At 36.9% G+C, this 258,885-nt stretch overlaps 1 protein-coding gene, 1 non-coding gene and 1 pseudogene across 3 annotated transcripts; 1 reads left to right on the top strand and 2 right to left on the bottom strand.

Annotated features, from left to right (window-relative positions):
- Positions 1-4,579: 4,579 nt before the first annotated feature.
- Positions 4,580-116,299, top strand: PTN (pleiotrophin). Of its 2 annotated transcripts, none has more exons than XM_050782427.1 (5): positions 4,580-5,001; positions 86,377-86,492; positions 87,710-87,883; positions 90,013-90,174; positions 115,569-116,299. In XM_050782427.1, the coding sequence occupies exons 2-5, from the start codon at positions 86,378-86,380 to the stop codon at positions 115,622-115,624; spliced, it is 507 nt and encodes a 168-aa protein (XP_050638384.1). In that variant the 5' UTR covers positions 4,580-5,001; position 86,377; the 3' UTR covers positions 115,625-116,299. The 2 variants fall into 2 exon arrangements, with proteins under 2 accessions (XP_050638384.1, XP_050638385.1); XM_050782428.1 differs by having other exon boundaries at positions 115,572-116,299.
- On the bottom strand, positions 60,397-60,474 carry LOC126951817 (small nucleolar RNA SNORD81). Its single transcript, XR_007724665.1, has one exon. It is a non-coding gene; the product is annotated as a small nucleolar RNA SNORD81 (small nucleolar RNA).
- Positions 116,300-167,771: 51,472 nt separating the features above from the next.
- Positions 167,772-168,315, bottom strand: LOC126949693 (60S ribosomal protein L18-like; annotated as a pseudogene).
- Between the last annotated feature and the right edge of the window lie 90,570 nt (positions 168,316-258,885).

Below are 258,885 nucleotides of genomic sequence, written 5' to 3' on the forward strand. Positions count from 1 at the left end.
AGAACCTTGATTTTAGCAGTTCTTGGCAAAAAAGACAAGATTGAGGGTCTTAAGTCAAGCTGCTTAGATTCATAAGACACTGATAAAGTCCAAATTTATAACTTTTTAGGGAGAAATTGTAGCAAGCTTTGTTTGCTTCCCAAATTCTGTTTGCCTCTTCCTTGTGCTGACATAGCCTGTGTGGCTATGTGACTAGAGAAGCTGACCTACTCTGCACTAGAATTTGGGTCTATTTTAAACTTTTTAAGCCAAATATGATTGGAGCTCCTTAAAATCATATTGAAGAGCATTGGGCTGCAAATTTGAAAATGCCGAGTCAAAAGATAGAAAGACTTCAGTTCTTGAAGACTTTGAAGCATTGACTATCCACTTGTGTTGTTTGTGAGATAAATTCCTAGAATTTCTAAGCCATTGTTGTTTGCTTTATGTTTTTTAATGAAAAATCATAATTATTATAAAAATGTATCTAATATAGAAGTAAATTTTGTAATCTTGCCACATCAATAAAAAACAAAGTAAAAGATTTGTTTTTATTACCTTTCAAATATTTCAGAGAGAGGGAGGGAGATGTATTAATGGGGCTTCTAGAATGCTGTGAAAGTTTGATGAATTGTCCTTTTACATTCTAGGGATACTGAAGAACCTGGAGTGGCAATCAAGAATTCTAAACATCTTGTCAAGTAGGCAATCAAAGAGACAAGCTGGCAAATTTTTCATCAGGTTCCTTCACCTTTTTTAACTTCATGTTGATCACACTGCTCCTTGCATTTGCCACTGCAAAATCAGCAGCCTCATTTTCAAAATACCCTTGGGACATGTTATAATTTCTGTGATTTCAAATCTCCTTGCATTAGTTATATTTTGGCCTGGTAACACTCATGCAAGGGGCATGTTCATTATACCTGGAGAGGCTGAGAACTGACATTAGCAAGCCGAAGATACTGCTGACAGGAGCTTGTGTAGGCAGAGAAAGTACTAAAGAGCAAGTTTGGAGTTGATTATTTTGCACAAGAAACAGGAACAAGGGGAAGACTTTTGAGGAGTGGGTTAGTGCAGTAGCCTCCTACTGGGCTGTCTGCTTCCAGCCTCATCCTCCTGTGCTCTATTCAACACAGCAGAGAGGACGTTTTAAACCAGAGTCAGGTTTAGTCACTCTTCATGGCTTCCCACCTCATTCAGAGCAAAAATGAAATTCCTTACAGTGGACAAAGGTCTTAGGTGATCTGGCCCATTACTTTCCTTAATGCCTGCCTCCTCTCACTGAGTTCCTGCCACGGTGGCCTCCTTTTCTTCCCCAAAAAACTTGGGGCAAGGTCAGACATCAGAGTCTTTGCCTTTGTTGATGCCTTTGCCTACAAGCTCTTCCCCCAAATATTTACTTGGCCAGCATCCTCAATTCTTCTAAGTCTTCTGTCAAATATCATCCCAATGAGATTTTCTCCCCCAAATTGACACTTTATCTTCCATCATTGCCTTATTTTTTCATGTTACTTATCACATCTATTAAAAAATTTTAATTGACTCATTAAGAATAGAAACATAGGGCTGGATGCGGTGGTGCACGCCTATAATCCCAGCATTTTGTGAGGCCAAGGTGGGTGGATCACCTGAGGTCAGGAGTTTGAGACCAGCCTGACCAACATGGAGAAACCCCATCTCTACTAAAAATACAAAATTAGCCAAGCGTGGTGGCACATGCCTGTAATCCCAGCTACTCGGGAGCCTGTAGCAAGAGAATTGCTTGAACCTGGGTGAGCCAAGATCACGCCATTGCGCTCCAGCCTGGGCAACAAGAGTGAAACTCCATCTCAAAAAAAAAAAAAAAAAAAAAAGAAAGAACAACAACATAGGCTATCTGAGAGTAGGGATTGTCAACAGTTTTTCTTCATGGTTCTATTAAGCTAAAGACTTAAGTGCTTAAAGGATATTAGCCTAATGAATGAAATAACTTGGACTCTGGAATCAATAGACCCTAGACTATGCCCTAGAATGAAATTTGGATTTGAAATTGAGTATTTCACTGTGTATTAAAAAAACATATTCTACTTCAACTTTCATGAAAATGCTGGATTGAATTAAATTATGACTAGTCCCAATCTCATAAATTTCTATTTATTAAAAAAACACAAACTCTCTTTAATCTGTCTTTGCATTTTTAAAATACTGTGGCGAATAACATTAGGTTTTCTTAACTTCAACCCTGTTAGCATTTTGGGGCAAATAATTCTTTGTTGTGGAGGTGTCAGAGGCGGTTGAACCAGAGCAACTCCATCTTGAATAGGAGCTGGTTAAAATAAGGCTGATACCTACTGGGCTTCATTGCCAGGAGGTTAGGCATTCTAAGTCACAGGATGAGATAGGAGGTTGGCACAAGATACAGGTCATAAGGAACTTGCTGATAAAACAGCTTGTTGTAAAGAAGGCAGCCAAAGCCCACCAAAACAAAGATGGCCAGGAGAGTGATCTCTGGTTGTCCTCACTGCTCATTATATGCTAATTATAACACATTAGCATGCCAAAAGTCACTCCCACCAGCACCAGGACAGTTTACAAATGCCATGGCAATGTCAGGAAGTTACCATATATGGTCTAAAAAGGGGAGGAACCCTCAGTTCTGGGAGCTGCCTACCTCTTTCCAGGAAAATTCATGAATAAACTACCCCTTGTTTAGCATACAATCAGGAAATGACCATAAAGGTGGATAGCCAGCAGCCACTGGGGCAGCTTTGCCTATGGAGTAGGCATTGTATGATGTTTAACTATGCATTGTATGATGTTTAACAGCATCCCCAGCTTCTACCCACTAGATGCCAGAGCAACCTCTTCCCCCAATTTGCGACAACCAAGACTATCTCCAGACATTATTCACTTTTCCTGGAGGGCAAAATTGCTCCCAATTGATAATCACTGATGTATGCAATTTTAGTATACACCTATCTGAATAAAGGGTGATATTTTTGATATAACATATGTAGTTGAGTAGAAATCATAGGACTCTCCTGCTTACTTTATCAACCCTATAGAGAGCACCTCAATCAAGCCAGCATTGTTCACCTAACTGGTAGCTAGCTGTATGTTACATTTGTGTGTATATATATATTGTATATACATTTGTATGTACATATGTTACATATGTTAAAATAAAGCTGAAGAACAGAAAGAAAATGGATAGCTCTTTGTTCAATGCCTTAGAAACTTTGCCCCTGTGGAGTGTTAATAGAATGCTGAGACATCTTTTTCTGTAAAGGGACTGGGCAAAATACTTATAAAAATGACAATGTGCATTCTGCCACACTTTATACAGGTGAAATCCGATTAAAACAAACAATGCTTTCTTCACACGGAAGTGGAATCACAAAAGGAAAATAGGTAACCTGAAGCCTGTGTATAGAAGAAAGGAACACAGCTTCCTTATTTAGTTATTTCATTTGAGAATTGTATGTGGTATGTGTATGAAGGGTTTGGGAAGGGGGATAAACTGTATGTGTGTAAGTGCATCTCTGATGCTGTTCCTTTTGAAAAGCTTGACTGACTGCTTGATTGAGTTTGTAGAGCCACCTCTTTGGTTCCAGCTAACTTCTCCAAGGGACATTTCTACAGGTAGCAGTCAATATAAGAGCCCCAAGTCCCTAAAAACTACTTGCCACAAGACAATGCTTCTAGTTTGGGGGTTTAAGGATAGTTCTAAGTAAATACGTTGCTTAATAAATATTTGTCAAATTGAAATGAACGGATGTAACCTCAGAACTATGAAAAATGCGAGTCTCTTTTACAAGCAATTTGGGATGGACGCCATCAAATGATAAGCTGAGCAGTAAAAGTAGGTAAAAGGAACTAACCAAGGAGCAGGAAAAGCTGATAAGTGGCAGAAAATCTCAAAATTTACATTTTTAAAATGTTTGGGTGAATTTGTGTAATACGTCTTAATCCTTTTACACAATACTTTTATCTCATCTATATCATAAATATTTACCTATGCATTGCCTTAGCATCTTTCCTCAATTGAATGAAATGAAAATTCCAGAGAGATGCAAAGTCCAGCCTCCAAGTTTTACAAACCTCAGAGTTTGAGCTACATTGACGAATCCTCTAAATTCTTGGGTGTCAAAGGCATGTTACTGAATAGGTTGCTAAACGTGCCAAGGAAACCAAAAAAGGAAAGAGCTCTCCCTAAAGGTAAGTAGCACTTAATTGGGAACTTTCAGACGTCTGTCACTCTGTGACAATTGAGAAAAAGTACTTTGTACATTTTGTGCTTTGCAGGTGAGATGTGACTGACAGCTGGGTAACTGCCTCTGTGTATAGGGAGGGCTTTCGTGGGTGGAAGAAGAGGCTGGTTCGAAGAGAGTGCTTTTTCATCCTGAACATCATTAAAGGATTGTGGGGGGCCAAAACTGTAACCTAAAATGCCATCAATTGTCCATTTAAAATATCCTATTTGGCAAAGTGGCTTTGCACTCATCTGAAGAATAGATCATGGGTGGAGTTTGGAAAAGAAATGTTGTGTTTGGTCTCTGCTAGAAACAAAACAAGGTACCATCTCATGGCCTCTTGGTTCAAATCCGTTTTCTTTCTTGCTCCGCGGGGAGAGACTGCCCCTGGAGTATTCTGCTTTTAATAAGCTTCCCAATCAGCTCTCGAGTGCAAAACGCTCTCCCTCCCTCGCCCAGCCTGCGTCCTCCTGGCCCGCTCCTCTCATCCCTCCCATTCTCCATTTCCCTTCCGTTCCCTCCCTGTCAGGGCGTAATTGAGTCAAAGGCAGGATCAGGTTCCCCGCCTTCCAGTCCAAAAATCCCGCCAAGAGAGCCCCAGAGCAGAGGAAAATCCAAAGTGGAGAGAGGGGAAGAAAGAGACCAGTGAATCATCCGTCCAGAAGGCGGGGAGAGCAGCAGCAGACCAAGCAGGAGCTGCAGCGAGCCGGGTACCTGGACTCAGCCGTAGCAACCTCGCCCCTTGCAACAAAGGCAGACTGAGCGCCAGAGGGGACATTTGCAACTCAAAGTAAGTGAGAGGAATGTGCGATTTCTCGGAGGGCTCTTCGATCGAGTTTGCCTTCACCTTGTGCCACTTTTCTGGGTACCAACACATGATGGTGGTAGGAGTGAGAGAGGCTGCCCGGTGTCTTTGCTGATAGGACTGCTTTCAAAACTGACTTGCTCCAGAGGCCAAGGGAGGCGTATTTTGGGGGTTTCAGGTCAGGTTAGTTAGGGTGTGCTTAGGTAAGTGAAAGGAAAGAAGTTTTTGTGATGTTAAGCGTGCATTTGGACCGCGTTCCAGCGGTGGGCTGGAGAGTGCATCTTTGCTTTTCGTAAAACCTGGAGCTTTAGTAGGTGTGTCTCTGGCTGAGTAGTTGGAGAGAAAGTACGGCAGCCTGAACAAGCAGCTCTCATTTTCCCAACCTCTCTCTGATTCTCTGATTGCCACAGGGCCCGCCAGCCCATGACTCTTAGCTGGCATTTCTAGGTAAGCGCTGCGGGTTTGTTCCTCCCAGTGCTCGCTGACATGGAACCTCTCTCACAGCACTAGTGGCACCCATCTTCCCACCTGACAGCCCAGGAATGGTTCCAGAAATGGTTAGAACCGAAGTTTAGAAGACACATCTGGAGTCCCGTCTCTCGTTTGAATGCAAATTTAAAGAACTGCCCTGTACATAGACCCATTAAACTTTTAATTTGACCCACATAAATTTAGGATATATTTGTTACTAATTTACTAGATTTTTAGAGTTTCTGAGTTGTTGTTTCTAATAAGTTAAGAAAATATTTTTTGAGAGGAATATATTCAACTCCTTTCTTACTTAATAGATGTAAAGTGAAGCCTTCTCTCTCCTCTCCATACACACACACACCCCTTTCTCCATGACATAACACAACACACACACACAGGAACACATACATGCAATTTATATACACTCCAGTGTTAACTCACCCTTGTGTCTATTAAGAGCTGCTTTGTAAGTTTGGGGACACATTCAGAAAATAGGAGGGATAGGGGTCCTAAGAGGAGAGAACATTAAAGCTCCAGTCCTTGAACATTTCTCATGTTAAGAGTCACCAGGCATTTTGCTTTAGCAGCCTGAGAAAGGGGTGATGTGTGCATGTGCGTGTGTGTGTGTGTGTGTGTGTGTGTGCTGGAGAGAGGGGTACGGGAGGAGATTCAGGAATTACCAAAAAGAACTTTTGAACTAATAACATAATGAAGCAATTTTATGATCGTAGGCAAATGTGGAATTGATGAAACAGCAGGGCCCATGTTAGCCCCTTAATTATCTGGGAATGCGTTGATATGTAGGAATATTAAAAGGTAATGACAATGAAACAAAACAGAAGTCTCCCAGTGCAGAAAATAAAGCTGTGTTTTCCATCTTCGTTATGTTTCCTTTTAAGTAAATTATGCACTTTAAAGGCCAAGTCATTTAAAAAATATAGCCCAGTTAAATTCAGAGGAAATTTGAATTTCTTTGCTTCCTTTGGGACATGAGTTATTTCAGACTGGCAATATTTGTACTCTTTCATTTAAATTAGAAGGTGAGATTTTAAAAAATTGTATTATTTAAAAAAAGAACAACTCTAATACCATTCTTTTGTGCTTTAAGAAACTTGGGCCTTAAGTTCTCTAATTGTACTTTAAATACATAGAAGGTGATCTTTTCTCTGCCACTGCTCACTGGTTCCCTTTAGGACATCTTTTTCTGCATTTAGTGAAAAGTCACTATAAGGAACTCCCACCTGAAGCCACATATAACAGCATTAGGTGCTGTGTTCCAGCTGTTTGCTTCTGGATGCAAATGCATTATGTTCTCAAAGCTAGAGCTTGAGATAAATAAAAGCCCTATTAAATATATGACTTTTTAATTATCTGACTTTAAATGAGATATTGTAGAGAATTAGAGTAATAAGGTATACCTAACTGTACTTATAGTCTAATGTATTATATATAATTCTCTGTTTTTTAGACCTCTTTCCATGAGATCATGAGATTTGGAATAATAAACTTATTAATTTATTGATATTTTCCATGTGCCTTATTTTGGCTTCACTTATAGCAACACATAACAAGATCTGCATTTTCATTGTTTTTAAAATTTCAGTCAAATCAATGGCCTGGTTTAAAATTTCATAAAACCTAGTTGTTGAAAACAACAGAGAGAAATAAGATCCCCAGATAGTTGAATCATTTTTTTAAAATAAAATCAATCTTAGATATCAAATATTTTAACTTCAAATATTTTATTTTTCCTTTGAAGATATTCTTGCTTTCTCACTTATATGACATTCTCACATGAATTCTGATCATCTTCCCATTGTGATGTGGTGTTTTTAATTACTATTCAAAACTTTCCCACAAAACTGAGTTTACCTGGCTCGTTGAAAATGGTGTGATAAATTAACAATAGATTGAAGGCCTGAAGTCTAAATTTGGAATAAAAATTCCAGTTCTCTAAACGATTATGCCTTTTAATATGGCAGCATAATGATATGGGGAGTTGTTCCTGACTTCTCTCCGGAAGGAGGTGTCCAGACTGAAACCACCCAATGTGATGAGTGCAAACGTCCTCCACACCTGAGTGCAACTCGGCCCAGTTTGAGATGTGCTTTTCTCTGGAGCATGAGGCTGAGTGGGAGCCCTCCAATGGCCTTTGTTCCATGGCTTTGCTAGTGATGTTGAGTTGGGCTTCTTCACAAGGGTGAGGAATGTTTTTTCCTCTGGCTTCTTTTCTAAATGAATAATCGAAGAGATTTTGTCTCCTTCTGGCACAAGGTCATATCACTGCTGTGGGAGGGGAGGTAAAATGATACTCAGATATGAACCTTTTTTTTATGAGCTAGGCTTGCTTTTTTCCATCCAGAGTCAATTGGCTTAAGTGGAATTTGGGCCATGGCCTCATGGAAAGTTGTCTTTCCGTCTGATGTTTATGGGCAATTCAAGTTTCCACCCACTGGGCAATTTTTCCATCCACTTCAAGCCAGTCTAGTGTGCGGCATAGTTTTCATGGTGTCATTAAAATATTTCTAGATTGTAAAATATAACAAGCCTCTTTTTTTTTTCTCTTTTGGCATTTAATAAATAAGAGATTAAAACAGTAGCTTAAAAGGGTAGCTATGCTGAAACATTATCAGAGGGTATTATAAACATGGTAATATTGTGGACTTAATTATGTAGATCACATTCACCACAAATCCCTATTTCTTCAGGGTGGACAAGGAATACAATGACTCCTTCATGTTTGAGATATTTTTAGAAATAAAATTTAATTCCTTTTTCTAGGCTTTATTTAACCATTTTTTTTCATAGTGGTTTAGATAAAGGGATATCTCAAATAGAAAAAACATCATATCCAGTTTTCTAAAAATAGAATTCTTAGATTTTTTTTAACTTCACACATGGTGTAACAAAAAATCAATTTCTATATATTAATCTTGAAAGAAGTAAGTCATAGTAACTGATAATTGGGCTCTTAATTCTAAGAATTGCTTTTAGCAAAAGCCAAAACATCATTTTAAAACACAAATAGCATTCTGGGTCTCTAACCCTTTGCTCCCTTTTCTTCCTGCTTTTATGTTGACCTATTTCTCCTCCTTTCTCTCATTTCTCTATTAATTCTGTTGCCACTATTTCCCACCCAACAGGTCCCAGAACGTCTTGCCCAATTCCCTCTTGCTATGATGGCATACATTTCTCTATGTACAGATGTACCAGGAATGTTTGTCCATATGTTGGCATTCTTGGAAACTGGGACCTTCCTAGCTGGTGTTTTCAACTTGGACCTTCCTAGCTGGTGTTTTCAATGCCCTCTCTACTGATTCAGTGGTATTTTCCCCTTTTCTTTTTTGACTCAAGACCCTGGCTAAGGGTCAGCCAACATTTTCATCGCTGCAATGTGTTGACCTCATTCTCTTCTCAGCTTCCCAGTATCAGTGTAGCGGTGCAGCTAGAGTTACTCATCTCCATCACATCCTCTTGGGGTCCTACTCCAACAATACAATTTTTCTTGCTCCTATGGCCAGCCAGTTTAACAATATTTTTTGTATGTATGTTGGATGCCTAATAGTACATTGTGCTGGACAATGTAGCATGTTTAAGAAATAGAACATGGTGTCTGTCTCTATGGTTCGACAATATCTAATACTTTGTGTTTGGTAAGTGGTGTGAACTTGTGAAATTCTTTATTAGAAATGTATTTAAAGGAGATCTCAATTAAAATCCATTATGCCCTCACCCATCTCTGGAAAAGATGCTTTAAAAGTCACAGGTTGCTAACCCCAACCTTTTATGATTATCTCATAACCTCCTTGATATGTTATTATCTTAATATTTTCCTAATTTCTTTGGGCACTCCTTTTTTCACCTTTTGTTTTGCTTTTTTTTTCCCTCGTCTTCCAAATGTGTACATTTATTTCCAAATATTTCAGTTCCCCGCCTTCCTCTCTCCTCTCCAAATGCTTCAGTATTGTCACAACTGTTCTTTGAGTTTTAACTCTTTCACAAGGAAAATTCTCAAATCTGAAGAGAATTGGAGGAAGATTCTCTGTAATGAGCTCTAGACTCACATTTTTAATATTTTTTCAATGAATACTGAAGGAAATCATTCGGGCACAATTCTATTTGGAGGAGGAGATTGAAGTAAAGGACTTCTTGTTATTTTATTTTTATCCCTACCAGACTTTTATGGATAGTGACTGCCGTACTCTATGGTAGGTGGTGTGATGAGGGACACAGGACAAATAAATATGTCTTCAAGCAGCTAATGATCTACTCAATATATACGTAAGAATATTAAAACACTAATTACTACAACACAAGTTAGAATAAGATATGTACAACTGTTGCCCTAAGCAGTTCCAATGTCAAAGGGATCACATTTTTATGAGAAAAAGGAAAGGGGAGCTCACAAAAGGCTAAATGGTACCCAACATCTATTTCAAAAGCATTATGTCTGTTAATTCCTTTAATGCTGTTTATTCTGGAAGATAAATTGAACTCCTAATTCCTTCGTGTTTTCATTTCACATTTGCCACATAACGTAGCAGAAACAAATTATTGGAAGTGCCATCTTAAGAATTCAGACTGAGTTTTATTTAGAATCAATACAATTTTTAAGACATGGCACTCACTGTAGATGTCATTTTCAGGAAAATTTATACCAGACGAGAAGAGTGTCCTTTAATGAAAACATATACATGAAGGAAAAGAAGGCAAATACTTGTACTTCAGCTGTGGAATTTGGATGAAATCTTGAGTCAGAAATTGAAGGCACCAAAGGTTTTCCAAGGCAAATGCCCCTCTAGGTGGAGCTGTATTTCTCCCCTTCTCTTTTCTTCAAAGTCTCCCCGTCACCGTCACCCCTTATAGTGACTTCAGCTCCTCGTTTCTCACCATTTGACACCAGCCCCACCCCATCCAACCTATGTACCCTATTAAGGCAGAGGCTGTCTCTCATTCTCTCAAGAACCCTAGCATATTTAGCATAGAACCATTGAAGATGGCAAATGAACGAGAAAATAAATAGGCAGCTCTAAATGCCTTTCATTCTCTTTGCCCATGTTGTTCCACCCACCTTGACCGTCTGTGTTCTATGCCTAATCCCCTCGCCTTACCAAACAACCTGGTGCCTATTTCCTGTTTAAGCCCAAGCATTCCCATGCTCAACTTTGAACCTCCAGAAACTTCTCCCACTCTCTTTCCTTCACTCTCTTCATTCCAAATGTCATATAGGCTTGCCAGTTCTCTAGAGTGTCTTCCTAATCATATTTCACCTTGATAATTTTAAACTTTTCATAGTTTCTGATTCAAGACTACCTCCAGAATGCAGAAAACTTTACTTACCACTTCTTTAACAAACCATGTTATTCAAAGTGACAAAGCTAGTCATTTGAAGCATTATTTTCATTATAACTTCTATGTAGCTATAAGGTCTTTTTCTCAGAATGTTTCACATTTATTTTTTCATCATATTTTTGTAACTCTACTCAGGTAGACTGAGTGGGATTTTTAAAAAATTGATACAGAAATGCAGGCTTAGAGAAGTTAAGGGGGCCACATTAAATGACATACAGATATGAAAACAAAAGTCTTAAAATTCCTGGTTTGAGTTTATTCCTCGGTAATATAATGCCATCTTTCTTAGGCTAATAAATTGATTTTATCTCCCATTTGTCTCTCATGTCAAACCCCAAGTCCAATGTATGTACAGTTAGAGGTCAAATAACTACAGAAGCAGTTGCCTGTCTTCAATGTTTATCAGATTAACTAGGGTCATGTGTAGGTGCCAGCTGCCTGGAGCCCATCTTCAGTGGTTCTGATTTAAGAGGTGGATTTGAGAAAATTGCGGACACCACCTGATTTGCTATTGACTTCACTGAAGTTCCCTTAAGCGTAAACTGGACATATGACAGGGCATGTGGATACAGATGATACATTAGAAAAAGTAGCCTTGGCCAGGCGCAGTGGCTCACGCCTGTAATCCCAGCACTTTGGGAGGCCGAGGCGGGTGGATCACGGGGTCGGGAGATCAAGACCATCCTGGCTAACACGGTGAAACCCCGTCTCTACTAAAAAATACGAAAAAAATTAGATGGGCGTGGTGGCCTGTAGTCCCAGCTACTCGGGAGGCTGAGGCAGGAGAATGGCGTGAACCCAGGAGGCGGAGCTTGCAGTGAGTCAAGATCGCGCCACTGCCCTCCAGCCTGGGCAACAGAGCGAGACTCCGTCTGAAAAAAAAAAAAAAAAAAAAAAAATGGTAGCCTTGGTGGCTCAATATTTGAGCTACAAGGTCCAAAATATTGAGGTATAAACTAGTACACTTCTTAGTAGCTCTGTGACCATGAGCAAATATTGTGGTCTTCCTTATTTCAATGTTTTTATCTCTAACGTGGGAGCACATACTTACCTTCTAGGACTGACATCTGAATAGTAATGGAGAAAATCAATGTGAAGTACTGAACATACAGTCTGATTGCTGGGAGTGTTTGAGCAGGAAGGTGAAAATGATGATCATGGTGAAGCAGCACCAGATGCAAGTTCTCACTTCTTCCCCCTCCTGAATTGCTTTTCTTTCTCATGCCCACTTGGCATCTGCAACAAACATACAAGCAAAATCCTAGGCGGAATTCCATGCTTCTTGAAAGATCTCGCACCTCCACATGCTCATACCATTTTCTTCCTTCTTTCTAAATGCAGATTGAAAATCCTTTCTTCTGGAAGGAAACATATGGAGCATGGAGCATGTGATCATGCTCAAGGCCTGGGGGTTGGGCAGGCAAAATCTCCAATACAGACTCTTTGACCTTATGCTTTCCCATAAGGTCTAGGAGAGCATTTTGCATATAGGAGACTCCCAATCCAAGAGACAGGCACCTTATTGCTGACCTTAGTGATGCTCATAACCACATTCTCTCTGACCCCTGCTGATAGAGGCTTCAGTCCAGGGAAGGAGTTAAGGTTTGGAGTCAGGAACCAGCATCTCACCACAGTCCACCTGCTGTTTGGTATGGGCTGTTGAATGTGTTACTGAATCTCCTGGAATCTTAGGTTTTTTAGCTGTAAGTGAGAAATGATGATGATGTCACTTGTTTTGCCAACCTCATAGGTTGGTGGTAAAGGTGAATGATCACGATGTAACGTCTGTAAGCTCCAAATTGTTATACTGAACATGAACTGAACTTAATAAAGTCAGTGGGGCAAGTTCTGCCTTTCTGGTTCCCCAATCCTGCTGTTGTCATTGTCATTTTCTCAGGACACCCAGAGATTGCCTCAGATGCCTGAAGGTAAGTTCGACTGACAACGTGAGGAGGAGGTAAGATGTGTGACAGGAATGAAGAAAAAGAAATGAGTCATACTAAAGAAAAAAAAAAAGCAAGAAGACATCTTAAATGAGGCTAAACTGAAACAGGCATGCTTTCTTTTACTTCAGATCATGTTATAGTTCCTTCTGGAGTGTCTTAAAAGCTACATGTCACTTTTTTTGAATTGGTTATTCTCACTAAATATAAGCTTTAGTAATTGGCTAGCAGCAGTTCATTTACATGATTGCTGGATAATTGTGCTTCTCAAACTTTCATGTGCTTACCAGTCACTCAGGGTTCTTGCCAAAATTCAGTAGGTCTCCAATGAAATCTCAGAGTCTGCTTTTCTACCAAGTTCCCAGGTGACTGCAGTGCTGCTGGCTTGGCGACCTCTCTTTGAGTAGCAAGCCACAACAGTTTAATTCAACAAACTTGAGGGAATAGGAGACAAATCAGAACTCTCCAGTCATGATGTCCATAGCTTAATAAAAATGATCAGGATCATTGTCAGTAATGCTTCTTGCTATATGCAAAATCTTCTCAAACTTACATCTTTGACCAAATAATATTTACAATGTATGATTATTTATGAAAGAAAATTGCGGACACCACCTGATTTGCTATTGACTTCACTGAAGTTCCCTTAAGCGTAAAAAGACCCTGGCCAGATGTTGCACTTGGGCCTCCTTCCCAGTGCTTCTGCTGGGGTCTTTCTCCAAGAGGGTGTCAGTGATCCAAATGTTGCCTTCTTCATTTGCTTTAAAAGCTAATGAAAAGTGTTTAGAAAACTTCATTCTTAATATGAAAAAGATATATGTGATATGTTGACTTAGTGTTAGAGTCTTCCCTTCTTTCACATTTTAACTCCTATAACTGCATTAGACTCTTTCCTTCCATACCATAATGGAACTAGACCAGGAATCATCCATCTTTGTGACTTCCTTGAAGACAATGGGCTGCCCAGAGAAAGAACCAGGGCTTTTTGCTTCAGAGTCCAGATTTAATTAATAAGGAGCATATTGGGGTAACAGTCTTAGGTAACGGAGAAAATCTTCACTCAGGCTAAAACAAATAGAAGCTATCTTAGTCTGTTTTCTGTTGCTATAAAGGAATACCTGAGGCTGGGTTACATATAAAGAAAAAAGGTTTAGTTGGCTTATGATTCTGCTGGCTGAAAGTTTCCAGATTGGGCATCTAGTGAAGGCCTCAGATGGCATCCACTCAGGTAGAAGGTGAATGGGAGCAGACATCACACAGAAAGAGTGGAAGCAAGAAAGACAGGAAGGTACCAGACTCTTTTTTTAACAATCAGCTCCCAGGGGAACTAAGAGTGGGAACTCACTCACCCAGGGAGGGCATTAATCTACTCATGAGGGAATCCACTCCCATGACCCAAACTCCTCCCATCTGGCATCACCTCCAACATTGGGAAGTCAAATTTCCTCATAAGGTTTGGTGGGGACACACATCCAAACTGTAGCAGAAACCACACAAAACTTGAGAACAGTGTTTTCATAACGGCTTTCCTATTTGATGTGAATATGGCTTTTTTCAAGACATAGCCATGGCATCATTGTACCCAGCAGCAGAATCATCTCTAAGGTTTTAACATATGGTGACCCTCATTTGTGAGCTTACGAACATCAGATCGTTGACTTAAAAAGCATATCTTGCATCTTGAAAGAACCTGATTTCAAGGGTCAAGTCAACTCCTCAAAAAATATTTATTACAAAAACAAATTGCCCTCTCTGTGCAATGTAGTTCTTTAGATACGTTTCAAGGGATTCAAATGAGCAAGCCTGAAGCTGCTAGAGGAGAGAAACGGGTAGTTTATTAGGCTACTTTTAACACGTGTCTATGCTTATATCTTGAAACAATAAAATAAAGCCTTTCTTCCCCTTATCTTTTCTTATTTACAATATACATTTCATTATTGAATAATGTCTCTGGGAATATGCAGAATCTCAAATATAGTTCAATGCAGGTCAAATGTGTGAAAAGTTTGATTAATTTTAACCATGTGAAAAATAATGAAAGTTTTTTTTTCCATTATGAGGTTGCTTATTAGGAAATCACAAATGTACCTGAAGAAACACATTATTTTTCCCATTCTACAAAAATACATGTTCGTGGTACAAGATATTCAAATTTTATAAAAAAGCAAACTTACTTATAATTCTTAAAATAGTCTCCACTGTTAGCACCCTGATACACCTTTACAGTTTTTCTGATGTAACTTTTAAAAATAGATGCATAATTGGGTGTCCTGCTTTTTAACAGTGTTATTGATGCATGCGATATATCTTAACAGCTATGCACATGTTAACATGTGCACTTGATTCTACCAAATGAACCAATTAAGATGGAAATTCAATTTATTTAGCTTGATATGGGTAAATTAGAATCATAAAAAATGCTAAGTAAATTAATGTTATGAACGCTCATAAAAGAGCCAGCACTGGAAAAATGCAAACAAACAAACATCTCATAAAGCAAACAAACAAATGCAAATCTTTGTCCCTGCAAAGCATGTGCTGTTTAGATGGGAACAAATAATCCTGGGGAACTTAGTGTGTACCAATTAAAGATCAAGCTGAGTACACATTGTCTTTCTTTCTTACCCTAAAGGACCCTTCCGTATATCCAAGGGTAAAAGTCTCCCCAGGGAAGACACAGCTGCCTGGTCCCACCCAGGTTGGATCCAACCTCTTAGCTCCTCTCAAGAGCCTGAGAAACTTGTGAGTTGCTGTGGGGCCCAAGGGAGTGGGCCTGATGCACTGCAGGTGGGTAAACTGCAAGATCAGCAAACCTCTTTGATGCGTTGTCGCTCCAGGGCTTGGCATCCTTCAGGGAGTTATTTGGTCTGTTATTATTTGGAATGACTAGTGAACAATTGGCTTGAGTTTAAAGTGAGTCAGATCAAATTTGGGTTTGACCACCACATTCCTGATCGCAGAGGAGGAGTGAAAGTCAAATGCGTTTAGTATCTGTGCCAGTATTGGGATTCCCACCAACTTTGGCCTGAAGTGATTTTTTAGCCTTTTTAAATTGCTGCTTTTGTCTGATGGTTAGGGAATTACAGTTGGCCTTCTGATATGTGATATCTGGGGATTTGAAGATGTGCTTCAAGGCTGTCATAAGTGAATTTGGTTTGGAGAAGCAGATTAGAAGCAATTCAGCAGGAGTAAGTGGGTAGATGTGGATTTCTACCAATTTCTCTCTAAACAGACAGATCCACTTTTCCTAAAAGCAGGCTGACTCTGTGGGTTTCTAATGTCTTATCCAGTGACATTCCTTCACAAGATGTTAAATGGAAGCCCTTTATATCAAAGGCAGCAAGACCAATAAGACAAAAGAAACAGCATTGGACTTGAACTGAGGCTTTAGAGAAAACATCCAAGAATTCCATTGATAGAAGCCCTGTACCTGAAGAGAGGAACTGCAGACCTCACAGAAAATTCTATCAGATAGCATTGAGGCTTCTGCCACTAAAAAGGAAGTATTAAGCATGCCATAGGGCCCTTATGGCCCATCTGGCTGTCATGGTGTATCCTATGGAGATTCCTGTAGGGTGAATTTGCCTTCTTTGTTTTCCACATCTGCTCGGCTCCAGGTGCATCTTGCCATAAAAGTCCCATGAAATCACTCCAGCTCTGTGGAGCAAACCTGGTCCTCTTCTTGTTCTTCTCAGAGGGAGTGTTTCAAGACAAAGTGGTATCTGCTGTTCTAATGAAGAGTTCCTTCCCAAAACAGGGCCTGAAGAATCTTGGGTGCAGAGTCTGGAGTTAGAGAGTCTGGTCCCTGAAGCCAACTCTTCCATAAACCTTTCTACCCTCTAACACATTGTTTTCATTCATGCATTCATGTCCTCCCCACCTTTAGTGGCAGATCATGAAAGCAGGAGACTGAAATGTGCTTTTTGTGGGCTAGAGCACATCAGGGTTCCTTCAGCCAGGGCTTCGCTGCACACACGCCTTCTAGATTTGGGGGCTGGTTTTCTGCCTTGATTGCTATTTGCTGTAATGTGTGATGTTCAACATTCTGTTTCAGTTCAGAAAAAGTTTAGGTTTGGTATTTCTCTTCTTCTCCTTCTCCTTCTCCTTCTCCTTCTCCTTCTTCTTCTCCTTCTCCTTCTCCTTCTCCTTCTCCTTCTCCTTTTTCTCCTCCTCCTCCTCCTTCTCCTTCTTCTCCTCCTTCTTGTTCATTTTTTTTTTTGAGACAGGGTCTTGCTGTGTTGCCCAGGCTGGAGTGCAGTGGTGTGATCTCAGCTCACTGCAACCTCCACCTCCTGGGTTCAAGCAATTCTCTTGCCTCAGTCTCCCACAGAGCTGGGATTACAGGTGCATGTTACCACACCTGACTAATTTTTGTATTTTTAGTAGAGATGGAGTTTCACCATGTTGGCCAGGCTGGTCTCAAACTCCTGAGCTCGGGTGATCCACCTTCCTCAGCCTCCCAAAGTGCTGGGATTATAGGTATGAGCCACCGCACCCGACCGACTAGCATTGTTTTCATTTGGAGGTTTCCATAAGAAGCTACTTCAATTGCTAATCTTGCATCCCTGTCTTTTATATTTAAAGGAAGTCACTATATTAATTTTGAGTTTCACTGGCTATGTTTCTTGTTGCTGAACCCCATTGTTTGTTCCTACGATTGTGTCTAGGTCCTTCACTTTACCACTTCCTGAATATGCATTGAGTATGGATATTCCTGAAAATGATTGAGTACCCACTATATGCCAGTTGCATATAGTACTCAATCCATGCTTATTGTTGCATAGAATTGTAGTAACCTTTTACTAGTTTCTATTCCTCTCTGTCCTATGTCTGGACCTCCAGAAACTCTGGCAAGAATTAATATTAACTGGCTGGCCTAGTGCAAAATTGTGACATGAGTAATCATTTTCTTTGGCATCTCCAGCTTTTTTCTTCTGCTCTGTCCTTTGTACTTAGAGGATGGTTCCATCATCAGTGCTCAGGTACCTGGAGCCAAGCTTCTGCTGTTGTCTGAAGGCATACCTTGTCCTCTACCTTCACCCTGGACAGTGGCGTCCCTAACTTCCCTTGCTGTGTTCTGAGGACCCATGGCAATAAGTCAAAATCAAGACCTGCCAGCACCTCTAAGACGTTGTTCATAGGAACTACTAAGAGCAAGGAGACTTGCTCCCTTATCACCAGCTAGTTCTAGAAGCTGAAGACCTTGCTTTCTGTTCTTATTATTTCTCATCATTTTAAATTTCTGAGCACAATTCACCAGCATTAATAGTACTGTCATAATAGCTACTACTTATTGAGTGCTTTCTATACAGTGGGTAGTTCAATACTAGAACTTTACATTCAGTGCTGGGTTAAATGCTCCCAACAGCCCTATGGGGTAAAGGCTATTTTTCTTCCTAAATGAGGGAACCGTGTCTCAGAAATAACTTGTTCAAGATCAAAAGCTAGTAAAAAATAAAACTGAGGGTGTAGTGCAAATATTTCTAACCACAAAATTCTTAAATGTCATACTCTTCTACCTCCATTCCCCTATTCAATGTCAAGGGTCCAGGGAGTACTTGAAGATATTTTGGTTCACGATTCCTTTCTTCTCTCTAGCCAGTATCCAGGAATATTTCTTCACACTATGTCATTTATTTCTACCTCCTTGTAATCAAGAGATTACCGTGTTTTGGATAAAGAATGCTGCCATTAGATTGCCCTCCTTGATTGCATATGATTGTTTCATTCCCATTGTTTTCTCAAATACCAGTTTGCCTGGCATGGTGTTTCAACATGCCTGCGTTGAGGAAAGGGACCACTGGGAGTACAAGCAGGAGGGTGTCTAGGAGCTGCTCAGTCTGTTTCTCCAGCCTGCTATCACCTGACTAAATTGTTTGTTGGATTGCTGTGTTCTATCCCGGGGGGAGGCCACAATGCCGGGTTTGTTTGTGTTGAGAGTCTCTGGCTTTGATTAGCAGCTAGCTCCAGTGCAGCTGAACATACAATAGGGACCAAAGGATGGGAAAAAAAAATCCTGCTACAGTTTCCCATTGGAAAGCATTCACTGTCAAGCTTGGACATCCAACAGTGGGACACAGATGAACAGAGGCTGGGAAAGGTTAGGTGATGGATTCTCCATGCCCTGCAGCCTGTTGTGTGTGATAGGTCATTCCTTTACATGAGCCTTGAGCCTCTATTTCTCTAAAATGTCTTTTATGATTCAGGTTTGAGACCAGTATTGATGTAGTTTGACAAAGGGCAAAACCTAGAAAGCTGCAAAGCATGAAGGAATCCCAGGATTACAACAGCTAGGGCAAAAGCCGTGAAAATGATGCATCTATCTTAAAGGGCTAGTCACACAGTAAAATTTATAAAAAGGTCTTTAATCTGGCAGCATGGAAGAAGTTAAAATAACTATGACTATAATTCTACAGCTGAAACAGGGAAGTAAGACTTTTTATTTTGTAATATAGTTAGTGATTTCCTTTACCAAACTGATAACATAATTTATATTTTTTCTCACTGAATTAAATATTAAATCTACTGCAGGTACCCATACCCACCATCCAGTAGCTGAATAACAAGGTGTCTACCTGAAGTCAAGAGTCTCTCATATATCCTTAGAGGGCTACTTCAGTTGTCCAGGATTTTTAATCAATAGAATATCTGTCTGAGACACTGGGCATGTTCCAACAAGACGCTGTCCATGATCCTGGCCTGTAGGCATCTTAGTTGCATCCTCATAAACGGGACAAAGCAGACTTAGAGCTAGAAAATCGAATATGAAATGAAATGATAAAAGAGTGGTTCGGTGGGTTTTTTTTCCGAGAAGGAAGACATTCCAGTCTGGAGCAGAAAAGGGTGGCTGCATGTAAAGGATAGGATTTTCTTTTCTTTTTCTTTTAGAGATGGGATCTCGCTACATTGCCCAGGCTGGTCTTAAACTCCTGGCTTCAAGCGAGCCTCCTGCTGTCGCATCCCAAAGTTCTGGGAAAGGGTAGGATTTTCAAAGGCAGAGTTGCATTGTGTATGGCAGAAAGTCATGAGGAAAGCATCTCCGGTAATGCATGAAGAAAGAGGGAAGCCAAAGAGATGATCCAAGGCAAGACCTCAGAGGTAGAAAACAGAAGGGCCTGATTTGTGTAGAGAGTGAGTGGCCAAGAGTGGAAACGAGGGTTAGAAAAAAAAAAAAAGGAATGATAGCAAGACCCTTCAAGTGGAAGCTAACCTGCCTGAATTATGTCAAGTTAGATGGTAAGGAATCACTGAAGGTTCTCCACAACAGAGAAGAAAAGAATTGGTAAAAGTAAGGCATAAAAAGATTATTTTAAAAGAAGTAACAGATCAGAGGTGGAGAGAATCAGTTACATTTTAAAAAGTAGTGCTTTGTATACCACCCCCACCCCACCCCTTGATCCTTTCACATTCTGGAAATCCTGTGCATACTTCAATGTTTTGCTTAAATACTGTCACCTCCGTGAAATTTTTACCTTTATTCCCCTAGTTAAAATGATTACTTACCCCTTTCTCTGTTTCACAACTTTCTATGGTTTTCCTTTTATAGTCATTCATTCATTCATTCATTCATTCATTCATTCACTTAAAAATATGCAATGAACACAATGAGCTGGGCTCTATGTTAAGTATCAGGAATACAGAAATGAATACTTCACAGTCCTTGTTTTTGAATCGGACATCTAACTGGGGGGAGCAGGCAGGCACAGGAACAGCTAATCAGTGCAATTTCAGTGCAATGAACTAGATATGCACATATGAAAGCCCATTGGAGAGACATTTTAGTCAGCTGAGGGTGGATTCATGGGAGGCTTCCAGGAGGTAGTGTCTCCTGACTTGTGTTTAAATATTGAAAAATATAAGGAAGAAAGTGTGAGTTCTGGTAGAGGTAACGGTGTGAATGCTTACTCATTCTTATCTTGTAACAGTTACCTTAAATGACTATCTCTCCCCACTTCACTATAGATCTCTTAGCCAATACTTTATACAATAACAAATGAATGAATAAATAAGTGAATTGCTGATGCCTTGGTGTAAGTAGGTAGTTAAGACGGATTCTTTCTGGACACACCATGAGGTAAAATAAAGGCTATCTGTAGTCTAGACATTACAATGGGAGGTGAGTACATGAAGGGTGAGTAAAAAATGAGATGTTGAAATTGATCAATTTGGGAGAATTCTAGTGCCATTGATAGAAAGGGGAAATCTAGACGAAGAGCTGATTTGGGGCAAGAGCATGTTGCAAGCCTAAAGGAATTGTGGAGAGACAGGATTATCCTAAGAACCGAGCATGAACTAGGTGCAGGTTTCTGAGGTCTCTCTGAACTGTGGACACCCACGATGCCTGGGAGGCCTTTTAATGAGAAGTAGCCTCAGGCTTGTAGCACTTGGTAATTGGTGACTGGGTTCCTATCTAAGCTGTAAATTTCTAGTCTCATTACTGCACCTTCCTCCTCCTGAGCATTCACAGCATACTTTCACTAGAAAATGTGGTAAGACCATATTAACCATTTAATTTTCTGAGAAAAGTTTTTTATTACTTTGCTTCTTACTTTAAATGTTCCTTGGATGCATCAGCTTTCAAGAAAACTCTATAATCACGTCTAGACATTTCACATGCACTGGAATGGTTTGAGTCCATGTCTTCCAAAAGAGGCCAACTGGCTGAGGAGAGGTTTCTGTAATTTCAGTAACTGCATTTTAGATTTGCACTGATTCACCCATGCAGAGATGCCAGCTCTTTTCTTGAAACTGCTCATTTTCCTGTACTCAAATGAATGACCTTCTGCCAATCATGCATGGAGTCATTATTTCTGCAGCCAGTGGAAAAGGTAGTTACTCATGGAACTCAACCCCAGGGTGACAGTGAAAGCCAGATTGTTATGGCTTGGTAAATATTGATTAAAATATGTGGAGAAAAACAAAATGCTGAACTTTTATCAGAGGTAGAAACAGTCTCTTATGCTCCTTGTTGAAAGGGCCACTGTGCTGGGTGTTTTGTGATGGTGATGTTGCTTCTTGCTGTCCATAGTCAGCACCTCCTCCTCCTCCACATGCCCCGCTGGGATGTGAAGACACTCCCTTCCTTTTCTGTATTTTCTTTATCTCACTCCAGGGATCCTTCTTCCTAGGGAGGGCAGAATCAGTGGTAAATGGATCATTTTCAGTTTTCTTCCTTTAAAATTATTTTTTCAGCTTTACTAAAAGAAAAGAACGCTCAGGAAGTAAATATTGTCTGGCTTCCAATCCCCAATTTAATTATCAGTCAGAAGAGGCAGGAAATGTCCTGGGGACAGATATCAGACAAGATCTTTTCTAAGAAAGCCATTTAACACAGGGCATATTATACTTAATGTTGTTCCAGATTCAGATTTAGTCAGCAATTCCTGGTTCAGATAATCTGGGGCCTGGGAGGGTAAAATCTTGCAATTTCACTGAAGCTTTGCCTTATGTGTTTCCTTTGACCAATCAGGAAGCTTCTACAGGATGAGCCTATTACAGTACAATTAAAACTCTTTTATCTGCAGATGACCCAATAGATATTTCATACTCTGTTTCATACTCTGAAACAATTCATACTCTGTTTTGGCCTTCCATTAACAGCTAACATCCATGTAATATTTTATTATTGACAAATTGTCTTCCTAGATCTCATCTCATTTTATCCCCCAAACAATTCTATGAGATCCATTTTAGTATTATTACCCTCTCCATAGATGAGAAGAAGGAGGTTTCCAGAATGGAGAATTCTCCAAGATTTCTTCAAAAAGGGAGCGTGACAGTTGCCTCACTGACCTTACAGGATCTTTGGAGGGAATTATCATAACCTGTGAAAGTATTTTGCAAAAAAATTTTTTTAAAAGTTGGCATTTTGTTATTTTCTGTGTATACATTATTTGGCTTAAAACATCAGCGTACACAATCATAGAACATTGTCTCTTAAAGAACAGTTTACCTGTTCTTTAGAATCTTATGGGGCTGTGGTCTCAAAGTGTCCCATACTTTATCTATGAATCAGAATTTTTAGGTGAGGGCTTAGGAAGGTTAATTTTTATTTCTATTTTTTATTGTTTTTTTTAGAGACAGGGTCTCACTGTGTTGCCCAGGATGGAATGCAGTTGCTATTCACAGGCATAATCATTGCACACTACAGCTTGAGCCCAGGAGTTCACTCCTGGACTCAGGCGATCCTTCTTTCTCCACCTCCCAAGTAGCTGAGACTATAGGCGGGCACCACATTGCCCAGCTTAACAATGTTAATTTTTAGCAAGGCCACAGGACTACTTTCAGACACACTAAAGTTTGAGAACCATTTTGTGTGTGTGTAATACATTTGGCATATATCTATTGAAAATATGACCTACTATGGCACTAGAAGTCTTCCAGAATTTGTTGGACTATAATAGATTCTATGTTCTAGACCAGCCTCTACAACTGGCTAATTTTGTATTAAGTCACCTGAATTTTTCAGGCTTGTATTTCTTCATTTGTAAAACAAATGACCTACACTAAAATATCTCTAAGATTCCACTAATTTCTTTGATTCAGTGTCTGTGCTCTTCCTAGATTATGATCTGTGGATTCTCTTCTCTCCCCATGGAATACTCTTCTGATTGTGTTTAAGTTGGTGGCTCTGCAGCATCAGCTTTACCTAAAAACTCATTAGACATGCAAATTCTCAACTAGTAACCCTAACTCTGAGGGTAGGTCCAGCAATCTGGCTCTTTAATAAGCCCTCATGATGATTCTAATACATGATCAAATTTGAAACCATTGAGATAATCCTGATTAGTAAATTCAAGCATATAACTACACCGTTATAACATTTTGTTTTCTTAAACTTAGGCTATGGCTATGACTATCTACTGCTGTCTGTCTCACAGAGAAAGACATTAAGAAAGCAAAATCCCTCTTTATTTTTAATATATGACTTCCAAGGGTAAAAACTCAACTTTCCATGTTTTGAAAGTAGCTTCTCTCATACATTAAGGCATTCAGACATCATTGGAAAGTTTGGCAAAGAAATGAAGTTTTAAATTACTGACAGTCTTCACTTTACCATAGTAAAATTAATTCACACCAGTCCCCCAACAACATAATTTATTAGTATATTAACTAAAAGTATATAAAATACTTAAATTGCATAAATACAAATTTCACTGTTAGCTGCTCAATCTACAAATCACCACATACATAGCAAATTTGCTTTATAATTAGTGACCCATCACATCCCTTCTTTCATAGTCTGTCTGAAATTGGTCACCATGAATCTGTTATTCACTTTAGGCACAGGCAGCAAACCATGTACTTTTGTTGCCTCCTTGTCTCACAATGATAAATTCACAAGATGGTTTTCAAAAATTGGTAATCCAAAGAAGAAATTGGCCAACAAAGATGAAAGTGCAGGCAAGAAAATAGGAATAATTTAACACTGGAAGTGAAACTCAAATCAAACATAAGTGGAGTTACAGAAGTAACTGAAGGTGGGAACATTGATGCTGCTGCCACTGGAGAGACTCTCCACGTGCGGCCAAAGGCACTTAGGAAAGGCAAATTAATAGCTATAAATACAGAAATTGGATATGACTAAGAGGATGAAACTGTCCTGAGGGAATTGATGCTGACTACAATGGATTCTTGGATTTATTTTATGACACTGAAAGAGTGAAGAATAAAATGTTGGAAGCTAATCCAAATGTAGAAAGGTGTATGATGATTTGCCAAGGCACAGAAAAATGCTTATTCTGCATTGTAATGTGTACTATGAGAAAAGAAAAGCAAGCTGTTCTAATGACTCTTGATAAATATTTTACAAAACCAAACATTTTACATCTCAATATTTCTAATGTTTTATGTGGCAGTATACTAAATAAATATCAATTTTACTATATTTTAATTTTTCTATACATTTATGAATACAGAGTTTTTAATGATAGGTCCTAGAAAAAACATAATTTTCCTATTGATAGTTAAGGTTGATCTTAAAACAAGGTGAGTTTTATGGTCGTAAACTACTATGCATAGCAGGAACTGCCTGAATATCTTAAATTTCAAATATAAACACTATGAAGCAAGTGTATTACTCCAGAACTCATACGTGACTCCTAAAAAATAACTGTATGAGCCTATATGTTTTATATTTTTAAAATGGGCTATAGATGTCACCAATTGAAAACCTCCATCCATTGCTTCCCTCAATTAAATATTTATTGAATGCCCACATGTTATTCTTCTAAGCCCTGATAGCACAGGAGTAAACACCTATTAGGTATCTGCTTTCATTCTCAATTAAGGAAAAGCAAATAAGTAGAAAAAATTTCAGCAAGTAGTAAGGAAGAAAATAAAAGAGGATAATGAGATAGAAAATGACTGTATGTACGAGGGAAGGAGGGGTGGTTTAGGAAGGAGAGTGCCAGGGAAGGCCTCTAAGCTTCAACCAAACAGGTTTCTGTTCATGGGCTGAGATAAAATAACTGTTTCAGTGATTAAGTCCAAAGTTCTTACTTTATAACTTATTGTACAATGTATTTTTGAAAATTAAATAGTTAAATATTTAATCAATATTAAACACTTTTTTATTGTTAATTATCCTAGTCACATACAGTCTATTTTAAGTAAAACAAATTTTAAAAGCTAATAATTAATTTATAAATAGAACATTAATTCTATGCTATGATAACTTCCATAATTTAAGCGTTAAAAAATATTTAATTTTTGCTGATTACATATGTTTAAATCTGGAGTCACATATTTGAATTCCAAGGACTGGCCATAGCATTACTGAGAAATGATTACTAAATAGTGTTGTGACAAGAAGAAGAAATTATTTCTGGTAGTGATTAAACAGAAGAAAAGCCACCCAGTCTTTAATTACTATCAAGCAAAAATCACATTGTTATACAGAAATTATAAACCTACATATAAAATATCTTTGAGCATCTACCATCCAAGAATTTGGCATCAATGATAAACACTATTAGTGCCAGAAGAAATATTGCCACTAATTTTGCAATTAACACATGAGCATGAATAAAGACATTGGATTTCCTTTTTTAGGTGATGAAATATGAACTGTGAGAGGGAGAAATCAATATAAAAGATGTGGTTAAAAACGATATTAAAGCCAAAGAAAGATGCAAACCATATTTGGTTTAAAGGATTTTATTCTTTCAAAACAAACATCTCTTTGATTCTTAGCCAAGCTGTGAGCAGGTATAAAGTCTTCCTGTAAGCCAGTTTGACAACTGGTATTAACCTCAGAGTTTAGAGGAGAGAGAGTGTGGTGAACATGCGAGGTCTTTGCTTGTTTAGCTGTGCATGTGTTATATAATTCAGGACCTCCTGGAGCATGAAAACAAGCTTGGCAATAGCAAGGGAGCCCTGATAGCTGTTGGGTTGTTTCCTTAACTGTCCATTAGCCTGGATGTTCTGTATGGGACACCTGTGGACACAAAGTACATTGTTGAATATTCATTATAGAGCCACAACACAGTTGACCTCAAAGCTTACTTTGAGTCTGTGAAAAATAAAGCCAGAAGTTATAACACAGAGGGTTCTTCCAATCTCAGCTTGCTCCGCAAGATGAATAACCACCATATCAAGATGTGTGAAGAGGAATGACAGAGTATCCTGTGGGGCAGGTTGACAGTGAGCTGCAGGACTAGAGAAGGCAGAGTAGGTTTCCGTAAGGCAACTGCTGTTAGGAATAAAATTCAATTGACAAGCCAGTGTCAGAAAATCACAAGAAAGCGTATAATGCAAAATTTTTTTAAAAATCCCCAAACCTATAATGTTATAAAAGTTCATTTTTCTGTATTCAGTATTTGGAGTCCTTTAAAAAAATCTAAATTTTGCTTTAGTTCTCTTTCTTCTAGCTAAACACTTTCCCAGGGAATTTTTCCCATTTTTATTTCTGTCAACAATAGCTTTAAGTTTGCCATGGAGCAAAAGTGCTCTAAATCTCTATAATAAATACAAGTCACTACATACTTGATTGTGCAAGGAACAGTGTTAAAGAGAAAAGCACAATGCTAAATTTTCCTAGAATTGTGAAATGATCCAGTTACAGTTGCACTACAGTAGATTAGCTAGTTAGAAAATGGAGTCTTCATTTTAAAGTTGACACTAAAATGTTCTGCTTTAGAGAAAGATTTTACAGTCCTATGTGTGGGTCTTATTCTTTCTATCAGGAAGGTAAGAAGTAAGTATGAGCATTAGGAAGAGAGAGTGCCTGTGAGTGTGTGGGTGAATTTTGGTGAAAGATGAGTAGAAACAGAAACAATTAGAATACTGTTTTATTCTTCCATGGCATAAAGGTATAAAATAATAATCACACAATTGAGGATGCTCAATGATTGTCATTTAAATATGAATGCATATATTTATGGCTTCCAAATTAGCAGAGACATATCGTGCAAGGGAATTTTGGAGCTAGAAGGAGAGAGAGATTTGTTTTCTGCCTTTTTGAATATCCTGGGAACACAGACATACAGACATGCGGCCTTTTAATTAGCAGAATAGTTGTGGAGGGGATTACCTAGAAGTATTGAGTATGGACTGAAAAACTGACCTAGACCACGTGAGACTCCCTTTGGCCCTTGGATGTTACACTATAAGCTAGTTGAATGCTATCCTAAATGTACAAGACCGTAATGTCAAGGAGTCCCAGCAAAGCTGTATGAAGCTGGAGTACAGGTACCCGCCCAGCCCATTCTGGCAAAAATACACAGGTCTTGCCCCTAGCTTTGGGGTCTCCAAGTCGTGGCAGTTTGTCCTGCTTCTCATCTGTACAGGTTTCAATACCTTTGTGGACACACAGAGACATTCTGAGATCCTGATAAAATGGAAAACAAAACCCCACAAGGGAGACCTCCTGAGTTTTCCATTTCAATGACTATAGAGGAAGCTGAATGGCCAAAAACCGATCTGTCCGCTGAACGAGGAGGACTGTGGTCTTGGTGAAATGACAAAGAGATGTTTGCTTTCAGTCCCTTGGAGTGCCTTGATTCAATGTCAAGTTTTAAGGAACGTCTCCCCAAAGAACTCTCAGGTTGTGGGTATTAAAGTAATGCCCTTTTTGGAGACTTAAGCTTTCTGAGAACAAATGGAAGAAAGCAAAAGATAGCCCTTTGTTATATCTCACATTTACCAAACCAGAGACTGATACATGCTTTATCTGTGTGACTCAATTAGTTCTCACAAGAATTCTGTAAAGTGTGGAAACTAATTAATCCCATTTTACAGGTGAGGAATTCGAGGCTGAGAGATGTTAAATAAACTGCAGAAGATCTTTGGGTTTCAAACACAAACACTTTCAAAGCAATTATTTCCTATTACTCCAAAACTCAAGTAGTCAGCAATGATGTGGTATCTGTTGAACTGGAAAGCTTAGGTCTTTTTAGGTGGACAAAAACTAGAGAGTGGTGGATAAAGTAGAGAGAAAGATAGATGGATCAGAAAAAAGTCTCCCTACAGTAATTTTAAAAGGAAGAAGCATGACAGTAGTCACTAAAATGCCAGAAAGCTGACAAAAAATCTTGGTGTTAGTGATGGTGGTGAGGAGGGAGAGTTTATTCTACTTATAGAGGGCAATGCTTACTGCTTTCACATACCTTATCTCACTTGAGGCACTACTATTCCATTTAGAAATAAGGAAACTGAGGTCTCAGGCAGGTTAAGTAGATTTCTCAATGATTTCAGCCAGTAATTAGCAAAGGCTAAATTTGAACTTAGGCTGTCTGACTCCAAAATCAATGTTGTGTTTACAGCTTCATGGTGAATGAAGGCAGACACCCAGAAAGACGGGGGAAGAGGATCATATCATTCAGATAAGGCCTGTAGTCATTTGTTCATTCATGTATTCATTCACAGCATACACATTGACTTGTCTCACCTTTCAAAGTCATGGAAATGGAAAGTTAAATGAAACGTAGAGCCTACCATTTGTTTTCTTAAAATTATATATGATGAGTGCAAGCATATAAAAAAGTTAATATTTAATATGGAGCCACAGATGATAAAATGCTGTATGAAATAATCTGTAGGATTCTACCTGACTTTTCTGCTCTTTGAAGTCTCTAGAATTGCTGGAGTTACAATTAGGGCCAGCATGAGAGAGATGAAGTCCTGAAGTACTTGGTTCATTCACAGCCTTTTCTTCAATGTGCTCTTGGCCACTAGATTACTCTGTTATTGTATTTATTTTTAAGATGAGTCTCACACTGTTGCCCAGACTGGAGTGCAGTGGCATGATCTCAGCTCACTGCAACCTCTGCCACCCAGGTTCAAGCAGTCCTCCTGCCTCAGCCTCCCAAGTAGCTGGGATTACAGGCACGTGCCACCATGCCCGGCTGATTTTTAAATTTTCAGTAGAGACAAGGTTTCACTATATTGGTCAGGCTGGTCTCAAACTCCTGGCTTCAAGTGATCCACCAACCTTGGCCTCCTAAAGTGCTGAGATTGTAGGCCTGAACCACTGTGCCTGGCCATGATTCCTGTTATGAAGAAAGGGTCAAGTCTATCTTGTCTAGAAAATTTTCTTTCATCCCTCCAGCCTACATGGCCACCCGCTCCTTGAACTCCCAGGGCACTTACTCATCCTGAACCTCCCTCACCTGTCCTTGGTCACTCATGCCTCGGTTGACGCATCTTCCTACAAAGACTATAAACTATAATATTTGAGAGAGGGACGATGCCTTCCCCCACCCCCTGAAAAAGGAAACCAGAGTGCTCTACCATGCAATATTGTTTACATATTGAATGTCCTACATGTAATTATCATTTAAGTACAGGATTCTTTCCAGAAGGCCCTATACAATTCAGAGAAAGAAAGAAAATAAGCACATGATGACCTGTCAAAGCATTTGTTGATGTAGGACTAGAACATTTTACAGTTTCTGAGATGAGAAGGAACTCAGTAAAGTTCCAAAGTCTATAGGATTTCCCGAAGATGGCACTCCCATGTGTGTGGTCAGGAGATATGAGATATCAGGGTTGCCACATGGGGGATCTCTGGGATTCCTCCCACACTCTTTACCCACATACTCACACCAACTGCTCGTTTAGAAAATTTAAAGAAGTCATTATGATTCTGGAGATGCTTGGGCATTTATAAAATTCTTGATATTAAAATTTAATTTTCACTAACTACATAAGAAAAATACCTAAAAATCATATTCCGATTTCTGCACTGAGGGCACCCAAAGATGGAATGAAGAAAGCCCCCCATGGCTGGAGGCAACTCCCAGGAACAGAGGAAGCACAGCCTGAATCTGAATGGCCAGCCTCTGCTCTCCCTGACTCACCCAGGCCGATTTTCATCAAGCCTGACATACGGAGTGATAGATTCCCAAACACAGCCTCAGAAACGCTCTAGGTGTCTGATGTAATTTCTGATTAAGATTGCATGCATTTGTGGAAATGAGAGAGAAAGGGGGAGAGAAAGAGAGAGACCACCAACCTGAGAGGAACCCCACCTCCAATGGAGAGGCTGGGCTTGGGGACAGACAAAGCAGTTAATTGTGAGCAGTTCCACTAAGGGGCCTGGGAAACTCTAACACTGAGGGGTGGCTGTGACCCATTTGGCACGGGCGCTGCTGCCTTGCATATTTCCACATCCTAGACAGTCAAACACCTGGGTTACCTCATGAGTGCAGCCCTGTTCTTAGAGATTTATGATGTTCACCCAACCTGGCAGCTGGCTAATTTGCTGGAAAGGTAATGCTCTGGCAGCCCAATCTGCAACCCAATGCTCCCCAGGAGGGCTTTCCTCTCCTGCTTATGCTCTTGCTGAATTGCCTGGCCATTTTCTGCAGAAAGCAAAGTAATCTCCACTCTCTTTTGGGACTGCTCGATCCTCTGGTATCTGACATGGGTCATTTTCAAAATCTGCCCCCTCCTGTTGGAAAAGCATGGAGGCCCCTGTTATTAATGAAAGGTGACCTTGGCCTGCCTTTATAAAGTTCTCTTCCATTACATCACTTGACAGATGCAATCATGAAAAATGCTTCACTCTGAATTTCTCAGGAACACTTGTTAGGCCTCCAAAGAGGCTTTCTTTTAAGACTTATGTTCCCTAAATATGGACGATGCCCTCAAGATCAAAATTCTAGGGGTAGAAAATGAGGTGTAGGATTTGCACCTTGCTCCAAGTTTGCACAGAAATGAATGGAGAGACTGAGAATGGAGCTGAGGCAGTTTGAGTTTAGGGTCTTCAGAATTTTGATTTCTAACAAGTTCCCAGTTGATGGTGATAGTGACCGTCTGGGAAAAGTATTTCAGACCTGCAAAGAGAATCTTGGAATGAGCTGCCTTGAGAGCAACAAGAGCTTTAAGAGCTGATTCTATTCAGAGGTTTACTGACTATATTCAGTGGAGGCTGAGGATTCTGAAGAGGTGCCTCAGGGTAGATGCAGCAGGCAAGAGGAGATCCCCCAGTGAGCACAAGAAATGATCAGAGCAGATATTTTTATCAGTTGTGTATTTTGGAGTTTTAGACATGGTTGTATTTGATAGGAGGTTTTTGCTACTTAAAATAAAAGTGAAGCTACCAATCTAGTAGAGTGCATTTTATTTTCAATATGCAAATACAGAGGCAGAGGCAGAGACTTAGGATCACAGAACTGCATACCTAGGCCATCCCAGCATGTAATGCCACCTCCCACCAGCTATACCATGGGATATTTTTACTACATTCTCGTGTCCCAGCTCCAAAGTCGGCCTTTTTTTTTTTTTTTTTGAGACGGAGTCTGGCTCTGTCGCCCAGGCTGGAGTGCAGTGGCGCGATCTGGGCTCACTGCAAACTCCGCCTCCCAGGTTCGCGCCATTCTCCTGCCTCAGCCTCCTGAGTAGCTGGGACTACAGGCGCCTGCCACCACGCCCGGCTAATTTTTTTGTGTTTTTAGTGGAGACGGGGTTTCACCGTGTTAGGCAAGATGGTCTCGCTCTCCTGACCTCGTGATCCGCCTGCCTCAGCCTCCCAAAGTGCTGGGATTACAGGCGTGAGCCACCGCGCCCGGCCTCTATACTCTACCCTGGAGTGCTGGGGATGTGACCCTGCCAGAGAATATTTCTGTTTCTCAGTTGGCTCCACAGCAGGCTGTCAGTAAGGAGTGTGAGAGGGAAACCCAGAGTCACTAGGTGGTTTAAGATCCTGGGTGTTCGAATCCGGCTAGATCTCCCCTTTGCACATTTCAGGAACTCACTTTCCAATGTCCCAACTTGCCCATGAGAGTTGGTGAAACTGTGACTTCAACTTAATTTGTAATTCTGCAACACACACACTTAAATGCTATGCTTGCTGTTCAATAACATCAGCCCAGAGATTACAAGAGATGAGATTCATTGAAGGCTACCAAGTAAGTCCTCATCTGTGGCTTGTGATAAGAATTTACACTTGAGCTTGCACTTTTTTTTTTTTTTCCTGTAAGTGTTCTGGGACATTCAGGAGACTCCATCCCACACCACAGTCCTCATAGTAATCATTACTTTTGTAATGGTCAAGGACAGCAGCCATCTGGGCTCTTAAGGCACTTTCTTCAGTAGGTAATTTATCACAATCAACCACAGGTGTTCATTTGATTAGTGGTGACACTATTGCATGGCATAATTATTAGCATCCTATTTTGCATTGGCAAGGAGCCCATCACCGTTTAAGCCCTAGAACACAGCCAAACCAATCCCTCTATTCCACCTATGAGAGTCTGATTCCTGACCTTGTGCCGGCTACCAATTTCTATGTGTCAGGATCAGCCAAGAAATACACCACATCAATTACTTTAATAGAATAAACATGAATAATAGTTAACAATGTCTAAAGTTATTGATTATGTAACTGAAATAAAACATGGAGGAGTCATCTAGTATCACAAAGCAGCATGGGCTGGGTGTGGTGGCTCACACCTGTAATCCCAGCACTTTGGGAGGCCAGGGCAGGCGGATCATGAGGTCAGGAGTTTCAGACCAGCCTGGCCAACATGTTGAAACCCCATCTCTACTAAAAATTAAAAAATTAGCTGGGTGTGGTGGTGGGTGCCTGTAATCCCAGCTGCTTGGGAAGCTGAGGCAGGAAAATCATTTGAACCTGGGAGGCGGAGGTTGCAGTGAGTCGAGATCACACCATAGCTTGCATTCCAGCATGGGCAACAGGGTGAGTCTCTGTCTAAAAAACAAAAAAAAAGCATCATGCAAAAAGCTGGATTTGGACCTGAGAGATAATACCATAAAAATAGGCATAATGTATACCGCACATCTGTATATACAGTTTCCCTTGACTTGTAAGCCCATCCAATCTCGCGAGAGTTTGTGTTATTGCAGCACTTTTCACTTGCTTCTGCCATGTAAACTTTGCATTGTGCTACACATATTTTTATATATGTCTACCATCCATCAATTGCTGGTACCTCATTGGTGATCTTATTTGTCTTTGCTGTATGCCCTAGTTCGTGGAACAAAGTAAGTTAATACACACAGAAAAGAGTAATGATCCATGATACTGCTAAGGCCACTTTAATGAATGGAGTGCTCAATGTATGCCCCATTCTGGAGAGCCTGTCTTCCTGTCTTGGGGTTGTGTCTTTTACGGTACTATAGAGCCTTCTGGAAAATTTAGTAATGCTTCATTGTTTAACGCTGAGCCACAATGACTCTAAAAATAGATATTTTCTTCTGCCTTTCTAAATGAGATTTTCTAGTCCCGCTCATCACTCAGCAGCTGAACAATAGAATTATAGATGAAAATGTCATAAATAATACATAACTTAAAATACGATAAAATAGGTGAGACTATCTTCTGCTTTCCAAATGTGATTTCTCAGACCCTTCTCAGAAACCAGCACATGATGAAAAAGGCTGAGTAATAAACCTACGTCTGGCCCAGTCCGGTTGGTCTGTGCATGGTGAACATCCAATTCTGAGGAGATATTAAATTCCAAGAGGCATAGGTTCTTTTGAATTTCTAAGTGGATTAAATGAAGCTTATCAGTACAACAGATAGGATATCTGTAGTACATTAGCTTTTATAACCTTGGAGGAGGTAAGAGAGGACCTTGCCTCATGATTTTCAGATTAGTTACTCGTGTGAGTTGAAATTTTAAAATCTAAGTATGAATTTATTTATTTAATCCTTTGATAGTTATGAAAGTGTTGGCTGGGAGCAGAATTTGATAATAAGGGAAAGAGTGAGTACAGGTCAATTTTTTAAAGTTGCAAACAATAAAATTTCCTCCAGCTATTATAGTTTAAACAGTGAGAGATGGATTAAGGGGGAGAGCTAGCTCCCACAATTACTGGGATAGCTGAATGAATAAATTCAAAGCTGGACTTCTGGGAATAGCTCTTAAAAACACACAGCAGAGACACAGGCCTCACCTGCAAACCAGATGCCATACACCGTGCCTGTGTCTCCTCATGACTCAATTCCCTTATGAACGCATCTGAACGGCAATTCCCTAAGTCATCTCCAAAGTAGTTGTGAGTTAGGCTGGGATATGTAGTTGTTATTTCTTTTTAAAAGTTTGTTTCATTTTGTTTTCTGATTTTTACTTTTCCCTTTCTGCTTGCTGGAAGAGAGTTGGAGTGGATATTGAGCAAGCCAAGACATGATATATACTTGGAGATGGGGAAATCAGAAGGCCCTCAGTGAAATGTCTCTTTGGAGACATATGTGGGGAGGGCTGCCAGGAGGGCTCAGTTTCAACAAGATGGGTGAGAGTCAAGGACCCGAAGGGAGTTAGAGGAATCTACTAAAAACCCTGTAGGAAGTACCTACAAGTATTTTGTAACAATACCACATTATAAATAACACCTGGCAGAGTATATAAGTTATTAAATATCACAGTATAAAATTATTTTACAGTTTTCATGATTATCACAATAATACTGTGTGACGGGTAAAGAGTAGTAAATTAGTTTGAATTAGTTTTAATATCACCTAATTCATTCACTACCCAATTTATATGTTTTATACATTTGTTGTATAGGTAGTTATTTTAAACTGGAGTGTAACTTTATTGAAAATTTAAGAGTTTTCCATTTTTTTCTTTTTAAAAGTGGCATTTTCTAGCCTTTTTCTTACTTTTTTGTCTGTTTTTGGACCAGGTGTTGAAAATCTCTCCAGTGGTTAATAGCTTCACATTTTTCAATAAATATGAGAGAGGGGTGGAGGAGTGGTAAAAAAAATTAAATGGCAACAGTTTTCCAAAAGATGAATATTTAAGCTGAATCTGAAAGCTGAGAAGACTGTGGAGACTGCAAGTAAGCATCAGGTAAGGGAAGTGAACGGGCAGGATAAGCCACCCAGGCAAAATGTCAGCAGGCATAGTGTGTCTTTGAGCATCTTCTATTTCTCATTTTAGTAGGCTCCTGCTGCTTAGTTCCTTGTCTCGTTTACCTGTTCTCTGTCACTGGTAGAAAAGCAAGTAAAGCACCCTTAAGCAAAGCTGTTCTAAGAAATGTGCATTGGGGAAACTCCCAAAAGAGAAATGGACGGATTCGTTTGAATGCCTCATTGCTACACAGCCTAATTTATATTCATTTTCACTGGAGAATGATTAAAACTGTATAATTAAAAACTTGCCTTTGCTATTGGCACTCAAAATTGACAATAATTAATTTCCTGTCTTTTAAATGGGGAGACATCACAGTTCTCTCATTGGCAATGTCAGGTAGGTTTTATGGATTAGGGATTAGGGATTTTATGGATTATGCATTAGGGATTAGGAGTTGCCACCTGTGTCTTAAAACCAAGTCCATCAACTTTGTATGACGTGGTCCATTGATGATATACAGGCATTCCTCATTCTGTCGGGCTTTGCTTCATTGTGCTTCTCAGAGATTGCATATTTTACAAATGGAAGATTTGTGGTAATCCTGCATTGAGCAAGTCTATCAGCATCATTTTCCAATCGCATGTGCTCACTTTGTGTCTCTGTGTCATATTTTGGTAATTTATACCATATTTCAAAATTTTTATTATTATTATGTCCTTATGGTGACCTGTGATCGGTGATCTTGATGTTACTGTTATAATTGTTTTGGGGTATCATGAACTACACCCGTATAAGATGGCGAACTTAAAACAGATAAATGTTGTGTGTGTTCTGACTATTCCATTGATAGCTCATTTCCCCATCTCTCTTCCTCTTATTGAGCCTCGTTATTTGCTGAGACAAAATAATGTTGAAATTCAGCCAACTAGTAACCCAACGATGGGACAATGGCCTCTAAGTGTTCAAATAAAAGGAAGAATTGAACGTCTCTCATTTTAAATTAAAAGCCAGAAATGACTACTCTTAGTGAGGAAAGGCATATCAAAAGCCAAGATAGGTCAAAAGCAAGGCCATTCGTGCCAAACAGCCAAATTGTGAATGCAAAGGAATGGTGCTTGAAGAAAATTAAAAATACTACTCCAGTAAATACACGAATGAAAGCAAAATACCCTCATTGTTGATATGGAGAAAGTTTGAGTGGTCTGGATACAAGATCAAACCAATCACAACATTTTTTTCCAGTCCAAAGCCTAATTCAGAGAAAGGACTTAACTCTCTTCAATCCTTTTTTTTTTTTTTTTTTTTGAAATGGAGTCTCCCTCTGTCACCCAGGCTGGTGTGCGGTGGCACGATCTCAGCTTACTGCAACCTCCGCCTCCCAGGGTCAAGCAATTCTCCTGCCGCAGACTCCCGAGTAGCTGGGGTTACAGGTGTGTACCACCATGCCCAGCTAATTTTTGTATTTTTAGTAGAGAGAAGGTTTTGCCATGTTGACCAGTTTGGTTTCAAACTTCTGGCCTCAAGTGATCCACCACCTCGGCCTCCCAAGGTGCTGGGATTACAGGCTTGAGACACCGTGCCTGGACTCTTCAGTTCTATGAAGGCAGAGAGAAGAGAGAAAGCTGCAGAAGAAAAGTTTTAAGCCAGCAGAGATTGGTTCGTGACGTTTAAGGAAAGTAACCATCTCCTTAATATAAAAGTGCAAGTGAAGCAGCAAATGCTGATGCAGAAGCTGCAGCAAGTTATCCAGAAGATCCAGCTAAGATCATTGATAAAGGTGACTATACTAAATAACACATTTTCAATGTAAATGAAACAGACTTCTATTAGATGGCCTGCAGTAGTGGCTCATGCCTATAATCCCAGCACTTTGGGAGGCTGAGACAGGTGGATCACGAGGTCAGGAGATTGAGACCATCCTGACCAACATGGTGAAACCCTATCTCTACTAAAAATACAAAAAAAAAAAAAAAAAAAAAAGAGAAAAAAGAAAAAAGAAAAAATTAGTCAGGCCTGGTGGCCTGTAATCCCAGCTATTCAGAAGGCTGAGGCAGGAGAATCACTTGAACCAAGAAGTTGGAGGTTGCCGTGAGCCAAGATCGCGCCACTGCACTCCAGACTGGTGACAGAGTGAGACGGTCTAAAAAAGAAGGAGGAGGATGAGGAGGAGGAGGAGGACAAGGAGGAGGACAAGGAGAAGGAGAAGGAGAAGGAGAAGGAGAAGAAGTCATCTAGTACTTTCATAGCTGGAGAGAAGTCAATGCCTGGCTTTAAAGCTTCGAAGGAAAGACTGACTCTCGTTAGGGGCTAATGCAGCTGGTAACTTGAAGTTGAAGCCACTGCTCACTGATCATTCTGAAAATACTAGGGCCCTTAAGAATTATGCTGAACCTACTCTGCCTGTGCTCTATCAAAGGAACAACAAAGCCTGGATGATGGCGCATCTGCTTATAGTGTAGTTTACTGAATATTTTAAACTCACTGTTGAGACCCACTACTGAGAAAAACTATCCCTATCAAAATATTATTGCTCATTGACAATGCACCTGGTCACCCAAGAGCTCTGATGGAGATGTATCAGGATTGTATTAATGTTTCCATGCCTGCTAATACAACATTCATTCTGCAGCCTATGGATTAAAGGGTCATTTCAACTTTCAAGTTATATACATTTTGCAATACATTTTGCAAGAAATGAAATACATTTTACAAGGCTATAGCTGCCATAGATGGTGATTCCTCTGATGGATCTGAGCAAAGTAAATTTAAAACCTTCTGGAAAGGATTCATCATTCTAGATGCCATTAAAAACATTCCTGATTCAAGGGAGGAGGTCAAAATAACATTAGCAAAAGTTTGGAAGAAGTGGATTCCAACCCTCATGAATAAATTTAAGGGGCTCACGACTTCGATGTAGGAAGTAATTGCAGATGTGGAAACAAGAGAACCACAATTAGAAGTGGAGCCTGAAAATATTGCTGAATTGCTGCAATCTCATGATCAAACTTGAACAGATGAGGAGTCGCGTCTTATGGGTGAGCAAAGAATGTGGTTTCTTGAGATGGAATCTACTCTTGGTGGAGATGTGAACATTGTTGAAATGACAACAAAGTATTTAGAATATTAATAAACCTAAGTGATAAAGCAGTGGGAAATTTTGAGGGGAGTCACTTCAATTTTGAAGGAAGTTCTCCTGTGGGTAAAATGTTATCAAACACCATCACATGCGACAGAGAAATCACTCATGAAAGAGTGAATTGATGTGACAAACTTCATTGTTGTCTTATTTTAAGGAATTGCCACAGCCACCCCTGACTTCAGCAACCAACTGCCCTGGCCACTCAGGAGCCATCAACATCTAGGCAAGACCCTCTACTAGCAAAATGGTCATGTCCCATTGAAGGCTGAGATGATCATTAGCATATATTAGCAATACAACATTTTAAAGTTAAGATAAACACTTTTTAAAGACATACTGCTACTGAACAGTTAATAGGCTGCAGTATAGTATAAACATAAATTTTGTATGCACTGGGGAACCAAAAACATTGTATGACTTGCTTTATTGTGACATTCACTTTAATTGCAGTGGTTTGGAACCCAACATGCAGTATCTCCAAGGTATGGCTGTAAATCAGTTTCCTCAGCCATTCCAGTTCTCCGGGTCACAGAAAATTGTATGTAACCCTCACTCTTTACTCTGCTACAGGATCTATTTCAGTATGTACTTTGGATCCTGTCTTTCGTATTTTTTTCTTTCAGCCCCTGCATCAAATGGTCATTTGAACTGGTAGAATACGTGAACCTCTTAGGTTTAGAGGTAACTTAATTTTCATCTGGGCCTGTCAGGGGTCAAAATGTCAGTCTCAGACAATTTAGGGAAACCAAGTAAGTTTAGGGTTATCTGATTGATTCAAATCTTCCTATCCCTGCTTAATATTTATGAACCCTAGAAATAGTGTTTATGCCCCACGGAACTTACCGAGAGCCAATGAGCTGAGGGGAGATGAAGACATGAAGACTGGATCAGGAGCATCTTGTCCTTGGTCATCATCTGCCTGCCATAAAGGTTTAATCCTTACCACCTCTTAGGATACAGACTGTAGTTATTACCAGAACACCCTACCATGATATTAATATCTGTCACAAAAATTCACCTTACCAAGCTCTGAACCACAATACCCAGTAGCAGCCTGGCAGAATCTACCACGAAAAAGAAAGAAAGTAGATGGATATTCCCTCAAGTGGTTTCAAAAGGTTTTAGTCATCAAATTGAGAAACTAGTCACCACTGTAGTTTGTATATATGTACGTATGCACATTTGTATTTCTGTGACATAGTGATGTTAAATAGCAAGATTCATTCTGTACTGATTTTTCTTTTCCTATTGGTAAGTCCAGTCTTCCTATAACCTTCCTTCCTTATAGGATGGCTAGACAAAATCATAATTTAGTTCTCAAGAGAGGGCAGAGCACAGGAAAAGAGAATAAAATTCATGACTTTTGAGTAACAATTCATGACTTTTCAGGGCATAAAATTCATAAAGAAAATAAACAATGAATTAGCTCAGTGAGAAGTAGTTCTTCCTCTGGGCTAGATAAAGATGCAGGCTGTAAGAAAAGCAGTCAGAAAGAGTAAGATTGCAAAGACATAGGTGTGTCCCTCAGTAGGGATCCTGTACCCTTCCCTTTTAATAAAAGAGGACAGAAAATGCTTTAGAGATTTCATAAACAGATGAAGCTGTTTCTCCCTTCCAAAGAACACAGAAAATCTTGTAATATCCTTTCCCTCTAACTCATGGCAGGAACAAGGGCAGAAGTAGAAGCAGCTGTGGATGGGATTGGAAGTGGAGTGCAAGGGTGCATTCTGCCTCTGGCTGTGCCCTTCATCAGTGACTTTGGGCAAATTACTTAGTCTACCTTTCCATTGGGCAGGGTTGTTGGCATTGGTTTGTGCTTGTTAAAGCACACTATCAACTTGAATCTCAGAATCATAAGTCATATTACATACAGAAAACAACAAAATGGATTACTCACATTAAATATATATATATGTGTATACATATCTGTGGATGTAATATATATTTATTAAATATATATATATAGTCGTAGACATATTTAGTTTGAGTTCTTAATTATGGACTGAATTTTAATGAGCTGTTTGTGGTCAGAAATAAAAATTTAAAAAAATGGATTGTTGGAATAGAAATCAATGTGACTAAATCAGCTCTTCATCCAACTAGAGACATTCTTAAATCAAGTGTAGGTGGCCTTTTCATTAAAAATTTGTGTAATGATTTCTTCTATTATAGCAAATGTATATTGAATTACTCCCAGGTACCAGGTTTGGAAACTTAGTGAATGGCAACTTTACTAGTACAATATGAATAGGTACCTTTCCTGAGTTGCCCTAAAAAGAAACTTAGATTGTCAGGAACCGAACAGCTGTCAGATTCTGTGCTTCAGTGGGCCCAGCATAATGAAGTGTCAATGAGGAGGGACAAGAATAAGAATAAATTTTCATGGAGGCTGAAACTATCCATAGGGAAGATAAAATGTCACATGAACCAAAGCCCAAACTTTAAATTTGATATTCAAAGTAGCTGCCACATATGCCATTGATAGCTGATTGAATTTCAGTTTTTCTACTGAGCATTGACTGCTTGTGGCATGTATGGAAAATTGGCACATCTCAAAGGGTTGCATGTGGACCTCAAACCCATTATTTTCATATGAGGAATCTGAGGCACTGGAAGGTGAAGTGACCACCCAAGATTGTGTACCAGGGAATAGTAAAGCCTGCCCTAAAGGTTGATATCCCTGTTTCTAGTGCAGTGATTTTCCCGCCACATTTAGTCCTGGCTACCTAATAATGGTCTGCTCTCATGACATACTAACATGAATGTGATCTTTCCAAAACAGTAAGTCAGATTTTATTTTGAAGATGTATTTAGCTCAAGGGTTGTCATATTTAGTGATGTAAACTAAAGATAAATAAATTCTAGCAAGGAGGTAAACAAATTGTGAATACATTTCCAAATCTGCTGGAAGATGAAAACTCAGCTATTTTTGTTATCCTTGGTTCAGATTTTTCTGTTTCTACAAAAAAAAATTGGTGAGTTGAGCTGTATTGGCTTTGGCATTTTTTCAAAGGATTTCTTTCATTTTGCAGAAGACCTCATTTATTCCTAGCTCTCCCTGCTCCCAGGGGGTTGGAAACTCAGCCAGGGCATTTGATTTATATAATTAGCCTTTCGTGAGTATGGATGGCCTCTCACTCCAGCATGAAGTGAGGTGAATTTGAGGAAAAACACTCTTCCTTTATCCTTCTTTCTACCCTCCCTCCCAACTCTCATTCTCATTTGTAACCCGATTTACCAGGGAAAGCAATGATTCTGCAATCCAATGTGATCTCACCCTGTCAGAGCTTTCAGCTAGAGAGACTTAGAGCCCATCAATTTCATAATAATGGGTGAATAATGACAGTCCCCTTGGTATTGCTCTCACCCAAATCCCCATTTAAAGAGGGCGACTGGAAGGACAAAGGCTAGTGTTTCAGGAAGGGCAGATTCAGGATAGATCAGCCATGGAAATCAGCATTGGCTCACATGTCCAGGACCTAATGAGAATCTGGCAGTGGCCCAAAATGAGTTAAATCCACTTTGCCTCTGCATTCTAGTCCCTTTTTGGGTTCTTTTCATGAGAATCTGTAGAATTATACGGGGAGGAGGTGAGGAAGCAGTGCAGGGAGTGGGCACTCACAAGAGAGTATTTGCTACAGATTCATCTCCAGTTTCCTTCTTATTACAGTGACAATGGATAGAATCTCTGATTCTTCTATTAGGAATTCTTTCACACTTATTTCTATGTCCTATTTTGGAATTTTTGGAGATGCTGAAGTTCCCTGCTCCAGGTGGTGGTAACTCTGTATACTTGAAGTCCATAAGGCTGCCATTTGATTTGAGCTCATTTGAATTTGCCAATTTGACTGTCAGCCTCTTTATCTTTTTCCAATCATAATACATCATCTTCTTCATGCATATTCTTATATTCTTGAAATCTGACATTCTTAGAAAATATAGTCAGAGAGTGTCAGTACAGATGAAATAAGAGGAACAATGCAAAAAGCTATTTAGGACTAATGTCACATATCCTGATGAAATACTTAAAAAATCTATTTGAAAGTAGCTGGAATATGTCACTGAAGAAGTAGGAGAACTTTATTTGCTGCAAGAACAATCTTTATCCAGCTCTAATGGTGTAGGTGATGTCCTTTTGGTAAAAGGAGAATAGTCTGAAATGTGATAGAAACAGCGTCTTGCCCCACCGTATTTGATCTGAAGCATGTGGTAGTTACTCTGATTCGTATGGAATGAAAATGCTTTGGTGTACTAATCTCAGAGCCAGCATTCATATGATAAAAACAAAACAGGATTTCAGATATGATTAATAGGTTAAAGAACATTTTCATCTTGTGGAGGGGGAAGATGGTGAATGCTACAGAATTATTGAGCTCTACTTAGTTTTGAGGTTGATCTGAATTTAGTGCTGATTTTTATATTTTAAGCTCTAACATTCTCAAACCGAGAGGATATACTCTGTGTATGTCAGCTTCTGTGTTGTTATCAAGTTGGCTGAAAGTGAGGACATTGGCCTGTCTGATTTGCGTCACTTTCTTATGTTGTGGTTTGGTTCTGAGCACATCGAATTGCTCAACCATGCTTGTTAAAATACAGACTAATTGCATGAGTAGTCTAAATAATATAGCCACTATAACTTTCTCTCTGATATGTAAAATAATTTCCTTTAGATCAGTGTTGAACTTTATGGGAGTCTTCAGTTCCCAACTCTTAGCAAATGTCTTTTTTCTGTCAGCTCCCAAACAGTGCCACCAGGATGCTTTAAGAAGACAAACTCCGAGGTTCTGTGGCTTTTCCTTTTGCTTCTCCTCTAGATGCATGCCTTTGTTTTAAGAAGATGTAAAACAGGTAGTAGGCATTCATTTTTGCAACTATTAACCCCTCAGTTTGGAGAGATGTGCTATGCTGCTTTTCATCTTCAGAGTTTTTATTTTTGAGAACTCGCAGCTTGCATTCCACATGAACTTCCTTACTTCTCTCCATGTCTTTCCTTGGCATTCCTTCTCTTTTGCCCTCCCTGTTTTTTAGTTTTCTTTTTAGGCAATAAAGCTTTCTTCTTCATCTCCTGCTTATTGATGAATGAGTTTCATTCATCTTTTTCTCTCTCTTTTTTTGATGGGGAAGGGGAGCGGGATGGTCTATGAATAGCGTAGACTTTGCCTGCTCCCATTTTTCCACTTGGCTATTCAGTTCCATGGAGACAGAAAGTGGAAGAGAGCAGCAGGGTGGGAGGCACCAGGGTCAGAGGTCAAGAGTGGCCACCTTTTGAATTAAAGTTTCTGATTTCCACTGTGGATAACATATTGTAACCCAAAGTAACTGTGCAAGTACTTGGCTGTCAGGAGGCTCAAAGCAAAGGGAAGGAGGAGAAAAAAGAAGGGAAAGATCAGAGGAAGGGAGAATAATGCAAATCTTGGGGTCAGTTAACAATATTTGCAGTGTTTTTTAAGATAGTGTTTGGTAACTCCGTATGGGAGTCATTATTCTTTGAACCATGCTGCGTATCTTCCCAAGTGTTGGACTTGGAAGTACATTGTGCAGTCTAGGTACAGAAGATTACAGCTTTCCCACCTTATACACAACTTTATTTAAAACAATTTAATTATGTGGCAAACTATTGTGCAACATAAAATCTTTTTTTGTGTTGGGGGGAATGCAACATACGCAATTTATTGTTGCTTCTTACAGACTTTGCAAGACCAGTACTGAAGAGGCTGTTAGTATCCTTTTGGGCATTATATATGAACTTAAGCTTAGCTGATTCAATTTCTTAGTGGTTGTCTCATAGTTAAACTGCAAGAAATTCTATAGAAATAGTCAACAAATGAAATTTGTTTGCTTTTTCAAACTCATTTGTGCTGTTTAACACACTAAATATAATTTTGATGAGAATTGGATTAACATCAGAATCAAATTATGATTTTCCTACTGACTTTTTAAGGGGTTACTTTCCATTTTATTTATCTTTATGCCAATAACACAGACATCTACATTGTTTAATAACTGTGTGTAGAAATGGTAAATGATGAGCAGATAAAATTTATGTTTTTTTTTAATATCTTAAGTACTTTTATATGCTAGGATAGTACTTGGTTTATTTCAAATAATCTCAATGCAAATTGAGAGTCATACTAAGAGAAGTCTCATGTGATCAGCCTTCTAGTTTTGTCTGGGGGAAAGGAGTCCATTATAATAATAATTATAATCTGACTGAATCCCAAAATATAATGATTCAACCTGAGTCTACAATAAAATAAAAGGATATTACATAGAAGAATTCTTTTCAAATTGTATGGCTCATCAGAATTACCTAGGAAATAAATTTTTTCTTGCTGGGTCTCATAACTGGTGATTCAGATGTGAAGCTTATTTGTAAACTGCTGTTACAGGGAATAAATCTTGCAAGTAAAGTCTTCAAGTCTGAAACACATAGTGGAATTCAGAGCCATATACAATAAAATTCCATTATGACAACAACGAAAAGTACAGTGAGAATGTTATAAAACAAAACATTTTCATGTCTCATGCAGCTGGCCTATGGAAACAGTGCCTTATTGATATGATTACAATAAATACTATACAATGAATAAACATGAACATCAAGTGCTTTCTTTTTGAGACCATACAAGTAATAGTTATTGTTTGATGAAGGAACTAAATTGCATACAGCTTACATTGAGAACAGGGAAAGCAGAGCTGAACTGATAGACTTTTGAGTTATTTTGAGCTATTTATGCCACGGTGTCCTACCATTAAATGGCACATCCTATATGTTCCAGTTACCCCCCTACACAAGAAAATGAGACAATTCAAATGTAAATGCCTTAGAATTATAAAAGCAGCAGATAAATATAAGATGGAGTTCACTATTACATTGTTCTTAACAAAATTTCACTACAATAACAGCACTAACAATATTGGACAACTTCTGACATTCCTTATCAAAATATTAACCTGGAAAACATACCAGGAGAGTAGAGAGGAGAGGAGGGCACTGATAGTTTCATAAGACTCCTTGTGATATTTGATATAAGTTGGCAATAAACCCAATTCTTTTGCATCCATTTCCGAATTCTTTTCTTCATTGCTTTGTCTAATTTATCCTTCTGATTTTTTTTTCATTGAATTTTGGCTGATTGCTAAAATCTGATTGTTGCTTATTTTTATTTTAAAAGCAACCACATTCTTCCTTTTACCAATAGTTAAATATTATGTTACCATACTGACAAGGTTCATGCAATTTGGCCACTAGAACTTAGAGGACATGGTACGTTGCCTCTGGTTTTTTTCTTACTAGCTGTGTCGAAATCTTGATGGCATTTAGCTGCTCTGAGGATTAGGTTTCATGTGTGGAAGATGGGGATAATACAAGCTGTCCTGTGTGCTTCACAAAATGGTTGGGATCAAATATGATAATAAGCACAACTTCTTTTTAAGCCATAAATTAGTATATAAATAAAGTGACTTATTAGGGTTTACTTTCTTTCTTTACTTAACTGATTTCTTTTAAATCTCCAGATAATTTTTACTTTATACAGAAATAACTGTTAACGCTATTGATTTCTTGAAAAGAATGCTTTTAAGATTTAATGTTGAAAAAACAATAACAAAAATAGTCAGTTACTAGAAGTCTTAAGGAACATATACTAACATTTTAATTACTATCCTGAATTTTTGACACACAAGAGTAAAGAGATTCACTGTTACCTCTACCTAGCTAGATCTTAGTCTTCAAATGCCAAGATACATTTTAAAATTTTTACATTAATTAAAAAGCGAACAAAACAGGATAAAACATGCTTTCACTACTGAGTTCAAAGAACAAGCAAACTGTTAGCATGTTTGATTTTTTTGTTTGTTTGTTTTAATCTAAGTTCCCAGAGTCCTGCTCATTCTGTGTCTATAAAGGAGCTCATTGGTACTTTCCATGGGAATCCAACATTTAAGCTTCTGTTCTGCATGGTGTTCTGCACTGGTTAGGCTTGCTATACATTTTTTTGACTTAATATATACAATTTCTCAGCTTGTCTTGGCATCCAAGGCAAAGTGATGGACTCTTTGAGTTGTTACTACACTATCTGAATTGACCAATATCATTCATTATTCCTATCTCTTAAAACATCTAGTCCAATCTTTACATGAACTGGTTCACCTGTCATAGTTGTTCACGATGACAGCTCTCACTGCTGTCTCCTTCCTGATGGATTTGTGAGCATTTACGGTAAAGATGCTATGAGCAGCCTACCCTGTCTGCCATCTCCGGTGGTCTTTACACTGCCCTTGGGTTGCTCATGGCCACTTAGGGCCATCTCTTTCCTGCATTCTCCCCATACCAATCTTTCCCTATAGTCCTGCTTTAGTTTCTCATGCAGCTCTATTCCCCACATTGCCTATTTTATTTTGCACTCTGACACATATTGCAAATTGTTTAGGAGACTCTAGTCATGTAAGGATGTTGTTAGCAGAAGCTACGTTTTACTAAATACTGTACTATACCCTTTATACATTTTATCCCTGGAACCTAGGCCTGACTTCTTTGTAATTACCCAAACTATCCTTTAAGAGGCTGTTTGGACAGCATTAAGAATGGGGAATGAATGAGAATTCAGCTTAAGGTATAGGTGGAAGGATGAAAACATAAAGGAGCTGATCCCCAATAAGATGGCAAGAGTAAGTTAAATGAACTTTGTGCGATGTTCAGAATGAGATTTTGAAAACGGAAACTTCAGCTGATTGCAAGGTAATACTCAGAAATTGGAGTTAATGATTCTTTCGGGCTGAAGCAGGGTGGAGGCAGGGGAAAATCAAAGCTCTGTGAAGAGAATTTGAGACACAGAGAAGATATGCCTTTGTGTTGTTACTAGGGAAGTGTGTTCTGCAAACCCCCATATTGTTTGGGAGGCCCACTGTGCCGAGTAGGTCTGCCAGTTCCAAGCACCTCTTTGTCTCTGCTATCAAACTCGCTAATATCTGCTCATATCTTCCAGGTTTGGCAGGCTTTACTGTCTCTGAAAAACTCCCTAACTCACCCCTGCCTCCCAAGGAAGAGTTAGGTTCTTGCTCCTGTCTCTTTCCACAATGCCCCAATATCCTCTCTGTTACTGTCAGCTTGTTTGTCAGTTTCTTCTACCAGGCTGTGATCTTTGAGGGCAGGTACTGCCCTGTGTTTTGCCCTGTCTCTGGTCCCTAGCACCTGGGCTGACACCTACAAAACACTTCATAAATATCCATAAGAATGAATGCATGAAGAACTAAGAGAAAATCAAGTTCATTTGAAATACCTGATGAATTTCTTTGCTTCTCATATTATGCTGCTAGAATCAGCCACCTGTGCCTTAGGCCCTAAGGCCACTCTGATGGTCACAAAATTCTGAGTCAAATGGGGTAAAAGATACAAAAATGTTCAAATTGTGAATTTTAATGTAATACCAATGTTCTATCCATCTACCTGTTCATCTACTTGTCATCTATCTACCCATTAAGAAAGAGAGATTAGTGTTGCAAAGAGAGAAGTGACATTGCTCTCATGGAGGGCAGCCACTTCATCTTGGGCTTTTCTTCCTCATGTGCTTAGCCCAAAGACTTAGGATGAAAGGCCATGGGTTCTCCATGAAAGAATTTTAAATCTAGACCCAATGAAGGAGACTTTTGAGTATTTGGCATGTATGATGATTTGGGTCTTCCCTGGCCTTTTAAGTGAGTGATGCCGCTTACTTGGAGGCTACCATGATTCTAGGGTCAGGACAGGGTCTCTGGCAAAAGAGTCAGATCTGAATTTTTCAGAGTTGATTCTTAAGCACAGTAACAAAAACTGGGCGTGTACAATCAGAAGAGACAAAGATGTTTGTCTCTTTCACAAGGGTAGGCACAGGGGCGAGGAGTCAGGGAACAGTCTCTCTTGAAGGTTAAAGCTTGTACATTTGATGGAAGTGTGTCTTTCATACCAGAGCATGGTTTTTTGTGATATCAGCACTTTCTGTCTCCTCTTTGGAAATAACTGCCCCTCATATTTGGTGGGGTCGTCAGGAAGGCTTCTTTTTATTCTGCGCTGTGCCATTAAATGTTCTCAGAGGAGCGTACCATGGGGACCCTATGGTGAGGAGTGCAGCACTGCCTACTTCAAGCCCTAGCTCTGTTCCTTATGAACCTGGTCTAATGACTGGATCTTTCTAAAACTCAGTTTCCCCATTTGTAAAATGGGGACTAACAGTCATCCCCTAATGGAGCTATGGTAAACTTAGCTGAGATACAAGCATATAAAAACATTTAGTGTTATGCCTAGAGCCAAAGAGAATAACCACCACCATCAATAACAACAAAATGCAGTTAATGTTAGCTATGATAGTTGAGAGCTTTGTTGTAGTTAGACGACATTCATTTTAGGCACCAGATGCCTAAAGGACGTGGCCTCGGGAGCTAGCAAAGGTTGGAGGTAGGGCTAGTCATATTAGCGATGAACAGTATTCTGGCTGTGAATACGATGTGCCTGCGGAGACATAGCATGGGTCCATAGAGGAAGTATGTAGGAATGCTCAGTGCAATTTTTCATTAAACCCCACGGGTAATGAATGTTTTCTTTGCTATCGGTACTTAATAAAACACTCTTTAGAGTGTTCAATTGCTTCAATTACTCCAAAGCTCATCAAGTCTTACCTGGAACTGATTCTCACAATGAGTCTAACCCCAGCTTGGTGCTATTAACCAGGCCAAAAGCCATGTAATTTCTCCGAATCCCTGACTGTATTATAGATCTTGCTCCATTTCTTTGCTTGCAAGCTGAATTTTGGATAAGAAACCAAAACAGAGTTACTTTTTTTGAAATTCCTGGCAGGAAACCCTAACCCCTGCAGAGAGGTGGTGCCAAGAGCAAAGGGAGTTGACAGAGTTGGATGCTTCCTGCTATTTTGGGCAGGAAGGCAGGAAATAGTCCTGCTTTACAATAATTATAGGCAACAGAGCTAGGAATAAAGTAGAGCCTCTATGGAAACAATCTGTCCTCAATACGGTGTGCTGAGCCACCAAGACTGTGCACAGAATTTTGACCAGATCTCGCTGTGTCTCAGTGACCAGCCACCCAGTGCCCATGCATTTTTTAACATGAATTATAAGAGGTCTATAACACTTCAGTTATTTTTATGTTAAAACCTGTGGAAGGATTAGAAAATTTGAAAAAAATCATAAATTTCCACATTAGAGAAGCTACTATATTAAATAGCTTGGAGTCATTTTTCTGTTTTTTATATCTATCTATCTATCTATCTATCTATCTATCTATCTATCTATATATATATTTTTTGAGATGGAGTCTCACTCTGTTGCCCAGGCTGGAGTGCAGTGGCACGATCTCTGTTCACTGCAACCTCCGCCTCCCAGGTTCACACCATTCTCCTGCCTCAGCCTCCCGAGTAGCTGGAACTACAGGCGCCCGCCACAAAGCCCAGCTAATTTTTCGTATTTTTAGTAGAGACAGGGTTTCACCATGTTAGCCAGGATGGTCTCGATCTCCTGACCTCGTGATCTGCCCGCCTTAGCCTCCCAAAGTGCTGGGATTACAGGCGTGAGCCACCGCGCCTGGCCCCTGTTTAATATTTAATCAGAAACTCAGTAAACTTTTGGACAGTTTCAGGTCAATATTTGGCTAAGTTAAAAGAAAAAGAAAATCTAAAGCATATTTACTGAACTAATGAATACAGAGTTGAGGATTAGTTCAATCAAAATTTAATCAAAATTTGGATTAACACAAACCTCAGGACTGTCAAAAATTCAAGATTAGAAACAATGATATTTTTATACTTAAGAATCCTTACAGGCTCTTAAAGTTGCGTGTGGATCTATGTTTTATCAATTCTTGCTCCTTAATCCTTGACCCAGGTACTTTATGTTGGAACTCAGTAGGAAAGCTTCTGGTCCCTGTTCTTGCAGAGTGAGCTATTTCTGACACGTGAACAATTAGAGATAGACGTGGAGCAAGCTCGTGACAGGGTTTGTGGGTGCAGACAGTAAACAACGCCTGTAAACATTCCCCATTCCTGCCCACCATGGGAAAGCTTCTAGCCCCTTAGATATCCTCTTGATCTAAATATCAGCTCTTCTGGATATCTTCTATTTGCACCTCCAGCTCTACTCTCCTACCACCTTTTTTCTGCTCTATCAGGAGGCTGACCTTCATGGAAAAAATCAATAGATTCATTTGCCATCTGGCTTCTGCTTTGCCTTGGCCAATGGAGGAACTGTTGGGAATTCAAAGTGTTGGATAAGAATGCGCCTGGGCTATTTATTTCTCTCCCTCACTGCCTGCTTTTTTGTTGTTGTTGTGTGTATTTAGAGGTTGTTCCTCAGGCTGCTTTCTCCTTCTCTCTGTAGATTCTGACAATGACCCCTTCTAGTTTCCACCTCAGATCTAAAGGTGGTAAATCTTTTTTTTGTTGCTCAACTAAGTATGTTCCAACAGTCTCTCCTTGGTGTTCCTTAACTCAGCTCATGCAATTTTAAATAATGCATTCATGAAATTAGCCTCAATGCATCCACTTGAGTATGCCATCTGCCTCTTGCTGGGACTCTTCTTCCAGTGCTGCTATGTAAAACTTCTATTCTATTTAGACAGGTTTACTCACAGTGTCTTAGATATCCATGGTGGCTTCCCCACCTCCACATATGTAATGGCCTATGCCCCTTTATCCCACAGACTATACCCAAACCAAATTTAACTATGCTTATGTGAGCAAAATGATGGTACAGATTTTTTGGAAAAAAATGATCATGTACAATTTTATAACATGTCTTATTTTTAAAAGTATTTTCGTCAACATTATTTTGTCTGTCCATATCTTATGCAAGTTTCTTTGGGCAAAGTCTGTTTCTTTCCATTTTATGAATTTCTCTGTGGCATCAAGCTCTTTGCCATGCACACTGGAAAATGTATTTGCTGATTTAAATTAGCTCTGATTTGGAATACTTTTTGAATCTTTTGTGCATTCAAGTAAGCATAAAATAGCTCAACTTTCCACACTATAACAAACTTCCCAGACAACTACAAGCATAACCTACATCTACATAGGACTTCTTAGGCCATCCAATCTGCTTCAATTTGGGGGGTTTGGTGGAGAGCCAGGAATGTTAGGATCAGCTCCGATCCTCAGAAAAATAATGGAGCCTCTGTGTTTCACTAGTGTGCAATTATGGCCTAAGTGGTGTGGTGCCTGGTATTGCTAAGCCAGAAATTGTACAGAGTCCCCTCTGTTTCAATAAGCTTCAACTTATGCAGTGTGAAATCAGAGTTCTACTCTCCCCCCCCTGCCACCACAGAAATCCCCAAACAATTGGCCGCAATATAAATAGGGTGAGGGTTTTATTTTTAATCAGTAGTTTTTTAATAGAACCTAGAAGAGAATACTCATTGGAAAGGCAGATAATATCAAAGTGATCTCCTGGCATCTGGCAATTGGTAGAGATGTGAGCTCCAAAACCAAGTTGTCTCTACTCTTTCTCCTGTCTTCACTCTAGTTCCCCATTCCCTTAACTCTCTTCTTCCTTTGTCAACCTTTCTATTTATACATTAGTATTTTAACATGTCTACTTGAATTTTTCTTGGTTTTGGAATTTCCCCAGGAGTATGGTATTTTAATCTTTTACCTCTCACAGTTTTTCTTGATTGCTTACTGAAATATTTATTATCATGATTATTACAAATGATGATAATGGCAATATGGTTTACAGCTTATCAGATAATTTCACAGACATTTATCTCACTTGCTATAATTCTATCTGAAATGGAGAGGACAGATTCTTTTAATACTTATACTTAAAGAGAGGGAGATTCAGCAAGATCTGATGATTTGCTTTGGAATTTTCATTAAGTAAGTGAGAAAGAACTCTGAGATCAGAGGAATGAGATTTCCAATTAAACTCTACTGCCTCTCCGTGGCATCATGCTACCTGGGCTTTTGAATCTTGTTCACTAATCACTCAAGGTACTAGTGACCCTTCAAGTGACCTTTCTTTTCTGCTTCTTTTCAAGCAGAAGAGGTGGGAGCAGGGGCTGAGGCAGCTGACAGTTCTCTAGCTAGGTTCAAGTTTCTTCATCAGTTTGCTCCACAGCTTTCTGCAGGGCAGAGCTCCATTTAACACTGGTGAAGTGGAAAAAATTAGTATATGAAGTACTGGCCAATACAAATATAATGTGAGCCACAGGCATAATGTTAATTTTTTATAACCACGTAAAAAAGGAAAAATAAACAGATGAAGTTAATTCTAATAATATATTTTATTTAATCCAATATATACAAATATTATTTTACTGTCTAAATCAATATAAACTTGTGAATGATATAGTTTATATTCATTTTTTTATACTGCTTTTGAAATTCAGTGTGTATTTTACACTTACACCATGTCTCCATTCGGACTAGCCACGTTTTAAATATTCACCAGTCACATGAGACTAATGCCTATTTGATTTAAAAATGAGGCTCTAGAACAGAAGAGAAATTGCATCTTGGCCAGGCAGCAATTGGTAAGGCGCTCCTAGCTCACATCCCAGTCCTCGATATTTCAGTAGAGCTATGATGGTGTCTGCTTTGAGAATATCAGGCAGATAATCAAAATATTCATATGAAAGTCCAAGCAATAAAAAAGAACATTTTGAATAATATCTACTATACTTTAAGCTCCACAAAAGTCAGGACTGAGCCTGTGTTACTCATTGTTCTATGTGTAATGACTGATTGAATGAATAAGTATATTTGAGATATTTTCACATTCTTGTTTTGTTCACAGAGTCTCTAAAATCTGATGTATATTTCACACTTATAGTACATTTCCAGTCTGACTACTTACATTTCGTGGGATTAATAGCCACAAGTGGCTAGTGACTACTGTGTTAGACAGGAGAGATCTAGATTGTTGGGATACAAGACTGACTCTGTCATCAACATCAATCACCAGATGGGTGACCCAGGGCAAGTTATTTTATTTCTCTTTTATTGTTTGCCAAATTCTCTGAAGGCATGAGTTCCAACTTAAAGTTCTGTGAGTCACTTTATATAAAAAAAAGTAAAACAAAACAAAACAGCAGTGATATCTGATGCCCATACCTAATCCCAGACCCACTTAAAACAGCCATCTTTATTACTATTTCAAATAATTTGGCTAATGGAAATGGTATACATCTTTATTTGCCTTCCACATATTCCTCCAAATGTACAAATACACATGCCACAAGAATACATAGCTAGAAGCACTGAGAGGAGCTCAAGACACGACATAACTGGGCTTTTCAGTAACTGCAACTTGGCCTGTTTTCTGGTAGCTGAGGTGGATGGCAGAGAAACTTGCTAACAAGCCAGACTCTCTTGGTAGGGCATGAGATGGCCTGGTAGGGAGTGGGTGATTCTAATTTGGCTTCTGACTAGATACTTGACTGCCAAGCAAAGCAGACAGAGTCTAAATTTAAAAAGGAAACTTAAATGTCAGGACCAAGGCTATTGTCCATCGTGATACAAATTGTGCTCTGCACAAGGCTGCCCAAGCCAGAGAGAGAGTTGAGAGATCTTCTCTGTATGATACCCAGTGTACTCCTCCGCGGGCTTGTGTTCACCTGGAGGAAGAGGTGCCTTCTGAAATTTTGTTCAAGGGCACTTCATGGGCCATCACCAGCCCTACTAAGGACCTAAGCAGACTGTATTCAACATCCGAGCTATGGCTAGAAGGAAGAACTCCCCGTCCAGCTAAGCCACAAAAAATACAACAATAATAAAAAGAAATCAGTTTGCAACTAAGGTCTAAAATATGGACGCTTTTATATATCTAAATTTTTGCCTGAATGAGTATTATTCCTTTCTAGGAAGTAAAATAAAAGGGGGAAACGATGGTGAAACTCTGCAAATACATGTATAAGAACAAACTGAAGATATAATTGTAATTCTCCATTAACATTTTTTGCTTGCGTGATATATCAAAACTTTTTTTTCCTTCAATTTTAAATCATTCTGTTTAAAAAGGGAGGTCATAGCACAGAGAGTCTTTAGGGCAGTGGAACGTCTCTGTATGATGCTATAATGGTGGATACATTCTACATTTGTCCAAATCCATAGAATGTATGACACCAAGAATGAACCCTCATGTAAATGCAGACTTTGAGTGATGATGTGTCAAGGAAAGTTCATTAATTATAACATATGTACCACTCTGGTGGGAGATGCTGATCATGGGGGAGGTTACGCATGTGCGGGGGCAGGGAGTATACAGGAAATCTCTATTTCCCACTCTGTTTTGCAGTGAACCTAAAACTGTGCTAGAAATAAAGTCTATTTTTAAAAAACGTAAAGTCAGGACATGAGTTTGCCATCTTTATGATGCTGAGTATGGTAGAATCATCCACAGCTTCACATTCGAAGATAAAATATTTCTGTCATCCTCAGCACCCTGCACAAGTAACTCCACTCTAATTACTAGCATTTCAAGTATGCTAGCCCAGAAACTTTATCAATCATATGAGGAATAACTTCTAAAGGTATTTAGGAGTGTTCGCTTTTTAAATTCATCCTCAGTATAGTTATACTGCCTGGGAGGTGGAAAGATGGCTGCCCCCTCTGCACACACACTAGCTTCAATCACCTGTGTCTCATCCCATCAGTCAGGAAGTAGGAGCGAGTCAGGAAGTAGGAGCTAGTTCCACTCCATCTGTTTATGGATTCTACCTTTTCTCTTTCGTCTCTCACCTTTACCATTTAGCAGTTTTAGGTCTAAGCCAATTCAGCTGTTCAGCTCCATCACAAGACCCAGTTTATGTTAACCCATTTAGAAGACCAGGAGTGGTTCGAGGAGAGGAAAGCCTTATGGCTTGTTACATTTTGAGAAGAATGCAAAATGGTAAGTGTCATGAGATGGCAACTATGTAAAAAAGAATGAATATGCATGTGGGTAAAGGATAGAAGGTAATTAGAAATTAAAACAATTTTGGTAGGGTGTTAAGAATAAAGATTCAGTTATTTTCTTTTTCAAGTTTTTAAAATATTGTGTTATTCCACATTTTGATTACTTTTTTTCCTTTTGGAAAATGACCCCACCAACATGCCAAAACTCACCCACCCACTTGACTCTAAATGGAATACAGTCAGCCCTCCCTGACTGTGGGTTCCACATGTGTGGATTCAGCCAACCCTGAATTGAAAATATTCAGGAGAGAAAAATAGATGGTTGCATCTGTACTGAACATGTACAGACTTTTGTTCTTGTCATTATTCCCTAAACAATACAGTATAGCAGCCATTTACATAGGATTCACATTGTTTTAGGCATTTGTATTAGTCTGTTCTCATGCTGCTAATAAAGACTTACCTGATACTGGGTAATTTATAAAGGAAAGAGGTTTAATGGACTCACAGTTCCACATGGCTGGGGAGGCCTCAAAATTATGGCAGAAGATGAAAGAAGAGCAAAGGGACACCTTACATGATGGCAGGCAAGAGGGCATATGCAGGGGAACTCTCCTTTTCAAACTATCAGATCTTGTGAGACTTATTCACTACCATGAGAACAGCACAGGAAAAACCCGCCCCCATGATTCACTTACCTCCCACCAGGTCCCTCCCATGACATGGAAATTACTGCAATTCAAGGTGAGATTTGTGTGGGGACACAGAGCCAAATCACATCAGTATTATAAATAATCTAGAAATGATTAAAGTATGCAGACGATGTGTGTAGGTTATATGCAAATACTATACTGGTTTATATCAGGGACTTGAACATTCACAGATTTTGGTTTCCACAGGGGTCCTGGAACCAATCCCCCACCAATAACAAGGCATGGCCATGTTTTACATGAGTAGCAATGAACATAAAGTAATAAAGTAGCAAAATTCATGTGCACTTTTGTTGGTTCAGAGCAGGCAAAGACTGATGGTTTCTCACACTTTATCAGAATCCTAGTTTTATTCTGCAGACACAAGGGAACACAGAGACTAAATGCCATTGGGTTACTAGAGGGGGATGCCAAAGAATCTAATTCCAATAAGGGTGAGTGGTTGAAACCCTGGCCAAGTTACACCTACTTCTCAAGTATGTCGAAAGAACCCGCAGTCATTCTAATTGCACTGCCTCTGGCTAGAAATTTATGTTTCAACAATTCAGATGGGACACTCAATTCAGAGTATGGCATTTTCATAGTATATGAAGGAGAAGTAAAGTAAGACAATTTCCCTCAACTTACTTCAGTAGGAGCTTTGAAAAAATGGAGTCAGCACTTATGTCAGAGGACATAAATGTTCCCTCAGGCTCACTCGGGTACTCTGAGTGTCTGACTAGATCTGGGATGCCGTTGGGGATGTCAACTGGCACTTGATACTCAAGTCAAAACTGGTGGTCAAGGACAATGAGAGACCTGTAGGCAGTGGTCACTAAAGCTGTAGATGCCCAGCCTGTGAGTTACAGGTGCCCAGCTGCCTTCATGTGAGCAAATAGTGATTTGATGAAGATGTGAGCCTTGCTCTACATTTAATTTTCAACTTTCATAAAGACTGTTGGATATTTAATAATAATCATGTTGCTTTGATACAACTAGACTGAGGCACAGTTTCAATCAAATTATTTTGTGAAATGAAAATGACTGTAGTGCCATTTTTCTGAAAATAAACATATACTATAAAATATAGTATTTATAAAATGTAGAAATTTTTGAAAAGTAATTTTTAAATGCCCCACATTCCACAGATAATTTCTTTCAAAAAATGCTCGTATTGCATATGTGTGTGTGTGAATGTGTGTGTATACATATGTACTTTTTTTAAACAAAATGGGTTTGTAGTATACAGACAGAATCAACAACTTCTCATGGGAATAAATATATATCACAATTTTTGTGCATAACTATAAGTCACATTTTATAGATGTATTTAATGAATCCCATTTTGGTTATTGACAATTTTTCGTCATTCAACTTCAACCATTTTGAAACCATAGTTCAAACTTTTATAAAACCAGTTTGAATATTGCTTAAAAAATACCTTTAAAATGTTCCACATTGTGTGATGAAGGGAAATGTTTGATGTAGGGGAAAAACACTTATTTCAAGTAAAAATATGTTATTTTTTATTTTTCTTTTAATTGGAAGAGAATAGGAAAGGGGAACATAATGCTATGTTTTGCTGAAACATTTTAAGTCAGCCCTGAAAATGAAATGTGGTTTTGAGGGAAGTCAAAAGTCCTTGAATGTCATCTTCTGGCCACCCCAGCTCACCTCCAAATTCTTCAAGTTGGTTTTGAGTCAGTCGATTGTCCTATGTATTTATTTCTTGCACTATAAGAAGAGATAATAATTTGTCTACTCTACTTGGTTATAATAAGGTCCAGGTGATATAATAAATGTGGTAATACATTGTACACTCTAAAGCATTACTTACATATTATTAATATAACCATTATTTATTTATAATTCCATATGATCAGATAACTGGAGGAATCTGATGAACCTACTACTATTGATATTTTCTTGCCAATGTGTTTGTAGGAAATGGATTAAATTTTTTTACAGATAAAGCAAGCTCATTTTCAAGTTAACCAGAAGTACCCATTAAAATCTCAATCACAGGTTAACCCTTGTTTCCTATTTAGAACACCATTTGTTTTTATTGCCATATGATATGGTTTGGCTGTGTCCCCACCCAAATCTCATCTTGAATTCCCACATGTTGTGGGAGGGACGTGGTGGGAAGTAATTGAATCACGGGGGCAGGTCTTTCCCATGGTGTTCTCATGATAGTGAATAAGCCTCACGAGATCTGGCAGTTTTAAAAGGGGGAGTTTCTCTGCAGAAGCTCTCTCTTTTTGGCGGCTGCCATCCATATAAGATGTGACTTGCTCCTCCTTGCCTTCCACCATGATGGTGAGGCTTCCCCAGCCATGCGGAACTATAAGTCCAATTAAACTTCTTTGTTTTGTAAATTGCTTGGTCTACAGTATGTCTTTATCAACAGCATGAAAATGGACGAATACACCATATAACAAATTACTATAAATGTAATGACTTAAAACAATTCCTATTGATTAACTCACAGTTACGTAAATCAGAAGTTCAGGTATGATGTGATTGAGTTCTCTGCTCAGGGTCTTGAAACTGAAATCAAGATGATGGTTGAACTGTGCTTCTTTCTGGAAATTTTGGGGAAGAGCAAACTTACAAGCTGATTCAGATCATCAACCATATTTAGTCTGTTGCAGTTGCAGGAATGAGGTCCCTCTTTCCTTGCTGTCAGCTGTGGGCCACTTAGCTCATAGAGACCATCCTGGCCATATGATCCCTCCATCTCAAAGCCAGCAGAATTTCCTTGGGCCAGCTCCCTCTCACACTTGAAATTTCTGACTTTCTCTGTCTCTGATGACAAGACCCAGACTTATGGCCTTATGTAATTAGGTCAGGGCCACCTAGATAATATCCCTATTTTAAGGTTCACTGATTTGGAACCTTAGTGTCATCTGTGAAATCCCTTTACAGCAACACTTGGATTCATGGCTGCTTGATCAATAAGAGAAGTCGTGTGTTCTTAGGAGTATCTTTGAATTCTGCCTAACACATACCTGAAAGCCAAAGCTGTCTTCCAATGATTCACAGGACTGCTCTTTCCCTTTGATAAAAAAAGAAACCCTCCAGTGTAAAAGTCATTTGAAAGATAAAGTGCTAGGGTGCTTCGAGATCACATTTCAATACCAAGGCTCTAATTTCATGACAATAGCTATGTTCCTTTCTTTCATTGATCCTAAGAGAATATGTTTAGAAGTCAAACACACCAAGTTCGAATCTTGCTTTTACCACTTCTCCTGAGTTGAGTGACATGCTGAACCTGTTTGATTCTCTTTGCCATCTGTAAATGGTAATAATTCTACCTACTTTGCAAGGTGATTGTGACTATTAAAGAAGAATATGTGTGTATATAAACACATCTTACTATAGCACCGGCATGTAAGTGCAAAATAAATAGTAATCTTAACATTGTTTCAGTGGGGAGGTTTATATTATTATCCAGTGTGGAGGCTTTCATTATTGTCTGATTTGAAGTATTTTCTTCTCTTGGCATTTTAAAATTAAGTCCACCATTCCAGCAGAAGGTATGATTCTGCCCTTTTTGTACTTTTACTGAAAGTCTTTTCCCATAATAATATCATTATTAATGAATACGTTATGTATAACTTCAGTTTTCTTGAGGAATAATAGGTCTAAAGTTTTCAAACTTCAAATAAAAGGTTTCTTCCCCCTAAATAAATGTTTATTTCCATCTCTACACTTGATCTTAGCCAAAAGGCTGAGAAGCAATTTTTTTCTTTCCATCTTTATGCAAATATTTATTCTTTGATTTTAAGGTCCCAATGCTAAATTTAAAAAACACATTTAGCTTTAGATAAAATTCAGTAAATACATCTGATGATAAAAATCTGTGCTGTTTTCATTGGAGGCCCTTGGAATGTGGTCAAATATCCTTTAAAGCATAAACAATAATTACAAATTGCATTTAGCATATTAGAAAACTGAGTGGGCAAGGTGTGTTTCATGTCTGCTGATAACCAAGGGACAAAATTAAGATGAAGACCAGGCAGAGCTCCTGAGTTACTCCCATTATTTTAGCAAATGTTGGGCCAAGAAAATGAGGCAGTATAACCAATTCATAACTTTGTTGCATCACAAAATTTTTGAAGGCCAATATATCCAAACAATTAACTCATCTGGGCAAATTATTTGGGGCAACAGCTTGTTTATTAAGCAATTCATTTATTAAGACTCACTTTAAGACCTTCACCTCACTGAACTATTATAATATGAACTTCGCTGAATCCTAATCAATTCCCTGCTTTGAAAGATTCAATTTATACCACTTGAGACCTGACCCCAAAGCCCTGGAAATATCCTCTTTTACTTATTCCTTCTGAGACACTAAGATGTAGTCAAGGTTATCCTCTTTGCTGCTGCTGTAGGTTTAATAAAATTAGCTTTGCTTAGTCAATAGATGTTTTTGGTTGGTTTTCTAGGGGAACTCAACTGTTGAAAGTAATTATCATATATATCTTTTATAGTCTGGAAAAAACATTATTAAAGAAGATAAGTCATCTAATAGCAGCCCCCCCCCCCCCCCCACACACACACCCTGGCTTCAGAATGAACTGTACTATAGACATTTTGGAGCACATACAATGGAAGCCCTTTTTTTTCTTTATTCTTTCTTGACACAATATCAGATCTTTTTATTGTCATCAAGTAATCAGTGAGAGAGTTCAAACTGAGGAGAGATCATCATGTATTTTTAAGACTTAATTATATGGAATATTTTGTCATATTGAATATAGGCATTATCACATGTTCATGAAAACCTTCAAGTTTTAGTTTAAGTTCTTTATGAATGAGGGTCATATAGTATATTTTATATGTCCACAGAATCTTGTATATAACAGAACTAAACAACCATTCTGGTTGTTGGATTAGGAGTTTAAGGACCAATTTAAGGTCACTCCCCTTTTAAAAATTATCCGAAAAAAATGCATATTTTGTCTTATTTATTTCACATCCTGGGTGACCCTAAGCAGAAAAGAACTCCATGTCATACCAACAATAGCCAACAAGCTTTAAATATACATAGTGATCAGGTTTGGGCCACTTAAATTACTTTTTACAAGTCCTCTGGAAATAGAAGTTATTTGAAAGAAACACTATAAGTGGAGGTGACAGAGAATTGTTCATAAATTGTGCATGTGAAATGCCAAAGGAAGCAGCAGAAACATTTTTACTAACCAAACAGCAAATATCACATCATTTGGGGGAGCAAGCCTCGTTCATTCAATGTGCTGCTTTGTAAACATAGCACAAAGATTTCAATCTGTAAAATGGGATAGGTGATGATAACTTTCATGAAACACAAATGAGAGTTTTTACATAATAAATAGAATAATTAGGACTCAAATCAAGTTAACTTCTTTTCTGGCTTCGGTATTAACTATCTGTGAGGTTGGGAGTAAGTTATGCAATCTATTAAATCTTCAATTTTATAGTCTATTAACTGCAAATTAACAATGCCTGCCATATTTATCTCACAGTGATTTTGCAGAATTGAGCAAGATAGAATCATACCATTTAGGGGCTGAACAGTAGTTAAGGCTTATTTAGTCCAACTAAGTATGGAAACACGCTTTGAAGAAGAAAGTTTAGTACCATATATATGGTAACTTCTGATTTTTAACTCATTCTGAAACTATTCTTCCAAATATTTGTGTATATTTCCCAATCGAGGTGCTTATCTCTACATTTGCATCACTCAGCCTGGTACCTGGTATTTATTATGCATTCACACTATAAATTTTTTCAGTCTAAATGAATAATTAAGTAAAAAAGAAATTATTTATCTTCGATGGATAGACTGGCTCACTTTTCTCCTGTTTTACTCTTATATGTGTTAATTTGGTTTACATATTCATAAGTTGGATATGATGTTCTTATTCTACCCCTCTCGGGTATTATGATAATTGAGGTGAAAATAGGAATTGATCATAAGAAGAATCTCTTGCTGGAAGCTGGTAACATAAGTTGCTGTCGAGATTTTCTAAAAGTGTAATGAAACAGTAGGCCAGAGGGAGCAAGGAACCATGAAGAGTGGGCTTTGTTTAGAGAGCTAAGGGTTCATGCCTTTATGTACTAATTTTTTCAACTCACAAACCTTGCAGGTATAGTCTTATAAAAGGTATTGCAATACTTTCCCATATTGCTGATTACATAATGCCTTACAAATATACCTCAATGACTTTATCTATCTTAATATCAATATTGTGAAGTCTGTGGGTGCTTCTATTAGGGTAAACTGAGTTATTGAGAGTTATTTGACTCTACCCTAAATGACTCTAAACTAGGTGCATATGAGTTTTAAAAATAATTTCCCCATGTTTTCCTTTACTGTTTTTGGATACCAATATACTTGGCTGTAGCATTTATTTTCCTTCCTTCTATTTCCTACAGACTTGAAAACTAGATGACTAAGATTGTAGAACATACATAAAATTCAAAAGATAATGATTGGTATTCTAAGAGTATCAGCCACATGCTATTGTTTCATTGGGTTTGGCTGATCAGTCTTTTAAAATTCATTCACTTATTCACTATTTGCCACGTGCCTAGCCACTTTACTGGAGACAGGGATAGGAAGATTATATATGATATGTATTTCTAGATACATGAAGTTGCTGGATTTACACTCTAATTAAAAAAAGATGTTACTTTATGGTCTAAAGGAAATACTGTGATCTAGGTTAGCAACTACTTTATTTTTATTTTTGAGATGGAGTCTCACTCTGTTGCCCAGGCTGGAGTGCACTGGTGCCATCTCAGTTCACTGCAACCTCCACCTCCTGGGTTCAAGTGATTCTCCTGCCTCAGCCTCTTGAGTAGCTGGGACTACAGGCACACACCACCATGTCTGTCTAAATTTTGTATTTTTAGTAGAGACGGGGTTTCACCATGTTGGTCAGGCTGGTCTCGAGCTCCTGACCTCAAGTGATCCACCCACCTTGGCCTCTCAAAGTGCTGGGATTACAGGCGTGGTCTACTGCGCCTGACCTAGGTTAGCAACTACTTTAAATTCAGTTAAAATTTGCAACTGCAAGGGGTAATAGTCTCTAATCTATTTGAGTGTTAGTTCCTGCTTCATAGGCACGTCAGGTACATTATATTATAATCAGAGTTAATTCTGTGTCCTATTATCTATGTATGAGTTGCTAGGAATTCAACCTCATTTCTCACTGAGAAAAATTAAATGAAATTTAGTGTATAGAATCCAGCTCATTATAAGGAAGAACTTTCTAACAATTTGAGCTTCTCAAAAATGGAACGTACTGATTTGCTCATTAGCTTTGCTTTTTTATGTATACTTACCATCTCTCTCTCTCTCTCTCTCCATATATATATATAAAACTTGTAGTCAAGTAATACCTTCAGTGTATCTTATGAACCAATGTGAAACAAGTTACCTTCTAATATTTATTTCAGTTGTTGATTTAAATGTATTCAAATGCAGGATTTTAAGTTATTCTTAGATGTTAATTTATTTCAAGTCAGTATTTACTTCATTGAGAATATAGTTAATATTGATTCTCTCACCAATGTAATTCCACATTTATTCCAATTTTATGTGCCTGCTTGAACTAGAATCCTTTTGATGGTTTTTATTCTAATTATTAAGTCTTTACAGAACAGGTGAAGGAGGGAATCTTCTATCAGTTTCTTGTAGACACCTCTCCAAGTTGACTTCTCCAGAATGTAGTCATCTAACAGTGCATGTACCTCATAATATTATTGTCTAACTAAAACACCACTATCTCAATGGTATATTTTCAGAGAATTTGTCAAATAATTTCCTGAAACCAAGATACTCTATGGCAATAAAATCAGTATTATTAACCACTTTCTCACAGAACTAAATGAGGTTTATTTGTCAGGACCAAACCATTTTGATCTTTTAGTTACTCTTTGATAAATTTCCATGGTAGTTTTGCCTTTAGGCTAATTATTTCTGAGAAAGAGATAGGTCAGTGAGTGGGAGCATTTGATGCTTCCAAGGAAAGAAAGTTAAAAGAAAAGAAAAGACCTCTCTTTTGACATGGTGATTGTGCAGAACTTCAGAAGACCAGGAAGGGTCTTTCTGAAGGGTCGGGAAGCAATCGATTCTTACATACCATTATAAAATCTCATGCTCATTTTCACATTCATTTATCAACACTGCGTGCATTGAATCATTAGGTAGAAGGAGATGGAGTAGGACTATGTGTATGAGGAAGGAGGACGGTGAAAATGAGGTCCAAATGACCATGTTAGAAGGAAAGAAAAGTGGACTTTTAGAGGACACATTGAGTGATCAGAATCATCGTCCCTGATTTTAGCATTTCTAATTTCTAATAAGTCACATTTCTTTCTTTCTTTTGGCATACTTTTTAGTAGCAAACCTTTCACCATTGCGAAAAGTATGACGAATGCGAAGAATGTAGTAGAGTGGATGAGGATGGGTATCCTTATCAAACTATAAGGCCACTTGAAGTTTTAAACTAACCTCATGTAATGTTCTAGTTTTGGAAGATGTCACTGGGTCTCTAATGAAATAAGTTTGCCAGGCTTCTAACAAGATTTTTCTCTTTCCCAAAGCAACACTCTGAATAATCAATGAAGCCTTTCCTTGATTTCTTTTCTCGTTCTTTTCTTTTTTTTTCACTTCTTCTTTATTTTTTTAGTCAATGAGCTCAGCCCTAAATGAAAGCTGGAGTTGTATGAACTGAATCGGCTGGAAATAGTAGCTGAAAGGCGTGCAAATCAAAGCTGGCAAGTTCAGCTCTTCCGTTCTTGAAGGAGTAGCTAACTTCAATCCAAATGGCTTCCTGGGCAATTGTTTGATTATTCTACGGTTTTGTTCCTGGTATGGAACCAGGCATTAATAACCTATTTTTTTGCCAGTTAAACCAAGAAAATACACATCTCATCTTTACCTTGCAGTGCCTTAGTACCCATGTGGACACTTCCTAGCAGTGTGGGAACTGTGTGGGAAGGGATTTTACATCATTTGTGGAGTGGAGATAGGAGTGGAGGGGGTAGCCTTCAGGCTCTTTGATATTTCCTGCTCCATTCTAGCCTAGCACATGGCCTAAATTACAGACAGTGAAGAAACTAGGAGCTCTGGAAATCAAATAGCCTCATCCTCATTCACTTTGGTACCTATGCTAAGGGCCAGGAATTCTATTTTTGTGGGAGATACATATGTCTCCATATACACACATACACACCCACATTTTCTGGAGTGGAAATTATTTGCAATTTTGCTTTTGGAAATTATTTGCCTCCAACTAATTTACTTTTAGTTCATCACTAAGTATACTGAAAAAATCCTTGCAAAGAGAGAAAATCTAATCTAAAGATGACTTTTAAATATAGCAAACTTTCTGATTGTTAAATATCATACTGTATTAAATTAATGTGATGCTTTGTGATGTAGCCCTTTTTAATCACATTATCAATTCAATTATTGGTATTTTCTTGTTTTAGTTACATCATTTTTTTTTTCTTTGTGTCTCAAATATTTTTGATGGCCTCCAAAAAGCCTAAGGTGCTGGCTGCTCTATTATGGCTGATGGATAAAGTGGACATGATGAGGGAGCAAGTTCCTGACTCTCTGTTCTGCCTCTGTGCTACTGCTTGTACACCTACCTCCTCATTTTCTAGTTCAGAATAATAAATTATCAGTCACCTATGTAAAGTTTGTATATGATTATGCTAAAATATTAAAAATTCTCTGGATATATTTTATATACACATTAGCTAAGACACAGGACCTTAATGTCATGGTATGCCTTTCATTCTGTTGAGGTTTTACATAGCTTACACTTTTGTAAGAATACATAGCTTCTCTACAAACAAAAGTGATAGCTCTCTTCTACCACACAGTTAATGTTATGATAGGCGGAACATTAAATACAGACTTTCTGAATGTTGTAATCACTGATATTTTCTCTTCACATGAGCTTCTGAAAGTTTGAAGCCAAATGCAGGGTGAGTCATTATAAATAGATTTGAGTACATAACAGGTAGTTTGTATTTTGACCTTACTGTTTAATTTTATGATTGAGAGCACAGGTGTAGTTTGGTGTTAAGCAGGCCTGAGTTCAAACCCTGTTTCTAACATTTTGTAATCTTAGGCAAGTTGCTTAAATTCTGTAACTCACATTTTCCTCACCTGAAAAATTGAAATAATGTTGATTACTTTCTAAAGTTATTGTGAAAATAAAAGTTAGATATAAAACTCTTAGCACAGGCAAAGTCTTTAATACATATTGATTATTAAATGTTCCTATTCTTATTTCCCTTGGTCTTTATTTTTTTTTAATTTTAAATTGTTCTACAGTGCATATATATCTTTAAAAGGTGTCTTAAGCACCTATTTGAAGAATTTGGGCTACAAATAAATTAAATAAGTCAACAAGCAAATAATTACCAAATATTGAATTTTTTTTATCCTTAAAGAAATTGTGGTTTAGAAGAGTTTCTCCAACTTTCATGTGCAGAAATAAGAGTTCACCTGGGGGGTCTTAATCTCATCAAAATGGAAATTCTCGTTCAAAAGTGCTGGAGTAACACTTGAGAGTCTGCATTTCTAACAAGCACCTGGGTGAGGCCCACACTACTGACCCTGCCCTGAAAGTAGCCTTGCACAGGGATTCTGAAGAGAGGTGTGGATATCATCCTCAGAGCTTTATAAAAGACACAGTAGCTGATTTTGTTCCTTAACTCCTTGAATCTTAAATGAAAGCAGTGAGATGGTCTCTTATATCTTACTCTTTTATGAGTAAAAGCTTTATTGCTTTAACCAAAATCTGAAAGAATCACATGGGATTCTATTTCTCAGTTTTTTTTTTTCTTTTTTTCTGTCCTTTTGAATGATACCAGCCCCCTTAGTTGGCACTTGGTCCCTTGACTCTTGGACAGTCTTTTCCCTTATATTCTATGAGCTCCTGTAGACTTTCATTAGATCATGTGGCATGTTTATTAGGCTGTTCTAACATAACTTGGCTGAATCACACAGGCTATCCAGTAGCCAAGAAATAGTCTCTAGACCAATGTTGTCTTAAATGAATGACTGTTTCTGAGACAGCTATGTGATCTTTTAGCTTCACAATTTCATTAAAACTCCTCTCATTAAGGTTATTAGTGACTTTTTATTGCTAATCCCTATGGAGAACCTCTCTGAAGAATTTGGCCTTGGTCTTCTTTCTTATTTTTTTGAAAATTTCCTTTTTTTTTTTTTGAGAGACAGTCTTGCTCTGTTGCCCAGGCTGGAGAGCAGTGGCATGATCTCGGCTCACTGCAGCCTCTGCCTCCTGGGTTTAACTGATTCTTGGGCCTCAGCCTTCCAAGTAGCTGGGATTACAGGCACGTGCCACCACACCCAGCTATTTTTTTTTTTTTTTGTATTTTTTGTAGAGACAGGGTTTTGCCATGTTGGCCAGCCTGGTCTTGAGCTCCTGGCCTCAAGTGATCCACCTGCCGCGGCCTCCCAAATTGCTGGGATTTCAGGTGTGAGCCACCACACACAGCCCCAGTTTGCATGGTTTCTGTTTGCTCTCTTTGCTTGTGTCTTCCGGCTGCTACCCCTAATTCCCCTAATTCACTTATATAAGAACTAGAATTCTCGCCTTTTGCTTCCTTCTTCAGTCCTTGCTCTATGTCTTCTTATTCTATGGTGTCCTTGGGCAATATCAAATCCTCCTACTTACTCAAATATATTTTGACAACGCTTTAATTTCTATCTCCAGACTAGAGGTCTCTTCCAGATCCATATCTACCAATTACTTCAACCCAGATGTCCTACTGGCACCTTAAATTAAATATATCCAAACAGATCTTTACTACCTTTCCTTAACTTTACTTACTTATTTAAGCCATAATTATTCGTATTAAAAGTAGAGAGAGTAAAAGAATACAAGCAATTAGATTTTCTAAGAATTAAATCACATTTAACATAAGTCAGATGCTTAGACTATTTTCCTTAGTATAGCTCACAGCATGCATTACTTAGGGAACTGTTTATGAACCCATATTCTATATGTTGACAACTTATCTCTGGTTGAGGATCAGAAATCTGGGAGATATCCTAGATTTCTCCTTTCATCAAATATTCAATTAATTTGATAATCCGATAAGTTTATCTCCTAAAAAAATTAACTTATTTTCTTCTCAGCAACTTTTTTCAAAGTCACAGTTTAAGTTTGTAATGTTTAACCTGTACTATGTCAAGTGGCCCTCTGTCAGACTGCCTGGCTTTAGCCTCATCAACCACCACTCACTCTGCTTATTGCCTGCTGAGTGTTGTTTCAGAAATTCACATCTCATAGTGGCCTTTCTTTGTTCAAAATTCTTCATGGATCCATATTTCTTAAAATATAGCGTCACTAAATTTTTTACATAACCCTTGTATATGACAAGAAAGAAACATAAGCTTAGTCTTTTCTACCTCTATAGTCTATTTCTTATTTCCAATTTTTCTCACGAATGCTCTAGCAATATTTAACTAATTGTTGACTTCTGAAATAGATCACACTTACTCAAATCCACATCTTTTTCTGAAGGTTCTTCCTCTTCTAACTTAATCTGCTAAGTTAGACTAAACTCAAAATTATGCTCCTCTGGAAGCTTTTCTTAAATTCTATGAACATACTTGGGTAATTATTAAATTCCAATTTAAAAGAAAATTTTAATACAGCAGTTTTCTAATTTCAGTGCATCTTAATTTCATCAGGAAACAGTATTGAGTTTGATCAAATATTTTTACTGTAACTGATTAGATGACCATGCGATTTTTCTCCATTATTTCAGTATTGTTTTAAAGTGGTAAAATACATGGACATTCAATTGTTAAATCAACCTTGCATCCTAGAGTAAACATCACTAGTTATGATTTATTAGCTTTAGTTTTTATTTGTTGGACTTGCTTTAATAACATTTTTAAAAGATTTTATTGTTTATGTTTATTAGGATATTGGTATACAATTTCTTGTAATGTGTTTTCAGGTTTTGGTATCAGGTCAGGTTCATTCATACTGAGTTTTTTCTACTCATGTGAATTTCTCAGTTTGTTTTTAAACTTCAGATTATGATTCTGGATTGGCCTGTTTCTTTATTATTATTATTATTGTTTTGAGATGGAGTCTCACTTTGTCACTTTGCTGGAGTGCAATTATGTGATCTCAACTCACTGCAACCTCTGCCTCCTGGGTTCAAGCAATCAAGCAATTCTCCTGCCTCAGCTTCCCGAGTAGCTGGGATTACAGGTGTGTGCTACCATGCCTGGCTGATTTTTTGTAATTTTAGTAGAGATGGGGTGTCACCATGTTGGCTAGGTTGGTTTCAAGCTCTGACCTCAAGTGATCCACCTGCTTTGGCTTCCCAAAGTGCTGAGATTACAGGTGCAAGCCACCCTGCCCAGCCAAGTTAATCCTTGTATTTTGAAAGTTTGTTGTTTGCAAATCCATTTGATAGTGTTATGTTTTCTGGATCAATATAAACCTTTCTAATTATAAAATAACCCTCTTTATTTCGTTAACTCTATTTTGAAGTCTAAATTGACTAATACTGCTATAGCTACACCATCTTTCTTATGATAACTATTTATGTGAAATAACTTCTTCCATCCTTTCAGATTCAACCTTTTAGAAAATATATATATTTAAAATAGATCTCTTCTAGAAAGCATACAATTGAGTCTTGCTTGTTTATCTAATTTGAAAATCTGGCTTTCTGATTAGTAGTCATTTTTTAAAAAATGAATTTATGCTTAACATTTTAGTTTAGATCATGCAACATGTTGTTGCATCTATCTATCTATCTAGATTTATATTTTTTGGCTGGGAATGGTGGCTTATGCCTGTAATCCAAGCACTTTGGGAGGCTTAGCCAGGAGGATCACTTGAACCCAGGAGTTTGAGACCAGCTTCAGCAGCATAGTGGTACCTTGTCTATATGAAAAATAGAAAAATTAGCCAAGTATGGTGACATGTGCCTGTAGTCCCAGCTACTTGAGAGGCTGAGGTGGGAGGATTGTTTGAACCTGAGAGGTTAAGGCTGCAGTGAGCCATGATCATGCCACTGTACTCCATCCTGGGTGGCAGACTGAGACCTTGTCTCAAAAAAATTGTTTTTCTTGCTTGAGATAACATTATTTGACTATTCTACAATTTATTCATCAGTTTACCTGTTGATAACATTTTGGTTATTACCATTTTTGGCTATTACAAATAAAGCAAGTTGCTATAAACATTTGTGTATGCCTTAGAGTAGACCTAAATTTTCATTTTTCTTGGGAAAAGCAGCTGGGTTGTATGATAGGTGTATTTTAATATTCTTAAAGGAAAGTCTAAAATGTTTTCAGTACTGGTTGCAATGATTTTATAGTCCTACCAGCAAAGTATGAGAGTTAAAGTTCCACATTTTTGCCGACACTTGGTTTGGTCAGTCTGTAAGTTTTGGTTAGTTGAGTGGGCTACATAGTGGTATCATATTGAAGTTTTCCTAATAGTGCTGGGCATCTTTTCACGTCCTCATTTGCCATCTGAGTATCTTCTTTGATAAAGTGTCCATTTTTTTGCCCATAATTTTTATTAAGTGTTCTTATGACTACTGAGTTGCAAATATTCTTTATATGTTATAGATAAAATTCATCTGACAGATACATATTTTGTAAACATATAGTTATATAATTTATATATGTATGTGTACTCACCTTGAATCCTGTAACATTACTAAACTCAGTTATCAATTCTGGTAGTATTTTTTTAGTGATTCCATTGAATTGTAAATAAAATACTATTTCATTAAGGCTCTGATATTTCTAGGTATCAAATTGAGAAAACTGGTACAGCTTTTCAGACACAATCAAACTTTACTGAGTAAATATTTTCTGTGATTTTTTTTTTCTGTTAAAAGCAATAATTGTGAAGCAAGTTCACTGTGCACTGGTATACATCTGAGAAGAGGACTCTAAACACTTCACCAATACCATGCACCAGTATCAGTCAACTTGCATGAGTCTGGTGAAACAAAACACTCACACAAGTGAAGCAAAGCAACTATATTACTCACAGATAGGCAGCAAGGGACAATAGATGCCTGGAATCAATGGCAAGCCAGGCCCCCAACCTCATGAAAACTGCCCAAGGTAGTTGAAGTCTTATGTATATGTGCCCCATATCACACTGCGGCCGAGGGTCCCTCAAAACCCATTTCACCCTGGTTTTATATCCAGGGGTAACTGGAATTTCCGAGCTAAAGCATTGCAGCATATCCTTTTCTAAGAGGGATGGGAACAGAGCCTGGACTGTTCTAATAGTTTCTCTTTATCTCAGGATGCTGCATTCTCAGCACATTCTGCAGTTGCTCTTGAACTACATTAGAGAAAAGAGGAAGATCTGGGTCTCTAGGGTCATCCAGGGACTTGTCTTGCAATAATCGATTCCTTTTCTGGCACAAATTTAATAGTCTGTAACAGATCAATTAACAAATTTAGATTCATCTTCAAAATTCTCACTTCCCAGATGGGCACTTTCATTAGGTGTTTGACCTTTGAAGGAGAGGTTTTTCTCTGAGTTGGGGCTTGATGCTGACCTGAGACATTTCTGCCTCACACATATAACCAAGAGCAGCCATGCAATAGCTATTTGTTACTTCCTCCCAAATACACAATAATGTGGGACACTCTTAATTTGCTTAGCTGTATGGCAGTGAATTTGAAAATCTGCATGCTGTTTTGTTAATTATGTTTTTAATTGAGTCACTTCATCTGAACAAATAAAGCCACCAGTTATTAGAAATGCCATCTGAAGTCAGTAGCTAATAAAACTATACTGAGTTGTTTCAGAAGTGTACGAAAACGTGGTGGAATCATGACAGAAATACCTTTTAATTTGAAACTGAGATCTATACATTTTTAAATGTGGTTTCTTACTGAGTTAGGCTGAATGATTATGGATTTGTATTTTTAGTCAACGTGGGGCATTTATTTGCAACTTGCCAATACTAGAGAGTCTTGCCTTCAGAACCCAATTCAGTTTGCCAATACAGACAATTTTTTTTTTAAAGATTTACTGCCAAAAGTTGAGAAGTGTCCTTTTAATTTCCCACAAGAGATTTTGGCAAGAATATTATCATAAACACTTTGCTTTTAGTTACAGCATTTTTATATCTTGCACAAAGACGTGGTATATAATCTTATTGTCTCAACCCTCTTAATGAGCCTGTAATCTTGTAGGGTTTCTAATATCATATGTAATTCCCATCTGTATCTCCCTCATAACTTGGGATATTATCTTGCATATAGTAGGTGGTCTACGAAATAGTTGCTGATACTAATGATAATTCCAGGGCTTCAGCTCATCTGTACTATACTTTCTTCTCTTATTACTAAACTGACCTATATACTTTGCATTGTTCTCTTGATTTCTCACCTGAAACTTTGGCTTGTTCTATTTCTTCCACTGGGAATGCTTTCCATTCTAGATTTACGTATCAAAGTCTAAACCGTCTTAAAAGGCTGCATTATCACCTTCTGTGAGAAGCTGCCTCTGACATTTTTTGGGGGAACTATACATTTCTTCACCTCCCCTCTCTTCCTCAAAGAACCACAAAGGCTACCACTGATGGAGAACCGAATGTATGTCCCACAGGATGCTAGGCATTTTATATGTTATCTCACTGTACTCTTCAAACAAATTATAAGCGTGCATATTAAAACTCTGCATTTCCATAGATGAGGATACTGACAGCAAAAGAAATCAACTACTTTGCCTACATATAAGTCATGAAACCAGTGTGAAAAATTCTGACTTCAAAACCTTTTCTCTTTCCACCATATTAAAATAGGCCTCTAATGCCTTATGATGTTCTGTCATAAATTCTTCATGATTATAATCATACTTGTTAGGCTATGTGTTTGATCTTTGATGACAAGATGAAATCATTTCAGACTTTAGAAAGTATAGAATAGTTAACTATAAAATTTCTATTTTTAAATATAATTTCACAAATATTTTTGAGTACCTAATGTGAGCAAGGCATCTTTCATACTAATAATAGATTTCATATTTACATCACCATCTGCGAGGCATTTTTCCTATTCTATCTTTTAAGAAAATACTGTTCTGATGAGAACACATGGACACAGGGAGGGGAACATCACACACCAGGGCCTTTCGGGGGGTGGGGGCCTAGGGGAGGGACAACATTAGGAGAAATACCTAATCTAGATGACGGGTTGATGGGTGCAGCAAAGCACCATGGCACATGTATACCTATGTAACAAAACTGCATGTTCTGCACATGTACCCCAGAACTTAAAGTACATAAAAAAAACATTGTTCTGTGTCACTATTGTATCTCTTAACTAGATAGACCTCGACATTGGGTAGACCAGTGGCTTTTAAATGTGTTTTCCTTAGCCGGGCGCGGTGGCTCACGCCTGTAATCCCAGTACTTTGGGAGGCCAAGGTGGGAGGATCACGAGGTCAGGAGACTGAGACCATCCTGGTCAACATGGTGAAATCTCATCTCTACTAAAAATACAAAAAAAATTAGCCAGGCGTGGTTGCGGGCGCCTGTAGTCCCAGCTACCCGGGAGGCTGTCAGGAGAATGTCGTGAACCCAGAGGCGGACCTTGCAGTGAGCTGAGATGGTGCTACTGCACTCCAGCCTAGGCGACAAAGCAAGACTTCGCTTCAGAGAAATAAATTAAATAAATAAATAAATAAATAAATAAATAAATAAATAAATGTATTTTCATTTTTTTGACAAATGGAATTTTACAAGGAAGTCAGTGAGTAATGAAGGAGGTGCTGCTCTAGGCACAGCTAGGGTAAGGAGGGGGCACTATTGGGTGTGGCGGGGAGGTCAGGGCACCTTCTCAGGCTCCTCTTAATGCCTTACTGCGGCCTTTGTTGCTTTCTTGTGGAAGCACCAGTGCTCTGTCTCCTAATGAAAATAAGAGGCTATTTGTGTGTGTGTGTGCATTTCTGAATTTTTGAGGGCTTAGTGCTTATTCTGGACTCCTAATTATAGTACTTTTGTAATAAACAAATAAGCAAAAGTGAACTGAAGTACCTAAAACACCCACAAAACTGATAAAAAATAAATACAAATCAGGACAATAACCACAGAACTATGCAAAGGCTATCTTGAGGAACTCTTGAATATGGCGGCTGACCCCTTGGTAACTTAGGATTTTAGTCATGTTCGTACAACTCACAGCCTTTTCCTTTCTCCGTGGTCTTTCCTTGTCTCTTCTCCAGACTACTTAATGACTCTGTCTCTATTCCTTTCCCATCACAGCTCCCAGGATTAACTCATTTCCAGCGTCTTCTTTTGAGGTGCATCCACTGTTTTTTGCTACTGTGTGCTCTAGACTCTACACATTTGTCACTGAAAATTTTATAAATGCCACCTCCACACGTTTGCTTTCATGATCCTTCTACTTGAGTTTTCATGAAATCCAATGGTTTCCTAAGTATTTGGTAGTTCCTCCTGCATTCATTCTCCTTCCTGCCGCCTTGTCCCTTCGACTTCCGCCATGTTGGTAACTTTCCTGCGGCGTCCCCAGCCATGCTGAGCTGTGAGTGAGTTCGACCTTTTTCCTTTATAAATTACCCAGTCTCAGGCAGTTCTTTATAGTAGTGTGAAAACAGACTAATACAACATCCAACATTAATTCATGCTAAGGGAAAAGTAAAGCCCGTGAGGGAACAGAGATGTGTAGGTGGGTGTTATTTTAGATACCATAGTCAGTTATTATATTGACTACCAAGGCCATTTTTCTTCATTATTTTATTCATTTATTTAACAAATATATAAATGAAATCTATGTGTCAACACTGTTCTAAACCTTACAAATGAATAACAGAGAGATACTGTTCTGTCCCTTAAAGGATGTATTGATTACTGAAGGAAGATGAATATAAGTGTTTGTGTATACACACACACACTATTATATATACACATACACAAACACAATCACAATCACACGTGCATGCACAGAAAATTACATTATTATCCAAAGGCTTTTGATAGAACTTCATCAGTAGACAGTATTCTAAATATCAGTTATTCTAATAGGACCTCAAACGTCCATGAGTTGTGTTGCTGGTGGTTTTTACTTATTGGCTAGTGTATGTGAACTAATCAATCAGCTAGTAAGGAACTATAGTGAACTTTCAGTATCTACCTTTCAGGACAGCTTTGTTATTCTCTACTTCCTTTATGTATTACAATTATAATGTGGGACTTTATTTTTAGTGTAGTTTTTTTAAGAGAGAAATAACTCCTTAAAAGAAAGTCAATTGCTAGCATTGGTAATCAAAGAAGAGAAATTGAAGAGGTTTAAAGACATGTTAGTTACTAAATATAATGGTCTCGATGGCTCATGTCATTTCCTTTTCAGTTTTATATGCCACATTTTATGGAATCAATAATATGCCACGTGCACATGCAGGGTTGTGAGTGAGGAGGGTCCGTGGAATGGATGTGGCACAATGTATTCCAGAGATAGAGATACTATTATTTTGGCAAAGGCTTTGTTGAGGGTGAAAGCCTTGAGCTAAACCTTGAACAGTGATAAGGATTTGCCAGGAAAGGGGATTGGGAAAGAACTTCTAATCACATAGGATAGCATGAGCAAAAGATCAGATGATTAAAACATTTCCGGCTTTAAATAATTATAAGTACTTATTTCTGGCTAAAGATACATAGATTGGGTGCAGGAGAGGGAAAGACAGACTGAAAGGTGCCTCCAGGAAGGAAAGCTTTTAGTGGTTTAGAAGGAAGTAAGAAAGACAACAGGAAGATGAATTAGGAAGATAGTACAATAATCTGGTAAAAGGAAGAATTGGATTGCTATCTTTACCCAAGGAACATTCAGTGTTTTGCATGCTGGTATACGGAAATTATACCCACTGTGTCCGTTTATTGACTTTGTAAAATTAAAGAAGAAGGGGCAAGGGGGCTGCAATTGAAGTTAGAAAAGCTTACTGAGAAAAGATATTATGGGTCTGCGGTGTGCCAGGAACTGTGCTGCTTAATTTTCGTATGTAATCTCTAATCCCAGAACTTTGTGGGGAAGATATTATACCCAGGTCTATTGCTAAGAAAAATAAGTTTCAGAGAAATTAAATGTATTGCTTCACATTCCCTAGCTGGAGAGGGGATTCTCACTCAGCTCAGACTTGGTCTAAAACTCTTATTTGCTCCCCTATACCACATTGCAGCAGATAGACATGAAAAGGAGTAGGAGGAAGCTAAGCAATTCTATGATTCTCAAAGTCAGTCTCCAGCTCTTTTCAATTATAATAAATCAAAGCGGTAAAGGAATAATACAAACAGCCGAGTCCTCTTTGAACCCATTTGGTTCCCCAGAATAGTTGAACAAACATACCTTTACTATCACAGTTATATTATAAAGAGAAAACCCAGTACGTTTCCTTTGAATACTTGTTATGGTTGCTTTATTTGTTTGTTTCTTACGCCTGTGTGCTTCTGAGTAATTAGTGATGAATTTGAAGTAGAAGACAGTTTTCATGAAACCTGCTCATCCTTGTAAAGATTAATGGGGAGCAGAGGTGATAAGGCTCCATGCTTTTAGTCAAAATGGATTTTCTACTATATTACCAAGTCAGAACACATGGGAAAAGAACACTTTGTGATACCATGTTTAAATTTTAAAAGGGTCATTATTTTTCTTGGTAAACATTTCTTAAAACTATGATTTGTTTTTAATTCTGAAATTATATGACATTGGATATTAATACAGTTTATGAATTGGTACAATTTCACGTTTGATCAGATTGCCTACTAGTGAGCCAATAAGAGTGATAAATTGTTTGATGTTGGTCAAAGCTAGGAAGATTATGTGGATGCAGAGCCTGCAGTAGACTGGGGAGAACAACGTTGATTAGGAGAAATGGATGGCTAATTACTGACTTCTAGAAGAATGTTAAAAGCCCGGGGGCCTTCTAGTCTCAGAAGAGAATAATGAGGAAGGAAAAGTGATAATTTGGAGTCCATGATGCAAAATATTTTCAGTAGAGTTACCATACCTCACTTGCTCTTTCTGTAGGTATGAAGCCATCCATAACCCCCTACCTAAATAGTCCTCCTTGGGTCACTTTTTATGATATCATTTTAATTTTCTTTTAACAAATTTACCATAATCAGAAATTACCTTGTTTATGAATCTCTTTACTCCTCTATTTGTTTACATGTTATTTTCTCACTTGCCCACTAAATATAAGCATTGTGTGGTCAGGAATCTTGTCTGTGTTGTTCAACTCCTTATTTTTATTGCCTAGAATAATGTATGCCACAAAGGATGCAACTCTTACAAATACAAAGTTTTTGAATAATTTAGTAAATGTATACACTATTTGTAATGATCCAAATATCACTTAATATTACCATGAGTCAATATTTGTAAAGTACTTAAAACAGATCCTTGAATATGGTAAGTACTATAAATAAATTTGTTAACTAAATGAATACTGTAACTTCTTAAACTAAAATTATTTCTGGTGAGTAAGAAAAGACAAGCATTTGACTGTACGACTAAAATAATCAGGACATTTATTAATAGCTAATACCTTATAAAAGAACTTCTACCTATAAGTGATTTTGTTCACTTTATAGGGAACTTCAGGGAAATTAAATCCTTGGCCTTAACTGAATCCCTGTCTTGAAATTAATTGACAATCAAAAAAAGGAAATGCAAAATAATTGCCCTTCCTTTATACTTCATGACATTCTGTACTTCTTATGAGAGGACAGTGAATTATAATTGGCTATTTACTTGTCACTGATGCTTTATTAGAGTGCAAGCTTCATGAGAACAAGCCAAAACATCTGTCTTATCACTTGTCACTGTTGTGTCTTGAGAATACCACCCAGTAGTTGGCATAGGGTAGGTGCCCTCAAAATATTTAATGAAATAATGTGTTAATTTGGAGTGGAAAGAGGTGTCAAGATAGTTTTGGAAACTTCCTGAATCTTCACATAAAAATAGATGGAGCAGGCTGGGCACAGTGGCTCACGCCTGTAATCCTAGCACTTTGGGAGGCAGAGGCAGGCGGATCACGAGGTCAGGAGATTGAGACCTACCCTGGCCAACATGGTGAAACCCTGTCTCTACTAAGAATACAAAAATTAGCTGGGCATGGTGGTGCATGCTTGTAATCCCAGCTACTTGGGAGGCTGAGGCAGGAGAACCCGGGAGGCAGAGGTTGCAGTGAGCAGAGGTCGTGCCACTGCACTCCAGCCTGGTGACAGAGCGAGACTCTGTCTAAAAAAAAAAAAAAAAAGATGTAGCAGCTTGACAAATAGCAAGATCAAAACCCATGGTCAAGATTTAAAGCAAAAATGAGTATAATTTTTCTCTGACAAACATGAAAACAAAATTGGATAGGAGCACACCACTGGTAACCACAAGACTTGCACGCTATTTGGTGTTTGAACAAAACAAGACAGGGAGAAGCAACAAAACATCAGACAGATCTGACGGGGGGAGAACCCAAAACAGCCCACACAAGTGCACTGCAGATCATGGTGAGCCAATGTGAGAATAAAAGCTGACCCACAAGGACTCCCTTCTGGGACAGGAACCCACTGTAAGGATAAACTGCTGTGAACAAAATCAAAATTGATCAAGAGAGCAACAACAGAAACAAAAGAGAAAGAGAAAGATGATAAAAGCAAGAAGAGAACAGAACCTGAAAATCTCAGAAAGATAGATACCATATTTTCACCATTATATGAAAGAACAGAACAGATTTAGTGAAATTAGAAAAGCTATGTGAACATAAATATGAACAAGAGAAATGTACTGAGGTCAAATCTCACATAAAGTAACTTAAAAGGAGAGAATGAACAGAAAAAGGGGAAGACCATTATTTATATGGGCAATCCAAAAATTTCTGAATATGCTCAAGAAACAGAACAACAAAATTCTTTGTAACCTACTGTTTCAAAATGAGATAGAAAACACTAAGAAAACGATATAAAATGTAAAAGAGCATCACAAATCATAATTAGAAAAACTCAGCAATGAGGTGACAAAACTAGGAAAGAATAAGAATTATAAGAAATCTATTTTAGAAATGAAGACTAAACTAGAAGGAACACAATATTGAATACACACAAGTAATAGCTTAAGATAAATTGAATATAAAAAAGCAATTGCTTTTAAATAAAAAATATAAAAAGGATTTGAGATAAAATGACAAATATTGAAAATAGGCAAAGCAAAGATTCCATCACTGTCTGAAAATATTTAACCAAAATGAAAAACACCTAGTTATTTTTCAGGAAAATTTTTGTACTTGAAAGAAAAAAATCCTTTGGGCATCTCAGCTAAAATAATACTATATTTATAAGGGAAAGTAAAATAGATTCTGAATAGTCATGGAAACTCTTCCCCGAGGCATGTTATAGAAGCTAGAACTCTTTTTCCCCAAAACCAGCCATGGAACCTAAAGATATTACTCTAACTTCCCTACACCTTTCTGTGTAAAAACTGGCCATAAATAAATTATCTGACCTACTTTGTTTGAGTATAAATCATAAGATCTCTATTCCAGAGAGGGCCCTGCCCGACATGCAGAGAAAGCAAAGGTACACAGAGAGAGAACAAGAAGACTCTAAACAGGGAGGCCTTGCTGGGTTTCCTCATTCAGCCTGTTGTTAGCGCTAGATTACACCTTTTGCCTAATCATACTTCTACAAAGCTGTCCATATTTTGTTGAACCTAGGCATAAAAATAGATAGTTTTTCTCCTGAATCTTTCGGTCTTTGTTCTGAATGCTCCCATGTCACATAAAAATATGATCAAGTAAATTGATACGCCATTTCTCCTATTTATTTACCTTTTCTCAGTGATTTTTAGGTAACTTTTGCAAGGCAAAGGGGAAATTTTCCCTTGGCTCCTGTAAGTATGTAATGACTAAAATGTCTGATTACATAGATGTCAAGCAACCATAAAAACGAGAGCCAAAAGGAGATCACCTATGTAAAATCATTTTAACTGCTTTTAAAATTCATAATTGGTAGGTTCAGCATTGATATTATTATCATAACACTAATGTTTATGTAATGTAAGATAAATAATTAATTTTATGTTTAGTTCTATCATTTCCTTTGTCCTTTTCTCACTCTGCTCACAGAAAATGGCCTGGAAATAAAGATGAACTCATCAAAGCTGAGCATCCCTAGTGCCCAGATTTTGGTCTTAAAATATCATTTATTATAATCAAAATGAACAAAGATTCTTGAAGGATAAACCTGGAAAATCTTGATATACCAGAAAGCATGGAACTTATAAAAGATTATAAGGCTAGTGTTAAAATAATTCATAAGACAACTTAATTTAGTGAAGCTTACACAGGCCAAAGATGGGACAATTAGAGCTTCAATAAAGATAAAAAGAATGTGATGGCTTAAAATCTATCAAATATGAATAAATGCATGAATTTATAGTAACATTAAAAAAGAAAAAGTGATTGGCCATATTTTAATAATAGTAGAGAGCAAATTCATAATCTTGAAAACTAGATAAATAAAAGGAAAGAATCAAGCATTTATCCTATATATCTTTATGAACTTTAAACAGCTTAACAAAATATTAGATGAAGGAAAACATTTCTTTACGGAATTATGTCAAGTATTGTATGAAAATGAAAGACTAGAATGAGAAATACCACCATTTTGCAACCCCCATCCGTACTCACTAAGTACCAATGGCTGTTAACATCACAAAAGAGCAAAACCCAAATATTTTGTAGCTCATGGGGAAAGAACGCAATATTATTTACATTCTTACCAAAGGGATAGCACCTGAGTCTGATTAAACCTCTGCCTCCAGCTGCCAATTTGCAGCTGAACAGAGGAATATTGAATTGCACCATGAATTTGCAATCATCAAAATCTTGACTATGGGATACTAATGATTAAATGGCCTGGGTTTTGTAAAAGTAAAAAGCAAGACAAAGAAAGTGATGGAGGATAATCCTGTATAGTAAAAGCAAATTGAAAGATGTATTAGTTTAAAAATAAAATAAAATTAGACAAATCTAGGGAAGCACCCTTGAATAAAACCTTCAAATAATACAAATAAATAATTACTATATGAGTTACTTTTGGAGGAATGGGACTGTCATTGGGATGGGGAACATGTAAAGCCTTCTCACATGACTGGAAAAATCTTATAATAATTTGCTAAGCTCTTTAGTGGGTTTATGTAGTTTTTCTATAACTTGTGTTTTGTTTTACAATAAAGAGGTCAGAAAATTACTATTTCATGAGAGTTTACACAACTGAATCACACAATATCTAGAATGATCTAGCAATGCAAAACAAATAATGCAGAAGCATCATAAATCATTTACTGTCATAAATCATTTACTGTCATTTACTGTCTCAAAACTGATTGTTTCCAGCACTTTGGTAAATTACATATCCCCAGGTATTGACAAAGGACAGAGACAATCTTTTATTATGGCTATTCATTCCTCTGTTTAATGCCATGTTTTGGTGATATTTTTCACTAGCAAAAAGTATAATGAGTAGTAGCTATTTTAAAATCTTATGTACTTTAAATAAAAAGTGGGAGGTGTAATAGTTTTATCACATGAAGGGTATAATATATAGTTGCAAAGTGAGATGCTTTTTCTCATTTCATATAAGTTAAGTTGCATTTACATATTTCCTAATTATCAACATTGCAACATTGGACCTCTTGACTTCAGCGAACGCAAAAGGAATACTGGGGATGAAGGTCCTTGAGTTCTTATTAAGCTTCCAAGGAGCAAAGGCAGATTTAATTTGTGCCCCGATAAGGCTGAACACAACTTTAGTTGGTCTCAATTAAATAATGTCTCTCTCTGTCCCTTTTTGTTTGTTTTGTTTTGCTTTTGGATAATACTAGATAAAACAAAGTGTAATGCTTATTTTTTTTTTTTAATAAAAAAGCACTTCTTTGTAGTAAGTAATAAGAGTGAAGGGGTACACTAATTTTATTCAGCAACTAATACTATATTTGTTAATATTCTGGTTATCTCTATGTCTATATCTTGTAATCTTCACGACAAGTCTCTCAAGTAATTGTTACAACCACCCCCATTTTGCAGATGTCAAAACAGTTCAATCCGTTGTGATTTGATTATTTGTTCAAGGACACTCTCAAAAAGTATGTGGTATAGCTGAAGTTTGGGCCAAAACTTTTCCCTCCAGATCCTGTATTAATCCCCCAAATGGATTGCTAAAGTACAGTTTCCAGCATCATTTCCCTGTATTTACTTTAGATATTATCATTTGAAAATTCTAGATCTCATTAAAATACTAAGGAAAAGGGGAGCTCTCTTTTCCTAATCAGCTATTTATCCAGAAAAGAGATCGAGATTTAATAAATAAACACATTCCCTTAAAGTTGGTTTCTTTAATGTCCTCTAATCATTGAGTTTCAGATTTCATTGAGATAACTTAACAATAATTTCCAGGCACCAGCACCCAAATATGGTAGTCTTCAACTTAATTGTTAATATGCAATTAAGTCTATTAGAGCAAGTACAAGAATGATGGCAATAGAAAAAAGGGGGTGAGAAATAAGTAAATTTTTCAAAAGAATGGAGTCAATTTAGTAAGGCTTTATTCTTGCACTATTTTATTTTCCCCAGATTAAAAAAATATGACACGATCCTGATCACTTCCTTAGAATCAATGTTTTTGCCTCTGCTCTCATTTGGCACTCAGTCTGTTGGAGAACAGGTAGGGTTAAACTTCATACAGGAAGAGCTTTTGCCCTCATTTGGTGCTAAGGACAAATAAATAATCAACTGTGCAAATATCACAAGCAAGGGGAACTGTATCTACCCATATACTAATTACTCAAGTATTTACTACAACAGCAAGGCACCAGCAGGCTAGTTGGGTATTGTTTTGGGCATACTTGAATTTTTGGATAAATTTAATCATTGCATTTTTAAACCTCCTTACTCTCTTCTTTTTAAATAACCTTTATTGATTTATCTACCCAGAAAAATCTGAGCTCTCAAAATATAGGCTTAAGTAGAATGATGGGCAAAATAGAAGGAAGAGGAGAAGAGGTTAAGAACAATGTTCTCCAATTCAAAGCTGTTGGTGAACACGTATTGTACGCAGGTGACCCACTGTACACAGGGACTTGTGTGCATTTTTTCCATAGATTTAAGTGCTGAAATCTACCATTTACTCAATTCTTAATATTCTTAATTATTCTAAATTAACATCAGAGGCAGATAGAGTGTATTTCCGTTCTACCATCTCTCCAACTCCCATCCAGTACTTATCTTTCCTTCTTTCCAGTCAGCTCATATTTCAGTTATAATGACTTGTTTAGTAGACTATTCTATACTAAAAAATTTATTTGATTTGGAAATTCTGACCTGTGTGTTTTTTTCCCTTGAAATCAGTGAATAGAGCTGGATTAAGAGAAATCTTTTTGAAAATAATGATGAAAACAAGAGTTTAACAATATAAAACTAGAAATGATGAGGTTAAAACTTGCCAGTGATAGCACCTTGCCATGAATAACTCTGTGTGTGCATGTGTGTGTATATGTGTGTTATTGTATTATTTATGGAAGGTAGAGTCTTTGTATTTCTGCCAAGTTATCATATTTCTCCAGTGGGCTCTGAGGTGCTTCTGGCCGCTCTTCCTGCTTGTAGGTATCATAGGACTATGGAGGAGCATCCCATGGCTCGGGCAGCAAGTTCTCCCAAGAGTTCTGCATGCTCCATGGGAATTTCCAAATTCTCACAGTAATCTAATTCATAATAACCTAAATACTTCTGATATTTGTAAGTAATTGTTGAAAATGCAGGTAAATTTTAACTTGGAAAGAAATATATTGTAATTCAAAAGTTCTGAACCAAAAAGTTGATTTGATCTTTTAAAAAATTGAAATGAAAAGTTTCTGCCAAAGTGGCAGAAAGTAGGCTCTCAGGCAGCCTCTGGGGAAAGCTCAAAGACTTCCACTTTGGTTTACTTTACACCTAATAATTTTAAATACATTTGAATACATTATGAAAAGATATAGCTGTACTGATGTGCCAGTGCCCAACTCAAAGAACTCTGAAAAGACTTGCAAACTGGTGAGTCTAGATTGGCTTCTTTTATCATTCACACCCAATTAAAAGCAGCGGAAAAGCCTCAGAATCAGTAGAAATTTTCTGCATGACCATTCATGAGGAATTAGGTTGGTGCAAAAGTAACTGTGGTTTTTACCATTGCTTTAAGGGTGAAAACCATGATTACTTTTGCACCAATCTAATATAATAAGAATTTAGCCTCAGGAGGAAGACCAAAGCACCTTATCTTATATTGTAGAAAGTGCTGGAGATGGTGAGTAGCTAATCTAGGCTTGTGATTCAGGGAAAAAACTAAAGGTTCAAAATATTAATTTTAATTGATAAGTGAAGTATGCTTCATCAATACGCTGGAATTCAAAGTCATCAGTTTTAAAAAACAACACTAATTTACATTCCCACCAACAGTGTAAAAGTGCTCTTATTTCTCCACAGTCTTGCCAGCATCTATTATTTCTTGACTTTTTAATAATTGCCATTCTGATTGGCATGAGATGGAATCTCATTGTGGTTTTGATTTGCATTTCTCTAATGATCAGTGATGTTGAGCTCTTTTTCATGCTTGTTGGCTGCATAAATTTCTTCTTTTGACAAGTATCTGTTCATATCCATTGCCCACTTTTTGATGTTTTTTAAAAATAAATTTGTTTAAGTTCCTTGTAAATTCTGGAAATTACAGAATTTAAGTTCAACCATTGTGGAAGACAGTATGGTGATTCCTCAAGGATCTAGAACCAGAAATACCATTTGATCCAGCCATCCCATTACTGAGTATATACCCAAAGGAATATAAATTATTTTACTATAAAGACACATGCACACGTATGTTTATTGCAGCACTATTTACAATAGCAAAGTCATTGAACCAACCTAAATGCCCATCAATGATAGACTGGATAAAGAAAATTTGGTACATATGTACCATGGAATACTAGGCGACGATAACAAGGAATGAGATCGTGTCCTTTGCAGAGACGTGGGTGAAGCTGGAAGCCATCGAACACAGCAAACTAATACAGGAACAGGAAACCAAACACTGCATGTTCTCACTCATAACTGGGAGTTGAATATTGAGAAGACATGGACACAGGGAGGGGAACAACACATTCCAGGACCTGTTTAGGGGTGGGGGGTGAGGGGAGGGAACTTAGAAGACCGGTCAGTAGGTGCAGCCAACCACCATGGCACATGTATACCTATGTAACAAACCTGCATGTTCTGCACATGTATCCCAGAACTTAAAGTAAAATTATTAATAAATAAATAAATAAATAAATAAAAATAACACTAATAAGAGACAGCATATCCAATGCCACAGAAAAGTAGGAAAATTCACTGGCAAGGATATCATCTCATAGATATTTTTGAATGAGAAAAATAAATTAGAGAACAGAATAACCTCAATCCCTTATATACATGAAATGTTTTATTGTTCACACTAAAGAGAATGTTAAAACACGTAAACTAATCTATTACTACTTCTGGAAAAAAATTTATCAGCCTGTGACCATAGGTCATTACTACCATTTTTACATAAAGTGTAAAACACCACTAACACAGCAGATGGAGCTCAATAACTGCCAGGCAAGTTGCTGCAGCCATGGTTTGGTATAGCCATTGGGAAGTGGGTTGTCCTGGAGGTTGGACTAGACCTTCTCAAGGGCGTTTTGGCCAAGTAACCATATTGACACTAGGCTGTCACAGGTGGCTTCAAGTTCTAGGAGAGTCTTTCCAATGATATCTTGGGATTTTTGATTCACATCAAATGTGAGCATTTCCTATTATGAGTGAGTGTGAAGACTTTACCATATCTTAACATTTGAGGATTGTTAGCACGTGTGAGTTTATAAGTGTGTTTGATATGTGTCACAGGTGTGCTAGCTCTACTTCTGGGATTCACTCTTTGGTAGATCAATAAGTAATGGAATAGTGATAAAATGATAGTGATGATTATGACAATGATTTTAAAAAGGTCAGAGATATTGGTTGTTTTGTATGCATCTAAATAGAATCAGTAAACATATACTTGTATAGGTAATTCATTCATCATGTCTACTCAGGTTGGTCTTGTGTACTGTGATGCCATTGCTGTGGTTGTTTCTAAGATTGTCAGAAATTTTGAAGATGGCTATAGTTGTCGATATTACCAAGTGATGCTATCAGCAAGGCTGTAGAACTGTGTTCAAATGCATGCCTTCAAAGTTCTTTTGCTTCCATAATTTCTGAGTCATACTTAGCAAATGGTTGTGAAGTCTTATGTGAAGAACTGTTGCATTTTGTCAGTGAATACGTGATTGATTGCAGAAGAGCACTTATTTCAATGGCTGTTGGTGAGAATAGATGAAATTCTACCCAAGATAATTGATATGAATCTTCCTGAAATCTAACATTCCAGAAATGGAAAGTGGAGCCTTTCATCAAGGGGTTCAATGAGTCTTCCTCTCTGACTTAGGTTAATGCCACCTTCTTCTCTTTCTCTGTTTATTCCTAGAATGCAGGCTCAACAGTACCAGCAGCAGCGTCGAAAATTTGCAGCTGCCTTCTTGGCATTCATTTTCATACTGGCAGCTGTGGATACTGCTGAAGCAGGGAAGAAAGAGAAACCAGGTAAGCAGTAGGGTTCTGAAGGCAAGATGCTTCATTGATTAATGTCCATCTAGCCTAATTACCTGCTTTTCCTTCATCTCTTCTACTCTGCTTCTCTCCCTTCCTATTCCTGTATTCCTTCAATCTTCCCTTTTTAAAAATAATTATTTAGAGGAACCTAAGAAATATCCTGTCTCCCATTGCAAGTCCTGGATTGCATGACGATGATGGTCATTAATATAATGATCAAATTAGCAGCTACTATGTATAGAACATTGACCAGCAATCAGGTGCTTTATTATGTTACCTCTCTACCTCAAAAAAAAAAAATGCACTGCAACTTGTTTTTCTCCTTAATTTCAGATTTACAGAGGAGGAAACTGAGGCACAGAGAAGCTAAAGCACCTTCTCTACGCCACTCTCAAAGTCATAAGTAGGCTGTGGAACTGACAGTCTGTTTAAATCTGTGATCCACCATATATGTATGATGTCATTCCTTCTACAAGACAGAGAAAGGAACAATAACTTGCACTGAAATGGCTCATTTGACAACTGTTATTTCTTTCTTTTTTTTTTTTTTTTTTGAGATGGAGTCTTGCTCTGCCACCAGGCTGGAGTGCAGTGGTGCAATCTCAACTCACTGTATCCTCCATCTCCCGCAATTCTCTTGCCTCAGCTTCCAAAGTAGCTGGGGCTACAGGCATGCACCACCACGCCCAGCTTATTTTTGTATTTTTAGTAGAGTTGGGGTTTCACTATGTTAGCCAGGATGGTCTCGATCTCTTGACCTCGTGATCTGCCTGCCTCAACCTCCCAAAGTGCTGGGATTACAGGCATGAGCCACTGGGCCCGGCTGACAACTGTCATTTCTAATAGAATATTTTCTCAATTTTTAGGCTTAACTATTTTTGATCATCTCTTCTTTTATAGAAATATTTGCTTCTAAAAGGAGATGCCACTAAGTCACTTAGCAAAGTCTCTGGCACATAGTAAGAGGGAGTTAAATTAATACTAGTTTTAGCTCTTTTCTCAGTTTTCTTTCTCTCTTCTCTTGATCATTCTTTGGTTCAATACTTTGGTTAATATTCGTCATATTTCTATTATTCACTGGACAATAAGGATAGAGATTAAAAAAAACACACAGATCCTACAATTAAGGTTCTCAGGAATGAACTTGGTTATATCTGGAAGTTAAGGAGTTTTCTGTATGTTGATTAGGTTTTCTTCCTTTCATTCAGAAAAAAAAGTGAAAAAGTCTGACTGTGGAGAATGGCAGTGGAGTGTGTGTGTGCCCACCAGTGGAGACTGTGGACTGGGCACGCGGGAAGGCACTCGGACTGGAGCCGAGTGCAAGCAAACCATGAAGACCCAGAGATGTAAGATTCCCTGCAACTGGAAGAAGCAATTTGGAGGTAAGCTTCATGCTACTGAGTTAATCTCCTACCCTAAGATAATTCTCAAATTTTTCCACCAAATGTCTTTTTAAGGATGAGTACTTTTTATTTTAAATAACTTTATCTTATCAGACACAAAGTGACCAGATATCTTTCCCAACCCCAGTGTTTCTCAACTTTGACACTGGTCCCATTTCAGGCCAGGCAATTCTTTGTTGTGGAGATTGTCTTGTGCATTTTAGGGTATTTAGCAGCATCCCCGGCTTCTACTCACTAGTTTCCAGTAGGATTCCTCACCCACTCCAGATGTGAAAACTAAAAATGTCTCCAAATATCTATGGCCAAATGTCTCCTTGTGGTCAAAATCATCCCTGATTGGGAACCACTGCCTTTCCAAAGGGACATAAAATATATCCTTGATTCCTCCTAATAATGTTCGTTGATATATCTTCTCTCTCCTTTCTTCTATTTCTAAGTTCCTTTGATTTTTCCTTTCCCCTTTTCTTGTTTATTCCCCTTCTTCTCCATGTCCTTCCCTGTCACTTTCAGGCCTTCTCTCTCATTTGATCCCTCCCCACCCTCCACACAGGTTCACAGATTCACTTATTGAGTCCAGCAGGGCTGCTCACAGTCACTTTTCATAGATCTTTCTCCCACTGGCTAGAGTCAGTCTTATGCTGGCCTGATCTATCTATCTGAGACAGGATCTGTCAACACTTTCAACTTTATATCCAATATTGAACCCTCAAATAACCTCTTTCTTCCACGATCCAGACTTTTTGTCTTTCTTAACCATGGGGGGACATGATTCCTGAAATGTCCTACCTGTGTTCTGTGGAAATGCACTGTGGCCCATAGACAAGTGAGGAAGAACAATGGATGTATACACGTACATCTTTTTCTCCCTCTGTAATCTTTGGGGTATTTTCTATTTGAATGGAGATAGATAAGTTCTATAAAAGTGTGATGGAGAACAGGTACATTTGGTCTTAAACTGTATCTGGGCACCTCAAAAACCTATTTTCAAAAAGTTTAAAAGGTCTATCTTAAAGACTTATATTGAAAATATTAAATAACTCTCAAATTCAACAGTAAACAACAAAACAACAGCAACAAAAACAAAACAACAAAACAAAGCAAACAAAACTTAACAGTTCAGTAAGAAAGTGGGGAAAAAACATTAACAGACCTTTTACCAAAGAGGATATATAGGCAACAAATGAATTCCTGAAAATGTATTCAACATCTTTTCCTTATTAGGGAACTAGAAATTGAAACCATAATGAGAGATCACTCTACATCTATAAAAGTGGCTAGAATAAAAAATAGTGACAAGACGAAATGCTAGTGAGGGTGCAGGGAAACCAGATCCCTTATATGTTGCCAGTGGAAATTGTAACGTGGTACAGCCGCAGTGGAAAAAGAGTATTGCAGTTTTTTACAAAATGAAGTATGCATTTACCATGTAACACAGCAGTTTCTTGGTCATTTATCCCAGAGAAATGAAAACTTATGTTTCCACAAAAACCTATACATGAATTTATGCAGGAGTTTTATTTGTAATAATCCAAAGCTGGAAACAACTCGGATGTCCTTCAACTGATAAATGGTTAAACAAACCAGGGTACATTGGCACTGTAGAGTACTACTCAGCAATAGGAAGAAACAGACTATTGATGCACCCGACTTGGGTGGATCTTCAGGTAATTATGCTAAGTAAAAAAGAAAGCCGATCTCAGAAGTTTACATAGTGTAGAATTCCATTTATGCAACATTTTTCAGTTAGAAAAATGATAGAGCTAGAGAACAGATTAGGAGTTGCCAGGGATTAAGGAAGTGGGGAAGGAGGAAGGTGGCCAGGCCATGACTATAAAGAATGACCCAGTGTTGTGTTGGGACTGTATATTAGTGGTGTATATTAATGTATATTAATGGTGTATATTGATGGTGATTGCATGCATGTACACATGTGATAGAATTGAACAGAACTCAATACACACGCATACATTCTGTATTATTTCTTATAGCTGCACATGGATCTATAATTATTTCAATAAAAAAAGTTACAAACAAAAGAGTGCCTTTATTATCCTGGAAGTACAATAGGATCTTTCAAGGATTTCTGTTTGGTTCTACCCTGCCTTTAGCGGAGTGCAAATACCAGTTCCAGGCCTGGGGAGAATGTGACCTGAACACGGCCCTGAAGACCAGAACTGGAAGTCTGAAGCGAGCCCTGCACAATGCCGAATGCCAGAAGACGGTCACCATCTCCAAGCCCTGTGGCAAACTGACCAAGCCCAAACCTCAAGGTAAGTCCTTGCCATTATACCACAATTTTAATGGATTGATGGACTCAGGCAAGATCTGGAAAATCCACATTTTCCAGAAGGAACTATTAGGTGAATTACCTGAAGAAAGTGACTGAAAAAGTCCCCTACACTGAGAACCACAAAAATACTTTAAAGCAGGCAGTCTGTGAGTGCAAATTGAAGTCCTCTGCATAAATGAGGGGATTGGTACAGTCTCCTAACCCAAATAAATAACATAGCAAAAGAAGCCAGCTAAGACAGTTGTATGATGACCATATATTCCAAACTCTTAATTGGAACTGTATCCTGACAAGAAAAACAAACTCAGAATGTTTATAAAGGGGACAATTTTAACTCAAACTTCTCCCAGATTGTCTGAAATACAGTTTTCACAAAATCAGGAAAATTATTTTACATTTTCCCTTTATTCACTGCATAACTTAATGGGTTCTGCACTTCTTTTCAGAGCCTTTATATTTTTCTGAGTTCAATTTGATTACCAGCTACATTCATCACAGAATTTTTTTTTTTTTTTTTTTTTTTTTTTTTAATTTATTTATTATTATTATACTTTAAGTTGTAGGGTACATGTGCATAACGTGCAGGTTTGTTACATATGTATACTTGTGCCATGTTGCTGTGCTGCACCCATCAACTCGTCATTTACATCAGGTATAACTCCCAATGCAATCCCTCCCCCCTCCCCCCTCCCCCCTCCCCATGATAGGCCCTGGTGTGTGATGTTCCCCTTCCTGAGTCCGAGTGATCTCATTGTTCAGTTCCCACCTATGAGTGAGAACATGCGGTGTTTGGTTTTCTGTTCTTGTGATAGTTTGCTAAGAATGATGGATTCCAGCTGCATCCAAGTCCCTACAAAGGACTCAAACTCATCCTTTTTTATGGCTGCATAGTATTCCATGGTGTATATGTGCCACATTTTCTTAATCCAATCTGTCACTGATGGACATTTGGGTTGATTCCAAGTCTTTGCTATTGTGAATAGTGCTGCAATAAACATACGTGTGCATGTGTCTTTATAGCAGCATAATTTATAATCCTTTGGGTATATACCCAGTAATGGGATGGCTGGGTCATATGGTACATCTAGTTCTAGATCCTTGAGGAATCGCCATACTGTTTTCCATAATGGTTGAACTAGTTTACAATCCCACCAACAGTGTAAAAGTGTTCCTATTTCTCCACATCCTCTCCAGCACCTGTTGTTTCCTGACTTTTTAATGATTGCCATTCTAACTGGTGTGAGATGGTATCTCATTGTGGTTTTGATTTGCATTTCTCTGATGGCCAGTGATGATGAGCATTTTTTCATGTGTCTGTTGGCTGTATGAATGTCTTCTTTTGAGAAATGTCTGTTCATATCCTTTGCCCACTTTTTGATGGGGTTGTTTGTTTTTTTCTTGTAAATTTCTTTGAGTTCCTTGTAGGTTCTGGATATTAGCCCTTTGTCAGATGAGTAGATTGCAAAAATTTTCTCCCATTCTGTAGGTTGCCTGTTCACTCTGATGGTAGTTTCTTTTGCTGTGCAGAAGCTCTTTAGTTTAATGAGATCCCATTTGTCAATTTTGGCTTTTGCTGCCGTTGCTTTTGGTGTTTTAGACATGAAGTCTTTGCCCATGCCTATGTCCTGAATGGTACTACCTAGGTTTTCCTCTAGGATTTTTATGGTATTAGGTCTAACATTTAAGTCTCTAATCCATCTTGAATTAATTTTCGTATAAGGAGTAAGGAAAGGATCCAGTTTCAGCTTTCTACTTATGGCTAGCCAATTTTCCCAGCACCATTTATTAAATAGGGAATCCTTTCCCCATTTCTTGTTTCTCTCAGGTTTGTCAAAGATCAAATGGCTGTAGATGTGTGGTATAATTTCTGAGGACTCTGTTCTGTTCCATTGGTCTATATCTCTGTTTTGGTACCAGTACCATGCTGTTTTGGTTACTGTAGCCTTGTAGTATAGTTTGAAGTCAGGTAGCGTGATGCCTCCAGCTTTGTTCTTTTGACTTAGGATTGTCTTGGAGATGCGGGCTCTTTTTTGGTTCCATATGAACTTTAAAGCAGTTTTTTCCAATTCTGTGAAGAAACTCATTGGTAGCTTGATGGGGATGGCATTGAATCTATAAATTACCTTGGGCAGTATGGCCATTTTCACGATATTGATTCTTCCTATCCATGAGCATGGTATGTTCTTCCATTTGTTTGTGTCCTCTTTTATTTCACTGAGCAGTGGTTTGTAGTTCTCCTTGAAGAGGTCCTTTACATCCCTTGTAAGTTGGATTCCTAGGTATTTTATTCTCTTTGAAGCAATTGTGAATGGAAGTTCATTCCTGATTTGGCTCTCTGTTTGTCTGTTACTGGTGTATAAGAATGCTTGTGATTTTTGCACATTAATTTTGTATCCTGAGACTTTGCTGAAGTTGCTTATCAGCTTAAGGAGATTTTGGGCTGAGACAATGGGGTTTTCTAAATATACAATCATGTCATCTGCAAACAGGGACAATTTGACTTCTTCTTTTCCTAACTGAATACCCTTGATTTCTTTCTCTTGCCTGATTGCCCTAGCCAGAACTTCCAACACTATGTTGAATAGGAGTGGTGAGAGAGGGCATCCCTGTCTTGTGCCAGTTTTCAAAGGGAATTTTTCCAGTTTTTGCCCATTCAGTATGATATTGGCTGTGGGTTTGTCATAAATAGCTCTTATTATTTTGAGGTACGTTCCATCAATACCGAATTTATTGAGCGTTTTTAGCATGAAGGGCTGTTGAATTTTGTCAAAAGCCTTTTCTGCATCAATTGAGATAATCATGTGGTTCTTGTACGCAAATAAACTGGAAAATCTAGAAGAAATGGATAATTTCCTGGACACTTACACTCTTCCAAGACTAAACCAGGAAGAAGTTGAATCCCTGAATAGACCAATAGCAGGCTCTGAAATTGAGGCAACAATTAATAGCCTACCAACCAAAAAAAAAGTCCAGGACCAGATGGATTCACAGCTGAATTCTACCAGAGGTACAAGGAGGAGTTGGTACCATTCCTTCTGAAACTATTCCAATCAATAGAAAAAGAGGGAATCCTCCCTAACTCATTTTATGAGGCCAACATCATCCTGATACCAAAGCCTGGCAGAGACACAACAAAAAAAGAGAATTTTAGACCAATATCCCTGATGAACATCGATGCAAAAAATCCTCAATAAAATACTGGCAAACCGGATTCAGCAACACATCAAAAAGCTTATCCACCATGATCAAGTGGGCTTCATCCCTGGGATGCAAGGCTGGTTCAACATTCGCAAATCAATAAACATAATCCAGCACATAAACAGAACTCATCACAGAATTTTTTAATGACAGGGATCTGTATCTCCCAGAAAGTCAGGCTCTGCTCACTTGCTGGAGAAGGTAAAACCAATCATTATGGCCATGAATTCATACATACAAGGATCCCAGCTGAGGGAAATAAACTCTTTTATCATGGATGTTATGGTCTGAATTGTGTTTCCCCAAATTCATATGCTGAAGTTTTAACCCCCAGTACCTCACAATGCCACTGTATTGAGACAGGGTCTTTAAAGAGGTAATTGAGATAAAATGCAGTCACATGGGTAGGCCTTAATCCAGTGTGGCTGGTGTCTTTATAAGAAGGGAGATTAGGACACAGAAATACGTAGAGGGAAGACTGTGTGAAGACAGAGGGAGAAGAATGCCATCTACAAGCCACAGGGAGAACCTTCAGAAGAAATCAGCCCTACAGATGCATTGAAGAAATCAGCCCTACAGATGCATTAGGCTTGTAGCTTCCAGAACTGCAAGACAATAAATAAATTTCTGTTTTTTAAGCCACCAACTCTGTGGTACTTTGTTATGGCAGCTATAGCCAACTAACAAAATGGGCCTCAATGAACTCAATTCAAATACCTTCTTGGCCTTTACTCATATATTTCAACTCTAAGATGGTCCTGAAAATTCATACTGCCAGAGAAATTGTAAGGAGAGATTCAGAAAAATGACCATGTAAGAAATGCTCATAATAAATAAAAATAGAAAAAAAATCTGCAGAAGCTGAGGGAGATTGGCTGGTTTCCTGCTGGTGACCAGAAAGGACTTTATTTTTCACAGGCCTGGCTTTTGGCCTCTGATGGAGTTGTCCATAGAAATGGTTATCTCCAACTTCAGGATGGCCAGGTACAGGCTGGACCTGCAAATGGTGAATCTAGGATTAAGGCTGCCCTTTCCAGATCTTGGAAATCTCTACCTGTTGTCCTATGGTTTTAGGAAGGCATGAAGCAGGGCTGGAGTGACTGGAGTGAGTACTTATGCCGACTTCCCAAATGTCATTTGTCCAGAGACAACCACATAAATCTAAGCCAAATCAGGGCCATAACTACTAAGTGAAACATTTCCAAAAATGGCAGAACTCAGAGTTACTGTCATCAAAATAATTTATTTTTAATCCAGCTGTAGAACCAAAATATGCAGCATAAATACAGAATTGAAAGGAAAAGAAATTAAAGAAGCTTCCACATTCTGGCACAGTGATGCTCAACCTGGGCTGCACATCAGAATATTGTGTGGGAACGTGCAAAATTCCCAGTGCCCAAGTATAGCACAGACTAACCCAATCAGCATCAGTAGTTTAAAAATTGTAAATACATCTCAGAAGGTTTCAAGATGCAGCCAAAATTGAGAACTGCTGCCCTAGTATGGAATCCGTTGACAAGAGACCACACACACATGCATGCACATGTCACACACACACACACAGACACACACACACACAGACACACACACATGTGCACTGTCCTGTTATTTCCTATGGGAAAGAGAAAATTCAACTTAATAATAGGGGAGAAAAACTGGGGACATGATTAGGTGGAAGATAGTGGGGCTAGATGAACACATAAAATGGTGAAAAGTTTGGAATGAATGGAACACAGCAGGGAACATGATTAAGAGAGACCCCTAAAGGATATATAGGAAATAAGTGAAGTCTTCCTTTTACCTGAACTGTTGTATATTTCACCTTTATACAGTATCTCATCTAATAATGAACGTTAAGTTTGTTTCAGGCTTTCAGCTTGAAAAAATGACACTAAAAATATTTCAAGTGGGTAGACATTCTGTAATATTCATATATAAATAAATTATGGTTTATAATTAATTGATATAATTAATTGAAAATGTGATTACTCTGAGTTTTATATTTCGAACTACCAGTTATGCAATTTATAAGTCATTAAAATTCATCCTTCCCTTTGTGTATAACATATCTTTGTTAAAACTAACCAGTCTTTTCCATCCCCACAGTGGAGAGTTTTATAAATGCTGTTTTGGTACTGAGACACTCTGCAAAAAGAATATATATATATATTTTTTTTTGATACAGTCTCACTCTGTCACTCATGCTAGAGGGCAGTGACGCAATCTTGGCCCACTGTGACCTCCGCCTCCTGGGTTCAAGTGATTCTTCTGCCTCAGCCTCCTGAGTAGCTGGGATTACAGGCATGTGCCACCATGCCTGGCTAATTTTTTTGTCTTTATAGTAGAGACAGCATTTCACCATGTTGGTCAGGCTGGTCTTGAACTCCAGACCTCAAATGATCCACCCGCCTTGGCCTCACAAAGTACTGGGATTACAGGCGTGAGCCACCGTGCCTGGCAAAAAGAATATTCTTATTGTAGGAGTTGAACCAGGAAGATGTGTCAGATATAAAATCTTTGTAGGGGACACACACACACACACACACACACACACATACACATACACACACATTCCATGGCATATTTTTCCTAGTTTAAACCCAAATGTAATGAGTGGCATATGTGAGTTGTATTTATTTTTGTACTATTTTTCTCAAATAAACTTGGATAGATATTACAGCTTTTCCTTTGCACATCTCTAACTTTAAGATAGCTCACATTCTACTAGTCAATGGGAAAGCAAATAGTAATGAATGGAATCTGTACTATCATTATCGCTATTCAGTTTCTACTGCTATACATTGCTCTAGGTGTTTTCTATACAGTAAAGTCCATATGGGACTTAGAAAGTCCCATATATCCTTGCAGGTGGGTATTATTATGAAGGAAACTGAAGAACACTGGTTAATTTATTTGACCAGGGGTATATCTCTAATAAATGACAGTGCCAAGATTCGTCTAACTCTAAATTCATATGATCTTTTGTATTCTGCTGATTTTTCACCTAAATCACAAAGGGGTATGAACTAACCTCCATGGGTTTTAATTTCCTTTGAAATAGGAGAAGGTGAACTTTGCCAGTAGCTGTATATATTTATGGGGTACATGAGATGTTTTGGTACAGGCCTGCAATATGAAATAAGCATATAATGGAGAATGCAGTGTCCATCCCCTCAAGCATTTATCCTTGGAGTAACAAACAACCTAATCACACTCTTTACGTTATTTTAAAATGTACACTTATTATTGACGATATAGTCACCCTGCTGTGCTATCAAATAGTAGGTCTTATTCATTCTTTCTACTTTTTTGTACCCATTAACCATCCTAACCCCCCATCACTACCCTTCCCAGCCCCTGGTAACCATCCTACTCTCTATGTCCTTGAGTTTGTTTTGATTTTAGATCCCACAGATAAGTGAGGACATGCAATGTTTCTCTTTCTGTGCCTGTCTTGTTTAAGTTAACCTAATGACCTCCATTTCTATCCATATTGTTGCAGATGACTGAATCTCATTCTTTTTAATGGCTGAATTGTACTCCATTGTGCATATGTACCACATTTTCTTTATCTGTTCATCCATCGATAGACACTTAGGTTGCTTCCAAATCTTAGCTATCGTAAACAGTGCTGCAACAAACGTAGGGGTACAGACACCTTTTCAATATACTGAATTCCTTTCTTTTGGGTGGAAACCGCAGTAGTCATTTAACGAAGCTTTTCTCAAAATGATGCATTTATAAATTATTTCTTCCTTCAGGAAAGAGTACATCATCAAAATTTTTTCTTATTTTAATTCAATATGTGAAGGACATAGAGAGAAGTCGGGAACTCACTAATTTTTGGACACTGGGGTAGGAGCTCCCAGTCATTTAATTTAAGCCTTAAAGCAACTTTAAGCATACATTTTATTTATCCTACTTTATACATGAAAAAGCATAGTCTCAGAAATGTTAAGCAACTCACTTGAGGTTTCACAGCTTGCAAGCTGCACAACCAGATTCAAATTTAAAGTCAGACGGATACCAAAGACCCACTGCCCTTTCAATTGTACAATACTGCTTCTTGGTATTATAAACTCAGGCAACTCTGGTCATAGTTATTAGATGAATCTTTATGTCTAGAAGCTTTAAATGGCAGAGCTTCTGGGGACCTTGCCTAATGTCTGGTCTAATACCCATAGAACAAATGAGGACAGAGAAAATCAATGACTTATCCGTGTCCATTCTGTTTTCTGGTAGTGGAGTCAGTCCCAGGTTTTGTTCTCTTTTGATGTCATTTTTCTGCCTTATTTCAAACATGAGAATGATAGGAAAGGGACTTTTTATAGTGATCAGTAAAGGGCATTGCAGTCATGAGGAAAATCAGTAGTTTTCAAAATTTGAGTTTAATTACAGTCATGTGTCACTTAACAACAAGGATATGTTCTGAGAAATGTATCCTTAGGTAATTTCATTCTCGTGTGAACATCATAGGGTGCACTTATACAAACCTAGATGTGTAGCCTACGGTGCACCTAGGCTGTAAGGGATAGCCGATTACTCCCAGGCTGCAAATCTATACAGCATGTTACTGTACTAAATACTGTAGGTTAAGTGATAGCTATTTGTGTATCTAAACATGTCTAATTATTGAAAAGATACAGCAAAAATATGGTATAAAAGAAAACATGGTACCTCTCTGTAGGGCACTTACCATGAATGGAGCTTGCAGGACTGGAAGTTGCTCTGGGTGAGTCACTGAATGAACAGTGAGTGAATGTGAAGGTGTAGGACATTAGAGTACAATACCATACACTCTCTAAACACGGTACACTGAAGCTACACTAAATTTACGAGAAGATATTTTTCTTTCTCCAACAATAAATGAACCTTAGCTTACTGTAACTTTTTTAGCTTATAAACTTTTTAATTTTTTTAACCTTTGACTCTTTTAAAATAACGTTTAAAGTTCAAACACATTGCATAACTATAACAAATATATTCTTTCTTTATATCTTTATTCCATAAGCATTTTTAGTTTTTTAAAACTTTTTGTTGAAACTAAGACCCACACACACATTAGCCTAGGTCTACACAGGGTCAAGATCATCAACATTACTGTCTTCCACCTCCACATCTTGTCCCACTGGAAGGTCTTCAGGGACAGTAACACATCATCTCCTATGATAACAATGCTTCCTCCTGGAATACCTTCCAGAGGACTTGCCTGAAGCTGTTTTACAGTTAGCTTTTTTACTTTTTTTAGCAAGAAAAAGGAATACATTCAAAAATAATGATTAAAAGTATTGTATAGTAAATACATAAACCAGTAACATAGTCATTTATTATCACTGTTAAGTATTATGACTGTACATAATTGTCTGTGTTACTTTTATAAGACTAGTAGTGCAGTAAGTTTATTTACATCCGCATCACCATGAACATGTGAGTAATGTGCCGCCTTCCAATGTTAATCAGTGATAGGAATTCTTCAGCTCTACTGTACCCTCATGGGACCACAGTTCTATACATGGTCCATCTTGGTTGAAACATTGCTATGTGGTGCGTAACTGTATTACATATAATCTAGTCACTCAGCTCATCATCAGAAAGTGCCTTCTTTTCCTGTCTTTATCATTCTAATCAAACATACGATCAGTATCTGTTTTGTTTGTTTGATTTTTGTTTGTTTTTCATTTTAGAGAACTTCTTTGCTTAGTTCCTGACCACTTTGGTTTTGGGAAATAGCTGTGGATTAATATGCAAACCACTTGGTTTTCAGTGTGAAAATCATACTCTTTAAATTTTAGAATGAAACATAAATATGTTGGCAAGTCAGTGAATACCCAGCATTAAATTGAGGAAAGGCTGGAGAATATCTTTGCTACTTGATTGGTAATAATAAAGCTAAAAGATTAAGTGACTTGGTTAGGAGATAGGGAGAAGCGTAATATCGAGTGTTGCTATCCAAACACCAGGAAATTACTAAATATCCCACAGACTTTGGTTAAAAATTGCCTTAAAATTCATCATAGTCCATTCTAACAACATTACCTCTTGAGGTATAGAAGCAATCCTTCTTTTGCTGTGTCAATGTCATACAGATTCCACACTCTAGCCTCAGTCTGCAATTTCGATACTAGATGTGAAGTTGGAAACCCTTGGTTGAAGATTGTCTTGGGTTAGAATCCCACTTAACCTGAGGAGAGCTTTTAGTTATTCACTTTGATATTCTATACTAAGAAGCAGAGAGAATATTCATGCTCTTATGCAGAAATAAGAATTGAAAGGTGCACATCGGGAATTTAGCTTTCCCAGGGATGGAGGCAATATTACTCTGGGAAAGGTTCATTGCCTGACTGAAAGATTGTAGCTGGAATTTGCTTAATGATTACCAGAGTCTGGCAGGGATAAATTGGTGAACAATTGTGTTGGACACTTGAGATTTTAATTTCTTAAGAAAAGAGATTGAGTTTAATTAATATAGATTAATTAAATTAGTTAAAACATTGTATCTGTCAAAAGCTTTTAGATACAGCGAGATCTACTCTAGCTCGTTAAGCAAAAGAGGTCTATTCAAGGGTATTATATAGCTCAAAGAATCTCTGGGAGGGCCAAAGATCTGGCTTGGATTGCTGCAAGACCAGGAATAATGCAGCCAAAGTCAACAGATCTGCAAGAAATATCTACTCACACCACATGTCACTGATCTAGCAGAAACCCTTCTGCTGCAATTACTGTCTGTTCAGCACATACAATACTTAGAACTGAACACTGGAAAGTCCACCACAGGTGTCCTTCCAAAACCAGACACTTCTGTCCCCTTTCTCGAGGGACTATCAAGTCTCCCCACATTTGACCCCTATTTCTAATTGGTCACTTCTACCTCCACATCTCATTTAAGCGTGCCTGCTTGATACAAACTTGGTCACATGGAAAATCCTGCTATGAAGGAGCCTGGAAAATGAGTATTTAACTTTCTAGATTCTACCTCTAAACACAAGAAGGGAAGCTTCAAGGGTCTTGCGTGGCATGTAGTGAACAAATCTACCACAGTGTGCAAGAATGTCAAAATGTGGTGGGGTATGTCATTAGACTTACCCTTCTCTCCTCTGGGGCTAGATGACGCATTGATGCCACCCCATGGGGAAAAATTGCCAAGGGTAATCTTATATTAGAACTGGTAATTACACCATTGTACACAGAGTTGGATCTCTCCTCATTGGAATTACCAGTTACTTTTTATTTTCTGCAGGAATAATTGATCTGCAAACAATGAAGAAAGTTGGAAAATAGAGTCTGTCTCTGCTAACAGCTTTGCATAAAATGTCAGAGTAGGCCAGGCACAGTGGCTCACGCCTGTAATCTCAGCACTTTGGGAGGCTGAGGTGGGTGGATCATGAGGTCAAGAGATTGAGACCATCCTGGCCAACATGGTTAAACTTCATCTCTACTAAAATACAAAAATTAGCTGGGTGTGGTGGCGCATCCCTGTAGTCCCAGCTACTTGGGAAGATGAGGCAGGAAAATAGCTTGAACCCAGGAAGCAGAGGTTGCAGTGAGCCGAGATCGCGCCACTGCACTCTAGCCTGGCGACAGAGAACTATTCAGAGGGCAAATCACTCTTCTCCAAGCCACACGTGTTTTTCAGTGGTCCCTTTAGATGATGGCTCACGATGGAATTAGAAGATGGCAAGAACAAGCATCCCTGCCCGGATGGACCCATCTGTCGGGGTGCTGTGGCTCTTCTATAGGCAGTCCTGTCTGCGTGGGTCAGGGTATGGTGCAGCCCATGGAGCAGGCTTCTGGTATTTGTCACTGGAGTGCAGAGCCAAGCTGAAGCAGGGGCTGTGGCTTGTGTGAGAGGCTCCAGTGAGAGCTGAGAGGATCCTTCCAGCCACAGCTGATATTGCCTAATATCATCTTGGAACATTCTAGTATCTGGGGTTATTGTTCACCTGACAATTATTAGTTGTTGCTTTTTAAATCAGATGCATAAATGAAGGGTACTGTGAAGCCCTTTTTAGTACAGATAAGCCAGGCTCCAAGTTTGTTGGGAAAAGGGAAATTCTCAGATTGTTTCTGGGACAGCAGAGATGGGAACACATGGAGAGATGTCTGTGCTACAAGTGAGTCAGGGAATGAATGTCAGTCCCTCCTGTGGTCCATACGAAGTCACACACTGCTGTTACCAGATCCTTGTTCAATTTTCCTGCTCTTGATAACCTCAATTCTTTTTCTTTTTTCCTATTTCTAAAAGTTTTGCCATCTTGCTGCTCTTTTTTGGAAAGCCGTCTAGCCCTCTCTTATGTTTGACAATAATCTTTAAAGATCAAAAGAACAGAAACTGTTTAAGTGCAAGACTCAACTGTGTGCAGGACACAGCTTTTGGCAGCTGATTATTACATGGGAAAAAAGGGGTCAGGAAAGTGATATTCCCAGCATTCTCAATTCTCTCCCCAGCTAAATAGATTCTTTTGTTAGTTCTTTTAAAGATAAAAGAAGTTCCCCCCAACATTTCTGTCTATGTTCTGGGCTCTGACATCCCTTAGGAGTGAGCATGGCAACACTGTATGGATGGGCTTTGCTAGGCTGGGAGACTTTTAACTGTGTTAAGAGAGGTGAGGGGGCAGAATCCCACCACAGGCTGGCCTGGGACTGGTTCCCTCCCCTCCAAGGCCCCCTAAAGATGTTGATGATTACTGCCCTTGTACTTGGCCAGAAGAGGCAGCATGGGGTACCCTGTGGGAATTCTGTTCCTCTTGATCAGAGGAAAACACTTGTACTCCGTTGGTTCTCAAGTTTTTCTTTCTTTTTTATTCTGCTTGAGAAAACGTCTTTCAACACCTATGTTTTATTTTCCATCCATAATACCGTACTGGTAATGGAGAGATCTAATTCTGTCCTTTTCTTGGTAGAATGATACTTATTTTGTCGTCTCTAAATTAGAGTTGACAGTGAATACACCATAGCATTGTTATAAAGATAAAATGAGGCACTATAAGTAAGAATGCTTGGTAAATATGCAGTATTTTAAAGACTATTTCCTTTCTTCCAGATGAATTTCCTGAAGTAGGTGTTTTTCCTTTAGCACCTTTTCAGGCAAAAGGAGAATGATGGTGATTACAACAATAGTGATTATAGTTTATATTTATGGAGAGCTTAGTGTGTTTTGAGTAAAGTTTAGTTCATTGCTCACACAGGGTGTCATTTAATATTCACAAAGCTCTGTGAAATAGTCACTGTTACATCCAATTTTATATACAAGGAAACTGAGGCTATAGAGAATTTAGACAATGATATGGCTCTGTTTCCCCACACAAATCTCATCTCCAATTGTAACCCCTAGTGTTGAAGGAGGGACCTGGTGGGACATGATTGTATCATGGGGGTGGTTTCCCTCTTGCTGTTCTCCTGATAGTGAGTGAGTTCTCATGAGAGTTGATGGTTTTAAAGTGTGGTACTTCCTTGCTCTTGCTGTCTCCTGCTGCCATATAAAACATACCTTATTTTCCCTTCACCTTCAGCTATGATTGTAAGTTTCCTGAGACCTCTCCAGCCATGCAGAACTGTGAGTCAATTAAACCTCTTTGGTTTATATATTACCCAGTCTCAGGTAGTGTCCTTACAGCAGTGTGAAAATGAACTAATACATATACCTAGCACAAGGTTATACCACTAATATGCAGAAGATTTAAATGCAAGGCAGTCAACTCTAGAGCTCCTGCAGCATGCACAGCTCCTTCCTCTGTGTCAATTTTATACAGGTATCTAAGTTTCTTACCTCAGAAAGCGAATGAATTTTAGGCCCGCCCTGAATCCTTACCAGGCTGTCTTGCTAATGTATCTTCTTGGCTGGGTACTTGCCTGATCCTTTCTCTAGACGTTGATTACAAGCTCTGCCCCAGCCATACCAAACTCCCAAACTCCAGGAGATGGCAGACTGGGCCATGATGTCTTATGTGTCCATTTCTTTGCATCTGTAGTTCTTGAAACCTAGAACTGTTTTCCTTCTTCTATTCTTTCATACATTTCTACTGTTCTTTCAACAAATATTTTAGTGAGCAAGTGCTATGTGCTCTAGTTAGCACCAGGGATAAATTAGTGACCTTACTGGTCTTACAGTGTAGTAGGAGAAGCAGAGGGATAAATTCCAATGTACCACATAGAGTGGCAAATGCTATGAGAAAGAGAAGTGGAGAGTCCTTTAGCATTGTTTCTAATGTATTCAGGTTTTTATAAAATCTATTAAGAGCCTGCAATGGAGCACACAGTATGTTAAGTGCTAGTGATATTAGACAAACATGGTTCCTTCCCTCTGACTGCTATGTTCTACTGGTGGTGGTGGTGAGTAGACAATGAAGGAAAGAGAGAAATAAATAATAACTAAATCAGCAAGTACATCTTGGCATAAATGACCTTAAAAACTAAACAGAGCCAAGTGATAGAGTGATAGGAAAGGAGTACGTGAGATAGAGTAATCCTGGAAAGCCTCTTGGACAAGGTAACTTTTGAAGTTGGTTTGGAAGCGAGAGAAGGGACTAGCCATACTGGTGTTCTAAATGAAACAAGGGGAAGTTCAAAGTCCTTCAGGTCAAAAACTGCTTGTTTTGCTCAATGACTAGAAAAGGGATCAGTGTTAAAACTTGCCAGATTTCCCTTCCCAAATATTAAGTCACTGTCTCCTCTGAGAGGAGATGTCACTTCTCTGATAAGGCATCCATTATGCTGTACCGAGGGCATGTTTGCCTCTCCTAACAGGAAAACTCTTTGAATACTACCTCTTATTCACCATTGAAAATTAAGTTAATGGGTACAGCACACCAACATGGCACATGTATACATATGTAACAAACCTGCACATTGTGCACATGTACCCTAGAACTTAAAATATAATTAAAAAAAAAAAAGAAAATTACATCTCATCGTCCCTCGCCCATGAGAAAACTCAAGGAAGAATACTGACTTGAATGAATGAATGATGTATCCAACTAAACTGTCCTGGTAAAGCTCACTAGACTACATCATTCACACTGGCTTCAAAAATGTATAGAGAAATCACTGTTAAGGCACAATGAGCTCACCTGGGATCAGAGTCATTTTTGTGTTTTACTTCCCTCCTTATTAAAGAATTTTTGGTCCTAATTGCTGGGGCAGATGTGAGAACTAGGAACTATAAATATTTGTAGGTTTACTTCAAACTGTGTGTCTGCTTTCATCTCCCGGGGCACATTCCACGCTCAAGGGATCATTAGCTGTATACTCACAAAACAGCTATAGAATAATTAGTACTAAGGAAAGCTGCATATTAGTTATTGGGTTTCGGGACCTTCTTTTTCCTTCCTGAAGCTTTTGCATTTCTCTCTTCTAACTTCTGAACTGAGGCTTTCTACTTGTATTTTAAATTGTACCTGTTGTTATTTATTGAGTATTGTAAAAGTATATCCTATTTATTATTTATGATATGACAGGCATTATATAAGCCCTTAGCCTGCATTGTCTCACTTAAGCCGCATGGCAGCCTAAAGTAGTTATCTTCGTATTTTACAAAATAACACACTAAGGTTGCAACTTTCACGAAGTTACCCAGACAGTGAAAGATCAGACTTGAACTTGAAGTCAGGACAATCTGTTTCAAGTTCTTTTCCATTGTACCAGTGCTTCCCAAACCAACTGATCACTGCCGGATCTCTTTAGATATTCTAAAAGAAATTAATAATTTGTTTCTTGTTTCCGTGATAATCCTAAACATTCATATAAGCATATTCAGAGTTATTTATGATTGATTGAGTCCTGTTGGATTATTAACAAGTCCTGAGCTTGTCTTTGTATAAAAATTACTCTGAAAACAAATGATCACTCTTAGTGCTGCATTTTCAATCCGGGGTTCTTTATAGCAGCTATGTTCCTTGAGAGTAAGGGTGAACAGCAAGGTGCCTTGTTAACCCAGAGCTCTCCCAGGCTGGGCCCTGGCCTGGATTCATGACTGTCTTCCCTCTGCTATGAGATTCCTAGCAATTCTGGTACTTCACCACGATTCAAGGGATGGCTCTCCTGGTAACTGGAACTGCTGGTGGGGACACTTGGCACACTCCCAGTCTGCTTTGCTTCTCACTGATACAAACCTACAGGGAAATCAGAGCAGGCTGGTTGTTGCTCGGTGCACAGAGGCCGTGAAAATAAAAGAATAAAGACTTTTTCTAGAGGAGCAAACAATTTGTACAACTCATCAGGAATCCAAAGAGCAAGAAGAAAGCAAAGTTGGTCTAGTATCCTAGTGTTCATGCATGCAGGCGGCAAGGCCCACAGATATTGATGGCAGGTTAACACATTCATGGCCCTCTCTCTTGCTAGGCTTTCAAAAATTATTTTTACTCTTACAGAAAATAGAAAAAAATGTTTTTGGATCTTCACCTAGATGTACAAGAGTAATAAATTAAGCTGCTCTGAAGGCTGCTGTCTAAAAACATGTAAAGTATGGACAAAGATCTTTAGATCTACCTTTTGCTGCTGCTGCTATAGACAGACTGCTGGGTCTCTTGGGAAAGAAGAAATCACGTAGTGGGGAATAACTCACCTGCTTACAGCTGGGAGGACATGTTTGAAGAGGGTGAAAGAATTAATGCAGTAAGATTTGTGACATTACTGGTGAGCATAAAACCTTATATTACTTAGCACCTAAGTTACATATTTAAATGACTGAAAATTTAAAAATTAATTTAATTCTGGAGGACAAATTTAAAAATAACAATAAACTAACATCCTATTTTGCACCTCTACAGCTGATGAGAATGCTCTGAAGGTACACAAAAATGAAATATAGTCTGAAATCGAATTCACGGATGCATTCGTCTGCTGGGGCTGTCATGACAGAGTACCGTAGACTCAGTAGATTAAATATAACTTTATTTTCTCATAGTTCTGGAGTCTGAAAGTCTGAAGTCAAGGTATTGTCAGGGTTGGTGCCCTATGAGGCCCTTATCCCTGGTTTATAGACAGCTATCTTTTCCTTGTGTCCTCACTATATGTGTCTCTGTTCAAATTTCCTCTTCCTGTAAATGCACCAGTCATATTGGATTAGGGTCTATCTGAATGCCCTCATTTTAATTTAATTGCATCTGTAAAGACTCTATCTCTAGAATATGTTCTCACTCCGAGAAACAAGGGTTAGGAGTTCAGCATGAATTTTCGGGAGGGATGCAAGTCAGGCCATAATAACTGATTCTATTTAACTATATCTATATCCACAATTTTTTGAACCAAAAGAAACATTTATTTGGTTATGAATAGGAAAGACATTTATGGGACTGTACCTACTAAAATTTTAAATATATTGGAGTTCAAACTTTGCCCTTTTCTCACAAATTACAATTTGATTTCCTAGGGGTACTGGCTATATTATATTAAAGTAAACGTTAGATATGATCATAGAAAATAATGATTAGCTAAGTGGGAACTACTTATTACTGTTTATAATACTACATTTAATTTCTAATTTACAATAATTTATAATAAGGCAAATTTTCTACCTCTACCCTCATTATTGCAGAAATAAGCTCTTAAACGATTAAATGTCATATCAGAGATAAATCATTCTTTTGTGTTTGGGTTTAGAAGTCCATGAATCTGTGTGGTGTGGGATGGTCACTGTCAAGAAATGTAAAATCTTGAGAGTGGTCTACAGATTGAGGAAGGGCAGAGGCTTTTGCTAAACAAAAGAAACTCAGCATTAATTCCACATCTGTGGTTTTCTCTCTCTCTCTGTGTATGTGTGTAGGTGCATGCACACATGCATGCATGTGTGTGTGCATAAATAACAAATAAGGATGATATGCATGTTTTGAGCTACAAATAGGAGTTTAATTGACAATTTTCTACTTGGTATACATGTGCGTATGGGTCAGATCAGGGACTGATCCCAACATGCTCATGTGTGGCTAATTCCCCCACCCCTGACTCTACTGTATAAAGAAAGTGCATCCTAAACGGGCCCTTTATGACTTGGAGAAGCTGCAGATACCTCAATTCCTTCTTATAAAGAAGGACAAATGGAGAGACAGGAGTGGGGAGAGTTTGAAAAGATGGTAGAGAGGAGTGTTTGGGTGAAGAGAGATGGATTAGTCTACTGATGCAACTGGTGAGTTCATTTGAAAAATAACTGACATGTTGGGGACTTTTATTAATTTTGTTCTGCATGGTTGATGGAGTAATTTCATCTTCACTAAACTTTCTATTAAATCTGCTTTATTCACTAGTGCTTTCATAGCTAAACTTTCTATTTTGAGGAGATGCAGTTAAAAGCTGAGCCGGCTCCCAAAGTGAGTGGGGACAAAACAGGTCCTGAAATTGTCTAGATGTGTTTTTTAGTCTGCATCTAGACACAAATATGTGTACTATCTTTTATTCACATATACTTGATATCAGAAAGCAAATGAGTGCGGAAAAGCAGATAGTTGAGCAGGAGTAGAAGGTATTGTTATGAAATAGATTGATGAATGAAGAGGAAGTTGGACAGTGAGGGAAAGAAGAGATGTGGAGGAAGCAAAGTATCAGCATGTGGGTAGCACTGAGGGGCAGTATACATACACATGTTTTCCACACATATCATAGAAGTAAATGCATTGAGTCCATAAAAGAAGAAATGAAGCAAGTGATACTACAAAATAAGAAATCAAAGAAGAAACAACAAAATTATTACATAGGCATTAGACTGAAGTATATCTGTGAATAATGCATTAAACAAATGTTTAAAAGATTATACTTTTGATTTTTAACAGAAATATTTTTCTGTATTGTGCCACTTAATTTATGCTACTCCAACTTAAATGGAAATATTTGGAAATTGAATGAACAGTGCCATGTTAGGCAGCCTAGCCAACCAGTACCTGGATTTTAGTTCCTGAATCACCGAGCCGTATGTTCACAATTCGACAAGCCTTTTTATCAGTTCTGAAGCATAGCTGGCATGGGGCGAGGGATTAGGCAGTTGTAGATGACTAGGCAGTTAATTCTTAAGCACAGGTGAGTTACTTTAACTAGGTTCACAAAGCATTAAAAAGATCTTGGTGATATCCAGGCTTTTGAACATATTTACATTGTGATAGTACTGTTTGACAGGAATACGATCCTTTTTCTGTAATAAGTCGTTGTGATTTATTGAACATGTCTTCAAAAGTGAACTTTCAGTGGTCTCGATGGTATGCTTCCAGCTGTTCCTTTCAGCTGTCTCTCTTGACCTCTGCAATGTGCATTTCTAAATGATTTTAGCTTCTTTTAGCTAAAGTGAATTCTGTCTCTTAGAAGGTGCAAATTTTATATTTCTATTCTAATCAATACTTCCTTTCACTGCTTTAATGACCCAAAGACACTTTATTTAAGTCAGCAGCAAACAGGGGCTGACTCACTTTAGTTAAAATCTGGGCTCCCCTCAATCTGAAATCATTTCATCTCCTAATTTCCTTTTTAGTTTTTCTGTATACACAGCAGGCCATCTGAAAATAAGTAATCAAAGCAAGACCTTTTACTGAGAAAAATGAGATAAGCTTATTTCGGAATTCTCTACTTTCTTACTTCTTGAAAAATATCTCCCCTTAAGGTCTTTGAAAAATCTTTAGATAGATGTCTTTCTCTTAAGGTCCACTTCCAATCTGATTTCTCTGAGATTTTCTTAATGTTGAAAGTGGGGAGTTGATGTTTACTTATACCAACTACATGGCAATTCTATTTCCAAAGGGCCTGTGAAAAGATGGAAAACAGATGATGCATATTGTTTGATTATTTGCTGTTCAAGAGTAACTTTGCTGTGACAGACTCATATAAATTGCTGATAAGAATTTAAATTACTACTTCCTTTCAAAGATTAAATTTCCCAGTACATATCTAGAGTTTTTAAAATGTCCTGCCCTTGGATCCAGTACATCCTTTTATAATAATCTATACTAAGGCAAAATTTAAGCATTCAATGATTTGTGAACAAAATCAGCATTGCATCATTATTTATAATAACAGAGGTCAGAACTATCCAACTGACCTACAAAAGATGAAAGGTTACAAAATACATGGAGTAGGATAATATAAAGGAATATTACTTTGTCACATTTCAAAGTATATGCAATGGTGTGGAAAATAGACACAATTGAATTTTTAGCATAAAATACTCTATCAACTGTCAAAGTATTCCTAAGTAAAGTCATAGAAAGAAAACATAAATAGAACTCATTGTTAAAAGTGCTGTTTCTACATTGTGGAGTTAGAGTAATCTCTCTCTATGTATATGTGTGTGTGTGTGTGTGTGTGTATGTATATATATATATCTGTGTGTGTGTGTGTGTGTTTCTTTGGTTTTTATGAGTCTGTAATACTTTTTAAGTGAGACAAGTAATTAATACTTTGTAAGAAAAATGAAATAACCTCGAGAGGGGGAACCCTCCTTGTCCTTCAGGGTAAATCTACTGTAGGTATACTCTTTCTGTCTAGTAATTAGTAATTAATCCTCCTTCTAGCTGCTCTATTTTTCATAATACATGTCTCTGGATTGTAGTAGTAAATTAGCAACAAGAAAACTAGGTCTCGAAACCATAAAAATGGCTGCCACGTACCCATGATCTTTAATATAAGTATGTACTTTAAAGCACTTTACAATTTTGAAAGACTCTCCCATAAAGCCACCTTGAAAGTGTTATTTGTAATGTCAGCTGTGTGAAGGCAGAGTTTTGTCTTACTCACCTTTATACCCTAGCATCTATAATAGTGGAGATGGAGTGCATATTTGCTGAATCAATATATTAATGTGTTTTGAACATTAGTGGTAAGATGAGATTGCAGAGGACGTAATCTCACATGATACTAACAATGGCCCCCTGAGGAGGATATAGGTTTTATTATCCACAGTTTATAGGAAACAGAGGCAGAATGATTGATTTGCACAAGATCACAGAGCTGGTAAGTGGCAAACATCTATTTGAACCAATTCTCTAGATTAGGACTTAGTTCTTAGATGATTCTAACAAAAACTTCATGATTTTTTCATTGTCTCACTGTACCTAAAGGCCATGGTGTCACTTAATACATTAGCATTTATCAAGATTTTGTTTTCTATTCAGCATGGAAAAAACCACACAGGCTCAGAACTTACTGTAATGTGGCTCATCTTAATTTCTACTCATTTTTCTTACTGTATTTACTGGATTAGCCTATTCTCGTGCTGCTATGAAGAAATACCCAGAACTGGGTAATTTATAAAGAAAAGAGGTTTAATTGCCTCACAGTTCCACATGGCTGGAGAGACCTCAGGAAACATACAATCATGGCGGAAGGCACCTCTTCACAGGGTGGTAGGAAAGAGAATGAGTGCAAGCAGGGGAAACGCCAGACACTTATAAACCCATCAACTCTCATAAGACTCACTCACTATCACAGAACAGCATGGAGGAAACTGCTGCCATGATCCAATTACCTCCACCTGGTCCTGCCCTTGACACATGGGGATTATGGGGACTACAATTCAAGGTGAGATTTGGATGGGGACACAGAGTCAAAACATATCACTGCCTGTCCTCTTTCTTATCAGGAGTTTTTATGCATTGAAAGAATTTCCTTGGGTAAATTCTGAGTTTTCTGGATAGAATATGGTGAACATGGCCCTTTGGATCCTATGATTCATAGCAATATAAGAAGCCGGAATCCTTTCTAGAGTACTTTTTCTTAGGAAAGCCTTAGGACTTTCTGAACACTTTCAAACATATCTTAAAACAATGTATTTACATTTTTAAAAACCCACAAAGTTACAGAAATACAAAAATACACACCTACTATTTTTTTCTCATCTCTGTATCCCAATTATTATGAGTACTAGCCTCTATCAGCTCAAAAACTGGCCAAAGAAAGGATGAAAGTTTGAAAATCCAGGAAGTTAAAATGTACCCAGGACACTGCTGTGAGATTCCAGTGCAGTGATGTCCTGGTAGGAACAGAACAAGTCACTTTTCAGGCAGGTGCCCTTTACTCTTACATGTTGACAATGGCTCATTCTCTGTTTGCATCCATTTCTGCTTTGCAGCCTCAATCCAGGCAGGGACAAGGGACATGTGGCCCTGGGTGTCATTTGATGTGTGGTGTGTGTGTACTTCCTTCTCTTGATTTGGCTCTGTTCAATGTGAACTAAAGTGCCCTACTGTTCACATCAGGGTAGGAATCCTATTGGCTCTCAGAACCTTCTAGAGTAGCCACTATATGACTTCAATAAAAAAGCATTTGACTTTAACTAATTATAGCCCTGCTCCAGGCTAATTTGTGACCCACATCTCATAGTAAACATTTCTCTCACTCTAACCTTGAAAGGCGACTAAACTGGGACAGTTTTACCCACAGAGTTTAATCAGGTCTCTATTCTAAAGACAAAGTGTTAAGAAACCTGGATAAATTTCATATACATGTGTTTGTAAATTTTCTTCTTCCTAAAATATTTGTCTTTAAAGATAGACTGAAATTTGGCCAGATTCTAATTGGATTTACACTCCCTACTTCCCTTGAGAAACACTCTTTTCTACATAGTAATGGGTTGAACTATTTCCCATTCAAGTATTCATTTATCCACTCTGCATGCAGCAAGTATTTCATGAGTGCTTGTTATGTCCCAGGCACAGAATATACAGATGCAAAAATACAGATAGGGTCTCTGTTGTCATAGGAAGGGAAAAACATACTAAATAATTAGAGACAAAATTAATAGTTCAGTTCTAATTTTGGAAAAATCAATGAGAGGCACAATGAGAGTGTCTGTGCATGGAATCTGCTTATCTGAGAGCTCTTGGAGGGCTTCCCTGAGAAAATGAAGCTGAGGCTAAGATTTTAAGGATGACTAAGTACTGACTATGCAAACTGGGGTAGTAGAAGAAGGAACACTCAGGCCAAGAGGAAATAATATGAAAAGGATAAGATGAAAAGAAGCAAAGAAAATTCAAAGAACCTTCATAAGGAAGATGGGTGAGACATATTATCGCCATGTTATGGATCCATTTGTTTTCACTAAAGCTTTACTAATCAGCTTTTATACACAAGACCTTGTGCCATGGGCTGGAGGTACAACAAGAGTAGAAACTGCACCCTCTCACAGCTTGTATTTTGGTGGCAATTACGATACTAGAGTTAGGTGCTCTAACAAGAGCAGGAAAGAGAAACAACTTCTAACTCAGACTGAGAGGTCAGCAAACTAGAAGTGATGTCAATGCTGGTACCTGAAGAATGGGAGGCATTAATGAGACATATGTAGTAGTGGAAGTGTGGGGTTGATGGAATGAAGAGTAAATTTGAAGGCCAGAGACTAGAGAGAGAGAGACAAACAGGAAAGATTTATTTGGGGAACTAAAATAAGCATAAGTATGAAGATGGAAGTAAAGAGGGATGATGTGAATGTTTCAGTTTCTTCATCTACTACATAAGGGAGTTGGACCACATTTTTTCTAGATCATAGATTTTGTGATACTATTTTAAATCCCTCATGTATACTAGGTAAAGATTGAGAGGTTGTTAATAAGTTTTTGAGGACACAGAGATAAGCAGTGACAAAGCTCATTTAGTCTGTCAGTTGAATGCACATAAAAGTCACAAAAAACTGCTTTTGATTAGAAGCAATAATACTGACCTGATTTTTTTTTTCACAAAAATTTGAACACTTTTTTATGTAAGAAACTAAACTGACCTTATTGCAAATATGAATTCTTCCCTCCTTCCACTACTTTTTACTGAAGAGTCTTCATTTTTCTCTTTAGATTGAGCCCAGAGTGGACTCAAGTTCTGCAGGGTGTCCAGGCAGTGCCATGATGACTTGCCACTTGTGTCAGAAAAATAAGTTGATTGACATTGTGCAGATTTAATAAGCAAGTGGTTGATTTCCTGGGATTTAGAAAGTTGTCGTTAATGAATAAAACACCAATGTCAGGCTCAGATAACAGAGAGAGTGTGCTGTTGCCTTTACCAAGAAGAATTTGGTGACAGATTCCTATTCCCAAAGTGTTCTTTGAAATGAGCAACCTTACATTAGCGGATAAAATAGTGTCCTATGTTCAGAATAATTTTAAGTTTTATGAAACTTTTATACAAAAACCTGATTAGTGTGTCATCCGCTCAGACTTATGTATGAAACAGGAACATGTTAGCCAAAATATGGAAATTGTTACTTAGATATCCACTCTGCTGGAGATCTAAAAGATAACAAGTTCCTGAGGGTTTCCCAGGAAGGGACATGAGGAAACTGAGACAGGAAAAACCAGAGTTAGGTCTCAGTTGAAGTCTGACATTGTTCTCTGAAGATACCATCCTAATATACAGCTGTTGCCTAAAATGTTGACCAAAAATTGGGAATTATTACATTTTCAGACACTGAATAATTTTTCAGAAATTACACGGAATATCTCCTTTGACCTAAAAGGTATCTTTCACTTGGAAATTCTGGTTATTACACCTCTCACAGGGTGAAAGGTAGATATTTGAGAAAACGAACAAAACTAGAGAGAGTGAAAGGTTAAATTTCTTTAGTATAGAAGTGGGGCAAACTTAGGAAGACATGAATGAAATGAATACAATTATGGGCAACAATTTAGCCTGGGTTTAGAAACTGCTGACCCAATTGCATATGCTGTACCCTTGAAATTTGAGTAAAGGAAGATTAGAACAATTACATTGAACAGAAATACTACTAGGGAGTAATGGACGTTGGAACCTACTTGAAGAGGTCATGGAGATAGTACACAGAAATGGAAAAGTTTCCAGTTCTACTTAAGTATGAGCTGAGAAACATACAATATTTCTGGTTGGCATCATATCATATCTTCTGTCATCATAAGTCTTACGGTCCTCTTGGACACAGGCTGTATGCTCCAGTGAACAATGACCTAATCCTAGTTGGTCATTGTTTTTGTCCCAGTGACCCTATGTTGCTTAGCACATTCATTGACCTGCTCAATCAATATGTCTTGATGATCATTAGGGATTTTAATTATACAGGGTCATGATTTCTTGTTCTTGCTCTATTATCACACTAATGATAAATGCTATCCTTAATTGACCACATGCTATTGTATCATATTCTGTTCTCAGTAGATTTTATAGAACGAGTTTAATTTGGATATAAACCCTGTGGTTACTATCATATGCTATGATACTTTTCATATGCCTATTGAAAGATGAGTAATCTAAGAAACAAATACATTAATTAACTTTCTCAGTGTCTCACAGTAACTTAATGATGTGGCCAGGATTTAAACTTCAGCAGTCTGACTCCAGAGCTTGTACTTAACCAGTCTATTTCTACCGCTACTATGGACAAAATTGGAAAAGTGGCTCAGAAATATTTAGCAATATCCACTCACTTGCTAGCCCAGTGACTCTGACCATTTTTGTCTTTGGAGCCAAATTAGATGTGTTCTATTCTATATTGCATTATCCTGTTAGGAAAAGAGAAGTGGAAAGATGACTGAATGGAAAAGAATGGAGTCTTTTGATTGAAATCCTGAATGTTTTCCTTTCCTACAGCCTATGTTGACACATTCCATTTGTTTTACCCCAAACTAGGAGTTCCTGTAGGCAAAGCTTCAGAGAGAGTACATTTGGTTTATAGCTGCTTCTTCCTGTATAGATAGGTGGCCAAATATATAAGCAAAGGGCCGACCTGGAGTGGAACCACTTTGGAATTGTTTGCTCAGAAAATATACTACTAAAGAGTCCCACAGAAAGGGAGTGGGGGAAATGAGGTGCCAAGCAGAGCTCTCATAGCTTTCCATTGAGCAGTGACCTGGGTAGTTTACTAAGAGATGTCTGCTGTATTTCTATTTTCTAAGCAGGACCCCAAGTCAATATCTTGCCTATCAAGCAAAGGCAACCAGTAAGATGACAGGCATTTATAGAATTAACACAGAAGCAGGCTATGTTCCTCCTGCCCACTCTCACAGGCACTCTTTTGGCAAAAGCAGACAGACAGACAGACACACACACACACACACACACACACACACGCACGCACACACATAGTTTTTTCTCAATTTACCAAGAAAACTGCCAAGAGCAAGCAACTTGTGTATCAATCTGATTTTTTCATTCCTGGTCAATTATAAGAAATGTGGCTATTTCTTCCCTGTAATTTAATAACTTGACATTTTTCTCTTTTTCTCTTTCTCTCTCTCTTTTTTGTAATCACAGCAGAATCTAAGAAGAAGAAAAAGGAAGGCAAGAAACAGGAGAAGATGCTGGATTAAAAGATGTCACCTGTGGAATATAAAAAGGACATCAGCAAACAGGATCAGTTAACTATTGCATTTATATGTACCGTAGGCTTTTTATTCAAAAATTATCTATAGCTAAGTACACAATAAGCAAAAACAAAAAGAAAAGAAAATTTTTGTAGTAGTGTTTTTTAAATGTATACTATAGTACCACTAGGGGCTTATAATAAAGGACTGTAATCTTATTTAGGAAGTTGACTTATAGTACATGATAAATGATAGACAATTGAGGTAAGTTTTTTGAAGTTATGTGACATTTTACATTAAAATTTTTTTTTTACAGTTTTTGGGCAACAATTTAAATGTTATGACTATGTAAACTACTTCTCTTGTTAGGTAATTTTTTTCACCTAGACTTTTTTCCCAATTGAGAAAAATATATACTAAACAAAATAGCAATAAAACATAATCACTCTATTTGAAGAAACTATCTTGTTTTCTGCCAATAGATTTTTTAAAATGTAGTCAGCACAATGGGGGTGGGGAAGCAGAGCATGCCCTAGTTCAATGTCAACTTTTTTTTTTTTAAAGAAAAGCATTAAAACATAAAATTCTTTCACTTTGGCAGAAGAATTTGTTTTCTTGATGAAATTATTTTTCCATCTGAGGAAAAAAATACTAGGAAAATAAATCAAGGTGATGCTGAAATAAATTTGCTTTTGTGTTCAATAATGTGATTTTTGTAACCCTACTCCTTTAGTCATTTATACTCCCCCAGTCAACTTATTAGCACAGAGAAATTGTCATACAAACTAGCTAAGTCACTCTTGGGCACAAATGTCACACAGTTTTTTTGTACTTTCTATCAGTAATTAATAGGTTACATTGGTACTACTGAATTCAACAAAAGTTTCACAATAGTCTAGGGTTTGGTGGAGCAGGAAAACGCTCTTACAGTGGATATATTTGGGTTCGCACCAGTCCAAATCAGGATCACTGTAATGATGTGCAAAATGGTAGTTTGGGCTTAGTTTCCATAAACCAAAAATCTTCACTTTTTTACATGCCATGAGTGCCAAAGGCAATCTGTATAACTTCCTTATCTGTTGGTCTCTAAGCACAATTTTTAAGTAAACAAGTCTGTTCTCCTATTATTCAGGGAATAATAGAAAATTCTCTGGGATTATCTTTAAAGTGTTTCTCTTGACATACTCTTTAATTCTAAAGTGATAAGACTCAATAAACAAACACCAATCTACCAAGATAATTGCTAAGTCCGTTTTGGGGAAATGATGATTTCAGCCTACCCTGGGCTAACTATAAAATACACAATTACATGCTGGTCTAATGATGCAGCCAAAGGGTCTTAGCAGCTAAACTACTTTTGCCATCTAGCCTATGACTCTACCTGAGCTAGGAATGTTGAGCAGATCCATTTCTTCCTTCTACATCAAAGCCACCTGTCAGTGGGGAATAGAAAAAAAGGATGAACTTCCAGGCATTTTATGGACTGGTGCTTAATAAAAAGAGTGCCTTGTAAAGTGCAAATGATAGAAACACGAATAGTAAATGTAGTCCTTTTATAAGCTGACCTTAATTGGAAAAAGTACTCATGGGGATGGATGGAAGAGAAGAAAGAAAGGCAGTGTCTTCAGTGGATTTTTTGACAGCAAACTTCCAAAAGGATGGGAGGATGGAAGAGCCTATTGCAAATTTTGATAACCTCTCAGCTAATGTTCCTCCTCTAACACATTTAGCCAAAAGCAGCAACCCGTGAATCAGTAATGAGTTAAGGTGAACTAGAACTAAATCTCCCAAGGGAAAAACAGTCCTGTAAATAACTGTGGCATACTCCTTTATTCACAGGGCATGGCAGGAAGCCAAAAGTGAAAGATTTCTCTGCTGTGTCAACTACGATACTTAGCAAGCCCTAGAATAGCTTCCTGATTCTCCCCTAAAGCAAAGATTGGTATGCTAAGCTCCCTTATATAGAGTGTGAAATTCAACATCCCTTAAGTCTCAAGAATTATTCTACCCCAGCCTCAGCTTTAAACATCTTGTTAAGTCACACTGAAGTGTTGAAACATAAATGCAAAAGGACAAGCTCTCCACATCTCTGATTCTCACAAATAGGAAAAAATAGACCGTCATCGGGCCCTTCACAGTGTTCTCCAGCAAGCTCTCTGTTCTGGGCTTTATAAACTTCACCCTAAAGTTCATTAAGCCTTGAAGAAGGGAAGGAAAAATGCAAAGAAGTCATCTGTGTTCCTTTACATGGCCTTAGGGGGAAGACAAACTTTCTGTCCAATAATTGAGAGGGTAAAAAGCAACTTTACCAAGATGCAGGCAAAAACAAATCTTCCCTGATGAGAAAGTGTCCTCATTCAGCTCAGAGTTGGTATCTCTCACACTTGTTCTCTGATAGACTTTCTAATTTATTCAGGATATATGAATGCTGTCACATTCTTCTATATATAGGTTGTGAAGAAGAAGATCTTGGATAGACATTTTGACTTCATATATTCCTGGAATGACGTATTAACATCTTCTTAACTTAGTAGAAGTGGAACTCAACCAGAGTTTAAAGCTCTAAATATTTTTTAAGAGAATTTCTCCTAAATTGGGAAGATGTGGGTATGAAAAAAATTGAATAATTATACTTGACCATGAGAAATCTCATTGAGAAAGAAAAGGCTATAGTTCTTTTCCATTGAGGAGACAGATACTTCTTTAAGAATAAGAGATACAGATCTTTTTTTTTTCTTCTGTAACATCTATTGGCTCCATAATTCTGAAAGTCTTAAATGAATTATTATATAATTTCCTTAAGTGAATAACAGAGGTAAATAGGCTATAGAAAGCAGTGAAAAAGGAAATAGAAAATACTGTCTTTTGCAAATTGAATTATTTTAAAGTAGTTTCCAAATATAAAAATTAGAACTTTATCTACATTGAGTCGTGGGGTTTTCTAACAGAGTGAAGCAAAGGGACTTTCTTTTCATTAACCTTTCCAAAAATAATAAGGCAGATCAATATCCTTGGATGTAGAATATCAAAGCCTTCAAGCTACTTTTTAAACAGTGATAAGAGTCTTGGAATACATTAATATAAGAAGAAAAGGGCATAATGTTATTCTAAGCATCCAGCAAGGAATGCCTGCTTCAAAATTTGCACTCTATTTTTACCAGAAATAAAATATATGGAGCATTTTTAATCAGAGGAAAACATGTCTTACTCTTAGAAATGCACTTGTCCTCTACTGTTTCTGTTCTTCCCAATCCTTTGTTCTTCTAAGCAGAGAAACAGAAGGAAGTAAAAAAGCTTCATCCTGTTGGGGTCACAGGTAAAATAATGTAATTCATAAGCATTCCAGTACTTATTAGAAAAGCAGACCTACTTTAAAAACTATTATTATTTAAAAAGAAAAATAAAGAATTAGCTCCCAATGTTTAATTTTTGTAAAGCCATATTTTTTTAAAAAAATGAAACCATGACAGGCAGAACATTGATGTATTTCTTACACATGTATCTATTACAATGATTGTATTAAGTTACTCATGGGGTTGGCTAAAGAGGTTTATATGTAGATTATCACTTCATATTTTCTTTTGTTCTTTGAAAATGTGCATGGAAGCCATATTATACCTTATTAGAGAATGAAAACATGAAAAATCTTGATCATCCTATCCCTGAACTCCTGGGATAACTTAGAGAACACATAGAGATTGTATCCACACATTCAACTTGCTTTTAGTGGAGATACAGATGTTACATAAGATAAATAATCACAGAGAATAATTTTTTCCCTTTTTTGATTGTTTGATTGTCAGATCCATCAAACATAGGGCAAAACTTCAATTATCTTTGTTTATGAGATTCTTGGATAATTACATGAATGCATCCCTTACTGTGAATAATCAACAGATTGAAATATTTGCAATGAATGACATGAATTTTAGACTTCTAAATCCTAAAAGTTGCATGATTTTAAGGTAGTCATTTTTGCCTGATAATCTTTCTGTTCAAAAAAAAAAGTACCACACTATTTTTTAAAGAACATGAATGTAAATTAAACTGCTTTTGAAGACTTATTCCTGTCACCATGAGTATCAGGTTATTATTTTTTGTTATCATGGCAGTTGTAGTTGTAAATATTTTCTTGTGTGTTCCTCATGGATCATAGGATTGAATGAATACTCCACCAGGATGTAACCTTGAACTCAATTTGAGGGAGTAAAAAACTAGCAACAAGACCCTTCAGAACGAATGTATCTTCTTTTAAATTTTGTCTCTTAATGAAGATGGAATAAAGTATATACTACTCTCTGAGCTATTGGATAGTATCACGTGGTGACTTTTATAAAGAAATATACAATTAAATTTCAGGATTAACGGTGAAACCCCGTCTCTACTAAAAATACAAAAAATTAGCCGGGCGCGGTGGCGGGCGCCTGTAGTCCCAGCTACTCAGGAGGCTGAGGCAGGAGAATGGCGTAAACCCAGGAGGCGGAGCTTGCAGGGAGCCGAGATCGCGCCACTGCACTCCAGCCTGGGCGACAGAGCGGGACTCCATCTCAAAAAAAAAAAAAAAAAAAAAAAAAAAAAAAAAAAAAAAAAAAAAATTCAGGATTAAGCAAACATTTTTTTTTCCTGGCCTTTTAGAAAAAATAATCCTTGCTGTCCTTATCCTTGGACTTGTCAGATATATTCAAGCATTATCTATTATTTCTACATCAGCAACCACTGGTATTATGAGCAATCTCTGACTTTTTCAACCTACATTTTATCTCACTTGTATTTCACATGTTGATTGGATATGAAGGAGCACTACTAAGCATTGATCATTTTGAGAACAAATATAAATGATTAGTTATCATATAAAACTTCTCTAATAGAAAAATGTACCATCATTGTTCATAAATTAGCATTTTTGTTTTAATGCCATACCATTGAAAAATGAACATTTTTTTAATATCATGGAGATAGAAGGTCCATATACAACCTACAACATGGAGAAACTTCCCTACGAAAATTATTTTGTAAGCTGGGCGCGGTGGCTCACGCCTGTAATCCCAGCACTTTGGGAGGCCGAGGCGGGTGGGTCATGAGGTCAGGAGATCAAGACCATCCTGGCTAACTGGGTGAAACCCTGTCTCTACTAAAAATACGAAAAATTAGCTCGGCATGGTGGAGGGCGCCTGTAGTCCCAGCTACTCCGGAGACTGAGGCAGGAGAACAGCGTGAACCTGGGAGGCAGAGCTTGCAGTGAGCTGAGATGGTGCCACTGCACTCCAGCCTGGGCGACAGAGCGCGACTGCGTCTCAAAAAAAAGAAGAGAAAATTATTTTGTAATAATACACCCTATTTTGAAAATAAAGCTAGATCCATTATATAAGGCTAGATGCATTATAATATTATAGCATTGTAAAGTAAGATAAAGTTAAAAATACTAAAGGGCCTGACTAGTCCTTGTGTTTAATTATTTCAGCGATATACTCAAATATTCAATGAATTACAATTATCTTCATAATGTGATGTTAGGCACTCTGGGAAGAAAACAACTAAAATTTAGAATTCCTAGCTCCCAAACTAATTTATATGTAGATCCTGAATATACAAAGATTTGTTTTTAATTAAAAGAAAGAGTTTGTAATGTAAAATAGTAGAAATATAAAATAATAGAAATGATTAAGATTGGGCAAGACCCATGAATTTCAAAGAAACACTGGGCTGGAGTAATTAGAAAATTCATAAAGAACTCAGGGTTGATATTTCCCTTGAAGGGTGGACTGGATTTGGTGGAGGATAAAAGGGGCATTTTTAAGAGTAAAGATATGAAAAAGGTGCAGTTATACATGTTAGCAGCATACAACATTTATTTAGTATAGCTAAGCTGATTTACTTAAAGTTTAAGGTAGTTTCTTTACAACATTTTCTACCATCATGTAAAATTGAATTTAGCATTGACAGGCAGCATCCCTACAACATTTACACATGCGTACACATAGACACATGCACACACACACACACACACACGCACGTAATGAAATAATGAAATACAAGTTTCGGAAAATAATATTTCTCAATACTATGTTCTATGTACACTGACATTTTTCTTCTCTTGTATTTCATTTTCTTAAAGTTGGTTACAATCCATTAAATTTAATTTATGATCTACATATGGATCAAAACCTATACTTGAGTTGTTTTTTCTACAGACACTTGATACTTAGTCAGACTTTGTCTCCCATGCAAGAATTAGTGTAGATACTGATTTCAGGACATCTTTCCTTTAGGGAAAGAAATATACTGGTGCAACCTCTGCCCATTGGAAGGACTTTTCTTTTCCACTCCTTCACAGAATCATCCCTAATGAGACCAAGTTCTGTGGGCAAGAGCCTAGAGTTTTTCTTTCCTTGTCCATTGGACAGAAGGAATCCCCAAAGGGGCCATTGAAGTGAGAGAGAGGAGAACAGCAGTCCCACACAAATTGATCATTCCTCTTACTAAACCTTTTAAGTCTGCTTGTGACCAGATATAAATATGTTATTTATTTCTTCTAGTGGATGAGTGTTGCTAGATATACACTAAATATGGCCAGAGAGCTCATAATATGCCAAAATCATGCTGGCCAAGTCAGATCACATGGTTATCTGATGTCCTGTGGATAGTAATTCAGTTTCTAGACTTAAAAGCAATCTGGAGATATTCATCAAAAAGAGAATAGTTATTAGAGAGGTGGTGTTAAATGCCTTCCATCTGCCCATACAGGTCCACTCTGCACCATCTACATTCTGCTCCATGTCCCCTGACCCAGGTGAATTTCATCAAGGGCCCCCTTGCCCTCTCCTTCCAGTTGGCTCTAGCAAATGAAGAGTATCACAAGGGAACAGAAGAAAGGAGGGAAGAGAGCTTTGGTTCTATAGCTATATCTCTTGATTAAGTTCTTGGTACCTATCAGGAACAGTCTCTCTTCTCCCCTCCCCTCCCCTCCCCTTTCCTCCCCTTCCCTTCCCTTCCCTTCTTTTCCCTTCCACCCCCCCCCCCACCATGATTGTGTTCTCTGGTATCTTCTCTCTCCTTATACTTCTTTGTGCACAGAAGAAGTATATAGCACTCCTGGTTATTAAGAAGCAAATAGCCCTTTGATTAAACTCTTTATTTGAGCATGCCATCTATTACCTGCTAGGACTGTGACTGACATAGGAGTGTGATTTACTTTGAAACTCTAAAATATTCTGCTAATTATATTTTTTGGGGGTCTTTCTGGTAAAAGTGAAGCATCGTGCCTACCAAGGAAAAGAAATCCTTCCTCACGTGGTGTGCTTTTAAGATCAGTAAGTCCACATCAACTCAGAATTAATTGCCCCCTCCTGACCTGATTAGCAGAGTTTCTCCACTTCCTGCTAGGATAAAAGAGCTTATTTTGTTGGAAACTTCAGTTGAACTTCTAGCATTCTAGATTTCAAGCTTTCCAGAATCATTGGATCTGCCAGATCACACAAGACAAATGGAAAATCTGCTTTTACCAACTGTAGTGCCTGCTTCTGATTTGGGACTCATTCAAATGTGTAGCTTTTCAGATACAGGTAAATAGGGCAATTAAGACTCCAAATACTGCATATGCTCCTTCAAAAATCCAAGGGGGGCTATGAGATAATGTACTTCCTTTCCATTGTTAGGGTTTGTAAAGTCCATAATTTGTTCTTCATTTTGAAGGGAATATCTTCACATATCCCTGCTCATTGTACCCAGGAAAATTTACTATGGTGACTGGTATTGTGAGTAATAACATGAATTTTGAATGTACAAATGAAACTTTTCCATTTAAAGGAACTGAATTGCAGGAAGATACTTCCTTAACACCCAATCCTACAAACTTTATATTACATCTGAGTATAATATCAGATATACTCCTAGATTTACCTTTTGGTTAGCAGGGGGATGAAGATCCTCATGACAGTTGAGGAAGATTAGATGAGGAAGATGCATAATCATAAATTAGCATACTTCAAATATGCTCTTTGAAAAGGGTAGCCATAAGTATATGAGAAAATACCTACTAGCAAAATATTTAGAATTTGTAAAAAGGTTTCAGTTTTCATCTAGGGGAAGAAAACATCAAAGATCTATAACAGAATCATAATGCTTGTCCTGGAGAGCAAATTACTATGACTCTTCACTTTGGGCATTTTACTTTTGCCATTACTAAAAAAAGAAACGTTAAAACCCGCAATTGCTTTTGCACCAACCAAATAAATATGAAGTTCTGTTGACTATTGTGAAGCAGTCTTCATTTGTAACAAGCTTCTTTATTTTTGCAAGATTTAACTCCTGCCATTTGCACATTATCTTACCAGTCCATCTAGAATATTTATTCTTTCCAACTTAAGTCATATCAGCATGTTGCTGTAAATGCTGTAAAACTTTTTAATATCTGGAGGTACATTGAGGAAGCCAATGAATTAGATTGTGACATGGAGTCAAAACACTGGTGTTTTCTGTGTCTAGGGTAAAAGTGAAGTACCATGCCCACCAAGCAAAAGAAATCCTTCCTCATGTGGTGTGCTTTTAAGATTAGCAAGCCCACATCAACTCAGAAATTAATTGCCCCTTCCTGGCCTGATTAGCAGAGTTTCTCCACTTCCAGCTAGCATGAAATAACTTATTTTGATGGAAACTTCAGTTGAATTTCTAGCATTCTAGATTTCAAGCTTTCCAGACCAAAAGAGAATAACCAATAATGGAAATTCTTTCTGATTCATTTAGAGAATCATCACTCTATTGTCTCATAGCAGAGATGAAGGGAGAGATTCTGAGGTGTACTCAAGAGAAAGAATGGGCAAGATGTGAATAATTGCTCTTACCTAGCATGCCTGAACTCTTTGACTGCCTTCTCTTTATAATAAGGTTAAATCTCTCTGGCCATCCAAGGCATTTTTTTGTTTAGCAATATTTGGGTTTGGTTTTCATTAACTGAATGAGGTAACTTGACTAGAGGAAATTGAATTTAGACTTTCTGGTGAATTCATCCTTATCAAGAAATTATAACATATCCCAAATAATATTCTATCTTCTTAGAAATTTAATTCTCCAAAGTCTACTTGAACAAATACAATTCTATATTAATTGTATAGACTATGGTGATTAATTCATGAAAAATCTCTTTGGGTATATTTCCTTTTCCAAATTCTGATTATGCATTTCACCCCATAGACTACTATTACTAGTTTAAATTCATTAACTAATCCATGCTTTCCTTTAGTTAACATGTTTATTAAATGCTTAACACTTCATAGGTTCTGGGAATGCAACAAAGAACAAAATCAACAAAAATCCGTGTTCATGGAGTTTACATTTCTGTGGGGGACACAGAAGGGAGTAGAGCTTTATTTATCTACTGCTGCATAACAAACCAGCTAATGGTTTAAAACAACAATCATCTTATTACTCCCTGATTCTCCCAGTGGTTTGACCAGACTTCTTGGGGTGGTTCTTTTGCTTTATGAAATGTCAGCTTGAGGGGCTGGGATGTATCCATCACATGTCTAACTTCTTCGTGGAAATAGTTGAAAATTGGACTCAGGTGGGATGCTGAATGGCTAGGTCTCTTTCTTTCTCCATGTAGTCTCAAGGCTTCACTCTTCCCACAAGGCATCAATCTCTGTCTCCATGGTCTGTCTGTCAGGGTAACCAACCATTTTATGTGGCAGCATAGAACTCTCCAAATCACACAACTGGAAGCCACCAAACCTTCTTCAGGTTTAGGCCAGGAACTGACCCCACACTATTTCTGCCACATTTTAATAATTAAATCAAGTCCCAGGTCCAGCCTAGATTTTAGGAGAGTCGACTACACAAGAAAGTGAATCTTGGGAGGTATAGTTAATCAGAGGACAAGTTTGGAAACAAAGTATACAAAAAAGTAAAATGTATGTTGGATGATGGTAAATTCAATAGAAAGAAAGCAGGGAAGAGTAGTGCATAGTGTTGGGCAAGGGTTGGAATTTTAAATGCAGTAACCAGGCAAGGCCTCCTGAAGCAGGCAACATGCCAGTGTTCAAAAGCCTTGGGGAGGCAAGGGAGTAACTCATGCGGTTCCCTGGGAAAAAGAACATTTCAAGCAGAGAGAGCCATGAGGGCAGTGAGTGCAAAAGCTGTGAGATGGAAGTTTCTAGCAAATTCCAGTAATAACAAGGAGCTGGTGAATGAAATAAAGAAAGCAAAGGAAAAAAGGAGGAAGAGATCATCAGAGCAATGAGAAATGAGGCCCCATTGAGGTTTGGATGCTAGAGGAATCATTTTATTTTTCTTGTGAGAGACACTGCTTCCTCAAGCAAGGGATTCAAAGTAGGAATGTTGAGGAGAGGTTTGGTGGTTCAGGTTTTCTGGTTCCTAAAATCCTCACTAAGAAAACTCCTAAACAGCTTATATCCCATTATTATCCTCAAGATTCATGTAAGATATGTGTCAATTCACCTTATCAAATTTAACAAGTGATGTGATTCATTTCTGAATTTGGCTTTCATCAGCCTCCATCCTATGACAGCTGTCAAAAGAGAGGCGTAGGGCATGGCGACAGGAAGGCTCTAGATTTTAGTCCATGCCTCAAGTTGAAAAATTTAACATTGAGCTCATCATTTTCTCAGTTTAATTTATCCATCTATTGCAACAACTACTAGTTCAAAAGAATTTCATCCTTAGTATCCCAGGCAGTCCAGTCAATAACATTATTTACCAGCTCTCCACTATATATCAACAGTCTCTTAATTTCTCAGCTTAAAATACTAATATCAGTTCTATGGCTTTTTTATGACATATAGCTCAATAATTAATTTCATTCTCCACCCTTATACTTTTGCATTTAGTGATTTTTTTAATTGCAAGCAATAGAAACTACTCTTCTCAGACTGAAGTGTGTGTGTGTGTGTGTGTGTGTGTGTGTGTGTGTAAAGAATTTTCCTAAAAGGATATTAGGTGGCTCACAGAATTGAGTAGAGAGTCGAGGGAGGGATAGAAGATCAGGAACACTGAGAAAAATAAACGACACATGTACTCTGAGCATCTCAGCAATTCAAGAATTTCTCACATGACTCAGTTCCAATCAATTTTGGTCCCTGCACATCTTTGCATTCTTGGGATATTCCTCCCGAAAAAGCAACTCTGGTTGGCCTAACTTGGACTGTGTGACACCCCTGTTGTCAAAACTTGATGGTCTTCAGATTGCCAGCTGTATTAGTCTGTTCTCACGCAGCTAATAAAGACATACCCAAGACTGTGTAATTCATGAAGGAAAGATGTTTAATGGACTCACACCAAAAGGCTGGGGAGTCCTCACAATCATGGCAGAAGGCAAAGGAGAAGCAAAGGCACACCTTACAAGGTGGAAGGCAAGAGAGCATGTGCAGGGGAACTCCCTTTTATGAAACCATCAGATCTCGTGAGACTTATTCACTATCAGGAGAACAGCACGGGAAAACCCACCCCCATGATTCAATTACCTCCCACCAGGTCCCTCCCACAATACATGGAGATTATTATAATAAAGGTGATATTTGGGTGGGGACACAGAGCCAAACCAATCAGCAGCCCATCAGAATCAGACAGAAATGAAGTTAGTAGGGCAATTATTCAAAGAAAGGCACACCTGTAGAAATAGAAATGAAATATTAACAATGAAGTATTAACATATTAAACATTTAAATTATTTTAAATATTCAATATTAAAATATTGAACAAAAAGAAATAGTGGGAAGAAATGTGAGTCAATGTCTGTCCTGTACAGAAATGTGAATGCAAAGAAGAGAATCTTATTAGGCAATGAAGAGTTATTAGTATTTCTACTAAGACTGAAGTGAGTGACAGTGTTTACACCAATGAAGAGTTATTAGTATTTCTACTAAGACTGAAGTGAGTGACAGTGTTTACACTTGAAGAATTTTAGTCTGTCACCTGGAAGTGGCTTATAATATAAATTTGAATAGTGAAGCACTTAAGATGGGAAGGCAATTTAGGAAGTTATTGGAATTTTCCAACTGAGAAATAATGAAGGCCACTTGGATCTGTCATAGATTTTGCCTCTGGCCACCCAATTATTTTCTCACTCGATTATTGCTTTTTCTCTGCTTCCATCACTGTTGCCATACTATTTTCTTTATGATCCAAGGAGATCTGACTTAATAACACATTTTTGCTTCATGCATTGTGGGCCTAATGTCATACAAAGTGGTTACTGCTCAGAGAGTAAAGCCGATTTCGAGAGCTGACAAGTTGTCATAAACTTCCTGGTGTCCTGCTTCCATATCCCTCCACGCCCATTAACATACATCAGGTCACCAAGACCAGAAGACTCAGTCACAATGTAAGCTTTGTGAACCATCCTATCCTCAGTTATTCAAAACGATCTGATTTAACGGAAAATTCAGCATCAAGCTAGTCTCACTTCTGTCATGCTCACATTGTGCCCCAGGTATAAGAATTAGGGACATGTCTTATACCTGAGAGAGTTTCCAGCTTATTACCCTTTTCTACTGTCTTTAATTAACTAACTTTCTTATATTCGGCCCAGTATTCTTTTTTTTTTTTTTTTTGAGACGGAGTTTTGCTCTGTTGCCAGTGTAGAGTGCAGAGGCACAATCTCGGCTCGTTGCAACCTCCTACTCCCTGGTTCAAACTCAGCCCAGTATTCTAATCCTTAGAAGACTGGACTCTGTTTCTTCTTTTAATTCCCCTCCCCTCAAGTACCATCACCAACTCAGGGGCAGCTTTGTTCTGAATCCCTTACCAGCTCTGGACAGACTTGTGTGATGCAAATTGTATCTCCAGGTTTTAAGGTATATCTCTGCTGTATTTTTGTCTGATCTTAGAGCACCCGCTGCCATGTTCTCTGGGTTACATTTTACTTCTTGTTGGATTTCCTTGATACCAGCCTCTGGGCAATTTCTGGCCACTCCTCCTGTATCTTCTAGGTGCTGGGTTCTGGGTTCTCTCTGCTCTGCTGATCTTTCCTCCTACAGTACTGTCTGCAACTCCGTCTCCTCCCTCCTAACCTACCTTTCTTTTCCTCCCTTTTGGCAACTTTCATCCGTTTGTGGAGCTCCCTACTTCCAGACACAAGCTGTTCTGAATCTTCCCTAACAACTTGAAGTTATCTCCTTCATCTTCAGTTGTGTGCTGAGATAGGGAATTTACTTTAATGGAAAGAAAATGTACAAAAGAGAGAGTAAAGAAAAAATAGAAAAAGGGGATGTAAAAAATTATTAATCTTGTCCACACATACAACAATAGGAACTATTTACCTAAGAATCCTAGAGATACATAATACTTATTAATAGCTTGAGTTCAATGGAGACATTTGAAGAACTAATTTGATAGAGAGAGGGGTGGCAGTTGCTAAAACCAAAATGCTAGTTGTAACGTACGAGTTCTGAGCAATTTTTGCTCCATGACCCACTTTGACAGTCTGGAGAAACCTATGTGTCCCTTCACAGAATAGTGTTTTTAAATGCTAGAGATAAATTATATTGGATTATAAATTATTTCAATGACATCGAAATAGAGTTGTCACCATATTGAGAAAACAAATTTTTGATAAGGAAATATTTTGCTTCACTATTAACATATCAAACGACAGGGTCTAGAATTACTGAAAGTAGTGATACATATAGATGGTACTTATATATATATTTGTGACAACTGTAACAAGATAATCTGCAACTTGTATGTGTGAAAAAAATCAAAAATACTGTCGTGGTTTATTATCCACATTTGCAATGGAAGAAAATGTTGAATTTCAGTTTAGTTAGAGATGAGTGAAAATAAGCCTGTTTTTCCCCCCTTCTTAAGTCATGTGCCACAAATTCACTTCATAAATTAAGAGCCCTATTCTAATGAAGGCCAGAAGCATAGGCAGGACTAGAGAGCTGTAATGCATCTATGTCAGTTGCACTCTGTAGTGGGCCTATTCACTGCTTTTTCAGACAGGGACCTGCCTTTTTTCCCCAAACACTAGCCTGTCTTCCATTCCAGTCCCCAAATATACCACTTTCTCTTCTCCACAGTGTCGTTGGTTCTTCTTTCCTCTCTGCACTAGACTGACCATAATTTTTTTTTTTTTTTTTGAGATGGAGTTTCCCTCTTTTGCCTAGGTTGGAGTGCAATGGCACAATCGCAGCTCACTGCAACCTCTGCCTCTAGAGTTCAAGCGATTATCCTGCCTCAGCCTCCTGAGTAGCTGGGATTACAGGTGTGTGCCACTACACCTGGCTAAGTTTTGTACTTTTAGTAGAGACGGAGTTTTGCCATGTTGGCCAGGCTAGTCTTGAACTCCTGACCTCAAGCGATCCACTTGCCTCGGCCTCCCAAAGTGCTGGGATTACAGGCTGTTCCAATTATTTAGCCACCTTCCTTTATACTCATTATTCTGTGTTATATGTTGATTTAGTTGTCAACAATTTAGTGCTCTAAAAAGGCATGTTAAAATCTCTGTTCAGGCTAGATTTCATAATCCAAGCCCCATCTGACAATTCTTACACTTTACCATCTAATTTCTTAACTCTCAATTCTTAATTCTCAGTTGAACATTTATCATGTTCAACATTTTTAATATATAGAAAGTTAGTTACAATTACATATTATGCACATTTGCAGACGTGACAACTTCTGGTGGGTAGACATTAATAATAATAGTAAATAATAATATTTAAAAATACTTTTCCTTTCCTATAAACCAAATTCTATAATAAATTTCAAAAATGTAGAATTCTTTGAGAACAATAATAATAATAACTTTATTGAGTGCCTACTATGTTCAAAATTCTGTTATAAGTACTTATTGTGGATTACCTCCTTAATTCGAATAACAATTCTTAGAGATGAGGGCTAACAAAAGTTTCATTTTATAGTTAAGAAAACTAACATGCAGAGAGGTTAAGTAACATGTCCAAAGACACTCACAACAGAAGAACAAAGGAATTGTTTCAATAATAATGTCTTAGTTGCTTTTCCACCCACCATTATGTGAAATAAAAATTATATAAACTCAAAGTTATATAAATATATACTATAGTAATTAGCCATATTTAAATAAAGACCACTGGAGTCCATTCTGCTATTCAAAAATAAATTATTAGGTTGAATAACAGCTATAAAACACAGAATAAGAAAATGAATCTTCCAATGCCCTTAAGAAGGTAATATGTACAAATATCGACCTTCAATTGTATCTGTGCAGGAACATCCACATTAATATGCCTTAATGCATACATTAATAGCAGCTACGAATTTTGCCATATTATATGTTCTGTTGTACTTTTTGTTTGTACTTTGTTATAAACATGTTTATGTTCTATTTTTTAAATATAAAGGAATTGTCTTCAATGATAAGGCAAAAATCATGCATAATTTTATAATACAATAACAATGATTATTAGTTTTATTAAGTTAATTCAAGGATTGTAGACTAGGGAAACAAGATAAAGAAAAACTACCTATAAATTATAAATGAGAATTAGATTCTTAGTGGAAGTTCTGCCCTTGTTTCTTTCTCTTTTTTTTTATTCACTTCTTTTTAATGGATCTATCAAAATGAAAATATATTAGGAAAAAGCTAATAACTCCTCAATAGTTTCTTGAGGTAATGTTAACATTTTTATGCATAGTCTTCCAAAATATTCCCCATGTACACATATATTCTGTGGCCCTGAAGTATGCAGCCAACTCAGATTGGACTGGGACATTCTGCAAGATCCAGCCAAGTCATCCCTATTCACACTGATTCACATCTTAAATACGAATTTATCTTCTTTGCTACCCTCATTATTCAAGGGCTCATAGAGTTCCTGATTGATTAACAATGCTTATAATATTGCTTCAAAAAAGGGACACAATTCCAATACTCAGCCCAAAAAGACAGGCACCACCATAGGTGAATCACCACAGGATTCAATGGTCCTAAAATATGTACCATTGTCTGAAGCTGCTCATCCAACAGAAGCTTGTAATCAATTTTTAAAACCTTAGTTAAGGTGTACACTTACGGAATATACCTGTGGAGTTTTAGCACAGAATTCTAGGACATGTAAGGTGCCAGGTTTAGCAAATAAAATACAGGATGCCCAGTTGAATTTCAATGTCAGATAAATAACAAATGGATGTTTTAGTATAAGTATGTCCTCATTGTTGCATGGAACCTATTTATACTAAAAAATTATTCATTGATTACCTAAAATGTAAACTTAACTGTGCATCCTGCATTTTGCCTGGCAACCATGGGATATAGTATATAAACTGAAACCATGGTCTTTATATGGCGCTGTGCCTCTGCGGTGGCTGAGAAAATGTACTGTTCAGATACTCTGCTAAGGGGAACATGATTTAATAATGGATAAGCAAGATTTCAATGACTTGCGGGAACTTTCTTGGGACAAAGTATTTAACATCCTGGCAAGAATGCCAGGAACCAAACTCACTGTTAAAGTGGCTCTTAGAACCCTGTAGAAAGCAAGGATTCAGTTCACAATGAGTGAAGCAAAAATGTCAGAGTTTTTGAGACAGATAATAAAGAAAAATATTGAGAAGCTTAGAGAAGTACGAAGCTGAAATCAATATGATATGTGAGACCAGACAAGCCACAGAGGATCATGTTACACTTTGGGCCCATGGGACGTGCCATTCACCTAGGCCATCATGAATACACTGGTAAGAGGAACCAGCTTCACTGCAAAATTCAGTGACTGCTCATGCTTAAAAGCCAACAGCCAGGAGGATGCAGTTACCTAATGATGAGGAAAGCCCAAGGGGAAGCCAACTGGACTCTACCTTCAGAGAATTTAGGAAATGGTTAATGGAACCTGGTGTGCTTAGCAGAAAAATTGTAAGGTAAGTCAGGTGATATCAGAGACACAGAATGTTTCCAACCAGGGAAAGTTATGAATAGAAGAGCTGGGGGTGCTTGTCCCTCAAAATAGTTATGATTCCTGGTTTAGTTCCTAAATCTGAGCTAATTTTCATATTTGAAACCCAATAACTGAAAACATGTTCAGGCCACTTGACTCACTTGAAGGAAATACTTTGCAACACTGTGGCAAGAAAAGACCAGGATGATCCCTTTAGTTTTTCCTCCATTGGATCTATGGGCACTTAAAAGGGTAACCATCATCATGGCCCCTTGCTTGAGTTGGAGCTTACAGGAGCAAGTAAAATCTGGTGCCCTGGAGAAAGTCTGGGTCACAGATGGGCCATTCCATCTGCAGACCGACCCAGTGGTCATTTTCTGAGTCCCAGAGTAGAGAGTTAAAATGGATATCCTTAGCAGTGGGAGTAATCCCTACATAGAATTCTTGGGCTCAAGTAAACACTGTCATAGGAAACCTCTGAAACTGCCCTCCCACCACCATCAATACAGCTGATCAAAACCAGAGTTATATTCTCAAAGAGAATCATAAAGGTTATTGCCACCATTGTAATCCTGAAGGACATGGTAGTGGTTCCTACCTCTTTTTATTTTGACAGTCTGCCCCACTCCCTGCTGCAAAATAGAATGACTTTGAACAATTATTGTAGAAGACTGCAAGAAGTCCAAATTGAAGCTGCGGTGCCAGACCTAAAGTCATTGTGGAGCAGATGAACAAGGCTGCATGTGCATTGCAGGCAGCCATTGATTTGAAAAAAGTGTTCTTTTTGATTCCAATTAGGAAACAAATGAGAAAGAATTTGGATTTGTGGAACACACACTATTCGTTTATAGTTTTGGTGCAGGACTATATAAATTCTCCCATTCTCTGTCATAGTCTGAAGGAGATTTGGACTCCCTGGACATCCCATAGAATATCAAGCCAATTTTTTATATCAGTGATATTGAGGCAACTAGGCAGGATGAACAGAAGGTGGCTAGGATGTGGGAAACCTGCTAAGACACTTACATTCCAGAAAGTTGGAGATATACCCTATGAAAATTCAAGGAACTGAAACTTCAGTGAAGTTTTTAGGGACCCAATAGTAAGGGGCTTACCAGGATATCCATCATTCTAAAGTGAAACAAATTATTTCATCTTGCATCTGCTACCACATACACACACAAAAAGAGAGAAAGAGAGAGAAAGAGAAAGACATGGTAGGCCTCTTGGGTTATGGAAAATACGCATATTCCACCTAGCAGTTAATTGGTCCATATATCTAAGCCTTATTTATTAGAAAAGGGCTTAGTAACAGGTCCAGGGTGTAATGCACATGGCCCTGAAGCTTGGGCATTATAATCTTGCAGATGCTATGGCAGTGCAAATGTATGTCTATAGTGAGAAAAGATGCAGCAAGCACCTGTGGAAAACTCTAAGGAAAGAATTACAAGACAGGCCCTTGAGATTCCGAAGCAAGGAAATTCTTGCAGATTTGTCATATAAAATTTGCACCCTCATTGATAAAGTATGGAAGTTTCCATTACTCCTTTATTTTGTCAATGGTTGGTGTTGTCAAACTTTTAAATTTCTTGTTATGAATATAAACTTGACTTTAAAAATATTATTTTATACTATTCACATAGAAAAATAGAAAATAAAATTTTTATCCAAACATCTTTGTCTCTTGTAGATGGCAGTCTTTTATTAGATTGAGGAAAAGTAGCTAAGGTCCAAGATTCCTTCCACTAAAATAATAGTTGTTTTAATGAGGGAAACAATATTTTTATAATATGGAAGGAAAGAAGCTTCAGAAGTTTTTATAACCTTTACACTAATTGATACTTTACAATTGTTTGTTTTCCTATAGTGTATGATTATTCCTACCCCAGATTCCTTGAAATACACAATATCCCAATTCTTGAGATTAGTTGCTAGGTAGTAAAATGGAAAAAAAGAAAAGAAAAGAAGAAAAAGAAAAGAAAGAGAGAGGAAGGAAGGAAGGAAGGAGAGAGGAAAGAAAGAAAAAGAAAAAGAAAGAAAGAAGAAAGAAAGAAAAGAAAGAGAGGAAAAAGAAAGGAAGGAAGGAAAAGAAAGAAAAAGAGAAAAGAAAGAAAAAGGAAGAGAAAAAAGAAAGAGAAGGAAAAGGAAAGAAAGAAAGAGAAAAGAAGAAAAAGAAAGAAGGAAGGAAGGAAAGAAAGAAAGGAAAGAAAGAAAGAAAAGAAAAGAAAAGAAAAAAGAAAGAAAGAAAGAAAGAAAGAAAGAAAGAAAGAAAGAAAGAAAGAAAGAAAGAAAGAAAGAAAGAAAGAAAACAAACTTAGGTAACTGAGTTGTTTGGCATTCAAGACATTCAGACCTATTGAGGATTACTAGATCCCTTGCCCCAAGTGTTTGGCTATGTCTATGAAATATGTAAGTCTAGAGGATGCTAGAACATCTGAAAAAAGTAAAAAGTATATTCACATATTAAATGAGATAATAGATAAATGACCATATTCTTTACCTTTCCTTTTAATGCCTGTTTTTATATTGAACACCCATTATTTGTGGCTGAGATTCTTCCACCTTGTAGGAATCTCTCTTCTCTAAAGCATAATCATAGACATTCCCCCAGGCTCTCATGGACCATGTTAGCTATGAGACTTTAATTAAGGAGCACACAGATTCTATGTGTGGGATAAGGTTAGTTTAGTCTAAGGAAGTAGATAGTAATCTCTACATGAGACAGAAAATTAATTTCACATCAAGGTGATTATTCTTGCTTGTAATATCATTATTCTTTTCATTACAAAATAACACTAGTTTGGAAAAATTGTTCATAACATGTATTTATCACTTTTTATACTCTACTGTCTACTGTATAGTGTTGGTAATATGTCTACAGTTCTCAAAAGGAAGTCATGTCATTTACAAGAGTCATAAAGAGGTTTTCTTTGACATCCACCTTAAACTCAGCTCCTTTCTTGGCTTTCATGAACTCTGCTTTATAATTCATAAATGTTTCTCTTTTCAGGCTTATTTTAAGTTACCACATTTAAATTTCTATTTCAATATCTGTTCAATTAGGTAAATTTGTTTCTTTCCTATATTCAGTAGTTGGATTCTGAAGAGACATTATTTCCAATAATTGGAAAGTATATTTTAAAAAGAAATAGATTACTTTCTGAAAGTTAATCTACAAAGTCAGTGCTCAGTAAGTCACATGCAAATGCAACGGACAAGGAAGAATGGCTGTTAGATCAAGGAATTGAGTGGCATAAGATTGATGTCACAATGTTGTCCAACAGGGATGTTCCAATTAGAACCAGAGCAAGGAGGGTGTGAGAGGGAGGTGAGAAAGATGGCTAGGACAGGGAAAGGTGAATTTCAGTAATCCACATTGCAGTGCAAGCATGAGGAAGCACAGGAGAGGGAGACCCTTAAGTCAAACACCTACCTACCACATTCATACTCACTGACACGCCAGAACCGATTTCAAGGAGAAAATATCCATACCGAATATAGAAAGAAAATCAATACCGTGTCAAAGTTAGTATTACAGTCCAAGACAGTTATTTTCATAATTAATACATGGAGATCATTATTTTCTTAAGTCAGCTCTACAACATGGTTAATGTGAGCCCACACTGCCATATGTGGTCAATATGAGTAGGCTGATAATTCAATCTTTGAGCTAGCTGGGGTCAGTTCTTGAGCCATGGAATATGAGCCAATGTAATGCTGCCCCTGAGATTGATTTCTAATGTGCAGACTGCTTTTTCCAAGTAATAATGACATGTCAGGTAACTGTTTTTGAAATTTCTACAGTTGATATAGGTGATTAAAATTATCAGACTAGAAAGTGCTCCATATTAAATCATTTAAGATATCATCAACTTTATGGTAATACAGTGCATATTCATAGAAATATTTCCATCTTTATTCTGATATCTGTTGAGATGAATAGAATTACATGGAAGTGAGGAAACACATAAAATTTAAATCACAAGGAAATCTCATTCCCAGTCAGTAGCCTATGAAACAAACTTCAATAATCTGCTGAAAGAAGCCTCTTCTCACATTTTATGGGAGTAGAGAGAAAAGAGAGACTTCAAGATAATTAGGGAGAGAAGAGTTCTTACATATCAAGAAAATTCTTCAAGACTGAAATGGCACTTCTCACAGTATTCATATAAACTGCATAAAGATTCATAGAAAACGTGTGAATGGATTGTGTCATTATCATCACAGTATTAGGCTATGTTTTGGCTACTTAAGCGATCAGTTTGAGAAAGCAAATTCAGTAGGGGAGAGCTGGGGAACGTGTAGCAAAGGAAGATTTATTTTCCTTCTATCATTCTGTTGCATAATGGGTTCATTTTTAGTGATCCCCGATACAAACTAAGCACAGTAAGTATTCTTAAGGAATAAAATATCTGGGCAATGTGAAAAAAATATGACATATGTTATTTCTATCAATAGCTTGACTAGTTGGATAAAATCCACAGCAATATTTATTAGCCCTCTGGGCTTTCCAGAAAAATCTCTCACATATTTTTCTTATCCAAGAACACAAATCAAACTGTCCTATTTTATTTATGTAAATTATTATTTATTTAAATAATATTTCAACATATTGCCAAATGAGTGTCTACACACACACACACACACACACACACACACACACACACATTTGGCTGCCTCAAAGAACAAAGCATGACCTATATTGCTGTCTTAGTCAGCTCAGGCTGTTATAACAAATTACCATAGACTGAATGGTTTAAACAACAAATGTTTATTTCTGACTGTTCTGGAGGCAGGAAAGTGCAAAATAAAGATTCTGGTGGAGTTTTGCTATATCACTAATATCTCTCTTCTGCAATTGCTTTTTAATGTTAATTGCAGGTTGTTTTGAACCCCATAATATCATTACTGCAAGAGGTACCCCCTTACCTGAAGTAGTTGAGAATGATGTCTGTGCAAGCGTGGTTCAGTTAAACTCTCAGCTTCGTTTGGTAATTGTAGTCATTGTAGTCAGCGTCTTCACCAAACCTGGTTTTCTATTTATACAAAGTAAGTAAAACTTTAGTAGGATGTCCATGTATATGACTTCTACATTTATCAGGAACAACTAGCCAGTACCAAAATTTTCTGCCAACAAAACTCTTCCTATTACTGATGTTGCCTCTGCTTCTCATCCCAGGATTCATATATTTCTTGTTTTGGGTAAATTAGTGCCTCCATATGGCTCATGACACCCAGCAACCACATTGTCCTCATTGAAATCAGACTACCCAGTCTGATAGCAATAATTCCCACCACCAAACCTGGCCTATAGAGAATAGCCACAACAATATGCCAAGACTCCTCTCACTAATGTAGTTTATACACTCCTAAGGTGGCTTATGATTTGACAAGATCCAAACATGTATTAATTGCGAGGTCCAATTCTAAAAAGAATCAAGTTTTCAAGGATCAATTTGATTAACTTATTTGCCCATTTGTTATTTTCGTGTGTTTACACCTGCCACATACTAGGCACTTTTCTAGGTCCTGAGGATAAAGCACTGAACAAAACAGATAAAATACTCAGGTAAAATTTATTCTAGGAGATTCTAATACATAGTGGATCTTAGGGTGTAATGTGGTTTCTGGGGTAGAAAGAAAAGATTGTGACAGTCAGGTAACACAAGGATTCTTTTAAATGGTGATAATTAGTGTTAAGTTATTGAAGTAGAAATCTAGATCCCAGTAATTCATTCAGAAGACAATCATTTACATAGAAGATACTTGCAGAGTCTAGAATGGCAAAATCTGCATTTTCCATCAAAAATCTTCACACCTCAAAATCAGAATCACGCTTAATTGAAGTTTAGACCTTTCTCTTCATTTTCATTTTTAGGCTATTTAAAAAAAAATAATGCATAACATGATTTTTGTTACAAAACAGAAGGTACTTCACAAAACAAAATGTATTCGTGTTCTCTTCTCCATGCTGATCGCAGCTTATAGAAATCCCATTTATAATCAGTCTTATTCACAATATTTTTTTCTCCAGAATTAAGACTGTTTATATTTGTGTCTTTTCAGCTCCTATTAAAAATTCAATTTTTCCCCCAATCCGTTTGTCCTAATATTAATTTCTCTTATTCTCCTCTCATTGCATGATTGCCAAAACATGAAATTGAGGAAACTAGAGTGTTAAAAGGACTTTTCTACTTTTCCATCTTTTGATATGCTTCAGCCCCAAATAACTAAACAAATAATTTAGTTCCATGAAGTATAGAACAGAATAGCTAGGGGAAAAGAGTAATTATTAAGTGGTCCTGGGAAACTTGATTTACTATTTTGGAAAAAAAAAAAGGGACTGTTAAAATTATATCCCCATCTCATATCTTAAATTATAATAAATATTAGATTAATTGAAATCTTAAACCAGAATGATGTAGAGGGGATGGGGATAAGTAAATAAAAAAATAAATATTAGATTAATTGAAATCTTAAACCAGAATGATGTAGAGGGGATGGAGATAAGTAGATAAAGTGCACTTACTAGAAAGGTGATATCTGAACATTTCTTCACTATTGCTTATTCTGCTAGTGTAAATCTCTCCTGCTTCCACTTTAAAAGCTCAGTATTCAGCAAATTATACTGCCATTATGAATGCTTTGACTGGGTAGATACATGTATGCATAGATTTGTAAGGGTATAGGTATGTACTATGAATATAGATGACAAAATGTGGCTGAGTTTACATTCTAAATTCTAACACTATGGAACAGCGAAGTATATACAGAGGCAGGACTTGGAGACAGAAGGAACCACATAACCGTGGGCTTCGGAAATAATTCTTGATAAAGGTTTTCTTGCTTGTATTAGATTCCCATGATGGCTGCAGCAAATTCCCACAAAACTGGTGGCTTAAAACAACACATTTATTCACTTGGAGTTCCACAAGTCCCAAATCAGTCTTACTGGTTTGAAATCACAGTGTCACCAGTGCTGTGTCCCTTCTGGAGTATCTTAGTTGGCTTGCAAAGAATAGAAATTTTGGCCAGGCGTGGTGGCTCATGCCTGTAATCCCAGCACTTTGGGAGGCCAAGGCAGGGGGATCACTTGAGGTCAGGAGTTTGAGACCAGCCTGGCCCACGTGGTGAAACCCCATCGGTACTAAAAATACAAAAATTAGCCGGGCATGGTGGCGGGGGCCTGTAATCCCAGCTACTCGGGAGGCTGAGGCAGGAGAATCGCTTGAACCCAGGAGACGGAGGTTGCAGTGAGCCAAGATCATGGCATTGCACTCCAAACTGGGTGACAGAGTAAGATCTTGTTTCAAAACAAACAAACAAACAAACAAACAAACACAAATAGAAATGTATTTTCTCACAATTCTGGAGGCTGAGGCATCCAAAAACAAGGCACCGGCAGATTCAGTGTCTGGCGAGGGCTGCTCTCTGCTTCCACGATGATGGCTTTTGCTGCGTTTTCACGTGGTGGAAGGGAGAAGGGCAAAAAGGACTCAAGGGAACTAGCTAGTCATGGAGCCCACATGACTTAATCACCTCCTAAGGGAACTACCTCTTAAAACTATGACATTGGGTGTTAGGTTCCAGCATACGAATTTTGAAGGGACACATGCATTCAACCATACAGGGGAGGTTCTATAGGACTATCTGTTCCTTGCCTTTTCTGGCTTTGAGGTGATGCCTGCAGCCCTTGGTTTATGGTCACTTTCCTGCAATTGCATCACCAGCTTCTGCTTTCATTGTCACATCTCCTCTCCTGACTCTGATGCTGCTGCCTCCCTCTTTCACTTATAAGAACCTTTGTCATTAACCTGAGTCCACCCAATTAATCTACAATAACCTCACTGTCTCAAGATCCTTGGCAGTTTGCAAAGTCCCTTTTGCCGTGTAAGGTAGCAGGTATACAGGTTCTGAGGATTAGGATGCGAACATCTTTGGGGGGCAATTATTTTGCCAACAGCACAAATTAAATACAGAAAGAAGCACAGTAAATATAACACAATGCACCCATCAATCATAACATAATATGACAAAATTTAGATCAAATTTACCAGAAATCTCAATAAAAATAAATGGTTTTTATAAGCCAATTCTAGAATTTGCATGCAAATCAAAACTCAACTCTGTTCTATATAAGAGATATACTTAAATTATAGTATTTCCAAAATGTTGGTACTAAAGGAGTGAACAAAGATTTGATAGAAATAATAAGTGTTTTCAATCTTGATAACAAAGTAGAATTTACATTAAAAAGTATTAAAAAGACACATTTTTTATGCTAAAGACTGCACTCCACAATATATATTTAATGCTAAAAGTGACTTTTCAAAACACCACAGACATAATGGTTATGAATACTTATGTGCCAAATAATAGAACAACCACAATATCAAACTGACACAACATGAGATAAAAGGATTCCTAAAAACACATTAATAATATGGGATTTAACACACCACTGTCAGTATAAAAGAAGCCAAGTAGACTGAAAATTAATGTGGATAAGAAAGTGATCTAAATAACACAGTCAGTAAAGTAGAATTTTTCAGGCTTTTAACAAACATTATATTCTGACTATAGAGAATATATCTTCTCGAACACACCTGAAACATTTTTGAAAATTGACCGTGTATCAAGAATCATCATTAGTTTTCGTAAAGTGGAAATATTTTGTGTGATTGCAATGCAATAAAAATAGAAATCAAATATAAAATCAGTAATCAAAAACATTTGTCTTCTTGGAAATTCAACTGTTTTTCGTAATAGAAATGTTTAATACTTGGAACTGAATAATTGTTATAACACTAACACTTATAACTTACAACAATAACACTTGTATTGTAACAATCACACTTATAACAATAAGTGTGAGAAGTAGCTACAGTATTCCTTTTAAATTTTATTTTAATAGACTTAGGGGATACAAGTGCAGTTTTATTACATGGATAATTTGCATAACGGTGAATTCTGGGCTTTTAGTGTAAACATCACTCAAATAATGTATGTTGTATCCCCAGGTAAGAAATTCAACTTTTTATTAAATAACTCTTGAGTGAAAGAATACAGATGTCATAAATTTAATTTATTTACAAAAATAATGATAATAAGAATCCTATATATCAGAAGCTATGGGAAACTTGTAAAGCAGTAACCAAAAGAAAATGCATAACATTGTAGAATTATAGCAATAAAAGTAAAAATAAATGAAGCATCAATATTTAATAAAGAAAATAAAAGCACAGGGAAGAAAAATAAAAGAATAAAAGAGTAGAGAACAGAAAAACTTTAAATCAAATTAATATTCTGTTAAAAATAATCAAAATAGACAAATCACTAGCTAACAACCTAACTTTAAAAAAAGGAGAAAACAAATTTGCAAAATGAGAAATGGCATGGGGGAGGAAATCCACTTCTGTCAATGGCTAAACAAGCCTGTACAGGACTAACCCTACATGAAATAACAACTACAAGCCCTGAACAGACCACAGAATAGAATTATTTGAAGGCATTTGAGAGTCAACACAGAGGTTTGGGAGGAAAGTCAATGCTTCAATATTTGAAAGAAAAACAAGGCACAGGCTAGTTCTTCATTTCTTATGCTTTTCAGCTTTAATGGTGTATCAGTCTTCACCATGCAGAAGGACATAATCTCTGTTGGAAAAGTTGCAGTTTTTTAAAACTAAGAAATTTAGGGAAACCACAGCCAATGGATAATGATGGTAGAATGCTAGAAAGGAGAGAACCAGAGTGATTCCCAAGATTTGTATAAATCTCTCCCCAGGTATCTGACTGAAACTTGCCACTCACATGTATTGGGTAGACTCAAAACAGCCCATCAAAAATGTCAAAGAACTGCACTAAGATGTCAAATGGCACCCAAGACTTGGCAGTTTGGGTCTGATCAAGATAATTGGCTTCTAAAGTTTATGAACAAAAAACTACTCATTGGGAGAATATTACAGAATACAGTCATAACCTTTATAATGCCCATAAAAAGATTGTTTAAATTATTTAATATTCAAAGAAGGAAAAAATTACTCATTCACAAAAGATCATCAACAGACAAGAACATTCAAATATTAGAATTAGCACTACAAAGATTTGAAAGCAATTATAACTAAACTTGTGGTTATAAAGGAAAACATGGTTAACAATGAAATAGACTTTAGAAAATGTAATTTTAAAATGCTATTATTAAAATAAAAGTTTTGCTCTATGGGATTAACAAAAAAGTGAAGATAGAGCAAAGAGTATATCAGATCAATAGCAATTAACTAAGTTGAAATTTTTAAGAAAAAAATGTTGAAAACAACCTCAAAACCTGTATGATAACAGCAAAAGTCTAACATATATGTAATTGAAGTTCTAGAAAGAGAAGAGAGAAAAAAGACTGAAGGGAAAATGTTTTAATTGCTGTAAAATTTTGCTGTTTAGCATAAAATATAATTTTTTGTGTGATTTATTGTTCTAATTTTAGAAGGTTAGTAAACCCAGACAAGATACAGATGAATGAAATCACTAAGTACATGACAGTAAAACTAGTGAAACCCAATACAAAAAGAACACCCTGATACCAGCCAAAGGAAAATAACATGCTACATCCAGGGAATAACTATTCAAATAGCCACTGGCTTCTCGTCTGATTTTATGGAGGCCAAAAGATAGTGGAAAATATTTTCAACATGCTGACAGAATAAAAGACCCAGAATATTATAATGAACAAAAACATTATTCAATAATTAAAATTAAACATTTCCAAGCGGTAGGTAGGGAGAAAGAAATAGAAACACACACACACACACAAAACACACACACACACACACACAGAAACACACAATGAATTTGTCTTCTACAGAATTTCATCATAGATATGCTAAAGAAAAGACTCTGGGATGAAGTAGAATGATATCGGGTCAAAATCTGGACCTTCAGGAAGAAATAAAAAGCACTAGAAATGATAAATATTGGAGGGAATATAAAAGACTACTATTCTTCATATTTTAAATGCATGTTCTGTTTAAAACAACAAAAGCATTGTCTATTTAGTCTGTAATATATGTATATGTAATGCATATGAAAATTATAGCATGAAGTAGGATTGATACTTGCTTTCTATAAAGGAAAAAATGGTAAACATTTTGGCATTTCAGAACATATGGTCTCTGTCACTCTTGGTGAACTCTGAAAAGTCATAGGAGATACATAAACGAATGAGCAGTCTAAAAAAGCCTTATATGTTACAGCCAATTCAGGGAATCTGGATTAGATATACTTTTCCCTAATCCTCTTGCTAAGTAAACTGAACAAATCTGAACATGATACACAGAACGAATGTAAAAATACCCTGAAAGCTGGAGAAAAGCCAAATTAACAACACAGTGGTGAGTTCTGTGGGTTTTCTATATTTCTTTTTTTCATATATCCCAGACTTGAAGCTGAAGAAGCCAACAACCAGGAAACACCAATGGGTACAGACAAAAAAGAAAGGAAAGCAAAGAAAAAGAAAGGAAAGGAAAGGAAAGAGAAGAGAGCAAAAAAAAAAAAAAAAAGAAGGAAGGCAGGAAGAGAGCAAAAGCATGCTTTATATAGCCAAAGGACCAGGAGCAGGACAGCCTAATGAAACAGAAAACATTTAAACAATATACTCCAGCCAACACCACTGAAAACACTCTGATCCCACCCCTGACCCACACCAGCAAATGTGGACTGAGAAGTCCAGACTTGCGTGCTTGCAAGGCTATAACGAAGCACCTCAACCTGTCCCATAAATGTTCTAGAACCAATAAGTGGGTCCAGGAATGCCCCAGGATACAAAATAAATATACACAAATTTATTATATCTATATAGTAGCAGCAAACATATATAATGTATATATACACATACACTATACATATGTACACAAATTAAAAATATGATATTGTTTGCAATGACTCAGCAAATCTTTATTAGATTGGTATCTTTATTATGCAAATAATAAAGCAAATCTTTGTTAGATTGATTCAGCAAACCTTTATTAGATTCATTTCATTCTTAGGTATAAATCTAATAAAGAATAAACAAGACATATGCTGTAAACTATAAAATAATGATGAAAAAATAAAAGACCTAAATAAATAGAAAAACATACTGAGTTCATGGAATAGAGAACTGAATAAAGTTAACATATTAATTCTTTTTGAATTGATATACAGGTTTAACGAAATTTCTATCAAACTCCCTGCAAGAGTTCTTGTAGATACATGCACGATTATCTTCATACTTATATGGAAAGGCAAATAAACTAGAATAGCTATTTTTTTTTCCTGGAAAAGATAATAAAATGAGAAGAATCACTTTACCCAATTTCAAGATGTATTATTTATCTACAATAATCAAGACTGTACAGTATTGGTAGATAGACATATAGATCAATGGAACAGAAAACCCAGAAATAAACTCACAAATACACACTCAATTTGTTTTATATATATGAGACCTTCATTAAAATATAAGTAAAATCGTACAGTTTACTCATTTAAAGTGTGTAATTCAATAATGTGTGTGTGTTTTTTTTAAATATTCACAGGGTTGTGAAATTGCTAATGCAATACATTTTAGAACATTTTCATCTGCCAGGAGTGGTGGCTCATGCCTGTAATCCTAGCACTTTGGGAGGCCGAGTCAGGTAGATCACCTGAGGTCAGGAGTTCGAGAGCAGCCTGGTCAACATAGCGAAACCCCATTTCTACTAAAAATACAAATATTAACCAGGTGTGGTGGTGGGAGCCTATAATCCCAGCTACTTGGGAGGTTGAGGCAGGAGAATCACATGAACCCAGGGGCAGAGATTGCAGTGAGATGAGATCATGCCACTTCACTCCAGCCTAGGCGACTGAGTGAGACTCTTTCTCAAAAAAACAAACAACGAAAACAAAACCCATTTTCATCACTCCAAAATAACGAAACCACATATCTATTAGCAGTCATTCCTCAATTACCCCAAATATCCCTCCCCTCCCCACCATGAATAATCACTAATCTAATTTATTATCTGTAAATTTGCCTACTCAGAATATTTTATATAAGTGGAATCCTATAATATAGAAATTAACATATAGAAAATGTGATTTTTAAAAGATATAGGTGTGGATATTTTAAATTTCCCTCCAAGCCCTGCTTTTGCTCTATCCCATAAGTTTTGATATGACTTGTTTTCATTTTCATTCTTTCAAGAGTATTTTCTAATTTTCCATGTGATGTATTTGACTCATTGGTTATTCAGGAGTGTTATTTAAGTTTCACATATTTGTAAATTCCCTGAATTTCTTTCTGATATTGACTTCTTATTTAATTCCATTGAGTGAGGAGAACATATTTTGTATATTTCAGTGCTGTTAAATTTACGGAGGCTCGCTTTATGGCCTAGTAGATGGTCTATCTTGGAGAAGGTCTATCTTACGTGCACATAAGATGATGTTCTGCTGTTGTCGAATGAAATATTCCATAGATCTTGTCTAGGGTTAGTTGGTACATAGTGTTATTTGGTCTTCTATTTCCATATTCATTTTCTGTCTAATTTTTCTATCTATTATTGAAAGTATGGTATTGAAGTTTTCAATTATTACTGTTGAATTATTAATTTTCCCTCCAGTCCTGTCAGTTTTGCTTCATATATTTGCAAGCTCTGTTGGTCAGCATGTATGTGTTCATAATTGTTTTATCCTCCTGATGGATGATCCTTTTATTTCTATACACAGTATCTCTTTTCTCTAATAACATTTTGCTTTTGAAAATCTGGTTTTTTCTGATATTGGTATAGTGTCTTCAGGGTTGCTATGATTGGTCTTTGTATGGATATACTATTATATCCATTTTCATCCTTTTGCTTTCAAGTCTTTGTATCTTTGTATAGAAAGTGCGTTTCCTGCAGACAATGCATAGTTGAGTTTTGTTTTTTTAATCAGACATATGCCTTATCATTGGATTGTTTAATCTATTCACATTTAATGTTATTGATAAAGTTGTATTTATATCTCTCATTTTACTTTTTGTTTTCTATGTGTCTCACTTTTTGTTCCTGTATCCCTCCTTTACTGCTTTCTTTTGCACTAAGGGAATATTTATTGTGTAATTTTAAAATTTATTTAATGATCTTTAAGCTATATTTTAAAAGTTATTTTCTTTATTGTTACTTTGGGGCTTATCATATACATCTTAGCTTATCAGAATTTACTCTCAGATTTATAGTATCTTAATTCCAATTAGATATATAAACATTACTCCTATACAGCTCTATTCCCTTTTCACAATTTTTGTGATATTGTTGTGTAGCATACCTTTATAGTTTACAAACCCCAAAGTATATTGCTTTAACTATTACCTTGTACAATTTTATATCATCTAAGAAAGGTAAAAGAAGGAAGAAGAGCAAGTATATATGCATAGGCTTTTTACTATCAGCCTTATTTACTATTTGTTGTTTTATTTATTTGGTCTCGTGGATGCAAATTACCATTTGGGTTTATTACTTTCTTCAATACAGCTTTGTTCTTGCACACTAATTCTGTGCTGTTGTCAAACACATTACATTTCTATTTGTAATATTCTCCACAATGCAAATATACATATGTACTTCTGTGCAATTGCTTTTTAAATCAGGAAAGAGAAATAAAAAGAGACCTCTGCATTTATGCTGCCTTTTAAGTTACATAATCATCATTACCATGCTGTTTTTATCTGTGGATTTGAATTACTATCTGGTGTCATGTGCTTTCAGCTTGAAGAATTTCCATTAATATTTATTAAAATATATGTCTGCTAGAAACCAATTCTGTCAGTTGTTTATCCAGCATTATCTTTATTTTGCTTTCATTTGTGATAGTTTTGCTAGCTATAAGACTGTTGGTTGAAAATTTTTTACTTTAGTACTTTAAATCTGTTTTCCTACTGTCTTCTGTTCTCCATTGTTTCTGATGTTAATTTTATTGGGGTTCCTTGTATGTAACAAGTCATTTTTCTTTTGTTGCTTTCAAGATTTTCTCTTTGGCTTTCAACAATTTTGTTATAATATGTCTGGTCTGAATTTATTTGTGTTTATCCTATTTCTAATATCTAGAATATACAAAGAATTTTCAAAAGTAAACACTCAAAAAGCAAACTATCTGATTAGACAACGGGCAAAAGAAATGAATGGGCCAGGCACGGTGGCTCACGCCTGTAACCCCAGCACTTTGGGAGGCCGAGACGGGCGGATCACGAGGTCAGGAGATCGAGATCACCCTGGCTAACACGGTGAAACCCTGTCTCTACTAAAAATACGAAAAATTAGTGAGGTGTGGTGGCGGGCGCCTGTAGTCCCAGCTACTCGGGAGGGTGAGGCAGGAGAATGGCGTGAACCCGGGGGGTGGAGCTTGCAGTGAGCAGAGATGCGCCACTGCACTCCAGCCTGGGTGACAGAGTGAGACTCCAACCCGCCCCCCCACCAGAAAAAAAATGAGTGAATGGACATTTCACTTAAGAGGATGGGATATAAGCACATAAAAATATTCAACATCACTAGCCGTTAGAGAAATTTGAATTAAAAAACAATGATATATCATTCTGCACAAGTCAAAATGGCTAAAATAAAAATAGTTGTAATCCTAAATTCTAGTAAGAATGCAGAGAAATTGGGTTACTCATATGTTGTTGATTAAAATTTTAAATATTACAGCCACTCTGGAAAACAATTAGGCGGCAGGTTAAAAAACTAGGCATGCAGCTACCATTCAATCCAGCAATTGTATTTCTAGGTATTTATTATACAGAAATGAAGATTTAGGTTCACACAAAAACAGGTATATAGATGCTCATAGGTGCTTCATTTGTAATAGCTCAAACTGGAAACAATCCAGACGTCCTTCAACAGGTGAATGGTTAAACAAATCATAGTACTCACATAGCACAAAATACTGTTCAGCAGTAAGGAATAATGAACTATTTTTACCTGCAACAATCTGCATGAATCTCCAGAGAGTTATGCTGGGGGAAAATGTTCAGTGGCAAAAGTTTACACACTGTGTAAGTGTATTTATATAGCATTATAGAAAAGACAAAAAAATATAGAAAAAGAAAGCAGATTATAGCATGAATGGATATGGAAAGGATAGCAACATATGGGAACTGGGCAAGACTATAGAAGGACAACATGAGGGATCTTTGTTGTGATAGAAATATTCTCCATCTTGACTGTTAATGTCAATATGTTGTTTGTTCTATTCTACTATGGATTTGCAACATGTTACCATTGGGTAAACCAATGTATATATGTATAGGCTTTTTACTACCAGCTTTATTTACTATTTGCATGGGACTTCCTTGGATAATTTTGTAAAACTTCACGTGAATCTAAAATTATATCAAAATAAAAGTTCTATTTAAGAGAAAGCATTTTTTTTTATGTTTTCAAAAATAGAAGGTGGGCCATTTATATGGAGCAAAACAAAGAGGTAAATACAGAAATTTAGCAATAGCTAAATCTGGGTTAAGTGTTATATCAGTGCTCTTAGTACTCTTGCAAATTTTCTAAGGTTTTACAATTATTTATCAATATAAAAATTAAAAATAGCCTAATAAAAGAAACAAAATAAGAGCAAAGAGGTGTTTATAAAGCAAAAAGACTAACTCCATATACAAGTTCATTGTCAGGAACACAGAATTATGCAGAGAAGAGATGGAAAATAACATTGGAAAAGATTTTGATAGATAGTGCAGTGTTTTGACTTGTGGACTGAGGAGCTTGGATATCATGCACTAAACAGTAGAATGTTATTAAATAATTTTAAGCATGTGAATGACATGATCAAAGTGGGACTTTGAGAAATAGTAATCTAGCAGTGGCATGCAAAGGAAGAGATATCAGGTCAGAGAATAATGCAGGCGGGAATGCTAACTGCCTATCAATGTAGTCAGAGGCAAGAAATTATGAGTGAACACTGTAAACAAACAGAAAAGCTTTTATGCTTTGTAAAAATCAATTTCATGTGTACAAAATAGGAGAGAAACTAGCTCGAATAGCTACTGATATAAAAATAAATAATTAAAACCGTAGGGATTTTAAATTAAAACAAGTTCAATATGAACCAGGAATATCAAAAGACTCCTAAAAAATCCAATACTAGAGTGTTCGTTGATTCTAGTAGAAATGCATTGTCTGTATAAGAATGATAAAATTCCACTATATTTTACCTCTATCAGAGAAAAAGCTAAATAAAGTACAATGTTCTTGCAGAACATTTTAAATAAGTATTTTTGTTGCTTTTACCTTGTCTGTAGTTTTGAGTTTATAAAAGAAATATAGGGTATTGGAAAATGATGACCTGACTTTTAACAAGAATTGTAAACGTGACTTTCACATTCTGAGATCAAAGCATGGGGAGACAGAAAGAGAAGACTGATTGGTACTAACAAGTGATTGAACTTACTTGGGATTGCAGTATGCGTTAAGGAAGCTCTGAGATAAGGTTTGCAGGTGAGGAAGACATCTTACGTATTTTCATGATGAAAATATTCCTGCAGGTACCTCCACAGGGAAGTTATTTGCTTGAACAATTTTATCCACTTTGGGAAGCCACTTGCTTAGACAGTCATGCCAGCTCTTGTTCTCTCAATCTATTTTGGGAGACACAACTCCCATGTACGCGTGATGGGCTGTCCTACTCATCTTTTTTGTTTTCTGTTTTCCTCAACTGATTTGACAAATGGTCCTGTTTATCAGTTTAGATAACTTTCTTCTGGCAATAGCTTTGCCAGCCACTGATATTTTAACCTTGGAACATTCCTGGTTAATGTCTTTGCTACCATCTTAAGTTCTGTATAATATATACATACTGAATGATATGAATAATTTATAGTTATAATATATACATCAAATCCTGTTTTCATAGAAATGATAAAGCAAAGTGTGTCATTATACAATTTAGTGCATATAAGGAGAGAACCATTAATGGTGGTTTTTCTCAAAACAGCATACATCTCTGTGATCGTTGTACCAATATACCCCAGGGATTCAGGCTCTAATTTCAGTGCCAGGCATCATTCATCCTTTTCCCTCAACATTGTTACCCATTTTTCATGAACTTTTTGGTAATAATGTAATTTTTATAAGATTTAAAATATACAATGCCTCCCATAATAAAAAATGTGGTTTTCGGGAGCTTTCTTACTTAAGGTAAACTAACCTGCTTATAATAAATGTAAAATTTTCTTAATTTGTGGTTTACAACTGTAAAAACTGGCATAAAAGTGATGAACAATAGAGTCTGGGTTCTTCAATGGTTGGATGGTTGACACAACTGGAAAAGTCAACAAAAGAAATTAGTTGGGAAAAAAAGATGAATAGGAAAATTTCAATTCTAGTCAGATGGTCATCAAAAACCATGATGAAGGCCGCGTGTGGTGCCTCATGCCTGTAATCCCAGCACTTTGTGAGGCCAAGGCCAGCAGATCACCTGAGGTCAGGAGTTTGATACCAGCCAGGTGAACATGGAGAAACACCGTCTCTAACCAAAAACACAAAAATAAGCCAGGTGTGGTGGTGTGCGCCTGTAATCCCAGCTACTCGGGAGGCTGAGGCAGGAGAATCACTTGAACCCAGGAGGTGGAGGTTGCAGTGAGCCAAAATCGTGCCACTGTACTCCAGCCTGGGCAACAGAGTGAGACTCTGTCTCAAAAAACAAAAACAAAAACAGAAGAAAACACATGATGAAATGTCTTAGTGAGGTCGCTTGAGTCAGCATTTCAAGACACAATTAAAGAATAGCTTCTCACTTCAACCTCAAACCTCCATTATCCTCAATGTTCATGATTGACTCAAGAACAGGGATCTCATAGAATATTTCTGCATTCTAACTCTAATTAAATTGCATTAGTATGCTTCTCTTAAAATTCCTTTTTGCCCCTCTAGTAAAATTTTCCCATGTTACTTTGTAACATCATTATCATAGGACTTATGTATTAACCTACATATATTGGTTCATGTGTTCATCTTTCTCCTAATTCAGGCATCTCTTAAGTGGAGCATATTTTTATTACTCAAGTGTTTGTAACATATTTAATAATTTGGGTCAATAACATTCTGAAAGAGAAAATATTTCTAAATAAATAGCAAAAAACAATCTTATATAAATTATTTAATTACATAAACATCATATCTCAGAACTATTCATTTGTTTATGTATTCTCTAAAAGAAATACACATATTGTGGGTATTAGTGTTTCACTACATTTTTTTTGTTTCTTTTTATTTTGGCTGATAGAAATTGATAAGAACAATATGAAAAACTCCCATACATGTTTTGTACAGATTCACCCATGATTTAAATGTTGCCTCATTTGTTTTATCATTATCTATCTATCATCTATCTATCTATCTATCTATCTATCTATCTATCTATCTATCTATCAGTCAATCTCACATCTATCGATATCTGTTCTTAAGGTTTTTTTCTCCATTTCAGGGATATTTTAAAAACCAAAACAAGACAATCTTTCAATTTTTTCCTCCTGAAATTGTCTCAGTGTTCTTATCTGGGAATTCCCAATGGTTAAATTTTGTGAACTTTTGAGTGGTATAGTCCGTATCTTTTCACTTTTCTCTCATATTTCCATCTTTTAGTTCTAATTTCATCTCTATATTCTAGAAAATGTCAAGAACTATGTTTTACGTTGCATGATATTAATGGATTTCTTAATGTTGTGCCAAACTTGCAATCCTGGAACAAATCAAATTTGGTTTTCTTAATATAGTGCTGAATCTGTTAATATTTTATTTTATGTGTTTGCATTGAAATTCATGAATTACATTAATTTGTATTTTATTTTACTTTTATTGTCTTTACTAGATTGACTTCATAACCTCATTAAAAAGTTGAGAAAATGTCTTCATTTTCAGTAGTCTGGAAGAATTTATAGAGTATTGAAAGCTACAGTAGAATTTCTGTGTGAATTCATCTGAACAAGGTGCTAAAATGCCTACAAAGTTGAGTAGTTTTCAAATGATTTTATTGATTTCTTCTATCTACTTTGGTCTGTTTAATCTTCCTCTATCTGATGGAGTCAATTTTTGTGCTCAGTTTGTTCACACATACTCTAATGAAGTCAATTTTGTAAACATATATTTATTTGGGAAATTATCCATTTCATGTGAGATTCAAAATATTTGCATAGAATAGGCCTTTGTGGTAATTTTTTAAATTAATATTATTTTTAATTGACAAATCATATGTATATACATTCATGAGGTACAATGTGATGCTTAGATATATGTGCACACTGTGGGATGATTAAATCAAATTAATTAACACGCTTAGTAATAATGTATTATATGTTTTAAAAGAACTAAGACACTTTAAATGTCTGACTATAAAAATGATAGGTAAACAAGGTGATAAGCACGTTAATTGCCTTGTGGTAATTTTAAAATTACCTCATGTTAATGCTTAAATTAAAATAGATTTTTGTGGTAAGTTTTAATTTCTCTTGTTTCAGTGGATATTTCCACCTTATAATTTCTTAATTTGTACATTTGTGCTCTGTCCTCATTTCTTCTTGAACAAGTTAGCTAATAAATTGCCTATATTTGTATTTGTTTTTTAAAGCAATAACTTCTATGACTTGGCTTACTGTTTTACTATCACAATAATTTTTACTTTTAACTTTTTTAACCTTCTTTCTTGTGTTTTCTTCTGATTTAATTTGTTGATAGTTTACTAGATTATTGAGCTGCTATTTAACTTTACTAGATTATTGAGCTGCTATTTAACTTTACTAGATTATTGAGCTGCTATTTATTTATACATATTCTTTCTACTAATAAAAGTGTTTTATGCATTTAATTTTCTTCTAGTCATTGCTTAAAATATATTCAATAAATTCTGATAGGTAGTGTTTTTCTTGTCATTTATTTTTAAAGAAATTCTGTACTTTTTGTTTTCCCTTGTCACCAAAGAGTTGTTTAATAGGACATTAAAATTTTTTGTTAATAATTTTTTATTTTATTGAGTTGTGATAAGAGAGTACTATATCTCGATCTCTACAAAATTTTCTGCCTTTTTTATTGCGAACTTTTATTTTTAACTTTATGTTTGATCATTTTTGTGAATTTCTGTATTGTAGGGTGTACATTTTGATACATATCCATATGTAGATTGCTTATGTTCTTTAGTTTTTCTGTCTTCTTTTTTGTTTATTGACCAATTGCTCTGTTTTGTACTGAGAATGGTACATTAGCATCTCATTATTTTATTTCTAATTATGTCATATTGAACAGCCTATAGCTTTTGCTTCACGAATGCGGTTATGTTGTTTAGTGCCTATAGATTTCTAGGCATTATACCTTCATTGTGACTTATGTTGTTTAGCATTAAAAAGTACGCTCTCTGTCACAACTGATGTACATTAAATTCTACATTTTCTGATTTAAGCATTGCACCCCTTATTTTCTCATTGCTATTGCTATTATATCATTCATCTTTGGTCTTTCTAAATCATTTTGTTTAACAATTACAGCATACAGTTATTTCTTGCTTTGTGCAATAAATTTAAAAATTTTTTACTAGGTGAGTTAAGCTATTCACATTTATTAGAATGATTAATATGATGTGACTCAGTCTGCCATACATTTTGTAATTGTTTGTATTATATTTGCTATCTTCCTTTTTCTACAAGATATATATTCTTTCCTCTTTAATTTGTAAGAAAAATAAGGTATCTAGGAAGATTTGCATTTTTTTTCTAGTGGTTACTTTTGTACTTATTTTTGTTTCTTAGATTTTTTATTTTTAATTTTTGTGGGTATATAGTGGGTGTATGTATTTATGGGGCACATGAAATGTTTTGTTTCACCCATGCAACGTGAAATAATCACATCATGGAGAATGGGGTATCATCTATCCCCTCAAGCATTTATCCTTTGTGTTACAAACAATCCAATAACACTCTTTTTTATTTAAAAATGTACAATTAAGTAATTATATATTAATGTAACAAGTTATGATTGACTATAGTCACCCTGTAGTGCTATCAGATAGTGGGTCATATTCATTCCTTTGAACTATTTTTGCTTTTTACCCATTAGCCATCCTTACTTCCCCCTCATACCCTCACTACCCTTCCTAGCCTCTGGTATCCATCCTTCTACTGTTATATCCATGAGTTCAATTGTTTTGATTCCTAGATCCCAGAAATAGGTGAGTACATGCGATGTTTGTCTTTCTGTGCCTGGCCTATTTCACTTAATATAATGACCTCCAGTTCCCATCCATGTTGTTGCAAATGACAGGATCGCACTCATTTTTATGGCTGATTAATACTCCATTGTGTATATGTATCACATTTTCCTTGTCCATTCATCTGCTAATGGACATTTAGGTTGCTTCAAAATCGTAGCTATTGTGGATAGTGCTACAACAAACATGGGAGTGCAGATATTTTTGATATACTGATTTCTTTTCTTTTGGGTATGTACCCAGCAGTGGGATTGCTGGATCATATGGTACCTCTATTTTTAGTTTTTTGAGGAACCTCCAAACTCTTCTTCATAGTTGTACTAATCTATATTCTCACCAACAGTGTACAAGGGTTCTCTTTTCTCCACACCCTTGCCAGTATTAGTTATTGCCTGTGTTTTGGATATAAACCATTTTAACTGGGGTGAGACAATATCTCATTGTAGTTTCGATTTGCATATCTGCAAATCAGTGATTAATAATATGACGGTCAGTAATTATTGGTGTGATTATCAATAATTTTGAACATCTTTCCATATGCCTGTTTGCCATTTGTATATTTTCTTTTGAGAAATGTCTATTCAAATCTTTTGCCCATTTTCTAAAACAGGATTATTAGAATTTTTTTTTTTTTTGCTATAATGTTATCTAAGCACCTTATATATTCTGATTATTACTCTTTGTCAGAGGAGTAGTTTGCAAATATTTTCTCCTATTCTGTGTGTTGTCTCTTCACTTTGTTGATTGTATACTTTGCTGTACAATCTTTTTAACTTGATGTGGTCCCATTTGTTCATTTGTGCTATGATTGCCTGTGCTCGTGGGGTATTACTCAAGATTTTTTTGCCCAGACCAGTATCTTAGAGTGTGTTCCCAATGTTTTCTTTCTTTCTTTTTTAATTTTTAATTTTTAATTAATTAATTTACGTACTTATTTTAGTCTGAGTCTCACTTTGTCACCAAGGCTGGAGGGCTGGAGTGCAGTGGCGTGATCTTGGTTCACTGCAACCTCCGCCTCCTGAGGTCAAGCAATTCTCCTGCCTCAGCCTCCTGAGTAGCTGGGATTACAGGCACTCACCACCACACCTGGCTAATTTTTGTATTTTTAGTAGAGTCGGGTTTTCACCATGTTGGCCAGCCTGGTGTTGAATTCCTGACCTCAGGTGATCCGCCCATCTCGGCCTCCCAAAGTGCTGGGATTACAGGCATGAGCCACCTGTGCCCAGCTGGCTCCCCAGTGTTTTCTTGTAGTAGTTTCATAGTTTAACACTTCAGATATAAGTCTTTAACCCATTTTCAAATATTGTGAATGATAGGCTTATAGTTTCATTCTTCTGCGTATAGATATCCAGTTTTCCCAGCATCATTTTTGATATATTTTTTTCATATGGTAACTCTATGTTTTTTTTCTTTATTCCTTCTTAAAAAGAAAAAAACCGGGATAAGTATGCAGAACGTGCAGGTTTGTTACAGAGGATATGTGTCCCATGGTGGTTTGCTGCAACTATTGACCTGTCCTCTAAGATCCCTCTCCTCACCCTCTACCCCTCAACAGGCCCTGGTGTGTGTTGTTCCCTCTCTGTGTCCATGTCTTCTCAATGTTCAGCTCACATTTATGAGTGAGAACATGAGTTGTTTGGTTTTCTGTTTCTGTTACTTTATTGAGGATGATGGCTTCCAGCTTCATCCATGTCCTTGCAAAGAACATAGTCTCATTCCTTTTTATGTCTGCATAGTATTCCATGATGTATGCATACCACATTTTCTTTATCCACTGTATCAGTGATGGGCATCTGGGTTGGTTCCATGTCTTTGCTATTGTAAATAGTGCTGCAATAAACATGCCCAGCAGCATTAATTGAAGAGACTGTCTTTTCCTCAGTATATGTTCTTGACACCTTTGTCAAAAGTGAGTTCACTGTAAGTGTGTGGATTTATTTTGGGGTTATATATTTTGTCCAATGGTCTATATGTTCATTTATATGCCAGTATCATGGTGTCTGGGTTACTATAGCTCCATAGTATAATTTGAAGTCAGGAAATGTGATTCCTCCAGTTTTGCTTTTGTGCTTAGGATAGTTGTGGCTATTCTGAGTCCTTTTTCACTCCACAAAATTTTAGATTTTTTTTTTCTATTTCTGTGAAGAATGCCATATTTTGATAGGGACTGCATTGAATCTGTAAATTGCTTTGGGTAGTATGGACATTTTAACAATGTTTATTCTTCCAATATATGAACATGAAATATCTTCCCATTTCTTGTGTCCTCTTCAATTTCTTTCATTAGTATTTTATAGTTTTTATTATAGAGAACTTTTACTTCTTTGGTCACATTACTTGTTAGATATTTAATCTCATGTGTGGCTATTGTAAATAAGATTACTTTTAAATTCTTTTTCATATTGTTTACTGTTGGCATATAGAAATGCTACTGATTTTTCTATGTTAATTTTATATTCTTCAACTTTACTAGTTTATCAGTTCAAATAGTTTTTTTGAAGTCGTTAGGTTTTTCCAAATATAAGATTTAATAATCTGCAAACAAAGATAATTTGACTTCTTCCATTTCAATTTGGATACTTTTTCTTTATTTCTCTTGCCTTATTGCTCTAGCTGGGACTTCCAGTACTATGTTGAATAACAGTGGTGACAGTGGTTATCCTTGTTGTGTTGCAGATCTTAAAGGAAAGACTTTCCATTTTTTTCCCTATTCAGTATGACACCATCTGTGGCTCTGACACATATGGCTTTTATTATGTTGAGGTATGTTCCTTCTATAGCTTTTTTTTTTAGGGTTTTTATGATGAAAGAATGTTGAATTTCATTAAATGCTTTTTCAGCATTAATTGAAATAATTGTATGGCTTTTATCCTTCATTCTGTTGATATGATGTATCATATTGATTGATTTGTGTATGTTGAACCATCCTTGCATCCCAGGGATAAATTCCACTTGGTCATGATGAATGATCTTTCTAATGTATTGCTGAATTTGGGTTGCTCATATTTTGTTGAGGATTTTTGTATCAATATTCTTCAGATATATTGGCCTGGATTTTTTCTTTTTTTGCTGTGTATTTGTTTGGTTTTGGTATCAAGGTCATACTAACCTTGCAGAATGAGTTTGGAAGTATTACCTTCTCTATTTTTCAGAGTAGTTTCAGTAGGACTGGTTTTAGTTCTTCTTTAAATATTTGGTAGAATTCAGCAGCGAAGCCATCAGGTCCTGGGCTTTTCATTACTGGGAGACTTTTTATTATGGCTTCAATTCACTTACTTATTATCGATCTGTTCAGGTGTTGGATTTCTTCCTGGTTCAATCTTGGTAGGCTGTATTTGTTTAGTAATTTGTCTATTTCTTCTAGGTTTTCCAATTTATTGGCAAATTGTTGCTCCTAGTAGCTACTAGTGATCCTTTGAATTTCTCCAGTACTAGTTGTAATGTCTCTTTTTGCATTTCATATCTTATTTATTTGGATCTTCTCTCTCTCTTTTGTCTTAACTAGTCTGGCTAAAGTTTTGTCAATTTTATTTGACTTTTCAAAAAACAGCTTTTTGTTTCCTTGATCTTTTGTATTGTTTTCTTTACTTTAATGCCATTTACTTCTGCTCTTATCTTTATTATTTATTTTCTTCTTCTAATTTTGGCATGTACTGCCTTTAAAGTTTACTTAGAGACCCAGAGCCCTTCGGCCCTTGGTGGCAAGGTTTATGGTAACTCAGATTTGGACTACTGGGATCAGCAATTCCCTCTGGCTAAGGCTGATTTAAATGTGCCCTCCAGGGGAGGGCATCAGCTGAATTTGATCCAGTTTTCCTTTCTGCTCCAATATTAATAGGATAGCACTGAGTTCCATGCCTCATATTGCTGTGTCTCCCTCCCCCAGCACCCAGAGACACTTTGGGCACCATTCGCGATGGCCAGGGGTTGTGGTAGAGTGATGTCAGTGATTCAAGGCTGTTTCTTCTACCTCTTTAGTGCCTTTTTCAGTGATACAAAGTTAAAGCAGCTATTGCTTTCAATTTGATTTTTGATTCTTACGAAGTTGCTTTGCTTATTTAGATAACTGTTAAATTGGTGTCCTCTTAGGTGGGACAATGGGTGGAGCCTTCTGTTCCACTATCTTTACTCCATCTCTGCAAGTTTGAGCATAGTCTTGATCAAATTATGCTGAGGAATGCTATTGTGTAGTTTTCTTTTTTCTTTTAAAATATTATTTATCAATTAAATATTAGGAAACTGAAGTAGCCTCCAATATAATCTTAGATGTGTTTTTAAAAATATAATTATCTATTATATTTAAAAAACCTTGGATTTCTATAGAGAGATGCATGCAGTCAATTCATATTATTTGTGGTATTTATGTGCTGTAAAGGTGCACAGACACCGAATTAGGGGATAGTAAGCCATTGCTCCCAGAAGAATTATAGAGACACGTTACTGTGAGCCTCTGTTCACAATATTTCATCAATCAATCTATAAATGTTTTATGTTTGTTTCTGTTTAAAGACAGCTTCTCCAATATGGGTTGTGATTCATTAACATTGAAATCAGATTCAATGATCACTACAGCTCATGCTTGAACAAAGCATATCTAACACACATATTTTCTCCGGAAGGCACATGAAAACTTTTTGTGCTTAAGAACACTAGACAGCAGTTCAGCACTATACTAGGGGACCATTTAAACAGTGAATTCACCAAGAAAAAACTCAATCAGGTGAAAAATGTAGCACTAAATATGTAGTGAAAAAGGACCTGTTTTTATTAGAAGAGCTAAAACAGGAAAGCAAAGCGTCAACTTTTTCTACCACAGTTGGGAATTTTATGTTGGGCCACCCAAACTTTTCATTGCATTGATGCACATCTATGAATGACTGTGAAAGTGTTGCATTTATTTATTTTCGAGTACAAATAAATTTTAGGGAGTAGACAAATTCACATATACAGAATTTGTGAATGAGGATCGACCATATACGTAGTCAGTAGATCCTCAAGCAATAGAAAATTAGTTTTTATCCTGAGGTGGGCAGATCACGAGGTCAGGAGATTGAGACCATCCTGGCTAACACGGTGAAACCCCGTTTCCACTAAAAAATACAAAAAATTAGCCGGGAGCGGTTGTGGGCGCCTATAGTCCCAGCTATTCAGGAGGCCGAGGCAGGAGAATGGCATGAACCCTGGGAGGTATAGCTTGCAGTGAGCTGAGATTGCACCACTGCACTCCAACCTGGGCGACAGAGTGAGACTCCGTCTCAAAAAAAAAAAAAAAAAAAAAATTAGTTTTTATCTAAACAACTTTAAAATATATTCTTCTTTATTGTCTTAACCTGAGGTCTTTAAACATAATAGAACATTGTGATTACCTAGAGAACAAAAACAAGCAAACATTTCAAACCACAAAATAATGATGTCAGGACATATCTTTGAACAATTGAATTAGAACAATGTGGCTTTGGGCCAGGAATTAGTAGCTGTAAATGCAATTTTGTTAGTTACAATATTGGTTTAGAACAAATGGGATTTTGTGTCATTCAGGGATGTTGGGTGGGCATACTGATTAAGCAAACATCTAACTATGTAAGTAAACGTGAGCAAACATCTAACTATATAAGCACACATTGCAATTAGTAAAGCAGATATAAGCCCAGCATTATAGTCAAAGAATATCACCCTGTCCATATCTATTGTATACTGAAAATAAAAAATGTAATTCCCTTGGGGAACACATGTCTTCCATGCAATTGCTTTGTTCTATCCCAGTTTATGAAGCAGAGTTTGAAGAATATACATGATGCAATGAATTATGCCTGGAATAACCAATGTCCTCTCAATCAAGTGCACTCTTACAGCCTTAGACATTATAGTCACTTTAGCTTGGAGATTGTTATGATTAAACTTGTTCTAGAATGTTCTATTGTTGTCTATTTACCAGAATTCCATACTGAATACGTATGCCTTTCTTGTCAAGGTTCCTGGACCAGCCTGCATTGTACGATTTTCCCTTCTTGAAACAGAAAATAATACTGACACTAGAATAGAGGTATAGAAAGGGAAGAATGGAATAATAAAAACTTTGCTGTTGACTTCACATTTTTGTCTTTAAAGTTGTGGGACAAATATATTGTAAAGTTGTATTTGGTTCCGTGACCTATAATTTGGAAGTAACTCAACTCCTGAAAAATACATGCAAAAAATGACAATATATTTTTTTTTCCATTCTTTGTGATGTCAATCCCATTACTTCACAAGGTAAGGAAACTTTTGCTCTGATCCTTGGCTCCATGTTGGATGATTAATATGTTTTCTTTTTATAAAGCCAAGCAAATGTACTTTCTTTGTACAGTCTTCAGTGGATTTGGGAATTGTGCCACAAGAAAACTTGCATTAACATTCAAGCTGTTGTAATTCTTGTGTGACTTTGAACTTACCCTCAATGAACCTAAGTTTTCCTATAAGCAAAAACAGTGGCAACAATATTACCTCTCCTAAGCAATTCCTGTGAAATAATCTATGAAAAGCAGTTAGCACTACTTGTGATAGCTAGTAGGTGTTTAAAAAGTATGAGTTAGCATAGTTATTATTGACTTTTTATTATTATATTGTTTTCTGGATTTAAAACTATGTATTTCAACAGTGAACACAGTATTATAAATGTCCTTCATCTGGTAATCTTCTGGCTAAAGAGCATTTTTTTGTGTGTGAGATGTCACTCATCTATGGAGGCAGAGACCATTTAAATTTTTTTTTTTTGCTTTATCCTTAACATCAGACACATAAGAAGTAGGCACCCATACTGTGAATGGCCAGGTAAGGTAATGACTGGATCAATATATAAATCAATATAAATCAATTGAAGTAAATATAAATCAATTTATAGAGGTTTAATAGAAAAGTAAAAATATTTAGCAGAATTTCAATTTAGTTCTGCTAAATATTTATACTTTCCTATTAAACTCTGTTTTTTCTAATAAATTCCAGCACCTCTTCTTCAGGTGATACTTAGAAGTGCCCCAACTACCCCATCAAGTCTGTTGGCTACTTCAAATGCATGCATTTTACTTCTTCAGGGGCTTCTTTCCTAAGAAAACATGTTAAATGAAGATTCATCAGCTTCAAAATGTAGACGAGATGTATTTAAGTAATGGAGGGAAAGGCTTGATGGCTCTCCAATCTAAAGGGTGTCCAATATATGTAACTTTGTATTTATAGGATAATAAAATATTAAGAAGAAATTCCATGTAATTTTCATAGTTATATATCAACCTCTTATACCATAGGGTGAATTCATTCATTTTTCATTTACGTTTTTGTTCTGATTAAATAATTAAATCTGCCCTACTCTGAAACACCAGAACAACCCTGGAATATGGCTGAAGGTGCCAACCTTCATTCCACTCTTGTTCAACCCATATGTCTTGGTAGCCCCCTAATAATCATATTCCTTTCACATCAGTTTCTTCAGGAAACAGAGTATTTCCCTACATGGATATCACTCTTACTTTATTGGTAAAGCTCTAAGAGAGGAAGGAAAAGAGAAAGAAAAATATAGAGCAAAATACCAACAACTCACATTTATTGAATCAACATATCTGTAGAGGGAATCATAAACGAATTATAATACTTTCTCCACATAATTCTGATGATCAGTTATAATCATGAAGCTTTCTTTGGGAGCGTTCTAAAATGTATCCATTCCAGAGCCACATCAAGGCCTCCAACACCTCCTGAAAATTCAGATTCTAGGGTACATCTGATAATTACACTGAGGAATTGAGAGATTTCATGAGAAAAATACTGCAAAGGAATACAAGAACCCTCAGTGTTTAGTAAACATCATCGAGGCTTCTAGACAAGCTCAGTTCAACAGAAATATGTGAGCCACCAAAGCAAGTAACCTACAATTTAAAAATTTCTAGTAGCCACTGTAAAAAACGTAACAAGTAACAGGTGAAATAAATTTTAGTAATATATTTAACCCAATGTACCCAGAATATTATTTTTTCATATTAAAGTATAATTTTTACATAACCTTTTTCAAATTTAATCTTTGAAATTTCATGTGTATTTGGCACTTACTGCTGATCTCAATTCAGACTAGATCTTAAGTATTCAGGAGCAACATGTGGCTTGTTAGCTGTATCAGAAAGCACAGCTCTAGAGACAGGTAAATGATTAGAAGTAAAGCCTAATAAGCACAGTATAGAATACAGCATTATTTAAATTTTCACTATGCACCTCAATCCTGCATCCTCAACATTTGAATTGTGTTAAGAAAATATTCTACAGAAAAGTAAAACTCAAAACCAAACATGCTTGAGTAAATTAGAATTTGAGAATGTTCAGACAGTCCCATTGCTCTTCGGCAAGCATCCTATCTCTTACAATCCCTGTGTCTCAGCCACAGGTGTTGGATGTAGCCCAAGTTGAGAATCCCAGCTGTTTCACAGGGGCTGTGGCAAGTTGACAGCTGCTTTATGACCAGAGCTTGAAATTGAGGCCAATAAACTTAGCACACAAGGACCTGAAGTCCGGTTTGCGGAGACAAGGCCACCATCATGTGGAACCTGACGGAACTGCAGTAAGATTCACGTTCCCATTGCACGGCGAAGACTCAAATGACCTAAGTCATCAGCGCATCCCCACGGGGACAACACTTCAAGAATGCCTAATTAACATACCAAAGAAACGTGCAAAAAACTTGGAGATCCAGAGAAGGTTCAGAGAAGGCCAATTCCTACTTCAAAAGAAACAAAAGACAGACTGAAAGAGCTAAATCATGCATGGTCAAAATCAATAAAATCATAAAATGTAAAATGAGGACTTACACAAATCTGCCTGCTGAAACCAAGGCTCACTGAATAAGAGTTCACATATAATACTGGGTTAAATCTATGATTTTGATTGGAAAACTTTTTAAAAATCCTTATTGTAAGATGAGATAGATTTTAAAATAAAGTACTATAGCATGATGAGTTTATCTTTTTGAAGAATGGGCCAGTATAGTAAATTATTAGGAAGGTTTGAAATGACAAGATGTATTTTGGATGGCAAATTGCTTTGGCAATATTAAGGAATTTAGACTCTTTCTGTGACAGTTCTATATAGTCTGTCTTCTGGTTTCATAACACCGTACACGTGTAACACAATGAGAAAGTTTCAAAATATTCAAACATATAAAAGATAGGCATGTATTATTGTGAAGTTGATAAAATGGTCAGGATGTATCTGTTGATGAAAATGAAAGACCAACATGTAATCATGTAATATTAAAAAACATGGTGCCAGCGAGGCGCGGTGGCTCACGCCTATAATCCCAGCACTTTGGAAGACCGAGGCAGGCGGATCACGAGGTCAGGAGATCGAGACCATCCTGGCTAATACAGTGAAACCCCTTCTTTACTAAAAATACAGAAAATTAGCCGGGCGTGGTGGCGGATGCCTGTAGTCGCAGCTACTCGGGAGGCTGAGGCAGGAGAATGGTGTGAACCCGGGAGGTGGAGCTTGCAGTGAGCTGAGATCACGCCACTGCACTCCAGCCTGGGCCACAGAGCGAGACTCCATCTCAAAAAAAAACAAAAAACAAAAACAAAAACAAAAAAAACATAGTACCACAAAGGATATTAGCATGTTTTCACTATATCTTCCACTGAAAGACCCGTGTCTTCCTTTCCCAGAAACAAGATCCCCAAACACATGACATTTGCTCCCTGAAAACTTCAGGGTATATTATTAGCCCTATGTTTTCTGAGCCTGTAGAAAAGATGATGTGAGCAGAAGCCAATATGGATTAATTAATTAAAATATGTAAGAACAAATTATCCTGTTTTGAAGGGGTTGACATGTAGGGTATGATGATTTCTACACAGCATTTAACTAAAGGTTACTCTTGTTTCTTGGCTAATAATATGGCGAAGTATTGTCTGGATTACTGTCCTACATATTTGAGCAATTTTTCCAGAGAAGTTTAGTTCTTTTTGTATTCAGGGGCATTTCTAACAGAATATTTGTAACCTCTCTGATTTATCTTATCCTTTAAATATTATAAAAATGACATGACTTAATGCTTAGAAAACATGGTTATCAAATTTGCAGATGACATAAAATTCAGAGACTAGCTAATATGATAGATGTCACAATCAAATTTTAAAATGATTGTGCAGGCTTAATAAAAAAAAGATGACATTTAACAAAGATAAATGATCTGGCATTTTAGTTAAAACAATACATTTTATAACCAGATTGGGAAGACCTTTCTTTGAAGAAATTTATATAAAAATAATCTGAAACTTTTATTTATCACAAAATACAAGTTTGGTAACGCCCACACAATTTTAGTTTACTAAGATGGATTTCTGGGGTCCAAACCAAATTTGGTGATAATCCCCCGAACTCTGTGTTTAACTGACAACACTGTGTTAATTTCAGGGCCGCAATTTGAGAGAGAAACTGACAAATTAAATGGTATACGGATAAAGAATGTTGAGATTTATAGTGCTGTAGAAGCCACTTATAAAAAGATGCATTTAAAGAAAATGTAGTTATTTTCAGGACAGCATAGTGTTTATGTTCATAAATTATGAAATAAAAGAGATCTCAGTTTAAGTCCCAGAAGAGCCATTAACCCTGGTAATCTGACCTTGGGCAAGGTGTTTAATGTTTTTCAGCCTCAGTTTCTGCATCTGTAAATTGTTTATAGTAATGATGACAAAGAGGATATATGCTAGCAGAAGTTAGATTTTAAAGAGAGACAGCAAAGTAGATATATTCCATTTAGCTTTGTATGATAAAACCACTGGAGGAAAGGGAATTTTGTTGAGTATATTGTAATAATTTCAATTACCCAATTGAGTAGTTGAGTTAACCCATTAAATTACACAAATTATCTGTATAGGTAATGAGCTCTTGGCCACTGAAGCTATTCAAAGCTGTCTCAGTTAAGAGCTTGTAGGGGATTTCTGCTGTTAGTTGTAGGTTGGAGGATACCTATGACAATATTTATGGCCAGTAATTGTCATGAGGAAGTTGCACAACCAAGAGACAAGCAGGTGACCTGCTTCTGAGTCTCTGGGTCTAATGAAAATAGACACACACCTTCAAACAATTACATTAAAATGTGTTAAGGAATAAGCGTGGAGCACTAAAACAGAACAAAGGAAGAGCACCTGTGATAGCCACAGTTTACATGTCTGGTAGGATTTCCTTAGCTCCATTGCTCATTTTTGTTCTTATTTGAAATGTCACCCTTTAGAATGAAAACAACAGAAAACCTTCAAAGTATTTATTGTCCTGCAACACATTCTCTTCTCCCAAATCTTATTCTAGTATTCTGTACATTTCTTTCTCCCCCAAACCCTTCCTGGGTTCTTCCTCTTTAAGTTTCCCCATCTCATATTCATAAAGAAGTAGAAGGGACAACAAAAATGCAAAAATTCTTCCCTACATCCTGTTTTCTCTCAAGGCCTTCATTTTTCCTTAATAGACCAAATGTCATTGTTTGCTTAGGAGTAGGAAACAGCCATTTTGGACCTATAATGGAGATCTCAAGTCTTCTCTTTTGCCAACAGTTTTTTTTTCTAGTTATGTGACATTAATATAGTTTTATTTTCCTGGCTGATTTCTAAGCTTACATATTGACTGGACTTGAATGTTCTACAGCTGCTTTGCTTCTTTGGAAAACATACAACCAGTTTTCTAGCTTTATTCCCAGGTTGTATTGGTATCTAGTCCTATGCTGTCTCTCAGACTGCTACTTCTCTAGGTGTTCAGTCACCTAGAGACTGCACCATAGGGGCTGCACCATAACATTCCATTTTGGTAGGGGCTGCACCATAACATTCCATTTTGGAAGGGACAGAGGGAAATTATCTGTTTCTCTTAATGTAACCATTCAGTTTATTGTTTTGGGGGGATATTTGTGAAGAGGGGTGACTTGGCTGCTGATATCTCTCTCTGTAAAAAACATATTTCTAGCAGTTGAGAGCACCCTGCATTAGGATACAAAACAAGAGAAGCTCACCTCTTTGTACACCAAGTGGAATTGCTACAGACTTAGGATGCTGCTGCTTAAAACAGATTTTTACCTAAGCCATATCATATCTTGTTTTTCCCTTCTTCCTTTGACTGCTGAATCCATTCCACATTCAGTGTACAGATTGACTTGGTAATAAAGATAGATAATCAATCACTAAGCTGGCAGAAAGACAGGGAAGGCATCCCAACAGAGCCATCTGATCCCTGAGGAGAGAAGGATGTATGGAAGCTGGTGGCTGGCCAGAAAGAAACATTCCCTTGAGCATGCAACAGTTAGGGACATTTTTCTCTTTCTACAGTTCATATCATCAGTTTACATTTGAATCCTTGAAGTATTACAAGAGTTCCCGAGCAGTAATTTACCTTCCAGATGTTTTGGTTATTTTTGTTTCAATCTTGGTTTAATTTCTAGATTTATTTTCTAAGTTATCAAAGCTTATTGCATGATAATGTCTGCATTTTGCAATTTATCGAGGCTTTTTTTTTTTGCATAAGAGGTGTGATTTTTTTTTGTATGATCGGTCTTTGCCAACATACCAAGGACTCTTAAATAAGTGTTCCTTAATTTTCATTACTTAATATGACTAAAGGAGATGGGTAGTGCGAAGAGGAATTGGATAATTTTAAGCCATGGCTAACAAAACAACCATAGCCAAATTGAATGATTCTGTAGGTGTATTAACCAGTTTACAGAATAACATAACTAAAACAGCATAAACCTGGGGAAGAAATCCTACAGTCCTTTTAGTTTCTGAATTCTCCTTGTTTCTCTAGTTAATTCACCTGGAGTTTCCGAATACACAGTTTTACTGCAATCAAATGGCTATTGAGTTTGCTTTGTTGTTTCCTGACACTATAGCAGTACTGCAAGTAAAATCAGATTTTGTTGTTTTAAACACAGCTAGATTTTCTATTTTTAACCTTTTCTCTTTCCCTCTCTCTCTCTTTCTTTTTCTTTCTTTTTTCAGCATCCAAAATCTTTAGTAAGAGGATAGGATCTAGAGTCAGTTCTTGTAGCCTCGGCTGGCCAGTCGGCCTCGGGCGCGCTCGAACTTCCGGCTCTTGGAGCGGATGTATGGTTTGGTGCGGCTGTGTGGTGTTTCCGGGGCCTTGCCAAAATGCCGGTACACCTCTGGGCCCTTGCGAGGACCAGAGAGCAGGACGGTGCCACAGCCTTTGGGGAAGTCCGGGGCCAGCTGGTCGAAATTGAGGATCTTGCGCCCGGCCCTGAGGATGCCGCATGCGCAGTGCACACACCTTCAGTTTGGCCACCTCCAGATCCCGTACGTCATCCGACCCCACAACCACAGCGTTTCTGTTTTCCCGGCCAGGAAGCTGTATCTTCCGGATCATCTGGGAAAGGACAGAGGTGGTCTGTTGGTGCGATTCATAAACAACCTCTTCAGCACAACCTGGTTGAATGTGGAGTTGTTTCATCTGGCCAGAAACCTGTACAGCTTGACCAACAGCCTCAGGTAGACCAATATCCTGGTTCTTGGGCTCCTTGTGCCGAACCTTTCGGTCCTTGGGGCGGATGTCAACCCCCATGATGGCGCCTTCTGTTTTGTGTGTTGTTATTTTTTCCCTTGAGCGCGGATAGGAGTTTCTCTTTTGCCCTGTAACTGAAAGAAAAAAGTTACATAGATTTAAGTGTGGATTTCTTTTCACTGAGTTAATCTGGCATGTAATGATCCCACCTCATTTTTACATTCTTTTTTTAATGTTTTATTTTTAATTATTATGGGTACATAGTAGGTATATATATTTATGTGGTACATGTGATGTTTTGATGTAGGCATACAGGGTATAAAAATCACATCAGGATAATTGGGGCAACCATCACCTCAAGTATTTATCATTTCTTTGTGATAGGAACATTCTAGTTCTACTCCTTTAGGTATTTATAAATATATAGTAAATTACTGTTGACTGTAGTCACTCAGTTGTGCTACCAAATACTATCTAACTATATTTTTGGACTCAATAATCATCCCCACTCCCCTAGTCCTCTCCCACTACTACCCTTTCCAACCTTTGGTAACTATCATTCTACTCTCTATCTCCATGAGTTCGGTTGTTTCAGTTTTTAGCTCCCACAAATAAGTGAGAACATGTGAAGTTTGTGTTTCTGTGCCTGGTTTTTTTCACTTCACACAGTGTCCTCTAGCCTCATCCATGTTGTTGCAAATAACAGGATTTTATTCTTTTTATTGCTGAACAATATTCCATTGTGGATAAATACTACATTTTGTTTATCCATTCATCTGTTGATGGACACTAAAGTTGATTCCAAATCTTGGCTGTTGTAAAGAGTGCTGCAATGAACATGAGAGTGCAGGTATCCCTTCAATATATTGATTTTATTTTTGGGGGATATATACCTAGAAGTGAGAATCCTGGATCAAGCGATAGTTCTATTTTTAGTTGTTTTGAGGAACCTCCATAGTGTTCTCCACAGATAACATATATGGTTTTTGTTGTTGTTGTTGTTGTTTTGAAACAGAGTTTCACTCTTTCACCCAGGCTGGAGTGCAGTGGTGTGATCTCGGCTCACTGCAAGCTCTGCCCCCCAGGTTCAAGCGATTCTCCTGCCTCAGCCTCCAGAGTAGCTGGGATTATAGGGGCCTGCCGCCACGCCCTGCTAATTTTTGTGTTTTTAGTAGAGATGGGGTTTCACCAGTTGGCCAGGCTGGTCTCAAACTCCTGACCTCAGGTGATCTACCCACCTCTGCTTCCCAAAGTGCTAGGATTACAGGTGTGAGCCACCACACCCGGCCAGATTTTTGTTTCTAATTGTTTGTTTGATTTTTAGCTAAGGAAATAGCAATTGTGTTTTTTTATTATTGTTTTAGATTCCATTCTTTTTTGCTTATTGAGGAACAACTGTTACACTGAGTTCGCGTCTTTCTTATTTCTTTTCATTATCTATTGTGTTCTTCATTGTTTTCTCTTTCCCTCTAGCTTATGGGAAACTTGTCAAGTTTGACCAATATGTCACCAACTCAATATTCTACAATGCCAATTCTGCTGCTTATTGCTTCCAAAGATTGATATTTGTCCTTTCAGCTGTGTTTTCAATTTCTATGAAATTATTTCTTATCCCATCTGTCTCTCATTCATCCATTGTACCTTGTTATATCCTTGAACTAGCCTTTGCTCTCTTTTTGGTTTTCTTACTTGTTTCATAAAAGTATTTTTACTTAATTTCAGAGAAGTAGACTGATTTGTAGTTGTGTGTGTGTGTTTCAGGATGTACATAAATTTGTAGAGGTTACTCTTTCTATAAATTTCTTTAAGTTGAAATCCATTTTTAAAAACCTCAATGTTTTTATAGACTCCATGCAATAGTTGATATTTACATTTTCCATTCCTTCATCTAGAAATAAGAGTTATTTTCCAGACACATTTTTTTCCATGTACAAAATGCCTTCTCCCTATCCTATCTCCAAAAGGCATTTTTTTTTTTTGCTTCATAGTTGGAAGCCTGAAGTTTCAAACTCTGTTCCAAGTGCCTAACAGAATTTTATAATAATAATAGCTAACATATACATCTCTTTCACCATATTCTAGGCATTGTTCCAAGAGCTTTACATATTTTCATTCATTTGATCCTCCCAAAAGCCCTATTAGGTAGATACTAATATTTTACCTATTTTACAGAGAAGAAAATTTAAGAATAAGGAGTCCAAGTAACCTTTGGCTACCACATGGCTGGTAAGTGGGAGAGCCAGGATCATAACCCAGGATATTTTGGCCTTAGACTCTACCTCATTATCCTACTACCTCCTTAGACTCTACCTCCTTATCTTAGACTTTACCTCCTTATCTTACTACCTTAGAATCTACCTCCTTATCTCAGACTCTACCTCCTTATCTTACTACCTTAGAATCTACCTCCTTATCTCAGATTCTACCTCCGTATGTTACTACTTCCTTACTATCTTACTACAACTTATCTACTGTAGCTTATGTTTTTGTTTGTGTGTGTTTTCCATATTAGAGGTTCATAACCTTTTTGGATCTCAGTCATCTCAATGAATAAACAAACGAAGTACTCAGTAATGTGCATTCAAAATTTTGCATACAGTCTTATACAATCATGTATTCAATAGATCTCTGGTTCCCCTGGGTTTAGATTCTCTGCTGTAATGGATCAAGTGCACTCTGAACACCCCAATGCCGGGGGGCTGTTCCTGATGCTTTTGAAGATTCCTCAAAATATGTCATCAATATTCCCCTTACATCTTGATTAATTGTCTTCTGGAAATTGTATCCCACTAGCTGAAAGAGAGATCTTGGCCAGATAAGGTGGGAATGACAGTCAAATAGCCTGGAAACAAAGTACTCATGAGATAAGGAAATTTTTGACTCACTTTCTGGGGATTATTCATTCAAGGGGGATAAAGAAGGTGGCAGCGTAATAACGTTCTCCCAGATTGCTCGGAAAATCTTGTATTCTTTCTAGTAATTTTGTGGCAGTTTGTAACAAGTCATATTTTTCATTAACTACAAGAACAGTGGGAAAAATCTGTGGTTTCAGTTTTACTGTATTGTGAGTGTGTATACTGTTTCTCATAATCTCACAAACATATTAGTGGAAATGAAGGCAATCACTGCTTACAAGGAAGAATCCAGGTTTTAAGGGGCCTAGAGCTTTTGTAATCTTAAGGATCATTTTAGGTTTGAATACTAAATTATGAGTATTAATTAGGTACAAAAGTGAATATGTGTTTGGAAAGAGAAAGGAATCACAGCAATTAAGCATTAAAAAGCTGACAATGATTGATTAAATAATCATGGTTTTTCATTATGGAGGTTGATGCCAGCCTTCTGGTTGTCAGTTTTTGATGATTCTGGTTAAGCGAGTCATGCGACATCTATGTTCACTGCTCATTCATCTTGCAAGTAGAAACGCTGTGGATAGACATTTGTGTATGTACCATTTATCAGCTAGGCACTTACAGGGTATAAATGTTATAATACAAGTTATATATATATTTTTTGCACTGAACAAAGAACCATATGTAACAATAAAGGCATTTGTTCAATAGGACTATGTGATCATAAAATTTTAGAGCAAAGATGGATATAGCAGAGTGGATATGACTATATCAGTGATGTTTTTGATTTCAGTATGAGTGAAAGAATGTTAAACACTGTCATCAAAAGAAAAAGTGGATTGCTTGGTATTACAACTAGGCTAAGTTAGATATCAGGTAATCCAGATACAAGTTTATTGCTATAAGATGAACTTTTTAGTTTGTTTATGTTTAGTTTGCAAAGTCATTTTAACATTTGCATTATGATGAGAATTTTTGCTTATTTAAAGCTATGACCTTACTTGATTTATATTTTAAAATGTACTATTTACCATCAAAGTATTTGAAGATGTTATTTCTTGTAATTATAAATAATAGAACTAAGAATCAAAATTTCAAGATAAAACTTTAAAAGACAGTTGTTTTACAGAGCACAAATATATTTCTGATTTGTAGAACTAGTGACTTTTACAGTTGTCCTTCAGCCTTTTTCCATTTAAAAGTTGTCAGGCAAACAAGTTTAAATTGTAAAAAAAAAAAAATGTAATAAAAGGCAGGCAAACCCCAAACCTTTATTTTGGCTTTGTTTCTGCATATTCTTCCATATTAATACTTTCATCTATTTTCTATAAAATAAATGAAAAATATGGTGTGTGGACAAAACAGAAGTCAAGCATCCAATACTACAAGAAACTTCAGCTCCATCCTTCTTCTGTCAGTTAAATTTCTTCTTGTCCTCATTTTCAAAGCACTGATAGTAGGTACAGGACAAAGAACTATGGTAGCTCAGACACTTTAGAAAAAGTTCTTGTTATTTCACTATCTTTGCCCATTAAAGCTACTGTAATTCTCAACTATTATACAGATAAATGTTAGAAGGCAGCGGTAGTTTAAAGCAGTTTTAGAAGATTTAGTAGCAGTTGGTGTTTAGCAATTGGTCTCACACTGGTCTTTGAAAAGCCAAAAGTAAAGCTCCAAGAAAATAAATAAATCCTTCTGTTTTTCAACTGAATAATTATTTATTGTGAATCTTAATGATGTTGTGGGAGATTCAAAAGAAATATTACAGGTGTTTAGAGGCTTGTTAGAAAAAAAGACACATAGGATACCCAAGTTAACAATTCAAGATTTCAGTTGGTTGCAGTGGCTTACTCCTTTACTTCCAGTACTTTGGGAGGCCAAGGCAGGTGGATTGCTTGAGTTCAGGAGTTTGAGACCAGCCTGGCCAACATGGTGAAATCCTGTCTTTACTAAAAATACAAAAAGTAGCTGGGCATGGTGGTACATGCCTGTAGTATCAGCTACTTGGGAGGCTGAGGCAGGAGAATCACTTGAGCCCAGGAGGTGGAGGTTGTAATAAGCCGAGATTGCACGGCTGCAATCCAGCCTGGGCAACAGAGGAAGACTCCATCTAAATAAAAAAAAATCCAATATTTCATTCATTAAATGTGTATTTCATGAAGGACACTGTACAAGGTTGGGAATACAATGATAGAAAAAGACAAATCGCCAGCCCTTGAGTCTCATGGTCTGAGGGAGATTAATAAAGAGTCTGACCTCAAGGCGGAGCTGGTTGTGAGCAGGGATGGGTCAAGAGCTCTATTCACATTTGGGTTACTTGGGAGTGAAAATGGGTGTGCACCAGGAGTGATAAGAATGAGGTCTTCAAAGCAGGAATTTCTGCTGAGACTTTGAAAGGTCTAAGTGACATGTTTGGTATAGCTTGATGATGAAACTTTCAATGCCAGAATAGCATCTGGATTTGAGCTGATAATGAGGACCTTTTCCAGTTTTGAGTAGAGGAAAATAGCATTAAAATATTGAAGACATACATTTTGATACTACAAAATCCATTAAAACACATTAGGTGAATATGGAAAGTCATGTCATCAATAACATTCTCTTTCTTAAAGTTTCTTTTGATAGTAGAATTACACTTGACAAAGGGAAAAGGCTTAAACGCTTACAAAATAGAATTCATGACTTTAAGATCAATAATTCTACATTCAGCAGTCACCTAAAATTTGAGACACTGCTATCATATGCCAGGTACTTGCCAGTACACATTAGTAAACAAAATAAAGGGGGATCTTCTCTCATGGAGTTCAGGAGTCTAGTAAAGTTAACTACTATTTGTGTGCTATGCTAAGCAACTGATAATGCATTTTAATTATCATTGAGGGTAAAGCACCATTACTTCTGTTTCACACAAGAGGTTAAGAAGCTTGCCTATGGTCTTATGGTCTTACAGCTAGAGACAAAGGTAGAGATTTTCAACATTATAGTATGCTGTCTACAGCAGAGCTGTGGCTTCAGAAATTTACTAGTACACATTTAATTCCCTTTAACTGGGTTACTTTTAAAGGCCAGTTAAAAGCAGAAAATTGTTAACCATGGTTTGTCTTCCAACAGTGGCATGGGAAGGGGCAGCAGGGTTTATGGAGGAGTTTTTGAATATATTACAGATACATATACATACACACACACGCACACACACATATATATGGTTCTCTGGGCCTTACAGAATCAGATATTAATTTCTCCAGATTTGGAAAGTTTTCTTTAGATACACTTTCCTCCTCTTTCTGTGTTCTTTCTGAAATACCCAAAACATGTATATAGGTTCTCTTGATAGTCTTATAGTTCCCATTTCTTTATTTTTTTTTTATTTTAGTTTTTGTTCCTCTTACTGGGTAATTTCAAATGATCTATCTCGAGTTAATTGATTCTGTCTTTTTGAGAGTCTACTGTTGAAGCTCTTAATGGAATTTCTTAGTTTACCTATTGTGTTCTCTAGCTCCAGAATTTAATGATTTCTGTCTCTTTGTTTTACTTCTCATTTTGTTTACGTATTGTTTTTCTGATTTAATGTAGTTCTCTGTATGTATTCTCTTGCAGCTCACTGAGCTTTTTCAATAGGATTATTTTGAATTATTTGTCAGGCAGTCCATATATCTCCGTTTTTAGAGTTGACTACTGATGCTTTGTTATGTTTCTTTGATGGTGTTACATTTTGTTGATCATTCATGATTATTATGGTCATGCATTACTGTCTGTACATCTGAAAAAGTGGATACTTATTCCAGTCTTTACAGATTGCCTTCAGTAGAGAAAACCCTTCATCAGTCAGCTTATTCAGAGATTCTGTTCATACAATATGGTATGATCAATGGCCAGGCTAGCCTGTCACCTGATTGGTAGCAGTGGACTTAGAGCCTATATGTTAAGAGCCAGCCTGCAGTGAAGATTTACAGGTGCTTCAGCCTGACCTGGATGGATTCTAAGTCTTCAGATACCAGCCTGGAGTATGAGGTTGTGGGAACCTGCCTATTACTGAGTTTTACTGAGGTGGGGCTTTTGTTGGAGTAAGAGGAAAATCTGGTTCTCATTTTATTGTCCTTTCCTTGCCTGGGATGCGTGAAAGAATAATGTGGGTAATGAGAAACTGTTTTTATTCTCTTCAATCAATCTTTTCTTATTTATTTGTCACACCCAGATGCTGTAATCTTTCACTTGGTTTTCTTAGCTCTTGTGAAGGTATTGTGTTGTGTTGACAGTTGTTCAAATTGGTATTTTTGTAAAGTGCTGAGCACTAGACTATCTTACTCTACTGCCTTGCTGACATCATTACTTACCTTGGCATCACATAGCTCTATTCAGCTCTATCTGAATGAGAAACCTGTGAGAGGCAGGTTTCTCATTCAGGTGAAGATATCTGAAAAACCCTTTTGCAGACTGTTGCATACCACTATTTTCTCTCTTCAGATGGGTTAAGGATGCCCTACTTTTAAGTCATCCTGGAGGAGCATCTGCCACAGCTGGCCACTTCACACAGGTACACCAGCCTAGGCAGAGGCCACAGGGGAAAAGCCAAACTGCTCCTGGAGGAAATACTTGGTAGCTTTAATTCTGGAACTGTCCCCCATCTATTTATCTATCTAAACACTTGGTAGCTTAATTCTGGAACTATCCTCTATCTATTTATCTATCTATCCATCCATCATATATCTCTTTACTAAATATTAGTAATAAGATTAACTGTTATTGGATTTAATAAGCCTTTGTGCCTTTTCATAAAAAAAATATTTTATATTGAAACTAAATGGATTTTAACTTGAAAAGTTTAATATCTAATGGGCACAAAGAAATTTGTTTAACTTATTATTTTTTTAAATGTTACCTGATTTACCAGATATCTGCATGTTCATTACCTGCTTTTCTTCCCAAATGAAAACAGCTTAATTGTATTTATGATATACATTTATTGTAAAAGTTCAAACTATAAAAATGTGAATGATAAAAAATTGCCTGAAGCCCACCAATCAGTTATTAATTTATGATAGTAATAAATATCTAATAGCTAGATGAGTGTGCATACACATTTATACATATTTTTAAAATATAGTAGTTATATTTTGTAACCTGTTTTATACACTGTCTTTTTAATTCAAAACTATGTTACATAAGACATTTAATGTCAGATAATATACGTTTACATTGTCATTTTCAGTGACTATAGAGAAATGTATTGTTTAAAATATTTAAATAAACTGATTTTATACTTTAATTTTCAAAATGAAAAACCTTAAGAGTGAAAGGGAACCCTACTTACAATCATGATGAAACAAGAGCCATGAATTGTCCTAGGAAAACCAGGATACATGGCTGCACTCTTTAACCGATTCCATAATGCTAAACATTCAAATTGTTTCTAGTTCTTGAAACAATTTGAATGTGATGAATTATCTGCATATTATCTGCATATTTGCAGGCTTATCTGATCAGCAATTTAGGAAATGTTCCTGTATGTGGCTTCTGAGTCAAAGGATATATACAACTAAAACATTGGTAAATATTTCCAAAATACTTTTCAAAAGTTTATGCATATTTATACTCCCGTTAAAAGTACCAGGGAGGATATTTCCTTCACTTTATCTTCAAAGTAGATAAATCAGTTTTCTTAATCTTTGCCAAATTGATAGGTAAAAAGTAATATCTTGTTTCTAATTTTCGTGTTTTGTTTTTGATTAGTAAATATTTTCTTTTTCTTTTTACTATTTAGTGCCGATTTTTATTTATATGGCAATGTATAATAAGGGGTTAAAAGAGAGTCAAAGAGGTGTCCTCTGTTCTTATACTTCACTCATTTTTCTTTGTAACATATTTTCTTTTTGGTTTTCATTGATCTGTAGGAATTTTTGTGTAAATGGATATTTATCCTTTTATGATTTAGTATTATAATTTTTAAATACATAGGCTTTGGAATCAATCCAAGCTTAGTGCAAACTGTAGTGCTAGAATTACTAGCTCTAGGACTTTGAACAAGCTCACTGAGATTTATATATCTTTCATTTTTAAAATAGGAATACAGAGTTATTGAAATGATTAAATTAAATGCTGCCTATAAATGATAAAAACATAAAATAATGATAATAATAAATATAATAAAGGTAACTGCTAAATTCACTGTTATCAAATTACGTTGCAGGTATATATTTTCATTTTGTCAGTAGCACCTTAAATTTTTTAAGCTACTTATGTCATTCAAAATTTCTTGCTCTTCTTTTAAAAGTTGGCAGGATATTCAACATTTTTCTTTATATTTTCTTACCTTAGATGTCATGTCCTATAAAGGACAGCACTAGTAAGAAAATCATTATGTATATTTTCTTCTAAAGACTTTATGGTATGATTTTTTCATTTTGAGTCACTCGAAATATAATTTGCTATTATAAGTAAGATAGGGCTACAGTTTTTTTTTTTTTGCCCCAAATAACTACCCAGTTGCCCCAGCCACTATTGAAAAGTCAGTTGTCTTTCTCATAGTTGAACTAAGTTTTGTCATATACTAAGTTATACTTGAGTCTATTTCTGAACTCTCTGCCCATCAGTTTATTTACTTCTGTTCAATTGCCATACGTTCTCCATCTCATTATAATGCTCTTATTGCTGTCAATCTCCCTCCACACTTCCGTATGCTTTCCAGCTGTACCAGACTCTAATTTCCCAAATATGTCTTCCTGTATTTCATACTTTCATACCTAATACTGTCATTCAATTTGTCTTAAGAATGTCCTACTCCCTTCCAACACATACTTATCATGTAGCTCGTTGGTGTCTTCAAGCTTCAGTACAAGCATCACTTCTACTAAGCAGTCTTTCCTTAGAATCTAGTCATGTTTTGTTATCCTTTTTCTGTACTCTCAGTATCTGAACATATCAATATTTATACCAGGATAGTTTTCACATGCTTATCCTTGATTTACACACATTGATTGTATGTCTCCTCCCCTAGAAAGTGTCCGGAGACTGTGTCTTATTCAACTTGTATCCCCAGTGCCTGAAGCATAGGAGGTGTCCAATAAATTTAATTCTGTGAATGAGTAATTTTGGTTTATTAAATGTTGTAAAATGTTCAGTTAAAGGAAAACATGTTGTTCCCTTTAATAATTCAAAGCAGTTTCAACCAAAGACCTGAGCCACATAGTAAATTATAGAAACAAGAGAAGTGAGCGAAAGTTCCACTTTTGTTAATTTTGCTACAGTTGGATGAAGTGGGTGACTTCATGGCCAAAAGTAACATCTTTCTAATAAGTAACACACACACACACAGACACACACACACACGAATGAGATATGCTCAGGGGAATATGTATATTCATATATATATTAATGAAATATGTTCAGGGGAAAGGAGCAGGAACAAGGTGCGTCTGTCCACTTTATTTTACTGTTTTGTTTTTGTTATTGGCCCCCAAAACAAAATTCAGATATTGGAGCAAAGAATACGAATTTGATGGAAAATTTTATATTATTTTAATGGGGAACAAATGGAAAAATTTGTTCCCCATTAGGGAACACAGAAGGACATTTGACTTCAGAGGCAAATGGCATTGTGGAGTAGAAAAAGCTCTTCTGTGCCCCTGGTGATGGAACGAAGTAGACAAGACATGAAGGTTTTTTGCACCATAGTCATTTCTTGGAATAGTGAAGCTTCCACAGCCAAACAGAACAGAACAAAAATAAAAAAAAATTTGTGTCTAAGTCAAAGAAGTTACAACCCACAATTATTTCTGATTCTGAGTACATAATTCTTTCGTTCAACAAATATTTAAATCCATATTACATGCCCCAAACTGAAAATACAACAAAGAGCACAGCAAGGTCCCTACCCTCATTGAGAATACAGAGTTCCCTGTGTTTAGTGTGTTGAGGAGAAATGCGTCAATGGTGGTCTAAACTAAAAGTGAGAGTAGGTAGAGGATAAAATGTATATATTTATATTTTCCCTTGGTCTTTCTATACTATAATGAACAAGTTATTAAATGACTTATGCTTTAATGATTACTTATTTTCCAAAAAATTTTATTACTGTTTTCTTCCCATTTTATATCCCCATCCTGTACTGTACACGTCCGTTCCCTAGTAGTGGCTACTGATATTATAGATCTGGCTGTTCAGAGAAACCTGGAGCCTTCTCTAAAGTGGTTCTCAAACCCTGGTATAGATAAGAATATGTTATGGGGTTTTGAAAATGGGCTTCTCCTCTGAGTATTCTGAGGCAGTAGGTCTGAAATGGAATTGTGTCTTCTAAGGGTACCCCAAGTTGAGAACCACCATTCTATGGAATTGAGCAAGTATACTTAGTGATTGTAGATGACATCATTACTTACAAAATGAGGTGATGGTGTGTGAAGAAAAGTACTTTTTTATTACCTCTGCATTTTATATACAATATATATAATTTTGACCATCGACAGCTAATAATAGATATCATCCCCAAGTAGTCAGTCCTAGAAATGCCTGGCGTCTAGTTCAATAGCTATATTTTAAGGTCTGATCCATCAGGGTATAAGTGGTATGCTAAGTTTTATGTATGTTCCACTCTCCATCCTATTTAAAGAGCCATTAAATCATTAACAACCAAATGAATCATGCCAATGATGTCATGCCTTTTCCCGCATGTGTGTATACCTTTATTCTTGCCTAACTGGCAAATCTTTCTCTCTGTGTGTCTCTCTCTCTGTCTCTCTGTCTCTCTGTCTCTCTGTCTCTCTCTCTCTCTCTCTCTCTCTCTCACACACACACACACACACACACACACACACACACCCCAATATGCTCAAGCATACTCACACAGGCACAAAATTATCCTCTCTTTAGATTTTTGTTGGACTCTTCTCTTTTGTAAAACAATCAGCATAACAACTGAGAAAAGAATTTGAAAGAAAGAAATATTTTTCTTCCTTTTCTTCTCTCTGGCTACCTCCCAACAACTAAGCTATGCGGTTCTGGATTCTGTCTGACACATCTTAACTACTGACATTTAGCAGATGCTTCTTCAAGAAATGGGGGAGGGTGAAGGTGAAGCAGGGGTGTGATATAAGTAATTAGACTAACGATGTCTCAATTATCAAGATGTTCCCACAGTGTCCCCTTCTGTTAGCAAATCTGGAGCAGGAAGCCTGTCTTTAGGAAAGGAAAGGTTGAGTAAAAAGATACATTAATTTGAAAGTTAGAAGTTCTAAGTTTAGTATTTATACCCCCCCCAAAAGGGCAGATAATTGCAACCTTTAATCTATACAAGATCACTAAACTGGTAAAAATAAAGTTAGTTTTATAATAGCCCCCTCATCTCCAGCGCTTTGCCATGGCTGAGAGGATAAGATGATTGTCTCCATTGATGTTAATGTTAACTGATTCACCTCCTTCTTTCTCTGTGGGCCTCACTAAGTAGTTATTCTTTGGTAGAGCACAAAGAAGTCCAGATTATGCTGCTCAGGTCAAAATTGTAATGTATTGTGTTCATTTAAGACTAACTGTACCCTCAGGGTTGGGTTGCATCACTGTAACATAGAACTTAGAAATGTTGGCTGGCCTTTTCAACATATCATATGTAAACTTGAGAGTAATTAGTTCCTTACCATTATCCACTATTTGTATTTGGAAAGAGAGAAAATAAGTACTCAGCAAGAGAGAGCAAGCATGTAAATAGCCAAAGTGGAGACAAATATATTTTAAGTTCAATAATGCATGCCTATCCAGGCCTGTTGCTGTAGTCTTGCTGAATCCTTTCCTTGTTGTCTAGGAAATGTTTCTATATACATGGGCAAGATTTTGAAATGGGCAGAAGAGATTGCTGGATATCATTTCAATGAAATGCTGAAGCCTTCAAGGATTGTCTGATCCTGTAGAGGTGTCGGCCTTCATTTTATTCTGTTTTTAACTAGGCTATTTCACAATGCTGACAAGAAGTTAACCTGTAGAAATCCAATAGCAATTCAAAAGATTCCTATCCATAGAAATCCAAATTGTGTCTGGTGGAATGCAATTGATTATCAATCTGTGGATATTAGATATGAAGCAGTTTTATTAGTTTTTGCATCCATTGTAAATGTTTCAGCATTTCAAATAAGGCTATGAGTGTGTGATACTTTGAGTGCCTTTTTGAAAGAGTTACAGCATCTACAATTTCTCTTATTAATTAATGAGTTAAATAAGATCTTCAATGTGTTGACATCTGTATGTCATGTTTATATGTCTTTTTAAGAATTGTCCTTTGTCATCCTTTTAGTGAATGCCACTTTAATTTAATTAGAAATGTGGGCCTCACTAAGTAGTTATTCTTTGGTAGAGCACAAAGAAGTCCAGATTTTGCTGCTCAGGTCAAAATTTTAATGTGTTCTGTTCATTTAAGAGTAACTGTACTCTCAGGGTTGGATTGCATCACTGTAACATAGAACTTAGAAATGTTGGCTGGCCTTTTCACCATATCACATATAAACTTGAGAGTAATTAGTTCCTTACGATTATCCGCTATTTGGATTTGGAAAGAGAGAAAATAAGTACTCAGCAAGAGAGAGAAAGCATGTAAAAAGCCAAAGTGGAGACAAAATATATTTTAAGTTCAATAATGCATGCCAGTCCAGGCCATTGCAGCACCAAAGCGTTCTAACTATTGCATAGAGTACCTTTCTTGCTTGCTTTTATCGTTTGTCTGTTTTTTTTTTTTTTTTTTTTTTTTTTTTTAAACTAAGACAATCTACTTGACAAAACAAGCCATCATGAGAAGGTGGTTTTGACACTTTAAGCTTAGAATAAATCGAATTGTGTCAATAAAAACAGGAAATATTCTTTTTGAAAGTACCATATAAATGTTAGTGCCTATTGCTAATGAACAGAATTGAATGGTATTAAGAGAAAAGTTATTAAGCTTCAGTGGTACTCCTTTATATTGGTTGTAACCACCACAGGTATTGCTTTCTTTTTTTAAGTCAATGATTTTCAGTTTCGTTGTCTTTAAATAGTACTGGAGACTGCAAAATTCTAATTTTTGATGACTTCTTCTTCAGCATTTTTTATCCATGTTCAAACCTCCGGTTATAACATTACCTAGTGACAGAACTATTATGATTTCTAAGATTGTAGTTTATTTCATTTTATCTTGATTTTTGGTGTCTTAGTTTCCAAAGTAAATTATCTAAAAAACTTCACTCCAAGATGTGTTACAGATGTGTCATGCATTGTACTATGTGTCCATTTTGTTAGTTTCAAAGTCTGACTTCTCCTGACCTCATCCTAAGATTATGTGCTCTATTCCATTTACAGTTCCATAGTCCCACAACTACTGGATGTAATGAGTATAATTCCAGCAATCTGGCAGTGCCACAGTAGAAAACATTGATGAGTCTGAATTTGATGCATGAAGGCTCTAGAGACTCTGTTGTTTTGGCATTTTAAGATCAAAATGCCTCTTAAGAGAGATGATACTTCCTTCTCTGAAATTGAGGCCAGAGTCTGGAATGGAATCAGTGAAGTTCAACATAAATGAAATGTAACATATTTTAATTAATAGCATTATCAGGCAAACTTTTTAAAGACAGTAGCAAGACAAGTCCATAGAGCAGTGTATTTTCCTTGTGTCTTTTTATCAAGTGTTGACCTCTGTGGTAGTGAGAATTCTAAAATGCACCCTAAATTTTCATCTGAACATACATGCCAGGTATAATCCTCTCAGCTTGGCTGTTGTTGGGACCAGTGAACATAACAGGATACCAGGCCATTGATTAGTTTATTAATCAGTTGACTTTGAGCAAATCAAAAGGAAGATTGTCCTGGGTGGGCCTAACCTGATCAGGTAAGCCTTTTAAAAGAAGGTCACACACTGGAATCTCTCTCCTGCTCCTTTGGAAGAAAACAAATGTGGTGAACTGCCTCTGGTGAGCTCCATGTGGCTAAGACCTGAGGCAGCTTCTAGGAGCTGAGAGCACTCCTTGGTTGACAGCAAGAAAACAGGGCTTCCGTCCTACAACCACAAGAAATTGAATTCTGCCAGCAACATACCTGAGTTGGAAGAGCACCTTGAACTCCAGATGAAAACGCAGTCCTACCAACATGTCAACTTCAGCCTTGTGAGGCCTTGAGCAGGGGACTAAGTTATGTGTGCCCAGCCTTCTGACCTACAAAAACTGTAAGATAATAGATGGGTGTTGTTTTAAGCCAGTGAATTTGGGCTAACTTTTTACACAGCAAGAAAAAACTAATGCAATCACTCTTCAGAAATGGTCATTACAGACCTTGAAGGATATGTTGGTGTAAACTCAGGTTTCCTCAGAAAACAATGTGTTGGGGACCTTCAGAGAGAATTCACGAGAAGCCAATTCAGTGGAGTGGAACATAGCTTGTTAAGGACGCCCTGAGGAATTTGAACACAGATGTACTCTCTAGCTTGGCAAGGTGAATCTCCCTGAAGTGGACCTTCTCATGCATGCAAAACTGGGAGAGGAACCATTTTCTTACTGCAATTTGTTGTGGACTGCTCCTTTTGTAAAATACAATAAACATAAATGAATACAAAACGTAAAACTTTTTAAAAAGGACTTTCAAAATATAAACTCCTTTTTTTTTTGTTATTCAACAGATACAGATTTATTCTGTGAAGCTGCCATGCAGCGTTCCAAATGCTTACTCTCCATGTTGGCACTTATCTCCTTTGAGAACAGTTATGAACGGCAGACCAACCGAATACGTGAATCACATTCTAAGGAGCACTGCTCGGAGATTCACCAAATTCCACCAATGCCCTCTCTGCTTCTATGACTGGAATGTACATCTAGCGTTCAGCAAAGATAACTTGCTATGTTCTGAGAGGACCATGCCTAATTATAGGTATTTTCTATTTTGGAGCTAGCTGGTCATTTTTTTAGTTCAGTGTAGATACACCCCCACACTTGCAATCAAAAATATAAATGGTAGCTCCAACTCCACTTTTTAGTAGCCATGTGATCCTGTAAAATTATTTATGCTTCCTAAACTTCCTTTTTTCTTATTTGTAAAATGGCAATAATATCAGTAACATATCTCTTATGGTCGTGAAGATTAATGAGGTAGCAGGTATGCATGTGTTTTGCAAGCTGTTAAGCACTTTACACATGCATGAATTAATAGTATTTCTATTCTTAGAGTTTCCCTCAATAACTCATTCCAGCATGCTCTGCACAGAGGTTGAAAAATGAGAAAAATCTGGCCATGAGCTCTAAACAACTTGATTTTACTGTTACTAACAATTTCTAGGAATCACTGAGAACCATTTGTGTGTGTAAATGGCAGACACTGAAAAGATCTCCTTGTTACATTAATAACAGGCTCCTCTGAAACTCTTGTTTACGTGTAGAATGTTTCTAATTAATAACATAAGCAAGAATAATGGTCTTTGAATTCCATCCTCTAATCATGGCCTCCATTCTGCAGCTATTCTCATGGGTATGCGAGGCAGGCAGGACTTGTTGTATTCAAAGAACATCTGCAATACTCTGTCTAGTACCATCAGCAGGCATTGTGGTATCTTAACATTACAACTTCTAGAAATGTAACAGGGAGAGGAAGACATCCACATCAGGCTTACAACAGGAATCCCAACACTGCCTGTTGGTAACAGGAATTTGCGTGGTCAGATTGCTCCGGCAATGCATTTATTTTAGACCTAAATACCAAAACCATTTTAGATTATTACTCATAAGGTTAAAATACTTTCTTCTCTGTGTTTACCTTTGACATTTTACCTTTAAAAGAATCACTTTAAAGTAGATTTATTATATTATACTCTTATTTCACTTAGAGAATTAAAAGGCAGAGACAATATTATGACCTCTTAGCTGTTTGGTTTTTTTTTTGGCCACTGGATAGAAATCGAATTATCTATTCAAATATATTTTCCAGTTCACTATCCCATTGCCTATTTTTTTTTATCTTTATGAGTGAACCTACAAAAACAAAATCCCTCAGAGAGGAGGCAAATCCCTGTGGCTAACACTCCATGAATCACTTTGAATATTTGTTATGACCTCAGTATCATACTATATCCATGCCTTCTGTATTATCTAAACCTTGTCTTACAGAGTCATTAAGAAAATTGAATATGTTTTGAGTGTGGGGGAGGCCAAGAAATAATGTATTTTGTTTAATGAGAAAGCACATTCCTTAGACACAGTGGCTGCAATTTGTGAGCTCTACAATTCATTAAACAGTCCGAGGGGGCACATTCTTGTGCAAAGACTAATGGAATGTTTCTTATTGGTCAGGTCAGTTGAATTTCTGCTGTTAATAGTGACATCTTCCAGAATATATCTGCAGGGAAATGTGCTTCTAAATTACAACCTAGTAGCCAATAAATTCTGTAGTAAGACTAAATATAAACAGAATTCAGGAAAATTGTGAAATAGGAAAAAATATTAATAAGAAAAAAGTGAGAGATGAAATTTTAAGGGTAAATTTCTGTGTATATTGTGTGGTGAGGGGGGAAGAACAAAGAACCCAGAGATTCTCTAGATTCTCTGAGCTTTTCTGAGCTCTATGTATCTTTCTCAAATCAGAACTTCTCTTCCTGCCGTAACTCAAACTATTTTATTTTGCTGAGAATTTCATTTTATTCAAGTGATAAGTCTGTTAAGAACAAATGGGACAATGATAACTAGAGATACAGTTCAACAAGCCCAGTTGTACAAGAGCTCTTAACTCTGTGGCCTAAAATACATTCATTGGAATCCTGGATTACTCTTTAAACACTATTGCTGTATTAATAATAATATTATAATCCAAGACATACTTCTAGCAAGCACTTTCTGTATTAGAAAAGTTTTCTGAACAATATGTCTTTGTCAATATGTGATTGCTGCTACTGGGAAATAAAGAATAGGTAGAGCGAGAAGCCAAGGATATGCAAAATTATAGCCACATTCTTATGTAGGCTACCATTCTAGTCTGCTATCCATGGAGCTGAATCAGGTGATGAGAAAGGAGAAAGCAGTAACAGGGCTTTTCAAGGTGATACCAAGAACACATCAAAATGGTAAGAAAAGCCAAAGCAAAGATAGAAACAAAAATTTCAAGTAAGAAAGCTATCTGGGGCTGGGTGTGGTGGCTCACGCCTGTAATCCCAGCACTTTGGGAGGCCAAGGAGAGTGGATCACTTGAGGCCAGGAGTTCAAGACCATCTTGGCCAACATGGTGAAACCCTGTCTCTACTAAAAATACAAAAAAAAAAAAAAAAAAAAATTAGTTGGCCTTGGTGGCACGTGCCTATAATCCCAGGTACTTGGGAAGCTGCGAGAATCACTTGAACTGGGAAGGCAGAGGCTGCCATGAGCTGAAATCGTGCCACTGTCCTCCAGCCTAGGTGACAGAGGGAGACTCTGTTTAAAACAAAAAAAAAACAAAAAAAAAACAAAAAAAAAAAAGAAGGAAAGAAAGAAAAAAAAAAGGAGAAAGATATTTGATTTAGATATAAATGCCTTGAGAATTCATCTAAAAATATTATTTTAATTAAACTGTTTGTCCTGACTCTCCTCCCTTCATTACATCAATCTGTTTTCGGTTCCAAAGTATTCCAGGGCCAGAAGAGCAAGGCCTAGGTGAGTGCGGGCATATCGGAGGAGCATTTGATTAAAGTTAGTGATAGTAGATGGAAACTTTGGGGTGATTATCTGCAAATAGGTGCTTTGATCCAGGCATACTTTTTCAAGCTTAAACCTTGTGAATGCTTCCTATTCCATTTTTGTTTTGATTCTGAAGATCCCAGTAATTCGCTGATGTATTAGTCCCAAATTCTTCTACCTTTGCTGATGTTGCTCTCAAGTCTCTGATTCTTGATTTGCAGTTATCTACAACCCTTAATTGTCAATTTTGTTCTGACCCTGGCTTTTCTATCACTTGCTCTAATTTTCTCGTTTTTATTTTTTTGGTACCCTGGGACTACATTCTTGACTCCTTTCATCTATGTTACATTAAGAAGCCTAAATAGCTTCAGCTATTTATTCTAACCTCTCTCTATTGTCTTACCTGGAACTGTATAAAAATATCAATAGCTTCTGCCAGCTTTTAGTTACAGGAAGACTTAAGGTTCTGCCTGGGGACACTAAAGTAATAATGATAAGATACTCTTGTTGATCATTTTGGTGAGGCAGTGTAAATAAAGTGTATAAAACTCTCCATGGGAACAGCAAACTGTAATAACCAGGGGCATTTGTTTATTAAATGGAAGAAATAAAATAATTAGGAGGAAAGATTTGACACATATATAGAAATGGGTTGTTGTAATATTTTTGATGCATAAAATTTATATTGTGAAAGGTCTGAAAACAAAATATGATGAATTGTTGGCAGAAGATATCACTGAAGAAAATAGATTACAAAACTTGGGAATAAGTTACACAGACACCATTTTTCTTGATGAAAGGAATAATTTGTCATGATTTGTGTTTTAAAATGGAGTAGTTTATGTGTGGAGGAAGGGATAAGAAGCCACTTTCAATAAAAATTTATAGGTGATGTCCTGATAATGATTAGTGGCGTGCAAGGTAAAATAACATTCTACATGAGAGATTTTATAATATAACTTTTCACCGGATTCACTGAAATATCATTTATATAAAACAACATTTACTGATTTTAAGCATGCAATTAGATGGATTTTGTAATGGAACACAGTCCTGTAATCAGATCCAGAGTCATAACATAGAACCATTACTTTTAGTGGGGGCACCCAAGATGGTCGAATAGGAAGAGCTCCAGCCTCCAGCTCCTAGTGTGAGTGACACAGAAGATGGGTGATTTCTGCATTTTCAACTGAGGTGCAGACTGACACCTCACACCTCACATGGCTGGGTACACCCCTGAGACGAAGCTTCCAGAGCAAGAATCAGACAGCAACACTCACTGTTCAGCAATATTCTATCTTCTGCAGCCTCTGCTGCTGATACCCAGGCAAACAGGGTCTGGAGTGGACCTCAAGCAAACTCCAACAGACCTGCAACTGAGGGTCCTGACTCTTAGAAGGAAAACTAACACACAGAAAGGACACCCACACCAAAACCACATCAGTATGTCACCATCATCGAAGACTAGAGGCAGATAAAACCACAAAGATGAGGAAAAAACAGTGCAGAAAAGCTGGAAATTCAAAAAATCAGAGCACATCTCCCCCTCCAAAGGAATGCAGCTCATTGCCAGCAATGGATCAAAGCTGGCTGGAGAATGACTTTGATGAGTTGAGAGAAGAAGGCTTCAGTCAATCAAACTTCTCAGAGCTAAAGGAGGAACTACGTAACCAGTGCAAAGAAACTAAAAACCTTCAAAAAAGAATGGATGAATGGATAACTAGAATAATCAATGCAGAGAAGACCATAAAAGAACTGATAGAGATGAAAACCATGAAATGAGAACTACATGACAAATGCACAAGCTTCAGTAACCAACTTGATCAACTGGAAGAAAGAGTGTCAGAGATTGAAGATCAAATGAATGAAATGAAGTGAGAAAACAAGTGTAGAGAAAAAAGAGTGAAAAGAAATGAACAGGGCCACCAAGAAATATGGGATTATGGGAAAAGATCAAATCTACATCTGATTGGTGTGCCTGAAAGTGACAGGGAAAATGGAACCAAGTGGGAAAACACTCTGCAGGATATCATCCAGGAGAACTTCCCCAACCTAGTAAGGCAGGCCAACATTCAAATTCAGGAAATACAGAGAACGCCACAAAGATACTCCTCGAGAAGAGCAACTCCAAGACATATAATTGTTGTATTCACCGAAGTTGAAATGAGGAAAAAATGTTAAGGGCAGCCAGAGAGAAAGGTCGGGTTATCCACAAAGGGAAGCCCATCAGACTAACAGCAGATGTCTTGGCAGAAACTCTACAAGCTAGAAGAGAGTGGGGGCCAATATTCAACATTCTTAAAGAAAAGAATTTTCAACCCAGAATTTTATATCCAGACAAACTAAGTTTCATGAGTGAAGGGGAAATAAAATCCTTTACAGACAAGCAAATGCTTAGAGATTTTGTCACCACCAGGTCTGCCCTACAAGAGATCCTGAAGGAAGCACTAAACATGGAAAAGAACAACCGGTAGCAGCCATTGCAAAAACATGCCAAAATGTAAAGTCCATTGATGTTAGGAAGAAAGTGCATCAACTAACGAGCAAAATAATCAGCTAATATCATAATGACAGGATGAAGTTCACACATAACAATATTAGCCTTAAATGTAAATGGACTAAATGGTCCAATTAAAAGACACAGACTGGCAAATTGGATAAAGAGTCAAGACATATCAGTTTGCTGTATTCAGGAGACCCATCTCACGTGCAGAGACACACATAGGCTCAAAATAAAGGAATGGAGTAAGATCTACCAAGCAAATGGAAAACAAAAAAAAGCAGAGGTTGCAATCCTAGTCTCTGATAAAACAGACTTTAAACCATCAAAGATCAAAAGAGACAAAGAAGGCCATTACATAATAGTAAAGGAATCAATTCATCAGGAAGAGCTAACTATCCTAGATACATACGCAGCCAAAATAGAAGCACCCAGATTCATAAAACAAGTCCTTAGAGACTTACAAAGAGACTTAGACTCCTATACAATAATAATGGGAGATGTTAACATCCCACTGTCAACATTAGATGGATCGACGAGACAAAGTTAACAAGGATATCCAGGAATGGAACTCAACTCTGCACCAAGCGGACCTAAGAGACATCTACAGAACTCCCCACCCCAAATCAACAGAATATACATTCTTCTCAGCACCACATCACCCTTATTCCAAAATTGACCACATAGTTTGAAGTAAAGCTCTCCTCAGCAAATGTAAAATAACAGAAATTATAACAAACTGTCTCTCAGACCACAGTGCAATCAAACTAGAACTCAGGACTAAGAAACTCAATCAAAACCGCTCAACTACATGGAAACTGAACATCCTGCTCCTGAATGACTACTGGGTACATAACGAAATGAAGGTAGAAATGGGGATGTTCTTTGAAACCAATGAGAACAAAGATACAACATACCAGAATCTCTGGGACACATTTAAAGCAGTGTGTAGAGGGAAATTTATAGCACTAAATGCCCACAAGAGAAAGCAGGAAAGATCTAAAATTGACACCCCAACATCACAATTAAAAGAATTAGAGAAGCAAGAGCAAACACATTCAAAAGCTAGCAGAAGACAAGAAATAACTAAGATCAGAGCAGAACTGAAGGAGATAGAGACACAAAAAATCCTTCAAAAAAATCAGTGAATCCAGGAGTTGGTTTTTTGAAAAGATCAACAAAATTGATAGACCGCTAGCAAGACTAATAAAGAATAAAAGAGAGAAGAATCAAATAGACGCAATAAAAAATGATAAAGAGGATATCACCACTGACCCCACAGAAATACAAACTACCATCAGAGAATACTGTAAACACCTCTATGCAAATAAACTAGAAAACCTAGAAGAAATGGATAATTTCCTGGACACTTACACTCTCCCAAGACTAAACCAGGAAGAAATTGAATCCCCTGAATAGATCAATAGCAGGCTGTGAAATTGAGGCAATAATTAATAGCCTACCAACCAAAAAAAGTCCAGGGCCAGACGGATTCACAGCCAAATTCTACCAGAGGTACGAGGAGGAGTTAGTACCATTGCTTCTGAAACTATTCCAATCAATAGAAAAAGAGGGAATCCTCCCTAACTCATATTACGAGGCCAACATCATCCTGATACCAAAGCCTGCCAGAGATACAACAAAAAAAGAGAATTTTAGACCAATATCCCTGATGAACATTGATGCAAGAATCCTTAATAAAATACTGGCAAACCGAATCCAGGAGCACATCAAAAACCTTATCCACCATGATCAAGTGGGCTTCATCCCTGGGATGCAAGAGTGGTTCATCATAGGCAAATCAATAAACGTAATCCAGCATATAAACAGAACCAAAGACAAAAACCACATGATTATCTCAATAGATGCAGAAGAGGCCTTTGACAAAATTCAGCAGCCCTTCATGCTAAAAACTCTCAATAAATTCAGTATTGATGGAACGTATCTCAAAAGAATAAGAGCTATTTATGACAAACCCACAGCCAATATCATACTGAATGGGCAAAAACTGGAAGCATTCCCTTTGAAAACTGGCACAAGACAGGGATGCCCTCTCTCACCACTCCTATTCAACATAGTGTTAGAAGTTCTGGCTAGGGCAATCAGGCAAGAGAAAGAAATCAAGGGTATTCAGTTAGGAAAAGAAGAAGTCAAATTGTCCCTGTTTGCAGATGACATGATTGTATATTTAGAAAACCCCACTGTCTCAGCCCCAAATCTCCTTAAGCTGATAAGCAACTTCAGCAAAGTCTCAGGATACAAAATTAATGTGCAAAAATCACAAGCATTCTTATACACCAGTAACGCACAGAGAGCCAAATCATGAATGAACTTCCATTCACAATTGCTTCAAAGAGAATAAAATACCTAGGAATCCAACTTACAAGGGATGTAAAGGACCTCTTCAAGGAGAACTACAAACCACTGCTCAGTGAAATAAAAGAGGACACAAACAAATGGAAGAACATACCATGCTCATGGATAGGAAGAATCAATACTGTGAAAATGACCATACTGTCCAAGGTAATTTATAGATTCAATACCATACCATTAAGCTACCAATGACTTTCTTCACAGAATTGGAAAAATCTGGTTTAAAGTTCATATGGAACCAAAAAAGACCCCACATTGCCAAGACAATCCTAAGCCAAAAGAGCAAAGCTGGAGGATCACACTACCTGACTTCAAACTATACTATAAGGCTACAGTAACCAAAACAGCATGGTACTGGTACCAAAACAGAGATATAGACCAATGGAACAGAACAGAGCCCTCAGAAATAATACCACACATCTACAGCCATCTGATCTTTGACAAACCTGACAAAAACAAGAAATGGGGAAAAGATTCCCTATTTAATAAACGCTGCTGAGAAAACTGGCTAGCCATAAGTAGAAAGCTGAAACTGGATCCTTTCCTTACTCCTTATATGAAAATTAATTCAGAATGGATTAGAGACTTAAATGTTAGACCTGAAACCATAAAAACCCTAGAAGAAAACCTAGGCAATACCATTCAAGACATAGGAATGGGCAAAGACTTCATGTCTAAAACACCAAAAGCAACGACAACAAAAGCCAAAATTGACAAATGGGATCTAATTAAAGAGCTTCTGCACAGCAAAAGAAACTACCATCAGAGTGAACAGGCAACCTACAGAATGGGAGAAAATTTTTGCAGTCTACTCATCTGACAAAAGGGCTAATATCCAGAACCTACAAAGAACTCAAATTTACAAGAAAAAAACAAACGACCTCATCAAAAAGTGGGCAAAGGATATGAACAGACACTTCTTACAAGAAGACATGCATACACCCAACAGACACATGAAAAAATGCTCATCATCACTCGCCATCAGAGAAATGCAAATCAAAACCACAATGAGATACCATCTCACACCAATTAGAATGGCAATCATTAAAAAATCAGGAAACAACAGGTGCTGGAGAGGATGTGGAGAAATAGGAACACTTTTACACTGTTGTTGGGACTGTAAACTAGTTAAAGGCTATTCCTCAAGGATCTAGAACTAGAAATACCATTTGACTCAGCCATCCCATTACTGGGTATATACCCAAAGGATTATAAATCATGCTGCTATAAGGACACATGCATACGTATGATTATTGCTGCACTATTCACAATAGCAAAGACTTGGAATCAACCCAGATGTCTATCAGTGACAGACTGGATTAAGAAAATGTGGCACATATACACCATGGAATACTATGCAGCCATAAAAAGGATGAGTTTGTGTCCTTTGTAGGGACATGGATGCAGCTGGAAACCATCATCTCAGCAAACTATCACAAGAACAGAAAACCAAACACCGCATGTTCTCACTCATAGGTGGGAATTGAACAATGAGATCACTTGGACACAGGAAGGGGAACATCACACACCGGGGCCTACAGTGGGGAGTGGGGAGAGGGGAGGGATATAGTAGATATACCTAATGTAAATGACGAGTTAATGGGTAAAGCACACCAACATGACACATGTATACATATGTAACAAACCTGCATGTTGTGCACATGTACCCTAGAACTTAAAGTATAATAATAATAAAAAAGAACTATAACTTTTAAGTTTTTCACACATGCCCTTTATTAAGTTACAGAAGCTCTCTTCTAATTCAAGTTTGCTGGAAGTTTAAAATTTTATTTTTAATTTTTTTCTGGGTCCTTGGTAGGTTTATATATTTATGGAGTACATGAGATATTTTGGTAGAGGCATGCAATGTGTAATAATCACATCTTGGAAAACTGGCTATCCATCCCCTCAAGCATTTATCCTTTGTGTTACGAACAATCCAATTATACTCTTAGTTATTTTTAAATGTACAATTAAATTATTACTTAATTTAATAAGTTGTGTTATCAAATACTTAATTATCAAATACTTAAGAAATGGATGTTGATTTGGTAGGCTGAGGCAGGAGGATAGCTTGAGCCCCAGGGGTTGAGACTTCAGTGAGCCGTGTTCACACTACTGCACTCCAGCCTGGGTGACAGAGTCAGACACTCTCTCAAAATAAACAACAACAACAACAACAACAAAAAAGGAATAGAAGTTGAATTTGGTCGAAAGTATTTCTGCATTGAAATTATTATATGTAACTTGGTTTTTTGTTTGTTTGTTTTGACTTATTAATATGGTGATTTGTATTGAGAGATCCTCTGATAAACCATTCTTGCATTCCTGGGATAAATTCCACTTGATAATGATGTATTGTCTTTATAAAAATATGTCATTGAGCTCAATTTTCTTTATGTTTCTTTAGATTTTTAGTATTTACACTCGTGAGAGATATTGGTCTGTGCTTTTCCTATAATGTCTTAAACTAGTTTTAGAATCAGGGTAATGTTATTTTTATAGAATGAGTTAGAAAGTGATATGAACTTTTGTGTTCTCTCAACATTTATTTGTTAGAGTCCTAACTCCCAATGTGATGGTATTTAGAGATGGGACTGTAGGGAGGTAATTAAGGTTGGAGTGAGGTAACAAGGATTAGAACCCTCATGATAGCATTAGTGCCCTTATAAGAAAACACATGGAGGAATTTGCTTGCTTTCTTTCCCTTCCTCTCTGTGTCCAGAGGTCTTGTGGGCACACAGAGATGGCAACTACTTATATCTCAAGAGAACAGAATTCAGAATGAATCCTGTATTACTCACATCTTAACCTTAGACTATCTAGCCTTCAGAACTCTGAGAAATAAATTTCTGTTGTTTAAGCCAAGCGGTGTTGGTATTTTGATATGGCAATCAAAGTAGACTAAGGCAGGAATCATTTCTTTTATTTAAATTTTCTGCAAGAGTTGGTGTGTAATGGTTATTATTTATTTGATATGTTTGATTTTCTTCTCCAGTGAAGCTATCTGTATCTGGAGTTTTTTTTTGGAGAAGTTTTTTTTTTTTTCCCCTACAAATCTAACTTAATAAATTGATATCAATAAATTAACATTATTTATTTATGTGTTCATTTATCAGTGAGCTTTTATACTTTGTGACATTCAAGAAATTTATTTGTTCATTTTATCTCAGTAACTGAATGTACGGTGTTAAGGTTGTAAAAATATATTTTCTTATCATTCTTTTAATGTCTGTAGACTCTTCAATGATGTTACTTCTAATTCATGATATTTCTAAGTTACGGTTTCTCTCATTTTTTTCCCTAATAAGTATGACTGAATGTTTGTCACATTTGTTACTCATTCTAAGAGAGGGTTTTTGGTTTCATTTATTTTTTGCTTTTGTCTTTTCTATTTTATTGATTGTCACTCCAGTATTTATTCTTTCCTTTCTACTGCAAATTCGAGTTTAATTTTCTCCTTTTTCTAGTTTCTTAAAATAAAGGTGATGTCATTAATTTGGTACCTTTATATAATCTAATTCAGGTATTTAATGCCCTAAATTATCCTCTCACTAATAAGTACTGCTTTAGTGGCATCTTATAAATTTTGGTACATTGTATTTTAATTTTTATTTTGTTAAATATTTTTGACCTCTCAATTTCTTCTTTTATCTATGAATTAGTTTCAAAAATTTGAGGATTTTTCAAATATCTGACTGTCATTGATTTCTAATCTAATTTTCTTGTTATCAGATATCATTGTATAAATTAATCCTTTAAACTTTATGGATAGAATATAGTCCATCTTTGTAAATGTTCTCTGTGCTTTCAGAAAGAATGTGTATTCTTCTGTTTCTGGTAGTGTGTTTTATAACTCAATTGGGTTAAGTCGGTTGGTAGCACTGTTCAAGTTCTGTAGATCCTTAATAATTTTCTGTGTGCCCTTAATGTCAGTTATGGGGGATACTGAAATATCTGACAATACTTCTAGATTTGTCAATTTCTTCCTGTTTGATCAGTTTTTATATTATATACTTTAAAGCTGTGTTATTAGGTATATGAATATTTGGGATTGTGAGATTCAATTCATAAAATTATACCTTTAACATTATGTAAAACCTTATTTTTCTCTTCTTCCCTGGTAATATTCTTTGATCTGAAATACACTTTCTATGATATTTATATAACCATTGTAACTTTAATTTTATTAGAGTTAGCGTGGCATAGTCTTTACATGCATTTACTTATAATTTATTTTTGTCTTTAATTTGAAGTGCGTTTTTTTTTCCCCCCAGAAAGAATAGAATTGGGTCTTGCTTTTTGTTCCATTTGAAGATTACTGCCTTTGAATTGGCAAAGTTATACCATTTGTATTTAATGTAATTATTTATAAAATTTGATTTTTAAAGTCTGTTATCTTACTATTTGTTTTCTATTCCATCTGATCTTTGTTTACTTTTCATTTTTTCTTGACTTTGAGTGGATTATATGAATATTTGTATTATTCCATTTTATCTCTTTAATTGATTTGTTAGCTATAATTTATTTTGCTTTTTTAGTGTCCATAGTTTATATCTATGATTTAACATGATCTATCTTCAAATAATATTAATGTGTTATGTGAGAATATTACAGTAATACATTCCAATTTCTCCCTTCCTGATATTTGTGCTCTTCTAGTTATTAGCTAAACCAAACACTCCATTGTCATTCTTTTTTTCCCCCATTTTTTGACTGTTATTTTAGGCTTAGGAGATACATGTTCAGGTTTGTTACATGGGTAAATTGCTTGATGCTATTACAAATTATCCTATCACTAAGGTAGTGAGTACAGTACTTAATAGGTAGTTTTTCAACCCATGCCCCTCTCCTACCCCCTCCTCAAGTCATTTCCAGTGTCTCTTGTACCCATCTTTATGTCCATTGTGCACTCAATGTTTAGCTCCTGCTGGTAAGTGAAAATATGTGGTATTTGGTTTTCATTCTGGCACTAGTTTACTGTGGACAATAGCTTCCAGCTTCAGCCATGTTGCTGCAAAGGAGGTGTTTTTTTTTTTTTTTAATGGCTGTGTAGTATTGCATGGTGTATGTACCAGATTTTATTTATCCAGTTCACTCTCGATGGGTATCTAGGTGGATTCTATGTCTTTGCTATTGTGAACAGTGTTGCAAGGAACATATGAGTGCATATGTCTTTTTGGTAGAACAATTTATTTTCCTTTGAGTATGTAACTCAGTGGTGGTATTGCTGGGTCAAATGGTAGTTCTGTTTTAAGTTCTTTGAGAAATCTCCATACTGCTTTCCACAGTGGCTGAACTAATTTACATGATTTACATAATCAGCAGTATGTAAGTATTCCCTTTTCTCCACAACCCCACCAGCATCTGCTATTTTTTTACTTTTTTATAGTAGCCATTCTGACTTATGTGTGAGATGGTATCTCACTGTGGTTTTGATTTCCCTTTCTCCAATGATTAGTGATGTTGAGCATTTTTTTCATACTTGTTGGCTACATGTATGCCTTCTTTTGGGACATGTCTCTTCATGTACTTTGCCCATTTTAAAAATATTGTTTTTCTTGTTGAATTATTTAAGTTCCCTGTAGTTTCTAGATATTAGACCTTTACCAAATGCATAGGTTGTGAATATTTTCTCCCATTCTGTAGGTTGTTTGTTTAATCTGTGCTAGCTTCTTTTGCTGTAGAAGCAGCTCTTTAGTTTAGATTTCATTTGTCAATTTTTGTTTTTGTTACAATTGCTTTTGAGGATTTAGTCATAAATTCTTTCCCAAGGCTAATGTTCAGAATGGTATTTCCTAGACTTTTTAATAGGGTTTTTACAGTTTTAGGTTTTACATCTAAGTCTTTAATCCATCTTGAGTTAATTTTTGTATATGGTGAAAGGAAGGGGTCTAGTTTCAATCTTCTGTATATGGCTTGTCAGTTATCCTTGAAACATTTATTGAATAAAATCCTTTCCCCATTGCTTGTTTTTGTGAGCTTTGTGGAAGATCAGATGGTTGTAGGTATGCGGACTTATTTTTGGTATCTCTATTCTGTTACACTGCTCTGTTTTTGTACCAGTACCATGCTGTTTTAGTGACTGTAGCCTCATAGCATAGTTTGAAGTTGGGTAACATGGTGACTCCAGATTTGTTCTTTTTGCTTAGAATTGCTTTGACTATTCAGGCTCTTTTTTTTTTTGGTTCCATATGAATTTTAAAATAGTTTTTTCTAGTTCTGTGAAGAATATCATTGGTAGTTTGAGAGGAATAGCATTGAATCTGTAAATTGCTTTGGTCAGTATAGCCATTTTAATGATACTGATTCTTCTGATCCATAAGAATGGAATGTTTTTCTGTTTGTTTGTGTCATCTCTGATTATTTTGAGTAGTGCTCTGGAATTCTCATTGTAGAGATCTTTTACCTCCCTGATTACCCATATTTCTAGAAATTTTATTCTTTTTGTGGCAATTCTGAATAGGATTGTGTTCCTGATTAGGCTCTTGGTTTGGCTATTGTTAGTGTATAGGGGTGCTACTGATTTGCAAATGTTGATTTTGTATCCTGAAACTTTGCTGAAGTTGTTCATCAGCTGAAGGAGCTTTTGGGCGAACACTGAGATTTTCTAAATATGGAATCATGTCATCTGCAAACAGGGATAGTTTGAGTTTCTCTCTTTCTATTTGGATGTCTTTTATTTTTTTCTCTTGCCTGATTGTTCTGGCCAGGACTTACTATATGGAATAGAAGTAGTGAGAGAGGGTATCCTTCTCTTGTGCCAGTTTTTAAGGGGAATGTTTCCACCTTTTGCCCATTCAGCATGATGTTGGCTGTGGATTTGTCACAGATGGCTCTTATTATTTTTAGGTATGTTCATTCGATACCCTGATTATTAAGAGTTTTTAAAATGAAGGGATGTTGAATTTTATTGAAAGCCTTTTTTTGCATCTCTTGAGATAATCATGTGGTCTTTGTCTTTAGTTCTGTTTATGTAATAGATCCCATTTATTGATTTTCATATGTTGAACCAACCTTCTATCACAGGGATAAAGCCTACTTGATTGTGGTGGATTAGCTTTTTGATATGCTACTGGATTCAGTTTGCCAGCATTTTGTTGAGTCTTTTTGCATCAATATTCCTAAAAAATATTGGCCTGAAATTTTCTTTTTGTGGTGTCTCTGTCAGGTTTTGGTTTCAGGATGAGGCTGGCCTCATAGAATGAGTTGGAGAGGAGTCCCTCTTCCTCAATTTTTGGAATAGTTTCAGTAGGAATGGTACCAGTTCTTCTTTTTATATGTGGTAGAATTCAGCTGTGAATACATCCTTTACTGGCCTTTTTTCATTGTCAGGTATGTATTACTGATTTAATTTCAGAACTCATTATTGGTATATCCAGGGAGTCAATTTATTCTTGGTTCAGTCTTGAGAGGTTGTATGTGTCTAGGAATTTAACTGTCTCTTCTATAGTTTTCTAGTTTGTGTGTATAGATGTGTTCATAGCATTATCTGATGGTTGGTTGCATCTCTGTAGTATCAGTGGTAACATCCCCTTTGTCATTTATTTGGATCTTATCTCTTTTCTTATTTATTAGTCTAGCTAGCACCCTATCTATCTGATTAATATTTTTAAAAAAACAACTCTTGGATTCATTTGAATGGTTTTTCATATCTCGAGCTCCTTCAATTCAGCTTGGATTTTGGTTATTTCTTGTCTTCTGCTAGCTTTGGAGTTGATTTGCTCTAGCTGTGATGTTAGGTTGTTAATTTGAGATCTTTCTAACTTTGATGTGAGCATTTAGTGCTATAATTTTTTTCTCTTAACACTGCCTTATCTGTGTCCCAGAGATTCTGGTGTGTTATATCTTTGTTCTCATTAGTTTCTAAGAACTTGTTGATTTAGGGCTCAACTTTATTATTTACACAAAAGTCATTCAGGAGCAGGTTGTTTAATTTCCATGTAGTTGCATGGTTTTGAGCAATTTTTAAGTCTTGATTTCTATTTTTATTGTGCTGTGGTCCAAGAGTGTGTTTGGTATGATTTCAGTTATTTTGCTTATGTCTGATTGTGTGGTCGATTTCAAAGTATGTGCCATGTGGGTTCTTTTTTTTTTTTTTGGTAGAGGGTTCTGTAGTAGTCTATCAGATCCATTTGGTCCAATGTTGAGTTCAGGTACTGAATATCTTTGTTAATTTTCTGCCTCTGATCTGTTTAATACTGGCATTGGAGTGTTGAAGTCTCCCACTGTTACCATGTGGACATCTAATTATCTTTGTAGGTCTCTAAGAGCTTGCTCTATGAACCTGGTTGCTCCTTTGTTGGGTGCATGTATATTTAGGATAGTTAGATCTTCTCATTGAATTGAATCATTTACCATTATGTAATGTGCTTCTTTGTCTTTTTTTTTAATCTTTGCTGGTTTAAAGTCTGTTTTGTCTGAAATTAGGATTGCAACTCCTGCTTTTGCTGATTTCCATTTGCGTGGTAGATTTTCCTCCATCCCTTTATTTTGAGCTTATGAGTGTCATTGAATGTGAGGTGGGTCTCTTGAAGACAGAATGCCATTGGGTCTTGTTTTTTTTTTTTTTTTTTTTTTTTTTCTCTAGCTTGCCACTCTGTGCCTTTTAAATGGGCCATTTAGCATGTTTACTTTGAAGGTTAGTATTGATATATATCGATTTGATCCTGTCATTGTGTTGTTTGTGTGGTTGCTTTATAGTGTCAATGGTCTGTGTACTTAAGTGTGTTTTTGTGTTGGTTAATAACTATCTTTCCTTTCCATTTTGCTGCCCAGTGAGAAGGTACTGGATGGGTATCCCACATAACAGTCTGGTCACTTTCTTAGGGGTGCTACACTATGCTGGGGGTCCATTCCAGTTTGTATTCACCTTGGATTTTTCAATACCTGAAGATATCAACAATGAAGGCTGCAAAAAGCAAAGATGGTGTCCTGCCCCTCCCTCTGGAGCATCATCCCAGGGAAGTCTGAAACTGCTGCCAGCTGGAAAACACTGGTGTTGGTGGCTGGATACCCTAGTTGGGAATTCCCACTCAGTGTGGAGAAATAGATAGGGTACCTGTGTAACAAAGCAGTCTGGCCACTTTTATGGGGTAGCTGCACCAGAGGCAACAATACTATGGATGGGAGCTCCATCTCAGGGAAGTGTAATGCTGCCCCCAGTAGCTGACTGGAGTTGCATGCCAGTGGGTCTTATCCTGTGAAATGTTGTGGAAGCAGGACCTGTAGACCCTCGCTACGCAACACCCTGGATTCAACCCCTTTCCTAAGGGTAAGCACAGGGGTCTAACCCTGCTTTGCTGGAGTTGCATCCACTTTTGTTGGGAAGCCTGAATATACATAGCTTCTGGGGCTCTGCATGTGCCCCAGCACATGATTAGCTGCTCAGCCAAAACTCCACGTAGCTCTGTGTGTCAGATTGTAGGTCCTGGTGGAGTGGGTGCATGAGGGGATCTCCTGACCCAAGGGTTGCAAAAATACATGGGAGAAGTGTGTGTCCCTGGGATTGTTCACTCAGTCACCACCTCCCTGGGCAGGGAGGCTCTCCTGGCTTCATGTTACTCGGGGGTAGGTGGTCATTCTGCCTTGCTTTTCTGTGTTCTCCGTGGGTAGAGTTGTTTGCTTGATGCATTCCAATGCATGTCCCTGGATGTTTCAGTTGAAAGTACTATATTTACTCACCCCTTCTATTTCTCTCTGTGAGAATGGTGCATACCAGCTGCTTGTAGTCAGCCATTTTGGCCCATCCCCATGTCTAACCTTTTAATCTTAGCCGGTGTATTTTTCACTCATACATTGTCGTTTTCATCTTAAGAGTTTGATTTGGGGTTTTTGCTATCTTATATGTCTGAAATTTTGTGAACACATTGTAGTTTTTATCTCTAATAAGTCATTTAATAATAATGCTAGTAGTAGTGATAATAACTCTTGTACTGGTCTGTTAATTCTAACATCTACTTGACATTTGTTTTTGTTTCAATTAATTGATTTATATCCTTGCTCTATGTCATATTTCCTAGGTTTTTTGTTTTTGTTTTTGTTTTTTTTTTTTTTGCATGCCTGGTATTTTTTGGTTGGAGGAAAACATTGAGAATTTTACCTTGTTGGGTGCTTGGTATTTTGGTGTTTTCATAAATATTATTAATGTTTAACTTTTTTCTGGAATGCAGTTAAGTTACTTGGAGATAGTTTGATCCTTTTGGTTATAACTTTTACTTTTTTTTTTTTTTTTTTTTTTGACAGAGACTTGCTCTGTCACCCAGGCTGGAGTGTAGTGGCACAATCTTGGCTCACTGCAACCTCCACCTCCCAGGTTCAAGCGATTCTCCTGCCTCAGCCTCTCGAGTAGCTGGGACTACAGGCACATGCTGCCATGCCCAACTAATTTTTGTAGTTTTAGTAGAGACGGGTTTCCCCATGTTGGCCAGGATGGTCTTGATCTCTTGACCTTGTGATCTACCTGCCTCAGCCTCCCAAAGTGCTGGGATTACAGGCGTAAGCCACCATGCCTAGCCAACCTTTACAATTTTTAAAATAAGACCAGAGCAATGCTCAAACTACTTTTCCTTAATGAGAAAAGTACCTTCATGTATGCTACACAATGGCTTATAAATAATAATTTTTCAGTGTGTCTGGAAGGAACTGCCCCGTATGAACCCTGAACACTCTCACCTCTTATGCTTTTAAGTGCTTTACAGTGGTTCTCTCCTTGGTCTCCTTTATTTTATCACATTCATGTGTTGATCAGTATTCAGTTGAATAGTCCAGGGGGACCCTCTGTAGATTTCCAGTGTTATCTCTGTACCACTCTCTTTTCTCTGTTACTCTGTCCTGAAAAATCTTCCTAGATTCTGAGTTCTGCTTTCTCAACTCAGCAAGTCTGTTAGGATTTTTCTGTGTTCCTCCTCTCTGTGCCAAAGCCTGGGAATTCTTTCAAGGTAGTAATATGTGCAATCACTGGGTTCACAATATTTGTTCAATTTCTCTAGAAACTGTCCTTTGCTCCCTGATGTCTAGTTTTCTTCAAAACATCATTTTGTGTATTTTATCCTTTGTTTTTTTTTTTTTTTTTTGCTTGCTGCCAGTGGGGGATTGGAATCCAAGCTTTTTACTACATTTTGACCAGGTACGCATATGCTAAACTTCGTGGAATCTCTGACTGGGTAGTCCTTCTGGCTCAGATTGGTAAGATTTCCTAGATAAGCCAGAATATGAAGTTGAAGTGAGAAAAAGGACAGGAGAGGGTCAAGAATTCTATACATTTAAAGTAGAAAAATAGAACACAAGAAGTAGAGATACATGGTATAATATCACAGATCAACAGAACTCGAGGTATTTTGCTGATGTGTACATAATTTAATTTAGCACTTGACAGCATTGTTTTCCAGACAGAAGGAATCACAAATGTGATTTGTAATTTGAATCTGGAAAATAATTTATTGGATAAGTGATGAGAAAAGGCACCAAGGTATTTCCAAGGTGGAGATAGTACAAAATAAGAAACTGAAATACTTGATTTCTGAGATTCCAGTCTTTTGAAAAGCTCTTCATGGAGTAGGGCACTTAATTTATCCAGCTGTAAATTTAAGACAGAGTGGGTGGAAGGGATGAACTTGACTGATTATCAAGTAGCCTGTATATCTCAGTTTTCTATAACTCTAAGATAAGGTACACTTCATATACAGTGAGATTGAAAATAACTATTTTTATTAATTATGCCAATAGTGTACAGATTTTTAAATATTTTCACTGGTTGATTATGAGTTGTAATGGCTAAAATAGTTTTATTGGAGCCCTAATTGACATAATCAGCAGAGTTGGAACTAAGCCACCTGTGAGCTTGTGTAAGCATTTTGATGGGCCTTTTACTCTTCATATTTTAGTTTCGAGTCTATGTAAATATGTAAAGGAGAAGCTAAACCTGGAAAATCCTCCTGATTATAGAAATGCCCTACTATGACAATTCGCTGCTATTATACATCCCAGGGTCCAAAGTAACCATGCTCGCTTTGTCTTTAATCAGAATTATTGTTGACTCATGTCTAAAGATCATGGCTATTAGGAGCCTAACTTCAATTTTTGCAAAACAGAAACTTGCATTTAAATGCCCAGTTAAAGTATGATACATTTTAAATAATAAGTTGTACTTTAAAATTTTATTATTATCTTCTATTTCTTAGGTAACTGAAGATTATTTGGATTAAATTCTTAAACATGTATAGTTCACAGTATTACATAACGTAGCAAAAAAAATTAAATATTTTTAAGCTTATCAGCACTTGATTTGACTATTGCATATAGTGTCAAGTCCATTTATACATTTTTATGTAAGTAAAATTCTTGAGAATATAATGTGTTTAAGCTTTTTAAAATGTACCATTATAATTGATCAATATATTGTAAGGTTATATATTGTTTTGTTTCCTATATTGTTGTGTACTGTGGCAACTCTTTGTAATGTAATTTTTGATGAATAATATAGCAACTAGTTGAAATACTACTCTTAGTTACATGATCATCTGCCTGTATTTAGCATTGACTTATTTTTCAACTTTTCACTGCTGCATAAAACATTATGAGTAACATTATGTGAGCATCTTGATGTCATTTAATTATTTCCTTGAGATTAGTTTAGTGCACTTCCTGTCCTTTGTCCAGTAACGTACTATAACCTTGACAACAATATTACTTTTCATTATACGTGTGACCTTTACAAAATGTCCCTAGTTGACCTTACCAGCCTTGTCTTCTGGATTTCTCTCCCTTGACCTTATTTTTCAGTCACATCAAACTCTTACCCGCTCCATGATTATAGCTCTCCACCTGGTGAAAGCACACTATGTGATACATGCAGTAGTATAAAACAAGATCGATCTATTATCTATCTATCCATCTAATGCAAAAGAAAGATAATGTTGAAAGGAAAAAATAAATGATTTCGAACATTTATATCCTAATACCATTTATATAAATTAAACACCACTTAGAGATTGCTTTTTAATCATTAGGAAGGACTGTGAAGAAAAATTATTGTAAACTTAGAAATAAGGAAAAAGGATGACAGCATGACCTTCATTGTCATGCTATGCTAATAAACTTGCTTAAGAATCTACTTGCTCTAAGGACATATGCTTTTGTTGGACTTACCACTGATTATCAGCAAACAAATTACAACTCTTTAGAGTTAGATGTTAATTTGTAGGAAGCTAATAACATGGCAATAATTTTTTCCATAAAAGATGATAAATCTAAAGGTTTTATGTTTTCTGTCTGTAAGATGAACTCGTTTGGGATTTAGCTGAGTAATCTTATTTCAGTGTTATTTATTTTTGCTTTCTCTGAATGTATATGATATATATTCTGTTTATTATATTTCTTTGAGTCAGGTTTGTCATCCTCCTAATTTCCTCATTAAATGATTAATGAGTTAAATACAATTTTAACATATGTTCATTTTAACATACAAAAATATACATAAACTATACACAAAAATAGCATCACCCATAGGATATGCATATTTATAAACTATATAAAATGTTTAGAGTATGGTTCTCTTAGGGGATGGAAATAGAAAACATTTTTAAAAATATTATTCTACAGACTATTAATTCCACAAAAAGATTTCCATAGAATAATAATCCCAAAAGGTAAAATACCAAGTTACCAAGGTCAAAAATGATTGCTATTTTATAGCACTTGTTTGAGTTTATATAACAATTTTTATGTCAAAGAAATGACTGTAAGGAAAGTAATTGTATTAAAACAGCTGTTTAATTTTGTGTCATAGGATACTTTGTAAACAATTTAGTTAAAGACTTTTTTGTTTGTTTTAATTTAACATTCCTTTACATATCTTTTTTAGGGATCATATGTTGAGAGCCGATGCAGTGATAAATCATTTAATTGTTGTAGCTTTGATAGTAACATGATATTTGTTTTTTAAATGTAAATTTTAATATGTATTAGATATTCTATTTCCAATAGTGAGGAAGTAGCTTAAATCATAATCATACATGTGCAGGAAACAAGTATAAATTCTTGACAAAATATTTTATTTAACTATTAAAAGGCAAGCATAGCATAAAAGCAGGCAGGAACAAGAGAGGAGTCAACTGTGAAAAAAAAAAGTGCTACATCGAGTGATATTCACAGGTAAATGGCTTTTTGTCTGAGGGCAATTCCAGCTGCCTTAGAAGGTGGTAACAAGAACTCAGAGTAAACCATAGCCTTACTGGATTGAAGATTTGGGAGGCATAGTTTGTGGCTTCCACAACCACTGGAAAATTAGGAGGAAAATCTGGAAAAGGAGAGTATCACATTAAATCTGTGTAAATATTCCACGCTTTGTGTGTGTGTGTGTGTGTGTGTGCATGCACTGGGGAGACACACCAGTAAACAGCAACAGCTAGAAGTCTGAAGAACTGAATAGAGATTTCAGCCACCACTTACCATGGAGGAAACACACCAAGGAGTCTGAGTTTAGCTAAGTTAACCGGCTGCTAAACTAAAACAAAAATCAACACTTTCCAAAGAAAACAAACTCAAATCAAGAGTTTCTACAATGTATTATCCATAATGTGCCGTAGCCCATAAAAAATTACTAAATATCCCTTGTAAGTTGGATTCCTAGGTATTTTATTCTCCTTGAAGCAATTGTGAATGGAAGTTCATTCATGATTTGGCTCTCTGTTTGTCTGTTATTGGTGTATACGAATGCTTGTGATTTTTGCACATTAATTTTGTATCCTGAGACTTTGCTGAAGTTGCTTATCAGCTTAAGGAGATTTTGGGCTGAGACAGTGGGGTTTTCTAAATATACAATCATGTCATCTGCAAACAGGGACAATTTGACTTCTTCTTTTCCTAACTGAATACCCTTGATTTCTTTCTCTTGCCTGATTGCCCTAGCCAGAACTTCCAACGCTATGTTGAATAGGAGTGGTGAGAGAGGGCATCCCTGTCTTGTGCCAGTTTTCAAAGGGAATTTTTCCAGTTTTTGCCCATTCAGTATGATATTGGCTGTGGGTTTGTCATAAATAGCTCTTATTATTTTGAGGTACGTTCCGTCAATACCGAATTTATTGAGCGTTTTTAGCATGAAGGGATGTTGAATTTTGTCAAAAGCCTTTTCTACATCTATTGAGTTAATCGTGGTTTTTGTCTTTGGTTCTGTTTATATGCTGGATTATGTTTATTGATTTGCGAATGTTGAACCAGCCTTACATCCCAGGGATGAAGCCCACTTGATCATGGTGGATAAGCTTTTTGATGTGCTGCTGAATCCGGTTTGCCAGTATTTTGTTGAGGATTTTTGCATCGATGTTCATCAGGGATATTGGTCTAAAATTCTCTTTTTTTGTTGTATCTCTGGCAGGCTTTGGTATCAGGATGATGTTGGCCTCATAAAATGAGTTAGGGAGGAGTCCCTCTTTTTCTATTGAGTGGAATAGTTTCAGAAGGAATGGTACCAGCTCCTCCTTGTACCTCTGGTAGAATTCAGCTGTGAATCCATCTGGCCCTGGACTTTTTTTGGTTGGTAGGCTATTAATTATTGCCTCAATTTCAGAGCCTGCTGTTGGTCTATTCAGGGATTCAACTTCTTCCTGGTTTAGTCTTGGAAGAGTGTAAGTGTCCAGGAAATTATCCATTTCTTCTAGATTTTCCAGTTTATTTGCGTAGAGGTATTTGTAGTATTCTCTGATGGTAGTTTGTATTTCTGTGGGATCGGTGGTGATATCCCCTTTATCATTTTTTATTGCGTCTATTTGATTCTTCTCTCTTTTCTTCTTTATTAGCCTTGCTAGCGGTCTGTCAATTTTGTTGATCTTTTCAAAAAACCAACTCCTGGATTCATTGATTTTTTGGAGGGATTTTTGTGTCTCTATCTCCTTCAGTTCTGCTCTGATCTTAGTTATTTCTTGCCTTCTGCTAGCTTTCGAATATGTTTGCTCTTGCTTCTCCAGTTCTTTTAATTGTGATGTTGGGGTGTCAATTTTAGATCTTTCCTGCTTTCTCTTGTGGGCATTTAGTGCTATAAATTTCCCTCTACACACTGCTTTAAATGTGTCCCAGAGATTCTGGTATGTTGTATCTTTGTTCTCATTGGTTTCAAAGAACATCTTTATTTCTGCCTTCATTTCGTTATGTACCCAGTAGTCATTCAGGAGCAGGTTGTTCAGTTTCCATGTAGTTGAGCGGTTTTGATTGAGTTTCTTAGTCCTGAGTTCTAGTTTGATTGCACTGTGGTCTGAGAGACAGTTTGTTATAATTTCTGTTCTTGTACATTTGCTGAAGAGTGCTTTACTTCCAATTATGTGGTCAATTTTGGAGTAAGTGCGATGTGGTGCTGAGAAGAATGTATATTCTGTTGATTTGGGGTGGAGAGTTCTATAGATGTCTATTAGGTCTGCTTGCTGCAGAGATGAGTTCAATTCCTGGATATCCTTGTTAACTTTCTGTCTCGTTGATCTGTCTAATGTTGACAGTGGAGTGTTGAAGTCTCCCATTATTATTGTATGGGAGTCTAAGTCTCTTTGTAAGTCTACTTGCTTTATGAATCTCGGTGCTCCTGTATTGGGTGCATATATATTTAGGATAGTTAGCTCTTCCTATTGAATTGATCCCTTTACCATTATGTAATGGCCTTCTTTGTCTCTTTTGATCTTTGATGGTTTAAAGTCTGTTTTATCAGAGACTAGTATTGCAACCCCTGCTTTTTTTTGTTCTCCATTTGCTTGGTAAATCTTCCTCCATCCCTTTATTTTGAGCCTATGTATGTCTCTGCATGTGAGATGGGTCTCCTGAATACAGCAGACTGATGGGTCTTGACTCTTTATCCAGTTTGCCAGTCTGTGTCTTTTAATTGGAGCATTTAGTCCATTTACATTTAAGGTTAATACTGTTATGTGTGAACTTGATCCTGCCATTATGATATTAACTGGTTATTTTGCTCGTTAGTTGATGCAGTTTCTTCCTATCCTCGATGGTCTTTACATTTTGGCATGTTTTTGCAATGGCTAGTACTGGTTGTTCCTTTCCATGTTTAGTGCTTCCTTCAGGGTCTCTTGTAAGGCAGGCCTAGTGGTGACAAAATCTCTAAGCATTTGCTTATCTGTAAATGATTTTATTTCTCCTTCACTTATGAAACTTCGTTTGGCTGGATATGAAATTCTGGGTTTAAAATTCTTTTCTTTAAGAATGTTGAATATTGGCCCCCACTCTCTTCTGGCTTGTAGAGTTTCTGCCAAGACATCTGCTGTTAGTCTGATGGGCTTCGCTTTGTGGATAACCCGACCTTTCTCTCTGGCTGCCCTTAAGATTTTTTCCTTCATTTCATCTTTGGTGAATCTGGCAATTATGTGTCTTGGAGTTGCTCTTCTCGAGGAGTATCTTTGTGGCGTTCTCTGTATTTCCTGGATTTGAATGTTGGCCTGCCCTACGAGGTTGGGGAAATTCTCCTGGATGATATCCTGAAGAGTGTTTTCCAACTTGGTTCCATTTTCCCCCTCACTTTCAGGCACCCCAATCAGACGTAGATTTGGTCTTTTTACATAATCCCATACTTCTTGCAGGCTTTGTTCATTTCTTTTTCTTTTTTCTTTTGGTTTCTCTTCTCGCTTCATTTCATTCATTTGATCCTCAAACGCTGATACTCTTTCTTCCAGTTGATCAAGTTGGTTACTGAAGCTTGTGCATTTGTCACGTATTTCTCGTGTCATGGTTTTCATCTCTTTCATTTCATTTATGAGCTTCTCTGCATTAATTACTCTAGCTATCAATTCTTCCACTTTTTTTCCAAGATTTTTAGTTTCTTTGCGCTGGGTACGTAATTCCTCCTTTAGCTCTGAGAAGTTTGATGGACTGAAGCCTTCTTCTCTCATCTTGTCAAAGTCATTCTCCGTCCAACTTTGATCCGTTGCTGGCGATGAGCTGCGCTCCTTTGCCGGGGGAGATGCGCTCTTATTTTTTGAATTTCCAGCTTTTCTGCCCTGCTTTTCCCCCATCTTTGTGGTTTTATCTGCCTCTAGTCTTTGATGGTGGTGAGGTACTGATGGGGTTTTGGTGTAGGTGTCCTTCCTGTTTGATAGTTTTCCTTCTAACAGTCAGGACCCTCAGCTGTAGGTCTGTTGGAGATTGCTTGAGGTCCACTCCAGACCCTGTTTGCCTGGGTATCAGCAGCAAAGGCTGCAGAAGATAGAATATTTCTGAACAGCGAGTGTACCTGTCTGATTCTTGCTTTGGAAGCTTCCTCTCAGGGGTGTACTCCACCCTGTGAGGTGTGGGACCTCTTCAAGGAGAACTACAAACCACTGCTCAGTGAAATAAAAGAGGACACAAACAAATGGAAGAACATAACATGCTCATGGATAAGAAGAATCAATATCGTGAAAATGGCCATACTGCCCAATGTTATTTATAGATTCAATGCCACCCCCATCAAGCTACCAATGAGTTTCTTCACAGAATTGGAAAAAACTGCTTTAAAGTTCATATGGAACCAAAAAGAGCCTGCATTGCCAAGACAATCCTAAGTCAAAAGAACAAAGCTGGAGGCATCACGCTACCTGACTTCAAACTATACTACAAGGCTACAGTAACCAAAACAGCATGGTACTGGTACCAAAACAGAGATATAGACCAATGGAACAGAACAGAGTCCTCAGAAATAATACCACACATCTACAGCCATCTGATCTTTGACAAACCTGAGAGAAACAAGAAATGGGGAAAGTATTCCCTATTTAACAAACGGTGCTGGGAAAATTGGCTAGCCATAAGTAGAAAGCTGAAACTGGATCCTTTCCTTACTCCTTATACGAAAATTAATTCAAGATGGATTAGAGACTTAAATGTTAGACTGAATACCATAAAAACCCTAGAGGAAAACCTAGGTAGTACCATTCAGGACATAGGAATGGGCAAAGACTTCATGTCTAAAACACCAAAAGCAACGGCAGCAAAAGCCAAAATTGACAAATGGGATCTAATTAAACTAAAGAGTTTCTGCACAGCAAAAGAAACTACCATCAGAGTGAACAGGCAATCTACAGAATGGGAGAAAATTTTTGCAATCTACTCATCTGACAAAGGGCTTATATCCAGAACCTACAAAGAACTCAAACAAATTTACAAGAAAAAAACAAACAACCCCATCAAAAAGTGGGCAAAGGATATGAACAGATATTTCTCAAAAGAAGACATTCCTACAGCCAACAGACACATGAAAAAATGCTCATCATCACTGGCCATCAGAGAAATGCAAATCAAAACCACAATGAGATACCATCTCACACCAGTTAGAATGGTGATCATTAAAAAGTCAGGAAACAACAGGTGCTGGAGAGGATGTGGAGAAATAGGAACACTTTTACACTGTTGGTGGGATTGTAAACTAGTTCAACCGTTATGGAAAACAGTATGACAATTCCTCAAGGATCTAGAACTAGATGTACCATATGACCCAGCCATCCCATTACTGGGTATATACCCAAAGGATTATAAATCATGCTGCTATAAAGACACATGCACACGTATGTTTATTGCGGCACTATTCACAATAGCAAAGACTTGGAATCAACCCAAATGTCCATCAGTGACAGACTGGATTAAGAAAATGTGGCACATATGCACCATGGAATATTATGCAGCCACAAAAAAGGATGAGTTTGTGTCCTTTGTAGGGACATGGATGCAGCTGGAAACCATCATTCTCAGCAAACTATCACAAGAACAGAAAACCAAACACCGCATGTTCTCACTCATAGGTGGGAACTGAACAATGAGATCACTTGGACTCGGGAAGGGGAACATCACACACCGGGGCCTATCATGGGGAGGGGGGAGGGGGGGGGAGGGATTGCATTGGGAGTTATTCCTGATGTAAATGACGAGTTGATGGGTGCTGACGAGTTGATGGATGCAGCACAGCAACATGGCACAAGTATACATATGTAACAAACCTGCACGTTATGCACATGTACCCTAGAACTTAAAGTATAATAATAATAATAAAAGAAAAAGAAAAAAAATTACTAAATATTTAAAGAAACAGAAGAAAAAATATAACCTATATTACAAAGAAAATATAGTTGGTAGTAATCAAAGATGAGACAACACAGGTAATAGAATAGCAGACAAGGATTTTAATGCAACTGTTATAAAGTTTATGAGGACTTTAAAAAGATCTTAACAAAAATATATTGTATATTTCAAAATAACTAGCAGGAGAATTGGAATGTTCCTAACACAAAGAAATGATAAATGCTTGAGGTGATGCATACCCCAATTACTGTGACTTGATCATTATGCATTGTGTTCTTTTGTCAAACTATCACATGTACCCCATAAATAATACAGGTAGTATGTATCTATAATAATGCCAATAAAAACCTCTAAAAATGAGGCCAGCTGTGGTGGCTCATGGCTGTAATCCCAGCACTTTGGGAGGCCAAGGCGGGTGGATCACGAGGTCAGGAGTTCAAGACCAGCCAGGATACGATGGTGAAACCCCGTCTCTACCAAAAAAAAAAAAAAAAAAATTAGCCAGGTATGGTGGTGGGTGCCTCTAATCCCACCTACTTGCGAGGCTGAGGCAGAGAATTGCTTGAACATTAATACACTCATGGAATAATGAATTAATGGATTCATGGGTTATGGAAGTGGAACTGGGGAAGAAGATGACAGACCTGAGCTAGCACACTCAGCCCCCTTTCCGTGTGGTGCTCTGCACCACCTTAAGACTCTGCAGTCTCCACTCCACCAGTAAGAAGGCTTTCACTAGATGAGGTCCTTCAATTTTGGCTTTCTCAGACTCCATCACTGTAAGAAATAAATTCTTTTTGTTACATGTTACCCAGTTTGAACTACTCTGTTATTGACAACAGAAAACACACTGAGATATTGAATTTATTTAGTCCCTGTATTTTTTAGACAGTCTGCTTAATGCTTTTCTACTTTAAGAATAGTTTGGATGGAGATCAAACACTTGGATCAGTGTTTTGATGTTGAGAGGCACGTGTCGCCCTGAATTTTCTGTCTTTAGAAATTACTGGAAATTTTGCCAGAAAACTTACTAATATCTTTCCATCTTTTAGGAACCAAATATTATTTCCAGTCTGTCTTCTTAAGGATCTTTCTCTATTAAAGTTTTCCTGGCACCTCCTGGGATCATTTGTTGGTAGAGCAAGCTTTATTTTATTTCAAGAAATTAATCATTAATTATACTGTTTTTTTCTTTATATTAGTTCTGTTATCTTCATGGACACTAGATATATTTTATGTTGTCCCTTCTTCTTGTACTTCTCTTATGTTCCTGCTTTTTAATTTAATCTCCTTTCCTTTTTATTTTCCCATTATTTTCTTCATGCTGTTTTCTATATGTTCTTGACTATGGTTTCAGTAATGTCTCTTTTTTTCCCCTCCTAATGTGATTCCATTTCTATAACAAGTACAATTTATCTCTTCTATTTCCCAAGCCCCCAGAACTTTGGAAACTAAATATTTAATCCTTTTTGCATCTCTTAAGAGCCTGCATGAGTGACTTGGGTCCTTTTTTCCCTTCGCAATGGGTTCTTTCGTTTCTTAATTTTAACTTTTTAAAAACAATGTCATTATTTTAAACAATTTTTTTTCAATTTACAAAAAAAGCAATGGTACTTTTCTGACAACTAGAAGTGTACTTCATTTGGGGGATATATTTCTTTTTTTCTTTTTACCTGGAGTGTGGCAGGCCCATGATCATCTATTTTTGGTTTTTGCTCATCTCTCGATGGAGACTGTTCTTGATGGAGAATAGATACGGTAATTCAATGGTGGAGAACAGAAAGACATAGGCATCTTAAATCTTCCTTGATTGCCTTTGAACATACCTCCATTCATGTTGTTGCAGATGCAAGTCCTGCCCCAGGCTAGAAAGAAGTCACTGCAGTGAAGCCTTTCATATAACAAGTATTTTGTGTGGTTATATAGCATTGATTTGTTGTTAACTGACCAAGATTGGAAACCTCAGAACTTCCTGACTCTCACTTATTGTCCTACATTTTGTCACAGTTATTAGCCTACTTTTTATAAAGATATGATGTCTGCAGGTTTAGTGTTTGTTTCTCTGTGGCTTCTGCCAGCGTGGAATCAAGAACCGGCCTGCTCTTTTAATAAAGGAATAAATGACTTAGCATTTATTCCCATAACATTAATTCAATAAATATTCATTAATCATAGAATGTCACTTTTATGGTACAAAAATGGCACAGAGACTTGCTGGCACAGTCAGAACTTTCTCACTCTGGACCCCCAAATGCCCACCTCCTGCTCAGCTTTGTAATTATGCTGAAGGATTTGGTGAGAATGCACTCCAGGCAGATGTCATAATCAATTCAAAATCTATGAGACTGAGCTTGTTGTATATAAAAATCAGCAAAAAGTCCAACAAAGCAGGGATAATTGAGTGTGTTCTACACTAGTTGAAATTGGCTGAGGCCTGCTCTGTGTCCTGTCTTGGTTTCTTCCAACAACCAGGTCTGATTTTCACTGTCCTCAGCAACTCTGCACTGTGGTTTATACTAGCAACTGTTTTCTGACTTCCTTTTCTGTTAAAAGCTGTAGGCTCTGATCTGGTGCCCAGCTTTTTCCCCACAAGCAGGTGCTGCTACCTGATTCTGATCCAAACACAATATGAAGTTTCTTTCTTCCACGATTCCTTTTTCACTCTACATCTTTTGAAGAAAAGAAGAAATACAAGATTTCATTGTTGTTGTTTGTTTTTGTTTTCCCAAAAAAACCTTTTTCATGTAGTTCCCAGGAAAGGGTAAAACGTCAAGTTGATCTCCTGCCTCTAGATTTTCTAGCAGTAATTTACTTTGGAATTTATCACATTTCTGAGTTTCATCGTGTCAGTGTAGCAGAGCTGGTCAGATTTGGTGATGCTGACTCATGCTCACAAATTTCACACAAAATACAAAAGTTGAATGCTGATTTACTAAATTTCACTGGAAATTATGGCTATAAAGAGACAGAATGTTTATGTCTCCCTAGTTGGTGCATTTTTTTTTCTTGTGAGCAGGCTACATATAAAGATAACTTATTAGAAGATAATTTGGTGAGCATGAATCAGAATAAAATTATTTAGTATGATGTCAAGAATGTTTAGTGGTGTCAGACCTAATGCCTTGGTGCTTCCATCTCTATCATAGGACAGCATCGACCAGGAAGACAGTGCCTATAATATCCTGAATCTTCCATCACTGTCAGAGCTGAAACAATCTTAGCCAACAATTGCATCCAATTCTTTTTCCCCATTCTTCTTCAGTAGGAAAAAGAACAAAAACTGTTTTAATTTGGTTCATCTAGTAGGCATCATTATAATTTCTCATATGCTTTGTTTTCCTTCCTCCAGGCATGTGGCATGATTGCATATCCTCTTCTTGTAGAAATTAAATATTACCATGTGATTTGCTTTAGCTGGTTCGTTGAGAGTGGAAGCCATTAAGAGCCAGCATGTGGTTTGTAACATTCTCTTTATCTTGCCAAAGCGATTAGTGAAGATTCCATTAACCTGTTTCTCTCAGTGAGGATGAGCAGGAGAAGAGCCACCATCAACCCAAAATTACAAGCAAAATATAAAACTTTGTATTTTTAAATCACTAACGTTTGGAGACTGTTTTGCTATGGCAAAATCTGGTTCATGCCGACTGATAGAGCTCCTAGTACCCTGATACAGGGAGTGCTATGAAACAATCTTCAATATGTGGTATTGACTTAATGGGTTAAATGGTAGATAGCAAGGACAATTTATTACAAACTACAAGGGTAGGAGTCCTTGTTGTGGAATGGCTAAATACTTGGTAAAAGGGGCAACTACAGAAACTTAGCAGACAGTATGAGACATTCATATATGCTCTAGACCCATAGTTAAGTTGAGAAAGAGAGGCAAGGGGAAGAGAAGGCAAAAAATATTCAAAGTGAGAATTGTGACTCAAAAGAAACGGGTGTGGTCATTGCTCATAGAGCCAACTGCAGTAAAATAGAGAAGCCAAAAATATGTTTGAGAGAATTGTGCTGTCAAAAGAATCAACATTAGAAACTAAAATAGACCATGACTGAGACTTAAAAAGATCCTGGGGCTCCCAACTATCTACAGACAAGAAGTGAGCTGAGGGAATTGCTCAGGTTCCAAGAAGAACATCTTGCTGATGTCCGATTCACATGTAGCCAAGGAGGCTTATGTAAAAAGAGAAGAATCACACAGCATGTGGATCCAGGGAGAAAATTCAACAGGTTAATAATTCCCAAAGAGGAGAATCAAGGACTATTCAAAAATCATATCCTACCGACTTATAGGGGTAATCCTCAACATGTCTTTTCAGAAGCTTTTCAGAATTTCTGTAGATAAGTCTCTGTTATGTGGGACCAGTGTATGCTATGTGGCTCCCATTCTTCTAGAATATTTACTGCAATTGTCTTTCATGGTTTCCTTATTATATTTTGGATTTTGGAAGAGTCCATAGGTCTTAAAATCAAGAAGATTCACATCCAGAACTAATATCAAGATATTGTACAAATCTATCCTCATTCTTTTATCCTGGGTTGTAAAATTGATGCCATGACTGGAAGACATTTGATTGCTTCCCTTGGTGGAGGCAGAGGTGGAGGACATATTTTATATATGAGGAAAATAGAGAGATAAATGTTTTCTTACCAGAAGTGTAGACTGTGGTAGTCGTTAGAACTATTTACAGATCTTTTAGTTCTCCCCCTTCTGCAAACCTGAGAGGATTGGAATCCTTCTGTCTTTGATGATAGCCATGGCCATTAAGCTTGGCTTTGGTTAATGAATTATGAGTAGACATAATTTGTGTGACTTCCAGAAAAAAAAGTATTTAATAGCAAGTACATGTTTTGTTATGTTTCTCTCTCACAGGTGTCTGGCAAAGTCCCAGATGATGGAAGCTCCACCATCTTGAGTTCCTGTGTGACTGAGGTGAGATGAGCGTGTTGCATGATCAATAAGTAAAACAAGCAACGTTTTAGCCACTTGAATTTTGGAAGTGTTTTTACTGTGGCACAACATAATACAGCCTGAATCTTCTAACTTCAGACTAGATAGAATCAAATAAAAGAAATATTGTAGCACATTTTCCTCAAGATTTTGGGACTCCTAAACAAAATATTAGCAAAGGAAACTCAGTATTTACCAAAAATGCACTATAAGAAAGTTAGATGCATCTCAGAAATGCAATGATGTTTTAATATAAGAAAATTTGTAAATTTAGTCCACTGAATTAATAGATAACAGGAAATAGCCATCTCCTCATCTCAATAGACACAGAATATAAGTGATACAATTTAAGAGCCATTCACAGTAAAACTCTCAATAAACTAGAAATGGAAGGAAATTAACTTAATCTGATACAAGAAAACAAAAAATTCTACAACAGGCACAATTATAAATGGGAAACAAATTATTTTATTTAGATTTAGAAATAAGACAGGCATTCCCATTTTTACTACTTCTATTTAATCCTATATTAAAAATCCTAGAATTTGAAGAGAGATATTTATCCAAAATATTTATCTAAACTATTTAGCCTAAAATAAGGGCATAAGAAGAAAGGAAGAAATAAAAGTGTTATTTGCATATATACTTGTTTTCATAGAAAATTTAAAATACCTAGAGATGAGTCAATATAATTTAAGTAAGATTGCTAAATTTAAGCAAGATTGATATTTGTGACATACACACAAATATCAATTCATATCTAGTCACCAGCAACAAATAATTAGAAAGCATAGCAACAAATAAAAAAGGTACCACCATTTATAAGAACAATTAAAAACTGCAAGAACAAATCCACCAAATGATGTTCATGATGTGCACACTAAAATGATATAACTTGATGGAAGAGCATTAAAATTACTTAAATGGAAGGAATGATATTATATGTTAATGAATAACAAAATCTAGTATTGTAGTGATGGTAGCTCCCTCAGTGTGATCTGTAGATTAAATACATCTTCAATGAAAATCCCAACAAAGATGTTTCATGAAAATTGACCATGTGATTATAAAGTGTTTATGGTGCACAGAGGATCTCAGTAGTTAAGATAATCTGAAAAAGTGTGAAGAGAGGAAAACTTGCCCTAACAGATATAAAGACATAAAACAATAGGGAACAGGAGGTTGAAGTATTAGGACATGGATAGGAATGTTGATGAATATAAGTGAAAAAGCCGTAACAGACCCAACCACAATTGGAAATGAGGTATATGTCAGAGATACATTGTCAGCCAAAGGAGAAATGTAGGCTTAATGGGTGTGGTGTCTATACACATGGAAAAAAGTGAAAATAGGTACTGCAGTATGGCATACTGAAACATCAACACCAAAATGACAAAATCATTTAATATCAAAACCATAACAATCTAAAAGAAAATGCATGAAGTAAGAATAGAAAAGTATGTTAAATAAAATATAAGAAGTATTAGCTTTAAGTGAAACAAAATTGATAATTTAGACTGTATTAAAATTAAGGGATTATCTTTATGAAAAGGCATCTTAAAGAAAGGTGGAAATGTAAGCTATATGTTAAGAAAAGCAATTGTTACATATAAAGTTGATACAACATTAGTATTGTTATTACTGATAATAACAATAAGAGATATTCAGAATAAAAATCAGAAAATGAGTAACCCTAGAAATAGTGACAAATGGCTATGAGTAAATGTAATACAAAGAAAAACTTGTATAATTAATAAATTGAGAAGTTTACCATCTCTGGAAATCCAGTAATCTAGAAATACAAATCACAATCTCAATACAATAATATTTTACGACCATTTTTTGTCAAAAATCAAGAAATCTGAAAATCCCATGTATTCAAAAAGACATGAATGAATGAAATCTTCTTAGATATTAGGGTGAGAGTGTCAATTGCTATGACCTGGTTTGAAGGACTAGTTTGCATTACCTTTGGAAGTTGAACATTCATATATTCTGTGATCCAGAACTTCTACTCCTCTGTATTGCCAAGAGAATTTGAGGATATATGGTCCACGATGTGTGTATAAGAATTCATAATTTCCATGTTCATAATAATAAAACTCTGGTAAAAGAAGTGTTCATTGAGATAAATGAATATAAATTCGTATAGTCACCAAATGGAATGTCATACCGTATTTGAAATGAATGAACTCCAATTACATATAACAACAGAGAAATTTTAGTTTTATAATGCTAAGTGAATAAAAGCAAGCATTAAGAACATATAACATGTTGTTTATGTAAAGTTCCAAGACTAGCAATAAAACAAGATATATATGTAAATTATGATGTTTAAAAAAGGCCAAAATATAATAAACTTAAAATTTAGGATGAGGACAGTATGAGATGTGTTATGGGAGGAATACATAGGTAGATAGATATGAAATTTATAACACTTTAGTTTTTAGTTTGGGCAATGTATTTATAGGTATTCACTATTAATAAGTAAAAATTTTAAAAATCCAAATAAAATCAAGAGATCTATGAATGGACCATTAACAATAAATGTGAAACAAGGACTATATTTACTATATTTGACCTAATTATGTGCATCTGTTTGTGTATTTATGTAAAAAATAATTACAAATATACACACACATGAACACACAACATAATATTCAATTCCTACAAAGGTTAAAACAGAAAGGTCTTGGCCAACTCTCCTGACTCTTCTTTCAGCTGCCTAGCTCCCCAAAAGCAATACACAGTTTTCTTTTCTGAAAAGTCTTTTCGTCATTATTCATCTTCTTTCCTGCTTTCAAAATTGTGTTGCAGTCTCCTCTGTTGTTTACTTCCCCTTCTATTCCCCTTATCCTATGAGCTAACACTGAAAAAAAAAAAAAGTCCTTCTACTATTCTTTTATTGGGATTTTCAGAAGGTGACATACTTTCTATTTGTATTCAGTGATTTTAACCATGTAAGTCTAAAACATGTTCAGGCGACTCCAAGCCAGTCCCTGCTTTAGGAGAACTTGGAATATATTCTTCATAGACATTTCTTATCCTGTATGTGTGTGTGTGTGTGTGTGTGTGTGTGTGTGTGTAGGTAGGTAGGTAGGTAGGTAGAATCATTAAATAAATCAATAAATACAATAAAATAGAAATGATGGCATAAATGAGCAAGTAATATTTATTTTATAAGGTGAAAAAGAAAACTGATGGATTATCTAATTTATCTTGGACACATCGAGGTTTACACTTCTGTTGACTTTGAGGTTGCATTAAAAATATGTACACAAATGTGAAATAAATGGGAAATAGAAATATATAAAATGAAAAAAGAAAGAAATAATAAACCACGTGGCATAACTATGAAAAATGTTAGCATGCTTATAATGTTATTAATATGGAATGACTATAAATAAGAATTTTGATAAAAACATATTTTTTGAAATAGAGTTACTCTGAGTGCAGGTTTAGTGGTTGATATAAAAGAAATAAGTTCTCATTTTCCATTGTAGGAGATAAATGGAAAATCAGACATAATAATGTGGCTTATTTGAAAATAAGGCTATAAATGCTAGAAGGTCCTATAAACTCCCTCAAGAAGCAGAATATTTGAGCGTGTGGGGAAAGCAGGAGAAAACGGGAATTCATTTAATGTCTCATATATTTTTAGGTTTATTTTATTAAAATATTTGCTTATGTCTTGCAATGGCTTGAGAGCCGGAGTCCCCTGTAGAGGTATTTTTTAGCTCTCAGGAAGTTCCTCTTTCCCATGGTTTTGAAAAACTTTGTCACCCAACATAAGGCCTATAGTGCTCATACGTTTACTTCTTGAATACATACAAATATTTCAAAAGTTATTTATTAATCAACTAGGAAGAGGCAGTGGTGCACGGTATACATTTTGAAATATGGATATAAAATGGATACGAGATATGGAACTATGGGTATAAGTAAACTCCAAATAAACCCAGACATAATCAACTGGCCATGGATACATACACAGGAAAAAAATGCATGACAAAGTACAGTGTAAACAGCTAAATGTTGTAAATGTTATAAATCATAAAATCTCGTTACTTTTTATGTACCACTGTATATTACTTATACAGGGGTACAAATAATGTAAAGAGAAGCTTTAGAAACCACAAAGAACTTAAATACACATGTATATATATATATTTACACATACATGCACACATATACAGAGTAAGAAAGAACCATTCCTAGTCACAAACATTCACATCCGTATGTGTGTGTATATACATATATATGCATGTTTTATGTGCATTGATAGTCAAATACAATGGAGAAAAGAGAATTATTTCATAGTACATATAAATGTATAGTTTTTGTTAAACTCAGACTTATAGACAGATGAACAGAAACTCATTTTAAATCCTACATATGGCTTGAATATATTTATAAATATCACAGGCTAACACACACACACATAGGTACAGAAATAAAAAAAGTGGTCTGCCTTTAAAACTATTAAAATATTAATATGGATATGCGATGATAACTAGACATGAGTGACTTGATCAATAGATGGAATGAGGAAATATCTACACATAAAAGCAATAGGGTAGGAGAGAATGAAATTAGATATACAAAAAAAAGTGACATTAAAATGTTTAAGGTACTATCAGAAATTAGAAGTGTTCTGTGTACAAACTAACCTTACATCTCTAGATAATATGGAAGTATTTTTTTTATTTCTATTTACTTTTTCTTAGCTTATAAAAATGTGTGACCCCCAATCTGGGAAGTTGTGAAACAACAATCAAGAATAATATATGGTGTCAGAATGGTGGTGTCCAGCACTGGGATTTCCTTTAAAGAATTAACCTAACAGTGTAGAACTTAGCAAAACCAGAGTGTGAATTTTCAGTTTCAGAAGATTGAAGATTTAAGGCAGGTCTAGGATTGAAGATTTAAGGCAGTAATAATGAGAAATCACCAGGGCACACTTTTTGTTGTCGTTATTTTCAGTGCATTTTCACTGATTCTTATCAACATATTGCTCCTTTGTCCTTTCTGCTCTCTTGACAGAGAATATCTGCAATTGCTTGCAATATAGGCATTTTCCAGTATACACGATGTAACTTAAAAATGTGCACATTGAGAAATAAGAGTTTTGTATCCATCATCCTGTTGTGTAGTCTCAAAATAACAGTTTTGCCTTGTTTCTTAATCTATAATACTGAGGACCTTAAAAAGTGCCTTTTAAACTCAGTGTTAAAAATTTCACAAGGTATTTGTTACCTGAAGTATCTAGATTACTTTCTTTCTGAAAGTCCTTGAAAGAAAAGGTAGATAGATGTGAGCCTAATATCCATGCTATGAATCCTGATGCATTCTCACCAGAAACAATATTGCAGCTGTAGTTGAAAGTTATTTACATGAAGCTAACATGTGGACTTCAGATAAATCAGCAGTTTTCAATGGGGATAACATCAATTCTTAAAAAATACTTTGTTGGAGTAATCATGGTTGTCACAATATTTTAGGTGCTACTGGCATTTAGAAGGGCTTAGGAGTATTAGACTGTTAGACATTTAAATGGTTAAAAAAAGAAAGAAAACTTGCTGATAGCAGAAGCCAAACCCATGTAAATAGAAAAAATTTACAAGATTGTTCACTATTTTAGAATATTACTTACAGAAATATCATTTATAATATTTGGTTCACTAATACACACCCCTGTATCACTCAACATTTCTAACCACATACTTCAGTGACTCGACATACAACTTCATATTTCTGACTACTTGATTATGTTTTTCTGTGTAGTTTATCCTAATTTCATGTCATGAAATACAAATTGTTTTATTATAAATTACTTTCCTTTGGCTAGACTGCAATTATCCAAGTATTTTAAAACATAATTTAAATTTATTAAAACTCACCAAGTATGTTTAAATCCAAAATCAAAAGCCCTGAACTTCCAAAAGCATTGTTAAGAATTTGAAAAGGCAAACCACAGACTGAAAGAAAATATTCATAATATGTATATCTGATTTGTATCCAGAATAAATAATTTTTACTTCTCAGTAAGGAGAATACGTACACCAATGAAAATTTAAAAATCCAACAAAGATATGCACAGATACTTCACTAAAGAGGATACAAATAGCCAACAGGCAAAATATGTTTAATATCTTTAGTCATTAGATAAATACAGGTTAAAATCATGACAAAGTAATATGACACAGTAAAATGGCTATCATTGAAAAGACTGACAAGGTCAAGTGTTAATGAGGAACTAGAGCTCCTGAAGCTTTAACCAGTTGGTGGGAATGCAAGATGGCACAGCCATTATGGAAAACTCTTTGGCAATTTCTTATAAAGCTAAACCTATTCTTTTCATACGAACTTGAAATCTTACACCTAACCATTTTTCCAAGTGAAATGCATCATGTGTCCCCACAACAACTTGTACACAAAGATTCATAGCAGCTTTAGTAATAGTAACTCCAAAGTGGGGAAACAAAAAGAAACCCAAATTCCCATAACAAATAAATTATAAATTCAAGGGTACCCATGTAATTTAATATTGTTCAACAATAGATGATATTTAAACCAAGAAAATGGAACACATTACTGAAACAATCACTTGGATGAATTTCATTACATTATGCTCTGTTAAAGAAGCTAGACAAAGAACAGTTCAAATTATTTCTGTGTATATGAAATAATTGGAAATACAAAACTCATTTACAGTGATAGAAAGCGGGTTAGTGGTTGCCTCGGGCTGTTTATGGGAATGGCGATGAGCTTAAGGGAGCAAGAAGGAATGTTTTGAGCATCAATATATTTGATTCTAAAATAGTTTAACTTTAAAACTATTAAAGCAGGATATAGTTCAGCTTTTTTTTCTAGATCTCACGAGTAAGTTGTAACCCGACAGTACCAATAGCTTGTTCTTGCTGACTTGCATGTTTGTCCTTATATATACCGTGTGCTTATCATCAAAGTTATCTCAAAGTTTATGGCTTTATTTTTTGTTGCACACATTATTTCCATATATTGACATGGTCTCTGCCTTCACAATTACCAATACATGGCCAACCATTGAGCTCTGAAAGCTGACTTGAAACTCAACTCCTTTCAAAAGATTTCTTCAATTAACCTCTCCTTTCTGGAGACTTTATTCAACATGACCCAGGATTTAAGAAATAATCCTTAATTTACACTGCAGTATTTTAACATATCTACTGATTTTTTTATGTTACATCTAGGACTTGTGTTGCCTTTTGTCACTATTATCTATACTATTAGGACTAACTAAACAATTACCTACTCAATCATTGAAAAATAGTATATCTCTATCTACCAGAAATAGTATATATATACACACACGCACACACACACACCATTTCTGTAATATATATGTACATATGTATATACTATTTCTGATATTTATACACATATAATTTCTGTAATTTTTAGGTGTATATATACTACGGTTGCATATATATTTGTATGTATATATATAGTTTGAAACTACACATATATCTTTCTTGGAAAGGTTAGTATACTTTTTTATCTTGTATGTCCTTGAAAATGTGTGCTATTAAACTGTATGTTTTGCCAAACTCAGACTATAACTAGATAGATTTCTTCTGGTATATTGTCTAATTTTCTTTTCTCTCTTGGTCATCTCTTCATCAGTGATAGATGACTGAGTTTTGCTTCCTTAAATCCCAAATCCCAACTGAAGATATTGTTTAACTACACTGTCAAATGCCTCAATGTCTCAATGCCGTTATACATATTTCATAACTTCCTAGGTTTATACATACTTCTATTCCTTGTCTTATATTTAGTAACCTCTAACGTATCCGCATGATTCTCTTTGGGGCAATTTCTCTCCCATTTTCAATTTTCTTTCTACTGTCTACCTATGACTATGAGAATTTCTCCCCACCCATCTCCCGCCCAGAAAATTGCTTCTGTGTAGAAGATCCTGCTATCTTGGGTAAAATGGTCAGAAAGTACAAACTGCAATCTGGTCCTTTCTAAACGGAGATCTAATTACCCAGCTGGCTCTAGAGAATACAAACATTTTCACTCTGGACAGTACTTATCTGTTTTTTGCAAGTACATCACTTTGGAAAGCTACTTGCTCAGCTAATCTGTAACTGTCATGGAAATGTAATTTTTCCCTCCTCCAAACCAATAACAGGCACCTGGTAAGACTGCCTTATGCACCCATGCATTCAAGTCTGTTTCCATGGAAACCTTTAAAATCCCATGCAAGGTTCCCAGCCATACTTCCCTTTTCTTTTTTTTTTTTTTTTGAGATGGAGTCTCACTCTGTCCCCCTTGCTGGAGTGCAGTGGCCGGATCTCAGCTCACTGCAAGCTCCGCCTCCCGGGTTCAGGCCATTCTCCTGCCTCAGCCTCCCGAGTAGCTGGGACTACAGGCGCCCGCCACCTCGCCCGGCTAGTTTTTTTGTATTTTTTATTAGAGACGGGGTTTCACTGTGTTAGCCAGGATGGTCTCGATCTCCTGACCTCGTGATCCACCCGTCTCGGCCTCCCAAAGTGCTGGGATTACAGGCTTGAGCCACCGCGCCCGGCCCCTTTTCTTTATGCTACTCTCTCTATCCATTTCTTTAGTGTCCTTGCATGTGACTCTGCCACTACTCTGTAACAGATTTCTTTTCCATTCTTGTCCTTGTCAGTGATTCATTCTTGCCGCGTTAGAGGGCAGAGACTAGGGCTTATTCACATGTGTAGCCTCTTCAGTACTTAGTCCGGCATCTTAGACTTAATGGGCATGCGAAGTATATTTGTTGAGCTGCATTAGATTAAGAGCTTATTGTCTTAATCAGTTTTACTTTTGTGATATCTAAAACATACTCATTAAGAACTTCTTCAGCAGAATGATTGGAAAGATAAAATGAGCCCACTGACTGAATATAGTGTTTAAACCACCAATTTAGATATTTCCAAACTAAATTTAAATTTTCAGTCACTTCTGCCTCAAATCTTAAAGTCTGTACAATTTAGAAATGAAGGAAAGCAAATTAATATTGATTGAGAAGCTATTAAATAATATTTTAATTTCCATTTCTCTGTGAATTAAGTATTGTTACCCACAACTTACAGATAATAAACTCAAGGTCACAGAATTGAATAACTTTTCAGAGAGACCACACAACCAGTAAATGATGGAGTGCTTTTTCATCCAACATATTGGGTGTTCCCCTTGTTTCCTTGTAGGCTTACTTTTATGAATTTAAACATAGGGATCTTCAATCCAAAAACAATGCAGGTCATTTATAATAACATAGCACCTCCCTGTGAGGCATATAGTGAGAACTCAAAATTATGCAAAACCTTGTCCAAGAAGCATAATTTAAAGGCAAAGCAAACAATTAAAAAAAAAAAAAAGAAAAAAACTAAAACCGTTAGTCACCACAAAAAAGGCACTTCTGATATTGGTAAGGATACGGAGAAAAGGGAACTTTTATACACTATTTGTGGGTAGGAAAATGAGCACAATCTGTGTGGAAAACAGTATGGACCTTTCTCAAAGAATTGAAAACAGAGCTACCATTTGACTCAGGAATCCCACCATTGGGTGTTCACCTAAAGGAAAATAAATTACTATATTTTTAAAAAGCACCTACACTCGTATGTTTCTTGCAACACTTATTCACAATGGTAAAGTCATGGGATCAGCCTAAATGTCCACAAACAGATGATTGGATAAAGAAAATGTGGTATACATGTATACACCATGGAATGCTACTCAGCCATAAAAAAGGGTGAAATCCTGTCTTTTACAGTGACATGGATGGAACTGGAGGCCATTGTCTTAGGTGAAATAACTCAGAAACAGAAAACAAAGTCAAATACTGTATGATCTCACTTACAACTGGAAACTAAACAATGTACACAAGGACATACAGAGTGGAATAGTAGACATTAGGGTCCCCCAAAATGGGAAGGTGGGAGTGGGTGAAGGATGAGAAATTACCTATAGAGTACAATGTAACAATGTACACTATTTGTACTTGTTCCCATAGTGTACCCATCACACTAAAAGCCTAGACTTCAACACTATGCAATATATATGTAACAAAACTGTACTCGTACCCCCTAAATCCGTACAAATAACAATAAAATAAAAATAAACAAGTCCTGGGAAAAAGAAGCAGTTGTTGAAAATTCCACACTTTCCCTGTGTTGAGGTGGATGTGAACACTTGGGATCACTGGTTTAGGCATTGTATCCAATAAGGAAACAAATGGCACGCAGAGAGGATGTTGAAAATGAGAAGATACGCAGGCAGCTAAAAGTAGAGAAGTCAGGAGGTATAATAAAAGTTGACTGAAGAATTAGGAATGTATACTATCCTAGACATGTTAGATTAGGGAAGAAGTGCTTTAAATGGTTCAAAAGTCTTGAAAGTCATAATCCCATTACAATAAAGTATAAGTAGTATTTATAATAATTATTCTGAATTATTTCAAAATGGACATCCTAAATATCAAAAAATGATTAATAAAGTATTGAGGGAAAAATAAAGTTGTCTTTCTTTTATTATACTTTAACTTCTGGGATACATGTACAGAACATGCAGATTTGTTACATAGGTATACACATGCCATGGTGGTTTGCTGCACCCATCAACCCGTCATCTACATTAGGTATTTCTCCTAATGCTATTCCTCCCCTAGCTCCCCACCTCCCGACAGGCCCCAGTGTGACAGTGTGTGATGTTCCCTTCGCTGTGTCCATGTGTTCTCATTGTTCAGCTCCCACTTATGAGTGAGAATATGTGGTGTTTGGTTTTCTGTTCCTGTGTTAGTTTTCTGAGAATGATGGTTTCCAGCTTCATCCATGTCCCTGCAGAGGACGTGAAGTCATCCTTTTTTATGACTGCATAGTATTCCATGGTGTATATGTGCCACATTTTCTTTATCCAGTCTGTCATTGATGGGCTTTTGGGTTGGTTCCAAGTCTTTGCTATTGTGAATAGTGCTGCAATAAACATATGGGTTCACGTGTCTTTATAGTGGAATGATTTATAATCCTTTGGGCATATATACCCAGTAATGGGATTGCTGGGTCAAATGGTATTTCTGGTTCTAGATCCTTGAGTAATCACCATACTGTCTTCCACAATGGTTGAACTAATTTACACTCCCACCGATAGTGTAAAAGTGTTCCTATTTCTCCACATCCTCTCCAGCATCTGTGGTTTCCCGACTTTTTAATGATTGCATTCTAACTGGCGTGAGGTGGTATCTCATTGTGGTTTTGATTTGCATTTCTCTAATGACCAGCGATGATGAGCTTTTGTTCAGATGTTTGTTGGCCACATAAATGACTTCTTTTGAGAAGTTTCTGTTCATATTCTTAGCCCAGTTTTTGATGGGATTGTTTGTTTTTTTCTTGTACATTTCTTTAAGTTCCTTGTAGATTCTGGATATTAGCCCTTTGTCAGATTGGTAGATTGCAAAATTTTTCTCCCATTCTGTAGGGTGCCTGTTAACTCTGATAATAGTTTCTTTTGCTGTGCAGAAGCTCTTTAGTTTAATTAGATCCCATTTGTCAATTTTGGCCTTTGTTGCCCTTGCTTTGGTGTTTTAGTCATGAAGTCTTTGCCCATGCCTATGTCCTGAATGGTATTGCCTAGGTTTTCTTCTAGAGTTTTTATGGTTTTAGGTCTTATGTTTAAGTCTTTAATCCATCTTGAGTTGATTTTTATATAAGTTGTAAGGAAGGGATCCAGTTTCAGTTTTCTGAATATGGCTAGCCAGTTTTCCCAACACTATTTATTAAATGGGGAATTCTTTCCCCATTGCTTGTATTTGTCAGATTTGTCAAAGATCAGATGGTTGCAGATATGTGGCATTATTTCTGAAGCCTCTGTTCTGTTCCATTTGTCTATATATCTGTTTTGGTACAAATACCATGCTATTTTGGTTACTGTAGCCTTGTAGTATAAAGTCAGATAGTGTAATGACTCCAGCTTTGTTCTTTTTGCTTAGGATTGTCTTGGCTATATGGGCTCCTTTTTGGTTCCATATGAAATTTAAAGTAGTTTTTTCTAATTCTGTGAAGAAAATCAATGGTACCTTGATGAGAATAGCATTGAATCTATAAATTACTTTGGGCAGTATGGTCATTTTCATGATACTGATTCTTCCTATTCATGAGCATGGAATGATTTTCCATTTGTTTGTGTCCTCTCTTATTTCCTTGAGCACTGGTTTGTAGTTCTCCTTGAAGAGGTCTTTCACCTCCCTTGGAAGTTGTATTCCTAGGTATTTTATTCTCTTTGTAGCAATTGTGAATGGGAGTTCACTCATGATTTGGCTCTCTGTCTATTATTGGTGTATAGGAATGCTTGTGATTTTCGCACATTGACTTTGTGTCCTTAGACTTTGCTGAAATTGCTTATCATCTTAAGGAGATTTTGCATTGAGATGATGGCGTTTTCTACATATACAATCATGTCTTCTGCAAATAGAGACAATTTAACTTCCTCTCTTTCCATTCGAATACCTTTATTTGTTCCTCTTTCTTGATTGCCCTGGACAGAACTTCCAATACTGTGTTGAATAGGAGTGGTGAGAGAGGGCATCCTTGTCTTGTGCTGGTTTTCAAAGGGAATGCTTCTAACTTTTGCCCATTCAGTATGATATTGGCTGTGGGTGTGTCATAAATAGCTCTTAATATTTTGAGATACATTCCATCAATACCTAATTTATTGAGAGTTTTTAGTGTGAAGGGGTGTTGAATTTTATTGAAGGCCTTTTCTGCATCTATTAAGATAATCATGTGGTTTTTGTCATTGGTTCAGATTATGTGATAGATTATGTTTATTGATTTGTGTATATTGAACCAGCCTTGCATCCCAGAGATGAAGCCGACTTGGTCGTGGTGGATAAGCTTTTTGATGTGCTGCTGGATTCAGTTTGCCAGTATTTTATTGAGGATTTTCGCATCGATGTTCATCAGGGATATTGGCCTGAAATTTTCTTTTTTGTTTTTGTGTCTCTGCCAGGTTTTGGTAGCAGGATGACGCTGGCTTTATAAAATGAGTTAGGGAGGAGTGCCTCTTTTTCTGTTGTTTGGAATAGTTTCAGGAGGAAGGTACCAGCTACTCTTTGTACCTCTGGTAGAATTTGTCTGTGAAGCCATCTAGTCCTGGGCTTTTTTTTTGTTTGGTAGGCTATTAATTACTACCTCAATTTCAGAACTTGTTATTGGTCTATTCAGGGATTCGACTTATTCCTGATTTAGTCTTGGGAGGGTGTATGTGTCCAGGAATTTATCCATTTCTTCTAGATGTTCTGGTTTATTTGTATAGAGGTGTTTATGGTATTCTCTGGTGTTAGTTTTTATTTCTGTGGGATCAATGGTGATCTCCCCTTTCTCATTTTTATTGTGTCTATTTGATTCTTCTCTCTTTTCTTCCCAGTCTATGTATTTTGTTAATCTTTTCAAAAATCCAGCTCCTAGATTCATTAATTTTTTGAAGGGTTTTTCATGTCTCTATCTCCTTCAGTTCTGCTCTGATCTTAGTTATTTCTTTTCTTCTGATAGTTTTTAAATATGTTTGCTCTTGCTTCTCTAGTTTTTCTAATTGCGATGTTAGGGTGAAGCTTAGTTTGGCTGGATATGAAATTCTGGGTTGAAAATTCTTTAAAAATGTTGAATATTGGCCCCCACTCCCTTCTGGCTTGAAAGGTTTCTGCAGAGAGATCCATTGTTAGTCTGATGGGCTTTCCTTTGTAGGTAATCTGACCTTTCTCTCTGGCTGCCATTAACATGTTTTCTTTCATTTCAACCTTGGTGTATCTGACGATTATGTGTCTTGGGGTTGCTATTCTCGAGGATTATCTTTGTGGTGTTCTTTGTATTTCCTGAATTTGAATGTTGGCCTGTCTTGTCAGATTGGGTAAGTTATCCTGGATAATATCTTGAAGAGTGTTTTCAACTTGATTTCATTCTCTGTCACTTTCTGGTACACCAGTCAATCGTAGGTTTGGTCTTTTCACATAGTTCCATATTTCTTGGAGGCTTTGTTTGTTCCTTTTTATTATTTTTTCTCTAATCTTGTCTTCACACTTTATTTCATTAAGTTGCTCTTCAATCACTGATATCCTTTCTTCTGCTTGATCTATTCGGCTACTGATACTTGTGTACGCCTCACGAAGTTCTCATGCTGTGTTTTTCAGCTCCATCAGATCATTTATGTTCTTCTCTAAACTGGTTATTCTAGTTATCAGTTCCTCTAACCTTTTATCAAGAATCTTAGCATCCTTGCATTTGGGTTAGAATATGCTCCTTTAGCTTGGAGGACTTTGTTATTACCCGCCTTCTGAAACCTACTTCTGTCAATTCGTCAAAGTCATTCTCCATCCAGTTTTGTTCCCTTGCTGGTGAGGAGTTGTGATCCTTTGTAGGAGAAGTGGTGTTCTGGTTTTTGGAATATTCAGCCTTTTTGCGCTGTTTTTTCCTCATATTCGCAGATTTATCAACCTTTGGTCTTTGATGTTGATGACCTTCGGATGGGGTTTTTGTGTGGACGTCCTTTCCTTGATGTTAATTCTATTCCTTTCTGTTTGTTAGTTTTCCTTCTAACAGTCAGGTCCCTCTACTGCAGGTCTGCTGGAGTTTGCTGGAGGTCCACTCTAGACCTTGTTTGCCTGTATATCACCAGCGGAGGTTGCAGAACTGTGACGATTGCTACTTTTTCCTTCCTCTGGGAGCTTCTTCCCAGAAGGGCATTTGCCAGATGCCAGCCAGAGCTGTCCTGTATGAGAAGTCTGATGACCCCTGCTGGAAGGTGTCTCCCAATCAGGAGGCATGGGTGTCATGGGTCAACTTGAGGAGGCAGTCTGTCTCTTAGCAGAGCTCGAGTGCTGTGCTGGGAGATCTGCTGCTCTCTTTAGAGCCAGCAGGTAGGAACATTTAATTCTGCTGAAGCTGTGCCCACAGCTGCCACTTCCCTGAGGTACTCTGTCCCAGGGAGATGGGAGTTTCATCTATAAGCCCCTGACTGGGGCGGCTGCCTTTCTTTCAGAGATGCCTTGCCCAGAGAGGAGGAATCTAGAGAGGCAGTCTGGCTACAGCGGCTTTGTTTACACTGTGAGGGGAAAACCGCCTACTTAGGCCTCGGTAATGGTGGACACCCCGCCCCCCACCAAGCTGGAGCATCCCAGATGGACTTCAAACTACTATGCTGGCAGCGAGAATTTCAAACCAGTGTATCTTAGCTTGCTGGGCTCCGTGGAGGTGGGGTCTGCAGAGCTAGACCACTTGGCTCCCTGGCTTCAGCCCCCTTTCCAGGGGGGTGAATGGTTCTGTCTCGCTGGTGTTCCAGGTGTCACTGGGGTATGAAAGAAAAACTCCAGCAGCTAGCTTGGTGTCAGCCCAAATGGCTGCCCAGTTTTGTGCTTGAAATCCAGGGCCCTGATGGTGTAAATACCCAAGGGAGTCTCCTGGTCTGAAGATTATGAAGACCGTGGGAAAAGTATCTGTGCCGGAATGCATCGTTTCTCAAGGTACGGTCCCTCATGGCTTCCCTTGGCTAGGGGAGTGAGTTCCCTGACCCCTTGTGCTTCCCGGGTAAGGCAATGCCCTACCCTGCTTCTGCTTGCTCTCTGTGGGCTGCACACACTGTCTACCCAGTCCTAATGAGATAAGCCAGGTACCTCTGTTGGAAATGCAGCGATCGCCTGTGTTCTATGTTGATTTGGCTGGGGGCTGCTAACCACAGCTGTTCTGTCGTGCCATCTTGCCCAGGTCCCCTGGAAAATAAAGTTTTCAATAGAATTTTCTTTCCTTCATTTTGTGTCGACTAATCATGTCCATATTGAATTTCAGCACTTAGGGCAGGCACTGGGAACATAACAGTGAACGCACAGAGGTTAGACTTCTAATGGAGAAAACAGATATTGTAGAATACATCACTAAAATAAATAGGAAATCACAAGAGTTTCCATGAAGGGAAAATGGAGGATATTATAATAGACAATACATTAGTTTGGGAGCTTGGAAAATTTAAACTGAGACTTTACATGTAGGATTTAATGAAGCACACACCATGAGGAAAGACTTGTAGGCAGAAGGAACAGCTTGTGTAAAGTCTCTGAGTTTGGAAAGAGGAATGAAAAGATAGATATATGAAGACAAAGTGATGTGAAATAATTTACTTTCCCCTTCTTTTTGGAAAAAAAATGAGGTGATACTGTGAGTTGACTCTATTTTTGTATTGCCTAAACTTAAATCCATTTTAATTAAGTCAAATATTTAATTTAGGATTAGTAGTGTAAGTCTAAATCTAGAAAAATAAACAAGATTGAAGGGGAGATTGTCTCTGGAGTACAAACTGGCCTTCCCCTCCTTTCAGTTGGTAAATGCAGTGTAAATGCATGTGTTTCAGAGATTGAATATCAGCAATATTATCTTCAAGAGAAATGTGACATGTGTTTATCTAGCAATACTTATCGTTTCTTTCATTTCCATTCTACCTAAAATCTTTTCAAAGTTTGTCCTAGAAAAGCATTAATTAATCTCTCTCTCTCATACACACATGCAGACTCTCCATTGGCAACAATTTGCCAGGCAGTGTAGAAAAGTTTCCCTCTCCCACCTTCACAGGCTGCTTTTCTATGTATTTGTTTTGTCTTCTACCAAACATAGGATATGGGCATTAAAACCTTAGTGGGTACAGCACAGGTAATCATGTAATTTGGGTTATAATTTGCTTAACCTTAAATATTTCATACTGGCACAGATTTTATAATAGCACATTTTATAAATGGTTGGAGTTAAGAAATATAGAAGAAAATAGTTATTATAAAATTTAGAGCTTTATTGTATAAAGAGATGAAAAAAGGCTGAAAAGATATTCCTAAAAACATTTTCAAAAATTCATGGATGGCAGAAGCTATGAAGAATAAAGTGGAACATTTAGAAGAGATTACTTTGAATTTGGGATATGCCATCATATAAGAATAGCAATTACTACTACAGAGTGTGAAAGAATACCACACAAAAATACACATAATATTGGTAGGATGATGTTGATTAAAGCATTCTAAATGACTATATGAGAGAAGACAGAAAGTAACCATATTGATTTTGAAAAGGGATCATACTTTGAGAAATTACAAAAGTACAAAAAGTAAAATGCAAACTTATGAACATCTTTCTGCCAATGAACTAAAAATCTTTGAAAAGATGGACAATTCATGATATCTATTTTTTCATTAAAACCAATTCAATAAATAATTGATCAATACTCTTAAGTACTTGAGACTGCAGAGACTGCAGTGAAAATGAATGCAAAAATTCTAGTCAGTCAGTGGAGTAGAAAATCTTTTATCCCTGAAAACTCGTAACCATGCAGGTTTTCAGCTAGAATTCCCACTATCTGTGGTGTTAGAAAAATTGTGGTTCTTGAAGTCAGGAGTTTAGTTTAGATAAAAATTTTCTCTGAATGAAGTTACCTGAACCTCAAAGTATTCCTCAAAATACATTCTGAAAAATATATTCAGATAGCCAAGAAAATCACAAAACACTTAAGGAAAACATAGCGTAAGCAAAAGCCAACAGAAACAATAGACTGAGAAGTCAGGCTCGCGAACTGGAATATTCAGACATAAAATATCACATACATATGCTTAAACTATTTAAATGTAGAGGGTTTCAAAAGAATTGCATGAACTCGGGAGGCGGAGGTCGCAGTGAGCCGAGATCACACCACTGCACTCCAGCCTGGGCGACAGAGCGAGACTCTGACCCCAAAAAAAAAAAAAAAAAAAAAAAAAAAAAACCACCAAAACAGAAAACAAAAAACTGGTTAAGAACAAAATTCCTTCAACTAAAAATAAAGCATAATCTTTAAAAGTGAAACAGGCAAACAAGCAAAAACCAAAACATAAGTTTTAATAACAGATACAACTAAAGATAGAAGTAGTAGAATGGAAGATAGGTGTAAAGACATCAACTATAATGGAGCCCAGAAAGAAAACGAGATGGAAAATAAGAATTGAAAGTAATAAGGTGACATTAGGGATAGAGTGAGGTCTAATATGTCTTTTAATCAGAGTTCAGGAAAATAAGACAAATAATGTGCTGAGGCAACATTTGAAGATCAAACATCTTCTGGAACTTATGAAAGACACTAAACTATATATTTAAGATACAAAGTAAATCTCAAGCCACATAAATTAAAAAATAATTCTTAACCTCTAACGTACAGTAAATGAAAATCGTTGGTAATCTCAAAAACAGTCATAAGTAGATAACTTTTTAAAGAATAGCAATCAGTTTAATAGATAACTTTAAGAACAGTGGAAGTCAGAAGAGAGTAGGATAAAATATCTATGAAATTATTACCTATGAATATTTCTAGTGAGAAAAATAACTCTATTCCTGGAATCATGTACTAACTGAAGAAAAGAAAATTGTAGTCAAGCAAACTGTGAATGTGCTAATAGAAGACCAATGCTGAAGGCAAGAAAGAAACATAAACAGAAAACAAAACAAAAAATCAAACACACACACACAGAAAGCAAGGTGATAGAAAGAAATCCTAATATACCGATTATTTATAATAAATACAGGTGGACTAAATTCCTTTTCTTCATTTCACTTTACCCATTACATTTCTGTAAAGAGTGGGGATTATGGGAGCTGCAACTCAAGATGAGATTTGGGTGGGGACACAGCCAAACCATATCAATATTGCAAAAGAAAAAGTGAAAAATACCTCTATTCCCAGCTGACATGTTTTTTTTCTTTCCAATTTTTATTTTAGGTTCAGCGGTACATGTGCAGGTTTGTCGCAGGAATAAATTGCAAGTGACAGGGGTTTGGTGTGCAGATTATTTCATTACCCAGGAGATTAACATAATACCTGATAGGTAGTTTTTGAATCCTCACCCTTCTCCCATCATGTACCCTCAAGTAGGTCCTAGTGGTTTTTGTTCCCTTTTTTGTGTCTGTGTACTCAATGTTTAGCTCTCATTGATAAGCGACAATGTGTAGTATTTGATTTTCTGTTCTTGTGTTAATTCACTTAGGATAATAGACTCCAGCTCCGCCCATGCTTCTGCAAAGGACATGATTTTATTCTTTGTTATTGCTGTGTAGTATTACATGTTGTGTATGTACCACAGTGTCTTTATCCTCTGCACTGTTATTGAATATTTAGGTTGATTCCATGTCTTTGCTATTGTGAATAGTTCTGTAATAAACATAGGAGTGCATGTGACTTTATGATAAAATGACTTGTATTCCTTTGGACATATACCCAGTATACCGTATTGCTGGGTCAAATGATAGTTTTATTTTAATTCTTTGAGATATCTCTACACTAAAACTTTCCATAGTGGCTGAACTGATTTACGTTCCGACCAGTGGTGCATAAGTATTCCCTTTTCTCTGCAACACCACCAGTGTCTGTTATTTTTTGACATTTTAGTAATAGCCATTGTGAATGGTGCGAGATGATATCTTATTTTGATTTGCATTTCTCTAGTGATTAGTGTTGTTGAGCATTTTTCATATGCTTGTTGGTTTTGTGTATATCTTCTTTTCAGAAGTGTCTGTTCATGTTCTTTGCCCATATTTTAATGGAGTTCTTAATTTTTGCTTGTTAATTTGTTTTAGATCCTTATCTCTGGAGATTAGACCTTTGTCAGATGCATAGTTTGCAAATATTTTCTCCCATTCTATAGGTTCTGTTTACTCTTAATGGTTTCTTTTGCTGTGCAGAAGCCCATGGGTTTAATTAGTTTCCATTTGTTAATTTTTGTTTTTGTTGCAATTGCTTTTGGACTCTTTATCATAAAATCTTTGCCATGGCCTATGTCCAGAATGATTACTCACAAGTTTTCTTCTAAGGTTTGTATAGTTTTAGGTTTTGTGTCTGATTTATTTTTTATTTTTATTTTTTTTGAGACGGAGTCTCGCTCTGTCGCCCAGGCTGGAGTGCGGTGGTGCGATCTCGGCTCACTGCAAGCTCTGCCTCCCAGGTTCACGCCATTCTCCTGCCTCAGCTTCCCGTTATATATGATTATTTAATCCGTCTTGAGTTAATTGTGTATATGGTGCAAGGGAGGAATCCAGTTTTGATCTTCTACTTATGGCTAGCTGGTTATCCCAGCACCATTTATTGTATAGAGAGTCCTTTCCCCATTACATTTTTTTCTCCATTTTTTGAAGATCAGAAGATCGTAAGTGTGTAGACTTATTTCTGGGTTCTCTAACCTGTTTTCGTACCGGTACAATGCTGCTTTGTTACTGGAGCCTTGTAGTATGGTGTAAGTCAGGTAATGTGCTGCTTTCAACTTTGTTCTTTTTGCTTAGGATTGCTTTGACTAGTCAGACTCCTTTTTGGTTTCATATAAATTTTAGAATAGTTTTTTCTAATTTTGTGAAGAATGCCATTGGTAGTTAGATAGAACTAGCATTGTATTTTTAAATTGCTTTGAACATTGTGGCCATTTTAACAACATTGGTTCTTCCTATCATGGATTTGTTTTCACATTTGTTTGTTTTGTTTCTCTCTCATTACAGAGATCCTTCACAAACCTGCTTAGCTGTATTTCTAGGTATTTTGTTTTTTTTGGTGTGGCTATTGTGAATATAATTCCATTCTTGATTTGGCTTTCAGCTTGGATGCTGTTGGTGTACAGAAATGCTGCTGATTTTGTACATTCATTTTGTATCCTGAAACATAGCTGAAGTTGTTTATCAGATATAGGAGACTTTGGGAAGAGACTATGGCGTTTTCTAGATATAAAATCATATCAGTAGAGAGAGATGGTTTTATTTCCTCTTTTTAAAATTTGGATGCATTTCATTTGTTTCTCTTGACTGATTGCTCTGGCTACAACTTCCAGTACAATGTTGAGTAAGAGTGGTGAGAGTGGGCATTCTTGTCTTGTTCTGGTTATCAAAGGGGATGCTTCCAGATTTAACTCACTCAGCATGATATTGGCTGTGGTTTTGTCATAGATGGCTCTTATGATTTTGAGGCATGTTCCTTCAATGCCTAGTTTGTTGAGGATTTTTATCCTGATAGGAAGTTAAATTTTATCAAAAGGCTTTCACCACTTATTTAGATAATCATGAAGTTTTTGTTTTTACTTCTGTTTATGTGATAAGTTGAATTTATTGATTTGCGTATGGTGAACAAACGTTGCATCCCAGGAATAAAGCCTACTTGATCATGGTGGATTAGATTTTGATGTGCTGCTGGTTTTGGTTTGCTACTATTTTGTCAAGGATTTCTGCATCTGTGTTCATCAAGGATGCTGGCCTGAATATTTGTTGTCATCGTCGTGTCTTTGCCAGGTTTTGATATCAGGATGATGCTGGCCTCATAGAGTGAGTTAGGGAGGAATCCTTCCTCCTTATTTTTTGGAATAGTTTCAGTAGGAATGTTACCATCAATTATTTAGATAGTTGTGAATCCATCTGGTGCAAGAGTTTTTCTAGCTAATGGCTTTTTTATTACTGATTCAATTTTGGAACTTGCCATTGGTCTGTTTAAGGTTTCCATTTCTTCCTAGTTCAATTTTGGGAGGTGGTGTGTTTCCAGGAATTTACTCATTTTTTTTCTAGTTTTTGTGCATAGAGGTTTTCATAATAATCTCTGAGGTTTATTTTTGTGAGGTCAGTGATAATGTTCCCTTTGTCATTTATGATTGTATTTATTTGGATCTTCTCTCTTTTTTTCTCTGTTAGTCTAGGTATCAGTCTATTAATCTTATTTATTCTTTTAATGAATCAGTTGTCATCTCATTGATCTTTTGTACTGCTTTTTGCATCTCTAGTTCTTTCAGTTAAACTCTGATTTTGGTTATTCCTTTCTTCTGCTAGCTTTGTGGTTTGCTTTTGTTTTTCTAGTTTTCATAGATGTAATATTAAGTTGTGAATTTGAGATCTTTGTAACTTTTTGATGTGTGTGTTTAGTGCTATAACATCTCCTCTCAACACTGCTGTAACTGTCTCTCAGAGATTCTGGTATGTTTTATCTTTGTTTTCATTAGTTTCCATAAATTTCTTGGTTTCTGTCTTAATTTCATTGTTTACCCAAAATTCATTCAGAAGTAGCTTATTTAATTTCCAGATAACTCTATGATTTTGAGAGATCTTCTTAGTACTGATTTCGATTTTCATTGAACTATGGTTCTAGAATGTGGTTGGTCTGATTTGGATTTTTTTTATTTGTTAAGAATTGTTTTATGGCCAAGCATGTGGTCAATTTTAGAGTATGTTCTATGTGCAGATGAGAAGAATGTATATTCTGTTTTTGTTGGGTAGAGTGTTCTGTAGATATCTGTTAGGTTCGTTTGGTCAAATTTCAAGTTTAGCTCTCTAATATCTTTGTTAGCTTTCTGCCTCAATGACCTGCCTAATACAGTTAAGGGGTGATGAAGTTCATTATTATTGTGTGATTATCTAGGTCTCTTTGTAGGTCTTCAAAAAATTGTTTTATGAAACTGGGTACTCCATTGTTGAGTGTATATATATTTATGACAGTTACGTCTTCTTGCTGAATTGAACCCTTTATCATGCCCTCCTTTTGCTTTTTTGATTGTTGTCAGTTTAAAGTCTGTTTTGACTGAAATTAGACTAGCAAATCCTACTCTTTTTTATTTTCCATTGGCTTGGTAGATATTTCTCCCTTCCTTTACTTTGAGCCTACAGCTGTCATTCCATGTGAGATGGGTCTCTTCAAGACAGAAGACAGTTGGATCTTGCTTCTTTACCAACTTGCCACTCTGTACCTTTTAAGTGGAGGCGCTTAGCTCATTTCTGTTCAAGGTTAATGTTGATATGTGTAGATTTTATCTTGTTATTGTGTTGTTAGCTGGTTGTTATGAAGACTTGATTGTGTAATTGCTTTGCAGCATCAATGGCCTATATATTTAAGTTTATTTTTGTGGTGGCTGCTAATGGTCTTTCATTTCCATGTTTAACACTCCCTTAAGAACCTCTGTAAGGCAGGTCTTGTGGTAACAAATTCCTTTAGCATCTGCTTGTCTGAAAAGAATTTTATTTCTCCTTCACTTATGAAGCATAGTTTGACTGGATATGAAATTCTTGGCTGGAATTTTTTTCTTTAAGAATGCTGAATATGCATTGCCAATATCTTCTGACCTGTAGGGTTTCTGCTGAAACGTCTGCTGTTAGCCTGACAGAGTCCCTTTGTAGGTGACCTACCCCCTCTCTTTAGCAGCTTTTAATATTTTTTTTTTCTTTCACATTGACCTTGGAGAATCTGACAAATATGTTGTCTTGGGGATGGTCATCTTGTATAGTATCTCATAGGGGTTCTCTGAATTTCCTGGATTTGAATGTTGACCTCTCTATTGATGTTGGGGTAATTTTCATGGACAGTATCTTCAAATCTGTTTTCTGTGTTGCTTATTCTCTCTCCTTCTCTTTCACAGACACCAATAAGTCATAGGCTTATCTCTTTATATAATCCCATATTTCTTGGAGGTTTTGATCATTCTTTTTTCTTAGTTTTTGTCTGAGTCGATTCAAAGAACTAGTCTTTGAGCTCTGAGGTTCTTAACTCAGTTTGGTGTATTCTGCTGTTAGTATTTCCAATTGTATTATGAAATTCTTGTTTTGTGAGTTTTTCAGCTCTATTAGATAGGTTTGTTTGTTTTCTTTAAGTGGCTATTTTGCCTTTCAGCTCTTGTATTATTTAATTGGATTCCTTAGCTTCCTTGGATTGGGTTTCAACTTTCTGCCAAATCTCAATGATCTTCATTGTTATTCAGATTCTGAATTCTTTGTCTGTCATTTCAGTCATTTAAGTCTGGTTAACAACCATTGTAGGTGAGCTTGTGTGGTCATTTGGAGGTAAGGAGGCACTCTGATTTTTTGAGTTGCCAGAGTACTTGCACTGGTTCTTTCTCATCTTTGTGGGCTAATGTTCCTTTAATGCTTGACATTGCTGTCCTTTGGATGGGGCTTTTGCTTTTATATTATTTGATCCTCTTGAGGGTTTGACTGTGGTGTAATTTGGGTTCTGTCACCTGGCTTTATTAATGAGTAATTTCATGGGGCCAAGACTCAGCTTAGCACTCCTGAGCTGCATGTTGTAACACTGGATGGATGGAATCATACCCATGGCTTTGTTCTCTGGCACTTTATGATTAAGCACCTGCTGTGCTAGAGGAGTAGAGGTGTTCCTGGTCTCCTGGCAATAACACTCCAGTGGGGGGTGTCAGCAAAAGCACTTTGGTCAGGGCAGTGGCAATGGGGCCTGCCTTCATGTGTGTGCTTGGTGGCAGTATGGCAATATGGTGGGTCTGCACTTGTGCTGGTGGTGGCAGGGCAGTGGGGCGCACACACACCAATGAAGGTGGGGTGGTGATAGCCACACATGTGCATGTGCTGGTGGCAGTGGGGTGGTGGCATGGCAGTGTCATACATGTGTACCAGTGATTGCAGGGTAGTGAGGTCTGTGCACACAAGCAAAGCAGTATGCGGAGGCTGTTGGCAAGTGGGCACCAGCAAAGTGGTGGGGGGAGGCTGTGGGTGGGTGTGCATCAGTGAGGGCCCATCTTTGAAGTTCTCCAACAGTTTGGTGGGGTATGCTGGCAAAGGAGCTATGGTGGTGGCTGCAAGGAAATGCTCCAGTTGGGCATCAGAAGCTGTGCTGCAAGCAAGTGCAACCAGGCAGGGACTCTGGGAGAGGCTAGCAAATGGGGGAGCTCAAATCAGACTGGCCCTGGAATACAGGCAAGACAGCTTGGCTCTGTCCAGGTCTGACAGTCAACAAAAGCTAAAACCATTTAGAGAAATGTGGCAAGCCTTGTGGGATGGGTGTCCCTGGCTGTGCTCCACTGCAGCTGTTCCTGCACCAAACTCTGTGCTCCACACAGGCTGGAGTCCTATCCCTTCCACCTCTCAAGGCAGCTCTTCTTGTCAGCTCATACATCCATTGGGGTTATTGGGTCTCCTGCAGCTAGGATTCTGGAGGTCCGTAGTGAGACTTGATCACTCCTTACCTATTTAACTCATCACTTCCTCAGGAGCTGCTGGGTTCCAGGAGTGAGTCCTGGTGCAGAGTTCTCAGCTTCCTCCCCCTTTATCCCTCTCTCTGTCCACTCTTCCTTCTGAAGTTCTACTTGGAGTGCCAGTCTTCTTGATGCTCTGGTCTCTCAGTGGGAGATGCTCTTCTTGGCTGTGCCTAGTTGACCACTGTGGCTCTTTTTACATGATTGTTTACAGAGAAGTCTCATGGAATATACAAAAAAAATCTGCTACAACTAATAAACAAGTTTAGCAAGGATATAGGATATTAAATTTAATACAATAAAATCTATAGCATTTATACATAATGTCAAAAAATTAGAAATTGAATATAAAATAACTTTCAAAATAACAGCAAATATATGACGTAAGAGCTAATCAAACAAAAGATATGAAAGACCTGTGTACAGAACACTACAATATACTGCTGAGAGATATTAGGGAAGATCTTACCAAATGGAGAGATATACTGTCTTCATGAGTCAGAAGATTCAATTATTATTAACGTATAAATTATCTCCACATTGATCTATAGATTCAGTACAATACCAACCAAAAAATTAGCAGGCTTTTTTTCTTTGGTAGACATTAACAAACATTCTAAAATTACATGGAAATGTAAAAGACCTAGAAAATTTTTAAAAGCCAGAAAATTAGAACCAATTGGAGAACTAACATTATGTCATTTAAAGACTTAAGATTTAGTCAACAAGACTATGTGTTATTGGTGCAAATAGAAAAATGGAACAAAATAGAGAGCTAAGAAATATACGGAAGCACAAAGATGTCAAGATAACTCAGTAGAAAGGAATATTCTTTTCAACAAATGTTGCTAGACTAATTGGATGCTCATATTATAAAAAATTAACTCCTATTTATACCACTTACTATATACGAAAATCAACTCAAATTGGATCATGGACCTACATGTAAAGTCTAAAACAATAAAACGTATAAACAAAGAACAGGAAAAAAACCCTTTATTTGAATTAGAAAACACTTTATTAGACATAACTTCCAAATTACACCATGTAAAAGAACAAATTCAGCGAACTTCACACAATGTGAACACTACTACCCTTCAAAGGACACTGTTAAGAGAGTAAGAAGTACATTCACAGACTGGAAGAAATATTTGCAATCATACAATTGATAATGGACTTTTATTCAAGATACAGAAAAACTCCTCAAGACTCAAAAATAGACTTCCACTTTCAGGAAGATGGAGTAGGCATAATTTTCCCTATTCCTCATATTATGTATAGCTAAAACCATAGACACACTTGTATAAAACAAGCATAATGACTCTGAAAGTTGGAGATAAATAGGCAAACCCGATAAAGATGTTGGAACCTGTGGAATTTCTTAGGTTTTATTTTTATCTCCAGTAACCCTGACTGGTAGTAACAAATGCCGTTTCTCTGCCTCTCTGCTGTGTTTGTAAAGACCATGCGATGGGGAGCCTGAACTTCCACCTGCACCCAGCAGTAAAAGGCACCTCATTCTCCTTATTAGTGGGTGTCAGAGGAAACCTAGTGGATAGTAAATACTTATACCGTGCTCAGCAGCAACAAGCCACATCCCCCAAGAGGGGTCAGCAGAGACCACACAAGGAGGCTGGACTTTCACCCCATCTGGGAGTAATGAGGAGTTTTTCCCCTTCCCTGTAGGAGGGTTATCAGAGGAGGCCTAGTAGAGCATCAAGACTTTCACTATTTCTCAGTAGTAATAAGGACATCCCCATAGTTTAGGAGGAGGCCGGGTGGGAATAGTAATAAGGTATACCTTCCTAAGCATATTGTTGTCAGTGGAAGTCTAGAGTGGAGCCTGAACTCCTGCACCCACTCAGCAGTAACAAGGAACCTCTCCCCCTTATATGCCAGCCTCCATTGGCACCTAGAGGGGAGAGGCTTCTTGTTACTGAGGAGAGAACTGGACTTCCATCCCTACCTGGAAGTAATGAGGTTGTGACCTCTTCCTTCAACCATAGAAGCAACGTTACAGGAGGCATCCTAAAACAGAACATTTAATAAAACCAGAGTCTTACAATGTCCTACCCAAAATGATGGTATTAATTGAAATCGTTTGTTATTCCAAGAATCAGGACAATCTCTAATGAGAAAAGATAATCAACAGGCACCAACACTGAAATGACAGGTGCTAGATTTGTCTAATGGGGATTTTAAAGCACTGTCACAATAGTATTTCAACAAGCAATTATGAACATATTTGAGACAGATGAAGACAAAAGAGAAAAGCTCAGCAAGAAACTAGAATGTACATTTTTAAAAACTAAGTGGATATGTTATAACTAAAAATGTCTGAAATTAAAAACTGACCATCCGCAGTGTTGGCAAGGAAGTAGTGAACTTGGAACTCCCACAGACTGCTTGTGGGAATATAAAATGATACAACCATTTTGCAAAATGATTTGTCAGCTTCTAAAAAAGTTAAACATACACGTACCATATGATCCAACATTTCCCTTCCTAGATATTTACCAAGAGAAAAAGATTTGCACATGAATGTTCCTAGTGGCTTTACTTGTATCAGCCAATACTAGAAATAATGCAAATGCCCATCAACATGTGAATGGATAAACAGACTGTCCTAGTCCATACGGTGCAATACTACTCAGAAATAAAAATGAACTATTGATATACGCTATAACATAAAAATGTAAGGTGATTATGTAAAGTGCAAGAAGCTATACAAAGATCAATACATACTGTAGGTTTTTATTTATATAAAGTTTAGAAAATGCCACTTAATGTACAATGACAGAAAGCAGATCAAAGGTTATCTACTTTGGAGGGATAGTGTAATTACAAAGTGGCACAAGGAAACTTGTGCAGATGATGGATGGATTCAGTATCTTAATTGTGGTGATGGCTTCATGGATGTATACCTGTACCAAAACATCAAATTATACACCTTAAATACGTATAGCTTGTTATATGTCTATTATACCTCAATAAAGTTGTTGATTTTCAAAAAATTATGTCTATTAAAATCCCTAATTAAAAAAATTAATTTTGATGATATAAATTTCTGTTTTCTTCATATACCTGTAGTAAAATATATCAAGAAACTTTAATGTGGAATTATTCTGTTTTTTAGACTTCTGTGTTCCAATCAAGGAAAGGTAATTTCTTGCCATTCTGGGAATTATTTTTCATTTCTACTCTAAGGCTCCACTTAAATATAACACTTTTGATTTATAACCATAATAAAATGTTCCTAAAAAAAGCCATTGAAAATGAGTATCACCTTTGATCTTGAGATTTTATTTTTGTACATATTGAAAACTATTATGGCCATAATGAAAAATTTTTTTTTCAAAAAAAAAGCTTGACCTTGAGGAGGGAAAAAAGGGGGTTCTGGTCTTTAAAATTAGAGGAATCCACATTGGTGCAAACACAGCCAAAACAAACACAGAGTCTGTTTATGAATGGAAGGACAGAATACTAATGACTTCTCACTCCCAAATTTCAAAAGTATCAGAAACATCAAGCTAACATACAGACTACATTTTTACAGACCCAAATTCCTAATATCTGTCACCTGACAGAGACCAAACCCCTGTTGTCTGCTAGAAATCTCTAGATGGTCAAACTATAAAATCAAAGAACAGATTACTTCACTTTTCCCATATGTAAGAACAAAAATTAGCTGTGCACGAATCAGCATTATAACCAGAAACAAACATAACTACAAGTATATATTTAGCATGTTAGAGTTGAAGTATTGAATTTCTACTGCAAACGAGACTTACCAGAGGAATAAAGATAAATTGATTATCTCGAAGTGTAGAGTTCAGACTTTAGGGTACACAACTTTATTGGCTACAATTGTAGAACTCAGTCCAATAATGATTCAGTGAAAACTCTAGAAATGAATTATCAAAAGGCAGTTCAGAAATACTGAGTTAGTTGTACCATGTTAATAATTTATCTACATTTACGAAGAAGATTTAGCTGCTGTCAGTAAACAAAGACAAAAACAGACTACTAAGAGAAAGTGGAAAGAGGGGAGAGAAAATTTGGAAGAGTGAATTTTGTTGTTATAAATTTGTAGCTAGGAAAAGAGCCAGCTGTAGTAGTAGTAGAGTATCTTGAGGGTCAAAAGGAAGCAATTTTGTTTCTTCATGAATTCTTCAGAAAGGCTTGAAAGTTTATCTGGCATACATAGAAGAAGATGGGTGAAGATGCATTTGTATTTCTATCTTGAGTGGTTGGAAGATGAGAGCCGTTTTTTTCTACTAAATTTTAATTACTTAATGAAAAGTAGGACAGAATTGTCAGCTGAATGTTGGGTTATCAGGTGAATGCTATGAGTGCAGCATAGTAAGATATTTGAGATATTTGAAGAAATTTGGTTAGAAAAAGGAAGGCGTGTAGTGATCATCTTGCAAAGCTGAAAAGCATGCTATCTACAGAAATATGGTAGGATTCAAGACATTTCCAAAAGAAAAGTATTTTTTTAAATCCAATCCAAGTAACATTTTTTAAACTCCTAATTTGACTATGAAATTTGTTTTTCCGTAAGTTAGGTTAATTTCAGAAGTCATTTTTAAAAAATTCCGAATATGTATATTATGCAATTTTCACTATTCAGGATGTTTTATTTCACATGGTACCAATTTCCTCTTAGGCTTTATCCCTTCATCTCATAAATCCTTCTTTGGTCCTTATTCTGTAATCCTCCTACTTTTAGTGTCTGTGGTCATTCTGGGTCATTTCTCCATCACCGTCCTTTATATTGATCCTTTTATTTATCTTTATTTAATTTATGTATTATTACTATTATTATTATTATTATTATTTTGAGAAAAATTCTCACTATCACCCAGGCTGGAGTGCAGTGGTGTGATCTTGGCTCACTGCAGTCCCCCCCTCCAGAGTTCAAGCAATGCCTCAGCCTCCCGAGTAGCTGGGATTACAGGCATGTGCCACCATGGCTGGCTACTTTTTGTATTTTTAGTAGAGACAAAGTTTCGCCATGTTGCCCAGGCTGGTCTTGAACTCCTGACTTCAAGTGATCTGCCGGCCTTGGCCTCCCAAATTGCTGGAATTACAGGTGTAAGCCACAGCACTCGGCCATATTGACCCTTTAAAATAAATATTATATAATATTATCATGACAGCAGATGAGTTGCAACATATATGAGCTACAGTTGCACTTGATGCTGTATACTGACTCACTCTGGCCTAGAACAATAGAGGGATGCAAATCCCAGGAAACATAATTCCAACTTAGGTTAGTTGACAGTACAGAACTACCATAGACATTCAGAGAGACACAATAAAAAACAAAAATCATTAGATTCATGAAACAAAAACACAATGCAAACGAAAGAATATTGAAATAAACCTTTATATTAAGGCTTCAAAATTTTTGTGTACTTATACTTAACAGTATACCTGAATTTGGCCTAATCATATTTCAATGCTCAGTAGCCACATATGGCTAGTGGGAACCATAATAGCCCACAAAAGTCTGTATGTATGTATGTATGTATGTATGTATGTATGTATGTATTGAGATGGAGTCTCACTCTGTCGCCCAGGCTGGGGTGCAGTGGCGCGATCTTGGCTCACTGCAAGCTCCGCCTCCCGAGTTCATGCCATTCTCCTGCCTCAGCCCCTCCAGTACAGTAGCTGGGACTGCCTTAGGCGCCCGCCACCACGCGCGGCTATTTTTTTGTATTTTTTAGTAGAGACAGGGTTTCACCGTGTTAGCCAGGATGGTCTCGATCTCCTGACCTCGTGATCCACCTGCCTCAGCCTCCCAAAGTGCTGGGATTACAGGGGTGAGCCACCACGCCCGACCAAAAGTATTTATGTTAAAGATTTTAGACAAATGAAAATCTTATGGCAGATTTTTATAATTTAATGGAATATTTATATATTTTAGATGTAAAACTCTTCAACAGAATGCAACAAAAAGAAAAAGTAAAGAAAAATGAGGGCAAAAATAAGACATTTATAAAATCAAGGTAAGATATCCAAACAATAGAATTTCAAGAGAAAAAAGAAAGAAAATTGACAAAGGAAATTCTTTGGTTTTCAGAGAAAAGAGCCACTGAGTACATACTGACTACATTGATGTTCGAAGTTTTAATTCCTATGCAGACACAGGGATATTTGAGTATAAGAAGTTTGATAAATTATAGAAATGCAGCATATATTCTCATTTAGCATAACGTCATAAAAGTTATGAGTCCTAACTTTCGTCAGCTTCTTCCTTGACCTGGAAGATATACTCATCTAGTATGAATACTTCCCTTCAGGAATGCAGGCAGCATAATAGTTAATTAAAATGTTGGAGTCATGATACGTGTGGTAGCAGCGATTAAACTCAGAAATAGAGAAAACCACAGACATGCAGAGTCTTTTGTGTAAACCCATTAGGACCCTTTGCTCTGGACCACTTATGAACCACTGCCCTGCACTAGCTTCAGCATTTGTTAGGATTCCTGCCACCTGCTACATTCCATGCATTTCACAGCAAGCACCTAGTTTGGTTCCAGTGTTCTTAAAGTATACTCATTGTAGGTGGTATTTTTCCAGGCTAACTTCCCAATCTGTATCCTCCTGCAAGCTCCTTATAGCCCCACCACTATGCCAGTGAAGGAAGCCTCTCTCAGTTCTTAGAGCATGTGAGGACAGGTTCACTTCAGGAACTGACCCCTTGACTCATTATTAGAATTGATGTGACCCCTTGGTACTGAGAGTTACCTGTCAGAATTTAGGATATGTTAACTCATCAATTCCATGTCAGAATTCTTATAGTTTGTCATATATGTTAATGACTACTAAATACTGGTCTGTTGGTCAATGAAGAAGATATCAAGCGTTTCAAGGGAAATTGAAACAACAAGGATATTTAATTCATTTTTTATAAAACTAAGTTTATAATTTTAAACTTATAAATTTAAGTTCAATACTTTAAAAATTCTGAAATAATACTGATACGGTTTGGCTGTGTCCCCACCCAGATCTCATCTTTAATTGTAGTTCCCATAATTCTCACATGTGGTGAAAGGGACCCAGTGGGAAGTAATTGAATCATGGGAGTGGCTTCCCCAACTAGTCATGAGAGTGAGTAAGTTCTCACAAGATCTGATGCTTTATAAGGGGCTTCCCCTTTTACTGTGCCCTCATTCTTCACCTTCCTGCTGCCATATGAAGAAGGACATGTTTGCTTTCCCCCTCTGCCATGATTGTAAGTTTCCTGAGGCCTCCCCAGTCCTGCAGAACTGTGAGTCAATTAAACCTCTTTCCTTTATAATTTACCCAGTCTCAGGCAGTTCTATATAGCAGCATGAGAATTGACTAATACAAATACCATTCCCAATTTTGTTGTAAAATTATCCTTCATTTTATGAAATGATAGAAGTGGTAATTGGCTGTTTTATTTGAAATTACCTTGTTTGGGCAAATAAAAATTTGACTGCCAAGGAAAAAAATAAATTAGCCACTATCTATTGTTCTTCAAATATTGAATTGAAAATCCTAGTGACATTGGATCTAATTCACCATGGCAGGAATAGCCATCTCTCTCAGTATACATTGCAAAGCTGACTATATATTTTCAAAATTACATTAATTCTAAATGTAAGTCAAAATCTGAAATGCAATTGATTGAAAAAGTATATGTAAAACAACCAGGATTTTGATAGAACTTCTCACTTTTAGCTTAAAAAATCTTTAAACACGTTTATCTCAATTAACAGGTTATATTTTGTCTCATGAGTTACATGTCTGAAAGGTAAGGATAGCCACACAGGAATTCAGCTGTTAAGATCTGGCTCTGCTCTTCATTGGCCTTATTTAATGACAGTCTTCCCAATACTAAAGAAGAAACAATGACATGGGATTCTTTTCAGTGTTCTTGAATATACCAATATCTGTCCCACTCTGAGGTCTTCACAATTGTCAAAATTGTACTCACCCTTTTGAGCAGCTTGCCTGCTTCATGGTAATCACAAATATTTCTTAAATGAGTAAATTAATTTGTGGTATATGTCAATATAAAAGGGAGGCAACTGATAAGAGGAAAAGTAAGAATTGCATTTCAACAGTGTAAAATAGCACGAGATAAAACAGAATTCTTTCTCTGTGTAAATAAACATACAAGGTATTATTTACTCTTGACTAATATAGCTATTACTATATTTAGATAATTGGGAGATATCCCAGCAGATGGACTGTTTCCTCCATATTTACATATTCTGCCCAGAACCCTTTTAGCTTGTTGGAATTTCTTTTAAGAATTCCAGTTTTCCAGCAGTGATTTTCCAAGCCCACAGTTTCTACTCACACACGTTATAAATACTTTTAATGCCAAGTTCCAACTCCAGAGCTGGATGACAATTTTACATCTCTAATTCTGAGTCAGATGGAGGCATTTCACACGCCTGCGTGGCAGCAGTGGGTGTCCAAGCTGTTTAGCTTGCTGATCCTTCAGCATTTATCTTCTTACGGAAATTTTGAAAAGCATAAAAAATGCTGAAAAAGCTAACCTTTAGGTCTAGCATGGTGATTTGTAACCCCATACCTGACAATCATTCATAGGAAAGATTATGGTATGAATTGCTAGAGGCTTTAAAAAGACCCAAAACTTGATGAGTCCCTCAAGCTTTTTCCTGGTTTCATGATGAGAAAGACAAGAGGGCGTGTTTCCAGGAGAAATTTCATAGCACCCCTAAAGAGCCAACGCTTTAATTAGAACAATATTTCAAGTGTCAGTGGATAAGACTACTAAATAAAACTGGGGGATAAGCTGGTGGAGGTGAGAAAGTCCTTGAAGGCCCTTTAAGCTCTCTGGAGAATAGAGCAATGTGTAATATACATCCTAGAAGAGAACAATAATTAAAAGTGATTTATGCCTCCAGATCTCAGTATAATCAAATGTCCTCTTATTTTTCTCACAAATGGACTTATGTTTTGTTTTCAATGATTATGTTGATGATGCATTACATTTCTTTACAGACAGTGAAATGTTTAGCTTCTCTTTTTCACATTACCACTGTCTCTACTGTATTTTATGCTGAATTTAGATCTAGTCTATAGGCATGGTAGAAATATGCTGTTTGCTCTATCTGGGATACCCTTTCCTCTTTCCTCACGGCTATTTCAGAAGAGTAAGTCTTGTATATTCTTTGGAACTTGGCTGAAATTTCCTTCACAAAGTCTTTTTATAATCGAAGAATACTGGAATTGCTGTTCTGCCTCAAAATACTGTTACCCCTCTGTTTCTTCATGTCCTACCACTTTATGCATTGTGCCTATTTGGTCCTGGGTTTATACCAGGAAGCGATAAACCTCTATATTGTTGTAGTTAAAAACTTGGACTCCCGAATCACAATATGCCTGCACTGCTAGCTTTGTGGCTAACTAGCTTTGTAGCTTTGGGAAAGTTATTTAATGTCTCTGGGCATTAATTTTTTATGTGTGAAGTGGAAATGATCCCAGGTAGTTTCATAGGTCTGCCGTGATGATAGTATGAGGTAATGCATATAAAGAACTTAGCATGGTGCCTGGCTGAGTAAACTGTCCGAAATGGTTTTCATTATTTTTGATATTATTATTTTCTGTGATGACAAGAACTTGTGGTTCATAGTAGAGACTGAAGAATATTTAATCAATGATTAAGAAACATTATTTATTTTATTTATTTATTTTATTTATTTATTTTCTTAAGGAGGTCATTTTATTTATTTTTTTAAGGAGGTTATTTTAAATTTAAAACTAAACTATTAATAAACTAAAAGTGTCAAAAAAAACCTCTTCTGTTCTGCCCTCATAAATGGGAGAGTAAAATAGATAATATCTTTAGAGAGGGAAGATACTGGAGCTCAATAGATGTATTTTGGGTTAACCTCAATGCAACCAAGACCATTTTCAGTAGAAAGTTGTAACAAAAGATTTTGATAGCACAGGTCTGTTTTTTGTCATTACATGCAGTGTCTGTCTTTGGTTTGAATTGCTGGTACTTTCTAAAATATTACATATACCCACATTCAAATATGCAGATAACATTTTAAAGTATTTGATATTTTAGATTTTTCATGTTGTGTTTTTGTTGCATGAATATATCATCTTTCCCTACTCTGAGAATCTGCCTGTCTCTGCGATAGGCAGGAAATCCAGTAAGTTCTGAGAGTCATTACCTTAGAGGATGTTCATATTCGGTTGGTGCAAAAATAATCGTGGTTTTACCATTAAAAGTAATGGCAAAATCCGCCCAGGCACGGTGGCTTATGCCTGTAATCCCAGCACTTTGGGAGGCCGAGGCTGGTGGATCATCTGAGGTCAGGAGTTCAAGACAAGCCTGACCAACATGAAAGAAACCCCATCTCTACTAAAAATAAAAAATTAGCTACGCGTGGTGGCTCATGCCTGTAATCCCAGCTACTCGGGAGGCTGAGGCAGGAGACTCCCTCGAACCTGGGAGGTGGAGGTTGCAGTGAGCCGAGATCACACCATTGCACTCCAGCTTGGGCAGTAAGTGCAAAACTCTGTCTCAAAAACAAAAAAAAAAAGTAATGGCAAAATCTGCAATTACTTTTGCACAAATTGAGCAATCATGGATTGCTCTCCCAGTTTAGATAGTAATGTGGAATAGTCATTCCTATTTGGAAGGAAAAGAGTTAACCAGCAAAACAGAAACAGAAGGAAGATAAGATTTCTTATAGTCCTCTTCTTGGTGGTTAGTATGTTAGGTTTCCTATTGGGGATTACCTTAAGTTTCAAGTTCACCACCTGGCTTTCAAAGACATGATGATAATGAAAATTATTATGCCTTGCATTTACATACTCCTCTGCAATTTATAAAATGCTTTAACAACCACCAATTCATTATTCCTTGTACTTGCCATTCTGGATGAAGACCAATCAGCAGAGAGCTGTAAACCTTGTGTGGATTATTGAATCTTCCAGGATGGCTTTGAGTGTATCACAATATAGCATAGCTGGGCTCTGAAAATGTTACTAAGTTGTTGAGAAGGATATGTTTTTCGCTATAACAGACAGTATTCTCTTTGGAAAACCCACAAAATAAACTTCCTCCTACCATAATCGAGGGAATACCTGTCCTTCTCTTGAGCAATTTAATCATATGGAGATTGGCACTATAGAACTGATTTGAAATCTTCATATATTGACTGATAAAATGATCAAATCTGATTTTGCCAAAAAGCAAGAGCAAGGACCCAGGACTTACATTAGCCTCATTCTTGGCTACCTTAAATGGCTCTATGCTTTTTTCTTCTTTATCTATTTCAAATTTATGGTATCTTGCCATATTTATGTGTCACTGTAAACTACTTCACGTCCTTTTTTTAAATGAAGAAGGGCATACATTATTAAAGTGTTTTTGCATGTAATGTTCTATTTGAATCTCATATGAGCCCTCTATAAAAGGCATATTACTAACCCAATTTTAACTATCCACCCATATTTCTCACTCTTTTCCCCAAAAACAGTGAGACATTTTCTGCAAAGTTTGAGGCTGGCAAAGAATTATGATTGGGATTCTGTACTCTGTAATCCTGGATCCTGCTTTGTATAATAGATCCCAAGTGCAGGCTTATGCAAGCAGACAGCCTGGAATCCATGCCAGCACTGTGTCTCTCCAGCACTGATTAATTTCTGTGCCTAAAAGCCATGTGTTCATTGTGGATGATAAGCTTGTTGCACAAACACAAGCTAACCACATTGAGTAAGTTTGGCATTAGTTCTGCATGAACCCCAGTGAGAAGGATATTTGCCAAAAGGAAGAAAAAAATTCCTGCCAATTTAGGCATGAATGAAATGTTTTAAGGCATCTGTAGACTTTTACATACTAATAAGAAAAAAACATATGTTTTATAAAGCTGATTTGCAATTAATTTAACCAAACAGGTTGCACTGAGGAATTCCAGATTCTAGACTTTGAAAGTGGTCTAGACATGTCCATAGCAATGGAGGCACACGAATACAAATAAATATAAAATCACTAATAATCAAAACATGCTATCTATTGTACTAACTTTGACGGAAATACTTATATACAAAGAAAGTAACGACACTGTTTTGTGGTGTACTAAAATGTGATTTCTATGTATGTAATTATAGAAGCTTGAAATTTCCAGATCAGTCTTCTCCTCCTCCTCCTCCTCCATAAAAAAGGCAAGCAAAGAATAAAGAAAAGGAAAGAAAAAGGGGAAAATAAAATCTGTGAAGGAGCACGACCACATGAGCAATGCCATCATAGATTGGATCACCTTGAGAATCATGCTCTATTTTCGTTTTCCTTTTTGTGTTAACATAGACACAAAGTTCTACCTTTATATTGTTCTAAAAGAATTCTTTTCATATTTGTGGGACAGAAAGGTGAAGGGAGGCCATGTGTATGTGGTCCAATTAGAAACATAGGCTTTTAGAGCTGGCAGGAAACCTGAGGATCACTTACTGGATTCTCCCACCTGGCGCAGGAAGTCTTTCTGCTGCGTTTCTGACAGATGGTCAGCGAGCCTTTGCTGGGAAACCCCAGCAGTGAGAAACTTAGCACACGCCCACTACCACCACCACTATGGGGAGGAAGACTTGTTCAACCCTACAGGCATCCTTGCTAACTTCTTTTTTGTGTTCTTGCTTTTTGGAGCATTAAAAGACAGGCACTTCCTTTCTACTATATGACAACCCTTTAAATCAATGAAAGAGCTTTTATGATTGTCCTACTCTGATCCTAAGTTAAACCCATGTGTTTTCCTCATCTGCTCAACATGTGGCATTGCCTTCAGAATCTCCACTAGCCTGGTCACTCTGCTCTTAATAGAATCAACCTGTTCATGATTGCCCTAAAATGTGATTACCCAGGAAGGGATCATTTAGTTTGGACTGCAGTGGGACTATGACTCCTGTGTTGAGATTACAAAGTACTTTTATTGGCCTGGCCTAAGATTGCATTGCTTTGTAATGACTGCATCAACATTAATTGCATTTGTAAGGATTAGAGTTACATAAGCTCTCTAAACATCTAAATTTTTCCATTAAACATGATTTTAGCCCATAATAGATTTTTTTTAACCACAGACTTAATAGTAAGATCATAGGCTAAGTTTTTTTAATCACATACTTAATGGTAAGATTATATGCTAAATCTAATAAAATTTATCAGAATTTATAAATTTATATCAGAATTCATGAATTTATCAGAATTCATGAATTCTGATAAATTTATCAATTTAACAAATTTGGATGTGGTGGCTCACGCCTATAGTCCCAGTACTTTGGGAGTTCTAGTTTGGGGGATCACTTAAGCCCAGAAGTTTGAGACCAGCCTGGTCAACATAGTGAGACCCTCATCTCTACAAAAAAAATGTAAAGAAGAAAAACTTGGTTGGGTGTGGTGGTTTACACCTGTAATCTCAGCTACTTGGGAGGCTGAGGCAGGAGAATTGCTTGAGCCTATAAGGCAGAGGTTGTGGTGTGCCACGATGGCGCCACTGCACTCCAGTCTGGGCCACAGAGTGAGACCCTGTCACAAAACAAAACAAAACAAAAAAACAAAACGAGAAGAAAAGAAAAGAACAACATATTTTGTTGTGGTGGCACACACCTGTAGTCCCAGTTTCTCTGGAAGCTAAAGTGAGATGAATTCTGGAGCCTGGGAAGTCGAGGCTGCAGTGAGTCATAATCTTGCCACTGCACTCTGGCCTGGGCAGCAGAGAAAGACTCTGTTTCAAAACAAAAAATCAGAATTGCATGTAAACCAAGTCCCTCCCAAATTCTTGATTTTTGTGCTACAGATACATTATCCAGACTTCCTTGTAGGTAAGTCTTATTTTGAATCATCTTTGTATGTAACCTAAATATATTTTTCTTTTTCTTTTTAAGACAGGGTGTTGCTCTGTCACCTATGCTGGAGTGCAGGGACAGGATCAGAGCTCATTGTAGCTTCAACCTCCCGGGCTCAAGTGATCCTCCAGCCTCAGCTTCCTGACTATATGAAGCTATAGGCCTAAATATTTCTATGTAACTGGAGAATCTGGAACTGGTACCTTACTCACACATGGTAGGAATAGTCGTGCCTGACTATATTATGTGCATAACCAGGATATTGAGCAAGGATTCTAATATGAAGAAGTATTCTTTATATTTTTCCTCTTTTTTTAACTTATTTTAACAAATACTTTTTTTTTCTATCCTTAACAACCCACTGGCAGCTTTTGTAGCTTTTCCTGCCAGTTTCAATTAATGTAAACTCAGTTTAAAGCACCTTTCATACTCCCACTTAAATGTCATCTTCCTTTCTCCAACTAGTACCAGGTAGGCTTTAACTTGAGAGACTTGGAGTGGGCAGGATGCTCTTTCACTCTCCTTCAATCCCTGGGAGGGGAAAGGGCAGGAAGGCAGGGCCCAAGGAGGTTTGCTCTGGCTGGGGACCCAGATTATCTTCCTATATCAATGTATAACTCCTCTGGTGTTGAGTGTTGTGATTGGCAAGAGTGGAGAAGTGATGCCACTTGCCTGATTTATCACAGTTCCCATCCCTCTATCTGATACTGAGTGCCACTTCATGGTCTTAGGAAGCAAGTGTCAACATGCTGAATCTTGCATGGCACACTGCATAATTCTCTCATGTCCTGTGGGAGATCTCTATCTGGTTGAACCTATAGCACCATTTCTTCCTCATAGATCTCAACACTGGCAGAATATCCCAGGCCCTCTTAGCAATGGGCAATTGAGTCTTGTAGTCTTTCACTTGTGTTCTTGACAAGTGATATTTTTGAAATCTCTTTTCTTTGGTTTGGGGAAGGGAAAAGACCGCTCCATTTCCTTATTTGAAAGGGAGAGAATTAATGTCTTAGCAGAAGCACTGGACATGCCCTAAGGACTGTGATCTCATGGTTCTCTCTTTTGCTTCTCTCATGTTGTCTACATGTAGAGTGAAGGCAATTGATTGGGGTAATGGAGGTTCTTCTAATTCTTAATGGGGTGTGTGTGCGCGCGCATGTGCACACATGTAGAGTGGTCTTCTTTAATAATAGCAGTTTCTGTTGAGGTTGTAGGGAATACCTCTTGATCTTCATCTGTTCGTTCCCTTGATAATTTCAGGGGAATAGAAATAGGAAAACGGAAGTCATCCAAATCTGCCTGGTTTCCTTTTTCAGTTTAGATGGATCATAAGAATCTCTCATTGTATTTTGTTAAGAGACATGTATTTCCAGTGATTCTGATTTCATGGTTCTGGGTGGGTCACAGGAATGTATACAGACTCTTGCTTGCACTCTCAACATCATACTGGTTGTGGGGTAATCTGAGAAACTATCCTAAGACCAACCATTTCCACTCTACATCTTAGGGTTCTTGTTAGATGCAGGGCAACTGTACTGCCTTCAGTCTCCTTTGGTATATTCTGAGAATCCAGACAAATACATTTTTTTTTTGCTCTAGAAGCCCCCCAGTCTTTCTTGGACTATTAGTGTTCCACTCATAGCTCTCTTCTTGCACTCCTAGAGGAGAAGGGCTAGTTTCATTGGTTGAGATACCTTGAAGGCAGTGAATGTTGAAAGCCCTTTCAGCTGCTTGTTCTTTTAGTGAGACTAAATAGAAAGATTAAAGTCAGATGAACAGTAATAACAACAATGGCAATAAGAAATTAATAAATGTATTGATAATGAAAATGTATTACAAATGAAAATTTGTAAATAATGAAAACTTCCCCAGTGCTGTCTAACCTCTTCCACCATGATGGCCCGTCACTCTCTCCATATATATGTACATCTCAGATATATATAGAATTAAATAGATGCTTATTGTGAGCGTTCACATAGAAGAGAGTTTTCCTGTTCTAATTCAATTAATAGACATCTATAATATTGATATTAATATTAATATTGATGTATCCATACTCCAAATCTTATTATTCCTGCTTTTACTAGCAGTTTTTTCTTCTCTTTGAAGTCTTTTTACAGGAAGACACATGCTTTGATAAGAGTGGCAACGAGTAATTTTATTAATTGTAAATTATCAAGTAGACTTATCAAGCATGAAACCAGGAGTGGGATGGGGTGTTAGGGTAAAAACAGGTTTGACAGTATAAACTTATGAACTTATTGTCATCTACTTTGCATACATCACTTTTAAAGCTAATTCTTTGGGATGTCAAAGTATGTCACAGCGTACAAAATACTTGGCTGATCAGGCTTAGGGAAGACTAAGTCAAAGAGAAACATACATAAGTCAGGGAAGAAAATTATATTTTGAACCAGGAATGCACAGTCTTATAGAGTGTAACTATATTTAGCAAGACCTTGAAGGGCACTTCCTGGTTTCATCTGGTCTGTTTTGTGTAGTGCTAACAAGTGAGACATTTAGGTGGAACTCTTTTTTCCTAACTCTTCAATTATATAGTTGGCATATCATGAACTTATTTTTGATCCTTTTTGTTTGTTTAAAACACTACTAGATCTGAAGCTTTGTGTAGGGTTTGACTTTTTACAAGTGGATCTTTTTACAAGTGGATCTTCAGGTAGTGTGCCCAAAGTTTCAGGTAATAGAAATAACAAGGAATAATTGGACAAAAGAAAGCCACTCTTATAATATGATTATCTAAAGGATTCAGATGGTGGGTGCAATTCATTTAAGTGAGACTGTTCATGGAGATTATAAATAAAAAAATAATAAATAAATAGGCTCAAAACACTTGCTTTTAGATTCAGGATGTAAGGAAATGTTTGTTGGCAAAGATAGCAGAATTACCTGATGCCCACTGGTAGGCATGAGAGAAACAGACTTGGCTGTACCATCAGATGGGGGAAATAATTTCCTTTTATATTAGGTGTTCTGTGCTAGTTTGTCTATTTGATTCTCTTCCACTGGAACAGAACCTGTTCTTTGACCTGCACTCTCTCACCACCAGAACCAGGGAGCAGTACACTCCCTTTCAGGAAGAGAAGTCTCCTCTGGTAACCGCAATGTACACATGAGGTGCTCTACATTGACCTCTAAGTGTCTTCTTTGCTCTTATCCTTTCCATTTATTTATTTATTTATTTATTTATTTAGTAGTCCTACCTTGTCTTGGCTTGAGTCCAGGGTCCTTGATTTGAATCTAGGCATTGATTTTTGATATTCTGATCATTCCAGGAAACTATCACCTTCCTTCTAGCCGAATATAATGCCTTTTTTTTTTTTCCTCTGTCTCTCTAAGAAGAATTCTGAACTCTCAGGAAGATAGTAAATTTCCTT

Source organism: Macaca thibetana, chromosome 3 (genome assembly GCF_024542745.1).
Source record: "Macaca thibetana thibetana isolate TM-01 chromosome 3, ASM2454274v1, whole genome shotgun sequence".
In the NCBI taxonomy this organism is placed as follows: domain Eukaryota; kingdom Metazoa; phylum Chordata; class Mammalia; order Primates; family Cercopithecidae; genus Macaca; species Macaca thibetana.

Coding starts and splice junctions, on each gene's coding strand:
- PTN (XM_050782427.1), top strand. CDS start 86,378: ATGCAGGCTCAACAGTACCAGCAGCAGCGTCGAAAATTTGCAGCTGCC. Junction 86,493..87,709: donor AGGGAAGAAAGAGAAACCAG/GTAAGCAGTAGG, acceptor CCTTTCATTCAG/AAAAAAAAGTGAAAAAGTCT. Junction 87,884..90,012: donor CTGGAAGAAGCAATTTGGAG/GTAAGCTTCATG, acceptor CCCTGCCTTTAG/CGGAGTGCAAATACCAGTTC.